Raw genomic sequence first — 249,772 nt, 5'->3', positions numbered from 1 at the left:
GTTAATTTAGACTTGTTAAACCTTTGTATTAAAACTCTGAGCAGCCCGCAGCGCTACCTGCCCTTGCCGCCCCCTTGTACCTGCCCTCACTGGATGAGCCGCACCTTAGATGCCCCTCTGCCATCTGCTCAGATGTATGTGACAAATTCCTATAAAAAAATCACTTTTCTTTCTTTCTTTCTTTTTTTAAATAGAGCAGTTTGTCTGTTGATTTTACTTCCATAGCAACTACTGTAGGTTTTGGTTGCCTGATGATAATTTTAGAAGATTCAACTGAAGGGATTTCCTTGGCGACGGAGGCTTTTTGTGAACCACGCTCATATTCCTAATATGTTCATATTGTACGTCACATCGTTTCGTTCAGCTTGAGCCAATGATTCGTGTATTAAAATTTCACGATAGCCTGATTTAAAAATAAAATAAAAAAGCGAGCCATCAGGGCGGTGCACTACTTTCATTGGCTCGCCATGCTAACGACGATCAAAACTTTAAAATCCACATTTTTTCTCAAGAGGCTTCCTAATGATGCTTGAGGAGGCGATAGATCAAAACCCCGAGGAGTTTTACTTTGTGGATGGCACTAAAAGTGATTTTTTTTTTCTTTCATAATTTAGTCACTATACCAAACATTTATTTTCACAGAGTAGCTACCAGTTGCGTGCAGATCTGTATGAGTTTCTGAGTTTGCAGTAGGAAAAATGATTGAAATCAATCAGGATTCTGCTGCCGTGGAACCGAACGGACCTTTTCAGCTACAGAACCGTCCTGGAGTAATGGGTCTCCACAGACGTGGATGCAGTTCTACGCATCGGTCAGTGGATGGCGGTCTGTCCCTGCGGTTTGAGCTCGGCCCACTTCAAAGGATTTACTACAATCAAGCCTCCCTTTTCTTATCTTTTGCTCAGATTTAGTCAGGCAAAAACGAAATGGTGATAAAGAAACACTTAGTTTGGCAGAAAACTTCAGGTTTTTTTCTTAACGTTTCCAGACAGGTGCCCCACTTTTCCCCCCAAATGCACGTCCTTTCGGCGGGCTGCGGCTCTGCGGCTTGCACCCTACCAATCCAGACATGAAGTGAAGGCCTGAAACCCAGTGAGCAATTTTTGGAGAGGGCAAAGATATCCCCTTTGGTTCACGCTGACATGATGTGGCATCTGTGAGTTGTGTAACTGCAGTGGAAGAGGAAAGGTTGAGGGAGTCCAAAAGCGGTCACCGAGAGTTCACATCTCTCTGCTGCAGCAACAACAACAGCAAAAAAACAATGAATCTGAGTGCAGTCTAACACGTGGATTTTGTTTTTAGAATTATTTCATCTGCAGCGCGGCTGTCCAGCAGCAATCCTGATCTCCTTCTTTGCTGTTGGCCCTGCAGCCAAAGCTCCCAAGCTGTGCAGCGCAAAGAATCTCCCTTTTGTTTTAAAGAAAGGAAAGTTCCTGCTGATACTTTGAAATATGTGACTTCTGCTGAGGAAGCCGCACAGAACTACCTTCTACCTGCAGAGGAGGTCCTCCTGCAGCTCTGTTGGGCCTGTATTAAGCGTTCAGGTTTGGCTGGAGGAAATTCCCTGCAGCCCAACTCCAGATGTTTGCATGTCTCGATGCATTAATGCATCAATACAGGCTAAGGCTCTTACAGCAGTGTGTGCTGCATTAGCCACTGTCTCGTAACTCACTTAAAATCCGGCTCCTGCGGTTGAACTTTAAAGCTTTCTGCCAATTAAGGGCACTTGAGTGGAAAGCAGATCCGTGCCCTGTGCGGCTGGAGGATCACTTCGTCTTATTTCATTTGGAATCCCCCCTCCATCATGGAGACGACTCGTGACAGAACCGTTCTATTCGCAGGTCTTTCTACGCATCACGGCGTGTGAACTCTTCCTCGCACATTGGTGGTGACCTGAATGTCCTCAGTGACCACTTGGTGTTCATCGCCGCCGCCGCAGCAGCAGCAGTGACCTCCTGCCTCTGAGGGGCTGACGGCCATGTTTAGATTACAGCTCAGATTGATCAGGTGCCATGGAGAGAGCGGTAAACATGTTAGTTTGAATTCATTTATTGGCTCATTCTTTACACGGTTTGGTGTCTCGGTGATGAATGCGGAAACATAAAGTTTTTCTGTTTTTTTTAAGCTTTAAAATATAAAAAAGTGATGAAAAGGAGCAAAGGCTACGATATTTGTTCAATATTTGATTTACTGGATTCTTAATACCATAAAAAAACAGCTGTATTCATGTTTGGATTTCATGATTTAGCCTTGTTCAGGTTATTTCTCTAAATGTGTCCAATCGTTTTAAAATAAAGTTATTGCCTCTTTCTTCCCCCAAAGATTGTTTTACTTTAGTTGCAATAAAAAAAAACTGTAAACTGCTTCTCAGGATAAACAGTTTCCCATTTTTAGACCTAAAAATGTCATAAAATAACAATTTTGTTGCTTTAAATGAGCATTTATTGAACACATTTCAAGCTTGGAAAAATAATCTTGTGTCCTCACCTGTGGAAAAGCTTACCTGTGGATCTGAGAACTTCTGCATCTGTGCAGATATTTTTAAATGTAAATTAAAGACTCCTTTTTTTACCTTGGTATGTCCACGATTCATTCAATTAATTAATTCTTTGGCTTTTAAAATCCCTCCGATCATCTTTTGGTCTGTTTTCAAAGGTCTTTTCATTATGATGAGGCTGTTTTAATTAAATACTTGTTGTTTTCCAGCAGAGCGGCAGGAGTTTTATTCGAAATTTGCCTGAGTTGTTGGCGCAGAGCAACCCCGCCCCCTCTTCCCCTCCCTGGTGCTGAGAGCTTAGAGCAGGGAGCTTGTGGCCCGCTCGGCGTACTTTCTACGTCACAAAGCATCTTTTTGCATCTGCGATTTGAGGAAAGAAGCAGCAGAAATGCACCTTTGAGCTGAATTTTCTTTATGAATGTCTGTCATCAGAAAAATCCCACAAGAACACGTCAAAGACAAAAACCAGCATTTTCATCAGACTGGGTCTTTAGGTATTTTATGACTTTTAGGATTTGTCATTTTGTACATTTATTATCTTTGAATCTAAACAGCGGCTCCTCCAACTATCAGACACAGCGTTTCCCGTTAGCCCAACATTATTTTCATTCAAAGATTAACATGAAAGTTTTGAGCTTTAAAACTTTTGGTTTAAAACAAACATAACAAAGACTAAAGATGCATAATTGTCACATTCTTCAGTTTAGTTGAGCTTCACTTGTGTTTTTTTTCCACACAGTTTTGACTTTGCTTTCTTTTTGGATTCATACGTTTTAAATTTTTGTCTCTTCATGTTCGATCTTTTGTTCTAAGACTTACAAACTGTTTCATCTCAAATTTTGTGATTTTTGCAGCAAAAACATGACTTAAAACTTGGATGTTTTGGACATTTTCAGGTTCCTTGTGAAATTTCTTTGTAACATAATCAAAAATACATCCATAAAAAAATCTGCTGGACTTGTACCAAAAAGAAAAATTCAGAGCAAATTGTAACGGAGAAAAAAGATTAAATAGAAAAAAAAATACTCTCCGGACACCATTGAACCGAAATGAGTCCAAAAGTTTGGCATCAAAATTAATTATTTTGAACATAAACTCCAAGCTGACCCGCCGACCAATGGAACCTTTTCCCCTTAAAATCATAAATAAAATGCATTTTAAAGTAAAAAAATTCTGTAATTATTATTTTTTTGGCTGTATGTTTTTACCAAATGGGGTAACGGAACGTTTGAGAGACGGATCCCATCGCTGACCCATTTTCCATCAGCCCCAGGAGAACCGATGTGTGACAGAACGTCTGAAACTGTTGAGAGCAGGAGGCGGCGGCGGCGGCGAGCCGGTTGACCTTCAATCCTCCCGGTCCACAGCTCAACACGTCCACTGCTGCCGTGATTCATTTCTTCCAATCGGCTAAAAGACGGTAAAAGCTTCAGAAGTCAGGCAGTGAAACACCAAAACCGGTTTGGCTGTCAGAAGGGTTAAAGGTCACTGCCATGATGAAAAACTGTTCAGAACTGGACATCAGAAGAAGGATTTTTTTTACAGGAAATCTGTTCTTTAGCCAAAACTCTGGGGCTCGGTATGCAGAAGAAGACGGTGGAAGCCTTCTTTTTATTTACAGCCCAACTCTGATGAAAACGACGCTTTTGGTGTTTTTCTGATGATGGAGGACAAGTCAGGAAAGTTGAGTTTAAGACCGCCTCTCCGAGTGTTTCTTCATCCATGTCACTGTGAATCAGGAACCGACGGTTCACACCATCACTCAGTGGGGACCGCTCTGCAGAAACTAGGTCCTAGAAAACGACCCTTTTTCGGGGGGATTTTGGCTAAAAACTGCGTCGTCAGCATGAAGTTGGAACAGTTTGAAAACAGATGAAAAGATGACTGGAGTGGGACTTGAACCCCTCAAACATCTCGTGTCCATGCCTCCAGACTCGACAGCAGCGCTCCCCCCCACTCATTGTTCACGGTGATCCTCACGCCGAAAGCCCCCGTTTGTTCCTGAGCTCTGTGGCGCCACGCCCTGCGTCGCCCAGGTGTGGGAAGGTGTGTGGGGGGAGTACGGGTGGTCGGAGGGTGGCTCTGAAGAGTGTTTGCTGCACCATTTGGATCCCCGCCCTCCCTCCCTCCCAACAACCCCCTCCCCTGCTCCCAGGGTAAACCTCTTAACGCACGCGCCATTCACTGCCGGGTCAGGCCGAGGTCTCCGGCCTTTCACGCGTTGGCTGCTAATGAGGTTTCAAAATCACGGAGCGGGGTGACGGGAGTCTGACCCACACTGGAGACACTGAGCGGTGGAGCGAAGGCGGCACTCTGGCTTAAATCGCTTCTGACATCAAACCAGAGAACAATGTGCAGTAGTCTGAAAAGTGGCGGCAACTGCGATGCTGCATTTGACCTCAAAAGCGATCTGTGGATTTGCAGCTGCCTTTGGTAAGAGCTTCTAGACGGGAACGCAGTTCGACAAAAACGAGCAGAAAGATTTGAGAAAACAAAAATAAACCCAAAAAACCCAAATAAAGACCTTCAGGTTCTCAGTTTTACGGTTCGCTTTAGTTTGAACACCATTTCAAGAAGCTAAAAATAAACTGACCAACATTCCAGAAATGCAAAACTGAAAGAGTTCAATATTCATGACCCACCCCCCTTATCATTAAAACCAAAAGGAAAAAGGTTTTAAAATGGGCTCTGAGTTCATAAAAACAAAATTCTTCTCAAAGTTTTTAGTCATTTTTGGACTTTCAGGCAAACTTCGCTCCTCTGGAGATGTTTGCACAAAACATCCTCATGAGGAAATTCTGTGCTTTGCTTCAGGATTTATTAGTTTGTCTCCAAATCCAAAATAAGAGTTAAAAAGAAATCAACAAGAAAAATCCACATTCCTGCTTATATTCTTTTTATCAACAATACATTTAGTTCCCAGCCAGAAATATTCTTTTAATGTTTGACGGATTTATTCTGCAATTTTCACATTTCCCTTTTTAAAATTAGATAAATATAAAATAGTTTTATTTTATATTTTAACATTTAACTAATTACACTTCTTATTATTTTTGAACAATTTATCATAATTAAAGCAATTTACTGGTAGTTCTGTACAAACTCAGTACACTTTATATTGATCTGTTTTATACATTTAAATTGTCTGTAAAATTACATTTTTTGGTCTTTTTATCTTTTTATCTGTTTGTTTTTTGCATTTTTAAATGCTAAAATTAATTTTGTGTTTTTAGTACCTTTTAGATCAAATGTTTGCTGTAATGCAAAAGAGTTTTATTTATTTTATTTTGAATTTGACACATTCAGTAAAGGTACTTTGAGCAGAATATTATTTGTTATGTTTTTCTTTGTTTTCATTATTTTAATAATCATATTTTGGTTGTTATTGTAGTCTTTGAATGTGTGTCTGTTTTATTTGTGTTAAATATTAATTGCAAACAAAAGTTAATTTATTTAAATTAAAACCATGAGTGATCTACCTTTTTTCCATTTTCTTTTGAATGTGACATTTCAAATGTTTTAGTTTTTTTTATTTAAGATCTCAGAATAATTCCTGTTAATGAATTCATATTCCATATTTTGATTTTATTTGAAATATTTCTAGAACCTTTTCTGCAGCAGCTGGAAGCTGCTTTTGCTTCAGCGGTCAGACGCTCGGCTGCCGTTCCCTTAATCCTCTGTTTACAGACAGTCTGGCCTTCATGCTTTATTTATCAAATGTAAATTCATTTTCAGCAAAAATGAAGAAAGAAATAATTACAAACATTTTTAATCTCAAGTTAGTCTTGAATTAGAAATGTGTTTGGATGCATCATCAGTTTAAAGCAATTTAAAAGCAATCTTTTAATAAAGTTTTTTTTCTGTGCAAATGATTTTTGTTTAAAATTATTGAAAAGAGAAATAATTTTTACATTTACCTTTCTCATTAACTATGAATTTATTTGGCTTAAATAAGCAGAAAAATAAAGGAGAAGCTCCTCATGGTAGTTTTTTTAATAACAGATCTTTTCTTTTTTTTATTGAGGAGAATCGGGTCGGGCTTTCCATTTTAGAAAATAAACCAAAGACCATTTTACAAATAAAGAAATTGTTACATCATTCACAGGGTTACAGCCCATTTACATTTATACAGAAGTACAGGACCCCCACATCCGTCACAGTGGTCTGTGATGAAGGTCTCACAGGCCGGGGGGGTATGAAGGGCCCCCCCTCCGTCCCAGCAGAGCAGTGAAGGGGGCAGGTGAGTGTGGCTACAAAGATGGAGGAAGAAAGGATCACACAGGAGGAGAGCCATGATTCCACGGCGTTTGGCGGGAAACCCGCGGGCAGCAGCAGCCGCTGCTCATCCATCAGCACACTGGCCAATGGTGCGTTCACAGACCAACTGAGTGGACGGGAAACTTCAGTCCAGTGACAGCAGAGGGCGCTCTAGAGCTGTGTGCTGCAGCTGCTCGCCAGGAGCCATTTTCTGTCCGCCTGGCTCTGACCCTCATGTAAGTGAAGCGGCGTTGGGATGTTTACCCACGCTATCATGTGACTCTGAGACGTCCTTCTGAAGGTGGCAAACGCTGAGGAGGAGGAGGAGGAGGAAGGTTGAGTGCTTCTACAGATGGCAAACATGTCAAACTATCACAACTGCACAGCATCAGAGAAAACACCTCCTCAACTACAACCGGAGAGTTGAATACGACGGGCAGGCTGTGTAAAGTTAGCTGCAAACAACTGCTGTGCAACAAATATTTTCAACTATTTACACGCTCGCCGTCATCGCTCGCCGTCTTCACTCCTCTGGATATGCTCAAAGTGCCTCTGAACTTTGACTTGCAGTTTTTCAGCAGACAATAGTGTTGCTCAAATAAAACTAAATCACAGGAAAAAAATAAAGATTCTTAAGAAGATGCCAAAGCAAAGATTCATAAACCAAAAGTCCGCCATCAGCTGCTCTTCAAACGTCTTTATAGTGACTAGAAAACCCTGTGAAAAATACTCTGTAAGAAGAAAATCCAGCAAAAAGGGAAATATAAACCAATTTCAGCTTCACTCAGTTCAAGCAATGTCAAGGATAATTACTCCACTAATACCTCAAAGCCTTAGCAGCATCTATAGACATGCATTCCAATGAGTTTAATGGGGCTGGCGTGGACAAAAAACAAGAAGAAGAAGAAGAAACCTCTGTGGTGCATACTTAAGACGAACATAGAGGTTTTTATCGCTAAGCTACCGGACTAATGAAGTCTGATCAGCTGTTAAAACGCAGAGAAGCAAACAGAAGATGAGCCACAGGTGAAGAACGACACGAAGCTCCGGCAGCTTTAGAGTCGCCCCCCCCTCCCCCTTCAGCATCATGCAGCACCGCTTTGAAGAGCTTCCAGGGAAACGTTTGCTCTGGTGTGTCATTCTGCAGACACTTTTAAACCCAGGGGAGGACCGGCGAGCACAACCCCACTCTGAATCAAAGTGGGATGATGCAGGAAGTGAGGTCACTTTGGCACTCGACCCATTAACACCTTGAAGGCTCAGGTAGGGTTCTGAGGTTAGGAGAGTGTGGAAGAGAGAAGCAATCTGAGCAAAAATGAAACCGCTGTCCAGACAAAAATGGACAACTGTCCACAGCCGATCAGAGGAGCAGCAGACAGGTGGTGGACAGGCGTGTGTGTGATCAGAGCGCCTGCGACCGGGGCGGGGCCGCCTGCCGGGACCCGACGCGTCTGACTGATGGCTCACAGCTGGACCGCCGTGTCTGCCTGTCGGCTACAGGGGGGAAGCTCAGCGGGGAGCGCCGTGTGGCTGAGCGCTCGCCCCGTTTTTCCTCACAAACCCGGCCAGCAACACGACGACGGCCAAACAAAACCACTCATGTCTGCAGAAACCTGAAACAAAGTGACTTCAGGAGCTGAAAGGAAGAGTTTGCTGGAGTTAGAGACCAGATTCAGTGCAGAAACAAAACCCTTCAGACACAAATCGCAATAATATGAACCTCATATTTGTTTCTTCTTTCAATGGATGTCTCTAAGTTCTACTGATGAGGGTGCAGAAGAAAATGTTTACTAAAAAGTTATGTTAAGTTGGTCAAAGTCGAACTATAAGTCACTGAAGAAAATCGTGTGACGTCCCAAGACTCCAGGAGCTACCGCTTCTCCGTGCACGTGTGTGCAAAGCGTGCACGTTGAACAACGAGAGATCGAGTCTGACGTAAAGAACAGCACCGGCTAGAACCCGGAGATGAGGAGCACGTCACGCCGTCTCCTCCCCCAAACGTGGTTCCTGAATCATCATGGCGTGGAAGGTTCCTGATATGTACAGCACAGGAGTGAGGACAACAAGGTCTATTTGGCAGGTTGTGACTATTTCACTGTGAAAGGTAAAAAAAAAAATGGTGAGAGGAACTCTTCATCACAAAGTGTCCACAATTATAGAAAAATCCTCGCAGTGAGAAAAAGCCCAAACATTTTTCTTCATCTGAGGTGCGTGACGTGAATTTCCAGTCGCACTGACATCAGTCTTTGCAACAAGTTCTCTGATCCACGTGGGGTCCCCCCCCCCTCTTTCCTCCACAGGTCGCCCGGCAGACGCTCAGCGCGAGTCCAAACTGAAAACTGAATCCACGCCACTTTGAGGATGGCGTCCCGACCTTCTTCGTTTCTGCCCTTTTAAAGGGTAACTTTGCTGCTCGGTTCCTCTAGTGTACAACTTCATAGCCTCTCTAAATTGAGATAAACTCCATTCCTTCTCAGTTTGTCTCCTTTTCCTTTAAAATAAAAATAAAAACTTTACAAAATTAGCAGAGCAAACAAAACAAAAACAGTCCAAACATCAAATGGTGGAAGATTTGGGGGAAAACGTTGCTGGTTGTGTCAAAACCTCCTGGTTCTGGTTCTGGAAACGGCAGACTCTGCTACTGTCCAGCTCTTCTGACCACGAGAGTCAGGGGGATGCGTGTGGGGGGGGGGACTGAGGGGGAAAGGGGGGGGGGGGCATCTGGGGCCGGATGGAAGCCCGGTGGGAAGACCAGACACACTGTCACGCCAAAGAGGAAGAGGGGAAAAAAAAAGCATCCTCTCCATCCTCCACACCCAGAGCCCCCCCCCCCCGGACTCTTTTCGGGGTCAAACCTCCACCGACTGGATCTGGTTCATCTGCGCCCGCATCGTCTGGATGCTGTTGAGGATCTTCTTCTGGTGGCCTGCTAGCGTCACACCGACCCTCAGGATGTCCCTGCGGAGCACAGAAACAGACGACCGACTCGTGTCACCGCAGGTTCTGACCGCTCGCTCCCGACCCGGCCATGCGCGGAGCCGCTTTCACACGAGTGTGCAGCGAGGCGGCGGGCGCTCAGTCAGGAACGCTGACTGTGCAGAAAACAACACAAGTCATCGAGAATATTTACAGTTGAGAATCATAGGAGGACGTCGATGAGAAAACTCCGCCATGAAACTCTGTCTGGCTCGTTTCTGAGGCCCGACAGCAACTGTAATCGCACGCTTACGCCAAAAAAAAGTTTCTGTGATTCAAAGTTCTTAGCAGATGTGGTTAACCCCACCCTTCCTACGCAACCCAAAACTGCCAATGACACATTTACAGCATCTCCTTCCTGAGGACGCAGAACGAGGCAGAGGTGCGCCAAAAGAAATAATTAAACGGCGTATCAAGACGGCGGTTTTTTAGATAAATAGTGTTTGCTCAAAGCTGAGCCGTTTTTTTGGCTTTTCTGCACGTAAAAATTCCCTCTTTTAGGTCTGACATGACAGGACACCCTCACAAACACAGTCTGGTTCTTGCTGAACAGCCGCAGACGACCTGCAGCGCATGGGAACACGTCGGTACCACCTCAACCAGAACCAACCAGGAGGAAAGCTCATGTGAGAACAGAACGTTAGACAGAATACAACCCAACTTTACCAACGACAGGAGTGTTTGTGGAAATATGTTTCCAAAGAGATTGAATAAATAAATGAATCCTGAACGTGTGGCATGAATGGCGGTTAGGAAAGGGTTCACATGCAGCTCCAATCAAATTAAGTCAATGCAGTTCTCATTTTTCGGGCTCACGCTGGAGCCACACATAATCACTAAGCAGTGATTGGTCTTTTTTTATGGCAACCAATCAAGAGCGAGCTTGTTAGAAGGCCACACCCCTACCACTTGAAATCTGTCCATCATTTTTAACGTTGGATGTGGGGGCCAGCAGGCTGCAGCTACTTTTATCGAGACGTCTGACAGCAAACACTTTGGACACCCCTGTCAAAAACCGGCCAAAGGTTTGGTGAGATGAAAATGTGTGAGGCCATCCGGCACTCTTGGAACCACTTTTTTAGCCAATTCGAACACGCCCATTCGGTCCACGGGCCGGACTTTGGACATGCCTGGCCTAAGACTTGAATAGATTGAACTACAGAAAAAATGAGAAATGTTTAGAACACGTTACAAAACAAGTTATCAGAGCAAGAATGGTTGTTCTGACCAATAGAATGACTGACTGAGTTTATTTCTCTATAGAATTTATGGGATTTTGGCTTCTTGGAGCCACATCCTGAGTCGTCACTCTGAGGAGAATCGTTGGGTTTTTTGTTTTTCTCACGATTCCTCAACCTGATAATGGAGCAAAGTAAAAGCTCAATCACAGGAAAACTGACACGTTTGATTGTTTTTGAATGTTATTGACCCTTTCAGACTCGGATTCAGCGTGTTGTTGTGGATTTTGTTCGATGGAGTTTCTGATCAGAACCATATTGGACTTCTGTCTTGGATGTACACACACATCTAGAAGACTGTGTGTTTCTTTTTGTATGACCAAATTCATCTCCCTCTGTTATTGTAAATCTTAGCAAAAAAAGAACTGAAGCTTGTGTTTCTGTCAGCCTCAGGTTTGCAGTTCGGAGGAAATATTGTTCAGTGTCTTTCTTAAGTGGGCTGATTTCTGCAGAAGTTCATATGTTGTTGTCGTACCTACGGTAGAAACTATGGATGCCGGTCCTTTCTTTCTGCCTCATGTTTGTCCAACTTACGATCTGATAATTACATCCAGAGTTCGCATCTCCTCTGGCAGCCCACAGGCCATGTCTGGTTCCTGTGTGGCGTTTGGACTGAGACCCAGAAAACACTCTTCCTGTGAAGGTTTTTCTCAATCCCAAGAATGAGGAATCACTAGCACTTACTCCATAGTCATCTGAGAGACCACATCAAACGTAGAAAAGTCCGAATTGGCAAAGTTGTCTTTGTACTGGCCCATCTTGATGGCGTCCAGCCACTCATCCACAGAGCTGAAGGTAGAAAAGTCTGGAATGCTGCGATCCAGGAGGGGGAGATGAACACTGAGGGAACACAAGCAGGATATATTAAACATTTTGATGGTGGAGAATGACAGTTGTGTTATGATAGCCACTCCAGACCACCTGTGTTTGATTTAAAAATGAATTATGCTACATTAAAGAAGAAAAAAAAAATAGACCGAGCCTTCAGGATCCCACAGACCTCATTATGAGCCAATACTTTCCAAACTGATTCCTCACAAAAAGGTATTTTCCCAAATGAAGTGATGGGCTTCAGGGAGCCAAAGTATCCAGTCTATGTCTGTGGAAAATCTGCTCCGTGGCAGTTCGCTCCGCCGCAAGCGGGAACGCAGGCTGGGATGACGGAAATCAGCAAAGAGGCGCTCAAAAGAAACCAACACCCCGAGCTGAAATGCTTGAAAATGTTTTGTTTTGCAAACTGTGCGAGTGCCTCAACCGACAATTTTCCTGAAGCGTTGGTGGGAACGGTTCATTCTATCAAATCAAGAGGCTTTCATTTACATAACCACTCGATGCCAGTGGAAACAAGAAACACGGTGTTTGGCAAATATGAGCCGTGTCATGGATGTCATTGTAGCTGCAGCGTGAAGATCCTGGAAGAAAAAGCGAAGCCTTGGCGCTGACTGAGCTTCAGCGGCTCAAAGATGTTCCTTCTATCAGTTTGAGACGATGCCAAGAACAAAAACAAAAGCTGTCTTTTCATTGTAGAGACCTATCCATGAGCAAACATGATGCAATGAGTCGACGAAAGAAGGAAAGAGCAGAGATCAAGGAGATCAAAATCCCTGTGAGCCGCCTCCGTCACTCACCCCGAAGACAGAGGAGTCATGGCCTTCAGGGTGTTGGGGTTGCGGATCATCTTGTCGAGGTTGTTTACGATCTGGCTGAACTTGGGCCGGTTGTTGCGGTCCTTTTGCCAGCAGTCCAGCATCAGCTGGTGCAGCGCACTGGGACAGTCCATTGGCGGGGGGAGCCGGTAGTCCTGCTCTATGGCGTTGATGACCTGCAGGGGGAGACACAGATTTCTAAAGAGGCTCTACGAAGAGGAGTTTATTTGACGGAGAGGAAAGAGTACAGAAACAAGAATTGGAGCCATTTTTTTTGAAATAGCACAACATCACTAAAATACTACAAAGTATTTACTACAAACTGTACTCTCAGGCACAAACCACAACTTTTAGTACTCATGGAAAATAGTTTATGATGCAACGCATTTAGCATGTTCTATATAATTAACTGGTCATGATGGGACAAGCCTTCTCCTCTGCTACTGCATTTTCTTAGATTAACCTAAAGCTGTAGATGAGTTTTGGTCCCAAACACACACCGTGTGTACGCAGCGTCACAAGCTTTTAATCAGCAGCCTCTCATTGCAAAAGTGCTTCAGTCAGTTACGTGTTTAAGCTTCAACTTATCTAAAGTCTTCCTGACACAATGAGCTGCTTTTTTCTCTAAACAAACACCTGCAACAAGCCGCCTTTCCAGGAAAACGCCCTGCTTGGCTCTACACCTTCTGAGCTTCTGCTTGTGTTGGATTTTAAAACTGAGTTCATGGGGATCCTTAAAGAACTGCTTTTGACATTGATCTTCAAAACATTTTGGTCATACGGTTTTCAAATTTGGCCAAAATTCAGGAGGAAAAAAAACAAAAATCTACAGGACCACGTCAAGAAAACCAGTTATTTATGAGAGTCATCATGACTGTTGGAGACCAGACCCTGGAATAACATAAAAGTGTCTTGTAGTCCTTGGACAGATGAGGGTAAATGTAATTAAATTCTATTAAGAAATACTTGATCATGTAGATTTACTTATTCATTTTTTTCTTGATAAATTGTCAATAGGTGCATTTAAAAATGCATCACCATATTTTAATTTAATTGATTTTTCATTATTCTGTAATGTATTTATTAATTTTTATGTTAAATATATTTTTGCCTTTTTTTGTTACTACTTTGTGTATTTAATACTATTTTGTGTGTCTTAGTGAGAATTTCTAGTTTTGTGTGTCTGAATATCAGGAAACAAGATCAGTCATGTTGAATAAAGTAAATAACAAAGGTTATCCAGACCCCGCCCACCAATGAACAGATGCTACCATACGGTTTCTGTTTTGGGATGAATATTTTTAACCTTAAAAAATTGTCATTATAGCTTGGCCCCCCCGATCAACCCCTCTGGAGCCGGATCTGATGAAGAACATCATCTCTGCTGTGATAAACAGGAAATTCTGTTTGTAAACTGACGACTTGAAGCAGCAAAGACGAAGCAAGTAACGAAAAAATAAAAAAATAAAGGTAAAGTTGTGAAAAAACTCAGTTTTTCCTCACACAAAAAAACAGCTTTTGTCATATTTTAGTACATCTTTAATCTCTTTCTCCAAAAAAACACATTTTTCCGAATCCTGACACCACAAAAAGGCGGAGCACCACCGGCAGAGAGGAACGGCCTAAAAGATACTTGCAGCCCCCTCCTCATTATTAGGATCATTACAGAAGCACCATTCAGAACAAGATTAATCTCATTCACAAGGCCTCCAAACGCGGACCCCGATGGAGCAGAAACGCTATTTGCAGCTGCTAATATGATAACTGTTGAGGTCCTCAGTCCCTCTTAGCACATTAGTGTTTCTTACTTTCAATTTGAAACTATTTTCATTATCTCTCCACCCATAATTTGCTCTCTCCTCCACTGCCCAGAGGGAGACGGAAAATGGAGACTCCAGTCAAGAGCAGAAATTGAGCTCTGCTGCGCATTTCAAATGATCTGATTATGTCTCTGTGGTGTCTTCGCTGGAATTTTCATATTAAGCCATGTGTTTTATATCAGGGAAGGCAGATACCGATGAAAAAATGTGTCTGTCTGGGGCCTCTGAGGCTGCCAGAAAGACTGTGTGTGAATTTTGTTGGTGAAGGGTTAGGGTTAAAAAACCCTATAATACGTACATCTTGGTTGGTCATGTCCCAGTAAGGCCTCTCTCCGTACGACATGACTTCCCACATGACGATCCCGTAGCTCCACACATCGCTGGCAGAGGTGAACTTCCTGTACTGGATGGCCTCGGGGGCAGTCCATCGGATAGGGATCTTCCCCCCCTGTGAACACAAGAGGCATAATCTAAGCGGAGATTTGAAATCTGACCGTCGCGGTGTCCCGGATTTACAGAGAGAGACGCGGTTCCTGCAACAATCCTGAGAGTAACCCAAACTGGCAAACGGACATGGCGAAACCCAGAGGAGGACTCTGTGCCTCATAAACTTTAGTAGTGGAAAGACGAGTGGACTGGAGAAAAGATAGTATTTGTCTTGTCAGACAGAGGGAGCAGATTGGGAGCACACAGCTGTGTAATCTTCTGGCAGTAACAGATGAGCCGAATCTTTTTGGATGGAGGGACGCGCCCCTCCACAAACATTTCAGCCTTCCAAGAAAACTGATTGGCTTCAGAGCAGGAGGTGAGATTCAAATATTTCCTACCAGAGCACTTGTGTAAGTGGGGTCGGATGTATCGTCCTCCAAGAAGCGGGAGAGGCCGAAGTCTGACACTTTGCAAACGAGGTTGCTATTGACCAGGATGTTCCGGGCCGCGAGGTCGCGGTGCACGTAATTCATGTCGGCGAGATACTTCATGCCTGAGGCGATGCCTCGCAGCATTCCGACCAGCTGGATCACCGTGAACTGCCCGTCATTTTGCTGAAAAAACAAACAATGTGATAATTAATAGAGGTCCTCTAACACTTTGGGTCACCTGACATTTATTGGAAGCATGAAGGGGAGCCCAGTTTAAATTAAGAATCAAAACATCGGATTTCAACCACTCTGAAATCATCTAACTTCTTTTAACATATAAAGCATCTGGAAATAAAATCCCAGAGAATTCATTTTATACATTCTCTGCATCACAAAAGTGTCTTTGTAGATGAAGTTGGAGTTGGTTGATCCAAAGGATGTTTTTGCTGCTTATCAGAGTAGCCTTCAGTTGTCTGATGAGCAGCCAAACCCCGATGACGTCAAGTCTTCACAAACATACATTTAAATGCTAATTACACCTGCCTCCACCCCCACTCCCATCTCCTAGCTGCAGCTGCTCATGCCCCTTAGTCTTGACTTTAAGGGTTCATTCATGGTAGCATGTAGGTTTATGTCTGCATTAACTCCAGCTTGATTTATGTCTTTGGATGGAGATCTCCCTCTGGATGGGACTTTTACCATTGGAGACATTTGCACCAGATGACTTTCTATTGCTCTGTTAAAGGCTGCTCAATGCTTAAGGCACTAATGGTTTTTAATTGTGGCTTTAGCTGAGGGTGTAGTATGCTAAAACTGACGTCACCGAGCACTAAAATTTAATGCAGAGAAACCTCTACCACCAGGAGGACTGGTCACTAGCTGTGTTTCCAAATTCAATGATCCATGCTAGTCCAAAAGCATTGAGGGGCTTCAAGATCTTCTTCAGGTCATGGTGGGCCGCTCTCTACACGTGGGAGGGGTTACGGATGAAGCCATTTTAGGAAATGGTTGTTGGTGACTTTCTAGAGGATCTGTGGATTCGACAACTCCACATGACACACTCAACATTTGATGAGCTGTGTGACGCTGTGGAACCTCTGGCTCGCCAGTGATATCCGGTGGTTGGTCATGTGACTCATTTAATTAGAAAAAAAAGCGTTTTTCAAAATATGTAACTTTTTTATCGAGTTTTTTATCCGAAATTGTCATGTTTCCATTTGGCAAATTTACTATCACAACTCCAATTTGCACAGTTTCACTGTCAATGGGATTAGCATAGTCAAGCTACTGTTGTCTCAGACTGCCTAGAATCAATACAGCTGCATCAGTTCAGAACAAAACATTAAAGGGCTGTTATCTCACATACTAATAATAGATTTGGGGCATTCTATTTATGCGGTGTTTAGTTTTCCTAGAATTATGCACATTAAACAATCTTTATTCACACATTTGAGCTCGCTATGTCTCACCAGAATAAAACGAAAGAAACAAGAATAAACAATAAACTAGAATTGTAATGAATACGTTTAAGACTGCTACTGAGTAGCAGCTACACTATAAAATATAAATGTGTGTTCCAAGTAAAGTATCATCCCACAGTTTGTACAAAACACGACTAAAGCCTTCATCCCAACTGTAATTACGGCTGGATACGGGCTAGGAGCCAGTACTCACACCTTACTAGCGACTAAGGACACTGTACCACAGCATCACCTATACGTCATAAATGCAGCATCCATTGGCCTTACAAATATTTCACGATACATCCCCACACTCACGAACACAGTACTTTCCACTCCATGTCCCTTCGGTGGTCGTACGGGCCTCAAATGGACTGCAGAGGCAGCCGTTCCTCTCTACGACCCTCCACGGCCCCAGACAGTCCAAAAAACCCGCAGCATCCCCCGTTTGAGTGCATGTGACAAAGGCTCAAGCAGGTTAAAGTTACCCACAGTATTCACATGTGTTTTAAAAAAGCAAATGGAGGCCATTGAGGAGTCTGGTTGGTTTGTATGACACTGCGTCAGTCTGTTCCTGTGAGACGGTGGTTAGAACGCCGTAGCTCCCAGGTGGAAATGTTCAACCTTTCTATTAGATATAAAAACACCATATGGACATGTTAACAAGGTCAAAAGTCTGATTTTCACCGGAGGCGCCCTTTTAGTACCCAACTGCCAGCCAGATGTCGTTTTTTTATTGCTAGTTAGGCTTTTGTTTACTGTGGACCCAATACTTTTTTTTAATCGTCCTTTTAATGTGAGATCCTTAAAATAACTACTTACAATATTACTGGGAAAAAAAACAATTTGATTCACTAGGTCAAACAGTGAAACGCAAAAGAACAGGAGTCTCTGTTTTAGGAAACGTCTCTGCAGGACACATATGCTGTAGTTTTGAGTTAAGCTCCACTGGGCTGGTTCTGACGGTCCGTCTACAGCTGTTCCTGTCACCGGTTTGATGACGGCTTAACCCCATGCATGGGGAGTGTCTGGAGCAGTGCTGCAGCTGTGCCTCCAACTGTGCACACCTGCACTCTCCCCACCACCCACAACGATGCCAGGAACTCAAGGGACTGCCGGTAATGGTGCATGGGAGCACAAGGCTGAGGGTGGAGGGGCATGAAGGCTACCAGGGGAAGCTGGGGTGGGTCAGGTGAGGAAGCACCGCCACATTCCTCCAACATACTTCTCCCCGAGTTGCTTTGGTTGCATGAGCCGATGCTTCTCCTTGCGTGACGCTGCCTCTTTGTGGTTAACCACGATGCATTATTTATGAAACCTCTGCAACCAATACACGGCAGAATCGACTGTTTGCAAGTAATCTAATTGGAAAATATTTGTTTTATGTCTTTCAGATCAAGTTAACTGGAAAATTTATGAGCAGCGAGAGTAAAGGTTTGAAGTGAAATGTATGTCTGACATGCATTAGCTCTGCTTGATCAGCCTAAAGTTGCTTCCAGAGACCTTTAAATGTTCTGTTCCTAATCCATCTACTGCTAAAAAACAAAAGACAATCTTTCAGGAGCTGCATCAGCCCATTAAGAACAAAATATATCCCGGTTTCCCCAAAAGACGCAACCCCAAACCAAATCCCAGTGTCAGAAACAAAACTGTAAACTAAAAAAAATGCCAGAAAGAAGGGCGTACATCAGAAAATGCTTACTAAACATCATCCTGATGGCAGCCTGCATGTCGGTTTTAAAATGGTTTACGGCGCCCTGAAGGAGAAGGTCTGCACTGAACCGTGTAACACTTCAGGCTGTTCACCGCGTGGATACAGGCAGGCGCTATCCACCTTCAGTCCAATACATGTCAGTCTCACAAGACGGACCAGCAGTAAAGAGGTTTTCACAGCGTTGGCTGCCATAAGGAGCATCAAAGAAAACTGAAACTTGTGGTCCAATTCTCACAGCATCTCATCCATAAAACCTTTTTATCTCCATATGGTACTTCCTGGTCCCGAGGTAGAGCCTTAAGACGATACTCTTCAGGAAGTGCCAAAGGGACGATGTCTATAAATACTTTTCTCCCTGAAGAACATCGTCCTAAGACTCTACATCGAGAAAACGTCCGATTTAAGACGCCTGGTACTGATGAACAGTTTACGTGATTTATAAACAATTTAAATATCTTTATTTTTTAACTAATAAGTTAGTTGGATTTTTGGTCACCACAAATGGTCTCCCACCTTCATGTCGCAGCAGTGACATCATAACCAAGAGACAATGCAGTATAATGATTTTATGTTTTATATCACATTTAGGGGTGTGTACATGAAGCTAAAGTGTGACAACTCTTTCCATATACCATGAAATGTCATGTCAATGTCATGGAACGCTTCAGAAAACGTGGGAATACACGAGGAGCCTCAGTACGCAGTGGGTCATTTGCTGAATCACTGTGACTCAATATAAATTTATGTGACCACGTGACATATTTTTAACAGTAATTCACCAGGAAAAGATTTTATTTAAAAGAAAAACAAATCGTGTTCACAGGAGTCATGTCAAATGTAAAACGAAATGTTGTGGTCATTATTTTTTGCTAAGTTTCATTTTGACGGTTATCCTTCCCCATATCGACGCACATTAGTGCAGGTGCAATGCATTGTAAAAGGAAACTGTACAAAAATGATATTGTTTTTACTGTCACTTTTCTTACGGAGAAAAGTCAAAGCCAGCACTTTAGCATTAAAACAGCTCAAAAACAGGCTTCTGTTGTCTTAACATCGCATGACACGTGAGCTTCTATTGTCTGAATGTGATCAGAAAGCCAGTTTCACGTTTAAACATCCTATTTTCCTTTAAACCTTCAAAGGGTCTAAATTATTTATGCTGGTTGTAAAGATGAGGGCATATAATAACCTTTTCTGGCAGGATCGGGAAATTTAAAAATTCAGTGAAATCATAAGAGGTGAATAATTCTTGTCAGGAAGCAGAAGAAAGAATAATGGGAAGATATAATGAGAAATGAAGCATATTCTGCAAAAGGACAGACTTCAAAGCCCAGAGAAAAGGAAAACTGTGAGGCACAGATAAGCAGAGGCAGTTTAGAACACAACAAAACATACATTTATTTATTTATTAATAATAATAAAACTTATTTTTTATAGGAGATTCAAGATAAGAATCACAAAGTGCTTCACAGTAAAACAAAGAGACTGATGTATTGTTTGTGTAAACGTTAACTTTTTGAAAAGCAGACGTACTGTCCTCAGTGACATTAGATGCCTGGGTGGTCGTCCTCCCTAACAGAATCATGGTAAAGTCATCGTAGTGGCGTGATCCTTCAGGCTCAGCGAAGCACTGAACTGCAAATGTGACACTTCAGAGCAGCTCCCAACGTCTGCCTGTGGCTTTAAGCTGCTTCATAAACTGTCGATCTGACATCAGATGCAGCATACAGATGGTTTTTTTATCATTTTATTTTTTATCTACCAGTGCTGTCTTCCCTTAAGCCCCTCTCAGATGAAAATTGGTGTTTTTAACATCTTTGGGCTTTTTATTTTTTATGACGGAGGACATGTATGAGAAAATAAAGCTCAGAAATTGAATTTCGGAGAACTTTTTCCAGAGTACAAGTCGCGTTGTTTTTCATAGTTTGCCCTGCCTTATACTCATAAGCAACTTATTTGTGATTTTTTTATTTTAAACAGTCTCATATATTTGTTATTTTCCCACTAACAACCACTAGAGGGCGCTGTAGGTGCAAATATCCATATTTGCTCTTGACAGCAACACAGAAGAAGAAGTGCCGTTAGAAAAACCAACATGGAATCTGACTGTTCTCCTCCTATGTTTCTTATTTGCATTAAGACATTCTTCTTCTTTTTGTCATTTTGTTGCACCACTAACGTTAGGTTGGGGTCGGGAGGGGCTGTAAGCCAGCGGGAGAGCATGTAAAGCTGTTATGGGTGATGGGAAGTAGAGGTGGGATTGCTAAACGGTTCTGTCCACAAGTTACAGGTGAATTTTTAATGAACTTCTGCCGCTCTGCAGAAACTATGTTCTAGAAAATAACAGTTTTTTTATTTTTTATTTTAGCTAAAGGCACTAAAATCACAATTTAAACTGGGAAGACGTTGAAAATAGGTCAGTAAATGATCGGAGTGGGGCTTTAGATGCATCCAATCATAAAACTGTTATCTTGTAAACTTGTAATTCAATTCAATTTTGTTTTGTTTGCAATTCTACATTTTATGTAGCATTTATTTTATTTTTTAATATCTTGTTCTTTTATTTGCACAAGATCATTGCAACTTTATGTTAATATTATTAGTTTTGGATAAAAATATTTAGAAATAAAGCTTCTTACTCTGAGGAAAGTGTCCAGAGATCCGTTCTCCATGAACTCAGTGATGATCATGACAGGACTGCTCTTGGTGACCACGCCCTCCAGGTGAATGACGTTAGGATGGTCAAATTGCCCCATGATGCTGGCTTCACTCAGGAAGTCCCGCCTTTGCTTTTCGGTGTAGCCAGACTTCAGGGTTTTAATGGCTACAAACATCTCCCTTTTACCCGGAAGCTTTAGGTTTCCGCTGCACACTTCGCCAAACTCTCCTGGTGACATTAAAAGAAAAAGAAAACTTTACCCAGTTCAGTCTGAACCCCTTCTGTTTTTTTCAGTGAGTTGGCTCTGTTACCTGCACCGATGACCTGCTCAATCTTCACGCATGATATGTCGATCTCCTTGGCGAACTCCCTCACAGCCTCGTTGGGGTCCTCATACGTGAATGGATCGATGTAAATCTTCATTCCTGGAGTCACTTGTAAGACAGGATGAAACCTCTATAATATTTCATTATATCTCAAATGCAGCAACAATCCATTCTTCCCACATTCCTGTACAACTGTGGGATTTCTGCGTATGACACGGGAGCTCTGAAGGTCGGGAGATGGAGGAGGGGCATGTAATTATAAATAAGTCTCAACAAGCGCCTCTTGGCTACTGTGCACTGCTGTGCAGTCAGCAAGGACATGGCAGCTCCTCTTAGTGGAGATTCGCTGGGTTAATATACACATCATCTCTGGTGAGCCACAGAGCCATTAACACTCAGGAGAGAAGCCCAGGTCCTATATCAGCGCCGCTCAGCTCCGTTCCCAGTAATAAATTGGCTGTCCTAAGCCCCGATGCCAGGTAAATTAGCTTAAGGTGGCCTTTAAGTGTTCAAGGACTTGGGAGTCCTGAGTTTTAAATCCGATTATTCTGCTCATACCTCCACTTTCGACCCGAGGCTAGGTGAACGGAGGCTAAACTCATGCCGGGGTTTCGGCTGTGCTGGAAGGACGTGCACACAGCGCCAAACCTGGCATGCCACACCGACAACAGATGGAAAGCATCTTTCCACGCGAAACCCCCCATTAACAAATCCTACAATCTCCTCTCAAGCTGAAAAACTATGCAGCAGACCACCAAAACAGCAAAGGCAGAAGCCTGAACTATGACAGACTTTTCTGGCTGCTGAGAGGACCTGGAAGTATCTATGGCCTCAGTCAGGTACCTCCGTATGGGTCAACGACCGTACAGATGCTGGTTTTGGGTTGTCCAGCTCTGTAGAGGGTTGTAGATAGGAATGGTTGCATCGTTAGAGGAGTGTGGCTGTGTCTTGTTGTTCCCCTAATGCTCGTACAGCCACTTCAAGAAAGGTCATTAGAATGGAATGTACCATTTTCCTGCACGTGGTCAGTGTATCGTGAAGTATTTGTAAAGATACCAGAAGTTACACACACTTATGACATACGGCTGACATAGCGACACATAAAATATTTCACGATACACTTACCACAGGCAGTGACAATGGTCCGATCCATTTTCATGATCTCCGTCGAGGTGGCCATACAAGCTTAAGGGGAACTGCAAGACACACCTGCAATCCCCTTAAGATGCAGCCGGTCCTACGACCCTCCACGGACCCGGACAACCAAAAACCCCTTACTTACCCCAACACGTTGCATACGTGTTCACTACGACCAGTCGCCCACAGTATGCTGTTAGAAACAAATGAAGATTTTCTCTTTGCGGGTTCCCCAAGCGGCCTATGACTTTGATATTTAGTGCGAGCCACCTGTGTGCCCCGTACAGGTTTGACCGTTATTTGGCCGCAGACAGCCTAAATCTGCCCGTAAGGGCAGTTAAACTAAGATGTTCACTGGAAGAGACTTTCCTTAACCTATTATTGGACATATTGTTTAACAGTCTTGGTTTTTCTATCTTCTCTTACGTTTCAAAGTAATTTACAGAACCACAGGCAAGAAAAAGTTGTAATTTAAAAAAACAAACGAGCCAAACAGGTTCGTTAACTTCCTTTGCAGACGGAACTGGGCCTTTAGTCAGGGTGAAGACAGACCAGCATCAGTGTTTCAGACCGAGCCGGGATGTCATTCCGTCTCAGCTCTGTCTCCCAGCAAAATCGCAGCACTGTTGTCGTTTGAACTTTAAAAAGCATCAGGTAATTTTGTCTTTTGGTCATATCTTTATAAAATTTCAACAATTAAAAAAAAACAGGATGCTTGCATTTATGTCCCAAAGGCTGTAATGTGGGAGAAAATTGACCTATTTCCAGCACAAAGGATTTAGTTAGCAGTGAAACGTGAGGCGCCTGTTTCCAGCAGTAATTTTGATGTGGTTAAATCCAGGTTCTGGGGGGGTGGTGGCTGAATCAAACAATAGGCAAGATTGCTCCAATGTGTGCGTGTGTGTGTGTGTGTGTGTGGGGGGGGGGGGGGTATGAAGCTGTGCAGGGCCATAGCCAAGGACAGCAGCTCGTACGGTGGTAGTCATGGAGACAGGTGTGCGAGGCTCTGGAGTGGTAACTGATTGCCATGGGGATGACTATGTGACGTGGTTGTCATGGAGACAGGTGTGTCTGATGCAGAAAAAAAAAAAAAACGTGATGAAGAGGAGGGATGCTTTTACTCACTGTGGCCGCTGGTGTAGTGCTGCAGCTTGTCTGTGTACTCTGAATCATGCCTGTCGAAGCCACGCCTCCTGGGGAAAAGACAAAGGGACTCAAGTTCGGGTTCAAAGAGAGGCAGAGGAAAGGGGCGCCAAGAATGAAACACCCCCCAGGTTTACATACACTAAGAATCGGCTATACGACCCGTCTCCGAATGTAGGAACGTGTTTGTTGTTTTTGCTACACTGAAAGAGGCATCCAGCCATAGCATGGAGCATCCCAGACATCTGTGTATTTATCTGAACAGAAGTGTTGCAGCTGCCTTATCGAGCTAAAAACGTTCAGGTTTCTACAGACTGTCATTATTCTTTGTTATTTCAAAGCATAAAATCTATCGAAAAAGAAATTCTGCAAACTAAAAGGTCACACAAGCAGTTGCTAGAGTTGGGGAAACATTTTTCAAATTACTTTTATTTGATGTAAAACAAGAATCTAGCTGTTAGCAGGTACAGCAGATGATGCTCAGTCCTACTCATCATCTGATCTATTTTCAATGGTCTTTTAATTTTGGTTATGCTGTTTTGGCCAAAAGAAAAATAAAAAACGTGTCATTTTCTAGGATATAATTAGGGCCCGAGCACGGAGTGCAAGGACCCTATTGTAATTCGAATGTTTATTATTATTATTATTATTATTCTACCGGAAGAGTCGCCTTTTTGAGGCCTTTAACATACCCCAAAACTCACCAAATTTGGCACACACATCAGGAGTCGCGAAAAATTTCGTATTTTATAGGAGATTGGCATGGGCGCACAAAAACGGCTCGATAGCGCCACCTACAGTGACTTTTGTCCCGACGCCCCGCATACGCTTTAACGTACAAGCTTGATTTTTACAGGGCATGTTCTTCAGATGGAGACTTACAAAAAAGTCTGAAAGGACCCACCTGTCACTCGCACAGGAAGTCTGATATATTGAGGTCAATATGTCATTTTTGCTTCATTTTGGACATTTGCAGGCCTCGCTCTAGAACGAACTCCTCCTAGAGATTTTGGAGTAATGACTTCAAACTTTGGTTGTGTAAACTAAACACATGTCCGATGTTAAATTGCGAAGCTTTTAAGTTTTTATGGATGTTTGTGACCATGGCGGCGCGTCAAAATTGGAGGTCGTTTCGAAAACACGCCATGAAAAGAAAAATGGCCATTACTCAGCCATGCAAAATCCAATCTGATCCAAAATTGATATGCATGATTGTAGTCTGACTCTGAACACATCTGCAGTGAAAAAATCTGGAAAAAGTGTAGCGCCACCTGCTGGCAAGAGGAAATGACATGTTTTACTTGGAGCATCACTACTCCGAGTAGGATGAGCCGACACACCTGAAAATGACATCCACCTGTTGAAAAGCCATTGAAGTTTACTCTGACAAAAAACCATAACTTTCAATGCGGGGGTGTGGTCGTGACAGAGCGGCAAAGTTGGGCATCTCGCTATGCACACAAAAGTTGCTCTCACGTGCACATCCCTTGTCCAATCTCACTGAAATTCAATGGATATGATGAAGCTTCTATTCTGAACCCATGGATATGACAATCTTGGACGAGCTCTATAGCGCCACCTAGTTATTGCATGGGGCACATTCTGCCCTGTATTTTCTCTTTGCTTTGTCCGATGTGCATGAAATTAAAACTGGAGATACTCAGAAGGGTCTTCTCTCATCATGTAAAGTTTCATGGGTGTACACCTGACGGTGCCTGCGTAACAGGAAGTGGTCGATTATGTGCACCCAAATAATAGAAATTTATTATAAATCAGCCGTTTGTCTCAGGAAGCTGAGATTTCAGAATTAGATGCCTTTAATAACCTCCAGCTTTGATATGTAACACTATAGGGTCTACGAGAAACTTCATCACTTGATTTTTTTAATGAAATTTTGGACTGAACAAAGATTTTTAGCATAAATTATGTTTAGGTTATCAGCACCAAGAATTCAACTTTCATAGGCATTTATGTGCTACTGCTTCCTAAAAAAATTCAGAATTATTGAAGTTACAGGTGAACTTTTATTCAACATTTCATCCAAAAAGGTCCGAAAACGTCTTTTTAGGCAAAACTGCAAACACCTATTTTTTTGCATAACTTATCTTTCAAATATCAGCACAAAAAAATTAAAAACGGTAGGGATCTGTGTTTGCTGCCTTCCATATTTTTTTCAGACTTAAAAGTGTAACAGATGATTTATAAAAAATCCTTTTTCATCCAAAAACCTGTGTTAAATCTGTCTAGACTCCAAACAAACATTTTTTTATGGTAACTTATGTTTCAACAATCGACACCAATTTTCACAGACCTATAGCTAAACATGTCCCATAGCTACCTGAATATTTTCATAGATATAAAATGAACTGGTCATTCTAACATCTGGCATTCTAACATCTAACATCTTACATGTCAAAGCCTCTCTCAGCCTGGCTCTGCTGAAGGAGTCGTGTTACAACCCCGCCCCCTCCTGCTGGGACCCCTGCTATGTAAATTAGCAAGCAGTGAACAGAGAGATGAGAAGTAAGAATGGCCATTACTCAGGCATGCATAATCCAAAGACAGCCAGTTAAACACTGAAAGACATATTTTTCGGTATGTCTTTCATACATCTTTAGTATTAAAAACTCTCCAAGATGAATGTGCCTGACTCCACCTGCAGGTGGATCACAGACTTCCTGACGGACAGACAGCAGTATGTAAGGCTGGGGAAGCTCGTCTCAGATACTCGGACCACAAGCACCGGATCCCCCCAGGGCGGTGTCCTTTCACCCCTGTTACTCTCCCTGTACACAAACAGCTGCACAGCTGGTCACCTGTCTGTCAAACTCCTGAAGTTTGCTGACGACACCACACTCATCGGCCTCATCTCTGACGGAGATGAGTCGGCCTACAGGAGTTAAATAGCCAGGCTGGTGTCATAGTGCAGCGCTAACAACCTGGAGCTTAATGCTCTGAAGACAGTGGAGATGACAGTGGACTTGAGGAAGGCCCCAGCCCCCCTCCCCCCTGTCATCCTCTGTGACTCCCCGGTGACCTCTGTGGAGTCCTTCTGCTTCCTGGGAACCATCATCAGCCAGGACCTCAAGTGGGAGCAGAACATCAGCTCCATCACTAAGAAGGTCCAGCAGAGGATGTACTTCCTGAGGCAGCTGAAGAAGTTTCACCTCCCTGAAAAGATGCTGGTAGACTTTTACACCGCCATCATCGAATCCACCCTCACGTCCTCCATCACAGTCTGGTTCGCTGCGGCCACGGCCAGAGACAAGGCCAAGCTGCAACGCGTCATCCACTCAGCAGAGAAGGTGATCGGCTGCCACCTCCCGTCTCTCCAGGAGCTGCACATCTCCAGGACCTGGAGGCGGGCAGCCAGGATTGTAGCCAACCCCTCTCATCCAGGACATAATCTCTTTCGGCCCCTCCCTTCTGGCAAGAGGCTCCGGTCCATCAGGACCAGGACCTCGCGCCACAAGAACAGCTTCTTCCCCACTGCAGCCAGCCTGCTGAACAGAACCCCAACTCCCCCAGGTGACCCCCCCTCCACCCCCCGCCCACCAAAGGACTGTCGGTGCCACTTACAGGCCCCACCATCCCAGCCCATCTGTGCTCCCACTTTAATTCACCTTACTCTACTGTATATAGTGTGTTGTTGTTGTTAACTTAATTTTTAACTTATTCTTAATTGCACTATACACCAAGTCAAATTCCTCGTTTTGTAAAGTGCGCTCTACTGAACCTGGCAATAAAACTTTTTCTGATTCCTGATTCTGATTCTGATTCTATTAATCATTGTTTTTTATTCATTCAAAATGCAATTAAATCAATATTTTATCTTTTTTCTTTTCCTTTTTCTTTTTTTTTTATCTCTTATATCCTTTTTTATAATCAATGTTTGAACTTCTTTTCCTTTCTATTGTCATGGTTTCAGTTTGTTGTCTTTTTTTTCGCTTTAGTTCTTGTTCTGTCTTGTTTGGTTCTGTTTCCTGTTTTATTTTGAAAGGTTTCCTGTCTTGTCATGTTTCTTGAGTTTTACTTCCTTTGGTCCCCATCTGCCCTAATCGTGTTCACCTGTGTCTTGTCTGCCCTGTCTGTATATAAGTCTTGTCTCTGCCTTCCTCCTGTGCTGGTCCATTAACTTCTGCTCATGTTGATCACGTCTTCTTGTCTGGCGTCCATGTCCCTTCCCTTGCCATGCCACAGTAAGTTTTTGTTTTTAGTTTTGTCATCCTGCTCTGCAGCGCTTTTTGTTAGTTAAATAAACCCACTTGCCCTGAACCCGTTTGCCTCCCGTCTCTGCGCCTGGGTCCTACCTGCTCTCGAGCCTCCCCCCCACACGACATCTATACATCCAATGAAATTAAACTACAAATCAACAAACACAACTGATAACAAATGTCTCTAAAAAATGATGTGTATATTTGCAGAACCTTAAAAACACCAAACAAATAACAAATGCTTCCCAATTAAAGCACAAAAAATGGAACACAAAATGTAAAACCCAAGTTAGAAATTGCAATTTGAAAAAGATACTTTTTTCAGCAGCTTTTCAAAATCAATCACCAATTCTACACTTCTGTGGATGAAACAAAGAACTCCAGAACAATGAAGCCATTTCTCTAAGTCTCTCTCACCTTCAGTTTTAAACAAGGTCTGTGAAAATCCACCATACATTGGTCACATGAACTCAGAGACCTGCTAAAAGTGCACAATTGTAAAAGCTCTTTTATATAGACAACTGTTTGTTTGCTTAGAGCTCTAAATATAAAAAAAAATGCTTTTCTATCACCTAGACACAGATGGAGAACCATATCAACTGGATTAATAACAGGGTGGCATGTTTAGACAACATGAAGCTGTCCATCACATTTTTGACCTAAACATGTAAACACATCCTTGGCTCTGCGGTTAGGAAATGGTATTTGGGAATCTCTTTATACCAGGAGCCAGCCTGGCCATTGGAACATCGCCACAGTGCCCATCCAGACTGGGACAGCAACGGGGTCCACTTCAGAGCCGTGAGCTGCTGTGTTTAACTCCAGCTGTCCCAGCAAGGTAGACAACTGCAGCAACATCCACTGACCAAGCTGACAAGCCCTGGCAGAAAAGATCCCCACAAGAAAAACACTGGCTCAGGCAGGCTGGTCAAAAAAAAATAGTTTTGCCATTGTCTTGCAGCTCGCAGATCAAGTGGTTTAGTTTTCCAGTAATGTCAGTCAAGAATGCAAGTTCAGATTCACAATGTTCATATTCACCATATTCAACAGACATCTCCTCCAATAGCACCTTAAAAATCCTGTGCTGTTTTGCTTTGCAGCTGAGGTTGTTTACGATTTTCAGAATAAGAGTCATTATATGTCCAGAGCCAATCACTTCTGCACATAAGGCCTGCTGGTGAATGACGCAGCAGTAATGCAGACATTTTGGAAAGTCTGGGTCAGCTTTACAGTGAGTGATGAAACCTGTTTGTCTATTGATCATAGCAGGAGTCCCTTCTGCAGTCACTGCTACCAGCTTTTCTAATTGTACCTTTTTCTGCACAAAAACTCCTTCACCGTGTTATACATTTCAACTCCTCTTGTAGTTGTCTGTTAGGGCAGATGTGTCAGGAGTTCTTCTCTTGTGGAAACCAAAAGCTATGCTGTACTGTTGCCGTCCACAGACTCATCACACTGGACGTTAACCACCTGCACTTTGCAAGATCCCGGTCCAGCTAATTGGCCAAGTTATCAGACATAGCTGACACTCATCTAGACATTGTAGTGGAAATTGAATGAGTTCTATTGTTCTCATCCTTAGGGACAGTGATAGCAATTATCATCATTGCTTGAATTTTTTTCATGTGATATGCAAAAGTCTTTGTACCTTAAGGCAACAGATTACAGCCCCCCCCCCCCCCCCCCCCCCCCCCCCCCCCCCAGGCTGCTGTCGTATTAACAATAGCTTGGAGCTCCAGAATGGACAAGAAAAAACGACGAGAATGGCTCGAGCAGGGCGTTGCTCACGGGGCGGTCGCTCGTGCCAGGCGGTCGCACGTGCTCGGGCCCGCTAAATGCTACTTGTAGCTTTAATTTCTGCAGTAGTTCGTTAGAATTCACCTCTGAGTCGTGGGCGGGACCACTGGCACGGCATAACCCCGCCTTCCCGTCCTGTCCTCCATAACTGATAGCTTTGTGTTTATACGCTCCTCTGCTGGCTTAAGGCCCTGTCATGCAGCCGCTATGTAGATTTTGCACATATTGCACGGATGACCGTGAGTGAGGGAAGTTGTGGTCTTCACGTGAAATTTATACAGATGTATCATGAATGAAAAGTTAAAACCACAGAAGAAGTACGAATAAACCACGCAAAGAACACGTAACTGGAGCATGAGCCGTGCGTGATTATTGAGCTGCTTGTATGCAATTGATCAGTGATTTGTGTGTTGATTACAAAATTTACGGTAAAAATGGAAAATGGTCGCCGCATACGTGATATAAAAGTAATCCATTGGTGGTTCATGCGTGAAAACGGTCGGGGAAAGACACAAACTTGCGTATGCATCTCGCAAAAATCACGCATCAATTTGTGCAAGACTTACGTAATAGTTGCGTATAAACGATGTAAAATACGCATAATTATATGAATACTGCGTAAAATACTGCGTAATTTTAAACCGGCCAAAAATTTTGAACAGCTTAAAACTAAATTTCTGAAAAGACCTGTCGGCCGAAACCCTCGATGGTGAAAAAATGTCGGAGCCATCCGGTCATCCAGTTCTGATCCAGATTCCAGCTCAGACGAGGAAAACAAGACGTTCATGGATCTATTGGTCTGCAGGTGGAGGATCAGAATGGGGCGTAGCAGGGAGACTGTGGCTCCGCCCATCGTCATTTGACCTCACAGATCTTTTACAAGCTGCATTTTTTCGTCTGCTGCTGATTCACAACAATTTGAATAAAGAAATACTTACAGATGCATTCTATAAGCCAAATTCTCTTTACAAATGACCTCCATCATCAGAAAAACGCCACAAGAACATGTTCAAAACACCAGAAACACCATTTTTATCGGAGTTCTTCCTTGTTTGCTTCAGTTTTTTTTTTTATTAAGTTGTGGGCTTTCAAGACTTTCTTTAGGTCAACAAAAAGCAGTTTGACTGACGATTGCCAGGATCTTTGGTCATTTGAGGAGACTTAATCTAGTATATAACTTACCTTCTTCTTTTCTTTTTTTTTTTACACCTTTGTTGAGTATAGATTTGCTACATTGAGATTTTTTTGACTATAGACGGCCTATTTGCATTTGAACAGCTGCCATCCTGTGTTTAAAAGTATTTTACAAATCAAACGTGGAGAAAATGTTTTCTTATGGTTGTAATAATCATTCTTATTAATAGTCTGTTGTGTTGAAGTTGTAAATATATCTCCATGTTAGGTTGAATTTACTTAAATGTATCTCATTTTAAACAACAGATTCAAAATTTAGTGTATGATAGATTTCATCCTAATAACCTAAAAACATCTGAGTTTTCAATATGTATTCTTTAATAGTTATTAAGAATATATTCATCAAAAATGGTGAATTATGTCTGAATGACAAAAGTCTGAGGCATTAATTGACTGGAAATAAATCTTAAAAAGCCTTTGCTTGTGATTGCTTTGTTTAGGTCTGTGTGTTTTTGTGACAGGCATCACTCACCGGTTACACACAATGATGATGACCACCAGGGCAATGAGGAAGACCAACCCCGCTGCAGCCGAGCCAATGATGAGCGGGAGTTTCTCCTGAATGCTCGTGTTGTATTCCTCTGCAAAGGAGGAGACGGAAAAAACAAAGCCTCACAAACACGCAGAGTCACAGTCTGGCACAAACGAGGCGGCATCTGAGCCGCTGCATATGGCAGGAGCAGCGGGTGACACCCTGACATACGGCTGGGAGGACCAACAAGCATTTTGGCGTCTTCGCCGGCTGAACAGACCTTTCTACAGACCACGGCGAATGTGCTCGGATGCTGCAGACACGGACAAATCATCTGGCAGAAAGTGTGTAAAGTGGGGAGAGAAAACATGTTTGGGTGACACCCAGACTTATCAGGAAGCCAGGAATGGGAAATCGGTTACCAAATGATAACACACACGCGGCGCCGGACCAGTCCTCTGCACGCCACCGACGACTTCCTCCTTTTTCAGATCACTGACCGTCCCTTCAGGGAGGTTCTGATCTCTATAGGTCCTGCAGTTTGTGGGGTTATTTATTTCAGGCACTCAAAGCAATATATGAAAGAAGATAAACACAGTTAATATGTAACTTTACATCCTCATTTCAAACGTTTGATTATTTTATAGTTTGTGATATGACTATTTATTACAAATTGTATTTTATTCCAAAACTCTTAGGTATAATTGATGGTTTATCATTTTTTAAATAAAGGAAGCTCTGACCGGTGAGCGTTTAAAATTTTTCCTGGATGTGTGACAATGAATAGCATAAATCTATTCTATTCTATTGAGATTATTAATCAGGATAAGAAGGGAAAATTAAAAAAAATAAGAGTTCAAGAAGATTACATGTAGTACATGACACATTGAATCTATAAAATATGAGGCAAACCTGTAGAATTACACCCCTATTTGGTTTTATTTGTTTTATGTATTTTTATGGTATTTATTGAAAAAAATATGTACAGGGAAATGTTTAAAATATAATTTATTTAGCAAGAACTGCAGACTATATATTTTACACACAGTTATTTATTCACTGATCACAGTAAACTGTCCAATTTTCCATAATAATGACATTTACAAATTATAATCTCTTTTTTTTACTTTAACATCGTTGTAATAAAGCTTTTATATTAAGCACTCCTTTTTTACATATAGGCTGATGAGCACTTTAAAATAATTTCTCTTTAATTTTGTGGAAAAAATAAAAAGTAAAAAATATTTGAATTCAAATGGAAGCTAAAAGATTCTTTGCAACAGTAAATGTGTGATTGATGCCAAACAATACTTTGATATTAATATCCACTTTTAGTAAATACATTTCTATTATTCACTAATCTGAATTCATGTATTGTGATGCGTTTCTCGCATTTTTGAGATATTAATAAACTACATTATTTTGTTTCTTTCTTTTGACTAGAAACATATTGTTTAAGTGTTTTATGGTTAAAATTTCTTTAAATGAACTAAAATAGAAAAATTCTTTTAAAATAGTTCTATACTTTTATTATGATTTTCTTATCCCTGAGAAATTTACGTGTTTTTTTTTTCTTTATGGATTTGAAGATGAATTTTTCTTTTTTGTGAAGCAGGAAACCAGAAGTTTGTCCTGGAAGCATTCAGGCGAGCAACGCGTCCATAAAAACCACCGGCCTTCCCCGTCCCTGGGTCAGTCAGTGACCGGCAGAAAACAAACCGTTAAACGGTCAGGGGGGTCAAAAAGGGGGCTGGATTATGACTGCAGGACCAGAAAACCTGCAGCTCATCTTTATTCCCTTTCAGAATCCATTCTGTGAGAAAGAAAACCTCCAGAAGAAACTAGCAAAAAAAAGATGAGAGAAAAGGAAAACTGTAAAGGAAAGATTGAAACTATTAAAGCAGAAATGTGTGCAGAATGAAAAGATCAAGTGGATTCACCTGAAGAAGCAAACTGGAGGAAGAAGAAAATATAAAAAAAAGAGTATGCAGCTTCTTTTAATAATAAAATATAAAAAAGAAACATAAATGAACATAAATAAATAAATATCTATTAATAACCACAAAAATATACATGTACGTATATATAATTTAATTTTTTTTTTCAATTTAATTATGTTTATGGTCAGTTTTTATATAGATAAAATGTTATCATTTTCTAAAAAAATATATGTATATTTTCTTTCGTTGACTTGATTATAAACAAATACTCGTTTTATCTGTTTTTTTTGTTCCAGCCAAATATGTCGGCGGGTTCACGGCGCCATAGTTCACGTGCTGTTTTCCCGAATCGTCGGCGTGCTGCGGCCGCGCCGGGCCCTGTGCGTGTGGCGGCGGCGGCACGTATGTTCGTACGAGAGATCAGACTAATGATGGCCCTGGGCGCTGCAGGCGCACGGAAATGAGCTGTACAAAGGGGGGGGAAGCCCAGGCAGCGTTATAACATTAACCTACTTCACTGATGTTTACTAAACGCTCCCTGTTTTCCAGCTGTGTGCAAACAGACGTGAAGGTTTCCTTCATGTTGCTAAAGACCACCTTCTGGAAAAACCGTCATTTCCTGAAAATAACAATGCATTGGTAGGAGGAAAACGATTTGATGTCATGCTTGCGGTTTTTCGGACCCAGCACGCCTCCCTGTTACTGCTGCAGCTGTCTGAATCCACGCTGCTGCGCAGTGCGGGTCACGTATGAAAGGTGTTAAGGAGCGTGCGTGCTCCGCTGAGCGCTGGCCATTTTCTCACCCTCCGTCATGGTCTGGAAGTACAGCTTGCCACTGTAACGTCCAAACCCGGCCACGGTCCGCGCCCGGACCTGGAACACGTAGATGCTTCCTGGCTTGAGACCCCGGATGACCACCGTGTTGGTTTGGCTCCTGATGGTGCTGGCGTTGTGTTCCGATAGATCCTGGGAGCAAAAAGGAAAACAGACTGAAAGTGATTACAGAGCCATGGGGAAAGGGCGGTAATCAGAAAATGCCACATGAATTAGGGAGCCAATCGACTATTAAACTACACAAACAAATGAGCGCAATCTGAATACAACGGATGAATGATTTTGCTGAACTTTTTTTTTTTTTAGAAGATGGCAGTTTCAGGTCAGACTGCTCCTGTGACTGAGGATCAGAGATGACTTTTTCCGCCAAATCTTCCTCTCCAGACTGCTGACAGGTTTGAGAGCACAGACGGAGACCTTCTTAGCGGCTTCTCAGCGCACACTTCTGAGCCACAGCGGGGGCCAGGGAAATTGTTTTGACAGCTCTCTCCAGCTGTGTCAAAGACGGGAATTAAAGTCAAAATTGGAACAACTAAGCATGCAGACAAAAGCCTGACAAACGTATGTGTGTCTGAGCACGAGAGCGCTCCCGTGTCATCTCCACCAATGGGCTTCAATGATCAATGAAATGCTGTACGCTGTAAGCTTATGCCCCTTGAAGACTATTTTTACATCAGTCGGAGTGCTGTTGTTTCAACCACAAAGTCTGTGCGCATCAATCCCCGGCGGCCCCTCTGCAGGGCTGGCTGTGGTTTCCTTTCCCAGTGACTGACCATGACTGTAATTGGAGGAGAGTGAGCAGAGGTTCTGACTGATGTTCAGAAGCTGCGTGCCTCCGAGGATTTGATGGGGAGCAAACGCACAGAGGGATGTCCAGAATTCAAATGTGAAACATTTAAAAAATCACTGCACGGTTTATTTATCAGAACGCAGAGAAAGGGACGGGTCTACCTTTTCATAATACTGCAGTTCGTAGTCCAAGATGACTCCGTTCGGCTGGTCCGGTTGGGACCAGGAAAGGGTGATGCTGTCCACACTGCGGCTCACCTGGTGCATAATAGACACCGTAGACGGAGCTGCAAAGAAACAGAAACAAAAAAAACCTGCTAACTCTGCAGCACATCCATCAGCTTCACAGGCATATGGAATTCAGCAGAACCTTTTTTTTCCTGTCAAACACCGGGTTCTGAAAAGATACAAGACCATAAAAGTCCACAGTACATAACATTCTGCAGTTTCCCGTCAGGGGTTGGTGGGTAGACATGTAAGACAAGTCGGCAAGTCACAACACTGGCTGAACCGCATGAACGGCCCCCTGGGACTTCCCACTATCAACTGTGACTGTGATGAGATTCATTTACGCTTGTCACGCCGCTGACGGCCGACCACCTTCTGCAAATAAATCATTCTAAAATGAACAGACCACCATGTAATCCGTGATGGAAAGCACATTTCATCACACATGCAAGCTAAACAAACGACATACTTCTTAAGGACCACAAAAATGCGGCAACACGTCTTGAGCGACTGTAAAAACGTCAGTGTCGACAACTCTGAGAGTTTACCCATCCACAGGATGCAATGCATTATGGGTACATGTTACCATCATAAAGCTAAAAATGGACCGTTTTTGTGAATCTGTCATGACAGATGACTCTATTCTGTCCCGCAGCAGCAGAATGCTGGACTTAGGACCAGGTTCTTTGCACAATTCTTCTTTCTTGCGGCGCTTTTGAGCCAAAATTTGACCCCCAGCACATACTCAAACTCACCAAAAGCTTCACGTACCGAGTAATGGGTGAAGTTCTGAACAACACCCCCACCCCAAAAAATAACTATTTTAAAATCCACTAATAAGGATCAAAGCGGCTGTCTGGGCTTCCCTAAGGAAGTTTTAAAATTATTATGGGATGGCCACACAACCTATGGCCATGGCTTGGCGGTGAAATATGCAGTTTTTCACAACACATCAGGATTTAGACCTTCTTGTCGCCACCAGGCGAACCAAATATTAAATGGTTGCTATGGAGATCAAACCAACAGAAATCCACCATTTTGAAAAAAATGTAAACATATTTTTAGATATAAATTTGTCACGTGCAGCATGCAATGTACTTTTCTTTTCTGATTTTTTTTTTAAATGTAGTCTTGCTTTTCATTATTTGTTTTGCTGTTTTTGCGTTGAGTGATTTGTTGATGTCATTTACACTTCCGGGCCACCGTACTAAACCGTGAAGGTGATGAGCCATGTGGACAGCTCCTATGGTTTATAATGAATAAGGAAAATTTACTGTAAATATTTTTAAACAACTTGAATCTCTGGTCACAATCAATTTATAGTTAAAATGTTTTTTTTTGGGACAAAATAGCAAGAAAGTGAGCAAACTTTAGTAGCCCAACAACAACCCTAAACGAACGGAGTGCTAAATAACTTCTTCCACCATGGGTGGTCCTCTGTGGTCTTACAATGCCCAGTGACCTTAAATATTAACGGGTCGGGAGGGGGGTGTGTGATCACCACAAGTCATCCAGCAGGCGTTGTGATTAGTTCAGGGTACCACGGGTCAGTGTAAAACCAAAAGGAGCTGAGGATAAAAAGCTCCGTCTGGGAGGCTTGGCAGGGCCTGCAGGCCTCAGCGCCTGAGCCTCTGAGAGTGTAAAGACTGGGGAGGGTTTGAGGTGTCAGAGAGGGAGGGGTGCAAGGCAAGATTTATGTCCACCGAATCCAGCTCTCGTCCGTTTCAGGTCTGTGCTACACACACACACACACACAAAGAGCTTTGGGGCTGAAAAACAGTGGCTCCCCCGAGTCCCAGCAATAAAGTAAGAAGTTTGTCCCTCGGCACGCGTTCTCAGTGAAAATTCCATTGACTGGAAAACTACCATGACTCTGTCTTTATAAACTAAGACTCTCTGTTGCAGCCATGTTATTTTTACGCATTTTATTTATTTTTATGTCATGGAGTAACACAAACACGGCATGGAGGAGCTCCGTCCTCTCAAAGTACCGACCTGCATGTTTGTAGTCACAAGGCCGACGCCTAATAAGGCAAACGGTAACTCCAAGGGGAACTCACGAGTATCCCATTACGGATGTACATATATTCAAGAGTTTTCCTGCCGAGCATTTCCATTAAACGCACGCAGCAGCCACGCCTGGAAACCCGATCCGCGCCGGAGAAACAAAGGCGGCTCGGGTACCCAAGATAGACACATGCCAGCGTGGAAAGCTGTGGTTCCCGTTTGTGGAACAACATTTCACAAACGGGCAGAATGGCGGTTGCCACGCTCAGACGTGAAGACAATGATGAGAGGTGGCGTAACCGCGAGCTGGCTGAGATTCAGTCAGACACCACCGCTTGAGGTAAACTATGCGAAGATGTGAAAAGTTCAGACAGGAGGCTTTTAGAGAAGATGCCAAGATGGCAGCAGTTATAAATCCAGCTGTGCTGTTTACAGCTAGGTAATTTGGTACATTTAAAAGAAAGTCAGAGCTCGACCAACGGACTGGAATGTCAGAGCCAGAAGACTTAATGCTTCATCACAGCTCCGATCCTCGTTTGGAAATCATTTTGGTTCACCGCCGCTTCCTTAGCTTTTATTCCACAACTTAATCTATCATTTAGGGGTTCCCTTAGCAAAAAGGAGTACACTTCAAGGGTATTATATTAAGTATATTTATTGAGTAGATGTATAGCAAGTTTAGTATATATTGTGTAGTGTAGACAGTACCAGAATACTTCTTCACACTCACTCAATTGGAACATTTTAAGTTTATAAAAAGTAAACTTCATGCCTCACTTTTAGCGAGTATTTGCAGTACTTTTAGACTACTTTTTTCTGAGGCTCATTTTATCTCCATTCGCTGGGAAATGTGACCCCTGCTGATGACATCATCCCCGGCTGAGACTTTACCCCTGTAGTGACGATTGCATGCAGATCACGTCGTCTAACTTGAATTTCTTTCAGACGAATAGAGTACGCGATGACGGAAAAACCTACGACTACACAGAAATTAATGCGAGTTACTGGATTTTATTTTAGTGGACGAACCCGCCACGTCGTCCTCTGGCTCATCGCGTTCGCGGATGCAGCTAGCATGATCAAGACATCCCTTCACATTAAACATAAACACTGGAAACAATCGCATAGCTTGATAAGTATAAATGCGACTCAGGCGTTCATCGTGGTTATGGCGGACTGTCGCAAGCAAAACCCGCAAACTTTAGCTTGAACTAGACTGCAAATTGTGGATAGGATGGATGCTATGGCCGATCGGTGTGAAGTATGAACCGGCCTTAAGGCTTTGACTTCTGTCGCCACAAAAATGATTTCTCAGTCATGTAGAATTAGCTAAATTAAAGTCGATTACAGGTAAGAAAACAAAAAGATGGGAATGTGTCCTTGTTCTGCTCACAAAGTGGGCAGATTCAATGTCAAGGATTATTATAGAACAGCAGAAAAGCCCTGCACTGAAAAGCTTTGTTCTCCGTGAATGTTCCCATCATTTCCTAAAACTAATGAAGCCGTTACAGCGACAAAGACAAGGAATCGTACGTTCTTATAATTGAATCAAATGGCCGACTTGGAAAGAAAAATGGCGATGCTTTCTGGAGCCGAAATAAAGCAGCACTTGTGTCAATCATAAGAAAAATAATCAAAACCTCCACAAAATCACAATAATCAATGAGTTTGTTTGCATCAAAGCGTTTTCAATGCAGAGGTTCTGTGTTTAATAACCCAAAAAAAGGGCAGAGGTAATCAAATCTGATCAGATAATGATAAGTCTCCTCATGCCCAGGCATAAAGGCAGTATCTCATGACTTAATTGTAAGAGGATAGGAATCCCCAGCTGTTGTCAGAGGGTTGGGTTTCAGGCCCCCATTATTACTCTGATAGAAAAGGCGTGGCTTTGGAGTCTTTGGCCTTGGCCCAGCAGAAGAGAACACAAAAGCTCTGTTTGGCTCAGCAGGTCTGATAAACGCTTTACTGTAACGTCTGAACACCCAGACACTTCCACAGTCAATTAAAGAAGAAGAAATAGGGACGCAGCTACTCGTTAAAATCCAAGTCACTTCACAAGAACTGAGGGTCTCATCCGTTCAGTCAAAGTATATTCTTGGACCTTTCTGCTCTCTCTCTTTGAAGAACTCCCCACTTCTTGGCTTTATTAACAAGAACGGCTTTGAGGGTGATGGGCATCCTCATTAAACAAAGCTGATGAAGTGTGACTGATGTGGATAACTGGCAGAGGAGCTGGTATTCTTGTAAGAAACAAAACAATCCTTGAAGGAGGCGTCTTCGGAGAAACCGCAATAGTGCTGAAAATCTCGTCGTTATCTCCTACTGCAATTATCCCGCGTCACCCCAGGAACATCCTGTTCGCCGGAAACTTTATGACGAATGGAAGAAGATGGTTAGTTTCTGTTAGGAAGGGAATGGTACATTCCATGCCTTTCATCTGCATCTGTCTAAAAGCCCACAGCGTCTGCCGCCATGTGGCTCTGATTTGATTAGACGCTCTGCTACAAAAAGTGCCATGATTCGGAGGAAGATGGGGGAGGCAGGAAGAACAGGTCAGTGCTTGTAAAACCATTTTCCTTCTTATTGTAAAAATCAGTTTCCCGCAACAAAATCTTTCTCAGAGGCCCAAACAGACCGCGCTGAAACCGGGCCGTCTCCCAAGCTAGCTGCCGCTGCGGCGCTCTCTCCGACTGCCGTCCGTTTACGAGCCGCAGAGCTCCGCGTCTTCAAGGGAGAGGCCCGTGTTTGCATGCACTTCCAGCATGCTGGCAGAATGCCCCGTTCCCCCAGCTGCAAAGGATTGTGGGTTTTACATCTATAAAGATTTTTCCAGTGCAGTAAATCTACAAAAGTGAGATTTCAGTTCATCAAGCTTTAAACCATCTGTATTGGGGAAGTCTCTGGATTAAAACGCTCACACACAACATAAGCTCATCCAGAAATCGGAACTCGGAGGGTTTGAAACGTTTTCAGATGCTAGCACTATAGTCGAAGCTTAGATCTAATCCAATCTGCACGGCAAATTAGAAGAGGGAGGAAATGGAAGACGTGTTTGTTTATGGAAAGACGATATTGCAGAGGAAACAAGGAACAAGCAGGTTGACTCTTTGGTGAACTTTGAGGATCTAACCCTCATACCAACCTCAGACTGTCACACCCTTAAGAAAGGCTGACTACACAAAAAGATATTAAAGTCTCACTCCAATCATCTTTTGATCTATTTTCCTAGTGGTCTTACGAATTTTGGGCCAAAATCTAGAAATCTGTGTCGTTTTCTAGGACATAGTCTCTGCAGAGCGGCAGGAGGTCAGCGGAAATTCACCTCTGAGTTGTGGGCGGGACTGTTGGCGTGGAGGAGCCCTGCTGTCACCCATCCCTGAGAGCTCTCTGTTTACATGCTCCCCTGCTAGTAAAGACGTACATGGATCTCTACAAGGGGATGGATCAGAATGGAGCGGAGCGGGAATTTTGTGGTCCGCCCAGCGTATTTTCTACTTCACAAACATTATCTTTTTCAAACTGCAGTTTTTCGTCTGTTCATGATTCACAACGATTTGAATAAAAAAATACCCAGAAACACATTTAAGGCTGAAATTTAACAGAAAAAAATGCGTGAGTGGGTCTTAAGAAGAGTTCGTTTCCACAGTTTCTACAGGTACAACGTTCCCTTGTTTATCGTAAGAGTTACGTTCTAAAAATAACCTGTGATAGGTCAAATCTGCAGAATTTTAGATATTTAAGGCTGTAAAACTTCTTACTACACACTTCTACACTTTTCTCAGACAGAAATGAACATTTCCGCACTTTTCTCTCTTAAGCTCTTACAGTTCAAACCTTTGATGACAACAAAATTTGATCACGATTAAAGCTTTATGCAGATTTAGTCAAATGAACTTATTCTGGACAGGAGATGACGCGCTAAGCAGAATGATTGACAAGAAGTACAGCCAATTAGAACGCAGGACACAATTCCCTGTAACAAACAAAATAAAGACCACACAATCGTGCTGAGAACAAAACTGTGAACCGCTGTGGTGTTCCTTTGCTTTATGGTGATTCATCTTTCACAATCTTCCTGTTTCCTGTTTTGTTTAGGTCAGTTCTGCATGCTTTGTTTCTCTCTCTGGTTCTACGCCGCTCTGTGTTCTGCGACCTGATTGGCTGTCGTCAATCACTCTCCTTACAGATCCCTGCAGCTTGCCAGAGTTACATTAATCTTTGATCTTAATCAGATTTTGGTTTTCATTCTATAAAACTTATTTCCTGTGAATGTTTGAACTTTGAGGGGTTTAAACAAAATACAAAAATGTCAGGAGATGTTAACGTTTGACTGAAAAGAGTGTGTAGTGGGGAGTTTTATGGCTTTAAAACATGAGTTAATGCAGATTTCACCTATTGCGGGATATTTATGGAACCTAAGCCCCACGCTAAACAAGGAAACACTGTATGACAAACAGAAATGCAGAAATGGGACCCATTTTTTTTATCATGTTTGAGTAATTGCACAAACTTGGCACAGAGTCAGACATGCTGCATTCATTTACAATAAGACTCAGTAATAGTGACTCCCTTTCTGTTCCACACGAACACAAGGGGCGGGTTTGTTTGCGTTTGTCAGTTATTGTGGGATTTCCACAGCGATGCACTGATGAACTTGAAACTAAAACACTGGATCCCAACAAACAACTGAAGGATATCAACTCAACAGTAAAAGGATAGAAAGAGCAGCAGCTGCAGTTGAGTTAGTGCAATCATCATGGGTCTCCCTCCCCAATCTCTTCCACCTTTCCGGCACTGGGTCTTATGGCAGCAGGTCCAGAAGAGGCTCCTCTGACCTTCCACTCCAGCTCATCTGATTCTAACAGTACTGGAAACGCCAAAGTCCATTTGGCAGCGTGGTGAAGGAATGGGAAATACTCCAAACAAACGTTCCAATACCTCACACCACCAACGGGCCTGGGACGTGGTCGGGGCTCTTCTCCAAATCCACACAAAACATGGATGGTACTGAACACCCTCAAATCAAACGCATTGTGTTGCCTTTGCAGAATCTTCTGTAATGCGTCAGGTTCAGAGGAGAGGCATTCCAAGAAAATGCAGGATAAGCAAAGCACGTAAATGTGTAATTAAAAGCAAGTCCAGTTTAAGCCTCAGACTCTGTGGGCTGCTTGAGGCAGAAAAGACATTTGAGGCTTTGGCTGCCGTTGCTGCCGTTGAAAGTGCTGTTTAATCAACGGGGTGCATATCTCAACTTCATCGACTTCCAAACCAGCATCTCCAGGAAGAAAAACTCCATAAACCGCAGCATGCATGTTCAAATTCCTCACCTTTCCAGAGCCAGTGTGGGCTGCAGACGGCCCTCCCACACGACCTCTCCAGTGGAAAACACCACTTCCATGCTAGCTGTGTTTCCTTTCCAAGTAAAAGAACATTAACATGGTGAGGAGAGATCAGATTGTCGGGAACACTTCCATTTCCCTGGAGCTCATAAAGAGCCGCTCCAGTGAAAATGGTGTTTTCAGCATGTCCCTGTGGCATTTTCTGAGATCAAGGGGAGGGGGGGGGGGGGGAGGGGGGGTCCACTACTCCTGCCGCTCTGCAGAAACTATGTCCTAGAAAACGACAAGTTTTTAACAGCATAATCATACTTAAAAGACCACAGAACAAAGTTGAGTGGGAATTCAAACTTTGCCTGATTATGAATTAAGGCTGATCTATTGTACTTTTTCTGGCTAGTGGGGGAGAAGTCCCAAATTCCTACTTATTTTAAATCAAAGCCGCAGTTTACACACATATATGCAGCAGACCTCAGCGAGGAACGTGGTGGGTGCAGCTCACAGGATCTGGTTCATGAAAGCAATAAGAAGGGAGCTTAGAATGGAAAGTGAATATTATAAAATATCCATTTGCTTAATTACTATGGTAATCCAACGAAGAATTATGGGAAAAATCGTAAACCAAACAGCAGTTTTTGTTGGGCTCTGACCCCCTTTTTGCTTCATCACCTCGTTCTGAATGTCAATATTATCTTGGATCTGCTAGAAGAAGAATAAACAAACGCATTAAATCAAACTTAATCATGTATTATAGGAATTTCAGCGAGCGAATGCACTCCACCTTAATTAACTGCATCTTTTTCTATATGTTTTTATGCATTGACACTGTTTTAACCTTGGTTTAAAAGTAATTGATTTTCTCCATTTTCCAAGTGGATGTTTCACAATGCTGAGGAGAAGATCTGTGTGATGAAAACTAAAAGATTTATGTGTAAAATAAATTACATAATTAATTCCACCTTTAATTCTCTTCTGGAGTCTCTTAATGAAATTCATTTTCCATGCTCAGGTTATCTGATGACACTGGGAGTCAGCCCCTTTTCTCCGACATCCCTGCTTTGTCTGGGTTGGTCTTCGTAAACAGGTTGCTCCATATCTGCAACTCGATGACGGAGCTGAAGGTGCTGCTGCTGCTGCTGGCAACCGACGGTTGTCGATGCCGAGCTCCAGGTGCCTGCTGAGGCCCCCGTCTGTTTGGCTGGCTGACCTGCGCTGGCACCCGCCATATGCGCCCTTCTTGACACCGTCTGTCACATTCACACAAAGTCTACCGGTGGCCTCCGTTGGTTTTTTCCCAGCATGCATCTCTGACGTGTGATCAGATGATCGCTTAAAGGTGTCAAATTGAATTGTGGCTGACATTTTTTTTCTACAACTCATCAATGTAAAGGTCAGTGTCCGTATGGTGGGTCGACATGTAGGAGCCACATATGGTTTGGTGGAGTCTCCACCCGAGCTTTTCACACCACCGCCCCATTGGAGTGACACGCTCCCCGGTAACCTGGATACAGCAAACCTGAGCAATCTGGATATAATTAAGCCATAAATCTTCCATAGACCATGTGGAAGGGCTGCACCCCATCACACCCCCTCCCATCCTCCACGCGATGTGGCTCACCTCCACAATAAAGCAGTCCGCATGATAAAGAGCTAATCCTGCGCCACTGCTTCTCGAAACAGCTCACCTTGAGTTAATGAAATGCCTAAACAAATATGTCCTCTGAAATCTAATCTACCAGATCACCACAGACGGCTATGCAGCGAGAGCACGGCACGCCTGCAGACTGCAAGGCTCTCTCTAAATGGACTGATATTTGGAGAGTATGTTGACGATAATCTCTGCTTTACATACACACACTGATAGTGCGGCGACGGGAAAACAAATCTGTCACTCGTCCGTCTTCCTTTGATGGAGAATCTGCTTCGGTGTCTTTCGCCGGCTGCAGGAATCCATCAAAGCCGTAGACGACAGAGCAGCCTTTCCCGCCCCTGCTGTGCTCAAGCAGAAAAATGCCTTCTGACCGTTACTGACAGTCCCAGCCGGCCCGGGTGATTTGACCCGGAATAAATCACGTGCTCCATGTGTGTGCAATATGCAGAGTTATTAAACATGCACAGTGAATCCTTGATTGGGATTCAAACTTGTCTATTCAGCCATGTCTTGGAATTTGTTAGGACAAAATGGCAGATTAGTGCTCTGAAGTCTGCTGGGTAAAACTCCCTCAGTGCGCCTCAGCTGTCATGTCCTGTGTGTGTTTCAGTGTGCGTGCACACTCAGCCGTCCCATCATACAACTGTGAATTTAGCTCAACAAATACAAGGGAATGCAGAGTCCATAGCAATGTGGGAGTAAAAAACAAAACAGGGAAACATCCGTGAAGCTCCGCAGCACCACTGAGAGTCAAACGTCATGTGTGAGAAGGACATCGTCATCTGTTTGCCCATCGATTATGAAAGTTGCGGAAACACAGTAACCCTTGTGCTATCCTAGGCACTTTAACATTGGGAGTTGGGTCATCTAGACCCACTAGACAGTGCTCTGAACCTTTTTTCTTCAATGATTTGTGATCTTCACTGGTGTCCATGGATTACATGAAATCTTTCCACCTTTATCCACCTTTGTCATGGTAGGGAGAACACGACAATGGAAGGGGGGGTCATCTATGATAGAACAAGGGTTTAGTGCGTGTTAGTAATTAGGGCTTTAGTCCCAATTGCCCTTAGTGGTGGATATGGGCTGTCTTATATTCATGTGCATTTTTTTCTACAGGCATGTTGTGGGTGACAGGTCGTAGTCAACAGTCATGCAACACGTTAGGGTAAGTAAGGGAAGACGTAGGCGTGTTGTACGTATTTTTCACTTCCTAAGGAAGTGCTGTTCACGAGATGCGTGCACGCTCCGTGCTGCAGCCGGACTGTTAGAGACAATCAGAGTGTCGTTTGTGTGGATGTCCCACCGGCGTCATGCGGACACTTCCATATCACGTGCACGGCGTGGCGTAAGCATCACCTGTACCACATCAGTGTGCGTGACTTCCACAAGCATTAATACTTCACGACACACTTGCCACACGCATGACAATGGCACGTTCCGTTTTCATCACCTGCCTTGACGGTGCGAGCCTCAAGAGACCTGCAAGACCCACCCGCCTTTCTCTACGACCCGAGTAACCCAAAAACCCACAGCGCCTGCATGGAGGGAAGTTACTCACAGGCTCAACTGGAAACAGCACAACATGTGTCCCCTTTTTCCAACCGCATTTTTATGTCTGCTCCTGATTTACAACAATTTCAATCAAGAAAAACTGCACTTTTGCAGCCACTAGAACTTGGGTTGACGACTGCAAAAAGACATCTTCTCCCTACTCTAAAGTGTGGCTCACTGACACGCTATCTTCGCCTCAGTCAATGCTCACAATAAACGCTGGACACCATGTCTACATCACTTTCAGAAAGTTAAAAGGATTAAGCTCTGTATTGAGACTGCAGTTTTGTATTTATTTTTTCTAAAACACAAAAGGAAAAAAAGAGGAATGATGGGGAAATGAAGTGTTTGTCTTCTGTTCCCTGTGTCCAAAAGGAAACTTTGTGGTTTTTCTGTCTTTTTTTTATGCCCTATTTGGACGGCATATGAATACATATTGAACAGAATGTAGCTGACAATTATTTACTTTTCTTTGGTCAAAAGAGCACCTGAACTGTTTGTTTTGCATGTCTGTCATTTTGTCTATTTGAAAACGAAAATAAAATGTTAAAAGAAAATAAAGACATACTGCACTTTTATTTTAATGTTCTTTATATATATGTCCTCCATTGTGAGGATAAATTCCACAAGAACATTTTGAAAACACAGTTTTCATTGGAGTGAATCTTTGAGAAACATGTTTGCATTTTCTGAAAAAGACAGAATCTTAATGAGACTCAAACACATCAGATCAGCAGCTCCTGAATCTCTTTATGTATATCAGGTTAATTTAGCTTTTTACAGTCAGACCGAGGCCAGGATGTTTGGCCTGATGTTCTGAACGTCGGAGGTTTGGGGGAAGCAGGCCTGTGCCTATTAAACAAACTGAAAGGCTTTTCAGCCCAACACTTGTTTCTGTGTGTGATCAAGCATCACACTTTCCACAGCAATTATGCTCCTAATCGCAGAGCATCGACGCAGAAGAGGGACAAGCCTCTGGGTATTAAAGGTGGAGATGTCTGCATGATTGGGTGTAGACGGGGACAATTTTGCTCTCAATCCGGTCCAACCAAACCCCCTTTCACACCAACAAGTCACAGTTGGGGAAGCAGCCACCCACACATGACATAAGCCCTGTTTTCATGCCACCCACTTCAAACGTCAAGCTTTATTTGTTGGCGTACATATGTTAACGCAAACGCATGTTTGGGCGGTTTCTGACTGTTCTCTCTGAATGAGGAGGCAGAAGAACTGCCTGAGGTAATCAAGGATGACATGATGTTTATGTAACCTCCAAGCCTCACAAACCAGATGCAATTATTGGCTCCAGGTCCTGGTGACCCCAGCCCTGTAGCGTTCCACGCCGCAAAACTCCACCGTCCCGAAAGCGGGCGGGGGGGGTGATGGGGGAAGGTGGGAACGCGGAGTGGAGGCGAGCAAGAGTTGAGCTCTTTTCACAGCTTCTGCTGACGAGAGCTCCCGCCGTCTAATGCAAAGTGACGGGCTCTTCAGTGGAGAGGGTGCGGAGCCCCCCAATTTCTGCCGGGACCCCTCAGCGGGAGCGGCGGAGAAGCCAAAGCTTGGGGTGGCGGCCCTTATTGTGGCCCAGCGAGTTGGAATGGGGCAGGGGCCTCATTACAACGCTTAACTGCACTCACAGGCCCTCATTAACCCACCACACCAGTGACTCAAATCAAAACAGACAATAAAAAGAGGTCAGGATGCAAATAAAAGCCCCCATTTCTGCCCCGTAATTCAGCATTTTATGACATTTTTAAACAGATCTCAGTAAACATGGAAATACACAACAATGGCTCAATTTAGAGGAATACATTTCCTCTGCTAAGCGTCTTCATCGGGTTTGCAGTCAGTTCCTGTTGGACTGATTCAGTGCAGACGTCTGGCCATTTGGTAATGCACTTCGCCCAATCCAATAAACTCCCCCCCCCCAAAAAAAAAGAGGCCGACAGAATACTTTAGGTAATGTGGGCTTGTAAAGGAGCTTCAGTGCAGAAGAATGGATCATTAGGAGTAACAAGCTCTTCATGGAGTTGCAGAGTGGATGCAGAGGATGAAGAGCAGGCGGATGAAGGCCGCTCAGCAGTTGGTTCAGAGGGAAGGAGGATTCATTCAGACTAGGGCTGTCCCCATCAGGGTTTGTTGCTTTTGGCCCTGATCCCATTCATTTTGAGATTAGAGTCCCTGATACTTTTATTTTTTACATTAAAAAAGGAAAGAAATGCAATAAACACATTTAACACTTAAACAGCCACTGCTGAGAAGTCTGAACAATCAAGCAAAAATTCAGCAACTATCAACTAGGAACAGCAGTTAACTACTAACTAGTAAAGATAGGTGAGAAAGTCTGGTTTCTGTTGCTTCAGGATCCTCAGAACCATTGAACATTTTTGATTTGATGTGATTCATATCTCCGTTAAAAATTCTATAAAAATAAAAATCACTTCCGTGTTCATGGCTAGCACATTTGAATGTAAACATTTGTTTGCTTTGGTTGTTTTTAAAAGCTAATTGAAATATTTGTTAAATTTTGCAACACTTCTTCCCAGAGTGTGCACTTTGTAGACGGTCACTTACCACCCATCTCTCCGTCATTGGCACAATTCTCATTAAAAAGAAACCAAAACCCAATCTTTTTTTTCTTTTGCGCATGCCTTTGTAGGTGGATGGATAGGCTCCAGCAGCCCCGTGACCCCGAAAGGGACAAAACAGAAGAAGAAGCCTTTGTAGGTCCCTGTTTGCATTAAGACCAACCAACAGAGACCGAAATAGAGAACGACAGAGTCTGAATCTGTGAATATCTCGCTAACTTTACCAAACTGCTTTGATGAGCCTCCTGTTCAAACTACAGCCGAATATACGGTGCTGCGCTTTACGGCAGTGAAATGTCATGATGAGGAAATGCGAGGATAAAAAAGCTACCAACTCTAAGAAATCCAACCTGACTTTGACTGTTTTTAGTTCTGGAGGTGTTGCAGCTGTGAGTTTCCACATCCAGGTGGACGGACAGCAGTGAACAGAAAATAAAGTGGTGAGACGGCTGCTATAAGGCTCTCAGCTCTCCAGAAACACGATGATGAGGTCACACCGTAAAGACCAGCAGGCCATCACATTCTGTCACATCATCAGCAAAGCTCTGCTTTCCGTTTTACTGCCTTGGATCTGCATAAGAAACAGACTGGAGCCCTGAGAGTTTAATGAAACCGCTTCTGCACAGCGACAGAGGAAGCCAGGGACAGATGGGTCCACTTACCGGCCTGGTTAGTGGTGATGTTGACCGAGGCGTATTGGGGGGAGTAGGGGCTCTGGTCTGACACCCCGTTGACAGCCTGCACCTCAAACGTGTACTGCGTGTGGGCCAGCAGGTCACTGATGTAGACCCGGGATTCTGTCAGGCCCAGCTGACGGGGTACAAACTGAACGTTGTCCCCACAGCGGGTGCACCCTCCCCGCCCGCCGCCGCAGCTCTTGCAGATGATGTTGTAGACGACGTCCTCACGGCCCCCAGAATCCCGGGGAGACATCCACTCCAGCATCACGGAGGTCTCGTTCACGCTGGAGATCACAGCCTGTGGAGCTGAGGGGACGGCTGCAAAAAACACACAAAGGTTCAGGATCAGGACCAGGTCCAGGTTAAAGACCAGGTTCAGGACCAGGTTCAGGTTCAGGACCAGGTCCAGGTTTAGGGCCAGGTCAAGGTTAGGGAACAGGTCCAGGTTCAGGACCAGGTTCAGGACCAGGTTCAGGACCAGGTCCAGGTTAAGGACCAGGTTCAGGACCAGGTTCAGGACCAGGTCCAGATTAAGGACCAGGTCCAGGTCCAGCTCCAGGTCCAGGACCAGACAGGAAAGGTTTTCATTAACCCGCTCTGCATCAAAAGCCAACTGTTTCCCAACACTCTCAAACATTTTGCCAAAAGAAATCCAGATAAATCACAAAAATATGCAAACAATAAATAAAACATAAGAGAGAAAAGACAAACAACAAGTAAACATTTACAAATATTTGCCAAAGCGGTCTTTTATGTGTGGCTTTCTTTCCGAATCTGTCTTAGAGCAAAGAATGAGACGGTTTCTCCAACTCAACGTCTGGAGTTTGGGGCCAAATGCAAAGTGACCACATGAATAATGGATCCAGGTCTGTATCGCATTACAGTAAAATCCTTCCTCCCTCCGCCCAGCAGCTCCAAAACATCCTCGCTTTCTTAAGCCTCTCAAGATCAAACATAAGACTCTAAAAACAAGAGGCTTTGGTTGTTTTTTTGTAACTCTGCAGAACCGTTTGGTCGTCACTTATCCCAATGTTTCTCCTTTTTGTTTTTCAGGTTTTAGCTTTAAGGCTTTTCACAACAACATCGTTGACACAAATGCTGCTGTTTCTTCAGGATGATGGATGGATGGATGGATGATGGATGGATGATGGATGCATGGATGGATGATGGATGGATGCATGGATGTATGGATGGATGGATGCATGGATGGATGGATGGATGGATGGATGATGGATGGATGCATGGATGCATGGATGCATGGATGGATGGATGGATGGATGGATGGATGGATGGATGGATGGATGGATGGATGATGGATGGATGATGGATGGATGGATGGATGGATGGATGGATGGATGGATGGATGGATGGATGGATGCATGCATGGATGGATGGATGGATGGATGGATGCATGGATGGATGGATGGATGGATGGATGGATGGATGGATGATGGATGCATGGATGGATGGATGGATGGATGGATGGATGGATGGATGGATGATGGATGGATGGATGGATGGATGGATGGATGGATGGATGGATGGATGATGGATGGATGCATGGATGGATGCATGGATGGATGATGGATGGATGATGGATGGATGGATGGATGGATGGATGGATGCATGGATGGATGGATGCATGGATGGATGATGGATGGATGGATGGATGCATGGATGGATGGATGGATGGATGGATGGATGGATGGATGATGGATGGATGCATGGATGGATGATGGATGGATGATGGATGGATGCATGGATGGATGGATGGATGGATGGATGGATGCATGGATGGATGGATGCATGGATGGATGATGGATGGATGGATGGATGGATGGATGGATGGATGATGGATGGATGGATGGATGGATGGATGGATGCATGGATGGATGGATGGATGATGGATGGATGGATGGATGCATGGATGGATGGATGCATGGATGGATGGATGCATGGATGGATGATGGATGGATGCATGGATGGATGGATGGATGGATGGATGGATGGATGGATGCATGGATGGATGATGGATGGATGCATGGATGGATGGATGCATGGATGGATGCATGGATGGATGCATGGATGGATGGATGATGGATGGATGGATGGATGGATGCATGGATGGATGATGGATGGATGCATGGATGGATGGATGCATGGATGGATGATGGATGGATGCATGGATGGATGGATGGATGGATGGATGCATGGATGGATGGATGCATGGATGGATGGATGGATGGATGGATGGATGGATGCATGGATGGATGGATGGATGGATGATGGATGGATGGATGGATGCATGGATGGATGCATGGATGGATGATGGATGGATGGATGGATGGATGCATGGATGGATGGATGGATGGATGGATGATGGATGGATGGATGGATGCATGGATGGATGGATGCATGGATGGATGGATGATGGATGGATGCATGGATGGATGGATGGATGGATGGATGGATGGATGGATGGATGGATGGATGGATGGATGCATGGATGGATGGATGCATGGATGGATGCATGGATGGATGCATGGATGGATGATGGATGGATGGATGGATGGATGCATGGATGGATGGATGGATGGATGATGGATGCATGGATGGATGGATGCATGGATGGATGATGGATGGATGCATGGATGGATGCATGGATGGATGATGGATGGATGCATGGATGGATGGATGCATGGATGGATGATGGATGGATGGATGGATGGATGCATGGATGGATGCATGGATGCATGGATGGATGGATGCATGGATGGATGATGGATGGATGCATGGATGGATGGATGCATGGATGGATGATGGATGGATGCATGGATGGATGGATGGATGCATGGATGGATGGATGCATGGATGGATGATGGATGGATGCATGGATGGATGGATGGATGGATGATGGATGGATGCATGGATGGATGGATGCATGGATGGATGATGGATGGATGGATGGATGGATGCATGGATGGATGGATGGATGGATGATGGATGGATGCATGGATGGATGGATGCATGGATGGATGATGGATGGATGCATGGATGGATGGATGGATGCATGGATGGATGGATGCATGGATGGATGATGGATGGATGATGGATGGATGATGGATAGACAGACTTTAATAATCCCAAGTGATATGGAATTGTTGTTTCTACTGAAAGCGGTGTGCAGATGACTTAGTTGTTGTATTTTATTTATTTGATGTTTTTGGTTGTTCCTCGTCAGTCACTTCTGGTTCATGTTGAGAATCTTCCACAGCTTTTTTTAAATATTTTTTATTATAGTCCTGAGACTACATAAGTGTGTCAGTTTTGTCATCGTCAGGTCATCTGCTCTGTTTTCTCTGTGGCTTTGGGAAGTTTCGTTTTATTCGTTTCAGGTTGAAACCTGTTCTCCTGCCTCTTGGATCCTCCAGTTTCTGACAAAACCACACACAACATAAACATTAGAATAAAATCAAGTGTAAAATGTGATCGAATGAAGTAAGGAAGTTTTTCTTTTTATTAATAAATCAAATTACACATCCAAATGTTAAAGTCACTTAAAATATGTATCAATATTTGAACATTTATCTGTAACAGCAGTGATGTGTCAAATTCTAACTCTACATGTGTTGTTCTGTTATGTGAGAAAGTCTATAATTTTATTTCTAAGTTACAGATAAATGCAGAATAGGCAGTCACTGATAAAAAAAGTGTTTTTTTTTGTTTGTAAATACATTTTCTGTCAGATTTTTGTGAAACTCTTTTCAGATAAAAGCATTTAGTCGTTTTTTTCTCTATTTTCATTTCAGAAACTGGTTTGTCCACCATAAACTAAGAGTTAGGATGCTTTTATTTTAAAGGTAAAAAGCCTTCATAATTACTGACATTTCTCTGGATGCCTGCAAAGGGAGGCCAAATGTTTGTTTTGGACGCCTCGGTGTGTCGCTGCCAGAATGAGTGTATTTCTTTAGGGAGGATTACTTTAGTTTTATTTGGCGAAAAAAGTGAAACAAGAAAAGGAGAGGAGCGTTTAAAAATGTCTACCCTAAATAAGCCATCACCTGAAGGGCAGCATGGAAGTAATTTTATGATGGAAGATGGGCTGTGCCCTCCACGGTGTGAAGGGCATAATTACTATGTCTGCTTACACAACCCCCCCACATGGGGGGAGGGCGGGTCCACAAAATGGCTGTGACACTATAGCCCCTTTGAGCCGACTGCATTCCAAGCTGACAGCGCCTCTTCCCTCCAGTCGCCCATTTACACCCTCACTTTCAGGGCCGATGTCCACTTTGTTGAGTGTTTTCTTGGCGTTTTCTCATGGCGGGCCGTGCGGGGTTACTGTGGCTGGGAAGGACCCCCTGTGCCTCCTATTGGCCCACTTCGTGGAGCCAAGCGTCACAGGCAGGGAACGTCCCACACGGCGTGTGTTGAGTGGCAGGACAAACAAATAAACAGCAAGATTTGGTGTGTGTGTGTGTGTTTTGTATTTTTTTTAACCACGAGCACCTCATTATGGCGGCGGCGGCGTCTTCCGGGACTAATGAGATAAGCAATTCCCCTCCGCCCACAACATCCCAATTCTGAATCGATCACTTCTAAATGAACGTCCTTTCTAAAAAGGCTGCAATTACCAGACGCTGGAAGGAAGCCCACTTTAGGGCCCTTTTTTTTGGGATGACTCCTCCCTTCTGGGGGGGGACCTCTAATATCCCTTCCATTAGCTGGTGGGCCTCTCTGATGGGCCCGTTGTCTTGCTTTAATCAGACAGGGCCCTGCTGCGCTTAATGCGGTTGACGTGACGCTGTTGCTTTCTCATTCACAACAGCTGCTGGGCTCCCAGAGCCGGGCTTATGCAAATCTCCTTTGTTGAGGACCGTCAAATCTTTTCCCTCCTCTCGGCCTTTCAGCGCGCAGAGTGCGAGAATGAGGAAAAAACACCACTGAAACATTGAAAGGAGGCTTTTTTTCTCCCCTCGGATGCTCGCGCATATGCACTGCTCGCATTCCTGCCTCATCTCATTCTGTGTCTCTCTTTCACACTCGGCCCCCCCTCCTCTGCTCACTTCTACTTTGCTCAAACCGTCCTCCTCTTTTTCTCTTCCCCCCCCCCCAACTTCAAATTCAAATTCTAATTCAATCGGCCTCATTGGCATGACAAGAGACAGTTTTGCCCAGGCTCATTCTGGGACGCTGACCCCTACACGGCTCCGCGGCCCGGCCCGGTAGCCCCCGGGGTCAGGTTTGGAGAAGGAGCCGTGTGATGTTGAAGGAGGGCAGCTGAGGCTTGCCTGTCAGGTCACGTCCACAGACAGCGCCGCCCTGGGCGTGTTTGTGTGAGCGACGGCTCTGACAGGCCTCCTCCGTCAGACAGACTACACCGTTCTTTGATCTGGGGGCTCTTCTGCTGCGTGAGTGAAATGCACGCCTGCCATAACGTTCATATCTGTGACGCTAAAGCGGGGACTGTTCACTTGTGAGTGCTGCGATTGCAAAGCCCAACAACGTTTGTGGGACACGTACTGGTGCAGGGCATCTGGAGAGGATCAGAGTCGGTGCGGTAATATCCGTTGCGGCAAACGCAGTTGATGGCGCCTTCGCTGGTGGTGCGGCTGTTGATGGGGCATTGCAGGCAGAGTTGATCCCCCTGGGTGGACTTGAAAAACCCCGATGGGCAGGCTGGAAGAAGATACAAGAAAATCAACCGTTTACTGCACTGAGAGAACAGAACCCTCGGAAATAAGTCACAACTTCTTACACCCTAAAGGCAAAAAAAAAGTAGAAAAATCTGCCAATGGGGTCAGAAAAATGGTCTTCCCAAGAAAAATTCTAAAGATTAAGACATATTTTTTTAAACTAGGATTATTTTGCTGTTGACAAACTTTCATATTAAGATTATTTTTCTTGCGAGACAGAAAATACAACATTTTTTTCTTGAAACAGATTCAGTTTTTCAGCTCTCTCAGCATCTCAGATTAGACTGCAGAAAGAGGTAGCCTAAAAATAGGAAAAGAACATTTTTAAAAAATAGCAAAAAGTAGTAAAATGATCTGTCTATGCAGCAAGCCGTTTCTAATTAAAAAGTATCTGATAATAAAATGTCAAAATCTAGAAACAAGCATTCAAAAAGGGAAAAATGAGCCAAAAAACCTCAACTGTTAGAACTACTAAAAATTAAATGCTCTACAGCCCAATAAGTACTGTTTGTTAGTTCAAAGCAAATGGTTGTTGTTTTTTTGAGTTTTTATGGATCTAATTGTAGTTCATTTTGATTAAAATGACGAAACAAAACTAGTTTAATGAGTGGTAATTATTCATTTTAAAACAAAACGTGAACAAAACAAAAATAAGATCTTAAGTAACGTGTCGCACAGCCTCTGGGTGAGAATTGGTCATACATGGAAAAAGTGAGAAAAGTTATAGTCTTTCTGTGAAATTTTCACAGATGGATCAGGACTGAACCACGTTAAAACCACGGAGGACGTACGAATAAACCACGCAAAGAACACGTAAACCAACGTAGACCATGAACCGCGTGTGATTATTATATGAAATGCGTGAAAGGTCCATTACACATAGGTGGAACGGTTGTAGAAAGACACACATTTACATTATAAAATCACACACATTTCGTAAGATTTACGTAATAATTGCATATAAACTAAGTGAAATACGCGTAATCTGCGTAATTCCTAACCGCCCAAAAGTTTTGAACAGCTCAAAACCGAATTCAGGTAAAGACCCGTCGGCCGAAACCCTCGACGGACATGACGAATGAAGGAAGTACTACGTGTATCACGAAAGACCGAAACTTCATACATGCAAAATGTATACAGTGGCTGTGTAACACGGCCTTAAGGACAAGTCGGTCACTCTCAATAAACCCTCATATTGTGGTCTTTAAAGCAACTGTGTTCAATGGTAAAAACTGTTTAACAGGCTTCTCCGTGTTATGAAGTAATTCTGTTTCGTAAAATGCATTTAAATGTCCATTGAACATTTCTGAAATCAAAGAATTTGATTTGTCTTAAATCAAGTTTTTCTTTTTCAAGATAAAAAGGGATTTGGACTAACTTTAACAATAATGTCCTTATTTCTAGGAACTGTGCTGACTTAGAGAAAAGCTTGTAGAGGAAAGAGAAGTTCAAATCTGGATAAATCTATTAAATGTCCAAAAATGAGGTTTAAAATCTTGGCAAGGATCAAATAGTTTGCAGTGTACAAGGCATTAAACATCAAAATGTTCAGCTTTAACTTATTTTAAGCCCCAAGATTCTTTTCTGGAATGTATTAAAATCATCTTTACGCATGCAGCAGACTGGTTTTGATTGAATTCAGCATTGCATGAGCTGCTTTTCATTCATAATTTAGTGTAGATAAGAGACGAGATAAAAGAACAACCAGGATAAACCACAATAAAACACACAACACTTTTAGCTGCTTTTTCTGCAGACATGGCAACATGTTGCTCTGAAATATTCACCCCACAGCTATCACAAAAATATCACATTTCCTTTTTTTTAAAGAGCATTTTAAAGGTCTTTTTCTGGAGACCCAAACAAAGTAATAATAATTAGATTTATCACAGAGCTGGAGGGGTGTAATTACTTTGTCGGCCACTAAATTTTAGTGCATGTGATTGTGTGCCGGAGTCTCCCGCTGCACACGAAAGCAACAAATCTGTGCGTCACAAAGGCGTCATTCACCTCTGATGAACAACTTAAACCAGACCCGTCCGTACAAATCTCTTTATCCTCCAATCTACACTCGCTTTTGCTCCAAAACGAGGAAAATAAAAATAAATGAAAGAAATGTTCTCGGGCATTTGCACCTACAACGTGGCGAGTGCTTTTCTTTTATCTCGGGCCAAAAAGAAGAAGAAAGAAAAAAGCAAAAACCTTTGTGGTTTAGCTTCAGGTAATGCAGCTCCCACCTGCCCCGACCATGGAGAAGAAAGTCCAGAGGGGTTGGAAGTACAGTAACCAGAAAATTCCCACCAGAGACCTGCTGCTTCTCTGAAGATGAAGAAGCCCTTCAGGTCTTTCAGTGCCCTGCTGAGGAAGAACGCTTCTCCTGTATGGATCTCACTATTTTTAAACACAACATTGATTCAAAGTAAAAACCATGGAGCTAACGCAGGTTTCTCCTGTCCACTGAGCTTTGCATTTACAAAACTTTGAACAAAACGACTCACAAATGTCTCCAAAACTAAATAAAGCATCATTTGGCCGTAGTTCTAGCTAAGATCTAACATCTGGAAAATGACAATTCTGCAGCTGCGTGTAAAACAGGTCAACACAAACTTAGTCCTGGTCTCTTTCTGAAGTTTTTGTCATAAAGATGCAACACTTTAAGCTGAAAACCCACCGTCACCTTCCCAGTCGGGACAAAGAACAAGGACTCATGGACATGTACAGGTGTAACTAAATCCTTGGTAAGTCTAAGCCTCACCAGCAAGCATCTTCAACATCACATCCACACGAAGGCGTTTGTCTCTGCAGTGACACATTCTTAAATATGCTGAGTTCACACCAAATGCGGTTCAAACGGCAAATGGACGCTTGTCCAAAACTGTGTTCATAGACTTGCTGTTCCAGACGCGTGTGGGTGGAGCTACTGTCAAAGGGCTTAGCCTCATCACTACATGGAAGCATTAGCTGTATATCAATCATCAATAATCACGTCTCCGTGTCCCGGTTCATGAGGTGAGCTTCTATGGAAGCATCTGTATTTCATGATTCAAAATAAAAGTCAATACCGGAAATGATTTTTCATTTTCACAATAAAGCTGCGTTCGTTGACTCAAAAATAAAATGAAAAAGCAATCCGCCCAAACAGTTTTTCTTTTTCTTCTTCAACGCCGCTCATTCTGTCACATAATTAAAATGATACAGAAAATGGTATTTGACATTTCATTTTCAAAAAGTTCTCTGGTAAATGTGTAGCAAAATTCAATTAGAAATTTCTAATTTGACAATTCAAATGGATGAACTGAAATGCTTTTTCATTGTCACAATGTAACTGCATCGAAATACTCAAAAATGAAAAATCAATACTTCAAAATTCTACTTAAACACAGCTCATTCTGTGACATCATTAAAGCGATTAAGCAAAAAGGGGGATTGCATTTTTGCATGAAAGAGGACGACCGGTCATCAACATCCCTGTCCATGCGCGTGGCCTCAGCATCCGGGAAATAGTGGAGGTGTTTGGGTAAGTCGCCATACCATATATGGCAGAATGATTAATAACGGATTGAGGTAAACTTTGTATAACTCCTTTTATTATCATCCTAATGTTTGCAGAAGTTGATGAGGGTGAGCATCCACTACTATGTAAGGCTAGTGTTAGTGCAATAATAACAATGTCCCACCATACAGATCTCCTCCATCAACGAGTTCATTCAATTTAAACTCCACTGACAGACCTGACGCTCAAATCCCGCTGCACCATAGAGAGATGATGCGACTGCGGTTCCCTTGAGGCTCCTATAACCGTCTTTATTGTGCTTCCTGCCCAGGACATGGGGGAAGGAGTGTTGAAAAAATAAAAAATCTTTACGAGAACCCTCATCTGTTGTAGAAGGGTTCACTATGACCTATCGTCCAGAAAACAGAAACAGAAACTAAACATGTTACAAACACTGACGTTTTTTTGTTTTTTTTTTAATTTAAAATTTTCTCTATAAGACCTTAATATTTCGAGAAGGCGACCCGCATGTCCCGAACAGTTTTTGACCATTTCATACGCATGTCCCGCACAGTTTTGACCACTTTTCTACAAAGGCCCGTACAGGTATGACCATTTTCCCTGCATGTCCTGAACAGGTTTGACCATTTTTCTCACATATCCGTACAGATTTGACCATTTTTGCCCCCAAACAGCCCATATCTGCCCCATGAGGACAGTTGTAACTACCGCATATGATATTTATCTTCATATGATTCCCTCCTTTCCTGACTGATAGGATGAGAGATTTTGGGGAGAAAACAGGAGTCCTGGACGTTCTCGCTGCCACTCAGGGGTTCTGTGAACGAGTCCTGGCCGGCAGCTCTGGGGAAAACTTGACCTCGGAGGCCCGGCGCTGTGGATGGGAGTGCGGGCTTGGAACGGCACCGTTGGAAACAGCACGGGGGGGTATCCACATGGAAGAGGTGGGCATCGCCAGTGTTTGGTATTTGTTTTCAGGCGAAGCATTCGGGGAATTAGTTTGTCCACATTAAACATTTGAGCCGTAACACTCGGCAGACTGTGCTTAACAACCCGAGCAATGACTTCAGGAAAATGAATGGAAATAATTGAGTCGTATTTACAAAGCCACATGATGCCAGGCTAATAGAGCCGCTCTATTTAAATATTCAGCGGCTGCAGATGGATAACACACTGGTGGGTGATTTACATTCTCCCACCAAACCATCCGACATCAACTTTTTCCATCAATTTAGGCCGTTCCATTTGCCGTTCAAATCATGGGGAAAGATGGCGCTTTGACTTGATGAAGGAGACATTAATATTTCATCATGTTTGCAAACATGACATAACAATCCTCTAATGCTCCCAACAGCAAAAAACCCATTGTAACAGTTTATATTCTATGATCACTGCACTTTTCACCATTCCACTGTGAACAGAACGGACAATAAAACATTTAAATATGTGTCTAATTTGAATAAAGTAAAACAAACAGCAGAAAAGCCAAAAGATTACTTCAAAAAGGTGATTTAAAACATCAACGTTTTGCATTCTGTACGTTTTTATGAAGGTTCTAAATTTACTACTAAATCTAGGTCCTTAAAAAAGACGTTTAAACTCACACTTTTAATATATTAAACAGAAACTTATTGACATTTCTGTCCAACATGCTCATCGAGACATCCCTGGTAGTATAAATGGACACAGAAATGACTACGTTTAGTTGATGGGATCACATCTAGTTGGATCACATCTAGATCCTCACCAAAATCACTTCAAAAAGCCGAACACACCATCTGTTTGTACAACAAACCAGTCGACATTAATCAAAGGGGGCTGCAAATGCACAGACATCATTGATGTGATGTTTGTCTGCTGCTATTTCAAGAGTTTCCATTTGTATTACTAGGAAGCAGAAATTATATTATATTTATTATTATTATAGACTCACTGACTTTAACCTTCACTTCCTGTTCTCCTGAAAGCTGTAGTTTTGTTTCAAGAGTCTAAGAAAATCCAACAAATTTCCATTTCTAAGACATCTCAGTGTTTTCTTGTTGAAGTGTTTTATTGAAGTCCACTTTTGTGCGACCTCTTCAGGTGAATGTCAGGAAGGATTCACTTCACCACTCTAGTGATTTACCAGTGAAGAACATTTCAATAAGGAAGATCTACCTCACTCACAGGTACAGGTACAACACCCTACACACCATCGCCAACCGACGGCTAAATAGCCTGCCTCTCTTCTCTGCCCATTACAGTCGAAATTCCTGATGGGTTGTCTCTTTGCTTTCTGGACATTTCGTCAGCCTTCCTCCGCCCTGTTCTCCACCTGGAGCGATGCGTCGACACGGTCTGGCCTCTAACCACAATCAGTGTCTAGACTCTGGGGTTTATTCACGATGGTCCAGGTTTATTTTATTTAGACATTTTAAATCACAAATGAGAGGATGTAGCCTTTTTGTTTCAAGTTCATTCCAAAGATGCAAGACGTCATTGGCCCAGACCCTAACCACCAAAAACTATGGACTTAATTCATGCATATTTGTCTGTAACGCAAATAAATGTCTCTCCCTGTTGAAATCCAAAAATTCTCTTTAACAGAGCTCAAATCGGAAACATTGTTAGGCTGACATAAGATCCACGCCGATCGTCTTCTGATCCGTTTTTAATTATGATGACGCCGTTTCTGTGTCGTTTTCTGTGACATAGGTGTTCATCAGAAGTCCCCCTTCTGAGTTCAAGGTGGCGCCGAGCAACACGCCCCTCTTTCCCTCCCTGTTGCTGAGAGCTCTTTGTTTACAATCTCTCCTGCTAGCTTACAGCCCCTCAGAGCGGTGCAACAAAATGGCAAAAAATATCAGAGCTGTCCAGCTGTACAGTTCTGATCCAGATTCCACTGACAGTGGATGCATCAGAAAGGAGCAGAGCAGGAGACGTCATCAATACAATCTTTTTTTGAACTGCATTTTTGCATGAACTCAGAATTCACAACAACTTCAATATAGAAATACTCAGAAATAAATACCAAGTCAGACTGAAGTAGAATCAGTTAGGAAAATCAATGTAAAAGCTAAGATAACTCATTTTTATTGGTTAAAAGAAACCCGAGCCAGCTTGTTCAAAGGGACACTTGATGACATGTTTTGGCGCTCCTGTGTACTTTGACATGACTGGTAAAATATGCGGGGAATTTCCATGTTGAACTCAGATGTCAGATTTGAAGAGCTGCACAGTTGGTCGGCGTCAGATGTAGAAAAGTCGAGAAATGGAGAGCAGTGATTAAAAACCCCATCAAGGCTTTAATTCCCCACCTCCCTGCCTGCTCAGATTGGTGCAGTGGAGCTGTTTGATCTTTTTTTTTTTGGATGATTCTTCCACCGACAAGTCTCCTTCAAGCTCATCCTTTATTCTACCAGACGCTATTAATATCATCAAGAAGAGCGGCCTCAGCACGGGTTTGGGAAGGAAAGTGACAACGGAACGTGGCATTGAGTCAAGAATAAAAGCCGCATAGAAGAAGTTTGAGGAGAATTATAAACACTTCAGACCCAATTGGGTGGTAGCCGTGTCAAAAGGTCCAGATCATCTCAAATTGCTTCCAGGCTCTTCACTCCTCAACCCAACATTGGCAAAATAATCCCAAGTCCTGCGTTTGTGCTTTTGTTTTTGATGAGGCTTTAACACCACTCCATCTTAAAACATACCTCCCCACCCCCCTACACACACACACACACACACACCCACACACACACACAACCGCCCAGCTGCTTATGTCTGCCAATGTTTATGACTGCTAATAATATATAGCAACATAAAAGCTTTAATTAGAGGCTTTTGCTAGAAAAAAACAGCTCAGGAGGAGCTGTGAAGTCACTGCGCCAGGGTGCTCGTCAGGTTTTATTGCAGGTCATTTTCTTTTTGTTTCAAAGGTTTTCTGAACATTTCCTGCGTATCGACGCGAGAGAGAAAAAATTTACAACAGGATTATTTAAATTTAAATTATCTCAGAAACGCGTAAAAAAAAAACAACAACTGCGCTGCAATTAGAGGTCCCAAGCCATGGGCGGGTGTTTGACACTGTCCCCGGCATCGGGACGATCAGCTGGGGTGATGGCCGGTCCCGGCTCTAATATGTTGTAAAGCAGAGGCAGAAAGGGGGGGGAACGGCAAAAGCAGCAGCTTTGGAGTGTCCTTTACCCACCGCCTCTCATCCACAGCACCTCACAGGGAAACTCTTTGTCCAACAGGCTGGGGGGGTGTTTAAAGCAGCTCCAGCCCCCCCCTTTTCCACCCTTTTCTCCTCGTTTGGTCTTTTGAGAACTCAATGCCCCCCCAATCCAAAAAAAAACGCTTTATTTAATGAACAGACTCTTAGAGAAGAGACAAAGGAGTAGAAGATGGGCATGGGCTGTGCATGTGTGTGCGTGTGCTGTGTTTAAGGTGTGAAAGACAAGGCTGCTGGGGGGGGGGGATGAGAGGCATAAAACCTGAGGGAATAGGATTTGTGAGCACAGCAGGAAAAAGTGCTGAAAGCAGTGAAAACGGTCAGCATCAGAGGGACTGTGTGTGCACGGATGCTGGTATTTCCCTGCGCTCCATTGTGTCCAAAGAGGCTCTCAGAGCCGTGCACGTCTGTGAGCCTCTGTCGGCTGTGGTGCAGCTTAAAGAAAAAAATCATGTAAAGTGGTGACTTTCAAAGCGATCTGAATACACAGAGTCATTGTTTTGGAGGAGATTTCAACATGTTTTCAGCTTTTTAAGCACATCCATGCACACATGCGGTACGTGCAGACAGCCCAGCTTTCAGCGGCTCCCGTCTAAATGGAGCGTGACCCTGAGAAATGACAGTCAGATAAAGCAGAGCAGCCGCAAGTGGAGAGTCGGTCCTCAGGAGTGAAGACGAGCCTGAACCCCCCCCATTGGCCCCCCACTTCCTTTTAAGCGCTTCCACAGAGAACACAAGCCGGTACTGTTTGCAACACAGACTCTCGTGATTCAATTAGGAACGCGGTCCTCCTGGTCGCCTAATTCAATCAGGCTTGTGTGAAAGCTATTAGGCAACTGGCTTCCGCTTCACCCCACACGTACACAAATGATATATTCATCTCTCCCCTTAGGTTTCTGTGTCCTGTGCAATTAGCAGGTCTGGCAGGACAAAACCAGAACTGCTGACCTGTGCAAACCCAGCAACCAACAACCAACGGATGGACCAGGGTCTTTTCATAGGTTATCTTTTTAATAAACTTTACTTATGAGCATCAAACAAAACCAACTGGGCCAATTTTCTATCACCAACACTGCTCTGGAGCCGTTGTTTGAAGCTTCAGGTGGTTGTAATTTAAATAAAAATGGACCGAGTGAAACGGTTTATTTCAACCCCAAAAATGAAGTCAAGTCAGTTGCCATGTTTTGGCGACACGGACGCCGCCATGTTGGAGCCAGTCTAGGGATGGGTAAGTCGAGGGCTGCTGAGTCTGCATTATTTCCAGATATCCAAACCTTACTCATGACTGAATACCTGGTTCAGGTGTGTTCAGCCAATCAGAACTGATCAGAGCAGGGTATGTTGGAAAACATGCAAGAATGTGGCTCTTGGAGTTGCCCATCCTAGAGCTAGACATTGTCCGTTAGCAGTGGTTGATCCGTGTTGGTGTGATGCAACGTTTCTATGGTGACCACTCTCACCAATCAGGAGTGAGCTCGTTGGAAGGCCACACCCTGACTGCGTCAAAGCGAGCTACACAAAATCTGACAAACGCTTTGAACGTTGGATTATCAAGAAGATGTTTAAGAAAGGGTTTCAGAGCCAGAATGGTTCTTCTGACCAGACTGGGTGACAGCTGTTTGTTTCTCTGTAGAAGTCTATGGGGTTTTGGCTTCTTTTCTACTTCCTGTTTAGAACCCCAGGGGGAGGAGTCACTCCGGCCAGTTCTTAAACACAGTGAATGAATTGAATCTAATTCTGTCATGAAGAATCACAAGGTAGCTTGATAAAGAGCATCGAACAAAGTTTAAATTCTCTAACACAGATGCAATTTTGCACACGTCTGTGCAAATGTCTGGATGTGTTTGTGTCCTGCAGAGGACACGGAGCGCCAGCGTTCAGAGCCTGGAAGGCGACATTTCTCCTCAGCTTTTTGCTGCAAGCTGCATCTTCTCAGCAGTTGCCATAGAGCTCTGATCCCGGATCCCCCTCCTTCCAGCAGACTCATTCCTTTGAGGGAGATTTGGAGCCAAAGTGAGCAGCAGATTAGCTCTAAATGTGGGACACCTGGGAGATGAGCTCCGAAGGTGCAGACGTGCAGCGTACGCTTTTCCAGGAAACCCAAAACACCACACACACACACACACATCCAGAGCTCCTCTAATTCCATCTACTTCTGATACATATACAAAAAAAATAAAAAATAAACTGACACCATAAAGCCTCGAGTTACTAATAAACCTCATCTGGCTGCTGCCCAGAAGACAATTTCAGCTCATGCTGCAGGGGTTTAACCTCATATATGTGGCGCATATACAAGCCTCGCCATCAGAAGGTTTGGTATTTACAAGGACAAAGAAGAAGATTGAAGTGCTGCCTCAGAATGTCAGCAGTGGCTAAAAATACTGTGTGATGGAAATATTGGTCCTGGAACAACTGGTGTGAATTAATTTCCCAGTAAGTGACCTTATTTTTCATTATCCCCTAAACGAAAGCCAAAAATGAAACTGGCAAAAAAAAAAAGACGGGATACAGCACCAAATTTGAATGACATTACCAATGTTTTTTTCACCAAAAACATGGAATATTAAAACAATAAAAGTGCTTCCACTTTATTTTGAAAGGTTATTCCCATGAAAGCATAGAGCTTTTCATGCTAGAGTTCTGAGATGTGACGATCGTCATCAACACGTCTGTAGCAGATAAACACAAGGTTTTTTGTTTTTTTTGTTCATATCCAGTCAGCTACACAAGATATGTTAAAAATAAAACAAGCTACGAACATTTTCCCTTTTGGCTCCAACCAAATGAAGTCATTCAGACGCCATTTTTCTGTGATGCCGCCATATTGGAGAAACGTCAGCAAGCAATAATTGGTCGGAGTCAGTGTGAGTTTTAATGCAACCACGCTCAGTAATGAGGAGTGGGCTTATTGGAAGGTCACAGCCCTACCACTCAAAAGCAGGTGGGGGGGGGGGAATCCTGTCAATCAAACGTTTGGAACATTGGATATTTTCTTTTATTGAGGCATCTGATTGGTCAGTTTATTTGTTTATTTCTCTATTGATGTCTATGGGATTTTGTTTTTTTGCCGTTTGTGGGTACTTCCTGTTTGGGGGGGGGTCAGTCAGTCCATGGAGCCAACAAAAGATGGGAGATCTAATCGTGACGGTAGGCAGAGAGGAGAACAGCAAATCCATGTTTGCAAATTAAGAAATTTAACGTTTTGAAGCTTTTTGAACGTCTGTCTTTTGGTCACACTACATTGTGACGAGGTTTTACAGACCAAAACAAACGTGTGAGCATTAGGTAAAAAAGATGTTTGGTTAGAATCCACATCTACACACGTTGTTCATTCAGTTCTTTCTGCACACTGCAGCTTCTTCTCTATCTGAAAACAAACGGCTCGACATTCCAGCATCAAGAACTCTGACATCAAACAAATCAAGACTGTCCGCTTTGATTGCATTTGACCGCAGTCCAGTGAGGTGTCAGAGCAGAACTCGGTCTACCCATCAAGCCATGATGGCGCCAAGAGCGACGTTGACATGACAAGTCTGATTTCACATTGTTGCAGGACGCAGTTTTGATCACGGATTCATCCGCAGGATGAAAAAAAAGACTTCAGGTTTTGAAGTCTAAATCTGAGAAAAGATTTAAATGAATTCAAATTCTAATGTTCTCCTTCCATGCAGCAAAATTTCACTGAATTACACTAGAAAGTGTTTTTTGGTGCAAACTTTGAGAAGACAGGAGCCCTGTGTCTTAGACTGCAATGCTTTCATGATCAGTATCAGCTCATAAATACCAGAGCGGGAAAAAAAATCATTGGAACCCATCTTAACCACAGCACTTCCATACGGACTGATAACTACCACCTGTCAATAAAGGGGGGAAACGGAGATGAAAGGAGAGTCAGGGGACCCGCGCATGAAGCACTGTAATAACGTCTGGAATTTCTGCTGCACTCCCCTTTTCTTCGGTTCCCATTTTTCTTCAATGGGAATTAAAAAAAAAAAGAGGTGCAAAAATGCAGCAGTAAAATGACAGGCATGGGAGCCAACACATGGACCAGGGGAAGCAGTGGAAAGGGTCATTTCATGCAGGCGGATCACTCGACAGCTTGCTCTCCGGAGGATGCGGGGGTCCTGTCGAGTTGCCTGTGGACCCTTTCAGAGCGCCGGGCTGCAGATGGCTGGGGTGTGGCGGAAGATGTACTGGCCCCACTACTGGTATTAATCTCCATTTAAAGGAGCTTGTCAGCCGTCCTGATCCACGTCATGCTTAAATGATTTCCATTGTATGAAATTATTTATAATGACAGGTCATTAACGGTGCTACAAAGTGTCAGTCAGGGCAAATAATGCTATGTCATTTGCAATGGTGACATACTCTGTAATCTGGCGGCTATATGTTCCATTTTACTAACGGGGGAAATTAGTAAATGAATGTATATCTATATTTATATATATTATAAAATGATTTAAATTACTTAAACAGGTTTAAATAATTACTGTTAATTAGGGATACAGCAAGTCATTGTTGATTCGGTTCAAACCTCCTTTTTAGTTTTGGCTCAATGTATGATTTGTGTTTAACAACAAAATCCAATAAATACATGTCTTAATGTACTAATAAGCAAAGAACAATGAATAAAAACCTTCCAGTTGCCTTTTAGCACAGGTGTTCCCACTTTTTCACCATGCAAGCTAATTTTGAATCGAACGGCACCAAAACATGTACTTAAACACACAGATTTATTATTAAGTAGATAATAAATGTAGGTAAAATGTAGATAAAAACGTAAGATTACAACGTGTCTCTCTGTCATTTTTCCGGCAACAGCTTGTTGAATTGGACCCGTGTGTTCATAGTTGTCATGTCAACGGTGTGCCGACAACAGAAACCTTCCGTGTGTTTTCTGTTCCAGTTTCTTTTTGAGCAACTGTCAGGAAAAATGAGCCACATGAGGAACTACATCCACGGGTGGGAATCCGAGGCTGAACGCTCACACCTTTCTGAAGTTTAGGACAAAGAAAAACTCCACGGCTGGGTCCGAATTCCTTCACTAGTCAATACATACTGCACCATATAGAGCCTTCACTATTTCATAGAGCGATCCAAATCGACAATTCCAAAATCCAGTGCTCAAGAAATTTGCCAGAAGTCTCTGTGAAAAAAACCAGTGTGCATCGATGCTAATCTTCAAAGGGAAGTTGATGATGATTGGCCGACAGGGATTTTATTTTTTTTAAAGATAGCTTTACTCTTTTTTGATGGCCCAGGATCTATCCACGCTTCCTTTGCGATCAATTTGTCAATCGACGTCACTCCAGCATCCTTTACAAGGAGCTGCATTTCCAGAAGAAAATGCAGGGTTGATGCCATATTGCTGAATGAAAATGAAACTTTCACTTAGCAAAAATAAATAAATAAATGACCATGAAGTTGACCATGAATAAAGTGAAAACAGCACAATAAAAAAAAAGATATGTTTGTGAAAAATTCCAGAGCCGGGTATCGAACCAGCGAGCTTCTGCACCAGGGATTCCCCTTTATTTCAATGGAGGCAAAAATCCTGGAAATCCTGGAATATCTGGAAAAGTTCAAGGATTTGAAGGACCAAAAGTCACAGCTGGAAAAAGCAGAAAGAGCTGAACATTTGGAGAGTTGAACGGTTAAAATATATGAAAAAATTGTAGAAGGAGTTAAAAATGGCAGAAAATACTAGAATAAAGAAAGAGAAACAGGAAAACAATGGCTTGAAAGCTTCATGGCATTCAACCAATAAATGGGACCGTGTCAAGTCACAAAGGTGTGTTAGAGACGCAGTTTGTGTTTGTCTTCTCATCCCAAGTCTTCCAACCCCTCATGCAAGCTTCCTGTACAGGAGACTAACTGTGGGCGTCACGCAACACCAAATGACAGTTCCTGTTCCCAAGAGAGCGAGAAGTGACGAGAAAAATGGCGTCTCTCAGAGCAAGATCCTGGCTGAATGGGCGTGCGGAGCCCGAATATGGAACTAAACAAGCAAGACACGAAGGTGATCAGATGTCAGAGCGTCGAGCTGTCATTGTTGAGGCAAATAAAAGGCGTGGGCAGGTTCCAACAGCTCACCGCTGCCTTCATGGGAACATATGAGCAGCACGCAGGACATCTTGAGGAACGCCCACTGACTGCAAACGGCACACAGAGTTCAAAATTCATGAGAAAAAAAGCCGACTCTTTAAAGCCCTGCAGACACTGACTCAGGTTTCAAGCCATCTTTCTGAGCATATGATTCATGTATTTCAGGGCTCAGTCCCTGCACTTTCCCTGCCTCCTCAGGAGCACAGGTCAACGCATCTGAACTCTTTTCTGAGTTTTGACTGTAGCCATCACTACCTCAGCCTCCCAAACCCCCAAATGTGCCCTTTTACTCAAGGACAGGCGGTTGCCAGGGCAACAGCAGGAGCTATTGCTATGTACGGCAGCTTCCCAGCTCCGTTCCGCCGGCTGCACCCGGACCTTACAGCCCTGATCACAGCCGCAGACTGCTGATGACAGAGAGGATGGGTGGAGGAAGCGGCGGTGGAGAAGGTACGAGAGGGGGAGCGGTGGGATGAATCCATGATGAATAACCCAAAGGGGGGGGGGGGGGGGGGGGGGGACATAAACAGAGTTGGTTTGTCCTAAATGAGAAATCAAGAGAACCACACCTGATTATATAATAGCACCCAACCGTGGAAACAAACGGCCTGTTCACGTCATCGGTTTTGTGCTAATTCTAGTGGAGTATTTCGTTACCCACAAGCCCCGGCTGCTGGCCTCCCTGCATACAGGTGAGCGATGAGCGCAGAGGTGGCAGCAGCGCTGGAGTCCTTTGTGCCTGGAGGCAGACGTAGGAAATAGCTGACAGAGGCAATCACTTGTCTGCATGTGTCTTTTTGTGTGTCTGTTTTTGTATGAAGCAGCGTGGTGGCAAAAGAAAGGAGAGGGGAGAGAATGGGGGGGGGGGGGGGGTAGAATACTAACAAAGGAGGCGAGCGGCACTTCCAAGCTCAGCGGTGAGGGCTCCCTAAGGTGCAGCCTCGCTGATGGACAGGTGGCATAAAGGGGCGTCGTGTAATCCAGTCAGGGGGGACGAGCGCCGTTGCAGCGCGGGGGGGGGGGGGGGGGGGGGGGGGGGGTACGGCAGCAATGGAGGGGGGTGGCATCGGAAGTGGCAGCTGGTGCCGGATCCGTCTCTGTGTAACCCCTCCAAAGCAAACACACTCACACCTCCAAAATGGAGATAAGGCGGACCCCCAGCCGGAGAGAGAGTATCGGGTTCAGAGGCGGGGGCTTCATATCTCCGGCATCAATCCCTGGAGCTCAGTTATGGAAGATCATATCTACTCCGCTGACCACAAGCATTTAACGAGGCAGCACCGACTCTCCCATTCAGATGAATTGTAGGAGGGAGACGAAAGATAACAGCTGTAAACTGCCTTTTGGCCGTCATCAGGCAGCTCAAACATCCTTAACGCCCAGTTAAGACTTCATGGTGATCGGCCCCTGGACCCCCACCGGAGTGGGCCGGTTTTACCTACGACTGTCTGCGATAACTGTGACAAACTTCTGAGTGATTTTTAAGCCAAATGACGTGATTGTCTCCAGTGTTTCAGTGGTTTGGTATTTTATTGATACTGATATATACGTGGATCTATAAGGTTCTGTTTTTAAACTTATTCATACATTTAATTTTTCTATCTTCATAAATAAGTTTGTAGTTAATTAATGGGGCAGACAAGACAACGTAGGTGGTTTATAAGGTTATTTTTTTGGTTGTTTTTGTACTTTAAAAGCCTCAATATTCCAAATTTAACCTTGTTTGTTTTTTTAATAGGTCAAATTTGCCACCTGCTCCATATCTTAATCAAATATAGCCAAGGTCATAGTTGCTTTAGCAAGAAGGCAAGAAGGAATGCAGTGGAAATGTCATCTTTTGAATTTTGGTGGAACTGAGCCTTAATGAAGGTCTAACCTCTTTTGAAGTAACAGTGGCAAGAACAGCAATTTTCTGGATCAGGTTTCCTCCACCATTATGACTTCTAACCACGTAATATTAAATAAAGGTAAAATGTTGAAATGTGCCTGCAATGGAACTATGGGCTTAAAATTCCAATCCAGGAGGACATCATCAGCTTGTGTGACATTTTTGCTGCGACTGGGGCGATTCCCTTCCGGTGACCTTACAACTAATACAACCGAGCGATTGAAAAATCACTATGACATATAAACTGGGCCTTAGTCCCAACTGCCCCTGTGGGTGGATCTAGGCCGTCTGCGGGTGAGCGATGGTCAAAGCGGTTCTGGACATGCAGGTGACCTGCAGGAAACGGCAAAGTGGTCGACCGCTCAGTGAGCCCGTAGAGAGACAATGCTCATGCACGCGTTTTCTACGGGCATGCTGCGGGCGACAGGTGAGATGCAGGCGTGCAATACAGATTTTACTTTTTTCAACCCCCCCCCAAAAGCCTGTTAGTTCTGTTCACTTGCCAAATGTGCACTCCATACGTGTAGCCTGGCTGTTAGAAATGATGAAATTAGACAAAAAGTAGTTTGTGTGGACGTCCTATGGGCACCAACGTGTCACGTGCACCAGGTGACAGCCTCAGGGGAACTGCAAGACGCACGCCAACTCCTCTTTAACCCTCCACGGGCCAGGACGACCCCAAAAATCTGCAGCACCAGTACAGGTCAACGATCTTTATGGGTGTGTGCGACCGATGCTTAACTCATATATGAATACATTCAGTTCTCTCTATAAAATGCAGTTAAGGCGTCAGCTTTAAACATTTTCCAGTCTGTAAATATCTTGTTAAAAGCAAAACATCTGGTGAAAAACTTCTTTTTTTTTGTTCTATAATTTAGACTTTTTTTCTGCTTGATGATGGAATAACTTACTATAAAGCTGACCCAACAGTCAGAAGTGTGATACTTTCTAATCTGTGACTCGGGCGGGACACAAGCCTCAAACAGGATCATCAAGTTACAAACTAAATCCTACGGCTGAGCAGGTTGGTGCTGGGAGAAAGTCACTCACATCCTTTGTGGCAGACGCTGAAAGATATGAATGAAACAGTTCAATCAGAGATGCAGCGTGAGAGCGCGCTCATATTTATATTTAGTGATCAGACTGACTAATTTGAAGCAGAACCTGCTTAAACATGAGATACCTTTTATAAATCAGAAGATTGCACTTCATCTTCAACCACTAGATAATTACAAAATTAGCTCTACCAGAGGAGGGGCACGGCGGTCTCAGTGGTGGCTGTACAGCTTCAAGCACCCAGCTTATTCAGGAGTATGGGAGCGGAGTGGGAGGGGCCTGTTTTGCACACTAAACTTCTCTGCTGCCTCTGAAGGCCGTGTCACTGCTATGTACATTTTGCGCACATTGCATGGATGAAAATCGGTCATAAATCAACGTAGACCGTGCGATTATTGTGTGCAATTCTTTAGTGATTCATGGGCCAATTACGTCATTTGAATGTGATATGTGCAATATAAAAGTTATACCTCGGTGGTACAACCGTGAAAAGTCTGTTGGACATACGTGGAACGGTTGTGTGTATGCATCTCAGAAAAATCAGGCACAATTGCATAAGAACGTCTTAAAATACGTATGAACTGCGTAATTCTCAACCCACCAAAAATGTTGAACAGCTAAGATCCGATTTCTTGTAAAGGCCCGTCGTCCGGACGGGACGGACATCTGAGCACATCGACGGATGAGCAACACAAGAACTTTTGAGCTACGCATGTCACACATGAATCACGAAAGGCCGACATTTCATACGTGAAAAAAGTATGTAGTGGGTGTGTGACACGGCCTTTAGGATGATTTGTTTTAGATTATTAGCTGTGATGAATATCTGTGGTCCTCTGGTTTACCAACATACACTTTTTGTGATGCACGTTGAGACCTAGAAGTGTGAGCTGATGCCATTTTTTACCTGATGCATGTAAAAAATGAAAAGCACAAAACTCTTTAAATGAAAAAAACCCAACAGAGTCGAGCAGGTAAGCCCGGCTGTGTGCAAACAAAACCCTCACTCTTTCAGCATTTTCATCCTCAAGGCTCGATGTGATTTAAAAATGAAAGGCAGCCAAAAACGTTTTCACTTCCCCTCAAGCCGTCCTTAGAGGAGAAGGAACCGATAGCCTTCCTAACGATCCACAACGTGCACGTCTTTAAACGAAATATCATCGGAGCATTTTTTTCTGTTTATTTGGTTTATTTGGTCATGCTTCAGTACTGAGATCAGACACATTCATGCAGGCCGTAGATCATCCCTTCCATTCATGCTGAACCCTGAAAACGGTTATAGTCAAAAACATAATGGCTCAGCAGATGGCTCTCTGCTCTCACAGCTGCTGCTCCGTCTCATAGACAGCCATGCGAGTCCTCAAAACGAGCTTTTCTGTAACCTACAAGTCCAGAAGGTTGCTGCAGTAGAGTGCAGACGTAACGATTTATTTAACACTTGTGCTAAAAAAACACACAAAGGCCGGTTTCAGATCTGGACTGGGGGGCCGTGATGTTGAGGCAGAGGTCCAGGCAGCTTCAAATGAGCGAGGGCTTGCAAAAAAGCAACTGGCAGATTAGTCTTGGGTTCCTGGAGACAGCAGGATTATCCCAGTGAGGATGGGGGTGGGGGGCTGAAATCCTCACCCACAACACACGTATGTGAATTGTCATGAAATCTTTACAAGTTCCACACCTGGCAGAAATACCCGGTGGATGAGGTTTTCAGCATGACAAAGCTAACGTCCGTTTGTGGATCATCCTTGGAGCTTCTGGAAAGCTTTCTGTCTGCTCCTGAAAAGATGAAGCAATTACACTAAAACAAATCCAAATATTCCTCTGTTTGTGTTATATTTGGAGTCTTACATCCAGATGTGCTGATAGTAGAGTCGGTCTTGCTTGACTTGCTGCCGCTTTAATGAGGACGTGCTAAGAGAAAACCTTCAATTCATGGCCGTCTGCCAGATCTCCTCGCCAGAGACATTTGATTAAAGACGGAAATTACCACTTGCAATCATGGGCTGTGATTTTTATGGGCTCCTCCTTTACAACTATTTTTGATAAGTGTATCATTCTTCACATACCCTGTCAAGCCTAAATAAGCTTTTGAGCCCTTCCTGAACCTCTTTGTCCATGCATGCACGTGTGGTTCTGTATGTTTATGTTTCCAGACATGTGTTTTAAGGATTTCCACACAGTCATTTCCCAAACTAAAAACGAATATCATGGAAAACAAGCTCTCCAAATGCCTCTGAAGACATCAAATACCTTCTTATCATCACTCTGGCAGGTTCTGGCTCAACAAGCACAATTAGCTAACCCCTGGTCGGGTGTATGAGGAGACCACGCTCTCAGCACGAGGCCCGCATCAACAGAACCAGGGAGATGACAGACAAGCCGGCCCACAAAGGCCTGATTGTAGCAGTCCCTGGAAAGTCAGTGAATAAGTAAAGAGGAGGAGGAAAGACATCAGTTCTCCGGGGCTTTCTGATGTGGCTGATAATCTCCAAAGTGAATGAAAACGCCACTGTAGAGTCATGTGATTGAGTTACCTTTCCTGAGATTCTCCTGTCCTGGGTGAGTCCAGGGACGCATTCACACCGGCAAGTTTGATGAGCACCAAGGAAAAGAGTGGTAAACACGGAGTAGTGAGGAGGTACACGCACTCACTACTACAAATTCATCGGAGGATTCGCAGAACTAGCACTTTTTTTTCTCCCTGCTTCTTGTCTTAGAAAAGTGAACGGCATTTTAGAACCAGTAGGATTCTTCCAGGCAGTTTGGTCCGTTCCAGTCTTTGTGTGAACACAAACCAGACCAGACAAAGGTGTGAACTTTAGTTTCCAGGATGGTCTTTCAGACTCTTCTCTGAACACACGGCCCTTTCAGTAGACCGAAAACTGACTATCCAAGGAAATGAGCCCTGGAGGGAATCAAACCCACCAACATGAATGCATCGTTAACCCTTTAAAGAATTACTAGAGCTCTCCAAAAGCAGATTCGCGCTGATATGCAACAGTTTATTGTAGAGTTTACGCAATTGACCTAAACCAGCTGATTCAGACACAGAGAAAAGCAGCGCCTTCACACTAAACTGTAAGCGTTTGCCTGATCGTGTAATTGTGTCAATGGTTGGAGACTTACAGTAGTTTAAAGTGTGTGAGAAAGTGAGAAACTGAAACTGCAGGTTTCATTTGAGTTGCTGCCGTTTGGTTAGAAAAGGCCTTAAATAGCGCGGATATAATCTTCCTACAAGAAACTCACCTCAAAATCTCGGATCACAACCGATTGAAATGTGGCTGGGTGGGGCAGCTTTTTCATTCTTCCTTTCAAGGGAAAGCTAGAGGGACTGCAATACTTATAAGAAAAAATATCTCTTTTACATGCTCCTCTGTCCTGGCTGATCCGGCTGGCAGATACATCATAGTTACTGGCTCACTTTATAATCTTGGTGTTATTTTGGTCAATATTTATGCTCCCAATTGCGATGATCCTTCCTTTTTCGCACGCGTTTTTGGTCAGATACCGTGCCTTAACACACATTTCCTTATTATGGGAGGAGACTTTAACCTATGCCTGAACCCTGGGCTGGATAGGTCGTCTGTGAAACCTGGATACTCTGTACCTAAATCTGTTGCCCATGTTCAATCATTCCTCTCCACCTATGGCGTTTTGGATATCTGGCGTTTTTTACACCCACAAGACAGGCAATATTCCTTCTTCTCAAATGCGCATCAGTCTTACAGCAGAATCGACTATCTCTTTACAGATAACAAATTGACTCCAAATATTCAGCTATGTCATTATCAACCAATTGTAATATCTGACCACGCCCCTCTTGTGCTAAAACTGAATATACCTGCTTCCTTTTCTCCCAGGAGACACTGGAGATTTAACTCTCTTTTACTGAGTGACGAAACATTTGTAGATTTCATCTCAGACCAGATCTCCTTTTTCCTGGAATTTAATCTAACATCTGATGTCCCTATTGCAACTGTTTGGGAGGCTCTTAAGGCCTATCTTAGAGGTCAAGTGATATCTTTTATGGCCAAAAAGAAACGTGATTCTGTATCAAGGCAGAAAGATCTGGAAAAACAAATAGCTGATGTGGATCAAAGGCACTCTCAAAACCCCACACAAGATTTATATAAAAAGCGCTTGGCACTCAGTGCTGAGCATGACAGGCTCACATCACACTCTATTGAATACTTGTTAATGAAAAATCGGAGCAACATGTATGAACATGGGGATAAGGCAGGTGAAATACTGGCGAGGCAACTGAAAAGTGCGAGGGCCAAGCAAGTTATTCATGGGGTTGCTGCACCAGATGGCACAGTTTTGACTGACCAGCAGGAAATAAATGATGCTTTCCAATCTTATTACTACAAATTATATAGCTCTGATAATATGTGCAACTCTAACCTTCTTTCTGAATTTTTTAGAGACCTACCAATACCCACCCTGAGATCAGAGGAACTGTCGAGGTTGAATGCGCCTATACAACAGCAGGAAGTCTTGAAAGCAATTAGGGCTTTACATCCACAGAAATCACCAGGCCCCGATGGTCTGCCAAGTGAGTTTTATTCTACTTTTGCTGAAAAACTGGCCCCTTTGATGACCACAATGTTTGCAGACTCTTTCTGCAAAGGTACTCTTCCTAATAGTTTGAACCAAGCCAGTATTACTTTACTCCCTAAAAAGGATAAAAACCTACTAGAGTGCGGTTCTTACAGGCCAATTTCACTCTTGAATACTGACTATAAAATCCTGGCTAAAGTCCTTGCCTGCCGACTCGAAACTGTCCTGCCTAGTCTAGTCTCTAATGACCAATCTGGTTTTGTTAAGGACCGTCGGTCATTTTTTAGTATTAGACGGCTTTTCAATATTTTATACACCCCTAGTGTAACCGAATCTGAATGCCTTCTTTCCATGGACGCTGAGAAAGCCTTTGATAGGATTGAATGGAAATATCTTTTTGAGACTCTAAACAAATTTGGGGTCGGGTCATCCTTTCTATCATGGGTCAAGCTTTTGTATACTTGTCCATCTGCTACAGTACTCACTAATAATACCTACTCCAAACCGTTTAGTCTGCACCGTGGTACCCGACAGGGCTGCCCCCTCAGCCCACTACTCTTTGTGTTAGCCATCGAGCCCTTAGCAATAACAATAAGGAAAAATAATTACATTTGTGGCATTTCAAGATGGGGTACAGAACATAAGTTAGCCCTTTATGCGGATGACCTCCTGCTGTTTATATCTAAGGCTAAAGACACTATCCCTCACGTTTTAGAACTGCTTGGTAAGTTTGGAACTATCTCCGGTTACAAAATAAATCTGCAGAAAAGTGAGCTATTGCCACTTAACATATCTGATTCAGCCATGAAGGAAATTACTCTCCCATTTAAGATAACAAGAACTAGCTTTGTCTATTTAGGAATAACTGTAACACAAAAACCCTGTGATCTGTTTAAAGAAAATTTTGGGAAACTGCAGGTGACAATACAACAGGACCTGGCTAAATGGTCTCCCCTCTACCTCTCGCTAGTTGGGAGAGTGAACGTGGTTAAGATGTCTGTATTACCCAGATTTCTATATCTATTTCAGAGCATCCCCGTATATATCCCTAATAGTTACTTTAAAAAACTTGACTCTATTATCTCAGCGTTCATATGGAACGGCAAAAAACCACGGCTGCGCAAGGAACATCTGCAGAAAGCAAAACAACATGGTGGTTTTTCACTTCCAAATTTACGCTATTATTATTGGGCTGCTAATCTGTTTTGTGTGACATACTGGGCACATTACTCTTATGATGTTGGACCGCCGTGGGTGGAGATGGAAAAACTTTCTGCTGGACCTGGTCTGTTACCCTCGGTCGTTGGTGCAGCACTCCCACTGACTAAACCTCTGACTATTGATAATCCTGTAGTACATAACTCGATTAAAATCTGCCATCAATTCAGGAAACATTTTGGTTACTTAGGGATGAGCCTGCAAGTTCCAATAGCATCCAATACATTCTTCCAACCTTCATTGTTGGATGCTGCATTTCAGAGGTGGCGGCGACACGGTTTGACGACCTTTAACGATTTATTTTTTGATAATCAATTTGCCACTTTTCAGCAACTGGTCGACAAATATAATGTTCCTAACTCAGATTTTTTTAGATACTTGCAGGTGCGTCATCTCATCATGACCTCCATCACAGGGTTCCCTATTAAACCTCCTCAAAATACTCTGGATAACATTTTGATCTTCAATCCCACCCGGAAGAAATCCATCTCTAAATTGCTTGGCATGATCTCAGCCATAGAGTCTTCCTCGATGCTAACCATTAAAACATATTGGGAGCAGGATCTTGATGAAACCATTAATGAAACAGACTGGGAAAATATAGTGAGGAACATCAACTCATCCTCGATTTGTGCAAAACACTGTCTATTGCAGTTTAAGGTTGTGCATCGTGCTCACCTCTGTAAAGCCAGATTAGCCCAAATGTACCCACAAATTGATCCACTGTGTAACAGATGCAAATCAGCAGAGGCCACACTAGTTCATACTTTTTGGTACTGCCCCAAAATACAGTGCTTTTGGGGAAATATATGTGAGGCACTTAGCTGCATCTTGGGAGTCCAACTGACTTTAAACCCACTTATATTTCTGTTTGGAATAAACAGCGGGGCTCCGACATTGCCTCCAGGTGGTCAGAGAATCATTACTTTTACAACTTTACTAGCTCGACGCCTCATTCTGCTTAAGTGGAAAGATGCTGCCCCACCCACTTTATCACATTGGATTCAAGATGTGCTTTACCATCTTAAGCTTGAAAAAATAAGATTTACTGTAAGACAATCAGAGCATAAATTTTATAAGGTATGGAGACCATTTCTCAACTTTTATAGTTTACCATCTACAAGTGTAACAGAATGATGCCGTTTTTTTTTTTTTTTTTTTTTTTTTTTTTTTTTTCCTTCTTCTTTACGTGTGTATTAATATATTTGCACTTTACTTATTTTTTAATTTTTTATTTTTGTAATGTATATGCTATTTAACCTATACTGTGACAGATTTTATATATTCATGTTTCTGCTTATAACTTGCACCATTTTATTTCCTTATATTTCCATCACTAAAATTGATATTGGTGTATATGACACTGACAGCAGCAGGGGGTGGGGGACTGGGTTTTGAGTTTGTTTGTTCTATGTTTTAAAACTGAAAACTTAATAAATATATAAAACACTAGAAAAGGCCTTAAATACGGTGAACTGTTCACTTATGGCATTTCAGGGTTTTGTTCAGTTATCGGTGATGCCATTTCCTCTTGCCAGTCCACACAGACAGGTATGAGAGGAACTTCAGAGCTGCCGTCTGAATCTCCATCACCCTGTGATGGGAAGCACACCTGCCGGCGCATTAGAGTCAGACTTAAGCCATTTTTGGCAGGCGTACAGTGGCCCTCTTCCATGTTCCCACGCTTAAATAGCAGCGAGGCACAATCCTGTGAATGACTGGCACTTAATCTCACTGCTTGTAGACCCGACCAAACTGTCACAACTTTGCAAAGCGCTGAAGTCAAACAGCTACTGACAGCAACAAGAGTGAACGCACAAATTAACATTAACATCAAAAGTTCATGCTTTATGCAGCACATATATGCACCAATGTGAGCATGTCAGCCACAAGACACAATGGATATGGGATTATGGGATGCTTTCAACATCTGAAGCCAAGCATTTGTTGTTTTTTTCTCCACTCTGAAGACGAGATGGTCTCCTTTCAACAGGTTTAACACAAAAGCCACACCCAAGGGGGAAAAGGAGGAGGGAAAAAAACAGTACTTATCTACAAGCAATCTGTTAAAATAGGTCATTATCGCGCAGGCATGCTGTGAATGCGCCACATACCCAAATCAATACACCAATCGCTATATTTAGTAAGAAGGTCGCAAGGAGGAGTTAACAAAGCCCTGCAAGGACTGAAAGACATCAATGTATCAGCAGTGTGCCTGAGAGGAGCCGACTCAGTTCTGAGGCAAACTGCTTCCAATTGTCTCATCTAGTGAAGGATGGTCTGTGGAGGGACGAGGCGTTCACACGACGGCTGAAAATGTCAGCGTTCTCAATGCCATCCAGCCTCCAAACAGACCATGCAAAGAAACACCTTCTCCATCTGTTCAAAGGCTGAGAAGACAATAACCGTCTTTTATTTTTCGCCAAAATCCTCGCCGTCCTCATGACTTTGCGTGTTGGGAAGAAAAAGGCCATGACAGCCGACGAGCAGAATCAAAACAGACTCATTAATAGCTGTGACTAATGTATTCCAGACGGCCCTTTAAGCCTGTTACTTCACAGGGGGCAGGATGACTGCACCGTGTTTGAAGGCGGCGGTGACCCTGGAGTGTGTTGACGCGGCGCCGTACAAAAGTATGTTGATGGGGTGTAATGAAAACACCCTGCACATGAAAATGCACCGATACCCCCAGCTCTAAAACCCCCCAAAGTCAAAAGCAGACCTAGCTGAGTGCAGACCACACAGTGACCACAATAAACCAGAACACCGGTCCCAGCACGGAGCGAGCATTTCCCAGGCATCAATACGCTGCCAGGCCAACGCCGCCGTTGGAGTAAACACCAGCGGGTGGTTAATGTCAAACTAAAGGGACTGGATACGCGATTCCTCTGTTTGCCCGCTTGCTTGGTCTCGGTTTTCATACTAACTATTCCTCAATGTGTCCCTTTCCCCGGATCATAAACAGCTGTTGATCCTTTGTAAATCAGAAACATCAAGCTTTTTGCAAATATGAAACTGCTGCTCTTGATTTCACTTTGGGTTTTTTTTCTTTATTTTTGTTAAAAACTGGCTTTTATTTGCACAGATTTTATTGATTTAATGGATACTTTGACCAAATCCAGATCCGTCTGGATTATTGGGTTGGAAAACTGTCACTTTTTAAGAAAAGAAAACATATATGAATAGAAAATAAATGAGTTTAGACATTAATAAAAAATTAAGGATGCAACGATTCATTGTTTTCCCACGATTCGCTTCAAATAATAAATCTTCCGTAAACATCCTGGTATGCAGTGGGGGTGCAGTGATTCCCCACATGTCGGTGGGATTGTGGCATCAAAAATGAAATCATCTGGTATATTATGGCAAAAGTCCATCAAATTAACAGTATTCACTTCCTTTTTGCAGAAGCATCTAGTTTAGAGGTTGATAATTCATTTCTAAAATCATAAAGTCCAAGTTTGGACAGTAATATTTCAGAGTTGCGGTAAAACATCTGATAAGCCTTTTATTTTTTCTGCATAAGGCATAAAAAGATCAGCCTCCAATTTTGCCCTCTATAAATGTCCATTTAGAAGGAAAACCCTTCAAGGCTTTACTGTACACTACACCCCCAAGACCCAAAGGGGTCCAGGAGGAACAGGAAGACGATTGTCCTAACCCGTCAGCTACAGATGCATATGATGTGCTGCTAAGAATTTCTCACTGACTAGATAAGGATTAGCCTAGCGGCTTGTGCTTCGCCTTTCATCTTCCAAGCGGGGTTTGAAAAAAAAATCTGTAGCCTTTGGATGAACCCAGCTCTTTACAAGAGTTTTAAGAATGTCAGAAACTGTGTCGGACCGTACCTTCTCGCCGAAAGCTGAGAAATTTCAAAGGCAAGCGAAACAGCTTATTATACGGGGTAATTTATTTGCTCTGCGGCTGCCCAGGGGGATATAAAAAGTTTTAACATCCAGAAAATTCTGTAAGTAGTCCATTTACAAAGCTGAGCTGTCCCCCGCAGCCATGAGAAACCATCCCCCTCAACCAGGCTGCTACAATTAAACCAGGCCAGGACTGTTTTCCTGCTTGCATCAAGAACGCCGATCTCAAACAATTACAGCTTTAATTTAGCACCATGATTGAAAATACAATAAGACCTCAGTAGAATCTGAAAGATAGTGATTGGAATGACTGTTGTCACGCCACTTTCTGACATTTCTATCATCTATTGACAACATTCAGACTGAGAATTTAAACATTAAGTTCAATGGACACATGAACATCATCGGGGGGCCTTTCTGTGTGGAGTTTGCATGTTCTTCTCGTGCATGCGTGGCTTTTCTCCGGGGACTTCGGTTTCCTCCCACCTTCCAAAAACATGCTTCATTGGTTACTTCAATCGTCCCTAGGTGTGAATGTGATGTGTGTGCACGGGTGTGTGATTGTGGCCCTGCGACAGACTGGACACTGTCTAGGATGTCCCATGCCTTCGCCAAAAAGTAGCCAGGATAGGCTCCAGCAGCCCTGTGACCCCGGAAGGGACCAAATGGATTAGAAGATGAATGAATGATTATCCATACATATGACCAAATGATGGGTCACCACGATGTTTTGGCTGTTTGGTCACTGCGAGGCGCGTACGCACCCTAAAGGCAGTGGTGATTAAGGTTTTAAATGGGAAAAGCCACTTTTACACAAAGAAAGCTGTAGAGACGTGTGTTCAATTTCAAACACAAACTCCGAAACCCCCCAGACGACAGAAAACTTGGCCAACTTTTGAGATGAGATTAGCCTGCCTGGATGTCTAAACATTGTGAGATTAAATCCCGGAATCAAAAAAAGTCCTAAAAAAATGTGCCTGTATGGGTTGTTGACTTTGCTCAAACAGTGCCGGGGCCTTGAAGGTTACATAAAGCTCATGTGGAGGCAATCACCTCACAGGGATTCACTGAGGTCACAGAGAAGCTGCCCTTCAATCCAAGGATGCTCTCAGTTTGTTGATTCTGCTTACTCTGTGTCCGGCTGCAGAATTAGTTGTTAATCGGACTCGGTGTCTTTGTTTTCCTCCGAGAAGACCAGTGTGTGCTCTCTGAATGTAAACCATCTCAACGTTAAATAATTAAAGCGCAGAAATGAAAACGGCAGGAGTCTGTGTCTAATGGGAATACAAAGATTTCAAAAAGCTTTGGTTCTGCAGAGTGACGAAGACCACACAGAGCCAGGGACAAAAAGCAAGATAAGTGAGTTTTTAGATGTCACACTGAAAGTCATGTTCTGCAAATGTTGAACATCTTTTGTTCTATTTCAATCTGTGATATTTGACTAAAAGATGAGCTTTTTCAGGTCGAGCATGACAGGTTTTTTAATAAAATGTGGGGAAATACAGTTCCTGTACACATTTTAGATTTTTTTTTTTCAACTTTATTAAACTCACAGGACTGTGACATAAAACTCTTCACTGCACACAAAGATAAAAAAACCTTAGTAATAAAAAAACAACATTTCCTTAAGTTTTAGAAATAAAAAACATTTTCTCTTGACGTTACGCTACTGGAGAAAATCGTTTTGGGTGCAGTGAGGAGGAGGGAGACCACCTCTCCTGGTTCTCCGTGCTTTGGATGGCGGGCTCCAACGCTGACGGAAGACAAACAAACTGCTGCTCCGTCTGGAATTCCTCATCTTCACCACACAGACCTCATTTTCCTTCACTTCTTTTTTTTCAGTTCGACCGTCTTCCTCCCATCTTCTCACCAAAAGAATCAATGGGAAAATCAACGAAACGGAAAATATTTTTGATGTCACTGTGTGAACTTATTCTATGGATTATTGGCTCATTTGACTCTGAATATGCATCTGTATGAAGAACAGTGGATGTAACATGACATGAGTAAAGACCATAAAACACATTAAACCTCTCCCGCGTTTTAATCTCATAAACAACATTAGAACACTTTCTGAACATTTAATAAGTCCAAAACCAAACACAGTCCATAAATGTAGAGATTGTCAAACATTTGCTGCGATGATTGAAGTATTTATGCTACGGTGGCCTTGAGGTGTTTTCAAACACGTTTTTATGTTTGCTGATTGTTTTGGTTTTTAAAAAAAAACATTTTTTTTTGTTATTTTTTTTCCTTTTTTAATTGTTGTTGTGACCTTTAACCTGTTTTAGTGTTGAGTGATTTATTGATGTGATTTGGACTTCAGGGCCACCGTAGTCTGCATCTTCCTCTCACTTTTGGGATAACAGTAATGTGGGTTAAATCCGCCAGCGCAGTCATTTTCTTGTTGACTGGGTTTTTTCAGGAAACACTGATCCTCCAGAGGGATTCCACCGTCTATTCCTCTTGATTGCTTTTCGTCTTTCATCCAAGCAGATGCTCTATTTCTTTAGCTGAGAAAATGACTGAATTCCACCAAAAAGAGAGCCTTTGAGAGGATGCACATGAGGAATGTTTGACAAAGCTGCTGACAGGAAAACCAGGAGCTCCATATGGATGGATGGACACTCTGTCAAAGGCAAAGGCATCATGAACATGAGCATCCGTTCTCGGCCGTGTCACCTTGCTATGCTCTCATGGAGAAAAACTGAGAGTTATCTGGAGGTGTTACGAGACAGAAACAGACCAACAGAATAGAAATGCAATTCCTCCAATCCAATGACCAATAAGATCAAGGGGGGCCCCGAGACTTAGGAGGTCAAATCTCTGCGAATATGAGATGCAAAAGATGGTGTTGGATAATGAGGAGTGTGACAGAGGGGCGTACGGAGCAAAGCCTGGCATGTGCAAAACCATGTGGAAAACGTTTACGAGCTGGAAGGCCGTGATCTCTGAGCGCAGAGAGATTCCAAAGGATCGCAGGTCACATTATCACTTCAACGGATGATAAATGTGCTGTGGAGATTTAGACAACGCACTTTGTGTGTGTGTGTGTGTGTGTGTGTGTACTTTATGCTCTCACAATACTCTAGGCCTGCGAATGAAATGCGGCTGCAAACTCTGAAAAATGTTTCTTCACTGAACAAACACAGTTGTTTTTCTTTTATCCAGACAAACGTTACACGTCTGATGTGCAAAAGACCAAAGTTACATTTGAAAAATAACCTGGAAATGAGGACTGATCGGGCCAGTTGTGAACTTGAAAGTGCAGCACATGACATCATCAGGCAGGACGATGGTTTTACCCATTGACCGTTTCCCAGCTTTGACAGATTTACTGCTGACTTCAAACAAAAAGAAAATATTCCCTTTCTGCTTTCCTCACTGGCTCTTTATGATGTCATGCGTGGAACATCCAGCTCTCGTGTTTTCAGAAGGAAAATACTATTTTTATGATGCAGTCACATTTTTGGCTCGGCCTGCGTCGGTGATGCTTCGTTGTGGTCACTGGCAGATCTACAGCTATGATATAATTTAGGCTTCGTTTGAGTCTAACGTGTGGCCGGCCTTTTCAGCTGATTTCAGGGATGGAGCGAGTCAGCTGGCGGTTCGTCTCTCAGGTCCTGTTCTAACATGACGTGCAGATAACAAGACAACAAAAAAATGATGTTTTCTCTGCAGACAAGATTTGTAAATTCTACATTAGAAGATTTTTTTTAAAAACTATATTTAAATAAAAAACAAAAGAAGGAGACTTATGATTATATATGGAATCGTAGATGAAATATATAATGAACTATGGAAAAACCACATTTATTAACACTGAAACTGGAGTGTATTTGGAGTAGACCTCGGTTTAAAAATCAATGAATCAAAGTTGAATAGATTTTCTAAAATTTCCAGAATTTCTAAAAAGGTTGGGAGTCAAAGTAATGCTTGTTTTAGCGGTGTGCATTCTTCACTCATCGTAGGTCTGGTCGTGTAGAAAAGCAGTGAATTTACTCCCAACAAGACCTCCTGGATTTGGGTTTTCCCACCGTTGGTTTTATTGAATTCGTTGTTCATTACACACTACACTGCAAGTATCTGCTTATTTCTGTACCTTTCTAATCAACCTGTAAATCTGTTAATCATAACTGTAGTATAGTAGTACTATCCTGTATATTGGATTCATATCCACCTCATATCTACATGGATCATTAAATTGTATTTATTTTATGTTTATATCCTGCCTTTTACTGCTTGTTGCCCTCATGTGTAAAATAAAAATAAAGTTCATTCCAATCTAATCAGTCTGTGTTTTACATGTTGCAAACAAGGTTACAGTTATAGTGGATATGCTAACATCGCTAACACTTCTAACGTGTTACAAACAACTTCTAGAGTTACCAGAACTCAGTTAATAAAGTCTGACTGACTGGCAGATTTATCTCAGACTCTTTTGTCTCGCCTTACAGTTCAGTGCGCCTTATGCATGACGCAAGTTCAGAAATAGACCTTTCACTGAAGGTGCAGAAAATCCTGTGTAAGGTTTAGGGTGAAAGTCTTTGTGCATGAGAGAGCTGCGTATAACTTATAGATACAAGAAATGTGACTCGAACCACCTCGTCTATTAACACTTTTATATGAAATCTAACTTATATTTTTATTGTTACGTAACTTTCCGAGCAACAAACTATTAGGTTTTCCACTTCCGTTTTTGTCTGTAACGTGCAGCAAAGTACAAAAATAAGAAACAGACCATATCAAAGAGAGATCGATGCATTTAGGCTGAACAGTTAATTCGGTTTTATATCCATTTTTGGGCTTTCTTTGTGGCTGAACACACACAAAGACCAAAGGGGTCAGTCAGGCTTATGATCATGATAAAAATCCAGTTTTCTGAATGCTTTCAAATATTGCTGCAAATACTGACTGACATGTCCAGATGTAAAAAAAAACAGGCTTCCTTCAAACACTCATCACAGGCTCTCGTTGGATCTAAATGAAACGATTAGTAATGTAAATGAAAGGATGTCGCCTCTGATGTAGCAATCAAGTCACGTCGGCTCGGCTGCCATTTACCAGGCAAAAGTTGCAGAAATGAACATCTGCTCAAGCGCTAATTTGTATTCCTTCTGCTTAACTAAACAGCTCCAACAGCAGCCATCAATCAGCAAGGCTAAGTGTGGCTTTTACTTTAACATCATGTTGTCTAAACGCAGACTGTGTTCACGTTTGGATTGCTGTCCTCTGTATTCTTGCTTTTGTTGCCGAATGTCTTCCCTCGTTTCTAGTGCGCAGCGCTCAATGCAGCAAAAAGCTCAAGGGGGGGGGTTGTTTTCTCCTGCCTTTTGTGGCGTTTCAACCCAGAGGAGAGTCCTCTAGTCATCAGTGGGGCTGTTGCCACTCGTGCTGTTAGTCAATTAGAGATGCTATTAAAGATGGCGTTGGCGAGGGAAATAAAGGCATCTGTGAGGATTGCTCTGCGCCCATTTCCATCCTTAAACCCTCTCCAGACAAAGAGACGGCAATCATTGGGATTCTGACATGGGGTCTTATTCGCCTTCTTCCACCATTCTGTTTTTCCATGAAATCATGTCTGTCCATCTACCTTTACACAACTCCCTTAACAATTTTTATCTATTTGGCTAAAGAGTCAGCGAAGCCTTTCCTCTATAATCCAATTGTTCCGATACAAAGCCGTCAGCCGTACCTCGGAGCACGTACCGCAAACGGATGCATACCTCACCACGGGACCGTCACAACGAAGCTTGTGTTGTTTCAAATTCTGCATACCATGACTTAAAACATTTACTTCACTTTCATTCATGTGACTGGCAGACTACTGAAGAGCCTGTTGTGTGGAGGTAGTTAAGTTTGTTGCGTCTCTTATGCGGTGAATCTCTGTTTACAGATGCCAGTGAGTGTGGGAATGGTGGGTCTGGTTCCAGTCCGTTCTGGACTTTCAGGTTGAACTCTTTAACACAGGACCTTTAGCTCCTGGAGTGAACATAGCAGTACAGTAGAGAAGTGCTTTCACAAGCTACGTAAATCAGTAAATTCTGAGAAAAGCAGTTTGGCGCCATTAACCCTTGTGCTATCCTAGAGACTTTAATGTTTGGAGTTGGGTCATCTAGACCCACTAAACAGTGCTCTGAACCTTTTTTCTTCAATGATTTGTGATCTTCACTGGTGTCCATGGATTACATTCAATTTCAATTCAATTTTATTTGTCTAGCCCAAATTCACAACAACAGTCGTCTCGATGGGCTTCGAAGTAAAACATGAAATCAAAAGGATCATGAATACAAAGAGTTCAATAGGAAAATACTAAAATGAACTAACAAACTGACTAAGCTATACTGGCATCCCTGCCCTTAGACCCCCCTTCGCGGTAAGGAAAAACTCCCAAAAAAAACGGATTCCGGAAAAAACGAAGAAACCTCAGGGGTGGCCACATGAAGGAGGGATCCTCCCCCAGGACGGACAGGCGATTTACCAGAACTCTTAGAGAAGAATTAACTTATCTAAATCTACAACTACATATTTAAAGTCCAGCAGACGAGCTTCATCCAGCCGTGGTTGGGGGGATAGTCAAAGGCGCGAGTCGAGCCGGAGACAGGAACCACAGCCAGGTGTAGGAGCAGGAGCAGAGACGAGGTACTCGGTCAGGTACAGAGCAGAGACGAGCCAGAGACGAGCCAGAGGCTTACATGAAATTTTTCCACCTTTATCCACCTTTGTCATGGTAGGGAGAACACGTCAATGGAAGGGTGGGGGGTCATCTAAGATAGCACAAGGGTTAAGACAAAGTGTTGCATTTTGGTGCTTTAACAAACCGGTTTTCTTAATGTCAGAAAAAGCTGATTTACGTTGATTCCCTGAATGGACAAAGAGACACAGTATGTCAAAGAGTATCTGCTATGTAGGTGTCGTCGGAAAAATCTCTGGTGTTGAAGAGTTAAAGAAAAATAATTAACATCAAAACTGGACTGTGCCACCCCTCCCCACTGGCGTTCCAAACAGGAAGTACCTGCTGTCTCTAAGAAGCCGGAATCCCATAACCCCACTTCCATAGAGAAATAAACAGCTGTTACTCAGTCATTCTATTGGTCAGAAGAACCATTTTTGATCTGATACCTTTTTTATGGCATCTTCATTTTTTTCATATTTTTTCTGTAGTTCAAGTTTTCCAAGTTATGAACTGGCCAATCAGATGCCTCAATAAAAGTAGGTGGAGCATGCAGGCCCCCCCCCCAACTTGCAACAGTCAAAACGTTTCACTGATGTGGTGTAGCCTGCGTTCAAGTGGTAGGGGTGTGGCCTTCCAACAAGCTCACTCCTGAATGGTGAGAGCGGTTGTTATAGAAACTAAGACTGACTCGGACCAATCGCTGCTTGCTGACGACGTCTGGCGCTAAAGTGGCGGGAATAAATAGTGACCGAACGGACTTCATTTTGTTGAAACTGAAAGTGAACCATTTTTCACTGACTCTGTCCAGTTCTCGGGTACAGTCAATGGGCAAAATGTAGAATTCCACAAACAAATCTTATATGAATCTTTTTGAAATGAAGGAAAACTTCTTGTTGGAATTATCTAATTCTTAATAAAATCACAGCCATTTATTTGACTGAAGTGAAACATTTTTCCTCTTCCACAGAAGCCACGAGGCCAGACACACACCATCGGGCCTTCCATTTTTCATCCTCACACTCAAAACACCACCATGAACGGAGACGTTGTTATCGCTGTGACAGATTTTCCACTGCTCAATAACATGGGCCACGCTCCCACCGTCCAGACCCTTGAACTTACAATAGCATGGGGTTAGATGATCAGATTACACTGAAAGACACACATGGGCATTGTTGGGGAGGTTTGCAATTCCACCCATGGACATGGCTCTCATTGTGCCCAACCAAAGGGAATGCTTTTCATTTTGGGGGGGAACAAGGCCAAACAGGACCTCATGTGTCTCAGTGGTGCACCATCTCCTTAAGGCTCTATAGAGAAATCAGATCTCCCTTTTCAGAACTGTCTCTTTAAAAAAGCCTCATATGCTCCTTTCACTCGCAGTCGGGAAACTTAATCTCACTTATAAGACAAATGCGGGGGGGAAAAACTCAGCAATTTGATGTAAGAGCCCCCTTCTGGTGTCAATATTGTGACAGCTTTTATGACAGCCTAATTATTTGTCACAATTTCCGTCAAGAGTTCAATTGTTACATCACTGATTACAAGTTTGGGAAAAGGAGATGAAAGAACTAAGCTCTGTTTGTTTTGTTCATCCTACGGTTACCACCACGGCTGCTTTGTGGGGTTTGACATCAGGATCCAGCCCTGACAGAGGATCTCTTACCAAACCCTGGTTATAAACTCCCACAAATTAATTCATTACCATGTTATATCAGTGCCAGAGGCACATCTTTCATGAATCAATTTGCTGTCCAACCCCTGTGAGTTGAAAGGCAACAGTCAACCATGGCTTCCAGCATGGATATCAGTTTTCAGTCTTTAGGAAAATCCGTCAAAAGCGACGACAAGCTTCTGTCTGTAAGTGCTTTCCAACAACCAGAGAACAAAACAATGATTTGTGTCTTTTTGGGAGCATTCATAGTTTAAAAATAGTTTCTCCCTGTATGAAACGGCAAAGCCTACTGTTTTGATTTTGTTCCTTTCGTGCTGTTTTAATGCGGCGTCGTGGGATCAGGAAAAAAAAACGGAGAAACAGCAGGAAGGCTTGAAATCTGGGCGTTTATTGTAGGAGCAGTGGAAGCTGCAGTGACGCTGATGAAGAGGAGAACACACGCTGATTGTGTTTTGAGATCAATTGAGGGATGCTAAAATCTTATGGACATTAAGAAAGAAAAGAGAATCACGTCCTAAAATCTCATTTACCCAGAAAGAACACTATAACTGAAGGACACCCTGGAAGTCCTCAACCCACCACTCGCAGTAAATCACATGTAGGTCAGAAAACAGAAGACTTTCCTTTGCAAAGATGCAGACCGAGAGCGCCATACTGCGCTCAGAAAAGCTAACTCCATACCCCCCGTAATGGCCTGTCTTCTCCTCATTAGCAGTGCGGGCCTGGCCGTGTTTACTCGGCAGCCGTCCGCACAAAGAGATACTGGAGGATGTGCTTTAATTACAGGCACGCAGGTGGGTGGTTTGTGGTTCCAGGCGTCCTCGACACGGCTCCATCCTGCGGGAAACACGCTGCCACGCTGTGTGGAGCGATCAACACATCAAAGCGCTCTGACCGAATGCTAGCTAGCCAGTGCAGTCGGGTCACGGCACTTGTAAACGTCCGGTGAAATTGTGTTTTCAAAATGTTTACACACTTTTTCCTGTTTGGGACTTTGCAAATAAATGGTATTTTGCTGAACAGAGAGAGGAACTATAGAATTATATTTAAGGCTCCAGATGTGATGTTTTCATTTTTTAATTCTATAGTTTCTTGTAAATCTCTAGATTAAAAAAAAAAGTAGAGTATAGTTTGTATGTGGAAGCAAGCTTTCAAATTATAAAAACAAGTCAACTTTAGAAAAATAAACCATATTTTAATACATTTCTCTTCAATTTGTTCCAATTTTTATAAAAAAATATTTAAAGACAAAACTCCTGTATGTTTTTATGACCTCAAGTAGTTAATTATTTCTTCTGTGAATAGCAGTGATTTAAAGCTTAGAAGAACTGAACTAAACCAAAACTGTATATATAGTAGTTGTTGTTTCACTTTCGGCTTTTCTCATCTGGGGTTGCCACAGCGAACGAGTCGCATGATAAACTTGGCAATGTTTTATGCCGGATGCCCTTCCTGACGCAACCCTCACAAAGCAACCGGGCTTGGGACCGGCACAGAAGTAGAGAAGGGAACAGGGAGCAGCCCGGAGTCGAACCCTGGTTTCACGGACGGAAGGCGCCGCAAACCAGCACAAGCTAAACCGGCTCCCAAAACTGTATATATAGTAGTACAGTATATATATAGGTGTACAAAGGCAAAAGTTTTAGTTCTGATTTAAGTTACAAAGAAAATCCTAATTAAATCACTGTGTTTTTATTCTGCCAAGATAGCAAAAGGGATTGTGCTGTTTCTTTTTGATAAATCTGTTCAAAGAAAACTGTGAAGGCATCTTGGAACAGCATAGGAGGAAAACGTACCTCGACAAACAGTTCCGTTTTCCACCGCCTCATTTCCGGCTTTGCACATACAGCGGCCAATCGGCACCATCCACTCTCCATCCCCGTTGCAGTAGAGCTTGATGGGCACGTCCACCTCCTCTGCGTTGGGAATGCAAACTCCCCTCGCAGCCACGAGGGAGGTGCTCTCAGCGCCTGATAGCGTCTCCTGGAACAGCGCCCCGTTGGTGATGATCCGAGGACACTTCCGGTAGAAAACCCGGACGGCGATGAGCGACATGCAGCCTCCGTAGTCCTGGAAGGCCAGGTAGAAGCCGTTCTTTGACACAGGGCCAAAGCTCCTGACCTCAGTGTTGATCTTCATCACTCTGCCTCCAAGGTCCACTTGGGAAAAGCTCTCGTCTGCTGCGATGGTGTCAACCTTGATCCACGGGTTTTCCATCCAGGGCGGAGAGTTCCTGTTGGCCGTGTCTGAATCGGACTCATAGTAGTACAGGTTGAAAGTCTCTTTGCATGAGCCGGGTACATTTGGGATGCTACTGCAGTCCCTCACGGAGAACTTCATCTCCACGTGGATCCGCTGAGCGCCCCGACGCCGTATGTATTTTGTCCGTACCCAGTTGTTCTGGTTGCTGTCGAAGACGTTACAGACCTGGTACGTCCTTATGGTGTTCATGTTTTCATCATAACCGCTCACTTCCTCCCACTGTTCAAGACACAAAAATACAGAGTTAAAGTTTTCTATGTGTGCAACTCAAGAGAATCCAGACTTTCAAAAAGGAAAAACAGTCTGTAATTGAGACACATAGTTTCCCTGATTCGTTCAATTAGGTGTAATTCAGCTGTAAAGCAGTAAATGAAGCGCGTGTTTCTTATTAATGTAAACTGTCACAAAGCCCCACTGATACCTCTTTTCCAGCAATAACAATTATGTTTTCATGGGCACTTTATAATAACTTTGATTATGTGCAGTAATCAGCTTCAGGCAATATTTTGATTACATTATTACATGGTGAGAAGGAACATAATATCTTTAATAACTCATGATGAAAGGATGCATTAGGCTAGTCTGAGGGAACAAATGAGGAGTAGTTTATCCATCATGTCCTTATTTCTTAATGTAACAACCTCATTTTCAAGGCCACACATTATTTTGAATATAACTTAAGCGTGTTAATACAATCAAGAGGAATAGGAGATAGCACGAGCTTTGGTAGGACTCTGAAAAACAGTATTTGTCATGTAGGACTCATTTGGCTGTCAGAAGAAATACAATCGTATTTTTTGTGAGTATTCACTGTTAAATTGCAGCTTCTGTTATCAACAAGCAAACCTGGAAATCTGGTTTTATTTTCAAATGAAAGTGGAAACATTTGTTTGACAGAGGTGACCTTAGAAAGGGCTAGTTTTCCTGCAGTTCCTTTGGGTTTTGGTGTTTTACATGCATACATTTACCTCGCCAATCTGGACTGGAGTCCAGATGAAGCCTCTCTGGACCTCCTGCCCCCCGTGGCTATGGATCAAACTAGCTTTAACACTGAGCACACCAACCACCAAGGAGGTCATGACCTCAACCTCAGCCAAGAAAAAAAATACCCCCCCAACAAGTTTGCATCTGGTGCACTCACTACCGACTCCCCCTTTCACTCTTCACTTCACAGCTGATATAATTTCACAAATTAGTGCCCACTTAGAAAGGATTCTGACAGATTTTGACGGGTTGGGAGAAGAAAGTCACCCCACTTGTTACAGATGCACAATCGGTCAAACACTTTCACTAATTAGAGCAGCTTTGGTTCTTAAATCAAATGTCCCAATTAATCACTGACAACGAAATGCTTGTTTTGACGCAGCCAATCACACAAGCGTACCAAAGAAAAGAAAACTTAAGCTATATCCCAATTCCCTCGCTACTCCATTTAACCCCTAAAGGTGCAGGGCTATCCAGTGTCTTGGAACTTGGAGTAATTTGGACAGATGCTCACAACTTGTTTGTTTTTTATACGCTGAATATGACATCACCCATTTCAAAAACCTAATAAATGTGAACATTTTATGAAGACTATTAATGAATCCACAATGTTCTGATTTGTAAGAAATACATGTACATACAGTTTTTTCAACAACAAATCATTCAAACGCAATGCATTGTGGTCTATATTCACTAGTACAATGAGCATCGATGCACACTAGTTTTCGCAAAGACCTCTGGGAAATTTCCAGAGACTGGACTTTGGAATTGGAAAAATGGCAATCGCAGTACACTACCTACGGAGTGGTGAGAAAATTCGGACAAAAGTAAAGATTGGCTGCTTGTGAAAAAACAAACAAAATTCAGCCTTCCACTGGCCCCGCCTTTAAATCTGGAGCAGATCTGGACGACGGTTATTCGGACAATCAACGGTCCCATGAATAAATTTCCAAAACCACAGTTGGTCTTGTGTCATTGCAGAGAATGGAGTGATTGTTTTACAAAATAGCCTCTCGGTATGAAATAAAACCTATCCGTGCAGATAGTATTTATTAAACCATAAAAAAGGAATAAAGACAATATTTTGGGGTTGAACTAATGATGGCCTAAATCTAAGTCATCCAAAAAGGAAGACCTTGTTCTGAAAGTGTAACATTTCCTGTTCATCCTATACTGAGCTGGAGCAAATGGTAAAGCGTGTTTCGAAAGGGTCTATGATGGCGGTACAGTCGGAGGGGAAGTCCCGTCTTCTGCCTGAAACTGACAGACATCATCTTCCCGGGTCACAAGCAGCCATTGACCTTCCCACTTGTGGAGAAGCAGGAGGGAGTCTGTGGGCCAATTAGACAAGAGCGAACAGCCTGTTCTGTTGAGCATGGAGCAGAGGACAATCACGGTTTAATAAAATGAATGTGGAGACAGGTGGGGTTGCCACTAATGAGGGATGTAGACGGGGCAAACTCCAGGAAAAAGTGTTGGCAGTGATGAGGGGGGGGAGGGTTGAGTCTGACAAAAAAAGACCCCAAACAAAATGTGTTTTGATGAAGGGCCCCTTTTTTTTCCTGTCATGGCCTCTTTGCCCTTCTTTCATCACGGCCAGTGGAGGGAAGCAAATGGGGCATAATAGGAGCCTAACGATCAAGCGTAGAGTGTTAAATTAGAAGAAACGTCTTCATTTTCACGGCTTTTTCCCCTTGGACTGCGCCCTAAACAGGTGGTCATGTGTTTTAAGTGAGGTAGGTGGAGGTAACATCAGCCGTGGTGCATGTCAAAAAAGATTAGTCTCAGGCGAAGAGCTGACCTTAGATTAGGATCAAACAAAAACCGGTTACATGTCTGGTTTCCTAAACGATCGGCAAAACAGCTTCAGGCAAATACAGCCGGCGGTGGAATAATTTAAAAAGAACCTTAAAGGACAGCCTTCATTTTTGAGACACCGGTGACCCTCTTTGGTCCTGTAGCTCTCTAAATGTATAGAACTAAAGTCATTTCCAATATACATACAAAAACACAAATTGTCTTGTGACTTTTAGGAATGTATTTGGCATGCAACAAATTAAAGTTGGATCAACAACGCATTTCATTTCATTTCATTTCATTTCATTTCATTTCATTTCTTCATTTCTAGAGCACCTTCCACCACCACCCAAGGAAGCCCATAGTGCCAAAAACAAGGACAGCAGAATACATTATATGATCATAAAAGACATAAAAACAGATTTAAAACAGATATTGAAAGCAACAAAATAAAAAGGCAGCTAGGCAGATACTAGGACACGATAGTGGAGGAACAGTTTGGCTTTAAAGCTCCCCAAAGGTGTAACTGCTCTGATAGCCAATGGCAATTGATTTCAGAGTTTAGGAGCCGGCACAGCGAACGCACGATCGCCCCCCGAACTCAGGTTTGGGTCTTGGAACCAGTAACACACACCGGTCTGCAGAGCGCACGGACTCTAATAGGGGAGAATGTTTAAATGCAGACTAGAAAGGTGAGAAGGAGCAGTACCTGCCAGTGACTTAAAAACAAAAACAAGAATTTTCATAAAAATCAAGCTTTGCACAGGCGGCCAGTTTAATGAGACCAGGAGCGGGGCTGTATGCTCAGACTGCTTCTTCATTTAAAGTTTGAATATGCTAAAACCAGACCGCTTTTATTTTGAAAATAAAAATAAAACCGGCACGCTGACGATACAACCAGTAGGTGTACATATTTACCTGAGAGATAATCAGGGGCAATTATCAGGAGCAGAAAAAGGAAATATTGATCATGGCGGTTAGCATACGACAGAACTGTGGGGAGAGACTACAATGCAACACTTGAGTCGCATGGAGCTGCTGCAGCTGAGCGAGGCTCACTAAGAATGAGGGTCAGGATCAATATCACTTATTCTAGTCAAGGAGAAAGTTCAGCTGACCTGAAATCCATTTATGTCAATGAAAATAGCTCTCTGTTTTATCCTGGAGCCAGCCGGATCGCACTGTCAAAGCTGAGTTATAGACTGGAGTTTTTATCATTCAGCAGGAATATTTGAGTTTTTTAGTCGTTTCATGATTTTTTTCTTAAGACCAAACTTGTATTTTTGGGTATCATATGGCAAACGTTTAGAAATATCCCAAGATCAATGATTCTTATATCAAACTACCATTCCTGAAACTTTTAGATACATATAGTAGTATAATAGTCTTTGTCTGTATGTCTTTTTAGTGAATGTATTAAAATGAAAGTAATCTATATTTAATCATCATCCTTTATAACTTTACTTATAACAGATCAGAATCATCCAAAACATACCAGTCCAGTCCAGTTTTGTTTACTCAGTTTGTTAGTTCTATTTAGTATTTTCCTATTGAATTCTATGTATTCATGATCCTTTTGATTTTATGTTTAACTTTTTCAATTACCTATACGAAGCCCATCAAGACGACTGTTGTTGTGAATTTGGGCTTTACAAATAAAATTGAATTGAAAATTGAATTGAATACCACATAACAACACAAAGATTTAGATTAAAGATAAATTATATTTATCACTTTAAACAATGCCATTCTCTAAAACGTAGCTGACTGCAGTTCCAGTAGATCGATGACAAGAAGATCGTACATGAAGACAAAGCAAAATCTCAAAAAAAAGGGAACAACTAGAAAACACTGACAAACCTTTCATCTAAACTGACAACAGTGTTTCCAACAGAAAACACTAACTGAGTGTTTTCCTCTTTAGCCTCCTGAGAACTGACACGTTAGTTTATGTCCTCAGTTTTTTTCGATTGCATCATTTGACTCATTTAAAGTACTCTACTAAGTCCTGATGTGCTTAAAACAGGACATCTTGGCCTTTCTCGTGTGTTTTAGGGGGGTACAAGGAACTTTGAAATCTTTGGAAGACTTGAATTGATAACGGTAATTTAGTTCATAGTGTGGAACATATTTAACTCAATTAGCTTTTTTTTTTAATCTTGATAGTTTTACCTTAAAAATCAGAACTTTCATAAACACTTTACTTTGAAAAGGTATTTACTTCCAGTGAAGGAGGTTGGTTTAGTTTATGTACTTATAGTCCAACATTATTCTGTATTTTTGAGCTATAACTACAACGCCTGATGTATATTTTCACTAAACTCTACTGATTTAAAAAGACTGAATCAGCGATCTGGACTTTGCAAATATCTGTTCTAGATTTTTCAGGAACAGATATCCGAGTACTTTGATATCTGCTACAGCCCTAATCAATACTTGTTTTTTTAATACTACATTTTTTTCAAGCATTCATTGCCATGTAAAAAGCAGCATGAGCCACTTGCATTCATTATTGGTTGAAAATGTCAGTTACAACACCGTTGCTCTTTTTAGCGGTCCACGAACACAAAGAGAGGCATTGCAGACTCATATCCTACGGATTTCGTTTGTCGTCTGTTACAAACCTGAAAGATGCTACAATACAGAGGGGTGAATAAATACGTCACTTATCCCTTCTGGAGAACAGCAGAACCGCGCCAACAAAAGGACAACGGTTCTAAAGAAATATTTGCACGGTAAATATGACAGTTCTTGGTAAAACGGTTACTTGTTTGAAAGTACAGCCACAGCCGTTGTTTCTGTTATTTAGGGGTTTAGATTTGAAAATGAGTCAACCAGAAGTCCTCTGGATCAATGAGATCAAAGCGAGTCGTTCCTCACGATGTCAGCTTTTCTTGGTTTTTATCAATACGTCTACAAACACCTCATTCCATCAGCAGACACCAGTCCTGGGTAAACGGTTCAAAGGTCCAAAGAGAGGCAGTGGGTCCGACATCCCAACAGACTGAGGCAACAGGGCTTGTCCCAAGCACTCCGGCAAAAATGTACGACAGAAAGGATCCAATGATCCCATTATCCTCATCGTTGGGTCAAAATGTTGAGATTAGCTCAACAGAAATGCTGTCAGTTGGACTAAAATGTCTCCACATCCAAGAAATATTAGGCTTTTACTGCTATTTGGAAAATAATCACCTTTTATTTTCTTTGATTTTAACTGACAAAATAAACTGTTGAGGACTACTTCTAGTCGACATTGACTCTACATCTTCTAAACCGATTTCAATCAGGACATTTTATGGCCACATTTCAAAGGCCATTCCGCTTGGCGAGCAGATGACAGGTTTGTTTCAGATCAGCGAGGCTCTACGGTTATGTGATTGTTCGTTTCATTTTTACGGCTGAAGTTGTTGGTGCTTTAGAAGCATTAACCATTTTCGTGTGAACTCTAATTTAAGAAATTATTTTTACAACAGCAAAGATTGATGTCAAACATAAAGCCTTTGAAAGGCAAAAATGTTTTTTTCAGGCACCGAAAATGTCTCTGACAAAAGTCAGACACATTTGTCAAGCGGCGTTATAAACAGACTTTCAGCAAAAACCAAACATCCAACGATTTCATTGTTTTCGCATCAAGTCCGTCTGGTATTTATCACATTCTGTCAGTCCAATGTTTGAATTAACCGGCGTTTGCCTCATGGACCAGAGCCACATTACATATCGCCGTTCTATCACTGACAAAGGTAAATAAATTATTCACACAAAAGCAGACAGAAAGACCCAGCGGAAAACTCGGAGAGCACGGTATTTGCAAATGTGGGAAATCTGTTCCAACAAGAGTGCCTTCCCTACAGGGACAGGGGACAAATGACACCCAGTGTCTGCATTCAATTAGAACCAAAAAGGCCATGAGAGCCAAACCCTGAAGGAGGCCGGGCCTCTAGGAGGAGGGCCTCGCCCTCCCAGAGCCATAAGTAGAAGTGTCTGGTGCCGGCCAGCCACAATTACTACTGTCCGTGACACACGCAGTCATGTGGATTGTCTGTTATTCCCATTCATTTGCTCATCTCTTTGGATTCTTCACTAGGAATCGTTGGTTTCTTCAGGCGATCCAAAGGTTCAGGAAATTACTTGCATTAGGAAAAGTAAGGCCTAAAATGTACAACGTCTCGGTTTGCCACACAGCGTCCAGCAACCGCAAACTGGACCCAAAGGGATTCCAACGCGTTGAGTCGTGGATTTCTTAAATCAAAATCAATTTGATTAGCAAACATTTTATGCTGGACACTGTCTGGTTGCAAAAGTCTGTGGTGCCGTGTGTCTCCACATGATGCCGCATTTTTACACATCCGTAATGACAATCGAAACCACAATTCCGCCTTATTGTGCGCGAGACCTCAGTCTTCCTTCAACAGTACTGGCATGGTCCGCTGGAGGCCAGAAGTCTATTAATAAAACTGCTGCCGTTGTCAGAACCGCAGAGCAGGAATGAACCGGTCCGGTCATTTGTTTTATAATCTGACCACCTAAAAACACACACCGCTCGTTAGCGGGCAACTCACCTGTCATTGAGGTAACCCACTCTAAATGATTGCACACCTTACGGTCTCAGTGGAAGAGCTTTAAAATAATTGTCTGTTTATGTAACTTGATTGGGAAACTTCACCGCACAAACCAACCTCATGACTCAGTTGTGTGAAGTGGGACTTTTATAGAGTGGACGGCCTGGTTTTAGATCTCAGATCCCCAATGATGGAAAAGACAAATGACTATCATTTAAAGAAGAAATAGAGGAGTTCTCGGGCCAGAGAAGAAGAGGGTTATAATCAAATTATAGAAAGTGTGCTTTAGTACGCTTACATATACATTACTCACTCCTCTTGGCTTAATAGGCCTTGTCATATGCTTAGTAAGATGACAATGATGGAGCATTTCTGCGTTCATCTTTGCCGTTTCAGGAGTTGCCCACCATGCCATGCCACATTGCGATGTATTTCAGAGTAGTGAAAGCCAACTGCTGTTCCAGCGCTCTGCTGGATGTTACTGATCCTCCGGTTAAGCCATGCGTCACAGCAGAAGTGTAAGACAATAGTTTGTGTAGGGCACCTCTTGCTGTTCCACTGAGTGGGAGAGCAGAGCTTTGCCTCCACACCTGTTGCCCTGCATGGGCCTCAGGGAAAAAGCTACCCCCACCACGCTCATTCCCCCCCTCCCCAGTCCACCGGAACGCTGCGCCACATCCTCATAAAGCGTCAGGGCCCACGCGGATACGGCCGATCCATACCTGACTAAATCCGGGGGGATTAAACGTTTTGCATTTTATTGTTGACTGAAACTCTGCTACATCATAGCGGCAAAAGGGCTTTCACAAGAAGCCAGAAATGATGTGCGCTCAAAAGATTTAAGCTGATATTGTTGATTTTTTTTATGTATTTATTTTTGTTATGAAAGCTTTAAGAGGAAGTCTCAGAGACATCATCTGCTACAAAAGAGAATGAACACAACAAAAACTACAGAGGTGATGACTAACACGCTTAGCTCTCTGTAGCTTCACATTTAAACTGTTTTCTTCTATTTGTTTGACTTTGGAAATTTTTTTTATACATAGAAACAGAACCATGTTTGACTCAACCGACTTCTTATTTATCTGGAATATTTCTACCAGTGAGGAAGTGAGGAAAAGAAAAGAATCAGGATTTAACAGGGATCTACTTGAAATATGGATTTTTTTGCAACTTTGTCATCAAGCACCAAGTTTGCTCTGTATATTATGTGTTGAACAACTCTCTAATGTTATAAAGATGCTGCTAATAAGGTTAAATTCAATGTAGATTTACGTTTTTTATTAGTATTAATATTATACGTAGACAATACCAGTTTGTATGACTGTATTATTTATTTTGTAGTATTTATCCTCCACGCCTTAAAAGTTGGGCGAGGCTGAAGTTAGCATCCATTTTTTTTACTCACTTTGCTGGTTAAGAGAAAATCTACAACCCCTTTTTAACGGGTCCTACACAAAAACTTACAGTTTAAAAACGTTTAAAACCGGCTGTGAATATTTAACAGAAAAAAAGATTAAATAAAAGGGCAAAGTTGCCTTTATTGTATTTTAACAAATTTAGAAATGAATTCTAAAAAATTAACACATTTGTTCCATTGAATCTTTATCCTCTGTACAATATCTACAGACGTCTTCAGACTCTCTTTTTAAACTGCATTTCAATTTGGAAATTAGATTTTCTAGAAAACGGAAGCTTAAAAAATTACTTAATAAAATAAAATAACTTTGAAAAGCTTAAAAAATGCCAACTTCAGCCTTGTACAGACCAGCCATAGAAATTATTGTCTGCCATTAAACCCACCCGTGGCCTAAAAACGGTTGGCAACCAAAGGCCGACGTGGTGAGAGCGCTCTCTCTGCAAATCGGATCCAGAGTTGGCAAAGAAAAGAACTGTCAGTTCTTTGGTTCTGACGGTAGAAAACCAAAGCCAGGAGATGGCGTTCCCTCCAGGTCTGGAGCAAAGGAGTCCTGGTTTCATGCAGAAGCCTTTGATGTTGAGCTGTGAACGGCCAGCTCTCTTTCCGCGGTGTCGGTGAAAGAAGACACAGCCGAACAATGGTGTAATTGAAGCCGTCTTCAGCTTCAGCCACAGAGATGTAAATACTTGAAAATGGGGCTGCATGTCTTTACTTTTAAAGGGAAAAAGATGAATCAGCAAATACCGCTGTAATGTTGTTTCTCGCATTTGGACCAAAAGTTGGTCTAATTCTTGTGGTGCAGAAGAATGCTAGGGGCACCGCGTCACTGGGTTTGGCAGCTCTAGGTGGGTCTACATGGACGGCAAACCAGGTGGAAACACTTTACATCAAACACCTACGAGGCCTATATAACATAATGCTTCCAGTCTGGCAAAGGAATAAACATGTTGAGCTAAAAGTTTATACGTCTTAAGGTATTTACAATGTGTTTGCCTCCAACTAAACTTGGCAAGAAAAAAAGGAGTCTTGGTATTTTAGGACTAATAAAGCCATGAAAAGCAGGGCCTGTAAACATTCAAATGCAGAGATTAAAATCTTCAAATGTAAACGATGTAGTTTTGTACTTCAAACAAAGAATATGGAAATAACCTGATGACAAAAGTGTTCTTTTTTTGTCACAATACAGAGTTCCCTCGCTATTTCGCTTTGCACAATCTCGTTTTTTTAGATTTTGCATGCTATTTTTCTTTATTTCCACCATGTTCTGCATCCGTATTAGTTGTTGTCTTAGTCAATGAATCTCCTTTGTGCTGTTCCTCCTGTACACAAAGTGTTCATTTTCCTAAATCCACATATACTTTTGATCAAATTCACATCTTTGTTTTCATTCTATTACAATGAACTTATTTCCAAAAATGTTTTAACTTTGAGAGTTTAAACAAGAGAGAAAAGCGTGAAAATGTTCAAGTATGTTTGATAAAAGTGTAGAAATTGTGTAAATTACAGCCATAAACATCTGTAATCCTACTTCGTAGGTTATATTTAAAGCGCAACTTCCCTGATAAATGAGGGAACCCCATATTTATGTGTCATTCTTTTCCGGGGGAAGCCTCCGTTTCACTTTAGGAAGCTTTTGACCTTAAAGCGTGAAACCAAAACATCAAATCCCTTCTTACTAATTCAATTAACAAGATTCGGCGCATGAGGTGCTCACAATGAGAATGACCCTAGATGACCTGAAAGGATATTCCTCCTCGTGAACCGATTAAAGGAAAGTGTCAGGCTGGGAAATGTGGGTTACTCACGCTGTTGTCGCTCGTCCCTGACACGGGGTAGACCGTCCAGCCCAGCTCTGCCGTGGCTGTGGTGGAGTCCATCAGGGTCTCTGTGGACCAACACAGAAACAAACGGTCAAACATCTGCCGTCCACCAACGGCTGAGGTTGGAGACACAGTCTCAGTTTTGTGTACTACATTTTACCACCAGCTCAAAGTGGTAAACTGTTAATTGATTTAAGTTTCAATATTTTAAAGTCCCACTCCGATAGTCTTTTGATCTATTTTCAAAGCGTTCCCAGTGGTTTTCTAGGACATAGTTTCCACAGAGTGGCAGTTCATCAGAACTTCATATCGCCTACCCTTCCCGCCACTCAAATCTGAGAGCTCTTCCACTAGCTTACAGCCCCTAACAACCCCAACCTAACATTACCTGTGCAACAAAAATGGAAAGCAATGTCTGAGATATCCAGTCGTACAGTTTAGATCCAGATTCCAGCTCGGACGAGAAAAACAGAGATGTTCATGGATCTATTTGTCTGACAGTGGATGATCAGAATAGAGCGGAGCAGGAAGCTTTAATGCAATTATGTTTTTTTACCACCGACATCTTTATTTTTCGCCCCAATCAAAAATTGCTCAAAATTCTTTATATATGTCCTCCATTATCAGATAATTGCCACAAGAACCTGTTAAAACAACAGAAACAACATTTTCATTTGAGCCTTTAAGATAAGGTTTCCTGCTTCTGCATAATTAGCAGTTTGGATGTCTCCTTTGAAACAGATTTGTTTCATCGCAGGTCAGAAACATCCAGGTCATTAGGACTTTGCCGTAGCCTGTACGGTGAAAACAACAGGCTGGAAACCAAATCTCCGCGGCACGGAGGAGGGCCCACCCTGTATGCTGCGGATTAACGAGTGGAAAGAAACACCTCTGGTAATTGGGGTCAAAGACAATGTGCCTGCTGTCTGTCATGAAGCTCTCCGTGGTGCTCGTTCCACCGGCTTGATCCGAACGTCATTCCCATGCTTGCTGACCCATTCATGGAGTCAACTTCTTCACCTCTCCTCTCAAATCCAGGCACCACCTCTGAGGCTCAGACTTAGACCTGTGGGAGTCTTGTGGACCAACAGCAGAAGGTTAAATGCGTCGACTGTGAGCTGCCACGGCAAAGATGGCCTCTAACCCAAACATGGGTCACAGTAGCAACTGAAACGCAGATGTATTGAACAAATTCTTCATTCTTTATTGATGCACTGATGAGTGCGGTTCATAAACTAACAGTGTAGATGTATAAAACAGTGTAAATATCACACAAAACTTGACATGATGTTTTTTTTAAAAGTCGGATCTGAGATCTGCAGTTTTGTTTGTTCTTTTCAGACTTGGTTCTGGCACCAATTTGTCAGTCTGGTTGTTTACCAACGCTTCATTTCTTCTTGTTTATTGACAAAAAAAGGTGGCTTTTAATTAACACCCTCTGCATTCAGAGCTTTATTCCAGATCCTTCCGCTGACGTTCAGCGTTTCACCAAAGACACAATACCGGGTTTTACAAACTATTCAGTTATCACTGAGCCCAAATCTTATAATTAGTTAGATGAGACTGCAATTGAGCAGCTATTGATAACCTTCTGTGAGACGCCGAGCCGAGCAGTTGACATGGGTGTTAGGCGGTGAAATGCCAATTATCCCCCATAATGATAACAATAATTAGTGGCGGAGTAAAACGATAATAATGAACCCCCTCTGTGGAGGCTGGGAAAGTGCTGTGGGGGGGAATGGGGACTACATTTCTCCAGGACTGTTAATGCTGGTGGAGGGGCAGGTTGTCTTCTTCCTCCTAATACCCTCCTCTTTTCAGCTTCTTTAAAATGTTGGATTCACGCTTTCCTCTTGTGCGCTTCCTGTCCTGATCTGTCCTGCTATCAGTGGCCCACATGCTGGACGGGCAGCACCTCCCCACCAAACACTGGTCGCCCCTCTTCAGCCGAGTGCACATAGGAGAGTACCGACAGCCGCTCAGATACATTACCTCCCTGGAGGCGGAGCAGCACACATCTCCACTCTGGAAGAAGTATCCACTAACTTTCCCTGAACTTCTCAGCAAAGCAACGCCGCTCAGCAAAAACACTGGAAATTCATTAGGAGAAGAAGGCTCCGGGGTGCTTTCATGGACCCGCAGGAATCCCTTCTATGAACCTTTTTCAGCTTGAAAAGTCTTTAATGGCAGTGAGACGGACAATGACTCCACTGTCTGTTGGCAGCTTGAATGTACAAGAAAGCTGCCTATACATTTTTACTATTTATGCTAACCATTAAAGGGTCTATACTACGCAAATTCAATTGTTCCTGAGAAAAAAACAACCCCAAAGTGGTATTTTGATCCTGAGTATTCTTCTAAAACCTGCTCTCTAAGCACCAGCCCCATAAAATCCATAAAAACAAGCGGATTCTCACATTGTGACATCACAAAATGAAGAACCGCCCATTCCAGTTCAGATGTTGTTTGTTTTTGTAGCTGAAACGCAGACAAGATGCTGAGTGTAAAAGGTGGTATCTCAGAGATGGAGTCGTCCTGCTTCCAGGTAAGAAAATGAACTTTCTAAAAATTGTTCTTTAGTATGCCAAACGTAATATATTATCATATACATGCATATACAGTGGGGCAAAAAAGGATTTAGTCAGCCACCAATTGTGCAAGTTTTCCACTTAAAAAGATGAGAGAGGCCTGTAATTTTCATCATACATCAACTATAGGAGACAAATCACATTGTCTGATTTGTAAAGAATTTATTTGTAAATTTTGATGGAAAATAAGTATTTGCTCAATAACAGAAGTTTAACTTAATACTTTGTTATTTACCCTTTGTTGGCAATGACAGCAGTCAAACATTTTCTGCAAGTCTTCACAAGGTTTTCACAAACTGTTGCTGGTATTTTGGCCCATTCCTCCATGCAGATCTCCTCTAGAGCTGTGTCTGATAAAAGTTTAGAACGTTTGTACAAAGGAGTTTAACTGCCTTAAAAGATCTCGAATACTTTGCAGATTCCACTTATCGCGGCTTATTCTCATCTCCTGCGATAAATGAGGGAACTGCGTTTTTGGTAACATGTGCAAAAGATATTTGCAATTTTCTGCAATATAAAGTGCACTTAAAAGCTTTATAAAAATTTTAAAAAGGAACGTAAAAGAAGGAGGGAGAGTGCCAGACCCTCCCAACACCAAGACCCCCGCCGCAGCAGTAGGATAATAATACTACAATTTATGCATTAAAAGCATTTGAATAGTTGGAGTTCATCTGAAAATGCTCTCAATGTTTCTTCATCAAAGGGAAGTACGTCTATAATGAAACTTTAACAAGAAAATCTACTTTGCTTCTAAACCAGATCAACAATCAGCCAGTAAATTGTTGAAAATCTGTTTTTATCTGTTTTTAGTTGAATCAGTTCAGCATGGAGGGGGGGGTTTGAAAGCTCAACGAGTCCAAAGACTGGAAGAAAAGCTTGTGAAGAGAGTGCTTCCTCTAACACTTCCTGAGACTGAAGGGAGAGTTTAGAGCTGATCTCTGAGAGAGCTCTTGAGTGGGAGGCCGTCTGAAGTGACATGAGTGGAGTGGTGTGTGTGTGTGTGTGGGGGGGGGGGGGGGGGGGGTACTATAACAACACTCATCTTAACAGAGAGCGGTCGACGCTGCCTCACTAATGAAAGCATCAACACTTTCTAAAGGGGGACTGAGCTTTGAAGCATGAAAATAAACAGCATCCAGACGTACAGTAGTCAGCTACTCATAGCTTCACAAGTGTGGGGGGGGGGGCATTTTTCTGCTGTTTCATAAGGTTTCACATGGTGTGCAAATGTGCCCACTTTTTTTCTAGAAACTTTTCTCACAGCTCAATCATTTCTTTTTGCTTGTCAACCCGCTCTTCGGTGTGCACCGTCGTGAGCGACAATTCAAGATTTCTCCAAAAGGCGTCAATCAGAGAACGACAGCTGGATGACCAATTAGGGTATGGAAGGTGATGGATATCTCTACTGCCATGCCTGAACAAAACTTTCCCCAGGGCAGGCAACCCAGCATGCAAACAGATATTTTAGCCTCCACGTGCAAGCACATACTTGCAGCTCGTGTGATGAGGATTTTCTTCTGGGCTTTCTTTTTCTACCGTGAAAAACACAATTTGACAAATTGTTTTGCGTGTTATTGCGTCCCAGGAGGAGCGTTGCATATAAAAGACATTGACATGATAGCTCAAGCAGCAGTCAAATAGAAAGGAATCAATTTTCCTAGAAAATAGCCTGTATTTAGAGCCTACAATTTAAAGTGGGTATGTTTAAAAAGCAATACGACTCCACAACAGCGGAAAACACTTGAAAGAGATGCTTCTTTGTTGCCAGAGGAGAAGAAACTGTGTTAAGAGTTCCTCTGAGTTTTATTTACAATCAGAAACAAAGGCTATGAAGTACAGAGCTTTATGTTGCTGTGAGCATTTTAATCAACAAAAGGTAGAAAACTCTCCCAGTGAAATCTGTGTTCATAAAATTCCATGCAACCACAACAGAAGGACAACTTGTTTGCGACTGTGCGTCTGAAACCGCATCGCTCCGTGGCAAATGTGGGAAAACTCCACTCCATCTCCACTACAGACTCGCAGAGTAACAGGAGCAAGCTGGTCCCTGAGCTAAAAACAGAATACTGTATAGCGGACCAGGCACGGAAATCTCCCCAGATTAAGGGGGAACGGCAATGATATGGCCCTGAGGGAGGCGGGGATGTGATTTATAGCTTTAATGATAGACAGGGCTACTGTATGGCCTGTTGGAAATAATAACAGTCTCTTTCATTTAGATGGAAGAAGGGGAAGGCGCTCCTGGTCCTGGGAAACCCAGCTCAACGGATCTGTCATCACAAGATGGCCTCATTAAGGTACAGTGGAGCGGCCACCACTGTACACAGTCGATTTGGAATGCTGCTTTTACCGTGGATCAGACTCTGTGGACGTTGACGTATTGACCACAACCTCAGAAGAGTTCCTCATTTTTAAAGCAGTCTTCTGAACCCAGCTTTGTCTACTGGTAGTACACGTCATGAACTGGATTTACGGACGACTCCGCCTCTGACCGGGGAAGAAGACGGTTCAGTTTTGGTTGAGAGATAAAGGTGGGCTCAAAGTTTAGCCTGACCCCAAGGACTTCTTAGATTTTTCTAAGGCAAAGAATATGGATGAGAAAAAGGAAGGTTTGCAGTAAGAATGTGAATGAATGCACAGAAAAAAACAGCGCAGACTCGTGTTGACAGAGAGACACAGCATGGCGTTCCTCAGAATGTAGGACATTAATCCCTACACTGCACAGCCGCGCTATCGCTCAGAGCGGCTAAACTTGTCAACAGCGGCGATGACCAAAAACCAAGAAACAACTGTATTTTTTTTTTTTTTTTTCACTGTCTGATCTTCCAACAGAAACCAACCGTCTTTGACTGACACTGTGCAGCGTTTCTGTTTCATTTATCAAAGGATGAAACGGAGAGAAAAACTGACTGGTAGTCCAGTTGCTGCCCCCTTACCTCATATTTATTTATTTTCATCATCCGGGAGTTTAAAACGGTTATTGCGCTCCAAAAGAAACTATTTTTAAGCGAAACTGAAAGAACTTCTGGTATCAAAAAATTACACTGAAGCAACAACAATGACTCAATGAAAATGATTCAGAAAAAGTACAGAATACTTTTTAGTTAGATGTATAGGTTCGTTTTACTGCAAGCTACAATCGATTTTCTTTGAAAAACCCCAAAAACAAGTCAGACATGGCAAAACGGTCACAGTTTTGGGTCATTTCTTTTAAAGTACCAACAATTTGAAAACACTTTCTCTTTTCTTCTATGCATCTCAGTCTTAGACAAACGTTAAAATCATACTTTCACTAATGTATGTGGACCAATAAATAGTTGAGGTCAGAGTGACACTATATTTCACAGCAGAGAGACGTCAAACGAAGCAGTAAACGGCGCACTGGCCTGCTCACCTGGCCACTCTTTTGTACTGGAAAAGGAAATCTGGCAGCTGATGCCGACTTGAGGATTTATAAGCCCACTTTCCATATTTCTCAATTCCATGTCAACTCAAGAAGACCTGTTTAACAGATCAGCCCATTTAAATTTTGCTGCGGAAAATTTTGTAAAAGAGGGTCCCACAGTTTTACAGGGAACAGCTGAAGAGAAGAAGAAAGGGAGCCATTCATGTGTCTACCCATCCAATCATTACAAGTGTTTCCTGAGCACTCTGATGCAAACACTCAGCATAAAGGAGGTTGGACAGTCTGCAGATATAAGCAAATCACTTTTAATCAGAGAGACAGCTTGCAGACAGCAGTAACTGTACAGAAATCCAACACTTTGACTAAAAGCTTTTAGTCAAAAGTGGCTCAAAAAGCTCAGGGACGAAAAGAAATCCTGTGTTTTATGGTCCATGTCTTTAAAATAGGGATGGTGAATAGCCATGAAGGAGTTTCAGCCCAAACTGTGGGTCCATCGAGACCCATTCCTCCTTCAAACTTGTCCTCTGGGAGATGATGCTTGTGGTCGTCAAAGAAGCAACCGTCTGTTTGACAACCGCTTTGACTGGCAAATGAGGATAGCCGTTGGGAGGTAAGAGACGGGTGACGGCTGTCATGCAAGCCGCAGCACACAATCCCAATGTATTGGTATAATTCACCTCAACATATGGAGGAAACTGCAAGACCCGAAGACGTCTCCATGCGTGGGGAGGAGAGGCAACTCTTTTTATTGGTGGGGCCTGTCCTTGTTTGGCTGATAAGGAGATCCCACCACATGTTATGGGAGGAGAGTCATTAAAGTCTGACAAACAAATCTAGTTTATGACCTATTCTACATCCTTTAAAGACATTTCATCCACTAAAAGATGCTTTAAAAGCTGCTGTAAATTCCTGTGCAGAGGCCCTAAATCCTTATCACTGCAAGTGCCGTGATAAGGTTCCACGCTGCTGCTTTGACAGAGGCTAATAAACATTATTCAACAACACATCATTCCATGGTTTTGGCTGATAGGGACCACAGATAAGAAGATGTGAAAGTACAAGTGTGCATAAGCAAGCTGCTCTGGATAGATTCACATTAGAGCTCTCACCTAAAAAAAAAAAAGGAACCCTGTTCCATCAAGTTTAATCTTCTTCTGCATCTCTTGTTTTGTGCATTAAAGCAACCTCCTAATTAATAATTTAAATCCCAATCACCCAAGGGTCTGATAAAATAAAAGTTTAAACTGAAAAGTAACATTTTATATGACATAATAGGTTGGGGTTTCAAGCCTTCTGAGAAGATGAAACATTTACGTCCCAACAAATTTATGGAAATGTAAACACTGGACGGCTCTATTAAATCATGCAAAAGATTGTCTAACCTTATTTTCCCAATGGATTATTCCCTCGGGACTGTTAACCATCACTAAAAGGCTACCTTTGAAATCACAGTTGATTATGAAAAAGGAAAATCACAATCGTCTTAGTGCCAAAAGTTGTCTTGAAGGAAACCAACCTTTAAATCCTCTCTACCCAAGACAGAAACCAGTCCTGACACTTTATCTGTTTTTAAATCCTATAAATCTCAAAGCTGAGTAATTGCATTTGAGCAGATTTACACATTTAGCTGCACCGTATTAAGCACTTTCAAGCTTGAATTTCTTTTGCCCTAATTTAGGCGTTCTGAGACGGTCCTGAGGTTTACCAACACCCCGCTGGAGCCAATGATAAGACTGTCACCCGAGCTTGACAAATTAGTTTTGCATGTCACCATATATCAAATAAAACGGCCTAAAAACCACCTAACTTGTCATGATTTTTTTTCAAACGTTAGTTTCTGGGTCAGGTTCTGGGGGAACTGTAAGGGGATCTTTGGGTTATTTTCATGCTTAATGTTAAATCAGACTCATCTCAGGCTGTAAATGTTTCATGAAGTCTAAATAAATGAGTAGCTTCAACTCCTAAACTTTGTTTTAAAATGGTCTCACACGAAGACGTGAAAGAATGAATGAAAACAAAACAAACTTATGTCTGATAAAAACATTTGTCAAAAATGAGGATGTTGCGAATTACATTTTTTTTATTAAACTAGATGACATTTGTGAAAAAAAAGGAAGGTAAAAGTCATGTGACATAGTCACTACGTACATTTTGTGCAGTATCCACGTATGGAATTTCGGTCTTTCATGATGCATGCGTGATATACGTAGCTCACAAGTGTTACTTGCGTTCAATGTGGGCAGATGTCCGTCGAGGGTCTCTGCCGACGGGTTTTTACATGAATTCTGTTTTGAGCTGTTCAAACTTTAGGGTCGGTTGACTTTACGCAGTTTACATGTATTTTACAGAGTTTCTGCCCAATTATCACATAAATCTTGCACTATTTATGCATGTTTTTTGTGAGATGCATACGCCAATTTGTAGCTTTCCACGAACGAACTACTTCCACGTATGTCTAATAGATATTTTTTAAGAATGTACCATCGATGTACAACTTTTGTATCATGTATATGGCGCACATATCACATTAAAATGATGTAATTGATGCATGAATTACAAATGTATTGCCTATAGACATCACAATATTAACACAAAAATACATGCTCTACGTTGACTTACGTGTTCTTTGCGTGGTTTATACGTACTCCTTTGGGGTTTTAACGTGGTTCATTCATGATAAATCAGTAAGAATTTCACGCAAAGACCACACTTTGTTAACGTATATTAATATATATGTATGTATATATATAAATATATATACATATATATATATACAAACAATTCAAACCAGTTTACTGTTTACATCTTTCTAAAGAATGCACTTTTATAGAAGATTCATTGTTAGGGATAACCTGAGATGCTGCGGCCTGTCACATATCTTTAATGACAAACTGGTTTGGTCTGGGAAGGGCAATTTGAATGTTTTTTTAAACCCATTTTCAGTTGGTCTGTCGTTATTCAAAGGAATCTTTGCAGGAACACCTGTTAGGTAGAAGCACCTTGATTTATCTCGGGTTTTTTTTTTTCTCTTTTTCATTTAGCTGATATTTACCTGGAGATATTTGACTGACTGCACTTTCGCAAAAGTCCCATCAAATTGACAAATGATGGCGATAAGAAAACAAGCACCTTTCAGATCATGAGTCATGCCCGTCCCCTTTTGTTTTCTTTTGTCTGCTTATCTGTCCTGCTTCCAGGTACAACATTTCATACCTGTGTGTGACAGGAGGAGGAATTTTGCAGGTGTTATTGACGTGTGAGGGGTCAACCTAAAGGGAGTTGATCTGCTGCCAGTCAATACAACGCGTCTGCCAAGAGTCATCAGATCCGAGACGTTTCTCTGTTTGGGCTGAAACCGTCGCCTCCCACCTCTGTTATCTTAAACACACACACATGCACACACACAAACACACAACTCCCAGACCTTAAGATAATGAAAAAGACGCTATGAAATCCAATATTTTTTTTTCCACTTTAGGGAATTCCAGTTTCAACAATAACTTTTGAAAACTGGTTGTGTGTGTGTGTGTGTGTGTGTGTGGGGGGGGGGGGGGGGGGGGGGTATCATGTATCCACCATGGGATGAAAAAATTCAAATATTCGGATACAATAACTCGTATCTGCAATAGATCTGCACTGGGCCTGCACACTAGATTTAATATTTATCGTTATTGCAATATGAAGCTGTAAAATGTAAGTTGCCGAAAATTCCAATAAATGGTTACGTTAAATTTGCTAAAACAATCTTATGGCAGCTTGAAGTATTTAACGTATCAAATAAATCCCTTTATGCATTTGACCAATCGGATGGACGCCTTCACGTTGCTGACCAATCAGATGAAGCTATTTTATGTTAGATGTTGGCCTCCTATGGAGACTCTTATTTAAATTTAACTGTTGCAGTGAAATGTTAAAATATGTTTTTGCTTGGTTTGCTTTTTCTTCATGAATCGCAAAGTATACCGTCATCGCAATATTGATCACTTATATCGCGTGTTTATCGTGCAGCCCCTAAACTGCACAATAAATTGAAAATGTATTGTTACTCCTTTATTAATACGCACATCGCCAAAGATAACTGCGATAAATGGTTACCTTTAGTGTTTAAACACATGCTAAAACCATCTCATCAGTGACGTATTTCAAGAATCAAAAACAGCCCTTTATGCAACAGGCCAATCGTATGGAGCTCTTCCATGCTAGACGCCCCCCTCCTATGTAGACTTGAGTCATTTGGAGAATAATTTCTGTTGATTTTTATTTAAATAAAACTGTTATAGTTAAACCAAAAATATCATGTCATCTTGTCGCAATATCACAATATCACACATCTCAAGCTCTAGTCTGCGATGGAGTTTTTACTTTTACTCAAAAATAACATGAACAAGGAGAAACAATTTGTCTCTTTTCTTATTTTTGTACTTTTCCCAACAAATTGCTGCCTCTCCCCACCCTCATCCATCCTAACGTTCCTCATAAGTACAACTTCTTCCTTGCAACCACCTGGAATTCTTTAAGACCATCCTGTCGGACGTCCCCTCTCCTCTTAAAACACCAGAAACTCTGCGTTCTAAGAGGCTGTCAGTGTACCAACCAGGCAGCCACGTCCGTTTAACCATCAGCACCCCATCTGCTTCTGCTGGCGGGGACCACACATTTCTAGGAGGGGGATCACACAGGAGGTAAGGCCTCTTGGTGGATTCCAGGCCTGTGAGCTCGCTCCCATTGCTCTGGAAGAGTTATGGTGGGGTCACGACCCCCCAAAGGTCTATAAAGCAGGGAATGGGAAGCAGTGGAAGGCAGTACCTCAGCCATATGCCTGCCCGCTTCACTTCTGGGACCATTACTGCGTCCAATCACACCGACACACAGCTCCAACATGCCGAGGAATAACCCAAATATCGCTTTCAGTACAGGGAGCCCTAAAGCCCCTGCAATCAACATCCTCTTAATCAACAGCCGCACAGCACAAAGAAAATACAGTTGGCTGTCCATTAAGGCACCTTAAGGAGTAAGTGTTAGTCAAACTAACATACACTGGGAGACATTGGATACCAGCGGTGAGCAAACACAGTGCTAATGGTTTCACGGTGGTCAGCAGTGAAAGAAGACGGACAGCAAGAAACTGCAGAACAAATGAGAGAAAGCACTTCAGAGAATTATGAAAACCACAGCCTTGGAAAAAGTTTATGAGAAGAAAAACACTCAAATCGCTACCATAAGCTACTCCTGTTCACATAGCGAGAGTACCTGTGCCTTTAAAAAACACAGACCAGGGCAGCTGGAAACTGAATCAGACGGAACTTTTAAAAGGATCTCTCAGGCTTTAAAATAAAGGATTCTACTTGTACAACTAAGAGAAATAAGTCCCAGAACACGATCAGTACGCTACAGTTTTATTAAAAAAAATTATAAATTACTGTTATCAAATGTATTTCCACAGCAGCAAAAATGCCCCCTTTCAAATAAGAATGAGTTGCCTTTCCAGAAAAGAAAAGTAATTGTGTTGTAACTTTCATGAATGAACCACATTCAAAACAGTTTAGTTCAGGCTAAACTTCAGGCAACCGAAGGGTTGGCGGATCGATCCCCGCCCTCCCCAGCCAGCTGCCCCCCCCCCCGAGCGCGGCTAGTCTGCTGCTCACCGCTCCCCCCAGGGTACGGTCAAAATGCGGAGAAGAATTTCCCCATTGTGGGATAGATAAAGTATCAATTATTTATTATTATTATTATTAAAACCATGGAGAAGTGCAAATACATCACACAAAGAACACGTACATTAACTTAGAACATGAACCGTGCATGATTATTGCGCTGTTTATATGCAATTCCTTAATAATCCGTGCGTCAATTACATAATTTTAGTATGGAATGTGTACCATATATGCGACATGGTACATGCCTGCAGTGGTGCATGCATGAAAAGACCATAAGACATACAAGAAACATATGAAAAAGGCCATGAAAAGCCACAAATTTGTGTATGCATCTCGCATAAATCATTCACAATTGCATGAGATTTACATAATAATAGTGTAGAAACTACCTAAATACACATAAACTGCATATTGTTCAACCAAACATAGATTTTGAACACCTCAAAACCGAATTCGCTCAAAGACCTGTCGGCTGAAACTCTCGACCCACATCTGTGCACATCGACGAATGACGATCGCAAGAAACGTGTATGAATTACGTATGTCACGCTTGTATCATGACAGACCAAAATTTAATACGTGGAACATGCGTAAAATGTCTGCTGTGTGACACGGCCTTTAGACCCCACTGGGTCCTACGGGCGCTTATGTTTCACATGCAGACCCAATGCGCTCAAGATTCTCGCGTGGTCAGTTAGGGGTCAGTACTCACACCTTACCATTGACTAGAGTATTGGCGTAAGGGTACCGTACGACAGCATCACCCTTATGGCACAGGTGCGTGTAACTTCTATTCTCCTCACAAATACTTTACAATACACTCATCACACCCACGATAATGGTACATTCTATTTACACAACCTTCCTTGAGGTGGCCAGCAACGCTTTCCGAGAGCTGCGAGACACACCCCTTAAGATGCGGCCGCTCCTCCTTACCAACCTCCATGGACAGCCGAAAACTTGCTGTGGTCCACCCCTTTATGGGTCAACTCTCTGTACGGGGGCATGTGACTAAAGCGTCATTATGAGTGGCCTTCTGGAACACACCTGTTCCTTTCAGGGTTTTGTTGGAGCTGACACAAGAAGTAGTACTTTTACCCGCCGTGGAGCATCAGATCAGGGGCAGTAAGTGTAAACACGGCTTAACGGCTGATAACTCCAGAGGACATTTGCATTGAGTCCACTGAGATGTGCAGTCAATGTCTGTTTCTGCATCCAGCCAGCCCCCCCAGTGATTCCAGTCTTTCCTTACACTCAGGAAGCAAACCCCCCTTTTGGTTTGTTTTGTAGCCATTACAGCCACTTAGTCTGACAGCAGACTTTGTTTCCCTTATCTCCTGAGCAGCTAAAGCACATAAGGGTTGTGAGGCTCTGCTCAAATTTAGCTCGGGTCTTATCTCCATGTTTACTCGTGACACAGATCAAAGACGGATAGCTTTGGATGGGTTGGTCATAAAAACCGTAAAGGAGTTTACGGTTTCATACCACCGGAAAAAAAAAGCCCAAAGGGCGAGTGGCGGCTCCAGCAGCAGCGTCTGACAGGTGAGCACACGGGACAGAGCCCGCGGGGTGTGAAAGAAACAGGTAATGTTGGCCAGGAGGAGGGCAAGGAGAATGTGGACGTGTCTCGGAGTCAAGAGGCAAAAGTCTGCGCACTCGGGATACTATTGTTACCGTGGCAACAGGTGAGCAGTGTAGCGAGGCAACAAGTCATTACCAGTGGAAAAGGATGACCCCCTTTCCTTTCAGCCAACACAGCAATTATTGGACGAGGTGAGATGGGTGTGCTCTAATGAAACTGGACAATATAAATGTAATTTATTCATTTTCATTCAATATTTTTCTGTAAATCTACATAACCTAGAAAGAACTCAAGTTAATTCATGATTTTGGAAATAACCACTAAGACTTCTGCTTGGAAACGAAATACCGGTGCCGTTTTGCATAGTTTTCTTACAGAAAGCTATGATTTCTATGTTTTTTCTGTTTATAGGAAAATTGGTTTCTAAACTGAAAGTTGGTATAAAAATGATTTATCATTGAATAAAAATATGTATCAAGCTGAGTGTAGGGAACCATCACTTTCTGATGGGCTGTTGGAGGCCTTTCAAATGGAAACAGGTGGGAAGGAGGGGACGACATGAAACAACGGGGCTGCCAAGAAATCTCCACAAAAATTTAGCACAGACATGGAAATCAAGAGACAACAATCGGTATAGATGCAGCATAAAGCTGAAGGACTCGGCCAGCTGAAACACAGAGGGGCCGATTCACGGAGCCGGCGAGCGGCTGGCATGCAAATGGAGCCTGCATGGGGTTACAGGCAGGGTGAGAAGCGGCGGCATGAAGAGCCTTCTCAGGCAGTCATTTGCCAGCATTCAGTTCCCATCAATATCAGGGCCGATTAATGAGAGGCTGGGGGGGAGGACCGCGGGGGGGGGCAACGGCCAGGTGTCGGAGGAGACAGAATGGGAATAAAGAGGGCGCAGGCACTGATCCGAGAGGAATTCCTGCAGCGCCGCACACAAGAGCGGTGGGGTGGTGGTGGTGGGGGGGGGGGGCATTCTGCAGATCAATTGCAGAAAAAATCAAAACGTACAATTTATGATTTATTTATTTATCACAAGCAAATGCAAAAATAGAAAAAAGAAAAATGTACCTAAATGATAAATAACAATGATTGAAATAATAATAGATAAATATTATTGTTTGTTCAAAGAACATTAAGATTAAATTAAATAAATAAAGTATTAAAATAGATAAATTATAAAATAGTAAATGATAAGTATTGAAATGAACTTCAGGCATCTCTAAAGAACCAAAAACGTTACACAGAAGTTGAAATAATTCAGCAGCCATGTGATCGACGAGAAGCTTGATCTGCTGGAGCGGGGGGTCCGAGGCCTTTCAAGGGTTCGATTCTGTGAGGCTGGAGTTGTGTTTCACTCTGCGTCGTGCCTGTGGGTGGCCGTACACGTATGTGTGCACTTGTGTCACGGCCGGACTGTGTACATGTGTGCATGCATGCGTGCGCCTCGGCACAAAGGCATTAGCAGCAGAGCGCTTTAGCATGTGTGTGCGTGAGAGGGGGCGGGGGGTCCGGGGTGGAGGATTTTGGGATGACCACAGCACGTTGGGTTTGGTGGGGACAAACCCCCCCCCCCAGCTTCATCTGCCACAGCCGGGTCACGTGACCGCTGGTTCTCACAGCGCCACTGAGTAGTCAGAAACAAGAGGGCGGCGTGTTGGGGCCGCATGCCTGTGTCATTGTGAGCGCCGGGTGCCTCACTGCTGAATGCCACAAATCAATCCTGAAACATCAGCATCAAAACCACAAACGGGAGCGGAGCGGGCGGCGCTGAGCCCAGTGGCCTCTGGGAGGTGGCTCAACGGCGGCGAGGGGTTGTCATCCATCCGTGGGTCCGCCTCTGCCGCCCCCGGCTCCTCGTTTGTCTGCCTCCCTTCTTCATGGCAGGGCTAGAAAGGAAATCGGGACCCCCTGTGTCCAAAGGCTGTTTAGCAGCACATTTATAAAGATAGAAGATAATATGAAATAAAATCTTTCTTTCATTTAATTTGCACCAAGGCAAACGTTTTCTTTGTGCGAACGACTAAGCACTAAACCTCAAGCGTTAATTAATGTGTCACTATTTTGCTTTTTTTTTCTCACCTATTGTTTCTACTCCTGTGTTCACATGGACAAAAACATCACCAATAACCACATTTCTTCTCATAAAAAGCAGAATATTAGCACCACTTTCCCTTTTCCTTCTCTTTCATGTTCATCACATAATCCTCATCCTGTTTCTCTGCTCTTTTGTTAAGCTCTGCCTTTACTTTAACATGTGGCTCGTTTCCATCTTCACTTTCATTCATTTAGTACTACACTGAAGTACTAAAGACAAAAATGCTACAGAAACTCCTGTAAATGTTTAATTTCAATACGTCCCAGTTGAAAGACCCACTCTGATGTCTTTAACGCATCCTTTTGCTGATGATGGAGGAGGTTTATTAAGAAAATTAAGATTAAAATTGGATTTCTGAGCATTTTTATATTAGAAAAAAATGCAGCTTTAAAAAAGTTGTGGCGTAGAAAATACGATGGGCGGATCTGGATCTAAACTGGACGGCCGGATTGCTCTGATATCGCCCGCCATTTTTGTTGCTGGCGTAATGTTAGGTTTGGGGTGTGAGGGGCTGTAAGATAGCGGGAGAGCCTGTGAACAGAGAGCTCTCAGACACAGAGGTAGGCTTGCATCATGCCAATAGTCCCGCTCACAACTCAGAAGTGAATTTCTAATGAACTCCTGTTGCTCTGCAGAAACTATGACCTAGAAAACAACACCGATTTTTTATTTTTTGCTTAAAAAACGACATAATTCTACTTGAAAGACCACTGGAAACGCTTTGAAAATAGATCAAAATATGATCTGAGTGGGAATTTAAACTTCTAGTTTAAGAAACGTGGTGACAGAGTGAAAAAGCAGCGTGAATGCAGAGATGACAAAAACCCTTTAACTGCTATTAAAGGTGGCCGTTAATAATGCAGACAGGAGAGCAGTGGTGGGAGGAAGCCTCAGAGTTTGCTATTCAACTGGAAACAGTGAATCAGTGTCTCGGTGAGACGGTAGTTTTTCAGCTGTGCAGTCATCAGGGAGCCAAACTAGAGATATAGCGATAGCTAAACCACATCTTGAACCATACTGGCTAACTGATGAAAGATGTATCCTGTGGTTTCTGCTGCATTTCAGAGGCCATGGAGTCATTGGGAAGCTCAGCCCTGAGACTTCGTAACCAGCCAAACCAATGAAAGCAGAGCCTGTCATACGTCCAATCACCGCAAGCCAACATTTCACAGATCCTTCAAGCTGGCCTTGTGACTCCCCAAAGTGGCTCCTCAATTCTCCAGGGGAGTCGCCAGCTCGTCAGAGGTTCTCATAAGGTCACTTTAAGACACCGGTTCGCTTAAACAAAAATAAATTGGGGAATTTCTGTACAACTTTTTGGGAAAAGGCCTCTGCAGCTGTGAGAAAAACGTAGAATACAAAAGTCGCCTTGAGTTTCATGACAGCTCTGCGATTCCCGAGCAGGGGGTCTGTGCTGGCAGAGTACAATGTGTGTGTGTGTGTGTGTGTGTGTGCTTGTTTGAAAGGAATCACAGTGCGGTCCTGACATCTCCTCTCTGGCACCAGGTCCCTGTTTGTGAGGGTGTTAGGGCCCACGCTAAGTAACGAGCCCCATCCAACACATTCAGACAGGGCTAAGAGGTTAATTGAACCTCTGTGCTGTGCCTTCCTCTGTGTAATTTACTGTGATTAATGCTTGGAGGTTATTGTCAGACTCACTTACTAAATGTCCGAAGCACTATGTAATTAACCACATCTGTAAAAATGTGTCTGGAACCTGAGAACATTGGGGTCGCATCCAGACAGCCATGTGCCACTAACTGAGAGGACAACACTTGGGAAACAAGCTCTGTCCCTCACACCTTCTGCCTGGCTGACAACAATGATGCTCTAATTAGTTTTCTTCTGAATTTTTGAGGACAAGCACTCACTTCCAACAATAATAATCAGGGCGGTTAAATGTGAAGAAGGCCTCAGAGAATATCTGCTTGCATCAAAGGAGAGGAAAAAAGAGACGAAGGCCAAAACAAAGACAATGTACGTCCTTCATTCTGACGGTCGGTTCAGCCTTCGTCCCAACCGCCCTGACAGGTGGATAAGGGCCGTCAAACCTGGTCAAACCTAACGCAGGTTATAGACCCGTAAAGGGCAAAATGTTCATGCAAAGTTGTTTATTTGGTAAAGACCTGAGGTTGTAGCAAACACGTTAACACGTAAGGGTAAGTAATAAGGGTGAAACGCTTAATCAAATGAACAGATTTATCTTCTAACTAGATCCATCTGTCTGAGCCAAGTCGGTAATCGAAATGAATGGAATCAATCTGAACCTTTATAAAACCCTTTCAAAATAAGATAAATTGACTATAATCAATATCGGAAAATGCCATTTGGATTGAAGCCCGGTAGGTTTATTTTAATAGATCATAAAAATCCCAGCAGACAACACACATGTGAGGCAGCAAACACTGATCAGAAACACTGAATGTGACCATCCAGTGAGCTAGAATATTCTAATGAAGTTCCTATTGGATTCTTTGGATGTGGAAAAACAGTGGGCTGAACTTTAGGAAACTAAAATGTGACTTCATTCTTGTTTACTTGTTTGTTTGTACACATCATTGAATTTACACTTGATTATCTTGAAAAAAGCCAAGGAATCTGGAAAACGTCACCAGCACTGTTCAGTACCAGGTATTTTTCTCTGAGTGGATGTACTGGATCCATTTTAGGACAGAGTACCTGGCTGTTCAGAATGAACCGATATTGGCTATGAATCATATCAACAACCACAGAAATGACATAAATCGAATCGTTCAAATGAATCATTACACTCCATGTAAGTAAGAAGAAAAGTAGGTGAGACAACCCCCCAAAATCGTGCACACTATGCAATCGGGCCGTTAGTGCTGTTCACGTGATACACGCACACTCCTTGCAGCAGCCTGACTGTTAGAAATTAGACACTCAGAGTGTAGTTTGTGTGGACATTCAACGGGCACGTACGTATCATGACACAAGGGGTCAGTAGTCCCAGGACCAGCACTCGCACCTTACCAACGACTAGAGTGTGGCGTGAGGACGACGGCATCACCCGTGCACGTCAATGCGCCCGTACAGGTGCATGTGACTAAGGCTTTCTGAATCTGTCTTTTAAAACATATTTGCTGAAAACTTCAAAAGAGGGAAGAATCTCGTCAGCGAATGCTCTTTTTTTGTTTTGCAAGTGATTCCGGCGTCCAAGAAGTTGCAGGAGACTTTCCCCTCTTGAGTGAGATAGAGGCATATAAATAGCAGAAACCATGTCACAGATTATGAGCTGCAGCTCTTGAGGGGCTTAGATTTTAATGGATCCCTTTTTTTTTGATGATATGGTCGGCCAAATTCCCCTGACGACATGCTGCCACAGCTTATCTCTAGGAAAGAGTGTGTGTGTGCGCATTAATTTTCCTTTGTATTCTCGGGGCTGGAGTGTGTGTCTGCATACATTGAGCACATTCTGCCAGCCCAGTGCGGAGACCTTGTGTTAGCATGTGCGTGAACTCAGCAAGCAGGATTCTTCTCTTGCTTTGTGTTTTTTTTTTTTTTTATTAAGGCTGTTTACGTGTTTTAATCTCGGATTACTTGGCCGTCTCACCCGCTGGCTCCCTGTCAGCCTGGACCATCCACACAGTTATTACAACGTCCTCAAGCTGAGTAAGAAGATCCCCCATCTAGATCTTCCAACATGAGCATCAAAGAGAGACACATTTGAAGAATGTGAACACGTAATTCCAACCTATTGTTGTAAAGGATAGGTAGTTCATGTTTTGAGGTCAATTGTAACACTTATTCCTGTAAAATATGCACAAGAACACAATTACTTTATCTACTACAGTTAAAAAAAAATAAAAACCCTTTAACTTTCATTTCAAAGACACAGTAATGTTTTTCCAAAGAGCTGTTTCTAAGTTGCACTTCCCTGCCATCAATGGTTATTTATGAGGTTGAATTAGTTTCCACAAAGTTGTGGGTTACTCTCACATGTGAGCTCGCTGACCTTGGCAATAGGACACCAAACTGTAATGCATTCATACCGTTGGCAGATTTTATGCAAACGAATGGAAAACTGAATATTTGATCAGGTTTTTGCTCTCCAAGGTTACATAGATGGACCTTTTTTCCTTATGAATGTTTGATTCTGATGCTTTGTAAAATTCCCTGTTTACAAAGCCGTGGTCAAAAGCAGAAATGGAACTGTAGCTTCTAAATGGTTGATTTTGCTGGATTGCACCCTCTAATGACCAGCAAAAGGTCCGAATGAATCAGATAAGTGTGTGTTAGGAGATGCCATCAGGGCCCTTTACACGCTCTGACAAGACACGCTGAGTTTATTAACAAAAGCGATAAGAAACAACGATGGTGGAGAACTTCAAGAGTCGAAAATGTGAAGTTCCAAGAGAGCACAACAGGTCAACTTCAGATGCACAAAAACAAAACCTTTTATGGCGTTTTACATGATTTCAAAGGATTAAAATTAGGCCTGAATGATATGAGCAAAACTCACGATATGCAGTAATAGTGATCCATATTGCGATGACAATATAACTTGGGATAAATGAATATATCCCAAGTTATATATAAATAGCAAAAAAAAAATAATAATAATTTCCATTTCACTGCAACAATTTGATTTAGATAAGAGTTAACGTAATCTAAATTATTTTCCAACCTTTACATAGTAGGCAAACATCTAACATGAAAGTGCTCCTAAATAAATAAATAAATAAAAGAGTCCCATCCGATTGGACAACAACGTGCAGGCGTCCGTCTGATTGGTCAAATGCTTAAATGGATTTATTTGATTCGTTAAGTGCGTCAAGCTGCCATAAGATTGTTTTAGCACAATTAAGGTTACTATTCAGGGCTCAACATAGCCATTTGTCCGCTGGCCCGGTCCTGTTTTTCGAGCAGTGCGGACCACAAGACTTTACTTTTCACTTGTCCGCTCGGGCCACTAAAATATCTAACGGTTTATATATTCTTCACCTTTTTCAATAAAGTAAATTTTGCGAAAACGTGTAGATTTACCTCGTCTTCATAATTTAGTTTTTCTGCTAGTCCTGTGTTCAGACTTCAAGGGTTTCTATGGGAAACCTTTGATCACTTCTCCTTCTCTCCCGCCTGCGAGCGCGCGGCTTTCACTGCCGAGCGGCACGCGCTCACTACTTTTTTTTTCAAACTTTATTGAATGTAACAATTCAATACAAAACAATGTTAAACAGCAACAACGAAGGCACAAGCCAGTGGGTTATTATTACATTTGATTATAAATCCGACACCGTCACTGAAGAGAGACTGAAGCATGTCAGAGATGTGGAAGACATGGCAGGAATAGATAGGAATATGTTAGATGGAGTAATGGGTGGAATTAGTACTATGGACAGCAAGATATTTAATGAATGCATTGAAGATGAAACTGTATCCACTAAGCTTTAAGCTGAATGTCAAAGAATCAAAGGCAACTCCAAATACCTGAATTTCAGACTCAAATGCAGTAGAATGTTAAACTACTTAATTTTGTTTTTCTTTACAACACTGTAAGCAGTAAGTATTTCTAGTTAGCTGAATGATCTCAGTTAGACCTGCACAATATGAGGAAAACTCGCGATATGCGATATCAGAGATTAAAATTGCGATAACGATAGAATTTGCGGTATATAAACAAACAGCAAAATAACCAAATAACCATTCCCAGTTTAAAAATTATACTCCAAATGACCCACGTTGACATAGGTTACAAACATCTAACATAACAGGGCTCCATCTGATTGGTCAACAATGTGAAGGCGTCCATCCGATTGGTCAAATGCATTAAGGGATTTATTTGATTCGTTAAATGGTTCAAGCTGCCATTAGATTGTTTTAACACGTTTAAGGTTTATGATTTATTGCGATATTTGCCATTAAAAGCACCATGAAAACTTCTGAACTAGTGTTACCTACTACACTGCAGTGCTCTCTTCAAAACATCTGAAACAGACTAGAGCAGATTTAAGTTTGATATGGTCTATTTTCAGTCATTGAAAAGTGTAGAAATAAGTGATGTCACCAGAATGCACCAAATTGCACCATATTAAAAGTTTCCGGGGGGGCATGCCCCCGGACCCCCCTAAAGTTGCAAGCACCTGCGAAGCGGCGGGTCCCGCTATGCGCGGTGTCGGGCCAGTAACTTTCAGGCAGGGCCAGTAAGTTTCAAAAACTACTGGCCCTGTGGGCCAGTGCAAATTTCTGGGCTATGTCAACCCCTGCTATTTATTGCAATTTACGCCCACTTTTGCAGTATTATACGTATTTCACCGCTTCATATAGCAACAAACGATACATTTGCAATTTTTTGTGCAGATCTACTTAAAATAGTTATGTCAGTGTGTTTAATAGGGATGCACTGAAATGGAAATTTGTGGACTAATGAAAGACGGAAGGAAGAAGGAAGAAGGAAGAAATAAAAATTAAAACACTTTACCAAATACTGAATAGTTATTGAATATCAAATATAGATGTTGAGGGTTTTTATGATTGAGGGCATATGTGAAGAAAATTAAGCTTAAAATTGCATTTCTGAGTATTACTTTATTCAGTTGTGGTGAATCAGGAGCAGATGAAAAAATGCTGTTAAAAAAAGCCTTTAGCAGTGACAAAGATGCTTCAATCGGCGCCACAAGACAAATAGATCCATGTACGTCTTTGCTTTACTCATCCAGCCGGCATCTAAATTAAAACTGTGCGAACATCGCTCGCCATTTTTGTTGCTCCGGTTGGGATTGTAAGGGGCTGTAAGATAGTGGAGTGGAAACAGATGGATGATGGGAAATGGAGGCGTGATTACTCTGCACCTCACAATTTGTCATTGTGCCTTTGCAAGGTCGTGGATGCCTGTTGATTAGCCAAAGTTTAAATGGGTCATAATGTGTCTTTTTTTGCTAAATCCAGCCGAATTTTTATGTTGCTGAGTTTTTCTCTGCATCCTTAGTCTTCAAGGTAATTTTGGTGGAAAGTAAAAACACAAATAACAAATAACTTGGAAAAATAGTAAAGAAAAAATAGTGGTGTGTATGAGAGGGTGATGTAAAATGGACTTAACTGGGAAGTCAATTGTTTATTTTAATATGTGATGTTGAATTATTTAAAGCCTTCCAGCATTTCTTTCATCAACTATTGTGATCTTTTTTCATGAGCAGTTATTTCTACATTTGACTCTTTTTGGGGATTTAAAAATGTGTGTGGGACGGTCTCCCTGACAGTTTGTTCTTTGTCTCTATCTTTTCTCATCATTTGCTTAAACCGAAACAAAAAAATGTTTGTCTGTTCCAGAAAGGTTCCCTCTGAAGAAATGTCTTCTTTGCCTCTTTGTGTAATTTAATACCCTGGTGTCTTTCAGATTTTCCTTTTCTCCACCCAAACCCTGCATCACCAACCCAGACAGCCTCAGTCCTTTTTATGCAACTTCCACTCTGCTCCCCAAGATTAGGCAAATGAGCTCCGCAAGTGGTGACATTCGAGAGTAAACCATACAAAACTCTGTCTGGCAAGCACATCATGAGTGCTGTTTCGCTTTATTACCCAAGCTAAATTTGTATCTCTCTGCTTTTCATTTTTCCTCTCAGATTGAGAAGTGTATAAATGCTACCGGCACCTTCTTCGGCACAAGAAACCAAAGCTCCTGAGCTAAAAATGTCACATTCAATGCAAACGTACTCATTTCACCTGAACGTGATAGAACAGAGAATATGTTTTCACCTTTGACCCACCAACAGTTTCATGCAAAGCCTTCGTTACAATTAACCTGGACAGGTCACACAGGTGACCAGCATGAAATATCAAGGTCGTAGACTGCAAGTGTTACAGGTCGTAGTAAACACTTATACAACGTGTTAGGGCAGGTAGGGGGAGATAGGCGAGACTGAGGCGTGTCGTAAGGATTTCTCATTTCGTAACCCTTTGCAAGGAGCCCATCAGTGCTTTTCACGTGATAAGTGTGCGCTCCTTGGTGCACCCTGACTGTCACAAATGAGGAAATGAGTCAGTGTGTAGTTTGTGCGGACATCCTACAGACGCGTACGCATCACACGCACACCCCGTGGAGTAAGGAGCAAGTACTCGTAACTTAATAACGACTGGAGCATGGTGTATGTTCTTACATTAGCCTTACAAATACTTCACGGTACAGTTAAACAGACGCACGACAATGGTGTGTCCCATTTTCATGACGTCCTTTGAGGTGGCCGTAGGAGCCTCAATGAATTTTAATGTGATATGTGCGCCTTCTACGCCCTAAAAGTTATGCATCAGCAGTAAATGCATGAAGAATCAGTTACACATACGTGGAACGGTCGCGGAAAGCCACAAATCTGCGTATGCATTTCGCAAAAATCACGCACAGTTGTCTAAGATTAACGTAATAACTGCATAGAAGCTACGTAAAATAGGCATAGACGGCGTCATTCTTAATCGACCTAAAATTTTGAACAGCATAAAACACAATTCACGTAATGATCTTTCGTCGAATGACGAATGCAAAAACACCTAAGAATTACGCATGATTCACAAAATACCAAAATTCTATACGTTGAAAACACGCAAAATGTTCGTAGTGGCTGTGTGACACAGGCTTTAGGCTTCAAGAACTAAACAATTTGTTTAAAAAATGACAGAAGAGGAAGCATTGAACCGTTTGCTGAAAATATTAAGGTACTTATTTTTACTGACAGTTTACCGCTAATGTTCTTTTTTCTACAGTAGCTCATTTTGGTTAAATCTTTTCTTTTATCTTTGATAACTTTAAGCCAACAAGACCCGTTTATCAATCAAATCCCTGCTGCCGAACCAGCATCAACTAATGTGAAGATTCAGTTTTCATGGTTTGGGAGTGTTGGATCATTTCAACCCCTAACAGGTGAGAAGCGGACTGCGTCACAGACAGGCTGCCGCTCCATCACAGCAAAATATGAAATGATGGCCACAGTTCATTTACGATGGTCTTGCATTTAAGCTCCAACTTTGCAGCTTTCTCTCGCAGCACAATGCCAGCATTTGCTGTGAGAGTCCAATCTTTCTTTATCAGATAATGAAATCTCATATTCGGGAGTCCCATATCCAAGCTTGGACTGCTTTCAATCTGTGTGCATTCCAGTCCAACAACACAACACACTGATGCAAAGACACACACTGAGGCACTGGGGCTTAGAGTAAGTGAAGCTGATTAGATCTTTTCACCTCCTGTGTCTCCGTGGTCATTCCATAGTTTTAACCCCTTCACACCTTTCATTACCGTCTTCCATAACAAGCCCAGCAGAGAGCTGAAGGTCAGGGACCAAACTCATTTATGAAACTGGAGGTAGAAATCTGCGGACTCCTGGGATTTTATTTTTTCATTAATTCAATAAGGAGGCAAAACGGCAGCTTTCTCTCCCAGCCGGCTTCCAAACATGCATTTTTTGCCTAATGTGACTTTTGGCTTCCCTTCATTTTCTTAAATAGAAACTCCTGGCTGGTGTGTTTAATGAGAAGTTGATGCCCAAAGATCTTTTAGAGATCAGATGGATTTAGCTATATATGTGTGTCTTAAAACATGTGTCTTATTTTCCCTTCTTTTGGCGTTACTTCTGATCCACTGTCCTGTTCCAATTCCAACACTAGATTAAAAGGATTAATATTAGTTATCTTTACAATACTGTTTTCATAACTCGCCACCATATTTCTGCTCATGTTTATGTCTTTTAATCTGCGCCAACCGTCCAAAAGACCTGCAAAAGCATGAGGAGAATTACATTTTTACATATTCACCTTTTTATGATTGGTTTAAAGCAGGGAAAAATGTGTCGAAAGCATTGATTTATAGCTGCAGCTGCATTGTTCTTGAGCCGTCTGTGGGGTAAGACATGACATATAGCTGGAAGATAAAGATCTTCTGCACAGCTAATTAATGAGGGAAGATGTTTCAGCCATTTCAAACTTAACAAAGATGTGTGAATCCCACAGCAGGCAGCCAAGATGATAACAATTCATCAGGAATAGCTATCGGTTCGATATAAGCTGGAAGACAGCCAAAACAGCACTTTCAGGAGAGCACAGACACATTTTGCCTTTTAAAGCAGCTATAAATTCCATTGATTGGAGTTAAATGCTTTTATTCTGTGAATACTGGCTATTACACCAGGCAGGGTGTAAAGGGGGGAAGAGATCATTCAGAAACAGCAAGGTATTCAACTAATGTTCATTTCAGATGGAGTTAATATCAGACTCAGTAGTGCTGCAGGGCTGAAGTTTTACAAACCTTTGGAGGCACAACTGCGAGAAGGCTGAATTCATACCCCACCCCTCTGGCTCCTCCCTATTGCTCCAATTGTAGGGGCATTTGGAGCTGTAGTGGTGTCCGGGCTTGTTTTTTTAAGGGGTAGCTGTAGTGACCATCCATCTGCCGGAAGGGCGACCGGTGTAGAGGCAAATGTAAGTACTGACTTTAGCTTTTGCATGACTCTTTAAAGTAATAAAACCGATGTTGGTATGTATTTTTCAAGCGTTGGCAGCTACGCCCTAACGTAGACGCAACTATTGATGACATCATCAAGGGATAGTATTTGAACATCCGGATTTGAAGACACGATTTTTTCCAAATCTCTCCGTTTGGAGGGCTTAATGTACGGGTAGGGATGGCCGAAGGGGTAAGGGAGCAGTTCGAATTCAGCCTTGGTCTCACTGGTCATCCTCCAGTGTGTAGTGTATGGTCATACTGGAGTCCCTTAACCCACCGCTCATCCTACATAGAAAACTGGTATTACGCGAAACTTTGCAAAGTACGTTTTCTATTGTATTTATTTGGCTTTACATATCATAAAGAACCATTTATTTCTATAGAAACAAACAGCTTCTCCTTTTGACCTCCAACATCCCTCAAATCTTGAGGTCCAGCTCTTCCCCAAACCAAAAGACCAAAAGGTTGTTAGACCTCGAGTGGACGAATATTAGGGTAGAGTAGCCTTTCTTTGTGCTTGCCTTAAGTTAATCATAGTATTGTTTTTGTTATTTACTTTCTGAATAAGCGACTGAATGACACTTGTGAAATGTTGTAATTTGTCACAATGACGTCTATTCTATCAGGTTAGACCTCCTTCCAGCACCAGAGGCCTCCCCGAAGCTCTGAGGACTGTGGAGAAAAAAACCTGAAGACGTGCATTTTTTTAATGTTCCTATTTAGTCATTTTAGGTTTTTTTAATTTAATAATCAATCTTCTAAATGTATGTGGTGATTCCCATTTTTAAAATGTTATCAGAATCAGAATTTCTTTTATTGTCATTGTCTGCACAGTGAAAAATCTCCATGTGTTTAAAAGCACGAGCGTCAGGGTTGTAAACAAAATAACTCCTAAATATAGAATGTAAAATAAAAGATATTTAAAACATGGACATTCTAACCATTTTTTTGCCAATTTTCTTGCTACTATTTGTTAGGTTTAACTATACCCGCATTTTAGAATTCTTTTCTTCATTCTTTTAAACTTGTTTCTTTCATCTTGGCACATTGTCTTGGTTCTTTCTTTATTTCTTTCTTTTATTACTTTAGAACAAGAAAAGTTGTTTAGCAAATGTTTTTTTCAAGTATGTACTTGAAATAAACTCAAGTAAAATGTAAATTATAAAAGCAATTCATGATTACAAATTCAAAGAATATCTTTTAATAGGTGGGAATTCAGTTTGTAGTCATTTGATTGACAGGAGCTTCACTCTCAATTGTAGTGAAATTACGTTTTTTTTTTTACATTCAAACGTTTCAGGATCTGCCTGAAGTTACTCATTTTTATTTCTTTGGAAGATTTTTATAAACAAAAAATGTGGTAATTGCTCACATCTGAACTAAATTAGGACATTCTGCTAATCATGATTTCTTTTTTGAATTAAGCTTCTCAAATCGAACATGTTTTTGATGAAGCTAGTATTAATAATACAACCATGGTGATACTTTCAGTTCAACTGTCTTTTGGATCGGGGGGGGGGCTTTGTTTACTTGAGTTGTGATGGAAAGCAGATAATCCAGAATAAATCTGTGTTGATATCTGTTATATTTGTGATTCATTTATTATTTATGGTCATGGCATGAATGAATGAGCAGATGTGAAATGATTCTATGGAGAGCGTGTTTGAAGCAACAGCTTGTCTGTACTTATTTTGCTCTCACAAAGAGAGCCGCCTTTGTCTGCAGGAGCCGCTCAGGAGGAGGAGGAAGAGGAGGACGAGGAGGAGGAAGAGGTTGAGGAAGATGAGGAGGAGGAGGAGGAGAGCCTGCAGGAGGATGTCACTATTTCAGGCAAAGTCACGAAAAACATGTAAAAATGAGAAATTACTCACAGGTAATTTAATTAAAAATGTTTAATCACATCACAAAGTAGATAAGAATAGTAGTATCCAGCAGATAAATATCTTCATTTCCACCTTAATAAACGTTGACCTTAAGTGCTCTTCTTCTTGAGGCCACCAGTAATTAGAAATAGTCAGAAAATAATGATCAAAATGAGCAGTAATCTCTTTAAGGTGACAATAAAACAATAATATAGCATTTTCAAATGAAACCTTACACGGCATAAGTCTCTTTATGCATCATCAACGATTAAAAGGAACTTCAAAATAGTCCAAAAAAGCCCCTTGTGTCCAAGTTGCTGAGCAGTCTGACTCCTGTCAATCAAGCCAGAACATCACCTGCAGTCCCAGAAAATATCAAATGTGGGGAAAAGAGGAATCGACTGAAGAAGACCTTCATCCATTTGCTGAACCCTATTAGGGGTCACGAGGATGCTGGAGCCTATCCCAACTACTGTTGGACAAAGGTGAGGTATCCACCCTGGACAGGTCGCCTGTCTGTTGCAGGGCCACAGGACAGTCCATCAATCTACCGATGAAGCATGTTTTGGGGCTTTGGGAGGAAACCCACACATGCAGGAGGAGAACATGCCAACGCCACACAAATAGGTTCTAGTCAGGATTCAAACCTTCTTCCTGTGAGGCGAGGGCGCTAACCATGCAGCCCCCAAAAAAAGAAAACCTCCACAGATACATTTTTAAAGTGGCGTCATTTATAAATAACTCCTGCATGTTTGTCATAAAGGATAAATGGACCTCAAGGGCTCAAAGCCCCTGAGGTCAGGGGTCTTTGTTGACCCTCCGCACGTCCTCCATGTTTACAAAGAGAGCTTTGGGCCCCATAGATATTCTCCACCCAAATCCACTCAAGTCCCACTCCCGTCAGCTCAGGTATGCATGGGAAAGACGTGCTCCATCATAAAACTACCCGTAGTTGTATCATATACTGCTGGTCTGGAAGTGTGTACACCTTCTGCTCCCCCCCCCTTATGTCCAGGTCCAGATGCTGGTTCCCTTTAAGCAACACAAGGAGCCTTCACATTGTGCCACAAGCTGACTTTTGCAGTCTTACCAAGGAAATGAGGAACGATTTCCCCTTTTTATTGTTTTTTTTAACCAAGTATCATCACATCTGTGTAACATACTGCTCTCCATACGTCCCCACAAAGCCTGGCTTCAATAACCCGCGCGTCAAATGCAACTGTTGACGAGGAGAAGGCAGTTGGTTTGAAGTCAACTCAGAATGCAGCCGTCCAACAAAAATATGGGATAATTGTTTGTAGTAGGTCCCTCAGCAATCCCGGACCTGAGTCAAGTATGTGTAATCAACCTAAGTCCACCGAGCAGGGAGCTAAAAAGGAACCAATGACTCACGCTTTACTGATGGATCTACGCTGGAGAAGGCTTTTTCTGTTACGGATGACAGTATTGGCTTTGAGACTTAAACCCCTTCCTGTATAAGAGTCCTGAGCAAGATGGAGGACGGCGGGGAGTACGTCCTGACAGGTTAATGCACAGAGGAAACCAATGTGTTTACCTGCACCGTGAACCGCACCGGAGCATCTGCTGTAGGGTCATGTGACTCCTGCTCAGCCATACAAACGCCTCATAGAACCGCTGAGGGCCGTCAGGAGACGGGGAACTAGTTTAGTGCCAACCTGACCAACGACGGCAACGGTTGCATTTTTAAATTCCCTTTGGTCTCCGTCATCAAGGCGGAAAAATTCAAGCATTTCCAAAATAGAAACATAGATGCTAAGAACTGGATTATGGCAACTATGTGAAAGAAATATAAATGTACTTCTTCCCACTCCCTTCCAAGCAAATAATCAAACAAATGTATGGTTATTATCTTCGATAGATTCAATACGGTATGTGCAAATATGTCTCTTTAATGATTAGGTGCAATTATGTCAAAAAGAGGCCGTCATTTTCTAATCAATTTGTGAATTCAGATCTCAAATAGATATGAAATATCAATGTATTTGTAATCATACTGTCTGCTCTCCCTTCTCTTAAATTTTCTTAAAATCAATCACTTAAAATACAGCAATGCAGAGAAGTATTCAGTCAGACACCAATTGTGGAAGTTCTACCGCTTAAAAAGATGAGAGAGGTCTGTCATTTTCATCAACTATGAGATACAAAATGAGAAAACAAACCTAGAAACTCACATTGTCTGATTTCTAAAGAATTCATTTGTAAATTATGATGGAAAAAAAGTATTTGGTCACTAACAAAAGTTCAACTCAGTACTTTTATATATAATTATTGTTGGCAATGACAGCAGTCAAAGGTTTACTGTAAATCTTCAAAAGGTTTTCACAAACTGTTGTGTTGCTGGTATTTTGGCCCATTCCTCCATGCAGATCTCCTCTAGAGCAGTGATGTTTTGGTGCTGTCGCTGGGCAACACGGACTTTAAACTCCCTCCAAAGATTGTCTATGGGGTAGAGATCTGGAGACTGGCTAGGCCACTGCAGGACCTGAAATGCTTCCTATGAAGCCACTCCTTCATTACCGTCTCTGTTTTTATAGGTGACCAAATACTTATTTTCCACCACATGCACCAGGGGCGGTAGGGCGGTCGACCCATAAGCGTAAGATTGCAGGTTCGATTTCCGCCTTGCACACCCATGTGTCGAAGTGTCCTTAGGCAAGACACTGAACCCCACCTTGCCTCTGGTGGGAGGTTGGCAGCGGTGTGTGAATGTGTGTGTTAATGGGTTTGTGACTGTAAAGCGCTATATAAGTATACGCCAAATTTTGCTAAAAAATTCTGAACAAAATCAGATAATGTAATTTTCTGGAGGTTTTTTATTATTTTGTCTCTCATCATTGACGTCTACCTATTTCAGGCCTCTGTCATTTTTTATAAGTGGGAGAACTTGCGCAATTGGTGGCAGACTGAACACTTTCTTTGCTTTTAAGCTTAAGCACAACAGACACGTTTCCTGAAGGTTCAACAAAAATCGGTTTAAAGAAGAGCTCAGCATTTTTTCTGCAGAAAGAAGCGAGAGCAACATCCTCTGAGGTCACCGTCAGGCACAAAAACGTGTGGTATAGTCTACATGTGACAGATTACTGCACAGATGGCAGCTTTTCAATTATCTACAGCCAAACGATGAAAGAAGACATAACCTCAGACAGATAACTCTAACTTTCCGTCTTTAAATCAGATAATCATCCAAAAGATGCACAAACACATAAATAACATTTATTATTGTAAAAATATTTTCTTATTTTCTAACTTGCAGCCTGAGTAGAAGTGTAGAAAACCAAGGCCAGACTCTCTGCGCTCCAACCTGCACCCAAGAAGTTAAAAAAACGTCACTTCTTCAAATAAACTCCAAAATGACGGCTGTTTGTGAAAAAGATTAATAAGATGTTTCAGGTTTTTTAGCTCAAAGGTTTTTTTCCGCCTTGTTACTGCGTATAAAAACATCTTTTTAAAATAGCTTTTTCATAATTCTTTTTAGATTCTGTGTTTTACTGTAAAGCATCTTGTGATTTTTTATTTTGAAAGGTTCTATACACATAAAGTTTATTATTATTAAAAACATTAAAAAGAAAACATAACCCAAAAAAGCTGGTGGTCTGTAAATAAGTGTTAGAAAAATGTTAAACATTTATAATAGTGGTGGTTCTAAATTTGTTTCCATTCTACGGTCTAGTGAACATTTAAACTGTGAATTGTTTGTTCTCAAAAGGCTGAGAACTGAGCTGTAATCACGCCGTCAGGTTGTGTTTTGACTGAAACCTTTCTGACACATTCCATTAAGTCCTCAACTTGTTCAGAGTGCCGTGCAGTCAGTCCAGCACCTGGATTTAACTACGCATATAGGTGAGAGGCTCCCATTGGAGCAGCTCTGCAGTGATTAATCCGTTTCAGCTGGAAGCAGGTTATTTAAGCGTCACTGATGCAGAGACGGGCTCCTCATGTCACTCTGCAGATCGTGTGGTTCTGCAGAGGACGCTCCTGTCGCTCGTGTTAGCGTGAACAGCTGAGGATGCTGCTCGAACGACAGCAGTATGGCAAAGATGTAGAAAGGAAATTACACTTTAAAATGTGAAGAGAGCTGAAAGTCTTATGCTGCAATAAAAAAAGGCCTGAAGGGGTTTAGGGTGTGAATGGTTTGATGCACCGATCATGTCTAGTGTTTTTGAGGCCTGACTCATGACTTTGAGTTACTGAGTCATGATTGAAGCTCAAGGTTTCTCTGTGCAGAGCGGCGTGTTCTTCGGCGACGTGCATTTAGAGAACTGAAATGCATGAATACCTCCACTGACGGTTTACTGCAGTCTGTTTATCGACCGGGATGAGAAAGAAAGGATAAAAGGATAGTCCCAATTTGGATCCTAATATAGAACGAGTATATTTTAATTAAGGATGCACTAAAGTGTGACACAATCCAGAGGTTTAACAAGCACCTATAGGAAAGAAACCTTAAAAAAAAAACTTAATTGAATGTGTTTGAACAGACGTATGAAATATAGATCTATTTTCTCCCCCAGGAGCGAAAGGGTTACTCCATCTTACAGCCAAAAACTCACCAAAATGTGCACACACCTGGAACCCAGTGAAAATGATTTTTTACACGGTGAATTAATAGTGAGGAGGGCGTGCTGTTTCTTACTGGACGGTTCAGAGTCGTTAAGAACTTTTCAACAAGTGCCTGATGTCTAGGATTTCTTACGGACGCCGTGGAGGTAGACAGATGGGGTCTGAGGATGGGACCATTTTAACTCATCTATGCTGTTCCATTAACACAAAGAAAACAATTTTTACATCGTCAAATCATTTTTATTAATATCAAAGTCTGATGGAAGTTGTTCTTCCTCTCTGGGTTCTCTTGTGCTTCTCTTCATCTCGCCTTCCCCAAATCATTTGTTTCTTCCCGTTCCCCACAAATGATGACATGACAACCGTCCAATAATGAGTGGGGACTAAATGTCTTATTGTGGCTCAAATCATTTTTTTCTAAATGAAACCAAAACGCACATCTCGTGTGTGAATCGTTATCAAAACTAGAAGGAGCTGCATTTCCAGAAGAACATGCAGGGTTGAATGTTATATTGCTGAATGAAAATGAAACTTAAAGGGAAATAATTGGCAAAAAATAAAGAAATGATCAAAGTTGACCAGGAATAAAGTGAAAACAGCACAATAAGAAAAAAGATATTTTTGTGAAAAATGCCAGAGCCGGGTATCGAACCAGCGAGCTTCTACACCAAAGATTCAATGGAGGCAGAAATCCTGGAATATCTGGAATAGTTCAAGGATTTGAAGGACCAAAAGTCACAGCTGGAAAAAGCTGAAAGAGCTGAACATTTGAATAGTTGAATGGTTGAAATAAATGAACAATTGTAGGAGTTAAACTGCAAAACATGAAGGAAGATGCTAGATGCTCATTGACCCTTGACATTGGAAAGAGGCCACCATCTTAAATCTAAAAAAAATCCCCTCTAGGTCCAAATACAACTTTAAAATCCTCCCAAGGATTTTGATCTACCTCCTAACTCCTCGAGCATCATTGGGAAGCTACTCTGGGAAAACACACTTGATTTAGAAATTGTGGATTTTTTACGCTGTTGCCGAGGTTAGCTTGCTAAAGCGGCATTTCCCCCAGTGCTCCCACATTTTTTTACCAAAATATTGTAGAATTTTAATACATGAACCCCTGGCTCAAGCCGAACAAAACGATATGACATCCGATGTGAACATTGGAAATGTGGGCGGGGTTAACAAAAAACTTTAACTTTAATAAAAGATAAAAGATTTCACACTAGTTGGTTTAAAGGCATAGGTATGCGTTCGTGAACACTATCTGTTTTGTGTGCATGTTGACATGTGGACATTTTTGCAGCTAGCAGGTGTGTTGATAATATTTGAGTGTGTGTGAACAGGCCCCGCCCTTTTTGTACTACATTTGAACCGTACCGTAACGATAAACAACCAGTAAACCTGTCTGCTCTATGCTGCTTCATGGTCTTACCCCCCTTCCCCTCCTATTATCACCCTCCTACCCCCCCCTCTCTCTAACGTCCCTCTCTCTTCTTCCCCTCTTTCCTTTTCCGTCCGGTCCAACACCAAAGATTTTCAAACATGATTGAAATTAATAAATTTTGGCCTCAATTACAAAAGGGGTTTATTCAGACATACCTTTGGTTTGTCTGAAGATGAATAACCCCTCTTGTTAAAATAAAATATGTCCAACACAAGAGGCCCTCAGCTCTCATCTGTTTGCCTAGCTGTTGGACAGGACAAGTTAAAAAAAAAAAAAAAAAAAAAAAAAAAACTTTAATAACTTTAACTTTAAAAGGACTTTCTAAAAATGACACGGAGCTGTTCGTCACCCCCAGGTGACCAAAAACTGAAATGGTTGCTGTGTAGATAAAATTAAAAGAAAAGCTGCCATTTAGAAAAAAGGTATTGATTTTTTTTTTTATTCTTATGAATTTGTCCCCTGCATCTCTTACCAAAGAAAGAGTCCGAGGTTTGGTCACTAAAACCAAACCAAACCAAGCAAATTCCTCCGTATATCTCTGAGGCATAACTAGCTGTGGCTGCTGAGAAAGATCCAGCTGCAAAGCATTGGTATAATGGATGCCTGTTCACTAATCCCAACCAAACTTGGCCTCTGACACAACCTTGCACCTTTTACCCCGTAAATCTCCAAAGAGCATTTCACAGTGTCAGAGATGTTTAATATAACCAAAAACCCCAGCCATCCGTTTAACGTCTCCCTCCGGCCCTCCTTCACTGAAACGGACCAACAGAAACCACACAGTGAAAAGAATCAGCTGGGTTGAATGAACAGGATTTTTTCACTGAAATGCCTTTAGGCCCAACAGAAAATGCTCTGCCTCCGCATAAATCCACAAACACAGGTAAGTAATGCAGGTGTAGACGTAGAAACATGCATGAAGACAAACTGTTGGGTCTGAGTGTCGATGACAAAACGTACAGACGAACAGATGATGGTTGGTGTGGTTCTCTGGTCTCAGTGTTTCTACAAAACTGCTCTGACGTCTGGGGAAACCAAACTATTGTTAAAACCGTAAAAAGAAAACAGAAATCCCAACAGTTTCCATAAACACGCATCTATTCTCTGATAAAGCTGAAATATGGACCTTTTCTGATTATGCAACATTTCAAACAAAACAATTTCTCTATAAAATTATTGACAAATAACCACATGATTTCCACTTAAATGTATTCGAGTGAGACGGAGGGCACACAAAAATACAAAAAAAAAAATTTCGTTTTACAGTTATTGGAGTGAAAATGTTAACACTATATTGGCCAGTTTAAGGTAGCTATATCATGCAAAATCAACTTATTTGAGCTTTTTAGCGTATTCCAATGTTAAATCCTCACTATAAACAACCCCAAAGCGTTATTTTGATTCCATTCCTCTAAAAAACCTCCACTCTAAGCAGCAGCTCCTCCCAATCCGCTAAACTGAGTGGGTCCTCACGTTGTGACATCACAAAATGAGGAACCGCCCCTTTCAGGAAAAGTCTGCGCTGCCAGCCCCGCCCCCAGGCTAACACACACACACTTTGCTAGTGGTGTTTGACAAAATCATTTTCCTTTTATAAGCACAATATTCACGTCCATCTTTGCAAGAGTTTGGATGTTGTTTGTTTTTTGTGGGTGAAACACGGATACGCTGCCGAGGCCGGCTATAGGTTGATGTCATGAAATGGGCACCACCCACAAGGAGCAAAAGGCGGAGCCTCAGAGATCGAGTCATCTTACTTCCGGGTAGGAAAACGAGCTGTGGAAAGAACTCATATTTCATTTAAAATTCATTCTTTAGTGCGCCAACTGTATAGTTTACTCTGAAAGGCTTAAGAAAATTATGATATAGGCCTTTTAAGAATAAATAGAAAAAGTTGTTTTTAAACAATAGTTTTCCCAGTAAAATAATTATTGTTATTGATTATGACAGTAATTAAAAAATTACAGTAATGATGATAGTGACCATTTTTATGATGTGTAATAAAAATAAAAGTTATTTTTCTTATTTTCCTAATTGTTTATTTCTGTATATCTATATATGTGCATTTCTATTCATAGAAATGTATGTCTTGCAATTATTTAAAATGTGTAAAATGGATTTTTTTATTTTTAAATGGATGAATGAGCAAACAGAGTTTTGATTCCCAGTCATGTCTAAACGGCTTTGGAAAGAGATGCTGCTTCTCAAATGTTCTTCATCGAGTCGAAAACGTTGCTCTCAGCAAGAAGGTCTTTGGTTGGAGCGAGGAGCCGAGCAGGAATGTGGGCTGTGGATGGAAAGGGAGGGACGGCGATGGGAAGAAAGATGTTGCTGGGACAACAGCCAGCCAAAGCAGACTGAGGCTGGGGAGGGATGTGGTTGGGACGGGGCTGAAGCCAGCCAAGGCTGGGAAAGAGCTGAAGAGCCCCATCAGGCCATGTAGTTGTTTTAAGTCACACAACTTCAGAAGCGCTTTGCCAACATATTTTTAATGACTAAATATGAAAACTGTGCATAGAAATAATTCATCTCTCATAGAGAAAAATCTGAAATAATTGGTTGAATGCTATGAATGTCTATTTTTAACCTTTGTTTTGTAAAGTGTCCTTGGGTGTCTTGAAAGGCGCTTTAAATAAAATGGATTATCATTATTATTATTATAAAGCGTTCAACCATTGTTTTCCTGTTTGTCTTTCTTTATTCTAGTATCTTCCACCATTTTATGCCACTTATTTCCTCCTACAATTGTTCATTGATTTCAACCATTCAACTATTCCAATGTTCAGCTCTTTCAGCTTTTTCCAGCTATGACTTTTGGTTCTTCAAATCCTTGAACTTTTCCAGATATTCCAGGATTTCTGCCTCCATAGAAACACATGGGAATCCTTGGAGCTGAGGCTCGTCTGGCATTTTTCACAAAAATACCTTTTTTTTTTATTGTGCTGTTTTCACTTTATTTATGGTCAACTTTGATCATTTCTTGCTTTCTTTATTATTTTCGGTAAAAAGATCATTTGAGGAGACGCCATAAATCAAAGGCTGAACATCTTCTGTAAAACACTCAAGTGTGAAAATATCCATCTAGTAATGTCTACATATTTCATCACTTCCTGTCTCGTGTTTTTTTTTTTAATGTGAGCTGTAAAATCCGGTTCCTCTCCGTGGTGATGTGATGCCGGGTGGAGTGACGGGTCCACACAGACCCATTAGGAGCTTCAATTAGACCTGCTGGTTCTCACCTCCTCCTCGCTCCCCGTGAAGCGGGCTTAACTCGTCCTCCACGCAGCTGTACCGTGTCGCAGTAGCTGATGTGGGAGGGGAGGGAGGGGGGAGAAAAGCCATTCAACGCACACATCTGGTACTGATTGCTTTGACACCTTAAAAAAAAGAAGGCACATGTTTGTCCTGACTGCCTCGCAAAAGCCTCTCAGGGAAGTCCTGATCCACAGAAAGGGTGGCAGGTAATGCGTATCGGCTAAGTGACTCTATTCAGGTTTGCGTTCATGTTACACATTAGCATCGGGATGACAGGTGGTGACTGGTCGGGGGAAAAAAAGGTAGCAGGAGCGGAGGTTTTTTTCTATAGGGAAACAAGCCTGACTCGGGACAAAAGGTGGTAGCAAATTAGGCGTTTTTAAATGAGGTATTGGAGTGATTTTTTTTTTTTTTTTTTTTTTGGGGGGGGGGGGGGGGGGAGAAGTGCTCTCCAACTACCCAACTCAAGTGCAAGCATGTATGGAGTGGAAGCAGTTTAGCACGCTCCTTTTGTCGACGGAGAGATTTAGCGTTGTTCTTAGAGCCATTACGTGTCCACGAGTGAGAGGCAAACCCTCCAGAAGAACAGTTTTCTTTAGCTGGGACGATGTGGTTGAAGCGTTGCTGGATGACCGTTTGTTAAAGACTGAATCCTAAAAGTCTTTGTCCAAAGTGGGGTCACCGTATCACCCCTAATGGTGGGTCTGGATTCATTATGCGAAGGAGTTTATGCTCAACTGGTCTCACGAAGCAGCAGAAGACGAGGACTAGATGCCACCTGAAACACTGCCACCTTGTGCAGGGAGCCGTTTGGGCGTTCGTTGCATTACAAGTCTGGACTGGAGAGGTAGGGATACCAAGACCATAAAACAAAAACAAAGTTAAGAACATGTAGAAAACCAGGTCTAGGTTTCCTGTTCCCCAAACATGTCAACAGAAGAGACCTAACTATGTTTATTTGAGCTGGGTCCAATTCAAAGTCATTTGATTTTAAGTATCTGTATCAGATCTGTCCCGATCCGACACTTTTATAACATTAAAAAAATGAACAACCTGAAAAAAGAGATCCGTGATTTATATTTTATTCACCATATTTTATCATTTAACCCTTAAACAGAGCACTTCTGTCAAGTAGCTTGAACAATTATTTAAGAATAGAGCAACAACTAGATAAAAACAGGAGATAACTAGTCATGTGAGAGTTTGACAGTAATATTTTGATTTGATTTGATTTGAAATGGTTTGTTTTAAGCAATCAAAGCAAAGCATTAAATGAAACTAAATCCTGATCTTTTTTCTTTTGAAATGTCTTTGTAGGTTGTTGTTTGCGTCAGAAAAAACAATTCAGACACTTGCTGTCCGTTAAAAATGTTTTTTAAAAGAGTTATTGAGCCCAGAGATCTGAGTCTGTGAAGATCTTGCTAACTTTGCTGAACTGTTTTTGGGCGCCTCCTGCTCAAACTGCTGTGGTATTCTGCTGCACTTTACGCCAATAAAATGTTGTGATCTGTTCATGATATTCCGACTTCTAGTAGAGCATTTATCGCTGATAATAATGAGAATTAAATACATATCCAATCCCCGATCAGGATGTGACGTCAGATTCTGATGGAGTCTGAGATTATGTGATCAGATCAGATTTCCGATCACCTGATTGGATCTGGACATCCCGAGACTCGACTCAGAATTCACTTTTGAAAGAAATCATTGACAGATGTTATTCTGACAAAAACACCTTTCTACTGAAAAGATCCTCAACGACTGAGCTCAGAGTTTTGTGATCATTATCATCTTCATGCAGTTGTGAAGTTTCAAAGAGCGGCTCATGGAACCTCTGAAGCTAAATTTTTCTGGAAAACAATCATCAGCGCACCAAACGAAGGCTTTTCAGATCCTCAGGTTCATCATTTCATGACTGCAATAAAGTAGTTAAGTGTGTTGACAGACTTCGAGAGGACCAAACAGCAGCAGCAAACCAAAGGAAGTAAATTACAAACTGAAAGCATGAAAAAGTTTGAAAATGTCAACAATTGTACAGAGGTAAAGGGGCATAGGACTACCACATTATCATCTTTGTGTGTTTTTTTTTCCTTTCTAAAGCTAATTTTAAACAATAGCGCCTTCAAATGAGCATCTGTTGATACAGCGGGATCTTTCCAGGTCGATTGGTTTGATTCCGTCTTTGGTACTCTCCTGAGAGAACCGCTGAAAAACGCAAAGATCTACAATTTACAGCCATTTCCGATCAATTAACACGGAGGCTTTTAGACTTGAAAGAAACCTGAACGACTTTTCATTTAAAGGACAGGAAGTACGGCAACAATCTCAAGAACCACGCTTTGAATCATCAGGTATTTCCTTTTTACATTCCCTGCATTTTAAAAACACTTGCATCTCAAATTAGAAAATTAGAAAGAGGTTTTTCAAACATGGAAGCCTTTTCTGGACTTTTTCAATCGGCAGTCTACAAAGGTTTAACACTAACTTTGGTTTTATGCACAGGAACGGATTTTATTGTACCTTCTGTATGTATGGCTAATTCTTTTTTCTTTTTCATGTGAGTATATCTGACAGCGGGTACAGGGTTGGTTTTGTTACTATTTTTTGTTCTTTGTTTTTCTTGTTTGTGCAATATAACTGTGTAAATTAATCAACATATTAGGCACAAAACAAATAAAAACACAGTTGATACAAAGTAATCAACAAATCACAGCAAAGAAGGAAAATGAGGAAAATTTCTCTACATCATGAAGACTTTTGTTTTGTTTACATGTTAATGGATTTCTAATAATTGTAAATCAGTATTCAGGGACTCAATAGGCTGCTTTTAGGAGGCTGGAGGTGAAAGTTTTCCATCAGTCAGAACCCTTTGAGTCCCAGCATGCACTGCAGCCCCACTACTGCCACAGACAAGGAACCACCACAAATCCCAAACATGGCTTTCCAATCTCTCCAAAAGGCTTCCACATTACTCCCTTTTCAACCACTACATGCTTGCAGTGTGCCTACCTGACCACGACAAATGTTCCGACTGAGGGAAGCAGGTTCAAAGCGCTCACATGAGGCTCCGTCAGGACGAGTAACTCTACCTTTCTCTCTTCTTCCCTGCTGAGCTTACACATGTTCCTGCATTTTGGTCTCTTTACAGCACTGTAGCATGGTTTATATGCAAACATAAACACATCAAAAGCCTAAAGACCCATTCCGATCATCTTTGGGTCTATTTTTAAAAAACAGTGGTCTCTTTAATTATGACCAAAATTAAAAAAAACTGTTTTTTTTTCTTGGACATAGTTACTGCAGAGTGGCAGGATTTCATTAGAAATTCGTCTGAGTTATGGGCACGACCATTGTTGTGGAGCAACCCCGCCCACCCTTCCCGTCACCCGTAACTGAGAGCTCTCTGTGTACACGCTCTCCCGCTAGCTTACAACCCCTCACACCACCAACCAAACATTATACCGGTGCAACAAAGATGGCGAGCAATGTTGGAGTTATTCAGCCGTACAGTTTAGATCCGGATCAGACGAGGAAAACAAAGACGTTCATGGATCTGTATGTCTGCTGGTGGATGAATCAGAATGGAGCAGAGCAGGGAGCTTGCTGTGTAAATATGATCTTTTTAAAACAGCATTTTTTAATCTTTCATTCTCTTCATATTTCGTCCTCCTTCCTCAGTAAAAAGCCACAAGAACATGTTAAAAACCCCAAGAACACACATTTAATCCAAAGGGGAGTCTTTAAATGTTCATTGAATTTAGACGTGATAAAGTGACCAAACTAAGATATTTTAAAATAAATTTTAACCACGACTGAATCCGTAAGTGATCGAAGTAAAACAAAAAAAATACAATAAATGAATTTAAAAACTGCATAATAAAGTAAAGTAAAAATAATGACAAACAATGAGTAACTGTGTTCTGGTTTCATCAAGACGTCAATTTGTAGATATTATTATCTGAAAAGAGGCAAAATCTCACTTAATTGAATTTACTGAGTTGGTTTAAGAAGCCTTCCTTCACTCACTGCACACAAACGCTAAACACAAGTCCGGAGTCTCGTTGACGTCCCAGTCTGCTTGTGAAATTAACAGAAGAAAAAGTCATTTGAAGGCAATGTTAATAATATTGTGCATGTTTAACCCTTTCCTAAAACATTCATTATGTTTAATGAGCTCAGCTGCATCCCTGTATTGATTTCACATGCACAGCTTTCCTCTGGAGAATCTTTATGGATTTTCCAGCTGCTCTGCAGAACCGTCCACTAAAGAGGAACGCCATGGAAGATGCTCGCCGTCTGCCCATTTCCTGACCTCTGACTCTGACGTCACGACATCAATGATGTATTGTGATAGATATTATTGCTTTATGGATCCTGAAAAAGCACGGATTGGTCCTTTGGTCGCAGCTGAAACGAATTCCTGGTTTGATTTTCTTGCTAAATTTCTTAAAAGAAGTAAAATGGACATTGTGTGGATAAAAATTGAGACATGATACTTTTACAGCATTTCAACTTTTCCCCCTCCAAAACCTGTTGAGGACTATTTTCTATTCAGCTTTGCTGAATATGAAACAACTTGAGTGTCAATTCAAGGAGCTCCATCAGAGCTGAGTGTTTGGTATTGATTATAGAGTTTATAGCTGCAGATGATTAATGAGTGCCGTATCACTATAATCCAGCTAAATGATGTCTGTTTCATAGGAACATGACTAGAGTGAAAACCATCCCATACTTTATCATTTCTCCAATCCAACCCAAAAACCTGACATATTTCAGCATCCATGTGGGAGTTTGTTGGATTTCAGGTATGTTTTCTGTGGTTCATTTCATTTTCTGTACAGGTTTGGTGTTTTCTGCTGTCCGTCTCACCTAATGATCACCCACAGCTGTCTGGAGTCGGGTAATTATCTCCAGGAACATCAAGAGTCCCTCAGCTCAGCTTGGTCGGGTTGTGTGTTGTCATTCCCTTTTTGTTTCCCTTCATTTCATGGGGTTTTTGCATCTTTGCATTCAGTAGCTTCTGTCATGTTTTAAGATGATAAACCTTCATTCCTGATGGTGGCGCTAAGACGTGATAAACATTTTAAAAAAATAAAATAAAATCTTTGACAATTTTTTCAATTACCTGTTAGTTTGTTTGTATTACAGCGTGTCAACAGATAGTGCTGGGAAGGGGGGGCGGGGTTGCTCCAAACCAAAAGTCTTGCCTACAACTCAGAGGTGAATTTATAATGAACTCCTGCCTCTCTGCAGGAACTATGTCCTAGAAAAAAACAGGCTTTTGGATTTGTTTTTATTTTTTTTAGCTGTTATACAAAGCTATATGATGGATTAGCCTTACATTTAGCTGTACAATGTTAGCTCAAAATGCTATCAACTTCTATCACCAAAATGAAAAATCTTGTATTATAATTTAACTTTCCGCCTTTAACTAAAAAAAGCAAAAGGAATATAGTTTTCATCAAAATACTGATACAAATGGCTAATCTGATGTGAACAGTATGAAGCATTCTTTCATAATTGGATTACAGGAAGTCAATCACTAAAAAGTGTGATTTCTCCGCTCCAATCTTGACCGTTATGCCACCCTGTCCACTTTACATTCAGACGTCATGTGCTTTGACTCATTATTAACCTCTATTTAACCAGGATTTCCCCATTGAGAATAAAAACGTCCAATTTGCTTTATTTGCAACATTTTTAATCGCAGTTAAATGATGGTTTTAGATCGTTCACCACATGCATTAACATTGTAGGCATTCCTCATTTAATTGATGTAATTACGTGACATTGCAGGGTCTTCTGTTCTAAATTTTGCATGGTTCTATGATTAGGACCCCATTCTGTCCTATTAATTTAGGAAAATAGCTGCAGAGCTCTAAAGCAGACATGCTGCTAAAGGCCAAAGCAGTTCACGTCGAGGCGTTAATTCCCATTTCTCTAAGCAGAGGCCATGACCTGTGAATAGAAACTATCACACTTTAGGAAGACAAACATCACGTCGGAACGCGGACACATGAGTTTTTTGCTATAATTGTAGCAACAAAAACATTATTTTTAAAACCTTGCAGCTATAATCAGCTACAGTAAAGCATATTAGAGAGAAATCTGAGACACGGAGAAGAAAATCCAAAGGTTAAGTTTGTTGAGTCGGGTCGGTAACGGAGGAGCAGGTCTGCTAGGGTCTCTAATCAGACGCTGGCAGCAGCTCAGCTGGACCCATGGACCTGTTTAGGTCACAGAGTGAGCTAAAGATTGAGCTAAGAAGATTGACTGAGGCTTTGTCTGAAGCGCGCCGACAGAAGAAAGATGTTTGATCAGCAGCAGATGTTGTGTTGCCTTTGGAGGACCAAAACCAGTCTCTCTGCATCAAAACACTGCAGTGCTGCTGCAGTCCAAGATCGTAGTTTCCACCCAGAACGGACGGGGGGGGGGCGGGGTTCTGCTGCTGGGGGACAGAGAGGAAGAATTGGGGGGGGGGGGCAGAGATGGACCAAAAACAAAAGGTGGATGTCGCGTGCACCCGCCGTCTCTGATAGATGTGATGTAGAGCCGGGCGGCACAGGCGACGATTCAGGTAGAAAAGCCCTCCCTTTGTGATGCAGATGACAACGCAATCAGCCGGGCTTTGTCTCGGATGATGGGCTGCACTCCCGGGGACACTGGGAGACGGACACTAATCCGGAGGGTTTGTGTTCTCCGGGCCTGCTCACAAAGGCAGTGTCACAGTACCTGGGTTGTGTGTGGATGTGGGTCCCTGGAACAAGGTCTGACCTCTCTCAGGGTACACTCTCCCTCCTCCTCCTTCTTATTCTGCTCCTCCTCCTCCACCTCCTCCTCCTCCTCCTCCTCCTCCTCCTAGTACTCCTCCATGAATCTCTGGGGATCTCGCTTTGCCACGATGAATATTAAAGCGACACATTGCTAATGTGCACAACTCAAATCAACACGGAAGACGTGACGAGAATAAAAGGCACGCCAACTGTTGGGTAAGCGCTTCCATCCATACGGATCCAAATTTTACGGACGTCACACTGTGGATTAGATCTGCAGCCCTCTCAAAATGTGCCTCTAGAACTATTCTGGAAACGCACTTTAACTGTATCCTAATGACTGAGATTCCCGGGGGAGGGAGTGAGGATGAATCAGGCTCCTGCTAACAAATATGACTTACCCAGAGACTCTGCTAGACCAATTAACATGTGCTAATTAAGATAACATGATATGAGGACATCCTTGATCTAGATTTCTGTGTGAGATGTTCGAAAGGTTACAGGAAGGTAAAAGCAAGTTTCTCGCATCAACACCAAAACTCTCTTCCCAGAATTAAACGTGACTCCATGGCGGCCCAGATCTTTCCCAAAGATTCAACTTTTGCTCTCAAGAAACCGACACTTTTTTCCCACAACCGAAAACCAAACCCGTAGGAATGATGAACATTTGGACTTTCGGTGGGACCCAGCCCACCCGTCTGCCCTGCCCGGAGAGGTTCGAGTCCCTCTGTAGCGCCCGTCATAGTGGAGCAGACAATGCATGAAAAGATGATATCAGAGTCCACAAAAAACACTTCAAAAAATATCTAGTCTTCGGCTATGCTTTAGTACTGCAGACGATAAGTAATATGATTTTGTTCAACTAGCATAGTACAACAGAAAAAAAGGATTAAGATCAAATGGAAAATGCGTCGGTGGAACAGAGCTTTTACAAACTACAGACTTTTATTTATTTTTTTAAATGTGGCCTCAGAAAGTCTTACTACAACTAACAAGTACCAAATTCAAAAGAGTCCACTACTACACAATTTCCCTCAATAATGGAAAAAGGAGGGATAGAGTCTTGTCCTGCTGTGATTGGACACGGCGTGTGGTAGACTCTGGAGAGGTCATTGAATCCTATTCAAGGTTAAAAGCACTCTCACAGATGAACCTGGGTTTTTGTGTTGTGTGAAGGAGCCCAAGAAAGAATGTGTGTGGATTATGCAAGAATATACTGGTACGCAACTAAGAAACATGAACGCAAAGATCAAACCAGGGTTTAAACAACCGGGTTTCTTTGAGATGAGAAAGGTCATCCACACTTTCAGCTTCCCCCATCGATGTCAGGTGGGTGTTCTTCCATGTTTCTGCTTAGCCACTTCAGAAATGTCTCGGTATTTGGCTATTGTTGTGTTGTTTGCTGCCTCAGTGTAGAATTTCCTGCGTCTTACAGCTTTTAAGCGTGTTCTGCGACCCAGCAAGCTTCCTGATGACAGTAACTGACGTCTCATCAGGTGAGAACGGGTCTGCGGTGTCGTTGTTTGCCAGCACCTTACGGATCCCTGAAGAACATGGACCACCTGTTTCCTCTGAAAATATTTTGATTCCAGATTGCATCGCGGAGCAGCCCGCTTGACCATCTGGTCTCTGAACTAATCAGGCCGAATTGTTGACCAAAGTGACACCTGTTCCTATTTTAAGGAGAGGAAATACAATAAAATATAATTAAAAAAGAACTCACTCTAACTGAAATAGATCTTCGGATGTAAACCATTTTGACTGAAAGCAACAGAAAGATTTCTATTTTAGGACTTCAAGATGTCAAACTTTAAGTATTAACTTGAATACGTTAATATTATAATGCACTTCATCCATATGGCTGGAGAGGATGCACACTGAGAAACAGTTGGCTCCTCAATGCCCTCAGCAATTAGGTTTAATTGTGTGGTAAATGTCTCATGATGTGAGCTGCTCAGGTAAACTGATCTTAAGAGATTCCTTTTATTAATGCCACAGCACATTCTAAATAGAAATGTATATGAACATGTATAAGGAATGCCACATCTCTTGGTTTAAATCTGATTATGTTGAACAGACTCATGAAGAAAGTGAGTCGTTGTAGCCTTTCTGCATTTGTTTCCATTTGTTTAAGTCAAGAGTTTCAAGCACGTTTTGGTTAAATTTAATACATTTCATTTGTTTGTTATTACACAAGGCTTATTACAAGGCGTTTAATGTGTTTCATCATTGCTACTTGCTAATTAGTAAATTTAAAGATATTTTAATCTAAATTTTTAGTTTTGTTTTTTTCAGAATACACAAATGTACACCAAACTGAAACACTAATCTGGGCCCGAAGATTTAAGGTTTAAACAGACCGGTGGGGAAATTGAATGGCTGCATATTAAACAGTTCAATTCTCTCTAATGTAGCTTGAACAACTGAGCAAAAGTAGTTAACCATTGACTAGTATAAAGCGCCAAATTTTAAACGTAAATTTGAAAGTGCAACAGTGTCAGGAAGTAAGAACTTTTTAAAAGTGTTGTCTTAATTCTTACTGTCCTTTTCTAGCTTAAGGAATAAAATGATTTCTTTTTTCTTGATAATGTAGTGTGGACTGAGTCGTTCTGGACTATGTTGATTTTGTAAACCTTGTAATTTGTTGTGAGTGATCTTTTTTTTTATGTCAAATGATGTTTTTTGTATTAAACACAGCTTTGTCCTTACCTGCTTACCTGAAATCGCAAACTTGCGCCAAAAGTATTTTGCATTTACGATGTTCTTCTTATGGACCTGAAAGTATCTCTAACAGAAGTCCTGTTTCGTTTGTGGCTCCTGCTCAAACTGGTGCCGGAATATTCTGTGCTTTACGGAAATATAATGTTGTGATCAGTTCATGATATGCAGGTGAGAGACGTCTATGGGGTCTAATTAATAGTAAGCTTGAAATGCATGATCCTGATCCAAATGTTGAGAATGAATGTATATACCAATCTCTGATTGGGATGTAACGTCTAAATTCGGTTAAGTACAAAACTACAAGAAACGTATCCACATATAATTAATAAAAATTAAATGTTGCCTCAAATACAAAAGCGGTTTATACAAATATACACCTTGTGTGACAGTTAAATCTGTTCACACAAGAGGCACTCAGCTCTGATCTGTTTGCTCAGCTGTTGGACAGGACAAGTGTAAAAAAAACAAAGGCCTGAAACTGCGTGATCGGGTCCTGTTTCCAATCACATGATTGGATCTGGACATTCCTAATGTATATGAACAATAATTGAGTTTTAATATTTACTTTACAGTCAGTGAAAGTGTCTGTACTTTTCATTCAAATTGGGTTTCCATGTTGTTGGCAAAGATTCTGTTAATGAAGGATAAACGCTGTAAAGGCTGAAGTATGATGAACTTACAACTGACCCGAACCCCAGACACTGATTGAGTTCAGAAATTATTCCAGGCCCCCCCCCCCCAAATATGTGACAACCTGAAGCTGCATCAACACCACATAAACGGTGTTTGACTTTACCATCAACTTTCGGAGACTTCTGTTTATTCATCAAACACGTTCCGCAAATGAAAAAGGATTTTAGAATCATATCCAGAAGGCAAAAGTCTAGGCCTGTTAACAGCAGAAGAGAAGGGAGAGTTGGGCTGTGAAAGATAACTGAAGCTTTCAGAGGTGAACAGCTGAACGCCACGGAAACGGTGTCCAAACAGTCGATTACTACAAGTGGAGTTAAACTGGCCGACGCCAGGGGCGACGTTCACACCGCTGCTCCAGAGACGACCAGGACCAACTTTATTTTTATTTGGCCCTAAAACAATAAAACTGAAAATATAATATGTGATCAACTTGACAGCTGGAAATCTCCCAAACATTGAGAGCCCACAGCAGCTTTCACATTGCAGTGCTACTCAGTCCTGAGCAATGTCGGCTGATGCGGTGAGAGAAAAATCACATCTAAGAAAAAAATCCTCCTTGTGTCTTGATCTATCCCAAAAGGTAGCCTTACATGTCTCAGAAATGAGACACCCCCTTCAAGTAAAACAACTGGTACCAGCACTAATTGAAATTTTGCATGCAAAGTGACAATGCCTGGGCCCTCGGCAGCATGGATTAAGCCTTGAATAGAGACAGATTCTTTGTGAAAGCCTACTGTGGCGGTTGGCGTTCTGGCCAGCTCCCTGCATCTGCTCATTGGGTGAACTGAGAAAACACTGGAATTGTATACGGTGGCTCATTTTACCTTCATCTAATCCCGTTTCAGAACCTGCCTTCATGTCTTTATTTTGGGCTTCCATATACATGTTGCACATCCTCTTTTCAAAAACACATTTCCATATGAAAGAAAGCATGTTCACTGAAGCTGGCAGAACTCAAAAAACATAACGGCGTGTTGAGGATGAAGAACATGAGAGCTCAAACGCATATTCGAAACTATGGGATTGATCAAATCTGGGGGTGTGATGATTCATTTTAATAGCGATTCAATTCTTATCATCATTTCTAGTTTACGACACGGTTCATAGTCGATATTGTTTCATGCTGAAGGATCCGATTCACTAAACCTAAAATCAATCCAGGCCTCCTTTAGCCAAAAATTCAACCAGTGTGACTCAGAGATAAATACCTGGTTACTGAACAGTGCAGGTGAAGTTTTTCACATTCCTTGTATTCTTAGTTGTTTTTCCAAATCCAAACAATCCAAAGGGAACATTAATAGAACATTCTAGCACACTGGATGGTCACATGGCTTTGATCAATTTGAAGTGTTTCCACACATTGGACTGGAACGATGGACTAATCAGTTTCATGCTGCCATCACGTGTGTGTTGTCCGCTGTGATGACACTTTTACGTTATAGTATAGTATAGCATAGTATATTTATAGTAGTAGTAGAGTTACAGTACAGTAATCAATCCAAATGGTATTTTTCAAGATCAATCAATTTCCTTTTGAAACTATTTTTGTAATGATATAGGTCGATTCCATAAACGACCTCGGACAGATTGATTTCGCTGGATGGTAGGAATAGAACTCGATTCATCGATAGAGTAGATTAAACGTTACCCTCCTAAGAAAAACCCCAAAGTCCACCGAGCGAGCCTCCGTTTTGACAGGTTGATGCTCGGCCGATTTTAAGACTCCGCGCTGTGAACCAATTCCACCTCTCTTTAGCCCCCTCTTCTGTGGATTCTGCCCCGTTTCCATTGGAGAGGAGGGCAGGGCAGGAGAAAAGAAGAAGTTCTCTGAAAGCCATCCTACCGGCCCCACAGATGACGTTTCTCGTCTGGAGGAAGGTTGTAGATGCGCACGGCAACAACCCCTCTAGAAAATGTTTGGACACTGAAACATCACAACACACAAGAAGGGGGAGGAAAGCCAATGATGGGTGATGTTAATCTCATCTCCTTCTTCATCAATTTTCTAGCTGCAGGATGAATATGTGAGCCTCCTCTAAACAGAATTAGACCAGCGCCGCTGTTATTAGTGGGGCTGTCAACTAAGCACTGATGACAATGAATGGGTCGGCTAATGAAGGGATAAATCCAATGTGTGTTTCAGGGACGTGCTTGACAGAGCTGGGCTACTTTTCTTAGCAGCGTGCGTCCATTACTTTTCCAGTCACTTCCTGTTAACTAAAGCAATAAGACGTTCCATCGATTCATATTAACGACAAATCCAAGCTGCAGAATAACGGCTGAACGCAACTTTTGAATGAAGAAAAAGTAGTAGGGCAACAAAGTCCTGAAGTATACCAAGAGGAGGCTGAGGACAAATGATAGCGGATTCGATTCAGATATCAACGCGTCGAGGCCGGTTTCAGGCCGCAGCTCGGCCCGCCGTGTTGACATGCTGTTTGTAAAACAGACACTTGGGACACGGCTGCGATTTTGTTAAGTTCAACCAGAGTTTTAATCCTCTAATCCTCCACAGCATGGTCGCTTATTCACGGATCATCTGTAGAGCAAATAGACCTTTAGTGTTTGCACCTTTTAGTTGGGCTTTTGTAGGATCCTGCCACATCTCAACTTTATATAAACGGTAAACTTCAGCGGAACTTTCTCACATTGCATAAAGATTCTTCAATCAATAAATAATCAACTGTGATGTTACAAATGTATAGCTGAAAGCAGAGCGTGACCTATACATGTTTAAACCGGCTTTCACTTCAGAAACAATAACAAGAAAATGTCCTGTTTCTGTGTCAGACTGAACCACTGGAGGGCTCTTTTCCGTTGCATGCTGGGACTTTTTTTTTTTTTTTTTGGATTAGAGCTGCAGTGACCTCTTTTTCAACTTCTAATTTTTCCAACGTAAGCGAGCCTCGCCACTCCATTGGACAGTCTGGTAGGGTGAGTCACAGGGTAGACTTTGAGAAGAAAGGGGGGGGTCCGCTCGACCACGGCGTTCGGCATTTTAAACCGAAGCCCCCCCCCCCCCCCCCCCCACACACACACACAGCCCGAAACCAGCTCGCCGAACTCATGTCGTGTTCGCACTCCAGCTATCAATGCAAACAGAATCACTGCTGAAACGGGGAATGTATCTAAATCTGTAAAAATCTTAACTTTTGTTTGGAAATTTAAAAAAGGACAATAAAGAGGATGGAGCAGCAGCAGCAACAATACCAGAGGCCTTGTATGCATTCTGAAGGAAAAACAAAGGGACCGTAGTGTGTGAAAGTCATGTTTTTGTTGGTTTGCTTTAATTTCCTGTTCCGTCCTTCCACTTGAAAAAAGTTACTTCAAGAGAAAAACATTACACTTGATATTATTTCATTACCCGGGATATCATATTATTACTAATTAAATGAAAACAAACTATTTTAATATTTTTCCCACACACTCATGGATAATGTTACACATTTTTTTAGCAGTTTTTACTTTTAACACAATTTATTTTACATGGAAGGTGTTTATATTTAGTTTAAATTAAAGTTCATAAACATGAAATAAAAAAATATTCTTGGAAGAAAGTAATTTATTTGCAACAATCTCAATAATTTACCAAAAATATATATTTTCATTCATTTTTAACATGAGAATAAATATTGCTTTGCCAAGAGTAAAATACCAAAATTTTTATATATAATTGTTGGATTTTATTTGATTGTATTTTTAGTTTTCATATAGATTCTGACATTTAACATATTTAGAAAATGTTAGCAAAAATATTTAATGTATTGTACAAATATTTTTTCTGCACACATATAACGTAATGCGTGCCGCTTCCTTTAGTTTTTATAAATATGTAATTTAATCTGAATAATAAACTAAAGCAGTTAATGTGAGTTCCAAGAGTTTTTACTACAATTTTACAAAATTACAATGATTGTCCTTCACTTTTTAAATCTAAGTCCAGATTTATGAAGAGAATTTAGGTTCAAACATGATTTTTATTTTTATTTTTTTTGGCTTCATCCGGTTGTTTCCTCTGGTTTCAAACTGCTTCCTGTTCCACCTTTAATCATGAGGTTGGGTGAGCTGACCAAAGAAGTCCACATTTGTTGTTGTCCTCAGAATAGACGGAATAAATGACTGGGTTGACACTTCCACGGAGCAGTGAGGTCTCCTGACCTGTCAAAGGGCGACGCTGTCCCAGTTCAGAAATATCCATTTATTGTCGTTTTTTTAAATAGATTTAAATGTATTGTTATTATTATTATTATTATTGTTATTATTATTATTATTATTATGATGTCTAAACAGAATAAAATGCTGCTCTGGGAGTTATAGGTTAGTGAGGCTGATCTCGATAATTAAAATGTAAATGATAGTGGTAAATGCCGGGTGGGTGAGCAGTCTTTGTGTTGTTTTTGTGTAAACACACACAGACAGGCTGCTCTCCCATTCAACCTGCCTCATTGTGCGTTGAGCCCCGCTGACTGCTGCCTTTTCTGGCTCGGACCGGCCCGGCCCGGCCCGGCCTGCGCTCCCATGATGAACCCTGCGCTGAAGCCATGATCTGCAGCTCCTCCTGAAGCCTCACAGAGATGCCGCCGCTGGACCGCGTTCATGCTTGTACACCCAGCTGTGTGCGTGACAACTAAAAAAGCGACACACCTCCAGGGACAGATGCGCGCGGCTGCTCCGCATCCTCCTCATCCGAACGTGGCCCACCGCGCGGGCAGCACACAGGCTCGCGGGAAGTTAAAACATCCCAATAATTAACGCTGTTATTAACGCGCTTTGTCTCAAACTCTACCGGCACGAGCCGGACGCGTCTCCTGCCCGCGAGGATGGAAACACCAGCTTACCTTCGACAGCTATGACGGCAGGTATAGTCCACAGTATCCAGAGAATATCCATTATTAGTCACTTAAGGAGCCCAGACATTCAAATGAAATAAGTCCCGAGAGCCATTGACAGAAGGGGCAGAGCGGGGAACTGGCGGTCCTTCTCCTCCAATCGCGCGATTCCAGAAGGCAGCAGAGCAACTCAAATCTGAACCAAGTTTGGGCGAAACCAAAACAAGCGCAGACGTAGGGGAGCACGGAGCAGCGCACAGGCAACGTTGCGGCGCTCGGCAGCCGCGCGACAATAGTCCAGTTCATAGGCGACACGTTCGATAACCGCACGTCAACAGCTGACGAAAAAAAGCGTCTGTATCCGTCCGCCCTCAGTGAGGACCCTCGGCGGGAGAACCCGTCGTCCCCTCCGCGTCCGCTTGAATAAACCCAGCTGTCAATCACGGACAGTCGCCGTACCTAGCGATAATTAAGTGTTTAGGGTCCGCGTATAAAAGATGGAGGGACTTGTTGGAGCTTCCCGCCGCTCACTTTGGCGCTGCGGTCTGAACTTTCATCAGGCGAACCCGAAATCCATAATTTCAGCCGAACGTGAAGCTTTACGTGTAGTTGAGTGTAACAGGTGACGGCGCGAGGGCAAATGGAAGTAAGTCTGGCTTTGTTTTCCCGCCTGTTTGTCATTAGACTTTAATTAGCAGCTTTTCAGTAAAACACAAAAACATGTTAAATTGTCCTACAATGTGTTTGTTTAATAACAAGTATCAACGACCTGAATTATGAACACTTATTTACATCAATTTTTTTTACTAAAGACAATTAACCATTAAATACATTTATAAACTGCCATGATGCTATCTCACCTTTTTAAAACATATTTTGCCTCAATGTACTTTTTCTTTTTTAGAAGTTTTTTGACATTTCTTAGAAGTATTAAAAAGTCTTCACAATATTGTGTACATTCTAGTATATTTTTGTGTTAAAAATGAGTTCTGACATCTTTTCCTTTTATTTTCTCCAGCGGGGTAAACGATTGTTTCAAACGTATCTTTTTTTTGCAAAGATTAACCTACTTGATACCGCATTTAAAATACAGTAACGAGTCCTCATTTTGACTGAATTTTCAGTTTCTAGCTGGAAAACTGAAATTCCATTCTGAGAGATTTGGAAACCAAAGTAAAAATTGAAATTCCTCCTAAAGGCATCATGGTATTACTATTTAATAAGGAAATAGGGCAAAAAAAAAAAAGAATCAATAAGATGCAACACTGACACTGAGCAGAGTTACAATAGAGGCACTAAAATTCTCTCTGCCATTTCCACAATAAATACCAAATAAATCCATAGTCTTACCATCGGCACACAACTTTTGAATTTCCTCTTGTTGTATTATTGTTTTACTAAACTTGGTTCTAAATCTGTCTTCAATAAGCAGATTTGAAACTTGTAATAACGGCACAACTTTGTTTAAAAGCTCTAATGTGCAGATAGAATTTAAAGAAAGCTTCGTTTATGTAATATCCAGCGCCTGGTATGTTTATAACGGAGAGAAGGCCTGCAGAAAGCTAGAAATAATACACACAAACTGTCAGATTGGCTTTTGTACTGAGACAGTGACGACCACAGAATAAGGGTCCACATATGCTCGTGATAAATTCACCGTGCACGGAGGGAGAAGACTCCTGGATATGAAGTTACTGAACCCTGCTGATATATATATATATATATATATATATATATATAAAAAGAGAATTTTGTCGTCAAACATGCCGTTCTTGTTAGAGGCCGTGGAGCTGAAGCTATGCTGGAGGACTCTCGTGGGTTAAATGAGCCAGGCTGATTTATTTGCCTCCACTGGACTGACTGTATTGATTCCAGGTCACTTGACTGGCTGGCTTCAGATCATGTTCAGGTGACTTCAAAACAGATGGAACTAAACCGAAAGAAAGCAGCTTTTCCGCACCATAATGACTTCCATGCACTAGCTACAAGAGTAGTGAAAGATGAAGAAATTACATTAATACTCCTCTCTGCCACGCTAGGCAGTAGAATGGCTACAAGGCCGACCACGGCTGTAATGAAATACGCCTAATCCAAAGCAGAGACGGCTGAACGCGGCAGAAGTCCTCTCGTTTTCATCTGCAGGTCTGTGAGGCAGTAACAAACGGCGGCGCGTACAGGAGCGGCATGCAACCACGGCTAGTGGACGTACCACACAGGGCAAGCAACAAAGCAGCAGCAAATGATCGTCTAATAATCCGTTCAAGATGCACCAAGAATTGATTTTCTTCAAGCGGTGGAACAAGCGTATAAATGTAATCACTGTGCAAATGATGTGAGGAATTAGCGACCATCTGCGTTCAGTAACACCAGTGTTGTTTCATCTAAAATGACGTTAAAGAAAATAGTTTCAAAAAGGTTCAAAGTAGAATTTATAATAATATTTAAGTACTTGCATGGCAAAAAAAACATGCGCAGAATTTTTTTTATTTAATTCTATATTACAATGCATGTCAAAATAACTGTCTGCTTGTGTTAATGTAATAAAAACCCTTTTAAATAAGACTTAAATAAATAAATAAAAACTATAATATTTAAACTACAACAAAAGTACAAATATATAATGACTAAGGTTTATTTAACATCAAATTTTTTATTTAAAATCCCCCCAAAATGTTGGCGTTTTTTTTATAAAAGTTTGAAAAAAAGAAAATGTTCCTTCAAAATAAAAGTCAAGAAAAATCTGTCCAAAAAAAATAAGCATACAGAACAGAAAAACCACTTTTACACCAGATTTACGTCCCAGAGAGCTTCGTTCTGTCATTGCATCAACACTGCCACCCAGAGTTCAAAACCTAAACACTTTTTTCAATCAAATATATTTATTACAGGCCAGATAATACATGTCATCAAACCATTTGCATTAATGAAACTGAAAAAAAGAGAATTTCTGTTTCATTATAAGGAATTTAAAAAGTTTATAAAACATGATCCATGATTAGTTTAAAATACTTTGACAAGTTAATGAAATGTGGGACATTGTCATTTATAATTTGTGAGAAATAAAAGGAGGTTATTTTATTAATTTATTTATGAAAGTTGACACATAAAAAAAACTATTAGGGATGTAAATATAACAGAATGTGAGGTGCAATGCAGGACCTTTCAAAGACATTTCATGTATGTTTTTGATTTACCTGTGGTATTTTTTTTTAAATATTTTACACAAGTTAATGACAAAAAACCCAAATCGTAGAAGTGATGTTTGTGTATCAGGGGTCCTTCATTTCCTGTTGATCCCTCGTGCTTCGTCGTGCACGTTTGGGGTTGTTTTTTGGGGCTTTTCCAGCTTTCTCCTGCATTCTTGCGTGTTCGTCTGGCTGATGACTCTGATTTTAACCGTCACCCCCGGGGAGCGCGTCCGGGCCGACCCCCCCCCCTCTGCTGAAAGCAGCCGGGGGCTCCAGTTCTGCCTCAACAGGATGAAACGATCACAAAATACGTTTTGACCACAGCCTTTCTGAGAACACCTGCATATTTTCACATCAGCCAAAGAAGCGGATGATCTGCCTTTTCTACGATGTACTAAAGTGTGGCTCACATATCAGTTCAGGTTTCACTCCTGAAGGTGTTTCGGTGGAGTTTTGCTTTCTTTCAGACGCTGCACTCAGTCGGGACATAAAATAAGTTATAAGTCAACATAAAACTAATGATGGTCTGTCTGATCCCTGACCTTGTGATGGGAAAACGCCGCAGACGCCGCTAATCCAGAGACCTTTTTTGCATGTGGATTAACCTCAGATGAGTCCAAGTTTTCCCGGGTGTGCAGACTTGGATCTGTGGGATTGAACTTTGTCAGGGATGGGATTTATACCGAACTTGGATCAGCCAGGATTTTTAGATATTCATTTATTTAAAGGGAAACAAACCTGCTGACTGATGAAAATGACTTTTAAAAAAAATGACTGCCAAGAGGGAAATATTTAAAGGTGGAGTTTAAAAAAGATGACCTCATTGCTTGTGGGTTTTTTTCTGAATGGTCTTCCTCACCCAGCTGCACTGCCCCCACCCACCTTCCCAGCATATTGGTTTACTCCTGCCAGAAATTAAATTCAATCCCTCTAAATTGCTTGAGCTTTAATTAAAAAGGCCGAGAGCCTTTTGCAAGATTTCGTTTCTTTTGTGTTAAGTAACTTTGCGAGACTTTAAATGGCAAACAATTGCAGCCAGGAGGACAGTCCTCCATTCTGGTGGTTCCAAGAGCTCAAACCCGATGAAGACTTCGGTCTGGCTGCTCTTTGGTTTGAGGCAGGTCGTGCAGTTAAATCCAGATGTCTTTGCATTGTGTATGCCTGTCAGCGGACAGAAAACACTTTACTGTTGCTGTAAATCTAAAGGACGTTGCTGTAAAGAGCGTTTTGGCTGACGGTCGCCATGAAATAAATGCACAGCTTTAATGGGAGTCATCTGTCATGGTTTTGGATGCAGTCATCTCCCCTACAGCGCTTCTGTCACTGATAGGAACCAAGCCCGTAAATCTCCAGCTGATGAAATAACGGTCTCTGTCTCCAAACCAGAAGAATCTTCATCTGTAACACAAGGTCCTCTGTAGCCTACAGGTCTGACAGACGTCGCAGAGTCAAGCCATGGATCCCTTATGCAAAAAAAAGCAGGAGGGAAAACATGGACTGATGATCAGGTTCCCTTTTATCCTTTCTGTCAGGGTCATGACTTGTCCCTAACAAAGAGAAGAACCACACCGGAGATGAGATTTGTTGTTGGGCTCCTGCAGAAGGAGAACTCGTCTGTCTGTCACAGTGCAAACTGCAACGGAGGAGTCCCGTCTTCCCAGTGCATGGAGTCTGTTTTTATGGGAAGCTGAAGGTTGCAGACATGAACTTTATGGTCATTTAATCAGGCAGAACAGCAGCATCATATCTTATACCATCATCACTTTTCACGTCAGGGTTTTCTTACTGAAACATAGAACTGAGACAATCGTGTTATGGTGATAATAGCGTGTGAGCAAATGATAATTACGTAAACCCCAACACTTACCTCAAATGGGTTGCATTTCTTTATGCGCAGCTGAGTTTCAGTTCATCCGACTTCCACTTCAGGAAAAGTAATTTAACTCAAAAAACCGGAGCTTTAGCTCCAGTGTCTACAGTCTCTCAATTACCGTAACTCTTGAACTGGTTCTCATTATTTCAGCGGATTCTGATGTGGACAAAAGAAGCATTACGCCTTTGTGCAACACTTCACTGAAGTGACGAGTTCATGCAATCAACAGAAGTCAGTTGATTGTGAGGCAGAAAAAAAGCAGCTTTTCTTATCGGCTGTGCACCTTAATCGGTTAAATGGTTAAAGAGTTACGGTAGGTCAAAGAGTGTGTGTTATTTAAATGTCGCCGCCGACATCTTCAATGTTAAAGGGACAAACAAATTCAGGACAGAAAGAGACGGTTTTATTTCAAAGACCTACTCTGGTAAAAAAAATGTGTTTTTGGTGTTTTTAACATGTTCTTGAAACATTTTTCTGATGATGGAGGACATATATAAAGAATATGGAGATTAAAACTACATTTCTGAGTATTTCTTCTTTTTTTTTTTTTAATTGTGTTGAATCAAGACCAGAAACATAAAGCAGGATCCTGCTGGCATTGTCCCCTCAGAAGCCCCATTTGCCGGCTCTGCTGTCCGTCAACAAAATAATGCCAAAAACGGCAAATCAGATTTGGGAGTTGTGGTAAACAGGTGGAGCACAGCCAAACAGAGAAGCCGTGGAATTTCACTGATTGCACAATAAAGGTCCAGAACGAACGCTGGTCTTGGCAGAGTTTGGCTCTCCTGTTTCTCCCTCAAGGGTTTTTTTTATTATTATTTTCTTTCTCATGAAGCTCCATCTTTTTTCCATTTTTATTTTTTTCGGTGTCTGCTCAGACCTGTAAAGCCGTTGGACTCTGCAAGGCAAATAAGAACATTTCGTGAAAATGTTTTTTTCTTCAAGGATTATTCAATCAATTCCAAATGTAGGCATAAAAAAACATAAGTGGAGCCAGTAAGATGTGCTCTCAGTATTTTGTTGTTAGTGATACTTGGCTTAAGCTGCATTAAAGTTTCTCTTTACAGTAGGAGAGGCAGGCAGCTGAATGTGGCGCGCCTCCTTATCGCCTCCTCTTCTCCCTCCATCTAGACTGTCGGTCATCACACTGCAACAGATGGAGGTGCACAACAGGACATTACCACTAAGAGGATTCCTCTTTCTTTGCCTGTCACTCTGTCCCGGCACAAAAAAAAAAGTCCAAAGTCTTTTATCGTGACCGGGCTCGCCTGGCTTAAAACTGTAGGGTTGACGGTTAAGCTCTGTGAAACGCACCTACCTGATGGGCGGGACTTAAAAAACCCAGAATTTAAGTCACAGAGCCAGATTAGAAAGTCTGGGGGATGTTATCTGGAGTCTAAACTTTCACCCTGAAACTTAAAAAAGCATCGCAGCGCAGTGTAGGACACGTCAGGAATCCGTTTCTGCTGGGATTGAATTATGATAAGGTGGTGGTTTAGGAGAGTAGAGTGGACCGGTACCGGTTGGACAGTTGGTACCAGGTTGCAGAGAAAAAAACAACCCTTTTTTTCTGTTTTATTTATAAATCTGATTCTGAAGGAAGTTCCATGTTGAATAACTACTGGATTCTCCATCCGACCCGTTCTTGACGCACGTCAAGTCGCTTGGTCAAAAATCCTGCTACTTTCTTAAAGCAGCTGCGCCGACTGCTAAAAAAAAAAACCCAAGCTAATGAACAAAAAAAACAAAAAAAATTTGGAAAGTTTCTTTTGATACAAACGAGGAAATAGAAGAAGAGCCTTCAACTTCAAAATAAAAGAAACATTTAACGGACAAAAAACAGGAGTCTTTACTCCAAATATGGATTTATTGTGATAGTTGTTCCCACAGACCATAATAATATTAATGCAGAATATTCACCAACCGGCTGTCTTAACGTTACGAGGATGCTGCTGATAAAGTTGTTCCAACGGTGGATTCACGTTTATTCATATATTTGGAAAATACCGGTTTGAGTGACCTTTCTTGTTGTATTTATCCGTCACACACTAGAAGTTGCATGAGGCTGAAGTTGAAGATTTAGCTTCCACCTCGACAGTTATGGGTTAAAGAAAAAAACCGATGCCGCATTTTAATGCTTCCTAAATTAAATTTAGAAAACAAAAAAAGTTAAAAGTCGCTGCAGATGTTTTACAGAGGATGAAGATAAACTTTACTTTTACAAGTTTAGAGAAACTAGAGACTACAAAAACAAATTGACGTCCATTTCAGCCTCGTACAGGTCGGTCCATGAGAATCTGGTAAACGGGTTTGTGGGTTGGGGTCCACTGCTTTGGCATCAAAAACAGGTCTTTGAAAACGTTTTACATGGAAATGAATATATGTAATAAATGCAACAGCAGAAGTTTGCCGTAATCATGAATAAAATCAATCCAAGTTTAAGCTGTTGTGGACATTGTAACGTCTCTGATTGTGGAGTCAGGAGTCAAAACAAAGAATCTAAAATTAAAGTACTTTTTTTCTCCATTAAACATTCATGCATGAGAGTGTGTCAGAAGACTGACCCACATTTAAGGGGAACACAAACCATGACAACTTGGAGGCTGTATTACGATCACAAACGCACTATGGAGGCCGGTGGCTTCTGTTTGAGCTCAAAGGTGGACTTAGGTTTGTGTCCATCATGTCGTTTCTGGTTAATAAAAACAAGATTTGTTTCTTTTTTTATCTTTATGTACCTAAATGTAGTCTATTTTGATTAAAATGACAAAAAAACTACTATAATAAATGGAAAAGACTTATTAGAACAAAGTGAAAATACCACCGTACACGTTGGTCCAAATTAATAAATCCTCATAAAATCTAAAACTAGCACTTATTCTTAAACAAAAATCTTGGTTTCTAAAATAATGATAATGAATGTTAGTCTAACTGGTCAACATTTATTGAACTTTAAAATAAAATTGAACCAAAATAATGTTTTTTTTTGTCTTAAATAATTGTTTTTTAATGTCAAGATTGTGGAGCAAAATGATTTGGACTCATTTTAATAACATTGTCCTTGTTTCTAGTTCCTAGCTTTGAATGAGACAGAAAACCGGGATTGTGCTGATTCTGAGAAAAGCTTGTAAAGCTCCAGAAGCAAAGACAAGTTCAAACAACTGAGTCAAACGGTGTTCATGTGAGCCAAAAAACGTCTTTACTTTTCAAAAGTTTATCTTCGAATAAAGACTTTTACCTGCTTGACATGTAAGCTTACATGAGAAAAAAAAACTTTACAGCTAAACTGAAAAGGTATTCTGCTTTGCAAAGATTGGCTATAAAAACCTTTGTGCAAACTAGTAAAATTCAAAAAAACTTGACCTAAAGTTGCTTTGAATTTTATTTATGTTTTCCAGTTATGAGTTTATTTGTTTCATCTCTGTTCCTTCATAGGTTTCTCTGTGCGTTTTCATTTTCACGACCTCCCCGTGGAAAATGACGGGATTTTACGAGCTCCTCCGTTTGTCACGGGCTGATGATTTCATAAACTGCCAGTGGAGTGATGACTCAGGAAGCTGTGGTTTAATTGCTTTCATGAATTCAGTGATGAAGCGTTGTGCAGGCCGTCATAAACCACGCTGGCCTTCCAAACCAAAGAGCTGAAGGCGCAGACGTTTCCTCGCGGACTCCCTCTTGTTTCCACTGATTAGAACTCGTCTGACGGCTTCCTGATCCCCAGGCGTTCAGCACAGTTTGCCCAATAAAATACCACGTTTTTCATGTTTTCAAAGTTTCTGAAAGTGGTGTGCAAAGATGAAGGCAACACACACGGCAGACAATTGAGTGTTTTGGGGTTTTTTTGTGGCATTGCGTGTTGGTGTCCGTGCATGCGTCAGCTTGCATGTAAATGCCATTGTGCATAATTGTCTGTGTGAGGAGAGGAAACACAGAAGGCTGAAAGTGTAGCGTGGGGAAATAGAGCAGAAGATTACGCGTCTAACATAAAGAAATCTTGAATAATTCCGCCTTAAGATGTGTGATGGCTGCAAAGAGCAGAGGGGAGCATCCAGGGGTCGTTCCCATAGCAACCTTTGCCCAGGGAGATCACTGACCCTCCTGCCATGTAGTACAAGCAGGGCACAGATTGTAGGTCACATATGGCACCAGCGATCCAATCAAGCCTAATCTGGCTTGACTTGTGGGTTATAAACTATACTGGAAAGCTGGTTTACACTCTGGCTTAACTCATCAGCAGGCTCAACTGTACGGTAACATCTCTGTTAATGGAAACCTGATGAGTTGACCCATTAAAATGTGCACGTCAACTAAAGTATGTTTTGTCCAGAGGAAAACAAACAGCTCAGCGGTTCGGCTGCTAAGCAGGAAAGTGCCGTTACAATCAGGATGGATGCCCCACATACGACCGCCGTGTGGCAGCGCACGCGGCACGCCGTGGAGCTTCACCTGCAGCGTGTGGCGGCAATGTTCTCATCCGGGTTTCTGTCTGCTGATCAATCCCTTGTCCTCGTTCAGTTTTTTTAATCTTGTGATGTTATGTTGAAATAAATAAATAAAAACTTCTTTTAGGTTCTAAAAATGCCACTTTTCACATTTTTAAAATTTAAAGAACCTTTTCTTTCTTTAACCATTATTCTATGGGTCAAAATTACCCAACATAAAGCAACTTCATTGAGTTTTGAATTAATGAATAAATTGATGAAACATTATTATAACTATGGATTCAACTCAATTGAAGTTGTTTTTGTCACACAATGCAAAACAAAGATTATCAGTGAACATTATTACATTTGTTTTAAACACAGACCAAGTGTCATGACAGTTTTCCTTTAGACGGTGAATGGGGCTGTGACTGTAAAGCGCTATATCTATGTAAACGCCATTTGCCAATTTATTTGTCTACAGTTTATTCTTTTAAATTTTAGGGAAGTAAATTCTGAAAGTATTTTTCTCATAACAATGAATCACTGCTTTGATTTTGAGGAATATTTGAGCATCAGTATCGGCTACAAGAGGCAGGAAAATGTCTGGTATTGGTTGTAAAACGTCATGATCGTGCATCACTGGTGTGTAGGTTTATAAGTGTGTGTGTAGGGTGTAGGTGTATGGGTGTGGGCAGATGTATAAGTGTGTGTATGTTTGTGTGTCCAGGTGTATGGCTGTGTGTGTTGGTGTATAAATGTGTGTAGGTGTGTGCGTGTGCAGGTGTATAAGTGTGTTTAGGCGTATAAGAGTGTGTAAGTGTATAGCTGTGTGTGTGGGTGTATAGGTGTGTGTGTGTGTGTGTGTGTGTGTGTGTGTGCAGGTGTAAAGGTGTGTATGTAGGCATATAAATGTGTGTAAGTGTATAGCTGTGTGTGCAGGTGCATAAATGTGTGTAGGTGTGTAAGTGTGTGTAATTGAATAGCTGTGTGTGGGTGCATAACTGTGTAGGTGTATGGGTGTGTGCAGGTGTATAAGTGTGTGTGTGTGGGTGTATAAATGTGTGTAGGCGTATAAATGTGTGTAAGTGTATAGCTGTATGTGCAGGTGCATAAATGTGTGTAGGTGTGGGCGTATAAATGTTTGTAGGCGTGTAAGTGTGTGTAATTGTATAGCTGTGTGTGTGGGTGTATAAATGTGTGTAGGTGTGGGCGTATAAATGTGTGTAGGCATATAAGTGTGTGTAATTGTATAGCTGTGTGTGTGGGTGTATAAATGTGTGTAGGTGTATGGGTGTGTGCAGGTGTATAAGTGTGTGTGTGTGGGCGTATAAATGTATGTGGGTGTATAAATGTGTGTAAGTGTATAGCTGTGTGTGTGGGTGTATAGGTGTGTGTATGTGTGTGTGTGTAAGGATGTGTTTCTGTGAATTAGTGAGAGTTTGTGTGTGGCCTTCAATCTTTTTGTGGTGTTCAAATACTTTAATAATTTACGGGTCAAAAAAGCCCCAGAAGACAGACTTTCTACCTAAGTGGTTTAGATCCCACACAGAGACTCAAACAGAAAAGTCCCTTCTTCTAACGATGGAGTCTCTTCATGTGAGAACAGGACGGGTTAAGGCGTCATTCCTACAACTAAACATGAGAAACAAAATCCACACCAACATCTCTGTTCTCTCGCCCGCTCCTTTCAGATGTGAGAAAGTTTGAGGAAGCACTCCACAGAGGTGTGTCATTTCCTCACCCGTTCACACTTCCAGACCCAAAAACACACACGACTCGCTCAAACGGCAGAGATTTTGTTGGTATTTGAGCTCGATAGCTTTTATGTGTCTTAAGTCAGTTTCACTGCACAAACTGAATCTTAAGAAAGGAAGAAAAAAAACTTTTCCTCTAAGAAAAATATTCTTATCAATAAAGTCATTCAAAAACAAATTTTTCTTAACCGACAACTTGAATTTCTCCTTAAAGTAAGAATTCTTGTAAAATCATTTTTCTTATCTATTGGCAGATTGTTGTTTTTTTTAAAGACAATTTTTCAAAGTTTAAGAATTGACCTTTTTCTAGGGCCTGTGTTTCTCAGGGAGGACACATTTCCATCGTCTTCCTTCTTTAAACCCGTTTATACATTGAGGCAAAGAGTGATTTGTTTGCAGAGACGCTCATTTCCTGCAGTGGTGACGCAGCGCAGACTTTCACTCTCGTGGTTCGGTTTGCTGAAGACGATGGCGCTCTGATGGACGCGCTGATGGACGAGCACACGGGGGGAACCTGAAAAATTCAGAGCCGGAGGAAATTGAAATCTTTGGGAAAAGCTTCTTGGTTACCATAAATATTTCATGAAAGCAGTGGAGTTGTTTTGGAAATTAAAAAAGCAACTTGTGAAAAAGTCGCAGGGGGATTTCCGTGTTTCATTTTCGGAAATGACCCCACATCCATACACGTATATGATGTATAGAAAGGTGATTCTGGAGGGAGGTAGCGTTCAGCGAGTCTGATGGAAAGCGGGACCTGATCTCCACCTCTATCAGCGCCCCGTGGTTCCTGATTTCATGAGTGAGTTGGTAATAGTCACGGGTGACTGGATCTTCACCTCTTTGCAGACATCTATAAGTGAGGGGGGCACAGACGGGAAAACGTGGAGTCAGAGGAGGGGTTGCATTTGCTCCTCATGCCATCATGGGCTTCCAGGCTGAGGATGAAACAGGAGAAATGGAATCTGTGGAGCGGACTTCTTCCAGCACGACTCCCAGTTTTCATGTGACATAAATGCTTCTGGATCTCCTTCTGCCAATGTGGGACATGATGGGGAAACCACAGATGGAAAATGACTTTGGACATTTTAGCAGTCCCTATAAAAATGAATCAATCCTCCACACGCTTGTTTATTTTACAATCTCATCACGCTGCAGTTCAGTAACACCGGTTTGACCATCTGAACGGGTTAGAAAACAACTTCTGAGGTTCAAGGTTCAGACGCCACCTCGCTCAGCTCTGGATGTTCATCGACTCAAAACGTCACAATTCCCCAAGTGGAGGAGAGACGGGGAGAGTCGAGCTGAACCGCTGTTTCCTGCAGATCTGCTCTGATCTGATGCGTTCCTTCAGTTTCTTTTGTTTCTTAATGTCTTTGCTTTCAGGAGCTGAAGAAGAATTCTCAACAGAATGAGAGAAACGTACTAATTTTTTAAAAAGGTCGATCTAAAGGAATTCTGAAAGGTCAAACTGTTGAATATGTTAAAAACTCCAAATTAAAAGTACAAAAAAACATTTAAAGCATGAATTACAGTTAGATGAGTTTACTTCTTTCAAAAATGTTATTTTGTTTATATTTTATATTTTTATTATGTGTTTAAACTAAAGACTCCGCCTTTTTTCCCTTTTTGTTCATTGTTAAACTGTGTACCTACTAATGAAGAAAAAGGGAAACAAAGAATAATTTTAATTTTTTCTCTTGATTTATTGTCATTTAAGAGAACATAGTTGCATGTTTTGTCGTGTTGTATTTGGCTCTTTTTTACATGTATTGCTATTTTGTGGGAAAGAAATAAATAAATCAACGAATCATCCTTAATGTATTTATGGACTGTAATCCTGAAAATGTTTCTTTCTTTCTGATCGATTTGCCAACTTAGTTTGAGTTGAGTCAAATTAAAGAAAGTTCTTGATTTATTAATTTTGAGATTTTTTAAGTAAGTGAAATAAAATAGAATATCTTTATTTCCATCGCACTTTTCCCAGAAAGAATCACAAAGTGCTTTACAAAAAGAGCATTCATAAAATCAAAACACAGAGAGGTAATAACATCTAATATTAATAAAAACTATAAACATTGAAAAGCAAGGATTTAAATCAACTGAAGGCTCTCCTGGATAAAAAAACCTTTTCACTTGGGATTTAAAACACTCAGCAGAGTCAATCTGACACATCGACAACGGGAGGAAGATCCAAAGACGAGAAGCAACGGCTCCTCCGGTCTTAAAGCAGGTTTCTGGAACGCTTAAAAGATTTTGGTTGGAAGACCTCAAGGATCAAGGTGAAGAGTACGAGGTTAAAAGGTCAGAGGTGTACGTCGGAGCTTGACCACGCAAAGCTCCAAAAACATTTCCCAATCGAATAATGAGGAACAGAAACCCAAAAAATGAGAACGCCAAGCAAAACCGATGCCATAAAGCAGTCTGAGAGGCGTGAAGACATTAAAAAAACACTGAACTGCTACAAAATGAACGACCCTGGGAGTATTTCGGGCAGGCAACTCTAGCAGTGCGTTTACCTGGCTACTCCTCCCCGCGGGCGGTTCAGTCTGATCAACTCACCTGTTAAGCGTCCTACTTAAGTTCCAGGTGCGGTCCAATCCTCTTCTTCCATTTCCGCGAGCTCTGTGTTCATCACCCCACCCCCCTCCCCGGCTTCCACCTGAGCTCCGTTAGGGGAAGTTTAATGTCCAAAGTTTTCTATGGAGGTCTTTGTTCTATGGATCTGAGCGGAGCCTTATGCCAAACTAAAAGAAATATGGAAATAAATCTTCTGACTGACTGTAATGGAATTTTCAAAAAATTGAAAATAAGATTAATTGATGTGTTTTATAATATTCCTGATGCTACGTTCAAACTGGGCTCGGAAATGTGCGTTCTGGCGACCACTTTCAATTAAAACGCTATCGGAACGCACATATGTGCTTGTTTCGGGCTGCTGCAATCAAAACGCTCACGTCGCTGTGCACATTTTTAAGTCTGTTTTCAGGTTTGACCACCTTTGACCAATAAGGGACAGGGATTTTGGTGCTTATCGGTCCGTCCATCTCTCTCTATCTCTCTCTGTGAATGTATGTTTCAGTGTCCCGTGTCGTCTTTAATCCCACCGCGGAGTGTCTGTGAACCGGCCCAACGTGTCAAAATGTTGCTGGCTAGACAGTAAATAAATAATCTACTTTAATCCTTTCTTAAATCAAAGCTAAACAGATTACAAAGGCGACTAACCTTCTGACCAGAAGCCATCGGCTGCACCACAGCGGTCCAGACAGCCTCTGGTTTCCCTCTGAACTCTGCCGCTGTACCTTTAAAACCTCCATGAGGTTCACTGAGCTTGATGGAACTTCCTGAACCAGAAAAGTGCACCCAGCGTGAGAGATCACGCCTCTGAGTGGTTCACGCGGCGTCCCGCCTCAGATGGCTTGTTTTACCCAAAGTAACCTGTTCTGAGCACAGTGAAGAAAGGTACGACAGGTGAGAGGAGGGAAAGGTGACAAGAGCGGAACTCTGACACTAATAGGATCTGAAGTCATCTGTAAAGGCCCCCTCCTAGATTGGAAAAATCCTGGCAGAGGTGACACAAGCCCACATTCCAGGATGCTTCACAGGCTAAGTGAAGGTTATAGGGAGCTCGCCGCATCTGAGCCGAAGGCTGGGCAAATATTTCATGAGTAATTTAATATCTGGAACAGAGCGCAGTGCACTCAGGATGCTGGCCCGGATATAGACAGTGATCTGGGAGAGAGGAGGGGGGAGATAAGAGTCAAAAGGGCAACGTGGAGAGTAGTTAACATCAACTTTCCTTCAAGACTGCCTCCAATTAACCTGAGAGGCTCAAATCTCCGAGGCGGTGCGCTGCAGAACCCTCACTCCTGTTGTTTGCACATGTTAGCATGTCGCTAATGCGTGCTGCTGTTACCCTGACACGGATAGATGTCTCGTTTTTAGAAAAAAGCTCCACAATCCAAGGTAAGCAGTGTCTCCAAAATGTGTAATTGAATAGAAATAGCTTTGCAATAAAGTCATGCAATTAAAAGAAACATTTGTAAATTTAGAAAGAAGCAGTGCGGAAATTATTTGCTAAGATTCCTGCATGAAGGACTTTTTAAACAGTATTTGTCTCATTTTAGTGAGGATGTGAAACTCTCACACATCACTGCTGCTTTAAAGGGAAAAAAAATCAAAAAGAGAGATTTGAAAAAGATGGATGCAGGCGATCTATATGTGATCAATACTTTCCTTTTCTCTGAAATGATCTTCCGACGGCAGATCTTATCGTGCACTTGTAGAATAAATGGTGCAAATGTTGCAAAGATGAAAGTACACTGATCAATGGAGATGAAAAGTAAAACTGCTCCAAAAAGTCCACTAAATCTGAGTAAATGTAATGGATTACTTCCTGCCTCTGTGCTCAGCAGCCGTGTGTTTAAAACAGCCCATGAGTGTCTCCGCGGCGACAACGACCTGCTTCACTGCAGTCCCACATCCGCCCGGAAGCAGCCAGAAAACTGAGCATCTGTCAGAAAGATTCCAGTTATTCCACTGTTATTAAGTCCAAATCATTGCAGACCCCCGAGATTCTAGCAAACGGAGCACTGACTCAAGGCAGAGTTTTCATTACAGCTCTGCCGTCTGAAAAGCGAGGCTGTTTGGGGGGGGGGGGGGGGCAGCATCACTCCTGAATGCTGTGGGAAAACGGGGAGGAAACGGCATCGTCTCACACCGTATTCATAACCAAACAGAGTCAGAACACGTTAGCGCCCTGTCTTTTTAAAAACCGTGAGCGTCTCCTGGAGATGACATCAGCGTGTGATGTCATCTTCAGAACCGATCCAACGGATCGGGGAGTCGGCTGGGATGCAGCTTCAGGACCGGATCAGGGAATCACGAGGAGGCTTTGCTTATCCTTGTCATTGATAATATTTAAATAAAGGTTACACTGGAAAGATTGATATTAATAAACCGATAAATGATAAAAATAATTTTTTTTAAAGGAAAAATAAAAACATTTTAAGGTAGTGTTCAGTATAGAAATAAGCCGTGTTAAAATGTCCTTAAAAATAAATTAATGTTAATATTACCTATGAAATGCAATTTTATATTTTAATAATTTTGTTGTTTTGGTTAATATTAATAATGTTAGAAACAACATAATATTGAATTGGCAGCACTTTCAATTGTAGAGGGGAATTTTTACTTTTTAATTTGTCTTATTACTTTATAGTTATTTTAATACTTTATCACATTTCTTAGACTGATTAATATATTATATTTGTTAAATTGATCATTTTGCAAACAGCAGATTTTCCGCTGTTTGTGTGAAAACAACATTTTATTATTAATACTCATTAATATTGAGGTTTGTTTAATTTTTTCTTAAGTGACTTTTGATTTATTCATTTTAAAATTTCAGTTCTTTGGTGAATTTCCTTTTTCCTCCACAAAAAACTGTTCAGTAAATTAAATTTTATATTTTATAGTGGTAAAACACAAAATAAAAACACTCATAATCTTTTTTGTCCTATTCTATAGAAAATGACCTGAGATTCTAGCATTTTAATTTGAAATCATAATGTTAAACGAGGATTAGCAGTTTAGTCTTTACATTAACTGTACTTTTTAAGCTTTAGTCTTTTTTTCTGAGAAAGATGAGAAACAAACGACTCCACCACTCAGAAAATCTCTGTTTTCGTCTCAAAACGTCAAACTTGATCTCTTCAGGATTTTTATGTCCACCATAACAAACAGTGACGTGCAGTCAGGAGAGGCAGGTGAGGCACAGCCTCACCTGTCATTATGGGAAGAAAAGAGAACAAATAAATTCAATTATTATATTTAATCAGTAAGTTGTGCTTTGCGGTCATTTTCCATTTAAATGTACCATTTTTGGGTGTTTTTTCTTTTCAAAATCGCTGAATTTCCGCATTTGCCGTTCAGATACTAAGTGACGTGCGATGAGGCACCAGCCCGCTGAGCCTCACCTTGGATTGCGCAATACCTATGCAGTCAGACGGTACTGCTGTCTCTCTGTATGTCGGTTCAATCACTTGTACTATATGAGCTGAGTTTAAATAATTTAGCAGATGTATATGATGCACAGTGCTTGTTTTTATAAATAACTGTATGTGAGGGACGTGTTTCTTGTGCTGAGCGCTAAACGACGGCGAAAAAGCCGCTGGGTGAGGCCAGCAGTTCTCGTGCCTCATGTTGCAGTTCTCGTGCCTCATGTTAGGGGGCGCCGGTGAGCCCTGAGATTATGACGCTAAAAAATACTAGAAGAAGTGATAGGAAGCGGCAACTCATTTTCTTCAGAAGGAGCGGCGTATGGACTTTATTTACAACTAAAGGTAAGACGATAATAACGTTTGTGCTTTTTTCTATGCTGCAGTTTGTATATGAAAAAAAACATGTTGAAATTATATTTTAAACAAAACGTTAACTGTTGTCAATCAAATGGTGAATAAGCTACTCAGTTATTTATACTCATGGTTCATATGTTTGTAAATCTGACTGATGACGTCAGTGCCTCACCAGCCATTAACCTCACCGCACGTCACTGATAACAAACATAAATGTCTGTTCTGGTCCAAAAGCTTAACCAGGACCGGCCATTTTCCCGAGCTGAACTGTCATTTCTGCCTCATCTTTATGCTGAACATGACGATCATTAAAAGAATCAAAGTTGGCGGGTTTTAGATTTTAGAGATTAGAACAGAGGAAATACTCGGTGAGAAGCCCGTTTGGGACAATATTGGACTATTTAAATAAAACTGAAATAAATTGAATCTATTTTTCTAGAAGTGATTGATTAAAATGTACAATTTAACATAATGCAGTATAACTGTAAATTATTATTGATCACTTTAGAAATAGAAAATTTACTTAAATAACATTTTTCATTTTGGCCGAACAAACAAACAAACAAACAAAAATATATATATATATATATATATATATATATATATATATATATATATATATATATATATATATATATATATATTCTGTCTTTTAGGTGTTCATTATTGTTTATTAATTTATTAACACTTTTATTAATTGTATATCCTTGTTTTTAATCATTGTTACACTTTTTTAGCCGCAAATGAACTGATAATAATTTTTTTGGTTTTCAATGATCAAATGATGCACTGATTTCTTTTCTGGCTGTAAATGATTGTTTTAACGTCTGAACGATGCACTGACCAAAGAGCACTTCTTGTTTCCTGGGTAAAAAGTACTGCCCATCTATCTATCTCGTGCGAGTTTCTTCCAAAGTCTGATAAACATTTTTTGATGTTTTTTCTGTTTTGTCAGCGAAGCTCGCTCGATATTTATGAGTTTTTAAATATGTTTTACTCCTAGACCCCCCCTCTGTCTTTTGCTAACTCATTAATAACTCATTTTATATTGCTGAAAAATAGGAGTTATTTGAAAACAGAATGTGGGGAAAAAATAAATCTGCTTCATTCGAAATCAGTGCCATGTAGCACATCTAATGATCAGATCACTGTCATACAGTAATTTTTAGTTTTACTTGCAGAAAATGCTTAAAGAAAAGAAAAAAACAATTCTTATAAGTGTCATAAAAATCTGATGTTTCATGGCTTTTACAGGCTGCAGGAGGAGGAGAACAAAGGACATTTTCAAAAGACATTTTTTGGTGAAGGAGATGTTTTCATCTTGTTCATTAGGAGTTCAGACAAACTGGATGGATGGATGTTAATTCACTCGTCACACAGGAATTCTACCCAATAACTAAAAAAAGCACTGGGGGAGAAGTGATACATAACAAACAAACAAACCAATAAAAACACCCAAAAACCAACAAGAATTTTAAAAAAGTATTTGAAAATCAACAAAACTCATCATATAAAAACGGGATGAACTAAGTTAAAAAGGTGAAATCCAATTCTCAGTGCGGTTAGGATTATTTCATGCTGATTGAATCTGGAATGCTGTTTTCTCTGATTTCAAATTTTGTCCAATATTCATTTTTTCTTCATGTATTGAAAGAACATCTGTTTTATGAAAAACAAAAGCTCTGGCATAAATGTAAATAAAGTGTCTTTTGTGTTGTAACATTTAAAGTTTTAAGGTGAAAACTGATATTTTGATTTATAAAACTCAACAGACATGAAGTTGCTTTTTATGTTAGTCTCACTCTTTGTTGTTTTTCCATTGATTTATTTTTCCTTTAGTTTTTTTAAAAAGCAGTTTCTCTCCATACATGCTGCCTGTGTGAACGAAATCCTGCACGTGTCAGAGAGGAAGACGTAAACGTGTGTGCTGAGCTTCATGAGGTGAAGGCGTGTGGGGGAGACGGAAACACGGAGCTCCGCCCACCAGAGCTGTTCCCTCTGACCTTCGTGTGGCTCTTCATGGTGTGAAACTGCTGACATTAGAATTGATCGGCGCCAACACCCGCTGTCAAATCCAAAGCCATCGGGGACGACTGTGGCTGCTGGGAAGACCTGCGGTGGAGGACACGCGTGTGCTGAGGAACATGCAGAAGGTTTGCAGGCTCCTCCACATTTAGACGCATTTGTCCCTCTTCTGTCCTCAAGTTCTCAGTTCCCTCTGGAAATGGCTAAGTTCATGGAAAAACAATTTATAAACACTGATGTCATTACAAAATAAATCTGAAGCTCTTGCAGAACTGGAAGGGTCGCTTGGTGCTTCTGCTTCAGCAGGTCTGAGCCGCCGGATGGAGGATTTTTAGTGTCACCCAGGGGTCACCAAGGGTTTGGCCCCCTGAACTCCAATGTTAGCTGAAGCATGAAGGCATCATTGCTCACACCATCTCCTCTGCACGGCGAAATTGTGGGAGACATCAATTGTTGGTCTGCGTGGGCTGAGGCGGATCAACGGGCCACCCAGCGCCACCGACGGTCCGAGCTGTGATGGTAACGACACAAACACAAACATCTGATCTGACCCCAAAACTGGTTTCATTCGTGTTATGAGGCAATGACACCAGAAATCCAAAGTCAACCACATTTTCCTTCTGCAGAACACCTCACAATGCTTTGCATCAGTCCATACGTAATATTTAAAAAACACAGTAATAATAATAGTTGAAGGCCCCTAGGCACTATCCGCCGTCACCCCTGCCGCCCCCTTTTAGACTCCGCCCTCACTGGCTGCTGCACAACCCTCACTCTCCCCTTCTTGTAAAAATGGCAGCTTTTCTGTTGGTTTATCTCCATAGCAACCATTATATTTTTTGATCGCATGGGTTCGATGAACAGGTCTACATCATTTTTAGACAAATCTGCAAAAGTAATTTTTCTGATTTCCTCGGCGACGGAGGTTTTGTGTTAACCACGCCCACATTCCAAACATGTTCATGTTGGATGTCGTATCGTTTTGTTCAGCTTGAGGCAGGGATTCATGTGTTGCGTTTTCAAAACATTATGGTCAAGAATGTGAGAGCAACAAGCAGACATCACTTCTCCAACATTTTTCCCCAGGTAGCTTCCAGTAGAAAAGCGTTGATCAAAAATCCTGAGGAGGAGTTTACATTAGTAGCTGGTACTAAAGGGAATTTTGGGGGGAAATTCAAGACGGTGGCCTCTTCCCGAGGTCAAGGGTCAAAGAAACATTGGTTGTGGTCACACACTTAACCTGGCGGTGTATCTGTTTAAGTAATTTCCTGAGGATTGCTTATACAAAGATTCTCCTAAATTGTGAGAAAACGTGAAAATCGCCAAATTTTACAATAAATGGCCACCATGCCATAAGTCCTGTTGCCATCCCATAGTAATTTCAAAACTTCCTTTGGATCTCACCTACAGTTTTGTTTAGGTTTCTTTCGTGGAATTTTTTTTTTTTTTTACTCAGCAAAAACTATTTTTTTGTGTTTTATCTAAACAAATTCACACAAATTCCACATTCATTTTCTTTCTAATAAGAAAAATATAGTAGAATTTTACAGTTCTTTATAAGAAAAAAAGTAGAAAGTCGAAAAAAGAATACAATCAGAAAAAAGGAAGACATTAAATAAAAAGTTTGTTCATGTTTTCCCACTAAAGTTCGGTGGCTCACAGATAAATGGAAAATTCTGATGCTCTGTCAGATCAATTCCCTCATGCAGACCGACACGTAACAATTAGTAGACAGTTATGGGACTCTGGCCCAGATTCCACCATGGAATGATGGGATTTGTGGATTGCTGTTTGACCAGAGCGTCCGGGATGAACAGCCCACAAAGTCTGAAGTAAATCCCAACGATCGACATGAAGTCAAACAAAGATTTAGATTGAAAGTGGAAAAAAATGCAGAAACCTTTCAGTTTCTGCTCTGAATCCACCTGAAAATGTTTCATGAATGTCTTTGTGCTTAAAATGACAGGTACAGGTCTGTTGTGATGTTTTTGGCTTGAAAGATGCACCACTGCAGCAAGAATTCAGTTGGTTTCGTAACTACGGTGGCCCTGAAGTACAAATCACATCAACAAATCGCTCAAAGAGCAAAACAATTACTTTAAAAAAAATCAATGTTGCATTTTAGAAACCAAAACACAATTCTAGAAGAAAGAAAAAAGTGATTTGCTGCAATCAAAATGTATGAGAGAACTGGACTGGGTGACTCCTCCCCCTTTATGTTTAAACAGGAAGTGCCTGCTGGCTCAAATGTTATTTTTATTTTTTATTTTTTTATTGAACTTCAAACAAACACATACACATAACTACAACAAAGAAATAAAAAAAACAGCATTAAAATTGTAGTTTACAATACTAGGGATCGTCAAACAACATATAGTCTTCATTGAAAATAGACAGTTTTCTTACATTTTTGTTTATTATTAATCAATTTCAGAGATTTAGAATATAAACTGATCTCTTTATGAAATGTCTTGAATAACATTCTGGCTTTTGCAAAACAAAAAGTGATTTTCTTTCAACAGAATCCCTAATACCCCTAGTGTTTGGTGAAATAAAAGACCACACAGAACTTAAAGACATAAATAAAACACGAAAAAACATATAAACAAAAGACAAAATTTAGGATTAAAGAAGCTGGTGTCTTAAATTAGAGGTTAGCTGCGCCCCTAACTATTTACTAAATATGAAACCGAGAATTTTAACATTAGACGGTGAGTTTCACTAAAATGCTTAACTGGAAAACAATATAAATTGTTATTACAAATTAAAGAACCATAGCGATTAAGACCTTTAGCATCATAGAAGAAAAAATTGGTAATAAAAGGTAAAATGTAAGAAAAAGAAAAAAAAATTAACTTAGATTTGCTCTAAAGTGACTTAAATGTTTAACCTTAGAATAACTAAAGTAAAAAAAAAAACAATTTCAGTAAAACACTATGAACTCAATAATGCAAAACAGGTATGTCACCTCCTTGTAAAGATTTCCCTCCACAGTGACTCTAGTCCCGTTGATGGATCCCAAATGGCCCCTGTAGTAGACGTTCTTCCCTTCTGCTCGGCCCGCTCCATCCTGGGCCAGACGGCCGCTCGAGCTTCTCGGTCTGCTTTACTGAAGTCCTCCTTGAAGCGGATCCCCAGGTCTTTGCAGGTCTGGCAGTTCTTGGTGATCTTCCAGAAAGCATCTCTATGGCGCCTCGTGACAAACTGCAGGATCACCTGGCGATGTCGTGTCCATCACGTCTCCCCACTGCGGTGCGATTTTGGACAACATTCCAACCACATGTTCCCTGATGTTCTCCTCATCTTTTTCTTTCAATCCATGAATTTTCAAGTTCCATCTTCGTTTGTATCTTTCCAGATCGGGAACTCTTTCCTTCAGTTCTTGGTTCTCCTTCAAAATCCGTGGAATTTCTCTTTCCATCGTTGCCATCTTGTCTTACAATCTTTTATTTCAGCCGCGTTCATCTCAACCAGGCTGGTAATGTTTGCCACCATTATTGAGTTTTCACGCAGCTGACTCCCAAAGTCTTCTATTTTGGACGTTAGGCTTTCAATTGCAGCCAAACCAGCATCATCAGATCTGGAAGTTGACTCCTGTCCCGCTTTTACCTTCAAAGGTGGTCCCGTAGATTTTGTGGGAGTTGTTGGTGGTCTTCTTTTCATGTTGGAAGCGACGTCCATCTGAGAATAGTCATGCTCGCGCGTGGCCGACGGCTGCATTGTAGTTTGCTTCTGACTTGTTTTCTTTGACGCCATTTGAGCAAAAAGATAAACTCAAAGCTGTTTCTTCCAAAACAAAGACACAGTCAACGTGCAACTGTCTTCCAGTCAAACCGTTCTCTCTCAGTTTTCAAATTCTGACATTTACCACGCAAATCGGCGCGAAAGGCGAGAGCTTAACGAGAGACGTCCGCTCAGTCCGCCATCCCAGCCGGAAGTCCCCGCTGGCTCAAACAATCAGTCATAACTGTTGTCATTCTATTGGTCAGAATTAACATGCTGTCGATAAACGTCTTTCTTTTCGATTTTTTGAATTAAAGTTATAAACTGACCAATCAGACGCCTCAATAAAAGAGGCTGGTCTTGAATTTTCGAAGCGTTTGACGCATTTTTCTGAGTCTGCTTTCAAGTGGTAGGGGCGTGGCCTTCTCACAAGCTTGCTCCTGATTGGCCTAGAACCGTTGACTCATGCCGAATCAGACCAATCACTGCTCACAGTCGTTTTCTGGTTCCAACATGGCGGCATCCATACCGCATAAAAATGGCGACTGAATTGGCTTCATTTGGATGGAATGAACCATTTTCCACAGGTGACGTCACACTCACTCACTCCAGCTCTCCAGGTCCCAGAATACCTTCTTATATGAGTCTCTCATTTTGTTTTATTTCTTAACATTTCTCTTTGATTTCTGGAAATTACTTTTGTTTTCCAAAAACTTCTTTTACGTTTTCGATTTTTTTAAATTTGTTTTTTAAATTTCTTAAGGTTTTTTTTTTTTTACATCATTTGTTTTGCTTCTTTAATCGCTGTTGTGATCTTTAATATGTTTTTGCATTGTGTTGATGTGTTGATGCCCTTTGCACTTCAGGGCCACCGTACCTAACCCCCCCTACAGGTGATCTACATGAGGATCCTGCAATGCAAAGCAATTGTAACCACGAAGCCTAGAACTGGCAACAGATGCAACTTTCCCCGCTGCTGCCGTCGCGCCCGATGATTCATCAACCCTGCAATTAAACAGACTCCTTTGCCCCGCCCACGTGCACGTTAAAAGGCAAACGTGCGAGCAGCACGGAGGGCCGTTTGCTGACCTACATCTGAGGAGGTTCTTCCTCAGCTGGGAGCGGGAAAGCTGCCTTCCCTCTGTGCTCCTCATCAGAAAGGTCAGGATAATGGCAAGGGTTCACACAATCCAGCGGGATCATTATGGAAAAGAACAAAAGGCCTTAGCTGCTTATTTATGGTGGGGTTGCTGCAGATGATCCCACAGTCACGAAACTCCACTTCCACCCAAAACCGCTCCACCGGCAGGAATCCAACCCACCAAATCTCTCCCAATTTAGCTTAACGTGAGACTAATGAAAGGTGTGAAACTGCCTCATCTCCAAAGAGGCCACAGTCCAACTGATGATGTTGCAGAGCTGGTGGTTGGACGCATTCAGATGCACACAGCTTTACCGCTCCTCCTGATGCCATTTGTGCACAAGAGCGGAGCGCCATGATCCTGCCCAGTGAGGAGGAGGAACACGGGTCAGACCTGGGCCCCAAACACACATTTACAGATCACTGCTGAGTAAATGAGCAAGTCAGTCCTGCAAGATCCAGAAGAAAATCAACCAAACGACAGCTCTGTGGGGATTCAGCTCACGCCTTTTTGGTGCTATTTTAACTTTCCAATCACTTCATGACCAAATATTCTAACTAGGCTTTCTATGTACATAAATGTATATATATTTGTTTGTTTGTCTCTTTTTTTATTGATGATTTATAAATTCAGTCAAATTTCTCCAGAGAGAGAAAAAGGATGTTTGTACCTAAAGAAGGAGCCACACTACTGTTACCCAGAAGCCATTGCTCCTCTGAACTCCTTCATTCATCAGCTTCCCTTTGAGCTCAGATCATGTTTGTCCTGTTTGACCCAAAAGCGGAGCTTCTTCTTCTTCTTCTTCTTCTTCTTGTTGTTCTTCTTCTTCTTCCTCTTCACTTCAGGGACTTTTCAGACGACAGAACAGACAGACCTGTTCTCCTCTCTTTTCAGAATTCAATTAAAGATGTTTTTTCTAGTTTATTCCACATTTATGTTGGCCTAAAAGCTGTGAATGGTCCATATTCTTCCTGTCAGAGCGCTGCATTAAAAGCATGTGTGGCATTTTGCTCGGATGCCACTGTCGGGAACGTTGGACATCTCCAGCTCCAGCTGGAGCTCTCCGGCTCCTTCTGTGGTAAATTCTTCTGTGTCTGATTGATGACTGCTTGTCCAGGAAACGCTCCCCTCCGGCGAGCGTTGCCTCCTCCGTGGCAAAACCCAAACTCAGTTTAGAACTGCTCCAAAGCCAAAAACGAGGAACCGCTCGTTAAAAAGTATGAATCCAAATCACAGCGGAGGCAAAGAAAAGCTGAAGCCAGAACACACTTGTAATGCGTTAATTGTCCAATGTATGTGGTGTAGATCATAAAATATGGTAATAAGTCCGGAAACACTGAAGTAAATAAGCATGTCAGAACACTGATGGTGGTTTATATTGTTTCCTCTCCAAAATCACATGTTTCTGATTTGACTTTTATGTGCAAAACCTATTTATTTATTTATTTTTTGTGAAATCCACATAAAATCTAGAATGCATACAGCTAGTGCGCTCCGACCTTGGAGCAGGGATGCTAACTGTCTTGATTGCAGTTTCCTTTTAAAGGACGGAAATCTTTGGGGTTTTGGTTTTGATGGCTTTGTTGACTGCAAAGGAATGTTGGAAGGAAGAAAAAGAGGATGCAGCAACAAGCCAACTGTGTTGTTCACTTTACTTATGCTGGTAAAACTTCAGTCAATGACCAAAAAATTCATAAACACGACCTGAAAAGTTTTAATCAGGCCAAGTTTCCAACTATTGACGAGATGTATTGATACTTATTATTAATATTATGAAGGCTTTTTTCTTCAAAATGGTCTTTGGTCTCTTCAAGAGGCCACTTGGTTGTGACACACTACTGCCCTCTAGTGGAAAGTACATGTCATTACCCCAGTCATGACATTTTTTAAAGATGAGGATTCAAGGATTCAAGGAGTATTTATTGCCATTTTCAGTCAACAGAGAAGTTTCACAGAATTGGAATTTGCTGCTGTGCTAATGTGCAACATAAAAGACTTAAGAATAGAAAAAATGAACAACAGTAAGCAAAATAAAAAAATGACACAATGGTCAGAACAATAAATTACGACGGAGTTTTAGGGCCACCCAAAAAAAAAATAAAAGGAAAATTACGAGATTTAATCTCGTAATTTTCTCGTAATCTCGTAATTGTAGGACTTTTTATCTCCTAAATTTACGAGAAAAAATTTGTAGATTAACAAGGAGAAAACACCGAAGTTGTCCGTTTATTGGAGCCTAGCTTGAAGATGAAATATGTGGAGCCTTTTGTGAAGCTTTATTTCCGTATTATAGGTTTAAAACAAAGAGATTCTGAACCTTTTGATGACTCAAAATCAGATTATTTTCAGTATAGCCGGCTTTACGGGGTTCAGTGTCAGTAAAGCGGAGTTTCATATGTAAAATAAGGAGCTCAGAGACACGTTTGGGTGTAGAGGACCGCTACTTTATTTTCCTTTTGATTCAAACATCCTGAAGTTCATCTGTCACCTTAAGTCATTAACCTGTCATCCGAACACCAATGCGGAAGTAAACAGTGTTACATACGCCCACCCCTCCAGATGAAACGTCCCGTTTCGGCATAGAACAATAAAGATGAATGAAACTAGTCTGTTATATTAGCATTAGAACGTTGAAAATGCCAAAAAAGTGCTACTTCTCATACGGAAGCGTCACACAGATGTAGAGTTCTTGTCTTTGGTGGAAGAAAGGATTGAAGTGGACATCTGCAGGGACACCGACGGCTTCATCGGGCTGCAGAGATCCTGCAAACCACCCACCAATAAATAAAACTTTAATAAATCATAAATCAAACAAATGAGCTTCCAAACATTTGGAATGTTATCAATAAACATTCAGATCACCTGTTCAACTAAGTTTACTTGGTCTGCTCTGCTGCTGCGCGGCGTTCACCTGCTGCTCTGCATACTTACCTCCACTTTAATCTCGGAACTTTACGAGTTTGCTTCTCATAAATTTACGAGTTTTTATCTCCTAAATTTACGAGATGAAAACTTGTGATTTTACTTTTTTTTTTTTTTTTTGGTGGCTCTAATACTCCGTCGTAATAAATAGAAATATAGAGACGCACTTTGAATTAATTCAACAGTTAACCAATACATTTTCCTACAAAAATACTATTTACTTTGCATAAAATTCCCAAACTATTCTATAAAGGGGCCTCCTGTTTTCTTCTCACTTTGAGATGTTCTGTCCAGAACACAGCAGCTGGTAGTTCTTCAGTTCTGTGAAAATGGGAGCTATTGACATGTTAGATGTCACTGTGGATTTGACATGAAGTAGATTCAGAACAAATATATTGTTGTGTTCATAACAGTGATGTTTAGCCACTGAAAAGAACACAGCAGTTTAGTAAATCATTGAAAATGACTTTTGGACCAGAGAAACGTTCTAACCTAAAACTCAAGCTTAGTTGCCCAAAACCCAAATGGAGGTCATTCCATTCTCAGGAGTGAGAATCAAAGGCTCCACACACACCCAGCTCAGGTATTGTTGTTAGGTTTATTACATTTCTCTGACCTGCATCTGCTTCATTTTGGCTTTAGGCTACATTCCAGATTCAGAATTTCCTTTTAACTCAACATTTCTTCTGCTTTTGTGGTCAGATGTCTTTCTGCACCAGCGTCTCTGTTTTGGGTGTTAAAAGAAAACGTTTCATTTTTTCCCCACATTTTGTTAATCTCACTAAAAACTGTTTGACTGTTTCTTGGACCAGAATAGAATAAAATAACTTTTAATGTGAAAACAGATTTTTGTGGCATTGGTACTGATAATTTAGCATTAAAAATGACAGATTTAGCACAGTGTTGATAAAGAAAAACTGCTGTTTGTTTGATGCTTAAATAAAGAAAACCTGCTGCCCTAAAATTCTGCAGTTTTCTGAGGATCAGGACTTTTTGTGGTCATTTTTTTGGTTTCTGTTCCTGTTTTGCTTCAGTGTCAGATCACAGCTGTTTTCAGTTTCTCATGGTGATCACAGCTCTCTCCGTATTTAAGTTCCTGGTTTTCTCTGTTCTGTTTCCTCTTTGGGGTTACATGTTTCAAATGATTTTGTTTTTTTACTAAGCTTGGAGTTTGTTCAATAAATTAAACTTTTGTTAACATTTGTGTCCTCACCTGTGGATTTTGCTCCTGACATCGTTTTGCATTAATTGGTTAGTTGAAAGCAGAAGAAAAGTCTAAAAGGTTTTCTTGTTTCTGATGTTTAGTGGTGGAGAAACCAAAGTGAATCCGATTGTACTGAAACGGTTTGTGATGCATTTGACACACTGACACTAGTGACATACATGGGTCAGACTACAAAACTGCATCAGGAGGAAACAAAAGACCAACACGTCATGAAAGTCATTCTGTGGTTTACAGTGGTTGACATAAAGACTTAGTTTTGAGAGATGAACTAAAGATTTTGAGCAAGTGACAGGCTTTTGCAAGAAATCCATAGTGTTTTGCTGTTTGTACAAATAGTTTTGAGAAAGGCACACACGTATTTGCAAACTTCAATTTTGATCTGAGAATTGTACTAAAGCGACTGAGAAAAACTAACAGGAAGAAACTCATTCAACATGGTTTGAGAAACATGTAGTACACTAATTGTCCACAAGATGGCAGAAAAGGGGAGAAATTCCCTGAACTTCTTTGCAGATTTTTCTCTGGTTCAGTTTTGATATGACATTTATAAATTAATAATATGGTTAAAAAAATATGCGCAAAGTAATGAGGCGCAAAAACTGCGGTTGTATGGGTTTTAAAGTTGTTTTAATAATCAATGCCACACCTTTAAACTTATAGTCACAGAACTAGAGGTTATATAAATAAAAACGTTTCCAACTTTGTCATTTTTACTAGTAAAATACTGAAACAAGTACATTTACTGTGGCAGTTTTAGTAAGCACAAATGAAAGCTTTGAAACCAACAAGTTTAGGACAAGATTCACATAAAGTCAGAAAGGTGTCCAAAAAGGCCACATTTATCATAAGACTCAAGAAAGAGCTGCCAAATAGCTTCCTATAGTAACCGGGCCAGAACAAGACGGAAGGAAGGCAGCATCAGGACCATCTGGACTGACATTTACAGAAGTCTATGCACTCACAGGGCAGAGAAATGCCCTGGGAAAAATCAAGCATCCAGCTCCTCAATATTTTTGGGAAATTGCGGCAAATTGCGGCAAGCAGCGTCACACCTGAGTGGAGTCTGCCAGAGGAAAAGGTTCTGGACCTGAAGGTGCTTCCAAGAGAAACGGACCGGACCCATCTGGGTTGTGAAGACAGACGTAAAAACCTTCATGACTCCTGCAAGCTGGAACCAGCAGAACTTCACCTCTTTCTCACACTGACAACAGTTACACATTTCAAGTTCAAATTCAAAAATGTTTAATTTGGACCAGTGAAAAACAAGCGTCAAATAACAAAACAAGACACAATATTATAGAAACAACAAAAGTCCAAAAGGGAGTGAGAAGAAGAAAAATCTTAGAAACTCACCCCTTTACCTTAAGTCCTTACTTTCCTAACTAACACCCAGTACACCCACCATCAAAGTCCACTGCCCCACCCAAATGAATAACACAATCTTGTTTTATACGGATGCAGATTTACAAATGCTGATGTTCTGTATTGTTTTGTATTCGTACATATTTATCAATGATCATATTTCTGTATTTCTACTTAAATTCTTTTACGTTTGGACATTGTTTCAAGCATTTACTGGCTCTGTTCCACAACTTCACTCCACAAATTGAAACACAAAATCATTTTTTATTTGTACGTCCTTTAAGTATGAGAAATTTATTTTTCCCCTAAAATTGTATTTTTCCTTTGTTTTCATAAATAACCTTTGGATATTCATCGGTAATAAATTGTTTTCTGCCTTGAATATTATTTGAGCTGTAAAATACTCTACTAGATCATAACATTTTAGAAATTTTGATTTTATGAATAATTTGCTTGTGTGCTCAAGGTAACTGACTTTGTGTGATTCTTTTAAAACAACTTTATGAACAAACCCTTCAAAGGAGAGCAATCCAATGTTCCAGACACTGTATGTCTTTTTGCTAAAAGAATCTTAATCCCACGAGAATCAAACACGGATAAATCAGACAATGATCCTACCAGCTTCGCGTCGGACGGTTCAGGCTTCGTGCGTTAAAAAGTGATAATGCACACTTCGAAGGCCAATAACCCTTACTTATACAATTAACCGTTATGAAGCCCATCGAGACAACTGTTGTTGTAAATATTGGGCTATAGAAATTGAATTGAATTGAATTGAATTGAATTGAATTGAAATGAACGGTGCATTGTGTATTTGTTGTGTATTGACGAAGCATGCGGGTCGGCTCCCACAGTGACCACGCCGACCTACGTACATTGGGGGCGTTGTCCATCCAGGAGCCTTGACTTGGGAAGTTGCGAGATCATTTATTAAAAGCGGTTTTGTCACCAACGGTTGTGAATCGACAGCGGCGGTTGAGTTACTATGGTAAGTAACGAGTTTTCTTTTACTTCAAAAGTTTAAACAATGGAAGTCAAAGGGAGGAATCAGATCAAACAGATTTGCACAGATGAAAGGATTTTGTGCAGATGAAACTCGTGTGGCCTTTTCAGCGCTTCGGAAGCTTTATCCCTGTGGGAAATTACATGAGCTGATGAAGAATAGGAGGCCCGGTCTATCGGCAGTTTCTGTGCATCCCCGTAAAAAACGACAGAAAAGCTGTGAATGAGTGAAAGTGGTAGAGGCCGCAACCCTGTCAACCTGTGAAGGTGGAGGATCTGCTGCATCCTGCAAAGATTTGAGAAAGTAGGACGCTTTGACCCACACATCTCTGAAAACCATCCATTTTCTGAACTTGCTGAATCTCTTTTGGTGTCACGAGGTTGCTGGAGCCTATCCCTACTACTGCTGGGTGAAGGTGGTCTATACCCTGAACAGGTTAACAGGTTGCCAGTCTGTTGCTGGGCCAGACATTCACCTTCACACTAGAGCACAGGTGTCAAGCTCCAGGCCTCGAGGGCCGGTGTCCTACATGCTTTCTAACCAACCTGCCATTGAAGCTCCTTATTGGCTAAACACACCTGATCCAGGTAATCAACAGCAGATGAGGCAGGATTTCTGAAAAACCAGCAGGAGGTCGGCCCTCGAGGCCTGGAGTTTGACCCCCCTGCACTAGAGGGATGATGTAGAATATTCAGTGAACCAATGAAGCATGTTTTTGGAAGGTGGGGGGAAACCAGCATTCCCGGAGAAAACCCACCCATGAACGGGGAGAACGTGCAAACTCCACACAGATGGGGGCAGGAGCGCTAACCACTACTCCAACCATCTGCACTTTCCTGAAAACCATTTCTTCAAAAGAAGAGGAGAAACATCCCAAAATTCAAGATCGTTACGCAACGTTCACACCAGCCTCTGTAAAGCACGTTCAAGCGATCGCTTCAAAATCAAATACGCCTCTTCCGACAGTAGGTGGAGAACATACACCTGCTGTAGAAACAAGAAGAAGAAGCCCCTCCTTGCTTGTCCAGTGTGAACACTATGGGCTAAATCAGGGGTGGGCAAACTTTGGCTCAGGGGCCCCTAAAACGATTTAATGTAGCCCGCCGGACTGGAATGAACGACATTGTCACGATCATCTTCTTATTTAAGTGCTCATTACTCTTTTTAGGGTACTTAGATTATTTAAATTGATTTATTTACACAATAGATTTGACTCTTTGTCATTCAGTTTTTTTTTTGTAACACAAGAAAAACCAAACTAAACCAAAACCGATCCGTTATGTTCTCTTCTTCTCTCTCTCCAGGTCCCTCGTAGACTCCCTGAAGTCTTGACAGGACACCCCCCCCCCCCACACACACACACACACACTTTGGTCCCCTTTATCAAATTAGTCACAGGTACGTCAGTCACATGACCTACTACTGACGTGTCCTTAATACACAAAAACAACAACATGTATCTTATGAATCACGTTTTTTACTTCAAAAACGAGCCGTCAGAATTGTACATAAATCCGGATATCTTCATCATACAAACAATTTATTTGATCAATCCAGACTTTTATAACCTTGTGGATTTTTACACCACACATCTATACAGAGCCAGTGAGAAATCTTTACCATTCAACATCCAAAAAAATATCTTACAAAATGAAGGAGGAACATCTAAGGGGAAAGAGGAACTTCAAGATCAAACTGATAAGAACCACAACGAAAAGTTTAACATTAAAAGCATCTTACAAATGAAAAAAACAGCAAACTAATGATACGTGATGGTATTGAAATAATATTTACTGAAGACTTCAGGATAAAAAGTGGCAACATTAGAGAATGTGTCATAATTCAACACAAACAAATGTTACAGTGATTTTCTTGAAAGAATCTTAAATATTCAACGTTAAGATGTTTTTAAATCAACGCACTTTTGTTATTTAACAATCACAGAAACTCACCTGAAAATCTTAAATCAATCCCATGTTGCTGAATAAATAGTAATATTTTCCAATTTGTGATGAAAAATGTTCCATAAAATTAACATTTAGAGATGTTTCATTCAGTACAGTTTGCTTTTAGGAAACCCCTCAGCCTCATCCACAGACTCTGACTCTTCCCTGCCATTAAAAACGACACTTTCCGATCAGCTAACGGCTCCGGTTGGAATTCTATTTTGTTCATTTCTGCCCCCCCCATAACGCCACGTGTCAAACGAACAGGGTGAAAGATCTCACACAGCGCCTATTTTTGAAACACGGCAGATGTGGCCATTGGCTGAGGCGCTTAATCCTGAAATCATGGGTCTGATACAAGCGAGGATTTAGCCTCCACCATGATACTAACATCTGTCCACGTCCCCTTTCAAGCTCCCGGGCTCAGGCCAGGCAGGAACGGAGGACTGTCGGCGGCGTCCCTTCACTAAAGCCAAGGAAAACGTCAAGAGAAGAGGTGAGTGTTGAAGGAATGGATGCGCTGGCGTCCCACGGCTTATGTAACACGCTTTGACACAGACGGGATCCTGGTCCGTGTGTGTGCCATCTGCCCACACGGACCAGTGATGCCATCATTTCCTGTGGATAAATGAAGATCGCTCTGCTGCTCGCGTCAGACCAACGGAGTCACGACGGTGACATTTGAGGTACTCTGGCTTACCTTTCCTCTGACCAGCTGCCGTTTGTGCTTTTGTGTATCTGAGTGTGTGACTCTGATCAACTCAAGTTAGAGTTTTGACTTCGATTGACGGGTCCCACAGTTGTCCGCTTTCTAAAATTTCTATTTCTGCACTGAAAGACGCTAAGTGGAGGACAATAACGTCTCAAAATGAAGGGGTCATCCCTGTGAGCTGACCTCAGCAGAGACCAAGAACAAGAGGACAGGATGTCTCTGGAATCAGAAAAACAAACGAGAATGATGCCAAACGTGATCATTTTTGACTGAGTGACGGAATGACATTTTAACGATGAGGGAGAAACAAAGCGATGAATACACAGGAACAAGAAGTTTTATCTTTTAATAAAATGTTTCTCCAAAAGCACAGACTCCCAGGCAAGACTCCAACAAAGAGGGTCTGCAGACATCATCGTCTCACCAGTTCAAGTCTCATTCTGATCATCCTGTGATCCATTTCCAAAGTCTTTATTTAATTCTGATTCTAATCCAAAAAAAACATACCTGTGTCGTTTTCTAGGACATAGTTTTATGGAGAGAAATTAGACTCAGTCAGATTTGTGCGTGCGTAATTCTTGATTTGTGCATAAATTAGGATTTGTGTATGTATATTCTTGCTTTGTGCGTGCGTAAATTAGGACTTGTGCATAAATTAGGATTTGTGTATGCATATTCTTGCTTTGTGCGTGCGTAAATTAGGACTTGTGCATAAATTAGGATTTGTGCGTGATTTGTTACTCACATAATACGTTTTGTGTATAAGTTAAAAAAAAAATAAAATGAAAAAAATACAAAATGCAATTTACGTTTGCACAAATTAATATTACAACAGCTTGAAACTACTTACACACACATCTTTAAAAAACACGCACGATTCCCTTGTTACGCACACACGAAGCCAAAGTTACGCACGGATCTACCGTGAAACTGTTTTCACGTCTCACGAATTCGTCCGTGAGTGCTGCGTTTAAATACCAGTGGAATGCTCGGTCATTAGACTTTTCCTATTGGCCTTCCCTTCTAAACGTATCCAGACAATGACTCAATCAATACATGAAGACAGTAGATGTTAGTGTTGAACATAGAGGCTACTTACTTCGGGGCGCTGACCACCGAGATGGGCCGCCATTCTTCCCGTGACTCTCTCAGTCTGACTGCCTTTGATTTTTCCGGAAGAAAAAAGACAGTGCCCCCTACTGGTCGTTCCTATTACACATTTTGTATCAATTCTGTGTCTCGGAGAATAATATACTTTTAATATATATATTAGCCTTTAAAAGTGAACGTCATATTCTCAGATAATAATTTTTATTTTCCTTTAAAGTTTTTTTAAGCCCTGCTACACCCACTGAAGGAAATACGTTTAGAAGGGAAGGCTGATAGGAAAATTAGTATGACCGAGCATTCCACTGGTATTTAAACGCAGCACTCACGGACGAATTTGTGAGACGTGAAAACAGTCTCACGGTAGATCCGTGCGTAACTTTGGCTTCGTGTGTGTGTAACAAGGGATTCGTGCGTGTTTTTCAAAGATGTGTGTGTGTAAGTAGTTTCAAATTGCATTTTGTATTTTTTTCATTTTATATTTTTTTAACTTATACACAAAACGTATTATGTGAGTAACAAATCACGCACAAATCCAAATTTATGCACAAATCCTAATTTACGCACGCTCAAAGCAAGAATATGCATACACAAATCCTAATTTACGCACAAATCAAGAATTACGCACGCACAAATCCGACTGAGTCTAATTTCTCTCCATATAGTTTCTGCAGAGCGGCAGCAATTCTGAGTTGTGGGCGGGACTGTTGATGTGAAGCAACCCCACCCCCCTTCCCCTTCCTTTGCTAGTGCTTGAAATAGGGGGCTTGGGACAACATCGCTAATAGGATCTTTTTAAATTGCATTTTTTTGTCTGCTCCTGATTCACAGTGATATGAATTTTTTTTTTAAATACTCAGAAATGCAATTTTGAGCAGGGCTTTCGCTATATACTGTATGTTCTCCATCATCGGAACACGCTTCAATAATCCACAATCGATTTTATAAATCTGGAACCAACGATATAAAAAAAAACAACATGAAAATAGTTTTAAAAATATGTTTTTAGCCGGAAGAAAATACGGTAAAAATTGAGTTTAAGGAATCAATACCACTAATAGTGAATGATTGGTTATTCATTTAGGTTAATTGTCCTCTTTTTTTTTTTGAAGGCCCAGAATAACAATATAAATAAACAAACCAATCCAAAAATATCTTCATATTGTAGAATAAATCACTTTCTTTGAATATTTTTGAATGCTTTCTCATTCAGTTTTAACCCTTAAAAGTTGAATTTTTATTTAATGCAGGCTGGAAATTCCAACAAAAACTAATCCTCACTGGTTGTGCGTCATGTTTGACCCAACTCAACCTTTTTGTGTTGTTAAACTTTTTGCTCCCTAGTCTGACAGAACCCGTGCAGAACCCATTTCCTTTGACCCAACAGGGCATTCTTCACATTTACAATCAAACCTGCTTCGTTTGCTTCAGTTAAATCACATTTATAGTCTAAAGTGCTGTGTTGTTTTTTGTAATAAATGTGCACAAATACACCAAAAACGTGCAGTCAACAGACATTACTGTTGACTTTTCTCACCTAAACAATGAAACAGACACAGCAAAAACATCAAAGCAAACAACAATTTGATCCATTTTTTAATGTTTAGTCGCAATTATAATGTCAAGAAGGCAGAATCATTTACTTTTATTTATTTTCTAATCAATCAATGAGTCAATATTTCAAAAAGATTTGATAAATCTCTGTGTTTTAATTTTCTTTTGCTTTTTTCAATAAGCTTAAAATAAACCAATCAGTCAATCAATCAATGCTCTTTTTCGTGCCATTGTGCCAGTTACAATGACAAATGCAGAACTCTGTCTGTCCTTCCATCTGTCCGTCTGAAAGAAACTCTACGTGTTTTTGTCTGAGCAAAAGTTGTGTTGAAATTAAAATCTGAAGACAATAGCCTGAAAAAAGCGTAATGATGGATCATGTTGTTGAAAGACCAAAGAATTACTTCACATATCATTCACACTTTAGTCATGGGTTGTTTTCGAACACCCAGCAGTTAAACAGAAATAGCCTGTAGCTTCTGTCAAATTGAATTCTTGGTAATGTTTCCAGCCAACGTGGCGCCAGCCGGCCGCTGGTGACCTCGGTGTGATGATTGTCTCCGGAAGGTCGTTTCAAAACCAGCAGTCCAAAAGTCTTTCTATCCCCCAAGAAACATGGCAACAAGAAAAACCATTTCATCAAGAGCTGACGTAAAGATGATTATTTATACTTTTATTTCCACTCCTTCAGAATTCTGTCATTTGCCTTTTCTTATGTTTTTAAAAAAGTTCTCTAAGACTTCTGCGGTTTGTCCAAAACTAGGTAAACAGGTACCAAAAAACCAAGCTGATAGAACTGCTCTACAATCCAATTCACAGTCAAAGTTAGAACCGATTCAAAGTTTGTTCTTCTAGTTTTTAGAGCCTTGTTTGGAAAAGCGCCTGCATGTGTTGTTGACCTTTTAACCCTTTAGTGTTCATTTCATCCTTTGAGATCTGAGAACCAAAAAGGCCTAGTTATTAAAACCAGAGAAGATGTCGCCTTGAGGGGTTCCCCTCGTCTTTGAGGCACTCTCCCTTTGTCACGATGACAGATCGACTCTGAACAGGTTTTTTCATTCAGAAAATCTTTCTCTCATGTCTATTTTGTCTTCGACTAAATCTTTGTTTTAGCTTCTGTGAATGAGATTTATTTTTTGTTTGTTTGTTTTACTGTTTCTGGTTGATTTTTGTTGCTCCCTTTTACTATTGTGGACCCTGGACCTTGTTTTAACTGGTGGTACAGAGATGAGTCCTTCCTCATAACCCCATCATTTCGGATCACTTTCTAATTACCTTCCAGTTTACATTAGAACATGCTTCTGCCCCAGTGAATAAAAAACAGCTCAAAAGAACCTTTTCTGACCGTTCTGTGTCTGAGCTTAAACTCACAGTTCAACCAATACTTAGTTGTCCTTCAGTCACACCAGTTTCAGCTGATGACAACAGCTGTCTTCATTTCAGTTAATCACCTTCAGTCTGTTTGAGCGTCTGGTTTTCAGCTCCGTTTGGTCACTCGTTTCTGGCTCCCGGGCTTTTGTCACGGTTGAGTTTATTGATGAAATGTTTGAAGTTTCTGTGGAAAGCCTGGTCTCCTGCATGTTCAGCTTTAGCTCCTGAAATGATGGAAGTGCATCCATAGATCCAGAGAAGTTCCTTTCAGAGTTGACCCAATAGCACGTCCTCCCGTCATGTCTGATTCCCACCCATACTGCGCTGCAGTCGAGCAGAGAGGTCCCTTGCTAAAGTCGAGGGTTTGAATTCTGGAGTTGTTCTTGTTTTTCAGGTTCAGGTGTGGGAAGGCCTCACATCCATTTGTGCATAATGTGAGAAAATGTTCTTGACTTTACAGTCTTTTGCATGTTTTTATTCTTGCTTTGTCATTTGAATGCAGGGGTCTTTATTAAAATGGGTTTTTCCTTCTCTCTGTATCTGCTGTCAGTCACAACAGGTTGGAAATGATCATTTAGAATTTTGAATTCTATGACTTCATGTTCTTCATGGTTCATGCTTATTACACAATCACCGGCATGAAGCCCTTTGAGACGACTGTTGTTGTAAAAATTGGGCTATAGAAATAAAAAATTGAATTGAAATAGAATAGAAAACAAGGCCGGCTTTAATTTTAGTCCAGCCCCCCTCTCTGGTAATTTCAAACACGTACATATTTATTTATGCAGCCTGATATGAATCCCTGCTGCAGCAGCAAAAACCGTGAACATCAGATGCACCAACAGCTTGAAGGGAGTGTCTTCAACCTCTTCTTACTGGAATTTACTTATTGTGACTGATTGGATTTAGATATGAGAAAAAAATGATTGAATTTAAGTTATAGATGGAGAAAAGGAAAATCTGTTACAGAAAATGTTTTTTTATTTGGAAAGTAAATAAAATACATTAGTGAAATGAGGGCAAATGCCTTAAATAAAGCTTTTTAAGGTGGCATAGCAGTATTTTTATCTGGTTTTTATCTAATTTTTATTCCTTTTTTTGTTGCATTTTCTTTGTTTTTAATTTTGTTTAATAATTTTTTATAATATTTTTGTCTCTGGAAAGCACTTAAGAAACAGTTTGTTTGGGAAATGTGCTCCATAAATAAAGTGGATTTGATGAAACCGTTTAGATTTATTATTGTGACGCCTTATTCTTTTCAGTTTGTAGTCAAACGAGGCTTTCTGTGTTCTCTTAGGCGACATTTTAATGCTGTAAAAAGGTTTGACCAACCTGAACATAGAAAAAAACACATTTCTGCCTTTGTCACAACAGTTACAGAGGAAGAACTGCGTCCCCTGTGACGGATCCCTCTGAGATCCCGTGGATCTCACTGGGCTCATTTTGCTGCTCACTGCAGATCCGTCGCTTCTCCGGCGTGCAGAGGAAAAACGCCATACCGGGTCAGACTTCTGCCTGGAGATGTGGCTGCTTTGCAGAGCGGCACATGTAGGACGAGCTGCAATCATTTTTCTTGTGTTTGTGGACTGGGATTAGATGAACACGCATAATCCAGGCTGGTGCGATGAGGTCACATGAACGTTTCATGAAAGCTGTGTGTCCGTTCCATCAAAGTGCTGCTTTCAGGGGATTTTTGTTGAACTCACACTCTCTGCCATCGAATTACAGACACATTTTCTTTTATTTGATGAAGGCGGAGTTTGGTCACAGGCTGTAGAAACTTTCTCCTCAATATATGATATGTTTGTGTCTCATTGCAGTAATGGATCCCTCACAGAGATCAAACAGATGGTTTTTTTTTAATCCAGAGGTTGGAGAAGTGAATTTGAGTGATGATTTTATCTAATCTTTGAGGATTTTTGTTCGGGTTGAAGATTGTAATACAGTCAGGGAATCATCCATTTATGTTCATCACCTGCTACTAAGAACGTTGTTCTTTTTTTGTAGTTTGACCTTTTGGCTAAAGTTGTGCTTTTTTTTTTTTCTTTCCATTTTTTCACCACAATCAGAGAAAATAAAAAAGCAGGTTTATTTTTGAAACCCTCTCGATACGATAGCTGTCCAATTTTAATTTTAATTTTAATTCACTTGGCAATATTTGACCAGCAAAAATTTGAACTTCATTTTTCCTCACAGGAACAATGACACGATTTAGTAAACATGGCTTTGCATGAACGTATCGCCATAGCAACGGCTCCAGAGGAGGCCCTGAACAATCAGAATAAATCAACTGTAAAAAAACTTTCTGCTCCTCCATTCCTGGCAGGAAACCTGTTCAAACCCCAGTGAAGCACTTCATGGAAGAAAACAAGTCGACTTTCAGTTTCAAACAAAGCAGAACAAAAAGATCAAGAGAAACACGTTTCTTTCATGGAAATCTACACCATTGATGATCATGACAAACACAACAAATAGGGACGATTATGCTAAATCCTTTTAAATGGCAGAATGGATTGATATTCGACAGATTTTTGATGCTGAAGACATAGATGACTGTGCTTTGACGCTGTTTGATTTCAGGATAAACTCTGCTTTTCAGAGCTGTTTAGTGATGACACTGCGTCGCTCAGGCAGGATGTGGCTGTTATTTCACCCACCTCCTCCACTCAGTCAAGAGGTGCCCTTTCCTAACCAGATCCTCCAGTCTCTTCGTGTCGGCTGACCATTCGGTTTTGTTTTTTAGCTTTTTTTACAACACAAGAGGATTTTTTTTTCATAGATGCCAAAAATAAAGAGAAGACAGTGACAATACTTGACAAGGTGTCCATCATCAGAAGTGAATGTGAGGCGGACTCTTCTTAATATATTTCTGTCAAACCAGGGTCCGGGCGAATACTTGACTCTGATTAGCTACAGGGCGTGGATTAAAAAGTGATTTACCTCAGTAATAACGCACACCTAAGAAAGTAGTTCCGGTCACATAGCTTGAATGTTCTGTATCACTGCGCTGGCAAATTTTATCTCCATATTCTGGACAAAAACAAGCGGTCAGAGGTGAACTTTCTCTCTGAACTGATGCTTTATTTAACCCAGACAGCACAGATATCGCTTTCTTTGCCGCTGCAGTCTAGCTCCGTGTCAACGCGTCGCATCATGTAACAAATAGTCTGTGATCTAAACCAAAAAAATAACAAGAATCAAGTAATAAAAACTGGTTGAATAGAGAGTGATAGTTTAAGTGATACAAAACATTTAAACTAGGTGACCGAAACTTCTTTTTTCACCGTGCGGTTATCAGGTTTTAATGCACACCCAGCAGCCAATCAGAATCGAGTTTTCACCCGGACCATGGTACAACAGGACTTAACGTACGCCGCAGAATCCTGAACCATCCAACGGTTCAGGCTTCTGCGGCGTGCGTTAACCTCGAAAGGGCATCATCCTGCTTGTACCATGTTCACTAAAAAAAAGAGATAAATGATCAATCAAATATTACTACGTTGATCTTATACGTATTTAGGCTCAAATAGTCTTTCACAGGAAAGGAGTTGCAAAGCGTTGTCATGGTAACGGCTACAGAGGCTACATCAACCTCTCTCTCACTGCTGCAGCCGGTGTTTCCAGCGGAGGTTTATCTGCTAAATGTCATATTATTATTATTATTTCTGTTAAATAATAATCAAATATTTATAAACCTCTTTCCAAGTGTCTGTTGCTGCGGTTACCAACTGGTGTTCAGGCCAGCACAACAATAAAAAACTTTCAGGCTAAGGGATGGGAACTTCTTTCATAGGTGTCATCATCACTTTTTAATGGACTCTCAGCAGCCAATCAGAAGCCAGTATTCACCTGGACCATGGTATAGACTTGTTTAATGGCAGAGTAATGATTTTATAAAGGCTCAGAAATGGCCTGAAAAGTTAACAGGTGTAATAAATGGCAGCTTTGCAAGCAAACCTCAGAAAGGTCATGTGACTCCTAGAGTCATTTGGTCATTTTACAGCAAAAATAGAACCTGCAGAAATATCTTTGTATGAAATCAAATTAGATAGACGTTGATATTTTCATTCAAACTGTGCAGAATGTGGCAGTGATTGCAGCAGGATGAATATCAGCACATCCGGCTTTAGCTGCAAATGATCAGTAAAGTCTGGTTTAGCTTCAGGTTCTTCAATGCACTTTAGCTTTTAATACATAAATACACAGCTGGATAAATAAAATAGCATTTAGGCCTTTATTGATGTAAACATTAAGCTGCAACAATACAGCTGAACCGTTTTGTTGTCTATTGATCTGAATAGCAGCTCCTTTGCCATTTCTGCTGAAGAAACTGTGTTTTTGAAGTGGCCTCGAGAAGCTAATTAAAACGTCAGAGTGAAAAGAAACTTTAAAAATCAACGTTTGCTTCTCAAATGTGTTATTTTGGTGAATCAACATCAGGCTGCTCTTTCAGACGTCCAGAACCTGGAAATCTGCCTGAACCATCTGCCTGCAGGAATTTCCCATTTTCCCAGGACAAAAACTCGCCGACATCCTGACAGATTTGATTACAGACGGTATTAGATTTCACCCAAAACCGTTTTACATCCAATATATATACTAGGATACTAGGAAAATTATATCTCAGTAAAATAGACACAAGCGAAGACTCTGACCACAATGTCTGTTGGGGTTCATCTCTACATGTCAGTTTAACATGGATGTGTCTGAGGTTTTTACTGCTAAATGATCTGTAATCTGAACCACTCTGACGTTTGTCTGACTGTCCCTCTGGGATTAATTCATCAATTTTTGTTCGCGCTGCAGCGTCTTCATTTCTTAATAATCAACACTGCTTTTGCAAAAAGCAGAACTCCGTGATCTACAGTGTGTTGCTCTGGTTTAAGTGACCGTTTAAAGGCAATTTTCTGCCGCATTTGGAATGACCCTGGCTTTTCAATGGCAGCATCTAATCGACGGCCGCAACTGCGAAAACCGCAGCCCAGTTCACTTTTATTATCCTCCCATGTTTCAGCGTTTCAGGAGAACAGATAAAGCTGCTCCCTTGCTGTAAAGAGATTGAAAACCCTGATGCTATTTTTTTATTTGTATTTTATTTTTGCAGGAAATGTGTTCTTTTCTTTTAATAATAACACAAAAGGCACTAATGGCTTCTTTTTGTTTGTTTCTGTTGCAGAAACACCATGGGGAAGGCGGGGAGTAAAGTTCTTCTGGAAGCGTCAGTGGATGGGGTTCAAACACAGGTGAGCAGCCACCGAACACGCTGCCCTCCTGTTCCCAGACGTGGCGATGTTTCCTCTCAGGAGCCCATCCAGCAGCAGGATGGTGAACATGCAGACTGTGCATGGCGGTGAAAACACACATTAAACCTCCGATGATAAGAAATGCGTGTGTGCCTGCTGGTAAAATGGGCCAGCTGCTGTGCACTCCCATCACGGATTACACAACCAAGACCCGCACAGCTTGCTTTCACACTTAATTTTTCTGCTTTTAATTTTCCAAACCCACTTCATCCTGTGCTGGGTGGAGATGGGGGTGGTGGGGTGGGTGGAGCCTCTCCCAGCTGTCACAAAGCAAGAGGATGGGTGCAGCCTGGACAAGTTTCGCCTGCAGCATGACCACAGAAAAATGGTCATGAACATTTTGGCTCTTTGGGTTCACTGACCTTGATATTTCGCCCAACCTTTTTTCACCTGCAGACATGCCGTATCCACCTGCAGGGGCAGTTGGGACTAAGGATTTCACTATTTGGTGTGGTTGTTTTTGTAGAAAACTACGGCAATAACATCCAATGGTGGGTGGGCTTTTAAGTAAGGTCCTATTTCTTTCCACCTCTTCTGATGAGCAACACCGGAGCACCACAGGGAACTGTACTATCGCCTTTTCTCTTCACACGCTACACTGCTGCTTTTAATTATGCGTCTGCAGCTTGTCATGTCCAGAAGTATTCGGACGACACTGCTATTGTGGCGTGTGTAAAGGGAGGGGATGAGAATGAGTACAGGGAGCTCATCACCAGATTCACCTCCTGGACCAGGGACAATGGTCTTGTGCTGAACACATCAAAGACCAAGGAGATGATCATTGACTTTAGTAGAAGGTCCTCCCACCAGCCAGTGATCATCGATGGTGGGGGAATCGAAGTGGTTGACTCCTACAAGGACTTGGGTGTGCACCTTGACCACAAACTGGACTGGTCGGAGCAGGCTCATGCTCTGTATAAGAAAGGGCAGAGTAGACTGTTCTTCCTGAGAAAGCTGAGGTCCTTTGATGTGTGTACTGACATGTTGCTCCTCTTTTATCAGTCGGTTGTGGCGAGTGCTGTCTTCTATGGGGTTGTATGCTGGGGTGGCAGGATGACCACAAGGGATTGCACTCGATTGGACAAACTGATTAAGAGGTGTGCATCTGTGATCGGGAGGAGGGTGGACTCTCTGGGATCTGTGCTGCAGAAGAGGATGAGAGCCTTGACTCAGAGCATCCTGGACAATCCCAGACATCCTTTGCACAACACGATGTCTGGTCAGAGGAGCACACGGAGTAATAGACTCTTTTCACTGCGCTGCAGGACAGAGCGCTTTAAGAACTCATTTGTCCCTACAGCTAACAGGCTGTTTAATGAACCTGCCTGGTATGAACTGACATTATTTTGTGAACTGTCTTTTTACTGTTGTTTGTTGTGTGTTTTGCTACCGGACACCTGAATTTCTCCTTTGGGAGATTAATAAAGTTTCGACCGACCGACCGACCGACCGAACATTTAAATATTTAAATGTCTTTATTGCAAAAGTGTTACTGACATTCAACTAACAAAAACCTAAAAACAGACTAAAATAAGAAAAACCTTGTGAAGCCACTAAAATCAAAGGAAAGTAAAAACATTAAGTCCCACAATGCACCTCTTCCATCGCTTCCCTAACAGTGAGTGGAGTCATTTGCGCTCACGAACACCAGACGGATCTCCTCCACCTCCCTCCTGTGTTAGGATTTTATAACCAGGAAGCACTAAATGACGTCCTTCCATCAGCTGGTTACCTGCTCGTGTCAGTGCTGACCAGCTGTACTTCTAGCAGAAGCATTGGCCACTGACCAGTCAAACTCACCAGATCTGCTCTCATTTTCACTCTGCTCAATCAGGAATAAAAACATGTATATAGGTCCGCTTGGAGAAAAACTTGTCGCTAGTGTTTTGACACAGATGCGTATTTCATGCAGCCTAAAAGGGATCGATGGCGGTTTTACAGATTCCAAACCTGTTTTACAGCCTGTCTAAGAGGATGACATCATTTAACCATATTATTATGATTATGCTAAAAAGTCACTTTCTACCTCATAGTTTCTGCAGAGCAGCAGGAGTTCATCAGAAATTCACCCCTGAGTTGGGGGCGGGACTGTTGGCACAGAGCAACCCCGCCCCTCTTCCTGTCACACATGACTGAGATCTGCTTACATGCTCTCCTGCTATTTGCAAATACAATCTTTTTCAAACTGATTTTGTTTTATCTACTCCTGCTTCACAGCAATTTGTATAAAGAAATACTCAGAAATGCAATTTTGAGTTTCTGAATTCATGAGAAAAATGCCACAAGAACGAGTTAAAAAAACAAAAAACACAGCTTTTGGGTCTTGCAAATTTTTTTAAATATCTGGATTTAAAGTTTGTGCTCAGCAAACTGTGCAGTCTTGTTGACCTGAAACCGGACACCCAAATGACTGCACTTCTCAGATTATGCTCCAGCCAGCAGACCCAAGCTGACACTTCACGTCGACTTGTCTTGGCCTCTGCCGACGCCGTCTTACCGACCTGCTGAGACTTGTTGCTGGGTGAAGGTTGACTCGAGTGAATTGATTCACAGGGATTAGGGATTAAGATTTCCCCTGCCGCTTTGGTGGAGTTAATCTGGGGGATTATGATGTCAACAGCCTGTGGCTGCCAGAGAGGAAATTGAATTGTGAGGAATGCGAGTGCGGATGACCACGGATTACAGCGTAGTCGGTGAGAAACCGGAGATTCCAGTCCATGTCTGTGCCTTTTCTCCCGCTCATTAAAGCCTCCACAGAAAACCAAAAAGCCCTTTCTGCCTTTGGGAAGTTGGAATTGTTTACCTCTCAAAGGCGACGGAATATTTTTGATTTCTGTTTACGGTAATCCTGCTGTGGTCTGGACTTGGAAGCGTCAGGTGATGAGTGCTGTGTAATGCCACGGAGACGTGGTGACGGGGGTCTCCCACTGCTTTCCTAAAGACACAATGGAGGAGAACATCTAGGTCTAGGTTGGAAAAAAAACCTGCTTGATAGAGAATTTAACATAGATTTGCTTGACCACAAGTTCTTTTGTGTTTTGTTGAAGCCAAATCCAGCCCTGGTCGCTCCTGCCCCCCCGGCTGCTGCCCTCCCCTTTGAAGAAGTCTCCAAAAGCAAAACCATGAAGGTGAAATGGAGCCAGGTGGGTCTGGTGTTCTTCCTCGTGGTGTCCCTGGTGATGACCGGCTGCTTCCTCTGGCAATACCAGCTGCCAAAGGTTTTGCCCGGTAAGACTGACCCCGATGGCCGCCTCAAACTCAACATCTACAACCGAAAAGAAAACCGAAATCTCGTATTTCTTTGACTAATAGTTGTAATATGAATGGCTCGTCATCATTTGTGTTGACTTGATTCAAATTTCTCCATCAAGTAACACAGCAGACCAGCTAAAGAAGCTAAAGCCGAAGCTAAATCTAACCCAGTTATAAGTGACTCTAAGGACCTAATGGATCTGAAGAGTCCAGATATTTCCTAATTTAAAAAAGGACCAATTTATAAATAAAACAAATACCTTAAACTGCACATTTTGCAAACAGCTACATTTAAAATCTGAGTTTAACAGAAATTTTTATTTTTAGTTTGGATTTTTTTGTGTGTGTGTTTAATGGCTATGAGCTGTTAGCCAATAGCTGCTGCTTGTTGTTGTATGCAGTTTGCAGTTCATTTGTTTTTAATGGTCCTGAATTTTTTAAACATGTAAAGCCAATTGATCATGCAGTTAAAACAACAGATACTTAAAAACAGACATAAGAAATAATAAAATAAAAAAATAAATGTATTTAAAATCAACATTAATCTTGTGAATTTGTCATTTACAATTGTTAAAACTGATTAATTGTGATGAATATTTAAATTCAAACATACATAAAGGTCATAACACTCAGATTTTTATCCTCAGATCTTGATTATTATCCACATCATGACTTTGAAAGTTCTATATTTTGCATGATTCTTATATTATTAAGTAAACATTTTTATTGACATTAAAGTAAAATTTCCTTTTGAATGAAATATCTACCCGCTGTTTTCCATTAAACTGCTGATTGGTTGAATGCTCAATCATTCAACCATTGTTTTCCTGTTTCTCTTTCTTTATTCTAGTATCTTCTGCCATTTTTTTACTTCTACAATTTTTCAGCTGTTTTCACAATTTAACTATTAAAATGCGCTTTCAGCTTTTTCCAGCTGTGACTTTTGGTCTTTCAAAACCTCAAGCTTTTCAAAATTTCCAGGATTTTTGCCTCCATTGAAATAAATGGGGAATCCTTGGTGCAGAAGCTCGCTGGTTCGATACCCGGCGCTGGCATTTTTCACAAACATATATTTTTTGTTATTTTGCTGTTTTCACATTTATTAGTGGTCAACTTTGATGATTTCTTTCTTTCTTTCTTTTTGGCAATTACTACCCTTTAAGTTTCTATTTCATTCAGCAATATAGCATTCAACCCTGCATTTTCTTCTAGAAAAGCAGATTCTTCTAGTTTCCTTAATTATTTTATGCTGTTACATTTTTCCTGCAGCTTCTTTCCTGAAACTACAGCCATAAATATTCACACCTAAGGGGCAAATAACTACTAAAACAATGTTTTTTGACTGTGGGAGAAGAAAGTTCATTAATGCACACTTGCAAAAACCACTGTTGGTTTTCAATTCAATTTTATTTATATAGCCCAACATTACAACAACAGTCGTCTCAATAAGCTTTATACCAGTGATTGTACAATATACATAAACATTTTAAACTTCCTTTTGTCATTTTTTCCCATCAGCAACTTTCCCTATAAATTATTTTGCCAGAAAATGCATCATAGTTTTCCAAATATCAAGTGGGATTTAGACAGCTCATTCTAAAGTTTATCCATTTGCATTTCCTTTTTTTCATCTCCATTCATGTTTCAGACGAGGATATGGGGAGAAATGCCAACTCAGAAACGATGTGTCCTCGCTTCCCAGAGCCGCTCCCTCTGGAGCATCCCATCCCGAGCCTCAAAGAAGCTCTGGAAAAGGTGAGAGCTGTTCAGTCTCACAGAAACATCAGAAATCCTTCTCAATAAATGTCGTTTAGTTTACAGAGGATTAACAGGGTTAAAAGGGAGGGGGAGAAAGACTGGCACTATAATTTATGCTTTTAAAAAGAAGCACTTTAGCATGGGTGGGCATGTAAAGCAAAGTGTGCGCAGATTAATGGTAAAAGCACTGTTTTTAAAAATGGAATAGACTAAGATAATCCTAAAATTCTCTTCATTTAAGAATAATTAAAAAGAAACTCCAAAAAATTTTGTTAAGTTCCCTGTAGAATAAGACTTCAAATACATTTTATATTGAAAAAAACGACCAAATTCAATGTCCTTCCTTTCATGCTGCACTCTCCACTTCCAGGTTGATATTTTGCTTCGAAAAACCATGAACCCCGTCAGCCTCCCGGCTCTGTCTGCCATCGTCATCCTGAACGACACAGTGTTGTGGACCGGGAACTTTGGAAAGAGGAATGCCAGCGACCCTTTATCAGGACCCCCAAATGAGTACACAATCTACAGGTGAGTAGATCTACATGGATCTATGCTGGTTTCATGTCAACGGAGTGCTGAGGACAACGGCCTCTCCGCTCAGCGCTGCATTTTGCAGTGTGGGTGGCATCCACCCTCACCTGGGACATTAGCAATCCTGACAGTTCTGCAGTAGACTGATGCATGCAGTCTAATGTTTAAGCAAAAACACAATAGATAGGACTGAGAGAGAGAAAAAAACGCATGACAGCGAGTTTTTGGGTTGTCCACGTCCGTGGAAGGTCATGGAGAGGAGCAGCAACATCAACAGTCAAGAACCTGAACTAACAAATTAAAAGTAAAACACCGATTAACAATTGCCTATTGGCTTTGACAAGAACAAGTAAGCAAACGGATTTATCCTGTTGGGGTTTTACCATTGACTGGATAAGAGAGAACTGGACTGAGTGGGTGTGATGAACTTCCAGCTCCAGCGAAAAATGAAACCCATTCAGCCGCCATTTTGAAGTGTGGCGCAGTGGTTAGCGCTCTTGCCTCACAGCAACAAGGCCCCCGGTTCAAGTCCCGGCTGAGGGACCTGAAACAAAACAACTATGGGGGACCTTTCTGTGTGGAGTTTGCATGTTCTCCCCGTGTATGCGTGGGTTCTCTCCGGGATCTCCAGCTTCCTCTCACCGTCCAAAAACATGCTTCATTGGTTAATTGGTCACTCCAAATTGTCCATAGGTGTGCATGTGAGTGTGGATGGGTGTGATTGTGGCCCTGCGACAGACTGGCGACCTGTCCAGGGTGTCCCCTGCCTTCGCCCATAAGTGGCCGGGATAGGCTCCAGCAGCCCCGTGACCCCGAAAGGGACAAACGGAAGAAAATGAATGAATGAATAAATGAATGAAATAGACATCGCCATGTTGCAACCAGATGACAGTGATTAGTTCGAGTGGTCTGAACTACTGTCACCAATCAGGAGTAAGCTTGTTCAAAGTCCACACCCCTTCCACTGAAGGCAGTTTAGGAGAATGATGGATGTGGGGGCCAGCAGGCTCCACCTACCAGACCAGATGCCTCCATTAGGCATCTGAATAACTTGAACAACAGAAATAAAATCATGGCGTAAAAAAGAGGATTATCAAAAACACGTTAAAAAAAAAGGTGTCAGAGCAAGAATGGTTCATCTTCCAACGGAATGACTGTAGAAGTCTTTATAGAAGTCTTTGGAACTTCCTGTTTGAAACGCCAGTGGGAAGGGGGTGCTCAGTCCAGTTCTTTTGTACAGTCAATGGGTTTTACTCTGATCAATAACTGAAAGAACATCCGTCCGTCATCATTGTCAGTTAATGTGACACGTGACCCTGTGTTTTTAAAATCTAAAGATGTCATTTCAAAAAGCATGCAGGTGCACACACAAACAGCAAACACTGAACTACAGTTTATTGAAATATTTTTTGCTCTAAGGCAGTCGCCACCCATTGAACTGGATCATTTCCATGACTCAGCAGATCAGATAATTGACTTGGATTAAAAGAGTCTAAATCCCCTGCATGTGCAGTAAAAGGTTGCTCTATAGGAGCAGGCAGGTCTTTGAAACGCTGAACAATTAAGGTCATTGGGGACGTTGAAAGAGCACGGTTTCTGATTTGTTTGATGGATTTTTCATTCTTCCACCTTCTGCCATGGAAAAGAGGGACCTTTTCTTTCTGAGCTGCTCTCCGTTGACCTCTTCTTCACCATAAGTGTGAACCCTCCATGCTCCCTGGAGCGCCTCTGGGGAACGTTTCAGCAGCCGCTGCAATCAATACACATTAAGTTAATGGTGAGCTCTTCACATCTGGCTTTCACGCAGCGCAGCGTGCGCATTCAAAGCGTCTGTCCTGCAACAGCTTGGCTCGTACCACCCCTTCTGCAGAACCTCCGTCAGCTTTACTCAAATATTTACAGGGTTATGCATTCATGCTGACTTTGTTGCTGTATAGAGAGCATCTGCATTAACCCTTGTTCTATCCTAGGCACTTTAACATTAGGAGTTGGGTCATCTAGACCCACTAGACAGTGCTCTGAACCTTTTTTCTTCAATGATTTGTGATCTTTACTGGTGTCCATGGATTACATGAAATCTTTACACCTTTATCCACCTTTGTCATGGTAGGAAGAACACGTCAAAGTAAGTGTGGGGGGGTCATCTAATAGCACAAGGGTTAAAGACCCACACAGAGGAAAATTGTGTTTTTGGTGATTTTTATCTTGTTCTTGTGGCATTTAACTGATGATGAAGGACACGTAGAAAGAAAATTAAGCTCAAAATAGCATTTCTGTGTATTTCTTTATTTTAGTCGTTGTGAATCAGGAGCAGGTGAAACAACGCCGCTGGAAATGTTACTACGGCAAGCTGCGAGCTCCCTGCTCAGCTCCATTCTGATGCATCCAGTTGAAAACAAATAGATCCACATATGCCTTCATTTTCCTGGCATCTGGCTCAAAACTCTGCGGCTGGATTGCTCTAATATTTCTTGCCATTTTTGTGGCACTGCTCATGTTAGGGGGCTGTAAGTTAGCGGGAGCGTGCGCCAACATATGGATGATTGGAAGGGGGTGGGGCTTTCTCTGCACCAACAGTCCCTCCCACAACTCAAAGGCAAATATGTCAGGAGACACATTTTTTAGATTTAAGGCCCGTACACACCGGGACGAATATTCGCCAGGCGTTATTCGCCAGCGTTTTTCGCCACGTTTTTTGTGTTCACACCCAGGCGATTTTCGCTGACGATGAGCCGAGCGAACATGCAATTTCATTCCCGGACATTAGATGGCGCTTAATGTAAAACAGAAATACTCCTGTACACAAGGTGGCGCTGCGCAACTTTACGCTTCTTAAAGTCGCTTTTCACTCAGAAGAAGAGAGCAAGTATTTACACGCTTGTCAGAATCAAACAAAGAAAACATGAATATTTCAAGCACCAGTAGCTCCAACTGGTGCTTGGTTCGGGGATATTTTAGAATGTCCGTCATTATTGCTTCGCGGCTGTGTAGACGTTACTTGGCGTCTATCTTCTTCGCTGGTATGTGTGCTCAGCAAGGCAGTTTTGTGTTTGAGCGCCCCCAAGTTGTGTTTTACTGTAACTTCAGAAGCTCCAGACACGTGAGCAAAAGCGCCATTCTCATTGGTCGAGTAGATTTCGACGCAAAAAAAAACGAACCCGTGGCGTTTTTTTTTTTTGACGCTTTAACGTGTGGCGTTTTTTCGCGTCGGTGTGCACACTCTCATTGGTGCCCTTTGTTTAGTCACGAGGCGTTAAACGTCGGCGAAAATCGCCGGCGAAATTCGTCCCGGTGTGAACAGGCCTTTAAGCTAAAAACTGAATAATTAAAAAAAAAAAACCTTGAGAAATGATCAAAAGATGATCGGAGAGGAACTTTAACAGGTTGAACTGATACACCCACAAGTGTCTATTGATCTACTCTTATTTTGGGGACTTTTCCCCACACTAAAGTGTCATTTTGTCCAACTTTGGGACGAGAATATTTGCTTAATAATTGATCTAAGAAGTTAAACCTTCCTCTATCCTTTAGAAGCAGGTAAATGATAAATGGAACCTGAAATAAAACGTCATTTTTCTTTTTCAGGAAAGGCCTAACATCAATACAAAGCTTCATGAGTGTTTTTTTGTTTTGACTGAAAGACCTGAAGGAGTTGGTTTGGGGGAAGGATTGTTTAAAATCGATGGAGCCAAAGCTGAGATTGACAGACTGTGAACCTCTAAAGGGGGAACTTTCCTTTTTACTGGGGCAGCCTCACCTGAATCAATTCTTCAAACTTTACGGCTCAGATTTGTCAAGATTTAAAAAGGACTTGAAGTTTCTGACTAAAAAGGCCAGAATCGTCTTCACCGAGCTTCAAAACTGGATCGTCCTCCCACATTTGTCTGAAAAACTTTAACAGTCGGCTGGGAAAATATGTGATTTAGAGGTGGACCTTAAAGAATTGTTGAAAACCTACAAGCAGCTTCCGTTGGTCTGGTTGAGTTGAAGCTGCCACGGACACAGCAGAGCATTTCCATTTAAAACGCCTTTCCACGCCTAACCTTATCTTCGGCTGGCAGTCCAGGTTCATGTAGGGACTAATGGAATTCTTTTTGTTCAAAGACACATTTATAAGTTATTTTAGTTTATGTAAAAGATCCACCCCCAATGAAAATAGAGTTTGATGGTGTTTATAGCATGTTCTGATGATGGAGAACATAAATTAAGAACGTTAATCTTCAAATTGCATTTCTGAGTAGTCTTTTTTTCAAATTGTCTTGTTTGTATGCAATTGTATTCTAACAATTATCAATGAGTCTTGTAAATATTTTTGAGGCTGTGTTTCACAGCCACCACGAACATTTCGTGCATGAAATTCTGGTCTGTTTGGTGTGATATTCGGGATTCATCAGCGTTTCTTGGGTTTGTCATTCATCAATTCCTGCAGATGTCAGTCGACGGTTGAGGCCGTCTGGTCTTTACGTGAATTTGTTTTTGAGTCGTTCAAAATTTTTGGTCGGTTTAGAATTACGTAGCTTATACACAATTAATCTGTAAATCTTACGCAGTTATGCTTGATATTTGCAAGATGCAAACGCAGGTTTGTGGCTTTTATGTCGCATATACGGCGCACATATCACGTCCAAGTTATGTAATTGAAGCACAAATTACTGATGAATTGCATACAAACATCGCAAACTTTCTAAGTTGCAAAATATTAAATATTTGCTTTCAATTTTTATTTTTTTGCTTTCAAAATTTAGGTTTTGCTTTAAACATTTTTATTTTTGCTTTCAGATTATTCTTATTTTTTGGGGTTTCAAAAACTATTTTTGCGTTTGCAACACAAACGTTTTCCCATGCGTCATGTCCCATCTCACTTTTTTCCTGTCTTTGGTTTTGCTCTCATATGTTTCAGTTTGGCGTGACAAAGCTGCCATCAAGCAAATAAAAAAGATAGGGGAAAGCAAAAAACAACATTTGAAAGCAAAGAAACAGTATTTTAAAGCCCATTGTTAATATTTTCATTTGCATCTTAGAAAGTTTTGTGTGCAGCGTGGAGTATCACTCCATCCTTCTGTGGTTTTAACGTGGTTCATTCGTGATCCATCTGTGAAAACTTCACATAAAGACCATAATTTTTATTCACTTTCTCCACATATATTTACTTATGACCAATTTTCATCCCTGCATTATAAGCAAAAGGGACATAGTGGCCTTGTGACACAGCCTTTACTTGAAACATGTTCTTGCCAATGTTTGCTGAAATGATTTCAAATGTTTCCTGAGGATAATCAACAAGAATTCTGTTAGTCACTTGATAAACAATCTACACTTGATCTCAACCAGATATATATGTGCAGACATGCCTATTTATGGTTATGAGTAATTACACTTTCAGGAAGATGGCATCATCTGTCATCTTTATTTAGTTTCTAATCAGTGAATGATGTCTAAAACAGGTTTGATATGTAATATTTTATCGTCCCTATTTTCAATGCCTGAAACAAACTAATAAATCAAATCAAATCATGTTCTCTCCTTGGTCTTTCAGGATCGCCAGCTTGTCCAAGATTTTCCCAACGCTGATGTTGTACAGACTGTGGGAGGATGGGAAAATCGGCTCCTTGGACGATCCTTTAGAAAAATATGTGGAGAACTTTACCATAAAAAACCCGCTGGGGAAGACACGAGACTCTGAGCTGAAGTACGTGACGGATGGTCTGATATTCCTGGACAGCGGGGAGGTTCCCATCCGCTCATCTTCAGTCACGCTGCGCAGGATGGCCAGCCAGCTCTCAGGTACGGAGAAGCAGCAGAGAAAACGACCGTCAAAATCCTCAGAACTTTTGTTTACTGCTTTGCTAAAGGGTAAAGTACTGACATGGAACTCTAATCCATCAAAGACGGCCCTGTACAGTATTTCACCCAGCTCTGCCCGTCAGCTGTGTGATCTGTGTACAAAAAAGGAAAAAATACAATGAATTGAAAATTGAAACCAAAACCCAAGATGTTTTGAAATGATTATGGGATGACCACATGTGGCCTATTTTGAGGCAAAGTGTGAATTTTGCTGACTCTTTACGTTTTTGCAAAATACTGGAAAAGAAAACTTTAGCTTGAGCTATCTTCACAAAATTTCCCATACAAGCAACCACGTTGAGTCTTCAACAGGGCTGCTCATTCCTGGTCCTGGAGATCCACCACCCTGCCTGTTTTCCAGCTCTCCCTGCACTCCTTGCTGCTGATTACCTGGACCAGGTGTGTTCATTCAGTCAAACTGTGGAGACATCTGACTGAACTAATCAGCAGATAGCAGGACTTGGAGATCTGGAAAAATGTCCGGGTGGTAGATCTTGAGGACCAGGAATGAGCAGTCCTGGTCTACAACCACCACCGAAGTCAGCTGACCTTTGACCTCGAAAGAAGGCCACCTTCTTGAATTTTCCAATAAAAACAACTCCCGTACCAGCCACTGGTTTAAACTCCCTAAAGGGATTTCGCCACCTAACTCCTTAAGCATCATTAGGAAGCTGCTTGTAGAAGTTCTAGATTTTGAACGTCATTGGCGTGGCGAGCTTGCAAAAGGGACGTTTCTTTGTTGCTCGCATTTTTTACAGGAAAATTTATGACATGAACCCCTGGTTCAAGCTGAGCAAAATGATGTGACATAGGATATGAACAGTTTACTTTGGCCAATTTTTCAAAAAACTACATGGACCCGTCCGTCACCCCCCAGGCGACCGAAAAATAAATCGGTTGCTATGGAGATGAATTCAGTATAAAAACCGCCATGAGTCATGCATAAACACCTTTTTATCTGTGGTTCTGTTGAGTGACAGGACTGGGTGTGATGGCAGCGCCAACAGAAGTCTGCATTTGTCACATTAAAGTGACGGGCTGTAAAATGAATCTGTGATAAAAGACCTGAGAATTGAAAAGAACCAGGACACAGATCAGATCCGTACAAAGACGTGGGGTTTTTATAAATCTAATTCACAGATAGAATTTTGTCATTTCACACTGTGTATTACAGGTTTACCCAGAAGGCTCCGGGGCACCAATCTGCTGTGGAAAGGAAAAACACAATCTGCAATAAACCTGCTGCAGGATGACGTCCTGGTTGCAGATCCAGGAACAAAGTAAGACGCGTTTCAACATTGAGAATTTTCTTTACTTTCTCACATTTCTGGCATTCTGGTAAGCCACCCTGACATGTCATCCTCATGTTTATTAGTTGCATTATTTGACATTCACGTGCAGATCTGTAGGAATGAATAACACGCCTTCTGCCCATGTGCTCCTTTTTTGGTGCAGAACTTTCTCATACAATCTGCCTCTAACTGCTGAGTAAAGCTCACAACTTTGTTTTTCAAATCCCATCTTGCCGATTTACTCCTTGATTTTGCAAACGTCCTCCATCTCTTTTCAGGTGTCACTACAGCAACCTCGCTTTCTCTCTGATGGCTCACGTTCTGGCAGAGCGGGTGGCTGGAGTTGACTACCAACGATGGGTCACAGACAACATCTTGGACCGGCTCGGTATGGAGGACACTGGCTTTGACCTGACCCCTGGGTTACAGGCCCAGGTAGCCGTCGGGGTGTATTCTAACGGAAAGCCTGCTCCGATCTATGACCTGGGCTGGTACCGGCCCTCCGGTCAGATGTTCTCCACGGCCGCCGACATGGCCAAACTTGCCATGGTGCTTCTGGGAGCTTATCACCGTAAAGTGTTGGAGCCAGACTCACTGAAGATCATGCTAACCCCGCTCTTCAGGTGCGAGAAGGACTACTTTGCAAATCGGACTGGGACACCGTGGGAGGTGAATGAGCTGATGGGCTACGAGCTGGTGCGAAAAGATGGAGATCTAGACGGCTACTCTGCCACGTTTTCTCTGATCCCCAGACTGAAGCTTGGCCTGGTGGTCCTCATGTCCGGCACCAGGTCGCAGAAGAAGGATTTGGTCACGAAGGCGTACGGATATATCATTCCAGCTCTGGAGAAGGCCTTCAGGGAAGCCAAGAAGGTTCTCTCTGCCCCTCCGAGCCCAGATCCATACATTGGCTTTTATACATACAGCAACATCACTTTCTATGAAATCAAAGCGGGAGCAGACGGAGTTTTGATCATGCAGCAGTTTGGCCCACAGATCGAAGAGCTGATCCCAGAGAGGTACAGGACCATAAAGCTCAACTATCTGGTGGAGCGAGTGTTCAGAGTTGTATTCGAGAAGGAATACCCGTGTGTTCTGCAAGTGGGAGCAGCCTCCGTGTCTCTGGAAGCACAAGACGGTCAATTATTCAACTTCTATGTGTTCAATAAGCAGGGTTTGTCTCCTGGCTTTGACGCACCTGGACTGAACACGTACAACGTGGTCAGAATAGCCCGCAGGCCATCCTTTTCCAGCTGAGACGCCTAAGGACAGACGGGGGACGCCGTATGGAGAAAGGCCAATGCTGAAAGTAGAGTGTTAGGGTGAACTTCTGAGAACTGCAGCTCCACAAAGTTTGAGCAGACAGAAGATGAGTTTGTTTCTGTGTACATAGATCTTCTCCTCACAATCGTCCAGGATAGACGTTCACTCCGTGGCGATCTGACTGATTGCGCTCTTCCTGCCTTTGTCTAAACTGAGTTCGCCCTGTGCGGATTCAGAGGTTAATTCTTCTGCTGCCGCTGCGGTCACAATCTGTTAGCCGTCAGGAGCAGAATCGATAAGTGAACTCAACATTATTCAGCCGTGTCGCTGTTCTCAAAACGAGGCTCACTAAAAAGATGCAGAAGATGGAAGAATGTGCTGTAAAGCAGTGTTCCCCAACCCCCAGGGAGTTGGTACCGGGCCACACAAAAGAAGGAGAAACATGACCCACAATTTTCTGTTTTATTTATAATCTGATTCTGAAGAGGTTTTACAGCGGGGAAAATAAGTATTGAACACGTCAACATTTCTCTCAAAAAACATATTTCTAATCGAGCTATTGACATGAAATTTTCACCAGATGTCGACATCAGCCCAAGTAATGCACACATAGAAAGAAATCCAAACATTTATGTCCATAAATGAAGTTATGTGTAATAAAGTGAAATGGCACAGGGAATAAGTATTGAACACGCTTACTGAAATTTATTTAATACTTAGTGCAAAAACCTTTGTTGGTGATTACAGCCTCAAGACGCCTCCTGAATGGAGAAACCAGTGGAATACATTGCTCAGGTGTGATTTTGGCCCATTCATCCACACAAACTGCCTTCAAATCTTCAAGGTTCCGGGGGTCTCTTCTGTGAACCTGGATCTTCAGTTCTTTCCAAAGATTTTCAATTGGATTCAAGTCTGGTGATTGATTGGCCATTCTAGCAGCTTTACTTTCTTTTTCTTCAACCAGTTGAGTGTTACCTTGGCTGTGTGCTTGGGATGGTTGTCTTGCTGAAAGATCCACCCTCTTCTCATCTTCAGCAGCCTGGCAGATGACAGCAGATTCTGATCAAGAATGTCTCCATACTTTTCTCCAGTCATCATTCCTTCAATGATATGAAGTCTACCAGTACCACATGCTGAAAAACAGCCCCACGCCATGATGCTCCCACCTCCAAACTTGACTGTTGGTATGGTGTTTTGGGGGTGATGTGCGGTGCCATTTTTCCTCCAAACATGTTGTGTCTTATGACATCCGAAGAGTTCAATTTTGGTCTCATCTGACCAGAATATCTTCTCCCAGAATGTCATGGGTTTATCCAAATGTTGTGTGGCAAACTCCAAAGGAGCTTCAACATGCTTCTTCTTCAAAAATGGAGTCTTGCGTGGTGTGCGTGCATGGAGGCCATGGCGGTTGAGTGCATTACTTATTGTTTTCTTTGAAACAACGGTACCTGCTGATTCCAGGTCTTTCTGAAGCTCTCCACCAGTGGTCCTGGGCTGTTGGAGAACCCTTCTGATGATTGTTCTGACTCCTCTGTCTGAAATCTTGCGAGGAGCACCTGGCCGTGGCAGGTTTATGGTAATGCCGTGTTCTTTCCACTTCCGGATGACGGCCCCAATGGTACTCACTGGAACTTTCAGAAGGTTTAGAAATGCGCCTGTAACCAATGCCTTCAGTGTGTTTTGCAACAATAAGGTTGCGTAGGTCTTTGGACAGCTCTGTGCTTTTACCCATCATGCAATGCTTCTTGTCTAACACCTTGCTGGTGAGAAACCTTTTTAAAAGGCATCAATCAGGACTATACCAGCTGATATTACTTTGCACTAAAAGGGGGCAGGTTAACCTTCTGAATACTGACAAACTCCAGCTGCTTTCTTGGCTTGCCAGACCTTTTTACCCCTCCTTTTCTTCATGTGTTCAATACTTATTCCCTGTGCCATTTCACTTTATTACACATAACTTCATTTATGGACATAAATGTTTAGATTTCGGTTGATGCCGACATCTGGTGAAAATTTAGTGTCAATAGCTCGATTAGAAATGTTTTTTTTGAGAGAAAATTTTGACGTGTTCAATACTTATTTTCCCCGCTGTATTTCAGAAAACTTCTGCCCACGTTCACCTCATTCTGGACGCCTGTCATGTCGCTCGGCCTCGAGCCGTAAATCCATCCAAAGAATTTGCTCCGACTGTTAAATGGAGACCTTCAAGCTGGAAAAGTTCACAAAAAACAAACGTATTTGGAAAATTTCTTCAGGCAGAAGAGAAAACAGAATAGCCTTCGAGGCTTCAAAATAATGGACTTCTGCATTTAACAGAAAATAACCAATAGTCTTTACACCAAAAATTTATTATGACAGTTTATTAAACAGTTTAGTATGACAGGCTGAAGTTAGCGTCTGATTTTATAGCTTCCACTTTGACAGTTATGGGTTAAGGGAAAATCTATGGCACATTTTAACAGTTCCTAAAGCGGCTGCAGATACTTTACAGAGGACGAAGATAAACTTTAGACTCAAAAGTTAAAGGACAAGGGCGGATAAACAAGTCAGACACCAACTTCAGCCTCGTACAGGCCGGTGCGTGAAAATATCGTCTGTCATTAAACTGCTCTGTAGCTTGAAAAAAGTGAGAGACGACTGCTGTGAAGTTCTGATTATAGGACTAAACTGATATTTTTCAGATTTGATTTAATTAAATACTTGTTGTGTCAAAGTTTTAACTGTCCTTTACTGCTAAGCAAATCACAGATTTTTGGATTTCTGCACAAACTGCAGAACCACACTTTCGAACTCACAGATTTGAGATTTTTCTTTTTATTTGGGGACCTAAATATAAAATAAAAGCCAAATCAGCTATGGAAATTAATTTCACTTGATGATTGAAGAGACCGATGTTTATTTGTTTAATAATAAATATATCTTGTCTTTACCATTCATTGGTATAAAAATCTAAATTAAAAGTCGATTTATATGGGCGACAAACGCAAATCCAAAAGTGTCACTTTTTCCTTTTTTTTTTCCTTTTCGATTTCATGTTTGTAGAAAAACCAGGCAGAGCATCTGCAGATCTTGATGAGCGTCAGAAGCTGCTGCTTTGATGCAGCTATCCATCAGAAACATCTCTAAAAAGCCAGTGCTTTGCCAGTTTCCCGGAATCGCATGTGTTTTTTTAATAAAATTACCACCGGAAAGACACACCAGTAATGATCTGCTCAACAATCTGAGGAAGGAGGTCTTTTCTAAACAATAACAGCTCCATCATTGTACGATGACACAGAATGATTAATGGCAACCCTACAGGAGCCGAGATGTTCCTGTCAGACTACTAAAGAAAGTAGAAAAGGTTCACAACAGAAACGTCAAGGCGACAAAGAGAAAGATGTTTTTATGTTTTTGCAATGTTGGGATTCAAAATGATTGACTTACGGGGGAGTGGGACATTCTCAAATGTGTACAGGACACACCGCTAGCGTACTTCACGATACATGTACCGCATGTATGGCAAGGGTTTGCTCCATTTTCTGGACGCCCCTTAAGGCAGCCGCATGAGCCTCCAGGAGACTGCAAGACACACCTGCGCCTCCAGGGACCATCTTGGGGGATCAGCGGCCACTTTACTTCAGCTTAATAGAGCGAAGGCTCATGCAGATTCCAAGCTCAAAGCAAATGTGTGCGGTGTCCACACAAACTACACTCTGACGGTCTAAAGGTGCACACAAACCGCACGCGGCCTCATTAATGCGCATTCAGCTGATGGTGTTAAAACCAGACCAGCGCCAAACACGCCGGTAGCGGCAGGGAGGGGGGATTCTACTTTTGTGTTTTTACTGTTTACTAGCACTCGTCTGCCACCAACGATAGGTAGAGGCTCAGGGGTTGAAATAATGAAAAATCTGCACGGCACACCTGCGTCTCACCAATCTCACCCCCACTTACCCTTACGTGTTGTAGAAGTGTTCACCACGACCTGCTGCCCGTAGCATGCCCGTCCAAAAAAATCATTTTCTCTACGGGTTCACAGACTTATCTACGACATTGATAATAGCTAAATGTCGGGGGGTTTGTTTTTCATAGAAATGGTACTAGAAATGTAATTGAGTTCATTTGAAGCCTGGAGAACCCAGGACATTTTTCAGGCGGATCACCTGCGTGTCCTGTACAGGTTTGTCCGTATCCTCTTTTTTTTTTTTATTGAACTTTTTAAAGACAAAATGCAAACTCCAGCAGAGGATGAACACACTACGAAATACACACTCACTAGGGGGGGGTATATAATACTCTCAGATGTCATCAACACACAGTGTTAAAACACTCACCAAAATAAAATGAGAGAAAGAAGAAAGACAAACAGGAGCCAAATGATAGCACAGGACAGAAACTAGAATAACAGCCACAAGGACATTTGTTTAGATATTATTTTAGCAACTACTGAGAATTGTCATCTTTTCAGTGAGGAATAATATAATTTAAATTTGATAATAAAACCTGGGAAGGTGGACTTGGTACCTCTTCACTTGCAACAGTAGATATATTTTCCTAAAAGTAAAATGATATTAATGATATTTGAGAAAGAATCATAGATTTTCCATAAACAGCAGTACATCAGAAATACTAAAAGGGGGAACGTTCAGTTTGAAATTAATCCAATTCCTTATGTGAGTCCAGACCTCCTCAGAGTGATTCCATGAAAAAAACGAATGTTCCAGCGTTTCCTCATTTGAGTTACAAAAGTGCAAAATTCCACATCAAATTTAAATCTGCTTTGGAGGAAATCAGAGACAGGATCGTATTTCATTATTTTGAAGTGAGTTTACTTTATTTTGGACAGAACAGGCCATCTAATGTACTTTGAGTGTGCTTTAACTAACAGATATTGGCTGTTGGAACAAGAGAATAATCTAAAAGAGGCTCGATTATGGATATGATAAATTCTTTCTTTTATACAGCTGTTCAAAGAATTGTTACTTAGTTCGAGATCTAAGAAGTTACATCCATTTATCTTTAATTTTGGTAATGAGACAATTGTTCTGTGAGAAGTTAATACAGTGTTCTTTATTAACCGGATCAGAGCAGCAGGGATAGCTCGACAAACATTTTTAAATTCTTTAAGGCTGCAGGTCAGATGGTATTTATCTATAAACGAAGAAAAAGTCAATAAATTACCTTCACTGTCAGTTAAATCTTCAACAAAAAAGAATGTTCCTGTCAAACCAATCCTGTTTGAATATAGATTTTCTACCAAATAAAACTGTTCTGTTATTCCATAACGTTGATCCATGAGGGGTAAAATTGTGATTGAATGTCATTTTCCAAAACTGAAGAACTTGTTTGTGAAAGTTGGACAAAATGATTGGAATCTTGTTGACTTTAACAACACTTTTCAGAAGCAAGTCTATTTTTTTTTAGCTCCAGCTTCAAAATCTAGAGCATTGATGTCAGTTGGGAACGTTTGTTATAATTGTTTTTCCATATGAATTGAAAAATAATTGAGTTAGCTTTCCTAATGTTTGGAGGGGATATGCATAAAGAATAGAAGGGATAAATAATCTTAAAGACGCCTACTTCTCTGGTTAACAGGTTTCTCCCAAAGATAGTTACATCTCTTGTCAATCAGCGACTTAAATTCTTCTTAATGTCAAGTAATCGGTTTACAATGTTGACTTCTTCCCTCCTTATTGTGTTTTTAGACAATAACACACCCAGATATTTCACTTCATGAACAACCCTAATGGCTTCAATAGTTTGGTGCTGACATGAGTGAACGGAGAGTATTTCACATTTGGAAATATTTAGCTTCAAGCCTGATGCTTTGGAAAAAAACTGAATCCTGCTTAGAGCTTCAACAACCTCTGCATCGTTTTTTTAGAAGTAAAGCAGTATAGCTGCAAACTGACTAACTTTGTATGGCTTTTCAAAAATATGAACACCTTGAATATCATGACTGATTTGCGAAAATGGTCAACAACTGAGTGGCTAATATAAACAGTGTGGGGCAGATGGGGCAACCTTGTCGGATACCTATTTTAATTAAAGGACGTCTTTCTCCATTGAGAGGGAGAGACTCCTTGAACTAAAGGAAAATAAGGAAGACTTTTCCAACAGATCATAGAGCTTTTTGTGGAGAAGGATCGGCGCATGGACTTAAAAAGTGAAGCCAAACGTGGTTTGTTTTTTAAAAACAACATGGGAGGAAGTGGAAAAAATGTAAGTATTTGAAAACTAAATTTTAGTCCTAAAATATTTTATTTTATGATCATTTTCACAAACATTTAATAACAATGATTAAAGCACCAAAATTTGAAGCTGTAAAAATACCAGAAATAGTTACTGAGGGTCAAATGAAATGTGTGCTGAACACATCTGTATACTTTAATTTGTTTAAGGTATATGAATAATTTATTCACAAGAAGAGTGTTCTATCCATGTCTTTAAAATAAATATTCTCCTTATAGGAGAATATGTCCTTGTGTGTGTCTTCTATGCTGTTACCTGCTGTTGGATGAATGCTGAAATATTCAGTTCTTGCAATTGTAAATCTGACTCCAGGGGAGTCGGTGCCTCACCAGCCATCAACCTCACCGCACGTCAAACAGTTGGCGCTTCCGTGAATTCAAAACAGACGCCATTAGACACGTCACCACCAAATCTGAGGTCTAAACACGCGTTTACACAGACTTTTATTGGAAGTGGTCGCTTGAACGCGCTTTGCAGAGGGGGGGGGGGGGGGGGGTGTGTGAACGTAGCTTAAGGATGAACTAAAACTGATCCTGAACAGAAAAATGGTAAAGATTAGAAACAGAAATAAGGTTTTGGTAAGACACTGTTGTGAGAATTGTGACACATACCGTATTTTCCGGACTATAAGTCGCACTTTTTTTCATAGTTTGGCAAGGGGTGCGACTTATACTCCGCAGCGACTTATATTAGAAATAAATTGAAATAAATACATTGTTAACCCTCCTGTTATGTTCATTTGTGAGGAACAGAGATGATGTTCCTGGGTCAATTTGATGTATGAGGTATGTTAAGTGACTCAGAGAATCAGCAAACTTTTTTATACAGTAAGATCTTGAAGGCTAACAACATAATATTCTATTTTCCAATGATTTCATAGATTCAGAAATGCAATAAAAGTGAAAACTGTTTCTACAAATACAGGATGAAAACAGAGTATTAGTTGGCTAATGATGCTTCATGAAAAGAATAAATAAATACGTTTGAGAAAAAATTACTGTGAAATTATTAGATAAACAGTCTGCTATGATTGTGTCATATAAGGTTGTGAAAGTTAAAATGCGACTTATAGTCCAGTGCGACTTATCTGTGTTTTTTTCTACTTTATAATGCATTTTTGGGCTGGTGCGACTTATACTCCGGTGCGACTTATAGTCCGGAAAATACGGTAAATAAAAGGATTTTCTGTAAAAGGAAAGCCCCCCCCTCCCCCCCTATTGTTTAACTCCAGGTCTGTGTTGTTGATTATCTGGAGCTGTACATGTACTACAAACTCATGCAGTCAGTGTTATAAATGCAAATTGATTTGGGCTCAATAACAAGAGACGAACTCTGAATTCAGACACTCATCTGACTGTGAAATGATTCCTTCAGGTAAAATAATGCACCTGCAGAAGACAGCAAAATGGCCCCTTGACTGTTTGTTGGGACACAAAAATAAACATTTATTAAGCCTGTGATCATATCATTTGGCTGCATTTATTTCATCACAGCCAGCAGATAAAAAAAAAATTGTGAAAGCTGTTGATGCGCTGCAGCGACCAAAAATGAGCCGAATTCATGCCTACATGCCAATTTTATAATCAATCAAACTTTATAATCAAACTTTATGTTGTTATAAGGGCAAAACAATGGAAAAACAGCACAACCTTTAGAATAAAAGAACACGTTTCAGAGTGAGAACGTCAATGAAATCTTTAATCAGAAGTTACTCTGCACCAACTGTCATATTTAATAGTTACCTATAGATTGCACATTTACTTCTGTAGCTGTTTTAAATGAAGCCATTGCACAATAGCTTCAATCAGAATTTGTGGCTGCAATCACAGACAACAATAGCATAGGAGTCATTAAATCACATTCATAATTGCTGGCCTTAACAGACACCATATTAAGGACACCTCACAACACAGTGTTTTATTGAACAGAAAACAGAAAACTCGGAGGCTTTTTTATTGTTTTTACCTCTCAGCCCAACCAGAAAGAATGAGGATAAAAAAATAAAGAAATGACCACCTGTCAGCGCCGCTTTACATTTATCTGCCCCCCTTTCCAGCTGAATTTTTTTTTTTTTAACTACAGTGCGCCTTATAACCCGGAGCAATTTATATATGGACTGATGCCGGTTGTGTTTATTGATGTCGAAGCGATTTTGATCTGTCAAAATGCCTCTGGGTTTTCACGAGTTGCAAACAAGGTTGTGTGTTATTGTTAAATATGCTAACTCAGCTAACATGTAGAGAGTTACTGTGAACACATAATAAAGTCTGACTGACGGACAGACTTATCTCTGACCCTTCTCTCTCGCTTATCACGAGGTGTTAACATAGTTCCGTGCGCCTGTTAGATGACATCATTTCAAAAATACATCATTCATTGAAATCACAGTAAGCCTTTTTTAAGGGGGGGATATCAAACTCACCCAGTCCAGTTTTTCATACTGTCAGTGGTTCCCCAGGGATGAGATTTAATTTTCAGTACATCTGGATGAGCCACTTCCTTCAACACCAGTGATCAATTTTGCTCGTTTGCACATTTTGACTCTTTATCTTCTCGTGGTCCACCTGAACCTTTTTCGGTTCAGAATAAGGTTTTCTGGCTTCACAACAGCCTTAAATAAACTCATTTAAAGCCTTACTGATGCTCACCTCAACATGTTTCTGCCTCACTTTGTTAATTTCCTCTAAAGCTCCAGCAATGATGAAAGGGATTTACTTCACAGATGGTGTGACTTCATGGTAAATAAGGATAAGATTTGTTTTTAGTTTTTTTGAGCGCCTTTTCTCCTCTCAAAGCTCTAAAACCTACAGGCTGAAGCCACAACCCAAGTCTGATCATGGCTGGAAGAAGATCTGCAAATGACTGGATGAAAACACATCCTTTCTGTTACAATCCTTCACCAGAGCCTGAAACCATGAAATCAGGCTAACAAGAACAAATTTTCTTTAGACTACGCTCAAATTGGGCAGCAGCAGCTCCTCAGAAAAGAGAGTAAAGACTGAGCTGAATCTCTGCAATCCCAGCAAAAACTGAGATTATACTGGAAAAGTCAGTCCTTCCATTTACCCCTTTTCCCATCAATAACTTGTCAGCACTTCTGATTTTTCCCTATTCCAGACGGCGAGGGACGCAGAACACTAAATTCATTTAAAAGTGACTTTTTCCATCAGCATCAGCTGCCTCCGTCTCTCCATCTGTTTAATTCTGTGCGTCACAGAACTACTGATGAAACAGAAACCTGTGAGTTCTGTCTAATCCCGTCAAAAAAGGTCCTGAAGCAATAGCTTTGAATTGAAAATCTCAAGATCATTCCTGGTTCCCTGGTTCCCGTGTCTCTCCTAAGCAAACACCAGCAGCTTAACTGTGAGGAGATGAAAAATAGATGTGGTTGTCTCCTGACAAAGATTACCCGTACTGCTGTAATGACAGAGTTGGACTACAAATTGAAGATACAGTGTCAGCAGCTTCAGGGGGATAGGAGCGAGCTGCTGCAGAGAAGAGGCATTTGAATCATGCACATAATAAGAAGCAGAGTGTTGCCTTTACAATCTGTCTTTCAGCAAATGTTTAACCAAAGAGACTCACAGGTTTCTCACGACGGAGGGAAATGTGGGGATAGGCGTTCCTCCCCCAAAGACACAGTGACAGCTGAGACTCGAAAAAGTCAAACTTCTTCAAAACATTAGAGGTTCGGCGCTGCCGTTTGTGTATTTAAAGCAAATGTCAGAACGCTGAGGTGTTGCAGGTCTCCTCTTTACACATGCACGTGAGGACTGCAGGGTCCATGCTCAAAGTCCCCTTTGGAGACAGCAACGGGACGATGGAGCCGGAGTCCTTCATCAGGGCCTGAGTCCTGGGGGAGGAATCCAGTAAAGTCTTGGGGAAAGGCGGCGAGTCTCTGACGGAGCTGCTGTCCTCCACGTGGGAGCAGACGAGCTCCCGGAAGCACTCCCGGAAGCGCGTGGACAAAAGGCTGTAGATGATTGGGTTGACTGCGGAGCTGAGGTAGAAGAGGATTCCCGACAGGATGTGGACGTACTGGTAAACATTGTGCATCAAGTCGGTCCACTGACTGACTGAACTCCACAGGACGCGCTCGATGTGGAATGGCGCCCAGCAGAGTCCAAACACCGCCACCACGATCGCTGGGGGACAAATGTAAAACAAGGAAGGTTATTGACATCCTTCAGGAATAAGATCCTTTCTTCTGTCTTTTTTCTGAGGCAGCAGTTCTCTTTTAAATGGGATGGTAAAATATTTAAATTATGCATTTATGCGTGCATTGTAGTGCAAAGGAAGGTTTGTGCATGTCATGCTCAGGCTGTGGAGACCATGAAGTCAGAAGTCAAAGCCCTGTCTTCCCCTCTGGTCACCAGCGGTAGCAATCTCCAGAGGACTGAAGAACTTCGTCTCCCAGCATGCACTTCCTGCTTGCCACACACCGGACTCTCATTCACTCAATCAACCACAGCTTACTTAAGCACTGCACTGAGCTGTGAATTGTCTGTGCCACTCTGACCCTGACCCGTTTCACAATACTCTAGTATTTGTAAATACTGCGGTCCCTTGTTTATTGCAGCAGTTATGTTCCAAAAATAACCTGCAGCATATGAAATTAACAAAGTCGTCAATTTTATTTCTCTATGCCAAAAACGTGGTTTGGTTGGCGGCTTCAGTGTTAAGTCAATGCACAGACGTATCCAGATGTCCTGTGGTGGGTTCTGAGCATCAGGCGTGGTGTGGCAGTTTAGTGGCATCGTGTTTGCATCACGTCAACCAATCAGGGGCTCAGATTTGGCCCATGATGTATTGATGATGCAATCAGTGAGTGGAGTCCAAATCTGATCTGGTGAACCTGCAGACATGCTCTACAGTTATTTAAAATAAATGAGCCTGATCTCTCAACATCATCCGTGTCTTTCAAGATGTAAAGATGAGGCTAAAATCATTCTGCGGTAGCTCCTCCCACACCTATCAGAAGTGTCACGTTTATGGACACACTTTGGACAAGCATCGAGCAGGAAATATGAAGAGTTTGTCTAAATTGAGCTGGCAGATGCAAATTTTATACACATATACAGCTTTACACAGACTTGAACATTTTCACACTTTTCCCTTTTGTTTAAACTCCAAAACCTTCATAAAAAATAAAATCCAGGATAATAGCATTTGATTTGATTTGATTTATTTTTACTTTTTGTACAGACAATAAATCCTACAGATCTATCAAACTCATCGCAGAAACGATGAAATGCATTGATTAAAAAAAAAAAAATCAAAACCTGATTGTAAGAAACTAAGTAGAAGAAAAATGCATACAATTCACATTTAGATCACATTAGAATAATTAAATATCATTGTTAACTAAAAGTAGGCTTTAATGTATTGCCTAAAAAAGGGGAGTAAAGAGGCAATCTCATGTATTGGCACCCCATATAAAAGAAGAAAACAAAGATTTGATCACAGTTGAAGTTTTATGTTAATGTGTTAAAATAAACACATTCTGTACAGGAGACACAACACGGAGATTGATTGACAATAGTCTACAGCCAATCAGAACGCATAGAGCTGGGGAAAAAAAGAAGATGGGAAAATGCTCTACATAAATCTGCGAAAACCAAGAGACGCGATGGTAAGGGACCTGTTTTTTTAGCAACCACTTTAGAAAAGTGCTGTTATAGCTGTTATGCTGTTTGTGATGTTTGCATGAAAATGTCGGGGTTCTGAAAACAGAAAACAAGAGGAGGAAGCTCTTAGCGTGGGTCATTTTGGCACTGATGGTGCTGCAGATGCAAACCAAATTGGAGCCCACCACTGTTGAAAACCTAAAGTCCATTTGTTTGGCCGCAGAAATCACAATAGTGATGTGTAGGGATATCCATGAGCTCTGACAGCTGATGTTTAGGGCTATTTTTCTTCATTTATCTCGTTTTCTTCACAGTAAAACACATTTTCTTTTCTCTCCACCCTGCACAACCAGACCATTTTCAAAGTTTGCTCTGAAAGCCTGCAGGCAAATAAATGCAGCTAAACTGTTGAAACATTCCAGCCTGGCTTGATTTGAAAAATGTAGGTCTCCCCATGTTTTTTAAATAAAGGTTTGTGTTTTTAACAATCTCCGACTGCACACAGCAAGAGTTAAGCTTCACGCTTTTTAAAATTTCAAAGGATCTTAGGTATTTCACAGAGCACTTTGTCTGGTCTTTCAAAAGTCTTTGTATATGTTAAGAAGATGCTGAACACCTCACTTTGGTTTCTGAAATTCTCCCAGCATTTCTAAAACTCACAAGGAGTTCTCAGTTCATGAAAACTTCTGTAAGATTCATCACTTCCGATTTAAAAGTATTTTTTCCAAAGCCATCTCAAAGTTTCTGTTGAAACTGCTCAAGTCATTACTTCTGTCGCTGCTCAAATGCTGACCGACGCCTCAAACATTTATTATTGAGGTGAAGCCACCTCCTCTGTGGCTGGAATGGATTTCCTCTTTGCAAATGCGACAAAAAGTTTGACGAAAGTCAACAAACCTCATCTTTTATTCCACATCAAAAGCTGGAGAAAGCAAACCATCGTGTGCAAAGTACTGCACGGACTCCAAGTGCCTATATTTCATTTTTATTTCACCTTTAGCCTTAACATGAGCCAATATATATGGGAGCAGAGTTATTAATCTAAAAGTCAACCAATCCAATTCGCTGAGGCAGTTTCCTTCATTGAGACGCAGAAAAACCGCCAGCGTTTTTGAATAATTCATTTTGGATTTCTCTATAGTAGTTTTTCCTTCTCTATTTATAGAAATGGAAGAAAAATGGCTGCCAAGGGTGTACGGATTTGTGGTTTCACTAATGTGTCTGGAATCTTGTTTTCTTTTGTTTGTTTGTTATAAAGCGCCTGTCAGAGCAACAAATTAAACCAAGTTATGCTTTGCCTTCCCTCAGAAATGAATTTTATTTCAGTCCCAAATTCTATCGTATGATTGGAAAACCTCACTTAATCCAACCAGATTTAGAGAAGTAGATCAAAAATGAGAGTTTCTGTCATCAGAGAGAATTCTTTTCAGAGTTTGTTCTGGCAGATCCGCACAGATCACAGCACCGTTCTGATGAATGTCGTGTTTTTAGTCTTCTTGTGGCATTTTTTCTGACAACAGAGGACATTTATAAAGAAAAATTAGATCAAAATTGCATTTCTGCGAATTTTATTTTTCAAATCGTTATGAATCAGAAGCAGATGAAACAATGCCGTTTGAAAAGGATCGTATTTGTGTCGTAGAAAATCAGCAGGGGGGGGGGGGGGGGGGGGGGCGTAAGCTCCCTGCTCCTCTCCGTCCTGATCAATTAATCAATCAATCCCTTTATTTACATAGCCCTTTTCATTTTTCATCATCATGCAGTTGAACACAAGGTGCTTGTCATTAAAAGACGAATAGAGACGTATGTAATCATTAGTTCAAATGCTAAAAGGTCATTAGACAAATAGATTAGAAGCAACAACAACAAATGGAAGGAAGCACTGTGGCTAAAATTTAAGGAGGCACTGCATGAATTCAAAGATAGACAAGGTAAAAGAAATACAAATAATAAATCATAAAAGCCATAAAATACTTAAAAGCCTAATAAAGTAGCACAGCTTGTTGACTACGACCTGTCACCTGCAGAAAAAATGTACATGATCATTTTCCCTCCACGGGTTCACTGAGCGGTCTACCAGTATGATATTTCGTGTACGTGCCTTGAACAGGTTCGACTATTTCTTTGCCTTCAGACAGCCCGTATCTACCCGGGGCAGTTGGGACCAAAGCTGTCCTTTGTGTTTGTTTGTACAATGACTGCTCCAATGCCGACCCAAGCAGTGGGCATGGTGTATCCTGGCAGTTCACCGTATCTGATATTTTGTTCCATTTCTGGGCGTTTGTCAAGGTTTCAGTTATTGTTCTTCGGGTTGTTTTTCTGTCAACAGCTGTTTGAAGTTGTGTTGATTAAAGGTTGGGACTGCACTGCGACTGGTGCAACCATTACTTTTGCTTCAGTGCTTCACATATAACAACTGTGATAACATGATGTCGTTGCAGAACTTCCCATCGGTGTCAGTCCCATCGGGAGTCCTTCTGTACAGTGGACTTCAAACACAGGGTTGTGGGAATGTCTTGATGCCTCTGAAGGCTTAAGTTTGAATGCACGGCCTCCAACACACAGTCCTCCATGCACAAGAGTGACAAACTGAAGTGTTTTGTTGTAACACAAATCTATTTAGCCCTTTTTGAAAGACCTGATGCTGTTTCAGCCAAAACGAGGAGCTCTGAGCTCTGCAGAAGACGGAGCTGTAGGAGCTGCCATGCTGAAACAGTGACCGCATGACTCTTTTTCAGCGGCAGCTTTGTTTTGCCTCCACACGAAATGCATCAAGAAAATCAAGAAATGTGAATAGCTTACACTCCTGCCTGGTATGTAAACCTTTGTGTCTGCCATGTTTTTCTTGACAAGGGCGGCAGACACACCGCACAGAGACGAAAGACCTCATCTCAGTGAAGAAATGGAATTTTGTCTAAAGGAAATAAGAGTGTGGAGATCAGAGAACGGAGATCAATTTTAGCTTTGTGTATTTGTGTGTCTTTAGTTTTGATTTGAGGAGTCATAAAAAAAGCAGCATGCTCCTTTGAGGGAAAATGTTACACTTATCATAGTTGATGTTTTCACTCTTTATTAAACATCAACTATGATAAGTGTAACATTTTCCCTCAATACCTGAGTTTCTTATAATATGAAGTTTTTCAGCAAACATATGACAGCGGTTGTCATAAAATGAATAAAGATTTTAGACAGCAACCAACCACATTTTGGGATTTATTACCACAGTAGTTAATTCTGATTAACTGGCGCTCTGTCAAAAAGAAATAAGACGGGCTAATCAATCAAGAGCTCAGGGCTAAAGAAGTTAAACATTGGTTAAATTGTTTTTCTCAGTTCAAAAACTTGCTGACTTGTTATGCTACGGTCACAAATACAACCCGCCAATACACGACTGACATTGGCAGAATCCTAAAGATTTCATGCCGCCATCTGATTTTTTTTGAAAATCATTGTCATAAATGTAGACAGCGGCTGTCAGTCAGGCGGGATGATGCCATTACGGAATCGTGTCTCCCGATGGCGGCCGTCCATATTCAGTTCTACCAGAAGCCCGGTAGCCTGGGGGTGTATGAAAAGCCGCCCATTCTGGTCATTTGCAGCTCAGATTCTCTTTCTTCTTCAAAAAGCACAATGATCTGTCTTCTTCAACAGCAAAACATCCATATGCAGGTCTCGGAGTCGCTGTGGTGCCATCAACGCCGTGATGAGTTTTGTGCAGCAACAAACCATTTCCCCCGTTTGGACCCACGGTGGATCGCCACATTGTCGTCCGGTCAAAACTGGGCCCTGGCCCATTTCAACAGCCCAGGCTTCTACCATAGGATTTCTAACAGTCGTATGGTGGCAGTGGGACAGCAGCATGGGGGCAGGGGGGTGGCTGGAGGGTGGCCGTCTGAAATCGGCCGATCATTAGACGATTTTGGGGCCCTTGGAGACACTCCTGTCAGTCATTAATCACGCTGATGCCTTCCTACCACCCGCCACCGAAGGTGCCCGGGCGGCCACTGACCAATGTCAAAAACCTCTCTGGTCGGCGAACATTTTTTTTATTTTCTTAAAAGCCCTGCAGCCACTGCGTGGTGCGTAAAAATTCCACAGCCGCCTCCCAAATACAAATGCCGCCGCGCGGCCACCTGCCGGGATTGTGGGGACGCACTGGGGCATTTTGGGATCGGTAACCGTAGTCTTGTTGATGCTTGGGGAGGTAAACCTTTAGGGGATCAGGACAAAGGACAATATGTTTTTACAACAAGAGTAAATAATGAAAATTAATACGTCCAACTTCTTAACTCAGTAACATGTTATTATTTTTAACCCTGAATCCAAAAACAATTTTCTTCCAGACTTTTAAAGTTAATTTGACTTTTTTTGTTTGTTCATTTTGGGTAGCAACAATTAACAGCGGCCAAAAAATCAAATAAGCAGATAAATTAAATAGAAAAAAATAATCAGAGATCCACTCAGATGATCTTTTGATCTATTTTCAGAGCGTTCCCAGTGGTCTTTTAAATGTGATGATGCTGTTTTTTTTAGCCAAAATAAAAAAACTGTCTTCTTTTTTTTTTCTACATAGTTTCTGCAGATCTGCAGCAGTTCATCAAAAATTCACCTCTGAGTTGTGGGCAGGACTGTTTGTGTGGAGCAACTCCGCCCCCTTTCTATGGAAGCGATTCTGTAGCATAAATAAAAAGCAAAGTCAAAACCAGAAATGCTTTTTCATTTTCAAAATGAAGCTGCATTTTTTGACTCAAAATTAAAATGAAAAAGCAATACTTCAAAATGCTTTTTCATTTCCTTCCTCAACACAGCTTATTCTGTCACTTAATTAAAATTAAAATGAAAATGGTATTTGACATTTCATTTTCAATAGGTTATCTGGTAAATGTGTAGCAAAATTCATTTAGAAATGTCTAATTTGACAGTTAAATTAACAGAAATGCTTTTACTTTTCAAAATGTAACTGCATCAAATGACTCAAAATTAAAATGAAAAATCAATATTTCAAAATTCTTTTTCATTTTATACTTAAAACCCCTTATTCTGTGTCATAATGAAAACGAAAATGCAAAGAGGGGATTACATTTGCATTTTCACATCCACCCTGGGAACCTTGTCTCGATAATCATTTCTTAAAAGCATTTCCAGCGAGGAGGCGGGGCGATGACGTCACTGCTTTCTCCGTGTGTCCGGCCGCTGACTGACACACACACACCAGGAGCAGACTGTGTTAGCGGCAGAGAAGAGGGTTTTGAGTTGGTTGTGAACTTCTGATGACTTTACACAGCTTCTCAGGACTACATAGCAGCATGTCCGCCTTTTGCGGTCCTCCTTCACCGCGGACAAGCTTTTGTTCTTCAGACCGCCAGCTGCCTTCGCATAGCGGAGCACGAAGCTCCGATGATCGCTGAAGGCGGAAATGCCACTACGATCTGAGAAACCATCATATGAATTTGTGTTTCCAGTGGTGTCCAGAACAAAATAAAGACTGATTTAATTCCCACATATTTACAAATTTATTTGCAGCTTCACGCTGAATTTGCTGTTTGATGACAGCTGGAGCCCCATCAACAGATAGCAGATTTCACCGTGCTAAACGTTTACTGGGTGGACCAACACGGACTCAGCATGAAGCTGGAGGAGACTATCTTCTAAATGTGCTTTTATTACAGTTATGATTATATTTAAGGGCCTGCTCTGCTCGATCATATGTTTGTAAATCTGTGCGGTCAGACGATGCTGAAGTTGGCTTGCGATTCACAGCTTCTGATTCGCGAGGGCACTAAAGGAACATTTTTCGCATTAAGATCACCTAAAACCGGGTGCTGTTCACAAACCGCTGGACCTGGACTGCTCAAACCTGGATTCCTGGATCTTAATGCGAAAAATGCAGTGGAATCTTCCTTTAGTGCAGTGTTTTTCAACCAGTGTGCCGCGGCAAACTAGTGTGCCGTGGGAGATGGTCAAGTGTGCCGTGGGAAATTGCCCTCATTAACTGATTTAACAACATTTTCCATCTCCAGGATTTCAGTTTTTTGTTCATCCCTACAGGCCCTGATAAAACACTGAGAAATTGGGAATATGAAAGATCGTAAAATACTTTTTTCTTTGTGTTTATTTGATTCTATTAAATACATTTTGATAAGAATGACAGTACTGCGATTTACCTGCAGCTTCAGCTGTATTAGGAAAAGTCCCGCCCCTTTAACTGTCTCCACCAATCATTCTTGGAATCTTAATCACATGTCATCAGTCTGAACAATCAGAAGTGGTGAAAGTCTTCACTTCCTTGTTCCGATTCTGCTCATAAAGTCTCTCAGTTCCAACAAAAATACCAGCTAAAGCTCGTCTGTAGCGGTGTAGCTTTCCACAGAATCCGGTGTCAGACCGTGGAACAAGTGAACAAAAGAATGAAGCTCAGAGAAGAGAGTCTGTCTGCGTTCGGCGGATTAGTGAACTACATCTCCCATGATGCATTTGGTTAAAGTGACAGTGTGAGCGTCTGGGCGCACGACTATCTCCTCTTAACGTCGTGAAACCACAACGACCACAAATCAAACAGTTTTTAAATCTTTTAACTTAACTTTTATTACATTTTAAAAAAACAGCTGCAGCTTCCAGCTTTTTCTGCCACAATTATCACAAAAATGCATGTGAGATCATGGAGGGACTGTAGATCAATGCAGACCGAGTTTCTCCTTTCTTTTTTTTTTTTTGAATGCCGGTGTGCCGCGGGATTTTTGTCAAGGTTGAAGTGTGCCGTGGCTCAAAAAAGGTTGAAAAACACTGCTTTAGTGTCCTCGCGAATCAGAAGCTGTGAATCGTAAGCCAACTTCAGCGTCCGGACACACGGAGAAGCAGTGACGTCATCGCCCCGCCTCCTCGCTGGAAATGCTTTTTCTAAATGAATATTGAGACAAGGTTCCCAGGGTGGATGTGAAAATGCAAATGCAATCCCCTCTTTGCATTTTCGTTTTCATTATGACACAGAATATGTTTTTTAAGTATAAAATGAAAAAGCATTTTGAAGTATTACTTTTTCATTTTAATTTTGAGTCATTTGATGCAGCTTCATTTTGAAAATTAAAAAGCATTTATATTAATCCATTTTAAATGTCAAATTAGACATTTCTAAATGAATTTTGCTACACATTTACCAGAGAATGTCTTGAAAATGAAATGTCAAATACCATTTTCATTATCATTTTAATTAAGTGACAGAATAAGCTGTGTTGAGGAATGAAATGAAAAAGCATTTTGGTGGATTACTTTTTCATTTTATTTTTGAGTCAAAAATAAAATGAAATAAAATTGTTTTGACTTTGCTTTTTATTTATGCCACAGAATCGCTTCCATCCCTTTCCTCTCCTTGTTGCAGAGCACAGAGCTTGTGACCCGCCCCACGGATTTTTTACGCCACAAATATGACATTTTTTAAACAACAGTTTTTCATCTGCTCCTGATTTCCTGATTTGAGTAGAGAAATAGTCAGAAAGAGCCTAATTTGCGTTATAAATGTCCTCATTATTTGAAAAAAAAATACCACAAGAACATGTCAAAAACACTTTCCATCAGAGTCTTCTTTCTCTTTCGGTTTTTCCCATCAGGGGTCGCCACGGCGAAACAACCTCTCTGTCGAGGATGAGTCGCATGGTTAACTTGGCAATGTTTTTACGCCGGATGCCCTTCCTGACGCAACCCTCTCAATTTATCCGGGCTGGGGACCGGCACAGAAGCAGAGAAGGGAACAGGGGGCAGCCCGGATTGGAACCCTGGTTTCACAGACAGAAAGCACCGCAAACCAGCACGAGCTAAACTGGCTCCCTACTTTCCATCAGAGTGGGTCTTAAAAAAAGGTTGGGGGGGGGGTCAAATTTGAGCCCGTGGGTTCTCCAGGGTTAAACTGAACATTTCAGATCTAAAACAAAAAACAGATGTTTATTTGTTTTTCCTTACATCTTTAATCTGTTCGGGGAACTCATCAGGGGTTGCCACAGAGAAGTTTAGACTGATTTGAAATTAAGCTTCCCTTTTGTAACTCGAGCTCAAAGTGAGCCCACGAAATGAGATGAAAAATAATAGAATCAATTGGAGAGTTAAAAAAAACAGGAAGTTGTTTGTTCTTGACTTAAGTTTGTTTCTGTCTTGCAGGACTTTCAGGGAGCATAGGATGCAACAGCTGACGGGGTTTTGAAAGACCTTTATCGTCTTTTCCCCAAAGATTCTCCCTAATTAAAAGAAGCGCAACAGAAGCATGAATCCACAAAGTTGTTGACTGTAGCAATAAAGCCGTCTATTTGTGTGAGGTGCACACAAAGAAAATCCATTACTGAAAGTAATAAGCTTGTTCAGGCGCTGGGCTTTCAGATTGACCTCCAGAATTCGGTCTCAACCGTTACGATCGTTTTATTAGCTGAGGATTCTTAAAGGATTTAACGAATAAAATAAAAGTCTCTTTGCAAACGTGGAGAAAAATGAGGAAAATGGAAACAGATGAGCAGATCAAATGAAATCAATGCCAGAATGCTTGGTGGTGGACTCACAGAGCATCTTGATGACCTGTCTCCGGCGCCCGTTCTCCACGGTGAGGTTCCTTCGGCTGCTGCTGTAGCAGCTCTTCCCCAGGTGCCTCCGGGCGTGCCGCCTCTCTCTGCCCAAATGAATGCCCATCACCAGATACAGAACGCTGATGATCATCATTGGGATGAAGTAGAAGCAGGCGGTTGTGATCTGCATGAGCAAATTATAGATCCACAGGGGCTTGAGCACAGTACAGATGGCTGACTCCTCCATTTTCTCTGGCAGGTAGAAGATGCCATGCAGGGAGGTGTTGGGGATGGCACAGACCATTGACACCACCCACACCACTGTGATGACGCGCTTGGCATGCTGGTTGGTGGACAGGTAACGGGTTTTGAGAGGATGCACCACGGCGATGTACCGCTCCACGCTCAGCGCTGTGACGTTGAGGATGGAGGCGAAGCAGACCGTCTCGAAGAGGAAGGTCTTGAAGTAGCAGCCGCCCTCGCCGAAGGGGAACGGGTAGTTCTGCCACAGGTCGTAAATCTCCAAGGGCATCCCGAACATCAGCACTAGGAGGTCCGACACGGCCAGGCTCACAAGGTAGAAGTTGGTGGGGTTCCTCATCCTCTTGTGCTTTGCTATCACTGCACAGGTGAGCACATTTCCAGACAGGCCAATCAGAAAGATGAGAAGGTAAACCGTCGTCACGGGGAGGAAGAACGGAGATCTTTTGGGACCAAGAATCTCCAAAAGATTGATTTCAGTGAGATGCTCGTTGGTGAAATTCTCTGAGGCATTTAGCGGCACGCTGGCGTTGTAGAGCGGAGCAGACAAAGCGGAACCCTGCGAAGGCAGCTCCATTATAGAGTCAGAAGAGCCGGAAAGACGACGCCAACACTTCTTCCTGCTCCAATGGGCCTGGATTTGTTCAACTCTAAGGGTCTGCAATAAAAAGAAAAGAAAATACCCAGATGATTAACAGCTCGGATAAAAACTGCTTATTGGAGGAAAATGACTGTTTAAAATTCAGAAACTTTTACGGTCGACCTTTTCGACCCAAGTTCCTTCTAGGTAAAACGCTGAACCTTTAAAAAGGAAATCAAACAATTCTGCTGCGGATTCAGAGGTGGATGAAAACCATCTCCCCTCTGCTAATGACAGCAAAATGTCAGAAGGTGACTCTTTTTTACCAAATTAATGAAGAGAAAGGTGGATTCCTCGTGTTGGAGAAGAAATAAAACAACATCTGAGCATCAGTCCTCATCCTGGTACCAACTCATATTTTCCCCTTCGTTTTCTGGCTGTTTACCAAAATAACAGATCTTCTCGTTTTGCATTTGAGGAACAAACCATGAAATGTATACACACACAGCCATTTTCAGAAAGAAAAAATATTTTAAAAAAGAAAAGTGAATTGAAAAGCCAAAGAGACTAAATAAATCTTAAGAAAATGAACACTCGTCACCCTTTTTCACAAGATGAATTCCACTAAAATACCTTTGGATGTGCATCAAGGTGTTCTCTCTCTCTCTCTGTTACACAGGTAACACGTTAGACAACCACATTCTGAAAAATGCTGCTTTCAGCCACAATAATAGAGTTCACATCGTTCTTATCAATTCTTGGCTGTTGAGATAATTGCCAATCCACACCATGAACTGATATATGCTAATGACTTCTTCTAAAAGGTTAATTATGAAGCCATATCAGGCAAGTCATATTTCAAATCCATCATTTTATAAATTAGGTCAAATCTGCCTCATTTATCTGGAATCAGACAGTTTAGAGCATCAACTGACTGTTTGCTCAGCCTAAAAAAACTATTTTCCTGTTGTTTTTCTTTTTCATAGATTAAGATCTACTTTTCTTTCTTTCAGAATGTTCATATAAAAGTAGGAAGTCTTTAAATCTGGCTCCTTACCTTGATGAGGATGGACTGCAGGTGGATTGGCACGCTGCTCATTCTGGTGGATCATGCTTGTAGCTTAAATGGGGGAAATCAGATCAACACACAGATCACATCAATGTGACCGGCTGGATGTAAAGTTGATATAGACAGAATAAAAAGAAGGAGGAAGGGGTGGAGGGTTGACGGTGAAGAGGTCCGCGATAGCCGCCGCTCCGTCACCCCTCTGAGAGATTTTCTGCGATGGAAACGGGGAGAGCGAGAGGGAGCCGAAGAGGAGGGGAGAAAGAGGAGAGAGGGATGCTGGCTCTTCATCCACTGAGGGGGGAGCACTTAACTTACAAAAAAAGACATTCCCTTGACAGAAATCAAAAATAATACAGCATCTAAATATGCAACAGTTTTGCTGGAGTCTCTAAATTCAACAAACGCAACCTTTTATGACCAACAATCACCAAAGTTTACATTTACGTCGGTCAAAGCTGAACTCAAAGTTTATCTGTCATTTCAAAATAAAACATAGTTCAGTTAAAACCAATAATGAATAAATCAGATCTACTTAGCAAAAGTATTTTCATTTTGAATGAAGAGGAAATTGACTAAATGAAGTCATGTCAAATTACAGAATTACCATCATTTTTGGACAAAAGTAAAATGTCACAAAACTTTATCACTGGAGTTCAAAAAAGAGGAGAAAACAAAAAGCAAGAGATTTTATAGAACTTTTTTATTTTACCTTCAACCCCAAAATGTTTGCAAACTCCTTCCCACCAATCCTACAACATCTTGCTAAGGCCTTAAAGTCCCAAAACAGCAATATTTTCCTCTATTTTCAAAGCCTTCCCAGTCATCTTTTAATTACACTGATGCAGTTTTTAGCCACTAAAAACCTGTATCAATTTTTTTAAGACATAGTTTCCGCAGAAGTTTATTAGAAATTCACCTGTGAGTTGTGGGCAAGACTGTAAGTAACCTTCCACTGATATCCCATCATCCCTTTCAGCACATTCTCTCCCTCTATCTTACAGCCCCTAACAACCCCAACCTAACGTTGCTAAAATCATAAACATCCAGCGCGTCTCTAGCTCAGACGAGGAAACCAAAGACATAATGTATATTTGACGTAAACATTATTCAATGGATCTTTCTTTCTGCAAATGTATCAGAATGGAGCGGAGCAGGCAGACTTTTGCCCATTTGGCCAGCGGTTCTCTGACATGGAGAATCGTCATTCTACTCCCGAACTTTATGATATTTTTCTTATTTGAATAGAGACAATAATAAAAGATTAAATTTATGAGCAGATTTTTGGACTAGCATCCAGCAGCAACTTCTCATCTGCAGAGGCGGACGATGAGAATCCACAAACTGTCCTTACGGGTGGATACGGGCTGTCTGCAAGCAAAGAAAACCTGTAGGACAACCCAGAATGGGTCAGCACCACGTACGGATGCATGAAACTGTAAGGCTTTGCTTATTTTTGTCCCTTAGTAAGAGAATGTATTCATGCAGAAAAAAAAAAAAGGCTTTCAGCCTATCAGCCAAGCAACACTCCTCTTCCTCTAATCTCCATTTTGATTCATTTGATGGTTTCCTCTTAAGTTATTCAACGAAGCCAAAGATTTATAGAAGCTGACGTTGGACTTTCTATTTAATTAAACTCCAAAAGTTCATGTGAGGCAAAGGAAATGTATTTTCCTTTAAAGGTAAAGAAAGGTCAAAGCTTTACAGATGCAGAAATGACAGTTTTCTGACAAAGCAGAGAAAACAAAGACACCAGAACAAGCTCTGAGAAAACATGTCAGGAGGTGTGCAGGCATCTTTCTTCCGGGTTTGCATGCTGTCAGCTCCTCTTCGCTCCTCACAGAGGAAACGCTGAATGATTACAAGCTGTGAGGAAGCCAGATAATTATCCTCAGCTGAGTTCGCCTTATTTTTTTTCTGCAAACAGCCAAGGAGTTTCAGTCGTGTTTTTTGAATCACGCGCCACAAAATAACTACTCAGTGTTTATGTTTTTTCCAATAATCAATGCAATCAAATGCAATGGTGAGACTGAATCTGGGCTTTTTCCGCTCCAGGCTTTGGCCATTCCAAGAAAAACAGATGGTTAACATAAACCGTGATATTAGAGGACGATTCTTTTGCCCTCTGGAGAAAGCTATTAAAGACTTTTGTCTCCTCTTTTATCGAGAAATAGTACTGAAAGCCTTGAGGGCCGTAATTTCTATCAATGGAGGTTAATGCCCGAGTAATTCACTTAAATCTCTTAAGAGCCCTTGCAGTGATATTATGAATCCATTCATTTTTTTCTGGGAGAACAGTTTGAGTCGAAATTCCCAGAAATCCCCCTCCCAGCTCCTCAGCTCTTTGAGCCACACAGGATGGAAAGCTGTTCATTTAGCTTCAGATTCTGGAGAACGGATGAACATGACCGTCCTTGATGTCCAGCTCCCGTTTACATGAGTGGATCATCTTGCAGTACAGTCGACCTTCTTCAGAACCTCCAGCTCCTGACAACAACGTAATAATAATGTCACCGGGACATTCACACACCAGTGGGGCCACGCTGGAGGCAAATGTGATGATTGATGTGATGCAAATGTGATGATTTAAACAAATCTGTTTGATTTATGCACATACAAGACCCAATTGCAGGGCAGTCTCACACACTATACGACCCTGATGGCTGTCATGGAAATTTCTCTTGACAGAGACGGATGAAGGACGGGTCTCTTGCAGCTGTTCACAACCGCAGCCCACTTCCAAAGAAAAGTAGCTATATGTGCTCTGCAGCACGTGAGTCATGTGCCGCAGCCTCTGCAAGCAAATCATGTTATGCTAAAATAAAAAACTAAAAGTTGAAAATGAAGCTCTTCCAGGTAGAGAATTAGATTTCATAGTTTTCCCTCTGAATCCCTTTGAAGAGGATCAGCATGCAGTTGTTAAGAGCATACTAAACAGAAATGCTGCCTCTTCCATCCAGAGTTTAGACTGTGCCCATCTGAAAATGGACCATCCAACGGTCCAAAAGATTTCTGCAGAATCCTGCAAGTTCTGCAGTCTCTGTTCTCTTCTTGGGGTCTAAATAACTGAATCAGCTTTGTGTTTGAGCTGCATTGGAGGCGAAAACCTTCAGGGAAATCTGAGTTTTATTCTATAGGGGATGAATTTAAGCAAAATTATCGAGGACACTTTTTTCTTCTTCTCATGCAAATTAACGTTTCATTTTTCTTCTATTAGAGAAAAACAAAAGAGCCCTGGTTTAATTATTGTATCTCTCTTATGGCTGTGCAGTACGACCTTCCTAATGCAGCTTTGGCTGCATCTCAACAGTAAGTAGTAGTTGTGGCCGAAATCATACAGATGGTATGACTGAGGAACCCAGTTTCCTGACATTTCCTTTTCTTTGTTCCAGCTTACTGTTCCTACAGATCAACCAATTATCTAAACCCCCAACATGATAAAAATGGTCAAATTTCTACAATCATCTAAAATTTTAAATAATAATACAAGATTAGGAAGTTTTTGTAAAAATAACAGAATACAATGTAAAAATGTTATTTCTGTTTAATGTCAAGTGATTTGGAGAAATGCATTGTTATTAAAATAATATAAACTTTGCTGTTTTTGCTTAATTTGAATAAAACCCAACGGTAAGGGAGTTTGATTTCTTATTGATCAGACAAATACTAATTATATTCTACCGAGACACAGATATCTTCCGGTAAGAGGACATAAAGTGTATTTTTAGTGTTATTTATTAAGTAAATTCTGTGGCAACCAAGGTAATTTCCCCGTTTTGGGATCGCTAAAGCTCTATTGTATTCTATTATGTTCCATTCTATTAACCTGCTTCATGATGCTGCAATTTAGTTCTCTACGTTTGATACAAAAAGGTTTAGAAAATGGAAAGTTAATGATGTGTTAAACCTTTATTTTTTGTTAATTTTATTCATTTAGTGTATTTTTGGTGTAAAGCACTTTGTATTACCATGTATGAAAATATCTTTATAAATAAAGATTGATTTGAACAAATACAGACACATTCAGTAACAGGCTGGTGAAAAACTTGCTTTTAATATGAAACTTTATCCGTTTTTTAAATGAAAAGAGAGCTGTTTATCCATTTAAGGCTGGAAACACATAAACAGCACAGCTCCCTGTATCTGCTCTTTTTACATTGTGATTATAACGTATTGGAGTGTTGTCCTCTCATTCTGACAGCAAAGGTTATGCAAGCAAATTGAATTCCAATGCAGCAATTCATGCATGAAACATTACACTGCCGTGCCGTCAGCACCTAATAAAGTTTGACCATCACACTCTGAAAAACAGAACACCCACTAATCTGCTTCTGCAGCATTTTAGCCTCTATTTTTAGCCTCTAATTGCAGCTTTTCTGACCAGAAGCCGTGAAGATATGCCTCTCTGGCTTTTTCAAATCACATACTAACAAAACAGTCAAATCTCTGTGTTTTGCCGCTGTGAGAGGGGAATATGTAATATGTGCCTCTATTGAGATGCGCATGTGAAAAGGAAAAGCTCTACCAGCAACAAGACTTGATAGATGTTGTAAACAAACTTCACAGATTTTTGGGGATATGGAGGTTATTGTGTTGTGATGATAAAAACACCTCATTGTGTGTTTTCCACATGATGGTCTCACTGTGTTCAGTGTGTTTTATTTATCGGGGGTCAAAACCCAAAGAAACAAAGAGAAAAATCTTTTTAATGTGGGATCAGTGTCAACATTCTGTGGGTCTAAAAAGCTGATTTAGCCAATAAGTCATTCCAAGTTCGTCATTCAAACAGCCATGAACACAAAGCCGCCTGACGGACCAGCAGCTTCACCTGACCGCAGGTTGGTGGTCTGTTTACGTGCCGCTAATAACTTATCATGAGCAGAAGTTGATCCCAAAAGTCAGGCAACCTGTCCAGGATTCTTCCACCTGCCGTTAAAACTCTGCAATATCTGTTCCTGCAGTCACTGCTGTGCTCTGAATTCAGAGCAGGCATGCTAGGGTTGAGCTGAAAGTACAGACTTCCAGAATGTTCTTTGTGCTCATCAATGTGCCCATCATAGAAAGGTCTGAGTTAAACATCACTGTTTGTTCTGTGTCGTCTAGTCTACATCTAGTCCATCTGGATTTCTCTGTACTGTCTGAGACTTTTCAGACTTTAAAAAAGCTGTCTTACTATAATCCCTGTGCAATAATATGTCATTCATCGCAACCAGAGTGGAGAAAAGTGTCTTTAATCGTACACTAGAGTTCTGCAAAGCACTTGAATGGTGCTTATTCTAAAGTTTTGTTAAAGATCTTTTGGGGATGAGATGAAAAGTGCGTTAGTGTGACAGGCTGCTGATCAGATGCTATGAAGTCAATCATCATCAGTTTTGGAGGCAGTAGTTTCTGCAGATGGGAGGAGTAGTCTTTTGCAATCATGAGAAACCGCTGATGGACATCAATTGAGGGTCATTGACTTTGTGCAAACACATGTTTTTATTACTTGGGTGTCATGTGACTTCAGATAAACTCACACTTCTGCGTTTTCCTTCTATTTTTTTTCAACCAAACAGGATTCAGTCTGCAGCAGACAAGTGTGCGTGTCTCAAAGTGATGGTTGCCCCTGACATCTGAGGTCTTCTAGGACATTGACAATGCTGCACGCCTCCATAGCACGAGGGACATGAGTGCTGTGTGTCATCTATAATAAGAACTTCTGTAATTATTATAATAGACCTTTTTCCCGCATGTGATTGTCAATCAGTCACAGCACAGAGCCTCATGAGTCCATCAGCAGGAAGCCTCAGAACAGAATTGTTCTCTGAACTAAAACAAACAAATAAAGAAAATCATATCTATGTTTTTCTTGTTTTTGTTTTTTTTGTTGTTGTTTTTTTTTTTACTGCTAATAAATGTTGTTTTCTAACATTTGGCTTCACAAACATAGTTGCACATAATAGCTTTCATAAGTTTTGTTCACGTTTTCATTTTTTTATTTTTTTTGTAATTATATTTTATTAATTTTTCCAGAAAATAACACAACACAAACTAGCACAGCAGATATCTGATAGTAAAAGGTGCACACACAAAATAGGTTACAATAACATGTTGGGATGTTTTCCTAAAACAGTTACTAAATACTTAGAAATACCAAATGTGAGCCTTTGTTCACGGTTTTTCACACTGAACTTACTGGATGGTTGGCTAAATGATGGTTTGAAATGTTGGTGTAAATGGAGACAAGCATCCTCTGTACTAACTGACAAGGTGTCAGAAGCCACAACTTCGTCCCCCGAATGTCTTATGAACCACTCTGAGCAGATTAACAGAGAGAGAGAGAGGTTTTTCGTGTTTTCATGATCAGTTTTATCTGAAGCCTCAGCAGAAACCAAACGTTATTTTGGGACACTTCAGTACAGACTTGTTCTGTCTTATTTATACGCAATTCATGTTCACATATCTGTTAGGATGGCATCTGTAGTCTGAAACTGACACCTTCTTTATCTTTGAAGGGCAGCTGTCCCACCTGAAGGCAAAGCAGTTTTATCTGCAGAGCATTGCTAATGCAAAAAGGTGTTGCAACGTTCTGTACAGAGACGCAGAAAAGTAAGGAGGGTTTGGATCCGAAAATAGATTGGCATTTCAATCAATTTAATGAAAACTGGTGTTTTCTTTCATTCATCATTCATACACGTGTCAAAAGTGTAGCGGTGCCCTAAAAAACAACACAATTTACAAAAGAATAGCAGTTAAAATGGCTCAAACCCATGTTTCCAGCCAGTAGGTTGGGATTAGTATAGCACAAGCACCTGCATGGGCGACAAGTCCGGGGAGAATCATGAAGGTATGGTCGTCCATTTTGGAACATTATTACCTTCATAGATGTGGAGCAAACTCCAACTTTTATTTTGTATAGTCCCTTTACGCTTATCTGCAAGTTCATTTACATAATAGCCAGATATTACGTTTGGACCAAAACATTTAGCTCCTAACTTAATATTTCGTTAAGACATTAAATATTTAGCTCCAAACTAAATATATAATTAAAAAAATATATTTAGCTCCAAACTAAATATTTCAATAAAAACAAAATATTTAGGTCCAAACTAAAGATTCAGCTCCAAACTAAATAAATAATTAAAAAAATATATTTAGCTCCAAACTAAATATTTCGTTCAAAACGAAACATTTTCTTTGGACTTTAATATTTTTTTACCAAATATAAATAGAATTTAGTTATGAAGTTTAAATGTTTAGTTTGAAAAACAAATATTTAGGTCAGATTTAAATATATAATTTTCAAAGTAAATGTTTTATTTTGTAAAATTAAATACTTAGTTTACAAACAAAACACTTTGTTTATAAACTAAATATAAATTAAATAAATAACTTCAATTTAATATTTAGCTTGTTAACTAAATATATAGTTATTAAATGTAACATTTATAAATACACAAATTAAAAGGTGAAAAATACATTTTAAAAATTAAACTTGTTTTTTCTCAAACAGGCTAAATGACCAAACGCTGTTAATATTTATCTGTAGCTTTAGTGTAGTCTTACAAACGGCAGTCCATACTAATGATCGCTAATGAGAACATCAATATTTATTCATTAAATCCATACATTCATTTTCTAATAGAGTAATTAAATTCCCCACAGTCACAATACCTAAATAATCAAGTGTTCATGAACAAAACATTTTTGTGGTTTAGTTGAATCTTTTTTGGTTATTTTTGGTCATGTTCTGAGCTTCCATTCGTCATTCTCACCAGTTCCCGGTTCCTCACGATCCCCTTGGCAGGTCACCTGTTCTGCCTGGTCACAGTTTTTTTTTCTGTCACATCCTGGTTGATTTCTTAAATGTTTACCTTTCTGTCCTGCTTTTTGGGTCCAACCCCATGGGGAACCAGCTTTAAAGTTAAGTTGACAGTTTCTTTACTATTTCTTTTTTGTTTTCCTCATTTTTGATTGCAGCTAGAAACAGTGGTCAAAAATCACAAATTCATAAAATAAAAATAAGAAGAAATATCAGCAAAATGTACAAAACTGAGAAAAAAAACAGCTGCCAAATTTGACCCAGTGGTTTGGCAGTAATACTTACAGATTACTATTGAAACAGTAATAAGATTAATTAAACCAAAGCCCCCAACTTCCAGTCAAGAAAATGACCCAAACCTGGAAGCAGTTAAAGCGCTTTTTCCCTCTTCAGGCTTCATTTCTGTTGCTCAGAATCCAACCTGGGACACCAAAGAGGATCTGTTATGTCTGTGGTTTAACAGCGCAGATAAAATCAATAAAGACGTTCACTGAAACTTTATTGAAAGAATTAAATTCATCCTTGAGGTATAGCAATAAATTATACAAAGTAGGCCTTTGTTTCGAATAATAAAGAATAATACTTTTTTTAGCGATACAGATTAAACTAAACGACTGAAAAACTTTTACCAGAGTTGACCTAATTTCACATTTCTTCCTCTGTCTTTCACCATGGCCGCCAAAAAAAGCCAGGGCTTTTGTGCTGTGGGGCAGAAGTGTAACCACGACACCACCATGCAGCCATTAAAAAAAAAGTTTGCTTATTTTGTAAAATTCTAGTTAAAATCAGTCTCTTTGCTCTTTTAATCAAAACCATTTATCTAATCTATTATTTTCCTTAAACAGCATTTTTAAAAGCACACAACACTGGTTAAAAATATTCCCCAAACTTATTTTTTACAAAAGTTAAAAAAGAATATTAGTTAATTACAAACTAATATATATATTGTATTTTAGCAAATATCAAAAGTTTGTGAAAATTTGAAAGTTTCATTTTATTACATTTACTGTTGTATTATACTTATTTGGTATATTATATATAAAAAATTCAGCAGTTTTGGTCCATGATTTTGTCTATTAATGGATTTTGGCTTGTTGGGGAACATAAATAAATAAAAGTCTGGTTTTTAAAATCCGGGCAGAATCTTCAGAAAACTTCTTCAGGTCCAGAAAAGACGTGTTTTTGTTTTGGACGTGAACCTGGAAACCGTTGACCTTCAGCCCGTCTTTCCTTTGATAACCCAAGATAACCGACCTCACTTTTAATTTGACACATTTTGTCGTCCACCTTGAGCCGAGTTATGGAGGACGTTATTGCAGAAGAAGCAATACACTTTATTGTCCCCGGACAGTAAAACTTCAGCTTAATGTTTTTCAAGTTGTTTTTCTGCTTTCGAAGCTTTAGTCATGCTTTTTGACCTACTCGTTTGTTTTTATGACCATTTAGGATGTTCAACAAGTGGCAGGTACTGGTCTGTTTGCCTAAAAAAGTGTAATAAATGTTAAATATGACAATCATCTTGAGTCGGCATGGCCTATTTAAAAACAACAGGCTGGTCCACATTTGTTTTACAGCCCTTTGTCCTAACTTTACCCCGGTTACACGTTTAAGATGTTTTTTGGCTATCCTTGGCCTTAAAACATGACTGGATTTGGAAGCATATTGAGTCAAATGAGGTCTGTTTTTTTTTTTTTATTCTGTAAAATATGCAGTTTTCTATAATGAGAATCGATTTTCTGCAGACGTGTGGCATAAAGTTTTCGAGTAACTCTTCAAAGGTGAGAAAATCCTCCTCCTGCTTTATTTGTGGATCCTACCATGGCAGCAGCAAATAAAGACAATTACATAACAGGGTTTTTTTTGGGGGGGTTGGCACAAGATTGCTCTGATAAAGATTTGATTATCTGTTGCAGCTGAAGGCAGTTGGTCATGCAGAGCAGCAAACAACAAATGCACACTCACTATAATTAAGTCAGTGGAAGTGTACACAACTTCATTTAACCCTTGTGCTCTCCTAGGCACCTTAACTGTGGGAGTGGGGTCATTTAGACCCACTAGACAGTGCTCTGAACCTTTTTTCTTCAATGATTTGTGATCTTCACTGGTGTCCATGGATTACATGAAATCTTTCCACCTTTATCATGGTAGGAATAACACGTCAATGTAAGGGTGGGTCATCTAAGATAGCACAAGAGATAATCAAGCAGTAAAGACCATAAACAAAAAATGATTTGATTTAATGATTGTTTGTGTCTTGCTTATTTCATTTTGATGAATTTTTCATGTATGAATGTTTCCAAACAAGCTGGTGGGATGGAGATAAAGGATGACAAAAACCATCATCAACACAATCAGGAAGTTCACGTTTGTGTCACTTTTTAATTCCTCCGCCTTAGCTCTGAGCTGCTTTCACTGCTGTGCCACCCTGATATGACGGCTGTCACTCAGCTGATCCCACAACCTGGAACCAGATGAGTTCCGATGCCTCCTGGAGGATCTTCTGAAGAGGGCAAATGAAGTTTGAAAATGGGCAAAACTGAGTAAAGTCAAAGGTTCCACCCACTGCCTGTATATGAGAACTGGACTGAGTGACCCCCTCCCCCCATGTTCCAAACAGGAAGTGGTTTCAAGAAACCAAGTCCCATAGACTTCTAGTGAGAAATAAACAGCTGTTCCTCAATCATTCTGTTGGTCAGAATAACCATTCTGGTTTTGACACTTTTTTTGGTAACATTTTCTTAATAATCCTCTTTTATTCACTATGTTTATTGTTTATAGTTATTCAAGTTATTTATGAACTGAACAATCAGATGCCCCAATAAAGGCCCCCACGTCCAAAGGTTTGTGCAGCCAATTGGTAGGGGTGTGGCCTTCCAACAAGCACACTCCGGATTGGTGAAGGGGTTGCCGTAGAAACAGTGACTAAGACCAACTCGACTTTATTTGGTTGGAGCCGGAAGTGAGCCATGTTCTATGGGTGACATCAGACGGTGGATCCACCCTTCTGCAAACCACAAAAATGTGAATCATCAGGGCTAATTATGCACAATTTTACAGTAGAATTAAATGTAAAACTTGGACAAACCTAAATGGTAGACAGTGATGTGCAGACCTAGTAGCAACAGCTGCAATCCCTTCAAGTCTTTCTGTTTGTCATGTGACATTTTGGTTTTTGGACTGTATTTTTAGGCCATTTTTGGACCTTCATCTGCTGCGTGTGTTGGTTTCACAACATTTTGTTCCACCAGATTTAATTTCTGATTCAGTATCAACAGTTCTTAAAAAATCTTCCTTGATTGAATTCATTGAGATATTTGCAATGATGATTTACATAGAAAAAAAACATTTAAACATTTTCATATTTCTTTTTTCAAAAGCTGGCTTTGAGCATCAATATTCCCCCGTTTGTTAAAGCATGTAAAACATCAACTAATGTTATTAAGAGTTTATTATACTGTAAGTTCTTTTAATGTTTTACTTGTGTTGGGATGACCTTAATTAACCTTCCTAATGCAATCGTTTGCTTATCTTATGATAACTAGAGAAGTAAAAAGTTAAAAATAACCTAAATTTCCCTTTAAAAGTTAAACGGTGAACACATCTTCACATCGTCTCTGATATGCTTTGGTCTCTGGTGTTTGTTTTAAGAAATTTTAGTCACCAAAGCATCTTTTTTTTCTTGATCTTCATCAGGATAAATACATTTTTGATAGAAACTATGAGCATGAATTATAAATCTGTGGAGACTCAGAAGATTTTGTGTTCCTCAAAGGCCGAACTTTCACTTACGGGGAATGGCCAAACCCTGAAACCACGCAGCGGTCCGTGACTCACATGCACCTCAGCTCAATATTGGTGGTGAGATAATAAGTTAGTTTGCCTGGAGAAAAAAAAAGCACCTTGATTGTTCAATTACTGACACTACTGAAAAAAAAACAAAGAAACTGGAAAATAAAATACACCCCAGTGTGTTCCAGCATTTATTTCTTTCAATACAATTTGAAGCAAACAATACAACAATTAGTGTTTTTAATACTCATAAAACATAAGTTTTTGTTTCCTTGTGTTTTCCAAAATTGATTGGTGTTTCCACTTCTGATATTTTCCCTGGTTTAACAAGGTAAAAGCTTTTCACCTCTCAAATTTATTTCAGAAATTTCAATAAAAACTCAGTTGCACTGCTTCCTTTGTTGCCAGAACAGTGAGAACACATGTTTACTGCAGCCTGATGAAAGAGTCAAAAGTAAAAGAGAAATGTTTGTTATTTTCACCTGAAGTCTCTAATTTTCAGTGCATAAATTTCAAAATAATGAAGAAAATTTGAAACTCGAATCCAAAATACCCTGTTGTACCTACAGGGGTTTCCAAGCTGCTTCTGAGACAAACATTATCATTTAGTGTCCAGAAATAAACAAGATAAATGGGACAAAGCTAATAAATCTCCTGTGGTTTACTCAACAGGTCCCGGTGGAGTCATTTTATGGCTCAACCCTGGAAGTGCCACCGTTGGAGGGACAATCTAATAAACTGGAGCGTGAGATCTATCATTAACAATGAGATTTTCCACCGTGAAGCTAGTTTGGTAGAAGATAAAGTGACCTTTAAAGCATCACGGCGGCAAACAAATTTCACCCCTAACCAAATTGTTTTTGTTTTTTTCTAAATGAAACCTCTCTGTATTCCAAAGTTCACATGGTTTGGTTGTGTTGTATATTTTCAAAAGTTCTGGCATAATAGAAAAACAGGCAATCTGATAAGAACTCCCAGAACTGAGCCGTTGATGTCATGTGCCATTAACAGACGGAAATGTCACCTCTTCATTTACAGCTGAAATCTACAGCAATAACAAACAATATCAGCAGGATTTTTTTTTTCTCACAGTAGCATCTGTTCTCACCCACTCAATCACAAAAACTCCCAAACATTTGACATTTTGAGGTGAATGGCTATTGTTCAGCCAGAGGATGAACCTTGCTTTGTTGACTTTTCGAGTGTTGTGACATTCGGCTGCGTGGTTCGTTATCTCTTTATTGGACGGGCCGTGACGTAACCTGCTTGACTGAAAGGATTTGTCCGTTTTATGGCTTTGAATCTGTCAGCGAGAGCCCAGCGGCTCAGATAAGAGGAGGGATACGAGAGGCAAAAAGCTGTTCAAGAACATAACTCTTTCGCTCTGCTTTCATGTATTTGTCCAGCAACATTTCAACATTTCATTGCCACTGTTTGGAGAGTCATAAACCTCACTGGATGACACTTTGAGCCATGAAAATGTCTATTTACCTGGTCGACATGTTTGCTTTTAACATGAGAGGGTTTAAGGTAAATTCGGCAACACATCTCCTTATCTCCAAATCTCCTTAAATCGGTTAGATGGTTTGATCTGAACAAGTCTGGTTTAATTAAACCTAAGAAAGAGAGAGAGGAGCTCACACACCCATGCAAAATGGAAACATTTCAGTGCGTGCGGTTACGTGTTTTACCACGAATTTTAGCAGCTCAACCAGACGTCTTGCAAGGTTTAAGCTTAGGCCTTGGTCCCCACTGTGCTTGTGGGTGGGTACAGGCTCTCTGTGGGTAAAAGAATTGGGCAGAGCCTGCCAGTGCCCTGCAGGAAAAACAAGGTCGGTGACCCTGAAGAGTGAAAATGTTCAGTGTGGATATAACAGTAAATCTCTCTACTACTCCTTCTTTCTCTTTCGGCTTTTCCCATCAGGGGTCGCCACAGCGAATCATCCTTTTCCACCTCACTCTATCATGGACATCTTCTACCCTAACATTAGCCAACTTCATGTCCTCTGTTAAGACATCCAAATATCTCCTCTTTGGTCGTCCTCTTGCCCTCCGGCCAGGCAGCTCCATCTCCAACATCCTTCTACCAATATATCCACTATCCCTCCTCTGAACATGTCCAAACCATCTCAGTCTGGCTTCTCTGACTTTGTCGCTAACACAGGCAACATGAGCCGTCCCTCTGATGTACTCGTTCCTTATCCTGTCTAACCTGGTCACTCCTAAGGAGAACCTCAACATCTTCATCTCTGCTACCTCCATCTCAGCCTCTTGTCTCTGTCTCACTGCTACCGTCTCTAACCCATAGAGCAGAGCTGGTCTCACCACTGTCTTGTACACCTTTCCTTTGAGTCTTGCTGACACTCTTCTGTCACACAACACTCCTGACACTTTCCTCCAACCGCTCCAACCTGCCTGCACTCGCCTCTTCACCTCTTTTCCACAATCCCCATCACACTGAACTGTTGACCCCAAGTACTTAAACTCCTGCACCTTCTTCACCTCAGTCCCCTGTAACCTAACGCTTCTACCTTGATCCCTCTCGTTCAGACACATGTATTCTGTCTTACTACGACTGACCTTCATACCTCTTCTTTCCAGAGCAAACCTCCACCTCTTTAGCTGTTCCTCCACCTGCTCTCTACTCTCACTGCAAATTACAATGTCATCCGCAAACATCATTGTCCAGGGAGATTCCTGTCTTACCTCGTCTGTCAGCCTGTCCATCAGCATAGCAAACAAAAAAGGACTCAAAGCTGATCCTTGGTGTAGTCCCACCTCCACCTTGAACTCCTCTGTCTGACCTACAGCACATCTCACCACCGTCATACTTCTCTCATACATGTCCTGAACTACTCTGACATACTTCTCTGCCACTCCAGACGACCTCATACAGTACCACAGCTCCTCCCTCGGCACCCTGTCATACGCCTTCTCTAAATCTATGAACACACAATGCAGCTCCTTCTGACCTTCTCTGTACTTTTCCATCAACATCCTCAAAGCAAAAATGGCATCAGTGGTGCTCTTACGGGGCATGAAACCATACTGCTGCTCACAGATCTCCACCTTCTTCCTAAGCCTGGCTTCCACTACTCTTTCCCACAGCTTCATTGTGTGGCTCATCAACTTTATTCCTCTATAGTTGCTGCAGTTCTGCATGTCACCCTTGTTCTTAAAGATCGGGACCAGAACGCTTCTCCTCCATTCCTCAGGCATCTTCTCACTCTCTAAAATCCTATTGAACAACCTTGTTAGAAATTCCACTGCTGTCTCTCCGAGGCACTTCCATACCTCCACAGGTACGTCATCAGGACCAACGGCCTTTCCGCTCTTCATCCTTTTCAGAGCCTTCCTAACCTCATCCTTTCCAATCTCTGCTACTTCCTGCTCCACAACAACCACATCTTCCTCCCTTCTTTCCCTGTCATTTTCCTCGTTCATCAGCTCCTCAAAATACTCCTTCCATCTTTTCTGTACACTCTCTTGGGTTGTTAGCACCTTTCCATCTCTGTCCTTAATCACCCTTATCTGTTGCACGTCCTTCCCATCTCTGTCTCTCTGTCTGGCTAGCCTGTACAAGTCCTTTTCTCCTTCCTTTGTGTCTAACCTGTCATATAGCTCATCGTAAGCTTTCTGTTTGGCCTTTGCCACCTCTCTCTTCACTCTACGCTGCGCTTCCTTGTACTCCTGTCTACCTTCCTCAGTCCTTTCTACATCCCACTTCCTTTTAGCCAACCTCTTCCTCTGGACGCATTCCTGTACTTCCTCATTCCACCACCAAGTCTCTTTACCGTCTTTCCTCTTTCCAGATGACACACCTAGCACCTTCCTACCTGTTTCCCTGATAATCTCTGCTGTAGTTTCCCAGTCCTCTGGAAGCTCATCCTGACCACCCAGGACCTGCCTCAACTTCTGCCTAAATTCCTCACAAGTTTCTTCATTCTGTAGCTTCCACCACTTGGTCTTCTTTTCTGTTTTCCCTCTCTTCTTCTTCCTGACCTCCAGAGTCATTTTACACACCACCATGCGGTGCTGTCTGGCTACACTCTCTCCTACCACCACTTTGCAGTCATTAACCTCTCTCAAATGACCTCGTCTACATAGGATGTAGTCCACCTGAGTACTCCTACCTCCACTTCTGTATGTCACTCTATGTTCCTCTCTCTTCTGGAAGTAAGTGTTGACTACAGCCATTTCCATCCTCTTCGCAAAGTCCACCACCATCTGTCCCTCCAGATTCCTTTCCTTCACACCAAACCTGCCCATCACCTCCTCATCACCTCTGTTGCCCTCACCAACATGCCCATTAAAGTCTGCTCCAATAACAACTCTCTCTCCTCTGGGAAAACTCTCTATGACCTCATCCAACTCACTCCAGAATCTCTCCTTCACTTCTAAGTCACAGCCAACCTGTGGCGCATACCCACTGACTACATTCACCATCACCCCTTCGATTTCTAACTTTAAGCTCATCATCCTGTCTGAGACTCTTTTCACTTCTAGAACACTGTTTACAAACTCCCCCTTCAGAATCACTCCTACCCCGTTTCTCTTCCTATCAACACCATGATAGAACAGTTTGTATCCTCCTCCAATACTACGTGCCTTGCTGCCCTTCCACCTTGTCTCCTGCACACACAGTACATCTACCTTCCTTCTCTCCATCATGTCTG

General features: G+C 41.4%; 3 protein-coding genes across 9 annotated transcripts; 1 reads left to right on the top strand and 2 right to left on the bottom strand.

Moving 5' to 3' along the window:
• Positions 1 to 6,484: 6,484 nt before the first annotated feature.
• ephb2b (eph receptor B2b) lies at positions 6,485 to 154,619 on the bottom strand. Of its 4 annotated transcripts, none has more exons than XM_023955298.2 (16): positions 154,278 to 154,619; positions 102,309 to 102,388; positions 91,278 to 91,962; positions 54,541 to 54,696; positions 49,000 to 49,335; positions 35,136 to 35,260; positions 34,154 to 34,316; positions 31,411 to 31,519; positions 23,716 to 23,780; positions 21,439 to 21,552; positions 21,108 to 21,355; positions 15,262 to 15,477; positions 14,733 to 14,882; positions 12,597 to 12,790; positions 11,653 to 11,808; positions 6,485 to 9,712 (listed from the first exon to the last, which is right to left on the bottom strand). In XM_023955298.2, the coding sequence occupies exons 1-16, from the start codon at positions 154,327 to 154,329 to the stop codon at positions 9,604 to 9,606; spliced, it is 2,958 nt and encodes a 985-aa protein (XP_023811066.1). In that variant the 5' UTR covers positions 154,330 to 154,619; the 3' UTR covers positions 6,485 to 9,603. The 4 variants fall into 4 exon arrangements, with proteins under 4 accessions (XP_023811066.1, XP_023811063.1, XP_023811065.1 ...); XM_023955295.2 differs by having other exon boundaries at positions 21,439 to 21,561; positions 23,716 to 23,783; positions 154,278 to 154,562; XM_023955297.2 differs by having other exon boundaries at positions 23,716 to 23,783; positions 154,278 to 154,562.
• Positions 154,620 to 187,552: 32,933 nt separating this feature from the next.
• On the top strand, positions 187,553 to 214,190 carry lactbl1b (lactamase, beta-like 1b). Of its 4 annotated transcripts, none has more exons than XM_011475665.4 (8): positions 187,553 to 187,704; positions 197,129 to 197,195; positions 200,303 to 200,483; positions 202,156 to 202,262; positions 202,636 to 202,793; positions 208,333 to 208,580; positions 209,815 to 209,920; positions 210,211 to 214,190. In XM_011475665.4, the coding sequence occupies exons 2-8, from the start codon at positions 197,136 to 197,138 to the stop codon at positions 211,187 to 211,189; spliced, it is 1,839 nt and encodes a 612-aa protein (XP_011473967.1). In that variant the 5' UTR covers positions 187,553 to 187,704; positions 197,129 to 197,135; the 3' UTR covers positions 211,190 to 214,190. The 4 variants fall into 4 exon arrangements, with proteins under 4 accessions (XP_011473967.1, XP_020559266.1, XP_020559268.1 ...); XM_020703607.3 differs by having other exon boundaries at positions 187,645 to 187,894; XM_020703609.3 differs by lacking the exons at positions 187,553 to 187,704; positions 197,129 to 197,195 and adding an exon at positions 199,822 to 199,948.
• Positions 214,191 to 221,007: 6,817 nt separating this feature from the next.
• Positions 221,008 to 233,671, bottom strand: nmur3 (neuromedin U receptor 3). Its single transcript, XM_004069334.5, has 3 exons — positions 233,498 to 233,671; positions 231,597 to 232,518; positions 221,008 to 221,574 (listed from the first exon to the last, which is right to left on the bottom strand). Exons 1-3 carry the CDS (start codon positions 233,537 to 233,539, stop codon positions 221,153 to 221,155), a joined length of 1,386 nt encoding a protein of 461 aa, XP_004069382.2. The 5' UTR covers positions 233,540 to 233,671; the 3' UTR covers positions 221,008 to 221,152.
• Positions 233,672 to 249,772: the final 16,101 nt, after the last annotated feature.

Source organism: Oryzias latipes, chromosome 5 (assembly GCF_053564925.1).
Source record: "Oryzias latipes strain Hd-rR chromosome 5, Olatipes_Hd-rR_3.1".
Classification (NCBI taxonomy): domain Eukaryota; kingdom Metazoa; phylum Chordata; class Actinopteri; order Beloniformes; family Adrianichthyidae; genus Oryzias; species Oryzias latipes.
Note: the sequence above shows the minus strand (reverse complement) of the source record. Positions and strands in the feature narration are given on the sequence as shown.

What these genes read in the sequence shown, in the direction of transcription:
- ephb2b (XM_023955295.2), bottom strand. Translation starts at nt 154,329, where the DNA reads ATGGATATTCTCTGGATACTGTGGACTATACCTGCCGTCATAGCTGTC. An exon ending in CATCACCACTAACCAGGCCG is followed by an intron (nt 35,261 to 48,999) that starts GTAAGTGGACCC and finishes GTTTCTTTGCAG; the next exon opens with CTCCGTCTACGGTGTCTATT. An exon ending in ATGACTCCTCTGTCTTCGGG is followed by an intron (nt 11,809 to 12,596) that starts GTGAGTGACGGA and finishes GTGTTCCCTCAG; the next exon opens with TGTTCATCTCCCCCTCCTGG.
- lactbl1b (XM_011475665.4), top strand. Translation starts at nt 197,136, where the DNA reads ATGGGGAAGGCGGGGAGTAAAGTTCTTCTGGAAGCGTCAGTGGATGGG. An exon ending in GCTGCCAAAGGTTTTGCCCG is followed by an intron (nt 200,484 to 202,155) that starts GTAAGACTGACC and finishes TTCATGTTTCAG; the next exon opens with ACGAGGATATGGGGAGAAAT. An exon ending in TCAAAGAAGCTCTGGAAAAG is followed by an intron (nt 202,263 to 202,635) that starts GTGAGAGCTGTT and finishes CTCCACTTCCAG; the next exon opens with GTTGATATTTTGCTTCGAAA.
- nmur3 (XM_004069334.5), bottom strand. Translation starts at nt 233,539, where the DNA reads ATGAGCAGCGTGCCAATCCACCTGCAGTCCATCCTCATCAAG. An exon ending in TGCAGTCCATCCTCATCAAG is followed by an intron (nt 232,519 to 233,497) that starts GTAAGGAGCCAG and finishes TTTTTATTGCAG; the next exon opens with ACCCTTAGAGTTGAACAAAT. An exon ending in ACAGGTCATCAAGATGCTCT is followed by an intron (nt 221,575 to 231,596) that starts GTGAGTCCACCA and finishes TTTGTCCCCCAG; the next exon opens with CGATCGTGGTGGCGGTGTTT.